Below are 288,358 nucleotides of genomic sequence, written 5' to 3'. Positions count from 1 at the left end.
CACGACAGGGGAAAGTGTTAGCCAACTAAAAGAGTCTTTGTCCTTTGATGCTGATTGGAGCCTCTTCTCACAATCTTCTCAGTAGCTAATGCACAGCCTTCCCTTTCAAGCTGATTGGCTCCTAGGGACTTTTGTTGTAGTGGTTTGTGGACTCAGAGATGACATGGAGAGCAAGGGAGATGAGAGAAAGGAGGAAAGGGGGTGTGGTTGTAAAGGGATGTGGTGTGACTATCATGAAGGGACCTTGAACTTCTGAATTTGCCACTATGCTACTGCCCAACTGTAATATGGAGATAATACTACTGACCTACCTTAGAGGGATGTTGTGATGATTGCAACAAGATAATGTAAATAGACGGCTTGGATACTCTAAAGTGGCATATGAAAACTAAGTATTGTTATCCACTCAGTTTGATCCTGGCAAGTCATTTTGAAGCACTTTTCACAATCCCCCCCACCCCAATTCCTACAACATTAGTGTAATGAAGAAAACCGGCATGAAATTCCACCCACCCTTTGCATTCTAGGTCTTGTGATTCATGGAGGGCACACAAGTGAATAATAGCCAGTTTACACCACAGTTGATCACCATGGCAAAACAATCCTATCTTTCATTAGATTAGTTAAAGACTGCATTAGGCTGATTGCATAATTTAATGGCCTGCCCAAAATTATTTTTTCTAGTCTAGTCTTTTCCCTGATAAGCTAGTTTTCTTTGTGTTGGGTATTTCACACACACCCCTTGGGAGACTATTCATAAATGCAGTATAAATGCAGTCTGAAGTGGTACAGTCCAGGAAGAGTTTTGCCAGCTGATATCTAGATCTGGCAAAAACTAGCAGTAAGTGGATAAACTGTGAGAAGGTAGATTTAAATTCCTGATGATGATGATGATGATGTTTTTAATGTGGCATTTTATGCAAGAGAAGCAATTGTCACATGTAGAGACTCTGAAGAATAGAAGCTGGTAGTATTGTGATAACTGATGTTTCAAAATGTATTTGAACTTGTTGAGAAGCATTATAGAGACCTCATGGATCAATGTCAAAGAAAATGTTTAAATGAAATCACATTGCTTTCTCACTTAGACTGCTCCTAATTCCCTGGTTATAGAAGCTGCAATGTGGTGAAAAGAAGGAGGAAAGACCTTCTTAACGAAGATCAACAGAGAGATGCAAAGTTGGCTAAAGATCAATCTTTTCCATTCTGTTATGGCCGCATGCCCAATCCTGCTGAGGAGAAAGAAGGCAGCAATGAGTCAAGAAGTATGTGAGAAAAAATATATTTGACACAAATGCTGACACATTATTTGCATGAGAATTATTCTAGTGTTCCTGTTGATATCGCTTTGAGGTTTCAAGCAGGAACTTTCTTTGCTCTACCACCCTACTCTACGGGTCAGAGAGAAAACATTAGTGACTGATGATGGCTGCTACAAACTAGCAAAATTTTGCTGCAGGTCTTGATCTATTGAGCAGCTACCCCTAATGGCAGCTCCAGGTTCCGGAGGGCTGTAAGGAGTCCTGGGTGAAAGCTATTCCTTGCTGATGAATCCCAGTTTTTGTAAAGGTTCCACAGAAAAAAATTCCTGGTAGGCTATGCCAGCAACCAGGCTGAACCACCTGATGAACAGCTGTTTGCGCAGAGGATTCCAAGCCCTGCTGACAAAGACACATCCTGGCCCAGGTCTAGAGGGAAAAGGCTGCTTTAGTTTTACTTGGGGCCCAAAGGGCAGGGGATACGGGGAGGAAGAGAAAGACAGGTTTCTGTTCTTGAGGTCTTCAGACATACCTAGTGACGATACTGTTGCCACAGATCAGGCATGTACTCTCCCATGACTCCTGCAGATTGAGATGTCCTGCTTGTTACTTACACAGGAGTAGCTGGCACCAGATCTAATTATTTCTCTATTCTGATCCAGGCCCACTGCAAAGCTATGAGGATTTCTCAAAAGTAGGGAAGTACACTCCTTAAGTTCACTAGTAATTGCCAGATGACCTCATTATTCTTATTTATTTATTAGATTTGATTAGACGCCCATCTGGGAGAGGTTAGTCTGCCACTCTGGGTGACGTACAGCACAACACAAATACAGTTCATATAAAAACATAAACTTAAACCTTTGATTCCCGTTCACCTCTTAAAACAGGGATGGGGATCTCAGGCCTGGGGCAAATGTCAGGCCTGAGGACTCTCTCCAGGCCATGCCCCTCACCATCCCTGCTTCATACCCTCCATGAGTGTGTTTGCCTGGCTGTAATGTGTCCTTGAACCAGTAATATAGTGGCAAATTCAGAAGTGCAGGGTCCCTTTATAACAGTCACAGCCATGTCCCCCTTTTTTATGCTGTGGGTTGAGAATAAGATCCTTGTTAATGCCTTTTCCCACAACAACAGATGCCCTTAGGAGCCAATATACATGAAAGGGAAGTGTGTTAGCTACTGAAGAGAGTCTTCTTTGTGGCTGACTCACTTCCTTTCACTCTGATTGACTCCAATTAGCAGGAAAGGACAAGGAAGCACATTAGAAGACTCTTCTCAGTGGCTAACACACTCCACTTTCATGCTGATTGACTCGTAGGATGCTGGAGACATAGGGAACCTGATGAGACCCTGCTCCCCAGGACTATACCACTGCCTTGAACTCTGAGAATGCTTCTTGCTTGCCCGGGTGGAGGATCGAGTGTGAGTATGTGTAGAAACTACCTACTCTAGGGTGGAGAAGAGACCCCAATCTGAAATCTTGGAGAGCCGCTCCCAGTCAGCGTAGGCAATAGTGAGCTAGATGAACCAATGGTCTGACTGAGCTAGATGGGCCCATGCTCTGATTGAGCACAAGGCAGCTTCCTATGTTGATAGAATCTGTGTCGTAAAGTACCAGGCACCACTAACAGCTTCAATTCATGTATGTTTATTAAGAGTTGATACAGAGGAAGAACAGAAATGAGGGCTGCTTTTAAAAGAAAAGACAAAATGACTGACGAATGCTTACTTAACAGAAATCCTAAAGTAGCTGCCGCTTCTTTATGTAGTGAAGCATCCTGGTTTACAGGTTAATCCTGGTTCCATCAGTGGAAGCGGAAAGACAGAGCTCCTCTAGGCCAGTGTGCATCACAGAGTCAGGTTTTTCCCAAATCATGTTATTTCATCATATTGTGTGCCAAGAAGGGGGTTGAGGTTGGGGGAGGGTAGCAGAACTCCAACCACTCAGGCAAAGGAAACTGTGCTTGGGACAATGCCTGCGACCTGTCAGACACAGGGATCAGCCACCAGCCCCTGCCAATTGACCCACTGAGGTGAAACAATAAGGTGCGTGTCCAAGTACTCTTCTCTGGCTTTCCCAATAGAGGGGAACAAACACCTCTTTGTGTAGTCAAGAAGGGGGGAAGAGGAAGCATGCAGTGGTGATGTGTGGCTTGCTTAGGGGATTATGGCTGAGGAGCATGCCCTTGGGCAGAAAAGGGAGATTCGGAAGAGCAACAAGGAACTTGTGCCTTGGGACTGTTACAAATATGAATCCTCATACATACGTAAGATGGCAGTACCCATATTCAGATCTTCCTTTGTGGAAATGGATGTACCTTGAAATATGCTGCTGAATGCAGAGGGGCCTCTTCCATCTTCGACATGACTTGCCAAGCACAGAGGTTTTTAACACGACAGTAGGAATGGAAAATTCCAACATCCCTAGTCTTATAGGAATTTCAGAATTCCTAGAAAGTGTGGGCAGAGATGGATGATCAAACGAGCACAATCTGGCCTTAGATAATAAGTGATATGACAATTTAGCCTAAGAAAATTGAGTGCACAATTCTACATACAGTGGAACTATCCCTCGAAATTTAACTTGTGAAAAGTCCAGGTTGGTTAAACCATTCCAAACTGTGATGCTGGAACAGTTGAAAACCTTGTCAAGTAAAACAGAACAAAGAAGCTGATATTAGAATATAACCAGGAATAATTTCAGTGGGGAAAAGAGTGTATGAACTTTTTCTTGACTGAGCTATTCACATTCACCACAAGTCTATTTAAACTTTCTAAATCAATTCACCTGGGGGTGTATGTGGTTGTGAATGTGGTGTGGATGTGTGTTTGGTCCCACTCTCTATGCACTTTGGCCTTCCCACCACCAGTGTGCAGTCCAGAACCACTTTCCCCTAAGGGAAATTGGCTCAAGGGGTGTGTGTTGAAAAAAGTTCCCCTGTTTTAAAAGTTACAATCTTAAAGCTCTAGATGGATGTATTTGCAAGGAAAAGGCATGCTATAATTTTCCAATGAAGCTTTAAAAATGCCAATGAAAATTTAAAAAATAACAAAGTATCATGATCAGATACATCCTAGAAAAGATGTGTCCTGTTGAAATTCCTGTATGTTAAGAGGGGCAGGTCTTACAAATTGCTTGAAGATTCCTGTGCTGAAAGTATGAGGAATGCACGAAAAAGCAAATAGATCTGGCAGAAAAGATGAGCATTCATCATTAAATATATATGGGCTTTGTGACATGTGTTTGCTCGTGCTTTAACACTGTTTTAGAAGGCATTCTCTTATTGTTGGCTGTAATTTAGAAATGTGCAGAGCATCACTCAATAAGAACAACAATCCTTTTGTTTGCATAGAAGTTTAGAATGATAGTTAGATGCATTCTGGAAAATCCAACTTTTCCACTCCTTCAATAAGAGCTAGTTTCAGTTCCGTTTTGAAAGAGTTCTCTTGTTAACACGTTATAGGGTAAGGCATACCAGACTTTTATTTTTCCCAGCCTTGCTAGTTATACAGAAGCTGCCATCTTATAAAGGTATAATTCCTAGATGTTTTTTCCCAATTTTAAAAGATGGGTCATAAAAGCAGATTGCTGTGTAAAACTAGATGAAATTTTGGTGCTGAACCAGCAAGAGTCCCAATTCTACAAACTGTAAATGAAAGAAACAATTTATAGGTGGTAGGTATGGGCGAGAATTTGATTCAGTTTGCATTTCAAATCTATCGAATTCACAATTTCAGAAGCAATATGAGAACCAAAACACAGCCGTCCTTCAACATTCGTACTATTTGAATTTTGCAATGCAGTTCGCCAAACAAACAATGTTTACAAAAATGCAAATATTAGGAGAAAGTGCATAAACATGAATGGATGAGTGAAAATAACAGGCAAAAATGCATTATATGGTGAGGAATGGCTTGCAAAAATGTGTACATTACTCAAAACTGCCTACAAAAAGTTGTTCATTAGGAGAAACTTGCTCTGAAATGCTGGAGAATTTTCCTGAGGATTTTTTATTATTATTATAAATTGATGCATATTTGTGGAGAACTGAATTTAAGATTGGAACTATGAGAACCAATATTGACAGATCTTTCCATTTCGAATAGCTGGTTATAGCCATAGGATGCAGTGGTGCATTGTGTCCATCTCCTTTTCAACAATTCAGAGTCGGATCAGGTGTAAATCAGGGATGTGTCATTGCGCCAACCTTATTTGCTATTTTCATTGCTATGATTCTACACCTTATTGAGGGGAAACTTCCAACTGTGTGGAAATCATATATCGAACAGATGGAAAGCTTTTTAATCTCAATAGGCTGAAAGCAAAAAGTAAGGTAATGTCAACCTCTGTCGTAGAACTTCAATATGCTGATGATAATGTAGTCTCTGCACATTCAGAGAAAGATCTTCAAACCGTCCTAAATGTCTTCACAGAAGCATATGGAAAGCTTGGGCTCTCACTTAATATTAAAAAAACCAAAGTGCTTCATCAACAGATGCGAACTAGTCCCTCTGTAGCACCATTGATCCAGCTTAATGGTGTGACGTTGGAGAACGTTGATCACTTCCCCTATCTCGGCAGTCATCTCTCTGTAAAATCTGGCATTGATGCTGAAATTCAGTATCGTCTAAGTTCTGCGAGTGCCACATTCTCCCAAATGTAGAGTGTTCGAGGATCAGGATATTCGCAGAGAGACCAAAATGCTTATTTACAAAGCCATAGTACTACCGACCTTACTGTATGCCTGTGAAACATGAACCATTTATAAACTCCACTCCCAACTTCTTGAAAGATTCCACCAATGCTGTCTCCGGGAAAATTCTGCAAATTACTTGGGAAGACAGATGGACTAATGTTAGCGTTTTGGAAGAAGCAAAGACTACCAGTGTTGAAACAATGATCCTTCATCAACATCAACTTTGGTGGACTGGCCATGTTGTTTGAATGCCTAATCATCGTCTTCCAAAGCAGCTACTTTACTCCCAACTTAAGGATTGAAAACAGAACATCAGTGGACAGCAAAAGAGGTTTAAATATGTTCCTAGAGTGAATCTAAAAAAATGTAACATGAACATCAACAACTGGGAAGTCTTGGCCCATGAACATCCCAAATGGAGGATGGCTATTATCAAAGGTGCTGTGGACTTTGAAGAAGCATGAATACAGGGCGAACAGGACAAATGAGCTAAGCAGAAGGCACATCAAACAAATCCTCATCACGACCACCTTCCATCTGGAAACCTATGTCCTCATGGTGGGAGGCTGTGTGGATCCAGAATTGGCCTCCACAGTCACTTACGGACCCACTGTTAAAGACCTTATCTTGGAAGACAATCTTACCTGGCCACAAGTGATCGCCAATGAAAATGAATGCATTGTGTCCATCTCATTATCAACAATAGAAGCATATACCTCTTGTTTATTGGTTTATAATTAATAAGCCATGGTACTTTACAGAGATTTTACATGGTATTGACATGGTATTACATAAGCCATGGTACTTTACATGGTATTACAGAGCATGGGTCCTTGCCTGCTGGAGTTTACCTTCAACAGAGGGGGAAACAGAGGAAGGAGAAGGAAGGGAAGTGGTGGTAGTGGATAAACTGGGGAAAGATGTGCCATTATTTCAGTTGTAAATACAGTTAGGATTAGTTATAGTTCTGCTAGAGGATCTGTGGCAGTCAGGCAAAGTAGATTGCAAAGAGAGCCACGGTTTGTTTAAATATGCCTTTTGTTAATGTTCTCTTTTCACACCTTTCTATCATTAAATATACCTGTGAGTAGGGAATTGGTCTTGCATGAACTATAGAAATGTGATTCCTTGGAAGAGTACATAACAGATATATTTAAACATTAGCAGCATGTTCCCAAGATTTAACATGTCAGAGCTGCTGACAAGCTACACAGTATCACTTTATATTGTACATATTTTAGGACAACCCCTCATTTGAGTTATAAAAGGTTCACTTACTGTGAACAAAGCTAAACAATGTTTGTCAGTAAAGAAGCAGTCTTTTGCTAGTGACGTCTGTTCTCAAAGCACTTCTGCAATTGGGTTGTACAGTTTTGCACAACTTAGAGCTAAAACAAGCATTCACAGTTACTCATAATTTGAAAACAAAATCCAATCATTCTACTCAAAATTCATTTTTGCAAAATTCAAACTGAATTCAGATTTTGATTGTGGTTTTTTGTTTTGTTTATTTCAAAATTAGACTTCAATATGCACCTCTATAAGAAGTCTTCTTTCACATGCTATTTAAGTGCAATCTAAAGATGAAGGGATGTTCCAGATTCCACTGGGAAATACCCACATATATTCAGTCTATTGAGGATTCTAGTTTTGAAATCTAGGTCCAGCAAGTCTATTGGGTTGCAACGAAGCAAAATCATAGGACTGAACACAGTAGCACAATACATCTGTGGCTAGTATCATGCCTGTTGTGGACTGCAAAAATTTTCTTTATCTACGCTTCTTAAGATATGAGTGCATATTTTTTATAGGAGTGGAGGCATGGAATTTGGAATGTTCCCATAATATACAATAGCAACTAGGGAATTAGCTGTTATGTGTATTTGCCAGGTGCTTATGCTAATTCACACTAATTTCAGTTGCACCCAAGTGTATATATATGGGACGAATCTGTTCTTGGCACTTTACTTTTCCCAGGTGGAAACCCTCCAACTAATCCAGAGGGCATAAGCAAAATAAGAGAGACAATTAATTTAATTAAAACCATGATGTTCTTTAAATATTTGTGCAAGTGTGGTGCCCATTTTTAAAAGTGCTTGGTTTGGGCTTGTATCTTAGTGATCTAAACCAGGTTTCAAATTATATATAATGTGTTTCCCCTCCCCATTTAGTTTATTCTTTGCTAATTTATTTTTTCTCCTATATATCCCATAACAATTCCACTCCAAACCTCAAAAGTCCATTGTGGTTATAGAACTAGTAATAAAAGATGCCTGCTTCCTTTGGAGCAATATTATTGTGTTGCATGGGAAATACAATAGCAAAGTGGTCACAGCACTCAACTACATTCCTGGAGACTGTGGGGTCCAGTTTTATTTTGTCTGACATTTATTCCACCCAACAGTAAACATTCTCCCGATCAATTGACATGAAACAGTCAAAGACAGTTAAAGTTGTAACATGAGATTGGCCACATACCTTTACCATCATAGTAAATTGCATCCCTTAAACCTAGTAGCCAAACCATTCTGCATCTATGGCTTGCGATGAGTCTTTGACTATATGACTTCAGCATAGTCAAAATGCGAAATGACTTCAGCATTTTGATCCAGTAGTTAGTTAAGTCTGAGTAACGGGTGTTAGAATAAGGGATGGTTGATCTAGATAACATTTTGGAAATTTGTTTCAGGTCAAGCTTACTGATGCAGTGGGTTCATTTTAAGAGTGTTTCAAAAGCCAGTCACATCCTACCAGGCTTCAAGTCTAGTTGTTTAGTCCTTTCCTTGTATCATAACAGTAATGTTTTAATTTTACTTCACAGGACACTTTTTCCCAGGCTTGGAAAATGTGGCAACAACCCTGATTCAATAAAGATTATACCATTGTTTTTCTTGTAGATTTCTTGGTATTTTCTTCCTGTAGTATAGATTGAACAGTTTTCTGGCTGGAGCTCATTGCTTTTCTGTTACGTTGCACATGCATGAAAGTTTTGCTGTTCAGATTTTTGTTAAGGTTTTTGTTTACTTAAAGCGTCGCTGTTTCATACAAGTAATCTCATTTTGTTTATCATACAATTGCATGAGGCAGAGAAAACAATAAAACTATTTACAAAAAAGATAATATTTTATTGGTTGTGATGAATATAAGTTGTTTTCAACTGCCTTACAGTATATCACCATTAATGCCACTGAGGAAAGTGTACTGTGGGGCCTTTTTTTCTGCAAAAGTTAACCTTGAAAATGCTTAAGCCCATTGGATTGTCTTAAATTGCCCTTCTCTGAATGGAAGGGCACTCTTTGCTTGTGCCTTGGACCCAAGGCTTTGGATCCAGTTGAGGTTCCTGCTAGTGGAAGGCAGATAATAATTTCCATCAGTGTCACCCCTCTTAGAACTACTCTATGCTCCATCAGACGGAGTGTTCCAAGAATGGAGTTCTGCTCATCGGATCTTGGGATCCAAGCCACTAATTACAGGGGCTTAAACACAGTTTACTATGTGTTCAACTGTGACTATTAACAAGGATGCATCAACTCTGACCACCATGTGGCCCATTCCTACACAATATTCTGGCGTGGTTTTTCTTGCTTGCTCATTAACTGAAACCAGAAGCCATCTTATCCCATCCAGTTTTGTCCATCCTGAAAAATGTACAGGATCCAATGAATAATTATTTTCTGCATAATATTTTTAACTGAATCATACCTTATCACATTGTACATGTTTATTTGAAAATGGTAGAGTTTCTTGTTGATAATTTTGGAGAATAATCTTATTACATTATTTCCTTTAGGAATCCTTATCTGATTGGCACAATATTAAACTTCCAGAGGGGAAACCAAGTGGTATTGCAGTGTAGGCATTCGACCCTCCTCTCCTGCTGATTCAACAAGATAACTATCATGCATGAAGTATGCTCTGAAAGTGAGTTATGTTAATCTCGCAGCATCTGTCATTCTGACCTATTGTTATAAACTGATAATGGATATGAAGAAACTTCATAAGACATACATTGGTTGAGATTGCCAAACGAAATCATTGCAAAAATTAACTATTACTTATAGGACAAGTTCTCAAGGAGCCCAATTATACATAATTTGGAAACAAATCCTATGGTTTTTAACAGATCCTTCATTCAAATGCGTGTTCTGTAGCCCAGATTGTTCATTATTTTCTCAGTAAGGGGCAAGAGAGGAGGAGAAATATTCTTACTGGGTATTTTTCTCCCCTGAAAACTAAAGTGAACGACAAGACCATTCACCTTGCAGGTAAACCAATCCTATGGGACTTTTTTTCCTGGAAAAGTGTTTGTTCTTTTGAAAATATCTTCAGCTAGAATGAGGAAAAGTTTTCTGACCTTGGAACAACTCTTGGATTACTGTAAATCCACTTACTATTTTCCCCTTTATGATAGGAAGTATTTTCTTGCACCTGCAAGAATAAATCAAACTACACGCTAAAAGGCATATTTCTTGTCATCCTGTGTACTTCCCAAAAGCAATCTATAATTCTTTAAAGAATGACAAGATGATTCTATTTTCTTACAATATATGTCTTACTGAATAAATGCAGGTGTATGTACAGCTACAGTATCTTTGGAAGATGCCACTACAGGCTCCTTCTCAAACTCAAGCCAGAATAAGCATATTGTTAAGTGTTTCCCACAAACAGTGAAAAGTCTAAGGGCAGAACTACATTTTCAAATATATAGCAGCTGGAACCTGAACGAAGAGCCTGCTCCTTGCTGTGCTCAAGTGCCCCTTGCAGTAAGATACCTGTGTTTTAATAAGGACTATCCCAGTTGATCGTTAGAACTGAACAATACGTTCAGCAATATCACATGTACCTTTTTCATCTCCACTTCCCACACCTCTGCCAATCAGACACTTCTTGTTGAAGACTGTCTGGTATAGGTTAGAAGAAGAGCTTGGAAAAGTTACTTTTTTAAGCTACAACTCCCATCAGCCCCAGCCGGCATGGCCACTGGATTGGGCTGATGGGAGTTGTAACTTTTCCAAGCTCTGGAGAAGTGGTCTGATTTCAGTCTTGCATAGTGAACTCCTTTTCATTGGAATCCCCAGTCTAACAATGCATGTCAATGAGTCTATCCTGCTCTTTAATTTTATTGATTTTTTAAAATAATAATCAGGTTAAGCAACCCCCTGGGTGTGCACTCTTGTTTAGGAACATAAGAAGTGTGATGCTGAATTAAATGAAGGATCACCTGGTTCATTGTTGTTTGCAAGAATTCCATCAAACAGAAGGTTAGGTGGTTCCACCAGAAACTGTTCAGTGGTCCATGAGTGAATCCCTGGTTAGGAAAGAAGAGGTTGCTGATGTGAGCAATCAAATGGAGACTATGTGCAAGGCGTCTATAAATGTCTAGAGTTGGGGGGCAGGAATTAAACCTAGAAGGCAAGGCTAGAGAGCCAGTGTGCCGAAGTGGTTAGAGTGTTGGACTATGACCTGGGAGGCCAGGGTTCAAATCCCCACTCAGCCATGAAGCTGACTGGGTAACCTTAGGCCGGTCACTGCCTGTCAGCCTAATCTACCTCACAGGGTTGTTGTGAGGATAAAATAGAGAGGGGGAGAACTATGTACACCACACTGAGCTCCTTGTAGAAGAGGTGGGATATAAATGGAATAATAAATAAAAATAAAAAAATTAGATTTCTTTGGTTTTATATTTGGAGTTAGCAGGGAAGTGTGATTATGAAAGAGGCTGATTATTTTCCGCCTCCATGGGGTCTTTTCTATCTTCCTGAAGGCTGTTCTCTATCCTCCCCAGCTTGTTCATTAATGTTGCCCAAATGTTCTTCCTGGAATTTAAGTATTTGAAAACTTTTTTTCAGTCCTGATCAGCAGTGTGCTCAAGGGCATGCTTGACATTAAGCAGTATGTATTACTCTTCCTGAAGTATGAAGGGACTTAATGCAAGTGTTTTTCTGGATAACGTTGAAGTGTTGCGCTGTGAGAGATATTTTGAGGATGGATTGCTGCTGCCTATGCTGTGAACACTTATCCCACTTTCACCTCTGATACATTGGTTTTGCAGACTTTTTCCATGTTTTGTCAAATACCCGATTGACCAGAAGCTGCAGTATTTGTTTGTTTATATGTTATGTCAGTCACCTCATTAGATGAGCCTCTAGCTGAGGCACAATCCAGTACAAAACAAACATTAATACATATTGAAATGCAAACAATTGAAATAATGCAGTCAATTATGAAGAAGAAAATATATAAACACCTGCACAGTCATATAAATACTAAAAAAAAAAATCCAATGCAAACTGAAATGAATTGCCGTCAGATAAACAGAGACTAAAATTAGAGAAGTTTAAATAACATGATAATGGCATCTGATGAAATGGTCCATGAAAGCTTTCATCACAAGAAATTTGTTAGTCTTTAAGTGCCATAAGGCTCTTCATTGTTTTTGTAGCAACAGTTCGACATGGACGCTCCTCTAGAAATTAAAATAACATTATAATGTTAAAAGATGTTGAAAGACCTGGGAATACAAGAAGGCCTCTGCCTGAGGCCAAAAAGACATTAAAGTAGGAACCAGGTAGGCCTCTTTAGGGAGACCATTCCACAAATGAAGGGGAGAGCACCACCAAAAAGGCCTTCACTTTCTCGTTGCCATCCTCCATGCTTCCTGGATTGGCTCTGTGGGTTGAGAGTTCAAGACACAATGATACGGTAGTTCCACCCCTACCTGCAGGCCTTTTTCCATTGGAACCTTGTGGCAACTGTGCTATGGGGTCCTACAAGGTTCCATCTTGCTTCTCGTACTCTTTAATGCCTGTATTAAACTACTGGGAGAGATCACACAGAGTTTGGGTTCAGGTGCTGAAGGACTGGTCAAGCTAGCCTGACCTGAGCAAAGCTTTTTCTCTTAATCTGTGTGAAGTTTTATGTTTGGAAAAATATGGAGATGAGTAAAGTATGCTGATCATATCTGGATCAGATAACTGACAAGACGGGGGGGTGCATGAACGCGCAAAACCTGGTAGCAGCATAGAACGACCACTCCAATTCCCGCCACGCGTCCAGCGACAGTTACAATGACTTAGCAGTAATGTTTCTCATTTCTTTCCTTGACCCCTGATAAACGAAGCCCTGTAGCATGATTAAAAGCACAGCTCATCACGTTTTAAGACCATTCACTACTTTAATTTAGAGATCTTAAAATCGCCGCTAACAGGAATTCAAAATGGTGGTGAAAAACAGAAAAGCGGGACAAGGGGAAATGGTGTCTCTTAATATAGAAAACCTACTAGAAACAGTAATGGACTGAGTCCAGAAAATGCACACCCTGTTACTTGCTGAATGGCAAAAAGCCTTTGATTCCACAAAGGACACGTTGGATAAGCTGGCACAAAAAAACCTTGCTATTGAAACGACAGCTCATGAAGATATGGAATTAAGCATTAAAACTTCTGACAAAGTCCAACTACTTTTGAAAGCTAACAAAGAGCTAAACACAAAGGTGGATGAACAGGAGAACAGAGCGAGACGTCAGAACATACGTTTTTGTGGGGTCCCTGAAGAAAAGGAACAGGGGGACATGATTGCATTTCTTACAACATGGTGGTCCAAAGCACTCCCCAAAGTTCCTGTCACCCCACTAGATCTGGCGCGTGCTCATTGTAGCTTGGCTCCTAAGCCTAAAACTGCTGCAATGCCACGAGATATTATAGTGGCTTTTGCTCAGTTCCAATTAAAGGACAGATTTATGAGAGCCATTAGAGACAAAGGAGGCTTGAGATATGACAATAAAGAAATCATGGCCCTTCAAGACCTTTGTTTGGAAACCCTGAGGAAAAGGCGCAATCTGAGACCCACAACAGAAAAACTGCAAGCTGCCAAGATTAAATATCGCTGGGGGTTCCCATTTCATCTATGCATTGAAATAGATGGCATGTTACACACAGCTAATGCAAAAAAAGAAACCTGCCACATCCTTCACTTACTAAACTTAGGAATTTCATGGGATACTGAAGAACTGGATAAAGAAGAAGAATACTTGGATTTCCAAGGTTCTGAAAAATGGAATACAGTCTCCTCCAGGAAAAGGCACCCCAGATTCAATAAACAAACAGAACAACTCAGCACTCAATGTCCTCTGCAATACAACTCCTTTTCTCAGAGAGGAAAATTAAGTTCATAGTTAAACTTAATGGTCTTTTACAATAAGGACACTGTCCTATTTGATACTTCACTTAAGCAAATTGTATTATTAATGCTTCATATTTTCTAAAATGGGATTGTAAAATGATTACATTATAATATCATAGATCAACTTTTCTTTTAAACGCAACCTGGTTTTCAACTTAGACATATTGGGGTATATCTTTTATAAAAAGGGGGGGAGAAAAGGGGGGAGGGAAAATAATAATAAAAATAAAATAAGTCAAAATATGAGTGGCGGGAACAGGAAAAGACAACACTAATTAGTGGTATTTACCCCATAGATGATTTACCTGCTCAGGATAACACACTCTTGGAGAGGTGTTACAGCGTCCCACCAAGGGGTAGGGATCCTGCCAAAGTGGGTTTCATTAATTCTGTTTTTTATGGTGCTAATAATTGTTATTGTTTCTCTCTGGCACATGTCTGGCAAATTGCATTTGATGATACCATGGGACACGTGCTACACAGGCCAAAGCTTAGGGCTGATGTCTTTCCCTTATCACCCTTAATCTGATTATGGAAGGCAATGTAAAAATCTATACTCTGAATGTTAAAGGTTTAGGCAATCTGGTTAAAAGAAGGAGAATCTCCAACTTTATCTTAAAAGATAAACCCCACATTATTGTTCTCCAAGAAACACACCATAGTAAAGAGGTTTTACGACTTTTACCCCATAATTACTATAGAGAGCAATACTCATCTCATGCCTCATCCAAAAGCGGGGGAGTGGCTACATTGATAGCACGGCCTCTTCCTTTTAAACATATTCAGACTTATGAAGACACAGAAGGTCAATTAATTTTCATTAAAGAGAAACTGGGGGATCAAAACTTGACTTTAGCATCCTTATATGCCCCCAACAAAAAACTACATTTTCTTACCTCCTCTCTAATAAAATTATATAGGTTTGCGGAAGGTGAACTGATAATGGGGGAGTCTTAATGGGGCTGCTGATCCAATGTGGGACAAATCAATAAATACTGCTTCATCTATATCTGTCCAACCCAGAGCTTGGAAAAGTTACTTTTTTGAACTACAATTCCCATCAGCGCAATCCAGTGGCAATGCTGGCTGGGGCTGATGGGAGTTGTAGTTCAAAAAAGTAACTTTTCCAAGCTCTGGTCCAACCAACTACCAAAACTAATTTTCAAGATATCCCATCTAAATTCAACTTATTGGATACTTGGAGAACTTTACATGAAATGGAAAGGGACTACACATTTTACTCATTTGGGTATAAACATTATTATAGACTAGATTAAGATCCTCCATGGCGCAGAGTGGTAAGTGGCAGTAACGCAGCCGAAGCTCTGCTCACGGCCGGAGTTCGATTCCAATGGAAGGAGGAAGTCGTCTCCGGTAAAAGGGGTCGAGGTCCACTCAGCCTTCCATCCATCCATGGTCGGTGAAATGAGTACCCGGCATATGCTGGGGGGTAAAGAAAGGCTGGGGAAGGAACTGGCAATCCCACCCCATATATACGGTCTGCCTTGTAAACGTCGCAAGATGTTACCCTAAGAGTCGGAAACGACTCGCACTACAAGCGCGGGGACACCTTTACCTTTTAAATTACCTCCTTGTATCCAACACTTTACAAACCACATTACAAGAATCACAAATTGGGGTTTGTTTTATCTCAGATCACACCCCAGTATGGGCAACACTAACTCGGAGACAGAAAGATATAATAACACCAACCTGGCAATTTGATAACTCTTTGATTACCAATCAATTAGCCACACAGGCTATTCAATTGGCCATTAAGGATTATTTCACACACAATATAGGGATAGGAATTAAGGAAAATATCATCTGGGATGCAACGAAAGCAGTAGTATGGGGATGCTGTATTACAGAGAAAAACAAATTGCAAAAACAAAAATCTATCCTGAAAAACAATCTTTACAAGGAATTACAAAATTAGAATATCAACATAAACAATCAGTTTCCTCTAAAATTAGACATGAATTAGACTCTGCAAGGAAAAAAATAGAAGCCCTGGAAATCTCAAAATCCATGATTTATCTTAAACAAAAATTTTAAGAGAAGGGTAATCGAAACTCTAGACTTCTAGCTAACCTATTACACCATTGTCTTTCTTCGAATAGAATATGGTGCATTCAACAAGGTGATGGCCAAGTCACCTATAAAACCCCAAAAATTCACTCTGCATTCATGTCTTATTACCAAAAACTATACCAATCCCCAGAATTTAAGAAAACAGATATATCATTCTTTCTCCAAAATTTAAAACTTACGAAGCTAGATCAAGACCAACAATTTATTTTAAACAAGTTCACTGAGAATGAAATTAGTCATCAAGAAACCTAAAAATAATAAAGCCCCTGGATTTTCCACAGGCTTCTATGAGAAATTTAACACACAACTGGTCCCCCACCTAGCATGGTTATTTAATGCTATCTGGGAAGGTAAAGAGATTCCGTCAACTTGGAAAACTTCACGCATAGTTCCCAAATCAGGGAAATGTCCCAACGATATGTATCAAGACCAAAAGATTTTCACTTCGGTTCTGGCAAATAGAATTAGCCTCATTATGTCTACAATTATCAACCCAGACCAAACAGGCTTCATTAAAGGCAGACAAATTTCAGACCCTGTCAGACGCCTATTAAACATTATTTGGCACAGCAAAAAATATCATAAACCATTAGCAATATTTAAACTTGATGCCCTAAAGGCATTTTATTCACTGCATTAGGACTTTCTCTTTCAGGTTTTACAACACTATAAATTTGGAAATAACTTTATTAACATTATACAAGGCCAATATAAACAAGTTTTAGCTATCATTAGAATTAATGCATTTGAATTGAGATTTATAAAAATTGAAAAGGGGGCAAAACAAGGATGTCCTCTCTCACCTCTGCTGTTTGCCTTAACTATGGAACCTTTGGCACAAGTGGTGAGAGAGGATCCCACCATTAAAGAATATAATATTAATGGATTCACCCATAAAATTAGCCTATTTGCTGATGATGTGGCTCTTCTTCTATCGGATCCACTAACATCTTCAAAAGGTCTGAAAAACCTATTTCAAAAATACAAGTATATGTCGGGATTCACAATTAATTACACCAAATTTGAATCCCTGCTCATAAGTTTAGGTCCCAATATATAAAAATTAGTCAAAGCAACATTGGGGATTTCTATCTGTGCTATTTTTTTTAAATACCTGGGTGTCATCCTACCAAAAACTATAAATAAATTATTTTATATAAACTATAACCTCATTGTTAGAAAACTCAGAAGCAGCCTTAAATCTTGGAAAAACAACTCTCTTTCATTGCTGGGCAGAATAACTGCTCTACAAATAATGTTACTTCCTCATTTCCTATTTCTATGTCAGGTTTTGCCCATTACAATACCTAGAGGTGTAATAAAATCCTGGCAACATACAATCATCAAATTTACTTTCCAACAGAAAAAATCCAGATTAGCCCAACCTCTAATTTACAGAAAAGCAATTTTGGGAGGATGGGGTGTTCCAAATTTATTATACTATCACAATGCCTTTCAAATTCGCCAAATTGTGTATTTAATTAGAAACATAAATGAGAAACATTGGGTGGTGATGGAAAACCATTTTGCCTCAAATACACCACTAACGCCCTTACCTTTTCTCTCTGTAAAATAGCAAACTCTAATAATATGACTAAGCTTTTTACTAAATGTATGTTTCAGGTCTGGAAATTATGGCAGAACAAATTGGTTCCCATAGTTTCACCCTTAATACCCATTGCCTCTCGCTCTAAATTCTACACTCCTGCTTGAGAGCGTCAACTAAGGGAATGGAGTAAGAGGGGATTACATAGATTATGTGACTTCTATGTAAATTCCCTTCCACAATCAGTTGAACAATTAAAACTTAAATTAAGGGGAATAAAACTAGACTGGTTAACACTTATCCAGGTCTGCAGTTTCATCATGTTAAAGTACGCAAAACAACAAGCGACAAGACCTGTCACACAATTTGAACAATTACTCCAGGATACACCTAAGGGAGAAAAAGGTCTGGTTTCTAAAATATACTCCATTTTGCTTAATACATCCTTAAAATCCATTCTCTCACTCAAGGAACTACGGGAAATGGACTTAGGCTCTGAAATACAACTTACAGACTGGAACAGGTTGTGGGAATTGAAACCGGTTAAGACCATTTCCAGCTATGTCAAAGAACATTCATTAAAATTGATACATCGATGGTACCACACACCAGATCTCGCACATGTTCTCAAGGCCTCTCCACTTTGTTGGAGAGACTGTGGGAACACAGAAACCTATTTTCATCTCTGGTGGGAATGCGAAAAAATACAAGCGTTTTTGCTCTTGAGCTATGATGAAATGTTGATTTCTCAAGAACACTTTGACTTTTCTCCAAAATTGTTGTTATTAAACATTTTTGATGATGCGCATTCAAAGCTGCTCTCCAAAAAATGAATCATCTACATGACTTTAGCAGCAGAGTTAACAATCGCATCACAATGGAAAAGGGCAAATAATCTTTCAATAGAGAATTGGTATAATTCCCTCTGGAATATTGCCATAATAGAAAATCTTACACACGAACTGAAATTAAGACAAGGAAATGAGACACCAGACCCCTATTTAGTTTGGCATTCCTTTATTGAATATACTTCAGAAGATACATTTGTACATCGTCCATCTACGGAGGCCTAGCAGATATGGAGACATTTATAATCGTTGTAACTGTCCTACAGAGAGAAAATGGAAATTAGCTCCTAATCAGTTAGACCGCACATCAGTTTGGTAATAGGTAGAGTGTCATGAGAGATTTTATTTCTTTTGTTTTTTGTGGGGTTTTTTTTTGATGGTGTTAATGTTATATTTGTATTCAATTATACTGGTGTCTGTTTGATGTAAATGAAGAGCTCCATGTCATATAAAGATACCTGTGAAGAAATAAAGTTTATATTCCAAAAAGAGATAACTGACAAGACAGAATAACTAAATTATGAACGTTCATGGAGAGTTGGCAGAATCTGAAGGAAGAAAAAAGGAGGTGCTGGGGTGGGGAGTAAAGAGAACCGGGGGGGGGATGTTCAAGCTGGATGGTCAGTTGGTATTAGGAAAGTGGGGCAATGATTGTGGCTTTCCTCCATGATTTGGAGAGACTTCCTCTTTCACCCAGACATTTACATTTTATGAGGTATGATGCCATGAAGGCAGCGGCTAAAGGAATGATGCAAACAATAATGAGAGGGCACTATGAGGTCAACGGCAATTTTTGCAAGTACAGGGGATGGAAGATTTTAGTATAGGGAGAGGAGAGAAAGGGGTGTTTGTTATAAAGGGGTGAGAAAGAAGAAAGTAAATGAGTGAGAACATTTGACATACTTAAGCTCTGCTCAGTTGAAGATAAGGCTTTGAAAAAGAATTCCCTGCACAGCTGACTGCAGAATACCCTGCCTGTTCCATCAGGGAACTGACTGGGAAAGGACCCAGGACTCAATTCTGCCTAAAGATCAGAGGACTAGCCGTCCCCCTTTGCTGAAGGTATATCTTAGGTTGCAGTGAGGCAACATTGAATGGTAATTAAATCCCCTGTTGGGATTGAAGCCTTGTGAGCATTTGTTTCAAATTGTTATATGGTACCTTGTGGGCATGTGCATTCCTTTGTACTCAGTTATACTTAGTTGTACTTTGCCCTTTTGTGGCTTGGATTTCTGTACATGATTATACACTCTGTATAACCCTGGTAAACCCACACACTGACATGTGTTCAGTGCTTAACAGTTCCATCAATATGAGGATTATGCCCAGATCTAGTTCTCCCTGTCACCTGAGTCACATGAGGCCATGCTGTTGCTAGACTGATGTCTGGAGGCAATAATGGGTGGGATGAAGGACAATAAACAAGATGGAGGCACAACGGGTTAGTAGTTCTTGTGTTTGAGTAGACAACCTGTTCTGGATGGGGTTGCCCTCCCCTTGAAGGAGCAGGTGTGTAGTTTAATGCAACTTTGACACTGGAGGCCCAAGTAGTGTCAGTGGCATGATTTGCCTGTTTCCAGCTTCAGCTGGTTCACCAGCTATGGTTGTTCATAGAAAGAAAGAGCCTTACTACGGTAATCAATAATCTAAGATTATAAAATAATCTTAATTGGATTATTTAATGTGCTCCCTACATGAGGCTGCCCTTAAAGGTAGTCCAAAAGCTCCAATTAGTGCAGCATTCCTTCTTAGGACCTGTGGTTTGCGGACTCTAGTTTTATCTGCCATTCGGCGTTGTTTGCAAGTCTGTAATTTAATTGGTCTATTGTAATTAGACTGTGCAGTTTTGTTTTATTTTGTTTTAGTCATCTGTAGGTGGTAGTACTAGGGCCTTTTAGGCCTTGCTTCACCATAAAACCCCAGAAGAAGAAGAAGAAGAAGCAGTGGTGGTGGTGGTACAGGATGCAGCTGTCAGAGTATGAGCAGTTCAGCCAGCCAGCTACAACATGTGATGCCAATCCTGAAGGATCTGCACTGATTGCCTGTTTGCTTCTGAGCACAATTAAAGTTCTTAACAATGATTTACAAAGCCCTAAAGACTTGGGACCTAAATACTTGAAGGATTAAACTCTTCAGGGGAGACTCTTCTTGCTGATGCATTACCGAGGGAGATACATTTTGCAGAAATGTAGGCAAGAGCCTTCTCTGTGGTGGTGCCCCATTTATGGAATGTCCTTCCCTCTGAAATATGGTTGGTGCTGAATTTGTTTACCTTTTGGCACCAACTGAAAATATACCTCTTTTCTCAGGCCTTTCTGGAGTGTTTACCTGGCAAGTAACGGATCACAAGGAGTATTTTAAGACAGTTTAGAGTTACATATGTTGGTTTTAACTGGCATATATTACCTGCTTTTGTTGTTTGGTTGTATGTAGTTGTGTTGTTTTATCTTTTTACGCAGCAAGACATTTTGGGATTCTTAACTGATGAAAGGGTGGACTAGAAATAAAATGAAATAAGCAACAGATTATCTTAGAGCACAGGTAGGGAAAACCTTGCTTCAGTTGTCCATGCTCTGGTAACCTCTAAATTAGACTACTGCAGTGCACTCTACGTGGGGCTGCCCTTGAAGACGGTTCGGAAACTGCAGCTCGTGCAAAATGCGGCGGCCAGACTGATAACTGGGACCAGGCAGTCCGAACATATAACACCGATTCTGGCCCGCCTGCACTGGTTGCCTATATGTTTCCGGGCTCGATTCAAGGTGCTGGTTTTAACCTATAAAGCCTTGTACGGCATGGGACCACAATACCTGATGGAACGCCTCTCCCGATATGAACCTACCCGCACACTGCGCTCAACATCGAAGGCCCTCCTCCGTTTGCCTACTCAGAAAGAAGCCCGGAAGGTGACAACAAGAAAAAGGGCCTTCTCAGTGGTGGCCCCCGAACTATGGAATATTCTTCCTGATGAGATACGCCTGGCGCCAACATTATTATCTTTTCGGCGTCAGATAAAAACCTTCCTCTTCTCCCAGGCATTTTCAGCATTTTAGTAGTATTTAATATGCATTTTAGTGTGTGTTTAATTATGTTTTAATTCCTGATATTTTTAACTTATTTTTAAACTGCTTAATATGAGGTTTTAATTGTATGTCAGATGTTTTTTACCTGTTGTAAACCGCCCAGAGAGCTTCGGCTATGGGGCGGTATATAAATTGAATAAATAAATAAATAAAAATAAATAAATATGGGAAGAGATGTTCCATTAGGTACTGGGGTCCCAAGGGTTTTTTAGGTTAAGACCAGCACTCTGAACTAAGCCTGGAATTGAACTGAAAGCAAGGGAAGGTGGGAAAGGACCTGCAGTACAACAAAAGGAATGCGTGTACGCTAGTGATGATGGGTGAATTCTCTTCAGCATGGCTTGGAAATCGGGTACTACTAATTATATGCATTTTTAGGAAGCATTCAGAAAACGTCATCTTCCAAGTTTTAAATTGACTCGTTATGTTGGATGTACTGTATTAAATTTAATTAGAATTCCTGTACATTTTGTCTAAGTCGGGGACACTGATAAGAAGTAAGCAGTCAAGCTCTAGAGATGGGTGACACTCCCAAGCCTTGGAGAAAGGAGCCTCTGCCTCCTGATTTCACCAGCTTGCATCAGGTCGTGGGGCAGGGCCCTAAAAGAGATGCTGCGTTGAGCAGTGGACCAACTGCTAGTGGGGTCGTCACTAAAGGGGTGACACCAAACTGAGTCTTCATTTGGGATCTCTCCTTCGGGACTAAGTATGCATTTTTTTTTCATTTTGTTTGAGCAATTGTGGGGAGGAGTGACTGTGGGAGTTCCTTGGTGATAGCAGGGAGCTACAGGTGTGGGAAGTGTAGAAATTTGCCCCATCTTTAGTAAGAGCTTGGGTTGTGGGAGTGATAGGAGCTATAGTAAGAGTGTAGGTGCTGTGCATAAATACATATCTGTATGTTTGGTGGGTGGGCTTTCATTATCTGTTGTGATTTCAGATCACAATTGTAATTCAGACCATGTGGTATATATCGATCTGTGTTAATGCCCTAAACTATATGTGGGGCAGACTTCTAGATCTTTGAGACTCAGGATTACTGAGCATATAAGTAAGATTCGCACCGATTGTTGAAGCCCCTCTGACTATGCACTTCATTCAACATTATTGTTCCCCAATCTTTAAGATTTTTTGCACCGCAACATGTACATTATACTTCTTTTGAACATATTTCTCTGATTTATTGGTTAAAAGAGAAGCTTTTTGGACCAATAAATTAAAGTCCCTGTCACTTTATGATCTGAAAGACAAATTAGATCTACCTGTTTTTCTGTATATTAGCCGTGATATCATTGAGTTTCCCTCTTAGACATTTGCAGCCGAGGGGCAAAATAAAACACAGAGACGTCAGCTTGGGTTGAACAAGGGCCACTTTATTAAATTACATTAAACATAAACCCAATTTAAAGTGACCTGCAGAAGGAGAACCTACGTGCGGGAACTGTCTCTAAGCAAGTATCTTGCCATACAGCTCTCGGGCGACCAGCCCCTGCCTGAGGAAGGGCAAGCCCATGTGCTTACCTTTACCCAGGCCACACCTTGTAGGTGAGTAGGGGGGCCTTCCTACGTCATCCCCACCCAGGGCTGGATAACCCTTGGGTAGATGAGATAAGTTGGCCCCAGAGGCAGCCCATATCCTGCCCTCAAGCTGGAAAGCTCTGACAGACAGGCCTCCGAAACCGCCAATCACCTCCAAAGGTGCCTAAGGGGGCCACCTAGCTGTCCTTACCTATTTCCCTTCCCGCACCTTCCCGCACCAGTGCTAAAATGATCTGCCCAGCAGGGCATTAACCTCCAATGCAAATTAGCCAAATTAGCCAAAACCACCTATTGATCACAACGCCCCCTAACCCGATCCCCTCCCACTCCCATAGTGTGGAGCAGGCAAAAAACCTGCCCGCCAACGAGGGTGGGCAGGATAAAAATTCCTACTCGGCCCCGAAGCGACCCCTAGGCACACCATGAAAGAGGGAGGGCAGAGTGGGCGTTGCGTGAGCAAAGAGGAGGTAGGAAGGGGCGGCTGGGGTTAAATAGGCCCCTTAAACCCCGCCCCTTCACGCTGCACGTCGCGCGCGCGTAATAGACGCGACGCGCGACTCTGCCCGAGCGGCAGATGGAGGCAGCAGCTTCACCTCCGGCTGCAATTAAGCCTCACCCATCAGCTACGCAGTGAGTGAGGCCTCATTTAGGCCTATTTTTCAAGAGGTTGTTATAATTCTTATTTGATTTAATTGTTCGTAATAGTATTCTGTCTCTTTAAATTGTGCATATGATTAAAAGCAGCTAACCTTGATTTCTCCATACATATAGCTGTGGCTGGCATTTTTCCATGAGCAGCCTTTAGTTATCTCTCGCTGGAATTTCAGTGCACTTTTTTAGAGGTGTCTGGCATATTGGTGGTAAGATATCTCCTACAGGTTATCTCTACCACAGTATTTTTACTTATAATAATAATTCTAGCTTTTTACTTTATAATTTCAGGGATAATAATGCCCAAAGAGATTTTTTTCCAGCTTTGGATTTTAACAACATTTAATTGGCCGTAGCATTCAGTCTTTTTGGTCAAGTTCAGTCATTTTGCTTATCCTTATTTTTAGAATTGCTGTGAACCCAGTGATATTTTGGGTGTGTCAAGCTTGGCTGCTTTCTATCACAGTAGCTTCTCAAAAAGCATGAAAACGAAAATACATTTTGGAGTTTTTGTCAATTAATGAACTCTACTGTTTTATTCAGCTGATATGTAGAACTTGGGTTATCTATTATGCTGCTCATATACAGGTTTTAATTTTTTTAAACTTTATCGAGACATAATTTTGGATGGTTTTGTGTTTATTCATTCCTCATGAGATATGGGTCTCTTATTGTTTGAAAAACTGGACTGCCTTCAAGTCGATCCCGACTTATGGCGACCCTATGAATAGGGTTTTCATGGTAAGTGGTATTCAGAGGTGGTTTTACCATTGCCTTCCTCTGAGGCTGAGAGGCAGTGACTGGCCCAAGGTCACCCAGTGAGTTTCATGGCTGTGTGAGGATTCGAACCCTGGTCTCCCAGGTCATAGTCCAACACCTTAACTACTACACCACACTGGCTCTCTCCCTTACTGTTTACTGTATGCAATTATATGACATTATATTATGTTTGTGGCTTGAACTGGCTGCGTATTTGCTAAGGAAAAATTTCAAGGTGTTATTATTGACATATATAAACAGAACCGGTGCCAGAAGGCAGCTAGGTTGGGCCCTGGCCGATGGCTCCTGAAGGGCCTCTCCTTAGGGTGGGAGGGTAGTGCTCCCATTCCACTATCTGCAGCAGTGGCAACTCTTGACCCTTCTGCAGATCACAGAGGAGCTCCAAGGCCCTCTGTTCATACTGCGGCCAACAGATTGCCATCTGGAAACAGACCTTTTCAGTTGTGGCACCAAGCCTCTGGAATACTCTCCCAAAGAGGATTTAGGAAGCTGCGTCTGTTGGATGCTTCAAAGGTCTACTTAAAAACTCAATTGTTTAACTAGGCCTATCTGGGTGTTTGAGAGTGTTATCCTGTTAAGTTGCTGACCTGCTGTTTTAAATGATGGATTTTAAATGTTATTTATTCTGATCTTTATTTGAATTGTATTTATTTGTGTTTTGACTCTCTGTTTTTTGTAAACTGCTTAGGGATTTTTGCCAAAAATGTTAAACAGTATATAAAATTCCTAAATCAATCAAAGGCTGCAGACCTGAGCTGATTTAAACAGGCTCTAGAGGGCTTCCCAGTCAGTGTAGCCTTTTATTATAAGTGCCTCCAGCTATTTCCTAGCCTATGTTTCCTTGACCTCTTAGTGCAGTGATGGAGAACCTCTTGCCTGCAGGCCTAATTAGGGTACCAGGTCTCCACATTTGACCTGTGCACAGTGCTGGATTTAGACTTGGTGAGGCCCTAAGCTATATAAAGCTTGGAGGCCCTTTGTTAAAAAATTACACCATATATATACATATATATATATATATATATATTCAGTACACATAAAATTTTAAAAGCCCCCCCCAAAAATTCTGAATTTTTTTGAGGCCCCTGCGGATTGTGAGGCCCTAAGCTGTAGCTTGTTTAGCTTATGCCTAAATCCGGCACTGCCTGTGCAGCTGTTTTGGCCAAGTGACTTATGACGTCAAGCATGGAGTAGGTACAGATGTGGTTCAGCTGAAAGTGAGGTTTGCAGGAAGCACTGATGTTCAATTTGCAAAGCACTGTGCCTTTGTAAGCACTATCATGATTGTTTGGTACTCGCAAAGCATTGTTCTTTCCCCATGCTGTTTGATTTCAAACCACACTGGCAAAAGAAAACAGATCACTTGAAATCATTGTGACATTAGCTGATTGACTGCTGGGTGGTCCTGCTTGCACATTCACAGCAAGCAAAACACGTTGTGCGAATGATACACTACCCTTCAGTGGGCAATTGATCTGTGGAATGCATCTAGCAATAGTCAGAATGTACTACTAAATCTTGGATCACGAGGAATTTCTTTTCACTGAGAAATGAGCTGGGGAAGAATGGCAGATTATAGTTGTAAAAAACCTCTCAAAAGCAATAGTTTCTGCTCCAAAAACTGTATTCTGAAATGTACAATATCAGGTAGAATTTTAATCTCTGAGATTTAAATTGCATTATCTAGAAAAAATGGAGTAGAGCTGTCTTAGAGAACCAATTTTTTGCACATCCGTTTCCCATAGTAAGATATTATTTTCTCAGTTCATAGAAAGTTTTGTGACACGCCAAACGAAGAAAAGAAACTTCTGTAAATGGAGAATTATATTGATATGGAAGAGGCTAAGCTCACTGTAATGCCCCCCAGTGTGTTAATTTTCAAGAATAATTAGAAGTAGATTAAAGCTCTGAACAAAACGGTGAAATCTTTCCGGACGTATTCACATTCCTCAGGCAGAGTATTAAGAGCAGTGCTGACAAGGTATTCTTTTCATGTGATGTTATAATGCAGATAAAAACCGTTTTTCATTTTGTGGCATGTGGCCTTCTTAATTAGTGAATATAACTGGAGGTTGAGAGTTTAGACTGGTTCTAGCCTTTGTTTTAATTAAGGCACTTAAAGGCATTTTTATATAACCTCTGCTGCAGGTCATCTGATAAAACTAATCTGGACACAATGCCCTAACCTTCCTAACCTTCAGTTGTTACTTGTAAGGTTTAATGCGAGCCTTAAAGAGACATTGCCCCATAAATTAGATGCCCAAATTAGATGCTAAGGAAGAGCCAGAATAGCTGCAAATTAAAATACTTTTAAGGACTAATTGGACAGGCCCCTAAGACAGGCTCCCAGAATACTTTCCTGGCAGACTTTCATAAAAAATCAAATTGTTTCACATCTCTCCCATGGCTTAATCTACCCTTTGGCCTTTCAATCAAAAAGAAATCTTATCAAATTTTACCTGAGTTGTGATATGGGTTACAGAGAGAATGGCTGCTTTTGAACAATTAGTTTGCTATTAATTAATTAGGAGTTTGCCCATAGAATTATGGAACTAGACAGAACCTGCAGGTCATGTGTCAGACTCCTCCCAGTATCAGGTTCTGTCTTTCACTGACTGTTTGTAAATTAGTTCACATCATCTTCTAAGGCAGAGGTAGAGAACCTGTGGCCCTCTAGATGATGTGGGTCTCCTACTCCCATGAGTCTCATTCATCATTACCATGATCGGGGCTGGCGTCAGGCTTGACTGGGCCCTTGGGCACCAGCCTGCCCCGGGGCCCCTGCTCCCAGCACTCCCTACAGACCATGCATGACCGCTCCATCTACCTCTCCTCTCTTTCTGTGAACGTCCTGCACACTGGGCACGCAGGTCACTGATATCAACCAAGATGGCAGTAGAGGCAGTAGATACCCCCGCCGCCATCTTCATTGATGGCATGCATGCATGCGACGCTGTGTGCGTGCACATGCCTGCCATCAATCAAGATGGCAGTAAGGGCATCAGCCCCTTAGAGAAGCCTCTGCTGCCATCTTGGTTGATGGCAGCTACACGCACAGAGCATTCACAAACTGGGAGGAGAGGTAGGTGGAGCGGGTGAGCACCGCAGGTCTGCACGGTCTGAAGGGGTGGGGGCTGTGAGCTCCACCTCTGTGATCTGCTGCAGGGTCAGGAGTCAACCCTGCTGAGGATCGCAGAAGGGGAGCGCTACCCCCACACCCTAAGGAGGGGCCCTTGACCAGGGGCCAACCTGGTCGCCCTTTGGTGCTGGCCATGATCAGGGGTTATGAGAATAATAGTCCAGCAACATCTGGGGTGCCACAATCTCTGGTCTGTGGTGTGATATAGTGAAAAGTGCAGGAAAAAGCAAATAACACTATTTCAAAGACCTTTTAGGCACCAGCACAGATCTCTGAAATAGCATTGCCAGGTTTCACTTGGAGACTCCGGGGTTTTGGGGGGATTCTCCCTGAGTCTCTGGGCAAGGCACCTCAATCATCCGTTTCTGGTGGGCAGGGGTGTGACAACAGATCCAAACCTCCCTTCCTCAGGGAGATTTAGACCCATTGACTTGTCCCCCATGGCTTCGGAGCTGACTGAACTTCCTCCTCCCCCCCCCCATCGAATGCAGGCAGCTCCATGGTCAGGGGCTGCAACCACAGGCCCAAATCTTCCTTCCCCAGTGAGATTTAGTCTCACTGATGTGCCCCTGTCTTCAGAGCTGGCTGCATTCAATGGGGGTGGTGGTGGGGAAGAACTTCTTCCTTGTCCCACCCATCAAATGCAACCAGCTCCAAGGCCAGGTTGTGTATGACACCGGGCCCAAATCTCCCCCTCCCCCTCATTGAATGTAGCTGGCTCCAAGGCTGAGGGCATTTTGGCTTCTTGTCACGCACCCTGGGAACTGGCTATATCCCACAGGGGGGAGGGGCTAAAAGGAGGAAGTCCTCCTTGCCCCCCTCAATGGAATGCAGCAGGGCTGCAGGGGATGCTATGTGATATCACTAGGGTCTGTCCCTGAAATCTCAGGGTTTCAGATGCTTCTGACCTGGCGACCCTAGTCTGAAATGGAATAGGTGGCATGTCAGCCCCACCCTAAATGTATTTGTGTGTGCCTGCCAGCCCCCATGTATTCTCTCCACAGCATTCCCATGTTGAATGCTGTTCTCAATCATGATTTTAGAAGCCAGGCCTTCCTGCACAATGCTGGGAAGGCCAAAGGTAGAGAAAACGGGCTGCCACGTGCGGGGACATTGGGGCAGTGCTGGTGTGCATGCTGCCATATCCCTTACTCATGTTTATAGTCCTTTTTGAGGCATTATGCCTCAATAGGGGGGATAAGGAAGAAAGTCAAGGTGAGTTTAATGGAAAAGATTAAAACATATATTTTAAAAGATTTTAATAAACAATATATCAGGCAGTGGAGCAACCTTTCTTAGGAAAGCTGCACAACAGAAGCCTTCCAACATGAAGAAACTAATGCCTGGGAGAAGAGAAATCTCTTTGCCTGTCCCATAAAGATGAATAATGATGGGACCAGGCATACCTCCCTGGGGAGAGCGTTCCACAAACAGGGGGCCGCCACTGAGAAGGCCCGTTCTCATGTTGTCACTCTCTCCACCTCCTTTGGAGGAGGCACATGAAGAAGGCCCTCCGATGCTGAGTTGAGGGGCCGGGTTGGTACATATAAGGAGAGGGGTCCTGAGCCATATAAAGCTTTATAGGTCAAAGCTAGCACTTGGAATTGAGCCCGGACACTAATTGGTAGCCAGTGCAGTTGCACTAGAATTTGTGTTATGCTCAAACCATCTTGTTCCGGTGAGCAGTCTGGCTGCTGAATTCTGCACCAGATGTTTCCGAACTGTCTTCAAAGGCAATCCCACGTATAATATATTGCAGCAATCTAATTTAGAGGTTACCAGAGCATAGACAACCCTGTTCAGATAGGGTCATAGCTGGGCAACCAGCTGAAGCTGATAGAAGGCATTCCTTGCTTCTCAGGCCGCTTGAACCTCAGTCAACAGTAGTGGATCCAGTAGTACTCCCAAGGTTTGTACCTGCTCCTTCAGAGGAAGTGTAACCCCATCAAGAGCAGGCCATAACCTCTCCATCCGGTCTAGGGAACCACCTACTAACACTTACTGACCACCTACTAACCTGTCTGGATTTAGCTTCAGTTTATTGGCTATCATGCAGTCTATTACTGAGGCAAGCCATCGGTCTAGCACATCTACTACCACACCTGGAAATGTAAAAGAGAGATAGAGTTGTGTGTTGTCAGCATATTGCTGACAACTTACTCCAGAGCTCCGGATGACCCCACTCAGAACAGTTTCATGTACATGGTAAATAGCATGGGAGATAAAATCAAACCCCACGGAACCCCACATTGGAGGCGCCACAGAGCCAAACGATACCCCCCAAGCATTATCCTCTGGGAGTGACCATCCAAGTAGGACTGGAGCCACTGCAAAGCAGTGCCATCCACCCCCAACTAGACAGCTGTTCCAGGAGAATACCATGGTTGATGATATCAAAAGCCAGTGAGAGATCAAGGAGGATTAGTAAGGACATACTCCCCCATCTCTCTCCCAACATAGATCATCATACAGGGTGGTCAAAGCTGGATCTGAACCCCCATTGAAATGGGTCTAGAAAACTGGTTTCATCCAAGAAAGCCTGGATCTGATCATTGTATCTATCTATCTATCTATCTATCTATCTATCTATCTATCTATCTATCTATCTATCTATCTATCTATCTATCTATCTATCTATCTATCTATCTATCTATCTATCTATCTATCTATCTATCTATCTATCTATACTGCTTACAATTGTATTGTGAGCCTCCCTGAGTGCCCTATAGTGATGTGGAAGGGAGGGATAGAATTATAATTCTATCTCTCTCTTCTACATCACTATAGGGCACTCAGGGAGGCTCACAATACAATCGTAAGCAGTAGATAAAGACACAGTAAAACATTAAAACAGATAAACTTACGTTAACAATTCAAGAGGAGTTATATTAATAGGGGGGACTGAAGAGGTAGAATTCAAAAGGGGAAAAATATAATTGGTTTGAGGCTATATCTTCAGTCCTTTCCAAAGGCTCTCTGGAACGTGATGGTTTTCAGAAGTCTCTGAAACATCATCAGGTAGGGAGCAAAGGGGGCTTCTTGGGGTAGGGTATTCCAAAGCCTGGTGGCAGTGGCTGAAAAGGCCCTCTCCTGTGTGCCTGCCAAACATCTTTCATTCCAGACACACAGAGGAGACCAGAGCCACATGATCTTAAATCACAGGCAGGTACATATGGGCGGAAGTGGTCTCTCAGGTACATTGAGGGACTTTGAAGGTCAAAAGGCACTTTGAATTGGGCCTGGAAACAAACTGGGAGCCAGCGGAGTCAATGAAGGATAGGGGTGATATGAACCCCATGCCGCGATCCATTTAACATTTTGGGGTTTCAAAAAAAGAATGGAAAAAACAGTGATTTCTTCATAAGTGAAACTCCTATAGCCCAGTTGCTAGGCCCAAATGACTATGGGTTGTATTCAACCAAGTCCTACTCAGAGTAGAGCCCTTAAAATTAATGACTGTTAGCCTATTAACTTCAATGAGTCTACTCTGAGTAGAACTAGCACTGAATACCACCCTACATATTAATGTCTATGAGTTCTACATAAGAGTTCTTATTCCTTATGTTCAGAGGCTTTATATCCTTATAATGAACACTTCCCTTCACCAAACAATAAACTCTGTCTCAGAAACACGTAGTAGTATAAAATCCCTTCCCATACACAAACACACACATATATGCACACACTAGCTAGTTCCCACATCTAAGAAAAACAACTGAAAACAGCAAAATACTTCTTAATATTTCAACCAACTCTGCTTAGAAACCAGTGATGCATATTGAACTAAGCATGTATGAGTCTGAGTGCAGCATTTTATTATAGAATCACTTAAAAGTGCAGTCCTGTCCATTTCTATTTGGAATAAGTGGTCTAAATCCCTGCCAAAATGGAGGGATATTAAACGTTTATGGAAATAAGTCTGGCTGTGGTTACTCAGCAGCAGGGGTTGGCAACATGGTGCCCTCCAGATGTTGTTGGACTCCAACTCATATCAGCCCCAGCCAGCATGGCTAGTGGTCAGAGATGATGGGAGTAAAAGTCCAGCAACATCTGGAGGGCACTACATTGGCTACTCCTGCTCTATAGGAAACAGGATTTATATAATAGAAAGTTTTAAGCCAGTCTTTGAGAACATGCTTCCACATACCCTTATTGTATAAGTAGTGTTCAAAGTCAATTCCTCTCCACATGAATTCACTGAATATATGAGGAACAAGCAGGCTTGTGTGCCCACTGGCCATGAACACAAATGGCAACATGCTTGCTGACCAGGATCTTATCTCTTTGGGCATGTGTAAGCCCTATAGTATTAGCACATTATATTCCAGTTATGTTCTCAGCCAATCATACACATTGTAAAAAGACACTTTAGTGAAAAAGGGAGTCACTTTGGGGTCTTGAGAGACTAAGGCTGCAGACCAAAACATGTCTACTCAGAACTAAGGTCCATTGGATTCAATGGGACTTACTCCCAGGCAAGTATGTATTGGATTGCAGCCTAAATTGCTTAGAACTTATCAAATAGCAGCATGTGAGTTGTATTTTGAAGATTATGAGAAGATAGTTCAGCAATTGACCAATGGTGTAAATATACCAGAAAATATAACTTAGTATTTGTGTTAGAATGGAATGAGTAACAGCTGCCAGATCTGCCTTCTCACCAGAGAGTAGGGATGGAATCCTCTCCTTTTTTTTACATTTTGTTTTTAAGTGTGGCCCCCTAGTGGTCGTTAATGATCCAATTCCTTTTCCCTCTGATATCTTTTCATTTTTCTGATCTCTGCTTTGCAGAGAATTATCGATATTATAATTGCCATTTATTAATGAGTCACCACTGGTATCAATCTTTATTCTGAACACTGTGATCATTGCCTGTTTACATTCATTTTCAAGTGCATTTCACAGCAGATTAAGGCAGATAATCAAGTCAGTGTCTTCCCCCCTGCAGTCCTGCCCAGAGACAAAGGAACCAGGCTGAGGCAAGGTATGTTCTGTTTCTTGTTTTATTAATGTGATGGTTACATCCAAAGCAGTGCACTTCATAAACCTGTCTACTCTGACTCACTACTTTTCCTAACTAGTCTACCTAAACAGTCTCTGCAGTGAGTGGGAAGAGTTGACTCACACTACAGTCTGGGAGGGCACCTGCTTAAGTAGGGAAGGTCTTCGTGCATAGACAACTGCTCTGCTGGAATTCCACCCTCTGAAAGTCTCTCTTTTCGTGCCTCCTCTTGCGGGGCAAGGGGGGCAAGCCTCTGCCAGCCCATCTGACTGTGGGGCTTTGCTAGGTGACGGCATGACCTCAGGAAGTGGGAAGCTGTTTGGCAAGGAAGTGTTTGAAGTGCCAGGCGGGGATTCCTGCACAAGCGGGGTTGGCGCACATGAGGGGTCACCTTCCAGCAGTTTAGGCGGGGAACTCACAGCCGGGGCTGGACCTGCCTCAATGGGGGTGCCGGCCGAGGAAGTCTGCGGGCTGGCAGAGGCCCTCCTCCTTCAACGCCCCCAGAGACCTTGCCCTCAACTGACTCCTCTCCCTGATCTAACTCCCCCTGCATCTGGGGTGAAACACCTGCTGCTTTCTGTCTGTCAGTTACGATCAACACTTCATTGACATCCCTGAATGGGAATACACATTTGAAGAGCTCATATAGAAAGCAGATCAATAAAAGTATCGCTCACACTATCAATGATTTCAAAGTGAATTTTTTTTAAAAGCGAAAAGAAAAAGAAGAATGAATCGGAAATCAGGCTACTTCAAAATTCTCTCTGCAAGGATAGAGGATATCAGAAATAATAATTAATCTAATGGCAAATGCGATTATTGCAGAAACAGAGCCCATCGCTACCAGAGAGACAGGAATATACAGATCATAGCCACATTCCAGCATAAACTCTGCAGTGCAATCCTATGTATGTATACCTGGAAGAAAGTCCACTGATTTCAGTGGGGCTTACTCTTAAGTACATGCATAATAAGATTGTAGTCTAAGACATTTTAGGCCCATTTGAAATCTATGTGCTTAAGCTTGTCTGTGTTGGATTGTGACCAACCTCTTCACAGCTATAAAATGATCTGAGTCAGCACAACTAGTATTACCCTATTATGTAGGATTGCTGCAAATAGTTCTAGCATTCACACTTGTAAAAGGAGGCTGAAAGTTCAAAGGCAGCAGTTACAAAAATGCTTTATGCTTTCAAAATAATCTAATTTGAAATGAGAATGGATGAAGTGTGGCTAAAAGAGTGTACTCAGCCAGAACATCCTTTGTTCAATCAAATCTTGCCTCTTCGATGAACTCACTTGGTGGCCTGAGGCCAGTTGCTCTCTCTCAGCCTCAGTCCCAACAATGGTTATATTATTGGGGGTAATAATACTTACCTCATTATCTTACAGAGTGTAAGGAATAAAGCACGTCCATCTGTCTGTAGCACACTGAACATTCCAAAGGGACAGCAATTGTCTTATCTAGTGGCCTCTACACACATTAACAACTTGTGTAAGACGTAGTAAAATCTTTAAACCAAAATAAGAAACACTCAGTTTTAATTACAATTATTAAGAAATTTTAATTATTAAGAGAAAATTCTCCCATAAAATCAGTGTAAACTTTAATCTTGGTTATGTTTTGAAAAATCTCTCTGCTTGCACTACAAATTATTAGGTTTGGACCAGATCATTAGTATAGTTTTGTGGAATGTTACACATTAAATTCTCCTAAGAGTTGCTCCAAACTATAGAAAATAAGTTGTGTCCCTATGTAATCCTTAAAGGGGCTGTACACAGATGTGTGTGGATATGAGTGTAGATGATGTCATCTGAATGGCAAGGGGCAGATTAGGAGAGGACACTCAGTCTTCTGACTGAGGTGGAGGCAATTTAGCTGAGGAGGCAAGATTACCATTTGCATGGTGTCATTAGGAGCAAGCTGGCACAGAGAAAATTACACCAGTCATTTTGCAAGAAAGGTCACCTTGTGAAGCACTTTAGAAAGCTGTAATGTCTAAACTAGCCATTGTTAGTTATGGGTGGATTGGTGGGGAGTAATGACGTAGGAGTGAGTTGCCATGTTTTTAGAAGAAGGGGAGAGGAGAGACGTGCTGCTCATTTGCATATGCTAATTTTAATGTATCCAAATTTAAATATTCCCCATGTGTGCTCTGTTGAGAAAGAAACATGTTTCCAGAACAGTTTGGGGGGGGGGACACAATTTAGATCAGGGAAAATCCAGCCAAATAGTAGCCGTAAAGTTAAACCTGTCTCTGTAAACCTGCTTGGCAGTGGTTGCTTGGTGACAGGTTCTGAGAGGAGAGAGAGACATGATCGCTTTAAGATGCTAGTATATGGGGCCTGATCAAGGAAATTCTGATTGGGACTGGAGGTTCCAGGCAGTTGGGAGTTAGCAGTTAGACAGGGCAGTTGGTTGCTGGTGATAGTGTGAGGAGTTGGTTGATGAAAATAGCTGAGGGAAGGGCTGAGGCTTTTGTATCATTACTCAGGGGGTCATTAATAGAGGTCTGGTGGAGATCAGAAGGGAGCCAGTGAAGGCGTGAGTCTCAGGGGCTGCCCTAAAGCAACGCCTTGCCAGAGGGAAGCGATGCAAGCAGGGCTGTAACGCTGGCTAGACTGCCCCACAGCCAGGAGCACAGCCAAAGGAGATCTGGGGCAAAGGAGAGGCAGAGCGGCCCAGTAGCTGGACTGGGTTGTGGAAGTAATTGGCGGGGAGGGGAGGTTTAGGGAGATTGGCCTGAAGGGAGAGCCACTTAGAAGGCTGGTGACAGCACCGGTGTCCCTGGAGTCTTTGGAACTGTCAGCAAGCACCTATACAGGGGTGGCCACTCTGTGGCTCTCTAGGTGCTGCTGAACTACAGCTCCCATCAGTCTCAGCCAACACAGCTCACGGCCAGGGATGATGGGAGATGTAGTCCAGCAGCATCTGGACAGCCACAGAGTGGCCACCCCTGACCTATAAAGTCCCCAAAGAAGCAACCCTATTCCCTTTTGTAAATAGTATCCCTTTAATAAACCTACAACGTAATTTGAGATTTCTACTGTCTCGGTGGTGTCATCTCACACCTAAAGCCTTCCATGCATGCTACTCTTAGGGTTTAAAGAAGTATTCTGTGTGAATTGGTGGCAGCGAAAGGGTTAAGGAAGCCTGTTTTATGTGAAGTGAGGCTGAGGAACCAGGGGAATCCCTGACGATACCTGTAATTAAACCTGTCACAATTCAAAAATGGATGTACATTATCTGATGAAGTTATCCAATGTATTATCTATTTTGTAGCTTATAACCCACAAGTCTTGAACCAGCAACTTCAAGTCCTTTTCTCACAGTTCTGTATAGACACGTGCATGTCTGTACCTCTTGATGCTATTACTTTTGTCATGGCTGGAAGTGCAAGAAGGTGCATTCTTCAGTATGCATGAGGGGACCGTTTGGCACAAGACTCTCTACATGACTTCATCAGGCTGTTATCTGGTTCCGCTGCTGTGGCATAGGCTTCATGCCACATTGCCATCTGGCTTCTTCCCTGGGTGTTTGTGAAATCAGTTCACCATTGCTTCAGGAAAACTGCACTAACTGAAAGTCCCCAGTGGAACCAAAACACATTTCTAACTCCTCCCCGCCCCCTGGCAATAAACAGAAATGCCAAAAAGACAAATTCACTCATCCCTGTTCCTGTAGACATGTTTGTATCATAACCATTCATAAGCAGTGGTTCATTCAGAGGGCTTACCTTCATTTTTAGGATTTGTTCAGACCATTGCCCTTTGTGTGGTTGTGTTCTTCACCCTTTCTGCACACTTATTTTCCCTTTCGCCTACATCATTGGGTTTCAAATCTAGACTAAGTGGGTTGCAACACTGTGGAAGTGTCTTAGCCCAACAAACCCTCAGGAGCGTTACTTTTTCTCTTGTTTAGACTGAGTCAAATAAATAGTACATGTATTTACATACCCATTTCCTTCCCACCCACCCCAATTCAAAGCCTACCAAAACAGGTAAGACAGGTCAAATGCTCACCAAGTCATGCTGGAAGAGGAAGAAGAAAGATGATGAATGGGGCAGACAGGAGAGGGGTGAAGGGGACAAATGGACACGTAATTGCATGATCAAACTGCAGTACAGTCAACATGACACTCTGACTCTGAGTGGACTAGTCGCCTACAGCAAAGGGTTTCCATTGGCCACATCTGGAGAGGCAACAGGTTGATCTGCTGATCACTTGCAAAATTTGTCTGAAGCGAATTTTTACAGTAAGGTTTTAAAGTAAAAAGGGGGGGGGAGTTGACTAGGTTTGAGAGGTGGGGAAACAGGGTGTGTTTCTACCCTGGGTTCCTGTGCCCCCTGTTGCATCTTGATGCTGTTTTGAGGAAAACTGGCTAGCCCACATTGGGAGGGAAAACCCAGAAAATAATGAAATGTTTGAAGAGGAAAAATACATAAATAACACAAATAAATAAGAGCACTTAGCATTTATGCATATGGACCATTCCTTAAGCTCAAATCACCTCATTTACACTGTCTCAGTAGTACATCTTAGTGTCTCCAGGAACCCGATAACAATGTATCTACCTGGACTTTGAAGCTTTTCTCCAGGGCCCTTCTCCAGTTTTTGCCAGAGGAGGTGGGTGGCTGCTAGGCAGAGGCGGTTCAGTGGTGGTGCCCCAATCATGAAATCCCACCCCCAAAGGTTCTTCTGGCACCTATTTTGATGTCATTTCAGTGCCAGATGAAGACACCCCACACACCCCAGACCTTTATTCTCTTTTATCTTTAAGGTGTTTTTCTTTGCATTTTTCTATTTTTGTGCTATATTTATAACTTTGTTATTGATTTTTTTTTTTTAAAATTGTGTTTCAAACCACCTTAAGAGCTTTGCTATAGGACAGCCTACAAATACTTCACAATGCAAATAAATAAGGCAGGTCACTGTTAAAATCTTTATATTGCAGAATGTGATCTGACCGGATGGTGGTTTGGCTATGGCCACTCAGTGGCTGAGGTGGAACTTAAACCAAGAGCTTCTCTTAAGCACTAGGCTGGATAGGACTTGAATTGTCCTCTCTCAGGTACTGTGGCACTCAAATCAGGAGCCTTGCTAAATAGTCACTGTTTCCTTGTTACCTGTGGCCCCTGACTGCTGGGTGCTTGCAGGCAATTCCAGACTCGCATAACCACCCATAACCCTCCAGAGCTGGGAAGTCAGGTGGCAGATGAAGACTAGTCTGGTGATGCTGACAAGTGTAAAGACTCTGAGGCCTGCAGGTTGGGCAACTTGTCCCAGAGGGAGGCCACTTACCTCTTGCTCCTCCTCCTCACACACCAGCCTATCTGTCTGATTCCAGCCTGCCTTTGGCCTGTCTGGGCCTGACCAATAGACTTTCCTTGGTATTTACAGCAAATTGTGTCCCTCCCCAAAGCAGCTATTCTAAATGCCCCCTAATGGTACATATACAATGTATTAATCTTCTGCACTATAATGTTATCTCACACATTACAAGAATACTTTGTACTGTCAAGACAATAGCCTTAATTCCCTATCAAATTTGATCCTATATGGATAGTGGCAGTATTGCACTTCTTAACATGATGCAAGTCACTACCGTGACTCCCATGATATACGATTGTGTTATGACTTGTAATGCCGTGTCAGCTCTCCCTGCGTAATTAATAAGATGTGATCTGATGCGGCACCAGTGGTTTTGGAATTGAAATTAAAAGTTGTCTGCGCACCACAGAACACATCTGCTTCATGGCATTATTCAAATTAACTTCAGGGGATTGACTCCATTTTAGTGTCTGACATCAAATATAAAGAAACACAGGAAACCCTCAAACCTTCTGTGAATACTTGTTAGCCAGATCACTTTAAATAGCTTCTTCCCCTGCTAAAAGACTGACGCAAACAATTTTATTTAATATGCTATAGCATACTGAGGGTAATTCTATTAACAGGAGCTTAATACTCCAATAACCAAATTGGTTTCTGCTCTAAAGTGACCTAGGCTTCTGACTTTTTGTGCTTGTTCAGCACTAGAGGGAAGGAAAGGGAGGGTGTTATGATATACACTGTATATTTGGACTTTGCCAGCTTTCTGGAAGCACCAGTCAAAAACCTGATGGGCTGTTATACAGAAGGGGGTCAATGAGCAATTCCCTGCAAAGAAACGCCATGACTAGATCTAATGGGCTTAAGTTACAGGAGGCTGGACATTCGTAGAAACGTGTTGTCACTCATTCATATACTAGTTATGATATTTGCATCTCACCTTTCCTCCAAGGTGCTCAAGGTGGTATACAGACATGGTTCTCCCCCTCCCAATGTTATCCTCACAACAACCCTGTGAGACAGATTAGGCTGAGGGAAGAGTGACTGACCCAGCGTCACCCAGTGAGCTTCATGGCCAGGCAGGGATTTGAACCTTTGTCTCCCAAGTTCTAGTCCAGCACTCTAACCACTACACTACACCAGCTGTTTTTGACAGTAAGAGCAGTTTCACAATGGAACTAATTGCCTAGAGGGATAGCAGCCTCTCCCTCGCTGTACGACTTCAAGCAAAGGCTAGACAGCCATCTTGCTTTAAATGCTCTAGCTCTGGATGTGCTGGAAGTCGAGCAGGGGAGTTGGACTAAGGGGCCTCTAAGGACCCCTTCCAGACTCTACTATTCTATTCTCTGTTCCGTTCTTTTGATTATAATCCTTTCCCCTTTTCAGTGCCAGCTCCAGGTTTTGGTAGGCCCAGAAGCAAGATGCCCTTGGCGGCTCTTTTCTCTTTCAGTGGCTTCCCTCACATGAAGGGTATCCAAGAGAGCAGATGGCAGCAAGGAGCAACTCTAGCAGGATCTCAGGCTCAAGCTTAAAGGCTGGGCTTGTATATTTATCTAACTTTTTAAAATCTCACTCTTCCTCTAATCTGGAGCACAGGATGGCAGATAGCAACAATTATAAAACAACCATAATGATCAAGAAAACATCATTAAAAGCACAGAATCTAATAAAATACAAGAAGTCCTGTAGGATCACACCCTAAAATACTTCTTTCATGGCCCAAACACTTGGCTAACAAAAATATATATTTAGACGTTTCGGGGGTCTCAAGGGGATTTAGACCCCTTACTTTTTGGGGAGTACTGTCCCTATGTTTCCAGCATCCTATAAGCCAATCAGCGTGAAAGGGGAGTGTGTTAGTCTCTGAGAAGAGTCTTCTAATATGCTTCTTTGTTTTTTCTTGCTGATTGGAACCGATCAGAGTGAAAGGAGGTGAGTCAGCCATTGAGAAGACTCTTTTCAGTAGCTAACACACACCCCTTTCGTGGTAATAGGCTCCTAGGCACATCTGCTGTTGTGGGAAAAGGCATTAACAAGGGTCTCATTCTCAACTCAGTAGCTAAATAGAGTGTGTGTGGCTATAACTATCATGAAGGGACCCTAAACTTCTGAATTTGCCACCACTTTTCTTAAGTATTGCTACAGTGGGGACAGACCACTTGGAAGGGAGTTCCAGAGGTGGGGTAGGGGACCTTGCTGAGAAAGCCCAGCTTCATGGAACAGTAACAAGTGTGAGTGATCTTTATCCACTTCATTTGCATGGGGCTTGTGGATCTCACCTGTGGTGAGATTTGCTTGTTCCAGAGGCAATCTCCCATAAGGAATGGCAATTCAGTGGGATCACCCTCAAGTATGGAGGCCAAAGTAGCCATGGCACAGGAGATCCATGACCAGGACACTCTGTGAGAGTGTTTTAACCCTCCCCTTCCTTTCACTTTAGCCACACAAACCATACCCTACCCAATGAAGCGACTATTATTTGTGCTGTTGGGAAAGGAGAGGTATGGCATAATTTCCCCCCATGGAGCTAGCTGCATGTTCATAGGGTGGATCCAGGAGAAAGAATGGGGCTGAAGGAGTGACTGGATAAGCTTGACGAGTGTAAGAAAACTCCTCTGAGTGGCAAAGAGTCAGAAACAGCAAGGAAGCAGGAACAAAGACAAATTGGTTATTTATGAACGGCACTCATTCTTGTCCTTTAGAAGCAAACAAATCAAAGCGAAAGCAGTGGAGCTCCATGGTCCCACAGCAGGCCTCATGTTCCATGCTGGGGGAAGCCAAAGGCTCACCAAAAGGAAGGAAGTGTCTCCTTTATTTCCCGCAATGAAAGCAACAGCAGCTCACATTTTTCTTATTAGTGAGTTGGCACCACAATGGCTTTTCTGGCAAATTTTTCTTCACTTATTGGTCCAAATACCATTTGAAATGTATTGGCCACTCCTCTGTCCATGCTTAAATATCTTGCGTTGAGATCAATGTAATTTAAAAGTGTTTAAATTAGGCTGTATCACACCATACAAGTTTATATACATTTGAATATACCTGTCCTCCTCTCATTTCTCCCTTTCCCCACAATATGTAAGTAAACTGTATGTGAGTATGTAGGTTATTGAATACTGTGAGTATAATCTATACAGTCTCCTTTTTTGATTCTGTTGTGTGTAGTTCTGTAGTAGACAGGACTGCAATCCACAGCGAGTAGCACATTCACATTCACAAAAGGGTTCCTGAGCCTCCTCGTCCCCCCTTTTAACAAACTTCCCATTTGAGTAACACGCTACTGTCATTACTCAGGGACAACTTTGCAGTACAAGAAGTTGAGAGGAACAGACTCTATCCCCACTTTTTATTAAAATTTTGCTTACATGGTAGATTTTCCTCTGAAAGCCTAAATTTTCTTCTACACATATAAATTAGCTTATGCAAATGTCATGCAAATGTGCTTCACGGGCCTGGGCTTTTAAAGATCTAGCAATGCCCCTGCACTGTGATATGTATGTAGGTACAGTACGTATTTCTTACATTTATATTCCACCTTTCCTCCAAGGAGCTCATGGTGGGGTACCTGGTTTCCTCCTCCCCATTTTATTCTCCTAACAACCTTGTGAGGTGGGGTAGGCTGAGAGAGACTGACTGGCCCAAGGTTATGGTTAATGTTCAGACCCAAACTACATGTTAGGCAAGAGATACTGGATCTCCTTGTTTATTTTAGTGAGGAAGCACTGGTTTGTGATGCAAAAGGAAACTAGCAGCCAAGGGCTTTTATATTTAAAACTAGGTTATAAGTACGTCCATTAAAAATACATAAGCACCTCTCCAATCATGACATGTACACATGTGTTTTTAGCGGTCTTCCTTCTTAAAACACGCATGTAATCTGTGGCTGCCGTAGTATGAGTCACAGCTTTGCTCCCTCTAGCCCAGTAATTACTCCGAGTGGTAGCAGCTCTCCAAGGTGCCAGGGAGAAAACTTTTCCAGCCCTGCTGCCAGAGATCCTTTAAAAGGAGAAATTCAGCTGCTCTGAGCCTTCTTTGTGCAAAGCATCTGAGCTAGGGCCACAAAACATGGCGAGTAGTTCCAGATTGAGAAGTACTCTAGTTTTCTACTCGCTCCAGCTTCCTGTGTATTTCTGTGTTTTGGACCTCAGGGCTCCCCATAACATACATTCTCCATACCCCTACCCCAGATTGCCAAGGCACTGAGCAGCTTATGCCTCCATCTTCTTCAGTCCCTCCGCCATGCAACACTACTCTGTCATGCAATATTACAGGTCCTGATATTCTGAGCACACCTGTGCTAGAAGGTACTAGGAAGTACGGATGGACAAATCTATCAATTTAGGTTTTTTCCTCTTTCCCATTTCCAATCTTAAATTTTGTTTGCATTATTTCTCAGTGTAAGATTAAAGAAATGAAAATACGTCAGCATTTTACTACACCTGTCTATTTTGTATGCTATTTTGCCCAATTACACATTTTGCAAGCAGTCTAATGCATTATTCTATATTATTTTCACAATTATATGCACTTTCCCTGAATGTATGCACTTTTGTTGCACATTTTTGGAGATCTGCTTCATAAAATTTGGAGAAGTATAGATTTTGAAGGATAGCTGTGTTTGCCTGCTCTGAGTTGCTCTAAGTAACTTTTTTTGCATGCCTGGACAAAAGTAGTTGTCTATTGACTCTATTAAATTTAGCAATTTCCACAATCTCTTCTTCCCTGCAAGGAAGCAGAGAAAGGCTATGGCTCGCACAAGCTGCGGAAGAGAAAAGTAATGTGAGCGGGCAGTCGTTTGCACAGGGGTAATGACATTCTGGGTGATACAAAGGAGGGTAATAACTCTCTCACCTTTAACAGCAATGTACAAAAGAAATCCCACAAACAGGCACAGCTTTTTCACACCGTGCATGTTGTAACTTTAATAAAGTTATGAGTCCTGTCTTCTGGTTACCTTAATTACATTTTTCAGGCAAAATGAAAGTAAAACAGTTCCTCCTATCTTGAGGCAACATATATAAATATATTAATGGGATAACATGTAATTCTCCAGGGAGAAGATGTTAGGTGAAAATGCAACCTGATGAAACAGCCAGTGAAGCAAGCTATCATCTAGCATGTATACCTTTATTGTTTTCCATGCACTTGAATCCTGTTCCCTGCAGGTCTCTCTCACCAGAAGGGAACATTAATTGCTGCCCATGTTGGAGTCATTAGGTGCTTTGGCCTCATATCTCTCCCTGCAGATCTCTTTTTGTTAAATAACCTCTTATCTTTTTGGCCTACCAATGCCATCTGTTCTGTCTTTGCCATCTAAGGATCCACCTGTTTCCCCTCCTTTTAATCCCCTCCTATTTCCCTGGTGTCTTGGGAAATGCTACTGTATTCCAGTTTGTTTTGATCTTAAAATTAAAGCCTCTTTACACCCATTCACCCCATTCCACAGCTGCTCATTAGCCTTTGGATAAAAGACAGGATTACTTGGGCCATTTTGAAAGGATGTGGTGTGTAGCACAAGCAGAAGCTCTCCATTGTAATGTTAAAACATATCAAGGTGCCTCTTTAATGAGCCACTCTGGGGAACTGTAATTAAAATTAAAAAAATAAGTTGTAGTTTTCTGATTTAATCATTTCTGTAGTCTAAATCCAGGTTACAGATTTGTAGAGACTGGCAGGAGAGAGCAAATTGTTTATTTTTACTTCAGGTGTTTGGAAGTTGAAGTTCAATATTGGGTTTACTGCTTCAGCAAGAAAGAGCTTGGTTGTGTGTCTGAGCCTAAGTCTCCAAACTTTTAGGTAAAGGTGGGGGAAGAAGAATTTCATCCGCTGACTGTTTTCTGTCTCTATCAGTTCTGAAATAATATATAAATGTTTGCCTCTTAATTTGCTCTGATGTATGCCTGTTCCATTTTTATGACCCAGAGAGTCAAGAGGGAATGCAATCACACCTTCAGCTGCGAGATCACAGAAAATCAAACAAAAGGCACAGAACATAGGTGGATCCATAGTTATATCTAAGCATGTCCAGCCTTCAGACCTATATGTTGGTCAAAACTACACCCTGTTCTGACACTGCAGCATATAAAACATACTAATGCCCTTAAAAAGTGCAAAGCTGTGGAATACTATCTGGGAATGCCAATAGAGAGGGGACATATTACATGGTTGAATCAATATTTGCTTCACATTTGTTTATGCAGATATTGTTTCACTGTGTATGCCATATTCTTCCACTTCCATGCCACATGGAAAAGTAAATATTATCAATATTCAGCTGGCTGTTTTCAAGCAGGCCTGCGCTGCACAATGTAAGACTGAATGCAACCCCGACTGAGATGATTGGTGGTCCCTGGAGGTATTCCACATACCTTTTGTTTCTGGCCTTTTGAAATAACTTTTGCAGAACATCTAAGACCTGCCAAAGTCTATTAAAAGTGGTGATTGGAAGGGGATAATGTTGTCATCAATATGGCTACATTGGGTTGAGACGCATGGGATAGAGTTGATGCTGCTTTTTCTAGCCAAACTCATTGCATGGCTAGTCTGCATCTGAGATTCCCTCAAAGTAGTGATTTCTGGGAGAGGGAAGCTTTGTTGTGAGGAGAAGATAAGAGGGAGCGGAAGCACAGCATCTGCAAAAAAAGAAAGGGAATAAAGGAAGAGGAGGGCTGCAGAGAGGCCCGTGGTAGCGCAGAAAGAGAAAACAGACTGCTATGGGGAACAGGGAGAAAAAGAAGGAGAGGTAATAGAAGTGAGCTAGAGAAAGAAGCATGTGGGGAAAAGAGGGAGGTAACTAACAGAGAGGTGAGGGTGCAAGAAGAAAGCAATATGCAGAGGGAGAAGAGGAGGGGGGATTAATAGAGAAGTTCAGAGAGGGAAGTTCAGAGAGGCCTCTGGTGATACAGGGGTATCACCAGACATGTGATCTCATCTGTATATCTGTGTTCTGATCCGAGCATGATCCACTGGATGCAGACCATGGAGGTTTGCTCCCAGTTTTGGAGTGCACCAAAATCCTCCATTCCCACCCTCAGCTCTGTAAGATTTGGACGACAGGGTCATGTGATCAGCAGGCCTTGTGAGAAGCAACATCCAAATTATGGAATTCACTGATTTAGCAATCCATCCTATTAAGTATGATCAGGTGACAGATCAAAATGGCTTTGTTTGAATGTGCTTTTCCTGGTACTTCTAATTTTTATGTTTTTACTGTTGTTTGGGTTTTATATTCTGTTGCTACTGGATTGTGTGATAAAATACTCTTTTAATATTGTTATCTGTTATAATGTTTGTTTGTGAGTCTCTCTAAAGGATCTATAGAGGATAGAAGATGCAGGAAAGAAATAATTTTGTAAGTAAATCATTTTTTAAAGTCCCACCTGTCTGCTGAGAACATTGCCTTAGAGGGCCCTGTTCCATCTTCAAGAATTTGGTGGAGGTGGTGGCTTTTCCTGGTGCAGAGCTCCAATGGTGGAACAAGTCCCTCCCTAGGTACATTGGCTTAGCATTGCCATAGTTCCCTTTCCAGCACCAAGTGAAAGCTGTTCTGCTTTCCAGCACCTTTGATAGCAAATAATATGGCATATAACTATTATTTTAACCGTTGCTTACTACTGCTCTTCTGTATATTTTGAATTTCAGGTTATTTTCTTTTAAGTTGTTGTATTTCTATAATGTGTAAAATCCATGATAAATCACCTTCGTGACTATTTTGTTTGAAAGATTTAAATATAAACTTTTAATTAATGAATTAAAAATGGTCCTCAAAAGTGATTTGAGCTGTGCACCCCAATACACTTTTAAATTTGTACCAGTTGGTTGTTGCTATAAGTATTACATTTGCCCAATTGTTATACATGCCAAGTAGGGGGATACCTTCCATCTTACCAGAACAGTTCAGGGAAGCACTGGCAAATCTTCAAGGACTAATTCAAGGAGACCTGTTCCCTAAGGTATATGATTAGCTTACCACCTTGTATTGTTTGGTCAGGCTCTAAAACATTTTTTGTTCAGAATTGCTTTGAGTGAAGGGGATAGGGAGTAGCCTCTATTCAGTCTTATACTGGTGTCATTGGCTGTGATACTTTGAAAGGGATAATGATATACAGGAATACCCCGCTATACGGACCTTCACTTTACGGACACTCGCGAGTATGGACATATTTACAGTAGCACCATTCCCGTTTACATACACTCACTTCGCAAGAACGGACACTTAACGGCATGACGCCACCGCCCAATCAGTTTCCAACTACAAACTTTTTCTTAAAATAAGGCCTACTGTGTTTATTTTAGTTATAAATGTGTTATTTACATCAGTTATGCCCGTATAAGACGATTGAAGTGCAGTATATGCATCGATAAGTGAAAAAAGGTAGTATTCCACTTTAAGTACATATTCGGTTTACGTACTCGCTCTGGACCCCTTGTGTACGTTAATGCAGGGTATTCCTGTAGAAGGATTAGAAATATTTTACTGCTCTTATTATGATTATATTACATGTTATGTGGTTTTAAATTGTTTTAAATATTGTCATAGGCAAATATTGTATTTTGTACAAAATAAGGCTAGTAAGGTTAAATAAATAAATGATAAAATAAATCTTCTAGTACTAAATGCAATTGTAGAAAAACGTTCCGGATATGTACATAATTACTAACATTACTATTTCCACAAAATAGCCTTTCAGTCTACATTATCAATAAGAAGCAAAGTGTCTGGCAACAGCTTCTGCCCACCAAATTTAAATTTTCTTTGTGTATTAGATATTGCTTATGTTTGATATATAATTTTTGATATCAGAAAGGATGAATTACTCAGATAAATAAATAGACCAAACTGGCGTTTAAGAATGGGCATGGCAAATGTATAAGTTGAAAATGAAGTGATGAGAAAATGCTTGATAAAGGCCAGATGTGCTCATTAGGGGAAGTAACCCCCTGAGTTGGAGAGTACTTTAGTTTGTGTGAGCAAAGCTAACAGAAGGCCTATTGTAACGATGTAAGTGGTGCACAGGCATAGGGTGGAATTTCAATGATCCTGAGGCAAGGGACCACTTAGAGATCTGCAAAACTGGCAGTGCTCTGTCTAAATCTCACTGTAAAGGCCGTGCATAGGGAAAGTATGTTAAAACAGTTTTGTTTTTAATGCAAACAAGATAACTGTAAACTTTTTAAAAGGTACTTCTAGGAATAATTTTTGTTCCATCTGCACAGGAAGCAAATCCATATAAGCTAAAATGGTCTTTAAAGATAGATTCAGCTTACTGGAGACTGGAGGTAACTATTATCCCAGTGTTCTTGGGGCCCCAGACATGCTAGCAAACTGAGATTTATCTACTAGAAGGAGCAGCAACAGCACTAAAGTTGTTGTGCTACCCTAATGGTATTCAGGCCATGCCAATGTTGCTTCTTATAAAACGCTTTTGTTAAAAGAGAGCTTAATTCATAAAAGGTATGCTCCCGTGGTGAAATGTAGCACATAAGCTCCAAATCAAATAGCAATTGGCTCATCTTCCCTCTCTTTTAAAGTTAAGCAGCCAGTTCTATAGATCATTTCTCCTCAATATTACAGCTGATAACATTTCTGTTCAGAAAAACAAATGAGGGAAGCTTCAAATGTCTTCCTTGCCCGAGGCCAATCTAGAGCTTTAACAAGAGTGGTGTTAGTGACTTTTTTAATTACATTTTTTAAATGTGGTATATGCTATTCTGCCCATGTAACACCAGTCTTAAAAGACCTGCACTGGTTTCCAGTATGTTTCTGAGCTCAATTCAAAGTGCTTGTTTTGGCCATTAAAACCCCAATTGGCTTGAGACCTGTCTTCTCCCGAAAGTTTAAGATCAGCACCGGAGGACTTTCTCCAGGAGTCTGTGGCAAGTGAAATTAGCTTGGTGGCAACTGGGGAGAGTTGGCTTTTTCAACTGACTACTTCCCCATCAAGTAAGAGAAGTACCAATCCTTTTATCATTCAGCCTCTTCAGCTGATCCTATTTGCATTTTAGCAAACTTTGCATATTAGGTCCAACACACATTCTACATCATGTATAGTTTGGGCATCAGAGCCTGAGTGACTTAGCAGTGCTATTGGTACGGGATGATGTGTCTGTGATCTAGAACACTGGCCACCATTTGATGGGTCTAGATTAGGTTGCCATCTCTAAAGGGAAATCTTCCCCAGTGGAAGAAGAGAGCTCTTTTACACAACCCCCGGCTCCAGCCTTTTCCCATTCTAAAATTTGAAGCACCACCCTTTTGTGCTTCCAACTGTCAATATATTTATTTTTCTGTGGCAGAGAATGATAGACAGGATGTCAATAAAGACATAATATATTTTGCAAACACATGGGAAACAGGTTAATAGCTCAAGAGCAGTTCCAAGGGGCATACTGAGGTCTCTTAAATAAATAAATGGCCACATTCCACCTGCTCTGCGAAGTACCACCCTTGAGCTTCGGGAAATCTGGCAACCCTGATGGTGAGTAGCACTAGCCGTAGCAGAGGAGGCAGGGAGAGGACAGGGGGCTTCAGGACACTACCTATGGTATAGCATAGTAAAAAAAAGAAAAGAAAACATCATGCTTTATTAGCTTTGGAAAAGAGGCATTATTGCAGGTGATGAGAGACTGTATCGGATCCTACAGCATTTGTATCAGTAAATACTGTTCTGCTCTACAAGAGCTCCTAGGGGAAGTCCAGGAGTGTCTGCTCAAGAGTTCAAGGCAGTAGCTCACAGCTCCTGCGTTACCTTGGAGACCTCCCGCTGAGTTAGCTGTGTGAACTGTTATTTCTGCCAGCACCTAGCTCCAACTGAGGCCTTGTATACGTTGTCTGGACCTACAGTGCAAAGGACCTTATTCTACAGGCTGAGGAGACAGGAATACTATGGGAGATTCCTCTGAATCACAGGAGGGCGGCAAGTCTGTTGTCTGGTTGGGAGGGTCCTGAAGATGGTCCTGGCAGTTCTTCCCACGAGGACAGAGTTGGAGCCTCAGCTTCTTTTGAGTCTTTCATTGCACAGTGCATGTGGTTGCATTCATCATAAGTCTAAATTGAACAAGGATTTTTTTTTCTTGCGCAAAAGACTGTTCTCCCACTCTCTTTCCCCTCCCGTGCACCCTCTAAATCTGTTCTGGGGGTTCCTCCAACCCTCCAGAGCAAATTTGGGGATGGCACGGGGTAGGAAAAATCCCCTTGTGCTAGTTGAAGTCATCCCACTAGTGCAAGGATTTAGTTGAATGCCGCCTATGGTCTTTGGGTCATAGGCCATGACATATACTAATAAAACTAAAAATATACTATAGTTTTGGGTTGTTCCTGTCATTATTGTAAACAGGTGGGTTGTCTGACTCTTATTGACAGCCTTCTAAGACAGCTTTTTGGCTGAAATATGTTAATAAAAATGTATCAGCATCTTGAGAAGTGGTCTCTCTTTTTGGTGTTTTACTTGCTGGATGCTTTGGTATCATTCTTGAGAACCAGAGTCCTTTCAGAGTGAGTGAATATACATGCTGCCCGCGGGCTGAATTTACTCCAAATAGTAGTCGTCTGCCCCACTTCTCATACTATGCCTGAAGTAAGCTATGGTGTCCTTTAGAGAGATACTCTAGTAAATTGCCTCTTGTAATTTCTTAGAGTGGCAATTGCTACCTGATACAAGGTTGAGAATCCCAGGCAAGTTTTGTGAATGTCCAGGAATTCAGACATACACAGCTGAATGACAACAGACTCTAAAATGTGATCGCCAGCATTCATCTTTGTATGTCCAGAAAGCGAGACAATGTATATCTTCTTACAGACACTCACAAAATTCACCTGGGATTCTTAGGATTCACATGTGTTGATGTTCACCAAATTTTGGTTGTTTGCATGGAAGCTTCCAGAATGCACACACAGAAGCTGTCTAACCTTCAGATTGAGAATTGGTGAGGCCTAACACATAACCATCCACAAATTGGTTTTATTTCATGCTGAAAAGAACTTGTTTTGTGAACCTCTCAGGCACCCTTCTTTCTCTACATTATTTATTATTTGTTTTGTTCATTCATAGAATCATAGAATAGTAGGGTTGGAAGGGGTCTATAAGGCCATAAAGTCCAACCCCCTGCTCCATGCAGGAATCCAGATTAAAACATAGCCGACAGGTGGCTGTCCAGCTGCCTCTTGAATGCCTCCAGTGTTGGACAGCTCACCACCTCCCTAGGTAATTGGTTCCATTGTCGTACCACTTTTATAGGAGGTTTCCCCTGATGTTCAGTCAAAATCTGGCTTCCTGTAACTTGAGCCCATTTTTCCATGTCCTACATTCTAGGATGACCGAGAAGAGATCCCGGCCCTCCTCTATGTGACAACCTTTCAAGTACTTGAAGAGTGGTATAATATCTCCCCTCAGTCTTTTCTTCTCCAGGCTAAACATGCCCAGTTCTTTCAGTCTCTTCTCATAGGGTTTTGTTTCCAGTCTTCTGATCATCCTTGTTGCCCTCTTCTGAACCTCTTCCAGTTTATCTGCATCCTTCTTAAAGTGCAGCATCCAGAATTGGACACATTACTCAAGATGAGGTTTAACCAGTGCCAAATAGAGGGGAACTAGTACTTCATTCGATTTGGAAACTATACTTCTGTCAATGCTGCCTAAAATAGCATTTGCCTTTTTGCAGCCACATAACAGGGTTGGCTCATATTCAGCTTGTGATCAACAACAATTCCAAGATCCTTCTCACATGTAGTATTGTTGAGCCAAGTACCCCACATTTTATAACTGTGCATTTGGTTTCTTTTTCTTTGGTGTAGAACTTCGCACCTATCCCTGTTAAATTTCCTTCTGTTGTTTTCAGCTCATTGCTCCAGCCTTACAAGATCCCTTTGAATTTTGTTTCTGTCTTCCAGGGCATTAGCTATCCTTGCCAATTTTGTGTCATCTACAAATTTGATAAGTATTCCTTGCACCTCCTCATCCAAGTCATTAATAAAATCTTGAAGAGCACTGGGGCCAAGACTGAACCCTGTGGTACCCCACTCATTACCTCCCCTCAGTTTGAGAAGGAGCCATTGATAACCACTTTTACCTTGATAGGCACTCTTGTGCAGCTAACTGTGGATCCACTTGATAGTCGTTCCATCCAACCCACATTTAGCTAGCTTGCTGATCAGAATGTCATGGGGCACTTTGTCAAAAGCTTTGCACAAGTAGAGATATATTATGTCCACAGCATTCCCACAGTCTACAAGGGAGTTTACCTGATCAAAACATGAGATAAGACTAGTCTGACAGGATTTGTTCTTGATAAATTCATGTTGGCTTCCAGTAATTACTGCATTGTTTCCGATATGCTTCCAGATTGACAGCTTTATAATCTGCTGCAGAATTTTCCCAGGGATTCATGTCAGTTCTTGTTTTTTGCCCTTTTAAAAGGTAGGGACAACATTATTCTTTCTCCAGTCATCCGGCACTTCACCCATCCTCCACAATTTTGCAAAGGTAACAGACAGCAGTTCTGAGAGTTCTTCAGCCAGTTCCTTCGATAGTCTAGGATGCAGCTGATCAGGCCCTGCAGATTTCAACTCATTCAAAGTGATTAGGTATTCCTTGACCATTTTTCTATCAGTCTTAAGCTTCACGTTTGCCAGGATGGTCATAGACCCTTTTTTGGGAGAAGACTGAGCCAAAGTAGGAATTGAGCACTTCTGCCTTTTCTTTGTCATCTGTTATCATTTTGCCATCCTCATTCAGTAGCTGTGCCACCATTTCTTTTCTCTGTCTTTTACTATGGATGTACTTGAAGAAAGGTTTTTTGTTGCTTTTAGCATACAGTGCCATATCGTGCCATCAGTGTGCATGGTTCTTGATAAAAGTACAAGAGGAGAGGTGTCCCCCCCCCGAGGCTTATAATCTATAGTTTGAAACAGGAGACAACAGAGAAATGGGAAGAAAATGTGTGAGGCTTGTAACTATGCTGGCTTCAGACTATGGTACTCACATGTCCAGCTCATACACTTTCACCATTCTTGATCCATCCTCCCACTGGCCGGAGGAACATGGGTGATGCCAGCCCAATTTCAGTGATTACGGGTAGAGGGAAATATAGCCATGGGGAGGTGGTGAATTACCCAAAACGAGAAGGCAAGGCTATCTGCGCCTTGTTCCTTGCTGCCACTCCTCTCATGGATTGGTTCCTCATTGCTCATCTGCTGTGCCCACTAGCCTGTGTGTGTTGTTGTTTAACGCCAGATCGGTACATAATAAGACCACTCTCAACCATGACTTGATTGTGGATGAAGGTGCTGATTTGGTGTGTATTACCAAGACCTGGGTGGGTGAGCTTGGAGGGATTGATCTGACCCAACTTTGCCCACCTGGATACTCGCTGCAGCACCAGCACAGGCTGCAGGGACAGGAGGGAGGAGTTGCTGTGGTCTACAGAACTTCCATCTCTGTCACCAGGAAACCACTCTGTCTTGGAGCTGGCTGTGAGGGCCTGCACCTGGTGTTGGGCCGAGGAGACAGTAAACTAGGCTTGCTGCTGATGTACCATCCACCCTGCTGCCCGGCAGCTTCTCTGACCAAGCTGGTGGAGGTCATCTCGGCTGTGGCGTTGGAGGAGCCCAGAACGATAGTGCTGGGTGATTTCAATGTCCATGCTGAGGCTGCCTCTAGTGTTCTGGCTCGGGACTTCATGGCCTCCATGATGACCATGGGGCTGTCTCAAGTTGTTACTGGCCCGACACATAGGGCAGGGCACACCCTCAACTTGGTTTTTGCTCCAGATGGAGGAAGGGGTGGTCTGGAGATGGGGGGGTGGATGTCACCCCATTGTCATGGTCAGATCACTTCCCGGTGAAGTTTAGACTTATGGCTCTGATCCTTCCCTGCAGGGGTGGTGGACAGATTAAGATGGTCCGCCCCCGGAGCATAATGGAATCCACTGGATTCCTGAATGCCCTGGGGGAGTTCCCAGTAGATAGAGCAGGTGACCCTGTCGAAGCCCTTGTCATGCTGTGGAATAGCGAGGCCTGTTGGGCTCTTGACACAGTTGCCCCTGAGCGCCCTCTCCAGCACTGTGGAGCCCGGCTTGCACCTTGGTACACCAGTGAGACAAGGGCAATGAAACAGGCTGGGTGACGGCTAGAGTGCAAGTGGCAAAAGACATGTTGTGAGGCTGATTGGGCACGAGTAAAACATCATAACTATGCCTACTATGTGACGGTGAGGGCGGCGAAGAAGGCCCACTGGTTATGGGACTGGATTGGCCTTGGTCACCCTGATGGATGACCTTTATTGGGAGAAGGACAGGGGGAGTGCGACCCTGTTGTTCTTACTTGATCTCTCAGCGGCTTTTGATATCATTGACCATGGTATCCTTCTGGGCCGACTTGGTGAGCTGGGTATTGGAGGCACTGTTTTACAGTGGTTCCGATCCTATCCCCAGGGTTGTTCTCAGAGAATAGCATTGGGTGACTGTCTTTCAGCCCCCTGGCAGTTATGCTGTGGGGTGCCTCAGGGTACCATCTTGTCCCCCATGCTGTTTAACATCTATATGAAGCCCTTGGGAGCAGTCATCAGGAGATTTGGGGTGAGGTGTCAGCAGTATGCTGATGATACCCAGCTCTATTTCTCCATAACATCTGAATCGGGAGAGGCTGTGCAAGCCCTGGACTGCTGCCTGGACTCGGTGGTGGGCTGGATGAGGGCCAATAAACAGTCTGAATCCTAGCAAGATGGAGGCCCTGTGGGTTGGTGGTTCCCGAGTTCAGATAATTGGTCAGTTGCCTGCTTTGGACGAGGTCGTACTCCCTCTGAAAGAGCAGGTCTGTAGCCTGGGGGTGCTCCTGGATCCATTTTTGTCGCTAGAGGCCCAAGTGACCTCAGTGGCTAGGAGTGCCTTTTTCCAGCTTCGGCTGGTGAGACAGCTGTGGCCGTTTCTGGACCAGGATACCCTGACCACTGTTGTCCACGCATTGGTAACCTCTAGGCTGGATTACTGTAATGTGCTCTATGTGGGGCTGCCCTTGAGGTTGGTCTGGAAGCTGCAGCTGGTGCAAAATGCGGCGTCAAGACTGCTCACTGGGGCGGGATATCGCCAACATGTCACCCCGCTGCTGAAAGAATTGCACTGGCTGCCCATTTCCTACCGGGCCAAGTTCAAGGTTCTAGTTTTGGCGTACAAAGCCCTATACAGCTCGGGACCAGGATACCTGAAAGACCGTCATACCCCTTATATACCCAGTCGATCACTGCGCTCTGCAGGTGAGGGCCTCCTGCAGATACCATATTATCAGGAGGTTTGTTCTGCACAACATAGGAAATGGTCCTTTAGTGTTGTGGCACCTACGCTGTGGAATTCCCTCCCCTTAAATATTAGGCAGGCGCCATCTTTGCTATCTTTTCAGTGCCTTTTGAAGACTTTCCTCTTTCAACAAGCCTTTTAAGTTGAGACCTATCCCAGTCTGCATCTGTGTCAGAATTGTTTAATATGTTTCTTAATAATGTTTTTAACCCTTTTTTAAAGTTGTTTTTTTAATGTTTTTAACGCTGTTTTGTTTTAATGTATTTTAAGATCTGTTTTTATGATGTTTTAAAGTGTTTTAGTGCTTTGTTTGCCGCCCTGGGCTCCTGCTGGGAGGAAGGGCAGGATACAAAATAAATAAATAAATAAATAAATAAATAGGAATTACACTGAGTCTAGGACACAGAGATCACTAGGTCCTGCAAACATTCATGAGTCTTAGGCAGCTGTCCTACCTAGCAAAATGCCAACACCATCCATATGTAATCAACCATCCACATGCCTACTCTGGTGTCTATTTGCCTTTCTTATAAGGGTTGTTAGTCTGTCATGCACTTCCTTCACCATAGTCTGTTATCTTTTATGTCAATGAAAGCATTCTCTATAAAATCTTGTCTTATTAAAAAAAAAACCAGTATCACAGACCAAAGAATCTTTGTCATCCCCTATGAACTATGGCACTGAATCAATTAAGAAAAAAATTGAAAAATAAAGCCAGCCTTTCTGTAAGTATGTAAGATTGCCACTGCACTGATAGGAAACTACATTATTCTGCAAGAGCAAAATATATCCTGTTAGGGCTTCATTATTTCAAAAATAGTGCAGCCGTGAAGCCAAAACATTTCATAAGCAGCAAGCAAGGTATAAAATCCCAAAAGGAAATGTGTAAGCTCCTTATTATTTTCTTATTCTGTTTTGTTAACAAGTTTGCTTAACTAATTAAGAACAGGTCCTACATGCCAGCAATATCTTCCTTTAAACAGAGACGGGTACTTTTTGCTAAGGTTTTGCTTACTTTATGGCTATTCTTTTCCTCCTACGGATTTAGAGAAATATCAGATAAACATATGTTGGCTATTTTAAGGTCAGCATTACGAATGTGACCTAAACTGATTCTATAAAAACATTCTAGCAACGTTCCATGGGAGAAATAAAGTTGCAAGAAATGTTTATCTAAATATTTTGCTACAGATAATCGCTGCTGTGCATTCGTTTCGGAGAAAAAGATTTCCCCAAACAGGCAATAATGGCATACTCCTGTATTGGTCTATTAGAAAAAACCCAAAAGCAGCAGTAATATAATGCTTTTATTAGGACCAACTAAAAAGAAGAAAGCAAGCTTTTCAGTTTATCAAAGCTCTTCATGAGGTTCGATGTCAAGGGGGGGAAAAGAGAAGGTGGGAAGAGAGAAATAGACATTGCTGGGTGTTATGAGCATGGGGGGGTTGGAATGGGTGATTTCTATGGGTCCCCTTTCCAGCCTCTGATTTGGAATCCTATGCCCTGGGGGCTGGCTCTGCTAGTCAGATGAATGTCCTTTGTTAATCAAATGGAGTGGCCAGGTAAGATGATGGGCCTTTCGGTTGCCCCGGCAACTGGTGGAATGGGCTAGGAAGATCCTTTTGTCATTTAAAACTCTGTAGGAGAGCCTTCCCCAGACTCCTGGCAGCTAGCAGAAGGTGTGTGCTTGTAGTTTCAGAGCGTCTAGAGAATGGCTGGGGCTGCAGGCATGCAGAGAGGCTATCCCTCTGCATCATGGCTATAGGATGCCCCTGCACCCAGATGGAAAAGCTGGATATTGGACTGCTGATGCCTTGAACCCCTCCATTCTTGAGCTCAGGTTGGAATGTGTGTAAATAAACAAACTGTATTTCATAAAGACACCGCAGTCTCCGCTGACCTTCTTCCCAAAGAAAACCAAACCCTGGATGGGCGCAGGGACCCCCGAAATCTCACCGCTCGGAGATTGGGGGAGGCGGCAACACTGGTGTCCGAAGTGGGATTGAGTTTCCTGGGAGAAGCATTGGGAGCAAGGTGTGCCTGTGTCAAGATGGAGGGGAGAACAGCAACCCTCCTGGAACAGATGAGATTGATGTTCCTGCAGTATAGCCAGGTGGATGAGCAGCAGAGGCAATTGGACTGGGAGCAAAGGCAACCATAAAAAGCGAGTGAAAAATAATTGACTCCTTGTAGAAATATTGAACATCCATGGCGATGTTCTGTTTTTCCACCTGCAGTCACCGGCAAGTTCCAGCCACTTTGCACAGAGTTATGAGTGAGGAGCCTGCTACGAGTGCAGTACTGTAGTGAATTTGGTGATGTCTACAAGGACTCTGTAGAGAGCATGCAATTTAATTTTGAATTGGCGACAGATGCTCCAAGGAGGACATTATAGAGCACTAAAAAACATATACTTTTGGGGAGATTTTTTCTTATAAATAAATAGAAACTTGTATGACAATACACATAAAAAAAATATGTGCACATCAAAATCCTCATTATCTATGGGCTGCCTATTCTCTTAAACCTATGAGTGCCTTACTATAATTAACTATGTATTTTCACAATAAAAATAATTCATCTCCGTCTCTTTCACATTGTAACACAGGATCCCTGTTCTTCAAATTCTTCTATAAAACTTAAAGTATTTTAGAAATGCCATTAATTTAAAAGTTTGATTTGTTCTGATAGCTTTTTTATTAACATTTTTGGCAGTGGAAAAAATGTATCCCCTTTCCCTCAATTTCTTCACACTTTTCATGAAAACAGTCACTGAATTCATTTACTTGCCCTCACTCTTACTTGTCCTCAGTAAAGTCATCATACAGCCAGATCTGATTGGCTTATGAAGCATTATGATGTAATCTCCTTCCTTGAGCTCACTTTGAGTGTGTGATTACCCACATTATTCCAGGAAGGAGGAGGAAGAAGATGGAACAGTCATGAATGTGTGGAGAATTGCACCAAAGTTGCAGCAGAGAAAGAGAAAATAGCATTGATCTGAACTGGATAAAGGTGAATATTTGCACAAAGGAATTGCGGGGTGTGGGGGATTCTACCTCATCAAGATTAGTAGTTTCTGCTCAAAAATGGGAACTGGGGTTAATTTGGTGGTCCTTTTCTTTATTCTCCCCCTGGGAATACATTTGTCTTTAGAGCATGAAAAGAGAACACCACATATGAGGTTGAGACACCATTAGCAGTTGAGAGGGAAAGCAAACTAGAATATGTTAAAATATGTATTCATCTTGGGGTTTTCTTGTTTTACAACTTTAGTTATTTTACATTACAAATAAATTGTACCTTTTCTATTCCAGCTGTGCCAAGTTTGTGTAAAATTTATGGTTAATTCAAGCCTTCCTACCAAAGAAATTAAAATATCTCCTTAACTTCAGGACTACATCAAAAAAGTAATAACACTCCAATAAATCAGAGGGGAAAATTCTTCTGTATTCATTGCAAATGAAGCCCCAGGACTGGGCCAAGGGCCTTATTCCATACAATCATCTCAATGCGGCCACAATAAAAATATTCTCCACAGCAAAAGGAATGTTTTCCATCTTGCATTTATTGTAATATACCGTGGAGCAATCAGGCTGCCACTGAATCCATCTCCAGTACATTTGGATGTTCATAAACATATTTTTCACCACCATTACACTCAATATCAATACGGGAAGTTTCAATTTGCAAGCCTAAAATGATTTCTTTATCTGTTCTCAAGCTGTGCCATCGGAATGAATCCCGGTGATCTATGGCTACCATTACTCAATACTGGATTAAGTGCAGCTACATTATGCAAATGGTTACTGTGATTAGGAAACTGCCTGCAGGCTAATGTGCTGCCAAAGCATACCGTGCCATTTTAGAAGATCTTGTTAGCTCTCTGAAAATTCAGATACGAATCACCCTTTTTGTACATAACACAACACAAATTACATGAAAATGCAATAATTACAGATGCTGATAAATTTGTATGTTAACATCCCCCTTCCCCCAAAAAGAACAACAGCTATTCTGCTGCCTTTAGTGTTTAGTATGAATTGTTAGGTGACAGCTGACTTGGTGAAGGCCCTGGACTGAGTCCAACCATCCAAACTAGCCATCGGATCCTTTGGGGCAGGAAGGAGTATAAAGAGCTTCCTGTTTCAGAGGAGTCTTGCTTGAGCAACAAGGTATTCTTGAACTCTGGTGGATTTGGTTCTTCTTCAGTCCTGCCTTCTGGTTTCTCTTTTGGTCTTCATTACTGTTTTGCCCCACAGTTTCTAGTTCCAACCTCCTAGTTCACATCAGACTCACAGCCCAGCCCTAACTACTATCTTCCCTTTAGGATTTGTTTATTCTCTAACATGGGCCTTAATATTTTTGTTATTGTGGGCTAATACAAATAATTACTAGAAGTATAGTGGAACACACACACATTTTGTCATTCAGAATGTGCATTGCTCGTAAACAAGTGGTGTATTAGTTTGTTCTAGGCTCCATTATGGTTCAAGCTGCAGCCAAATGCACCACAATAAATGTTTCCGAATTGGGCAGCACATTGAACCGTGATCTGAACCTTTAGTGGAACTCTGAAAACAAGCAATCTGAAATCCAGGACCATCTGCAGGCATTCTTGGATGAAACTGTTTTTCTAGACCTGTTTCAGTCTTGGTTCAGACCGGATTTTAGGACTGAATTGTCTTTGGTCACGCTGATGGATGACCCTTATTGGAAGAAGGACAAGGGGAGCATGACCTTGCTTCTTCTGCTCAATCTCTCCACAGCTTTTTATACCATGACTGTGATATCCTCCGGGACTGGCTGTGTGGGATGAGTGTTGGGGTCACTGTTTTACAGTAGTTCTGGTACTATCTCCAGGGTTGATTTCTCCAGTAACACTGGGGGGATGTTCTTCATCCGCCTGGCATTTGTATTATGGTTCTGGTGTCTGGGTGCAGTGATGGGCTGGAAGAGGACCAATAAGCTGAGTTTAAACCCTGGCAAGACAGAGGCCCTGTGGGCAAGTGGTTTCTGTGTCTGGGAGATGTCAGTTAGCTGTTCTGGTTGGCATTGCACTCTCTCTGATGGAAGAAGTACATATTCTGGGGATGCTTGTGGACCTATCTTTGTCGCTTAGTATGGTAGCTGCGGCTAATCCCGAACCAAGACTGCGTAGCTACTGTGCTTTTGGCATTGGTAACCTGAAGACTGGATTACTGCATTGATTTGTATGTGGGGCTTCCATTGGGCTTAACTTGAAAGCTGCAACTGAGGCAGACTGATATAGAATGCAGCAGCTAGGTTGTTGACTGGGGTATCCTGTTACCGTATAACAACTCTGCTGAAGGAACTGCACTCGCTGCCAATATACTATTGGGTGTAGTTCAAAGTTTTGCTTTTAGCATTTAAAGCCCTAAGCAGCTTGGGACTAGGTTACATAAAACACTGCCTCATGCCATATATACCTGCCTGGCAAGTTCAGTCCTCAGATGCAGCACTGCTGAGAGTACCACATACCTGCAGAAGTACACTTAGTTTGCACTGGAAACCGGTCTTTCCATTTCACAGCTCCAGCCCTCTGGAATCATTACGGTATTAGACAGGTGCCTAGTATCATGTTTCAGTGCCTATTGAAGGCATTTTTGTTTAAGAAGGCTTTTCCTGAGATGTGACCCAGGGATTATGGAATATTAACTACAGATCTGTAGAAATTGTTTTATTGTTTTAATAACAACAACAACAGTAATAATAATAATAATATATCTCATTTGTATATGGTTTTGATGGCTTCAGGCTATGAAGCAGTTTATAAATTTGTAAAATAATAAACAAACAAATAAAACCAGTTGTGTGAAACATCCTTTCCTTGCACTCCAGAGGCTAACGATTATTTAAGTTGCTAGGGGCTGTCTCCCGTTGCTCACCAATCCCACCTCCCACCAGCTCATAGACCTCACCAACTCCCCAGGATTGCAAAACGCTTTGCGATCCTCTTCCCACTTCTCTTCCCCTCCTTCAGGTCAGAAGTGCAAAAAGAAAAGCAGAGGTCAACTCCCTCTTGGACACAGCCCACCTCCATTTCCATGCCTCCTCCCCCCTCCTATTCTGCACTCCCTCCTTTGCACAGAAACACATTTTTTCCTTCACCCCCTTTCCCCGTCCCTCCTTTTCTTAGCTCCTCCTTGTACACAGACCATCCCTATTCCCATCCCTCCTCCTCCCTCCTATTCTGCATTCCTTCTTTGCACACACATTCCATTTTACCTTCACCATCTCTCCTTCTCCAGGTCTCCAAGGCACCTCCTCTTTCCTTCATCCAGGTCACCAAGGCAGCTCCCCTGCCCAACATCATCAACCCCCTCTCTCCCTGCCTCATGTGGCCAAGGAAGCTTCCACCCCCAGACCTTCTCCTATGGAGAAGGGAAGCAGAGGAGGAAGGTGGGTGGCAGAGGCAAGCTGTACAGGAAGGACAGTTGGCGAAGGGCCAGGCATCTCCATGGCAATGTTCCTGCCCTCCTGCCACTGAGGAGGTGTCTCGGTTTGTCTCACCATGGCTCACCCAGGCTGCTGCCCATTGCTGCTGCCCACTTGCTTACAAGTTCTCTGCCATCCCTTTCTCCCTTCTCTCCCATGAATGGCAGCTCATGCAGGCCGCCACCAGCCTCTCGCTCGCCCTCCTGCTTGACATCTGGTCTTGGCCAGCTGCCCTTTTTCTTCCCCTGCAACCACTACATGGCCTCCCATGCCAGCACCTGCTTGCTCTCCCACTGTCTGCCCTCCATGCTGCTGGCCGCCACCCATGCCCTGACCACTAGCTCTCCGACTCTCGACCTGGTCTTGCTCAGCCACTTGTTCGCCCTCACTGTAACATGGCTCCTCAGTATTGTCATGCTGTAGTTGGCAGCGCCACCTGTCTGTGGCACTGTGAACTGCAGCATGATGGATTAGGGGCTTACATTCTTATTTATATAGAGAAGTGTTTCTCATCAATGTTCTCTAATGACTGAAAGCAAAATTAACCCCCAAGTTTCTTATATTGCATGGATAACTATCAGCACAATCTTTATAATCTTCTGGTGAGCTTGAGGATGCAGTTAGGGTTGCATTCTGGAACTTTAAAACTGCTTCAGGGTTTGGCCTGCAGTGTGCTCTTCCATAGGGCAGCAAAGAGAGAGTTGCACTTGAATTTTCCTCTATGTGGTAGAACAAGCTGTACATGCCTATATTTACAGGAGATTCTACATTCGACACAAGCAGAAATCTGAAGTGGCTAGATCTCAGTGAGTAGGCTTTTCCTTACTTCCTGACCAAGTTCACTCACTGCAAAAGTAAGCTTGATATTCTCAATGCCATCAGTGAGAGAGGATCATTTGCCAGTTAAATGTCTCTGTACATTTAACCTCCACATATGAGACTATGCAGTCTCCCTTGCCCTTAGATTACTCTGCCAGGCTAACTTCTCCACTTTATAGGCCAAAGGTTCCAGCTCTTGGGAATCCCTCTGAGCTAAAACAATTACCACACAGAAGGATTTTCTAATCACTCTTTTACAGTTTACTACAGCATAGCTATTAGGTGTGGTCAAATAGCAGAAAGAACACCCAACCAATAAAACCATTTAAAAAATAAATAAAAATTTACTGAGAGATGCTTCTACTGAAAGCTAAGTAAGTTATTAAAAATTGTATTTTTAAAAATCAATCAGTCAAGGGAATCAAACTTAGATAAATGTTCCTTTCTTCCCTAGATCCCCTTCCAACTCTACGATTCTATGATTCTAAATTGACTATTGGTGTCCTAAATCTTCCCTGATGGGAGATCCACTTTCCAGCATATTGATTCTTCTAGTTTTTTGTCTGTAGTTCTGTAATTTCAGCCAATAACCAGGAAGAATCCCTTAGTCCCCTCTAAAGTTTTCAGCATCTCTCCTCTTTATTCCTTGTGACTGGCATAGTTAGGAGGAGATATTTAGGCCATAGGCAGATCTCCCTAGTAAGCAAAGCCACATCACACAAACATCCCAAGTACAAGGACTACTAATAGCTTTTGAACAAGCAGATTTCTGCTCCTTAACTCCCATAGTTCTTTCTATTCTGTTTGCTGCCCTGGGCTCCTGCTGGGAGGAAGGGCAGGATATAAATCAAATAATAAATAAATAAAAATAAATATTCCCTCCCAGTATGCAAATGAAGCCTGCTGAAGATTTTTATTGCGGGCCAGGACAGAGTAAGTGGCCAATGCTGATATTATTTCTTTCCTCAAAGGCTTAATTTTTTTATATGATTACAAATCCTACTACTAGAGAAAGTTACTTCTGCGTGACCTGCAAAATGATCTGGCAATTCCGAAGGATCTGGTTGTGAATGTCCAAGTGCATACTAGAAAAAGGACACTCATTTATCATTTCTTTTCTCCTTTTATATTTCTTTGTTCTCATTTTTTTTCCTATCCCATATGTGGTGTATAATCATACACTTATACAAAACTTCCCTGAGCATTTGTTTTGTAAAAACACATGTGATTTGGACTGTACATTGTATGAGTTGCTGAAGACAAGTCCATATGAGGCAAAATTTCAGTTTTTTTGTATAAGTAGGTAAAACCAAAACTAAAAATGAAAACAAACAATCTCCAACCACCAGTTAACTAGAATGTACTGTTAGAGGTTGGGGATCAACATTTCAAACAAAAAACCTTTCTCTAACACTATTTAATGTACAAAATACTACTATTCCATTAAAATCCCAGGCTATGGTCTGAAGGCACATAAGGCCTGGATGGGAGACCCCCTGGGAACCATATGTAAGCCGCCTTGGGTTTCATGAAAAAAGAAAGGCAGGGTAAAAATGTAATAAATAAATAAAATCCAGTAATTAACTTTGATTCCATACGCACAAGACTAATTTACAAATTTCACATCTCAAATGCTATCAGATCTACAATACAGCCAGTATTACACAGACTGGGGATGGAAAGGACTGTCCATTTCAGTCCTCTCTATTTCTCATTTTTGTAATCTTAAATTCAGTTCTCCACATTTTTGCAGCAGTTTGCAGATTATTTTTTTAAAAAAATCCTCATGAGAATTCTTCAGTATTTTAGTGTGAATTTCTTCTAATAATGCATTTTGTATACAGTTTTGACTAATGTACATATTTTTGAAAACAATTTATCCCAATATAATGCATTTCTGTACATTATTTTCACCAACGTATTCATTTTGTGCACACTTCTCCTTAATATATGTGTTTTTTTTAAACATTGCTTAGTTGAAGAACTGCATTGCAAAATATGAAGGATGGCGATGTTTCAGTTCTTGTATTGTTTTGGAAACTAAAAATTTCATAAATTTGGCTTTAAATGCAAACTGAATCAAATTTCTTGTGCATCCCTAATACAGACATACATATATATATTCAATAGGGTTTGTTGTTATGAAACCTTTTTGAAGATTGATGCAACATAAAGCTGCAGTTTCGTCATCAAACAATTTTATTTTAATTTGGAATATTCCAAATTAAAATAAAATTGTTTGATGACCAAACTTGCAGCTTTATGTTGCATCAATCTTCAAAAAGGTTTCATAACAACAAACCCTATTGAAGGAGATAAGTTTTATCACTATAATGTATTTCCTTCATGTTGGCAATACTGACCAAAACACAATGTAGGACCTTACATATAAAACCTCAAATATGAAAGTATTTTTCTCCTCTTTGGGTTGATGTGGGATGAGGTGCATTCAGTTCAATTCGCACTAAAACACTGCCATTAAAATGGATGTTTAGAGAAAAGATGTTTGTTTGAAATGTTGATCCCTAACCTATATCTCGGTACACGTCAGGTATCTATTTTATACATGACTATAATAATACCGTATTGGACCTATGTCAGGGCAATGGTCTATTCAGCTAAGTTCCTCAGCCACATGTCAAAAGTGTTATGTGTAAAAACAAGCCACCTCTTTGATTCTTTCAGTAAATGTCTTTTAATTTCTATATTTTTCTATTACAACAAGTAGTTTGGGATCAAATATAGGAGTCTCAATAGGTCTAGGAATATATCCATCTTCACCTAAGTTCTACAAGTTAACTGAGGAGGTCTCTTTCTACCAATTCTATGAATATTCATAGCTGTGATTATATGGTGTGAATGACAAAATAATAATTCTTGTGTGAAATGTGACAGGGTTAGCAAAATCACTAGACTTCAAACGTGAAAAAATGTTTGGCGCCAGAATATTGGTGGCCTTTATTGTGAGCAGGGACTAAGACTGAAGACCATGGCACCCTTGGCACTCATGAAGGCCTCATCCCCAATGTTTAATTTTTTAAATGGCTTATTTTTGGCTTCTTGTTGCTTAATTGTGGGAGGGAGATTGCCTACTTTTTTGTCTGTGTTTTATGTGCGTGTGTGAGAGAGTTTTGAGGGGTGTAGGTGTTCTGCCTGTTGTGGGGGGCCAGTTCTCAGCAATGCCAGTTTTTCTTCTATGAAATGGGTATTTGTAGTGCTGTCAGTTGCTTAGATTTCCAAATGTGCCCCTGGTCCCCAAAAAGGTTGGACTAGGACTTCTTTGCTTAGCATATTCCCTTCCCTCTGCAGCCATACCTGTTGTTGAGCAATGCCCTGTGAGCCGTGAACTATATTCTGTTCCACTGTCCACTGGAATTTTAATTTATCACACACACCTATTTCACCCAAACGTAATGGAGAAACTCAATTTTAGATGCCTCATCTGGAACTCATTTTGTGTCTGTGTCTGTGACAGAGGAATAAAGGGAAACAGAACCAAGTGATAGTAGTAATTATCTTGACTTTTCTTCTGTGTTTTTTTAAATATACATGGAATTGTCAGAGCTTGGAAAAGTTACTTTTTTGAACTACAACTCCCATCAGCCCCAGCTAGCGTGGCCACTGGATTAGTCTGATGGGAGTTGTAGTTCAAAAAAGTAACTTTTCCAAGCTCTGGGAATTGTATACAGAATCTGCTATCTGATGAGGAATGTGTCTACCTAAGGCTCAAAGTACAAGTGACAGGGCGTTCTGTTTCTTTCCTGTGCTGTTTCCATCCGAAGCAGCCCAAGGCTGTCTATTTCTGAGCAGAGGAAGAGCGGAGAGAGAGGCTGCTGAACCCTTTCCCATTTGGCCCTTTCCCACTTCAAAGCCACTCATCAATTTAAAGCTGATTCTACACCCACAGAGGTAAGACAGAGTTCCTATTATCTTCCCCCCTACCCTTTCCTTCCACAGGTGGAACAGCAGCTTTGAGAGAGTGGTTTTGAACGGTGAGAAAAAACTGGAGGGAAAAGGAGTGAGCAGCCACTCCTCATTCATTCTACTTCCAAACTGCTTGGGTTAAAAAAAATAGACAGAAGAAAGACTCTGCTTAACACATACTTTGATCCTAAGGATCTTTGTTTTCTTTCTTTAAAAAAGTAAAACTACTGCTAGCTCTTATAGACTTCGATGGGGGCGGGGGAGGAAATCCAGCCAGAACCTGCAAAATCCTGTAGATTATGTGCTTTTGGGTGGGTGAGGTTCTCCTTTATTAATGCATTACATGTGCCATCATGTACATGCAGCTGTCTTCCCAGCACTATACAGCTCCTCTGTGAAACAATGAAGAATCCAAACATTAGATCAGAAAAGTGAACAAGGCAATAAATCAATTCTTAACAATCACAACTGCATATCAATTTGTGGTTTTTTTTATTATGAGTGCTGAATTGGGGCTTTTGGAGCAGCATCTGGATCTTATTTCTTCATTTGGTCCATATGATGGGAATTTAAGAATTGTCTTCTGCAGTATACTATAGGCATACTTTTATACCACTTGGACCAATGATTACTTGGACTGAATTACTCATTAATTCAGTCTAGGGTGTCCATCTTTCAAAAAGCTCAGTTCATCTAATACAGAAAAAAAATCATTCAATTTTTCCAGACTTATCTCTGTACCGTAGCAAATTGCTGGTATCCCACTTGCCTACTAATGGACTTGTGCTTTATCAGAAAGGGCTAGTCATGAACTCAAAGGAATAGAAAAATGTGAGTGAAATTAATCGAACATCATTTGAGAGATGTAATCAAATTCCAACCCAAATGCCTGCAAAGGGCTTGCGTTGGTGCCTGGCACTGACAGATTCATCTCTTTCAACACCTTATAAAGCAAGTAGTGATGTGAAATATTTAAACTGACCTGTTCATCCCCAAATATACAAGTTATAATTCCATTTTGTAATATTCCATAGGTAGCTAACTCTCTTCTATAGACACTGAGGTTCTTTATTGTTTTAACCAAAGCAAGGATATCTTTTGCAAATCTGCTTTTTTCAATGGATTCTGCTTTCCACTGAAATATCACTAAATATTGTGGATTCAACTCAAAATGCCATTTAGAAATACAAGAAACATATTATGGTTTCCCTTGTTTACCAAGAAAAAAAATTTCCCCCCAAGATACAGACTGTGTCTGTGAGGGTTTTTTAAGGGCCATTGATCAAAATGAAAAATACTAAATTCAGCTCCCATCAGTTGACCAAGAAAGCAAGGACAGTGTGGGAACTTGGAAATACTGTATGGGTCCCTGGGGTTGTTGTAGAATTTTGGGGCGGGGGTGATATTATACAGAACCTCAAAAACCTGTCAAAGGACCATTAATTGTTCATGACACTGCATACCTACTGATAATTTCTTTGAAACTGCATGTTTAAAACCACATTTTTCAATATTATGTGGCATATTATGTGACAGTTCAGAACAAGACAGTGCTTTGCATATGTAAGTTTTACAAGGTCTTTCATATCAAGGAACTCTGGGCTCCTGGAAGGAAGGGCAGAATATAAAATGAATGAATGAATGAATGAACGAACAAACAAACAAACAATTAGGGTGGCAATGTTTAGTTAATTAATCAAATAGCTTACCTGATTAAAAATATGTTGGTCAATTGAAAGATCCCAAATCACACACACACCCCATTAATTGGGCAACAAGCTTTTTAAAATTGGTTAATTATTTTTCAGTGTAAGTGCATGTTCCTTCTCCCCCATACAGAAGGAATGCCCGTTTAGAGATTATGCCTACTTTGCTTGTGACGCATGGATATAGGATAAAAACAATGTCATTTTCTTCAAGATTGATGAGTTTATTCATGTGCAACTGTATGTAGGTTTAATTGATTAATTATTAGCTCAATCCCAATGCACAGAATCAAGAGCACACCTGACACTCTGACCAATTTATTAGGGAAGGTTTTGGGGCTGAAACAAATATTTGTATATATACAAAATATTTGCCAAAAATGTTGAAATTTCACCATTCAAATTTGAAATTCGTATTTTAATTTTAAATGTGACTTTTTGCCCCAAGATTCAAAATGTACAGCACAATCTGATGTATGTTTACTTGAAACATTGAGTTCAAATTGGACTAACTCCCAGGAAAGATAGCATAGGATTGCAGCTATGAAGTCTGATGTGTGTGTGGAAGAATGCTGTGTTTGCGAGACTCTGTATGCTGTTGCAGCTGTGGCCACTTGCTCCAATTACTCCACAACTCTGCCATCCTGTGTCTTCCCTGCTGCAGGTATATAAAGAAGAGGGGCTGCCTGAGGCAGCTCCTCAGCGTCGCACTTGGAGTCGCCTTGAGGTCACCAGGAGAAGAAGATCAGAAGAAGATCATGGAAGATTCCTTGTTCTTATTGTCTTACATTATGTTATTCTTAATGCTGGTTAGGTATTATTTTATTGTTCAGTTTTTTAGATTCTGTATCATTTCTGTATCATTTTGCTTTGTACATTGCCTAGAGTGGCTGATGGCCAGCCAGATAGGCGATTAATAAATGTAATAAATAAATAAATAAATGTCCACTTACTCCCGAGTTAGTGGGCAGAGGATTGCTGAGTTAACCCTTGTTGTCATGTTATTCCTGATTACACTGAGTAATGAAAGTGTAAGCACCAGAATGGTGTGTATACAGGTAGAAACTGATTACAGTCTGAAAACTGTAATATGAGCTACTGTTCAATGAGAATTGAGAATGGGGGGTGGTGGTTTTGAGGAAGTAGAAAGTTCAAGGCTTCACATAGAAATACCAGTTCCATTGATACCCAGGCCAGATTCCTTCTGTATTTGAAAGGTTGTAAGAAAGAAAAATCAGAGCAGAAATCAGGAGAAAGCACAGACGACTCCATGATTTGATATTGATTCCTTGCAGTATTTTAAGGAAGCTTTTTATACATACACACAAATATAAACTGTGTTTGAAATACGTTTATTGAAAGTGCCAAATGAATTCATGGCTTTGAATTCATTACTGGTTAAATTGAGATTTCAAATACTGATATCAAATTATACTAGCATGTGATCTTACATGGTGGCAGCAGTGAACTCAAATATCACCAAGGTCTACATTTGAAATCATGAAAAAGCGGACAACACTGGCTTGTCTTCTTGGGGGTTGTGTTTAGTCTTTGGGCCATATTTAGCTCACACCCCTGCACTAAGAAGGTTTATCACCTGGAAAGGAAGAAAAATTAGATGTCCTCATGAAGCGCCAATCCCATGATCACTAGTGGAAAGATTTGACTCTGGATCCAGCACGGTAATAAAACCTTTGAAAATAACAGAGATTCAGCTGTTTAAAAGTGCAGCTCACGATTCACCATTCAAAAGCCTTGTGGTTTTGGTTTGGTCCATCTGTAATTTAAAATCATGGTTTTCATTTTGGACTACCTCCAAGAAGCTTTTTTCTGCAACAAGTTCTGAAAATGGAAAATAGATTCAGGCTTAGAAGCATTTATGTGTGTGCTCCATAAAGTAATTATTATCCTTTCTGCTGTGTAAAATGTACAAATGAGGAAGCATTAACTGCAGTGACCTCCTGCCAAACAGCAAAGCAAGTTCTATCAAAATAGGATTGTCTCTCTGCCAGGTTTGGCTCCTACCAGTTGGCATGAGAGAGACTCATTTTACTCTGAAACTTGTAATTATACCAAAACATAAGCCTAGTATATGTGCCATTCATTTTCTCCCAGTTCTTGGTGCTACGTAGGATTACGTGACCTGAAGAAGGAACATTGTCTTGCTTCTGTAACTCATCAACTCAAATATTGTTGCTGTATTATACAGCCATGAGAGTGACTGTATACTAGAGTCAGCATGGATTTTTCACATTCCGATGTGTTATATTGAAATTACCCCCCATCCCATTCTGATGCTTCCCATTAGCTCACTTCAAAACAAAACCTTACAAAACTTACAGTCCTGAACTCGGAAATGCTTGCTTAAAAACCCTCTAAATTTTCATGGCAATACACAAAACAGAGAAAATCGAGAGTTCAAAGTGTAAAAAGAGAGAGAAAAACCAGACCCCTTTTGGATTTTTTTCTGTCAGAGTTCTCATAATTTGTTGAAATTAATTAAAAATCAGCCATGTTCACAAAGTACCTGTAATCCTATCACGGACCTTGCCCCATACTCTGACCTTCATCTTCTGCAGTTTAAACATTTAAAAAAATGCACGGCTGACTTTTAATTAATTTAAGAAATTTAGCATTGAATGCAAATGATAAAGTTGGGTATGCTCAGTAAGAACCAACTGTCAGTGTTCTAAAAGCCAGACTCACAGCTGCTTGGCTTGGCTAATCAAGGGGCCATACCCACGCCAGACATTTATTTCACTTTAGACAGTCATGGCTTCCCCCAAAGAATCCTGGGAATGTAGTTTGTGAAGGGTGCTGAGAGGAGACTCCTATTCCCCTGACAGAGCTCCAGTGACTAGAGTGGTTTAACAGGCAGCCACTTTGACTGGAGCTCTGTGATGGGAAGAGGGCATCTCCTAGCAACTCTCAGCACCTTTCACTAACTACACTTCCCAGGATTCTTTGGGAGAAGGCATGACTGTCTAAAGTGAAATAAAGGTGTGGTGTGGATGTGGCCAGAGACAGCTTCGGTTTAAATTTGGGTGGGAGACTACATGTGCCTGCTGTAGAATAAAAAGGTAGAGGAAACCCTGAAAAAGAATGATACTGTTCACATTGTTTTCCTTTTGGAAAGGAAATGGACTTCCTCTCTGCCCAGTGCCAACACATCCAATCTCCTCCCCCTCCCCTTCCCCTTCCCCTTCCCCAGGTCAGTTTCACCTATCCTAAGCATGATTGCAGAGGAGTAAATCCCACTGAACTTAAAAAGCATGCAAATGATCAAGCCTGCCCTCCCCTCCTCCCTCCTATCCCCTCCCCCTTGCCCCTTCCCTCCCCCTTCCTTCACCCCTCCGTTCCCCTTCCCCTTCCAATCCCCTCCTTCCCCTCCCATGTTACCAAATTCTTCCAAGCTACACAGGAAGTGGATTGGACTGTGAAAGGCAAACCCAAATTGTGGTTGCCATTTTACAAATTTATAGGGCAGTGCAATATCTCAGAGAGGAGGTCAGTTCTCCTGCTCCCCTGGTACATTCACTATAGCTGCCCTGCTTTTTAAAGTTTGATGGAAATATCTGTTGGCTATAGGTATGTTCTTCAACCACAAGGGTTTTTTTTTTGCTGTTAGTGAATATTTACATTAATCTAGATATCAGAAGTAAATATACTAAGAGAAAGAGAAATTAAATATTGTTTCATTTAATACATAAAGAAGGCCTGTCGCAAGTGCCACAAGTGACATGGGCAATGGAGGTTTATGTGCCATACCTGTACAGCAGCTGCAGCAACAGAGAAGGGTCTATAGTGCTGACTATGGCTAGGGCTTTTACCTGTGCTCAATATCGTTCTCTGAGTTTGCTGTGTTCTGTTCAGACTGCCTTCCAATTTAACATGGAGAATTTCAAACACTGGAATTGGTGCATTCACAATTTGCAGCAATCTCTGGTTCTTGTTTTCCTTAGCAGGATATCTTATGCAAACTGGCACATGTTTGGCATTGATTAAATGATACTGCAAAAAGGAATCCTAATGTGATTAAATAATTCTCCCCATCCCCACCCCCACCGATGCAGGAAATCTGATACTGTAGCAGCAGATTTCCTGCATTGGCAGGCACTTGGATTTAGATTACTTTTGAGGCCTCTTCTATGAGTCTGTAATCCAGCCTTTCCCAACCAGTGTGCCTCCAGATGTTGTTGGACCACAACTCCCATCAGCCTCAGCCAGCATTGCCAATGGTCAGGAAAGATGGGAATTGTGGTCCAACAACATCTGGAGGCACACTGGTTGGGAAAGGCTGCTTCATACCAGGATCCCTTTTTGTAGCTGTAATTTAATCAAAGCAGACATCAAGATTTATTTTAGGCTCTGTGATTTTAATCAATGTGCATATGTTTTGATGCACATTGGTAACTTTGTAAGATAAGAAAACGCAGCCTGAAAACTATGCACGGACAGAAGTCCCGACTAAGTCCAGAAAACAAAAGTGAAAACATGGCGTGTTGCTAATTCATTGTTTCCCTTTTTGGTAACATAATCAGATAACTTGAGACACCGGAATCTGGGAGAACTTGGTAAGCATCCCAGAGCACCTGCCTCTCCCACCCTGTGCTGCTGTTTGTCTCCTAGCTTAGCAGGCTGGAATTAAAACCACTTGACGGTCTCAGGTGCTTCATATATGATCAGTGCCAGCCCATGACATTTTGCTGCCTGAAGTGGAGCCCAAGTGGACCCCTTCCCCACTGGGGCCAACACTCTAAAACATATTGCTGCTCTATTCCCTGGTCTTGCTGCACCAATTCCTGCCGTCATCAATCCCCCCTGAAGGTGCTGCCTGAAACAGGTTGTTTCATCCAGTTGCATGGCAGGGCTGCCTCAGTAAATAACTATCATGCTCAGTTCAGTTTTATCACTTGTAGCCACCGCTGCAATGAGTAAAATCAGCACACACACAAAATATACATATTAAAACAAATTCAATTCAAAAAACATTTGTAGTTCTGTAAATTTATTCTTCGTACTAAAGGATTACTGTGTAAACTTTTGTTCTGTGAGAGGCTTTGTGGTGTGTCATTTGGAGGTTTGAAAGATGCAGTGTCCATTATATATAAAGGTCTTCTCTTGGGAACGATGAGTTCTATGGGAAATCTGGAAGCTGTATGGGAGGCTGATATGGGAGAGATCACTGCAGAGGATTGGGCGGCAATATGGCGGAAGCCTCCTACGTGGACCATCTCAGCCAGAGTTCGAGAGTCTACGTTGAAAGTGGTTATGTGATGGTACTTTACCCATTAAACTCTGTAGAATGAATGTGACTGAATCAATGGAATATTGAAGGGGGTGTCATCAGGTGGGATCATATTTTCATGTTTTCAGGCACTGAACCAGTGCCTGATCTCAGTGATGGACTGGATGAATATGAACAAGCTGAAATTAAATCCGGATAAAACAGAGGTGCTCCTCGTTAGCCGTAAGATTGACCTAGAAATAGGGAATTTACCTATGTTGAATGGGGTTGCACTCCCCCTGAAGACTCAGGTTCGCAGTTTGGGAGTACTCTTGGATTCAGCTTTAAGCCTGGATGCCCTGGTTTCGGCGGTCTCCAGGAGTGCTTTTGCCCAGTTAAGACTGGTTCGCCAACTGCGCCCGTTTCTAGAAACATCTGATCTAGCAAAGGTAACACACGCCTTAGTTACTTCCCGACTGGACTATTGCAATGCGCTTTATGTAGGGCTGCCGTTGAAGACAGCCCGGAAGCGTAAACTAGTTCAGAGAGCGGCAGCCAGAATGCTAACAGGAGCTGGCTTATGGGCCCATACAAGTCCACTTCTGCAACAATTGCATTGGCTGCCGATCCGCTTCCGGGCTCAATTCAAGGTACTGGTCCTAACCTTTAAAGCTGTGCATGGCCTGGACCCTGGTTATCTATCTGATTGCATGTCCTCTTATGAACCTGCTCGGCCTTTGAGGTCTTCTGCTGACCCCCGCCTTGTGATTCCATCAACATCTCAAGTTCGTCTAATGGGGACCAGAAATAGGGCCTTTTCTGTTGTTGCCCCTGATCTCTGGAACTCTTTGCCAGTGGAGGTGCGGTTGTCCACTTCCCTTGGCATATTTCGTCGCCAGGTCAAAACATTTCTATTTTGCCAAGCGTTCAATTAATTAATATATAGGATGCCTCATAATTTTACTATGTTGATTATATGTATTTTAATATTTTAATATAGTTATTATTTTGCCAATTTTATTTTTTATAATTGTTCTTTGTACGCCGCTCTGAGTTCTCTGAAAATAGAGCGGGTTATAAATGTTTTAAATAAATAAATAAATAAAATATGTGGTGGGATTGCACAGTGGTAATGGCTTTTTGGAAGAAAGTATTTCAAGAAATTTCCATTATTGTTATGCAAATCCTACCCCCAGACTCTCAACTAACACTTCTTTCTATTTTTCCAGAAAGCCTACAGCGCTTGTCACATCAATCATTGATTTTGTTTCTCCTTGCCGCTACAAAGCTTGAAATTGCTCACCATTGGAAACACAGCTCCCCTTTTACTATGGATGGGTGGTGGTATAAGATTTGGAACTTGGTCCGCTTGAGAAGCTCACCCAGCAAACTTAGTCGCAGGGCAATGAAATCAGATAAGTCCGAAGAAATGTGTTGGCCCTTTCCGACTTTACTTAATGGTGATGGCTGTACCCAGTAACCTCCAACTTCTCAGCTGCAATTTTGGATTGGCCAAATTCATCATTAACAGTTCTGTCTTATTTCCTGGCTACAGGGAACAAGGTTGTGCTCTTTTGAATGTTCTTTAGTGCCTACTTGTACACACTTGTCTGCTGTATAACTATACTATTGTCTGTGCTTTTTGTTGACACTTACTTATGCTGCTGTTTTATTGTATAATCCATGGGTGGTGGTGGTGGTTTCTTTGTCAGAGCTGAATGTGTGTTTTATTTGTGTGTTATTAAAAAACCAATAAAAATATATTTTTAAAAATTGTAGATGTCAGTTAACAAGAAGCCTGCATAAAATCATTTCCCAGAAAGAAACAGCATATCATTACAATATAAGACCCACAAGGTAGCTTAGTTTCAGAAGGACATTCTAAATAAATCCCTATAATATGCAATGATATCCTATGGAATGCCGAACACCTCTTCCTGCCCACCCCTAATACACAACGTTTTTTTAAAAATTACTGGCAATAAGTACTTTATTTAACAATTACAAAATTCAAAGGCAAATGTTCATGTTGTAAATCATAATTATAAAGGGGGAAATTGAGAGATGAGAGGATGTTTTCATGAAACCCTGGGAGATGGTCATGGAATCCCTGGTTGGAAAATGGTGTCATGTCGGTTTGCTTCAAGCAAGCCATGATCAGATGAAACAAGCTACAGTTCATCACAAACAGAGGTAAAACACTCCTGATCTCTTCCTCGTAGCTGTGCCAGAGGTGGGACTGAGCAACTCCAGAGCTTGCTGTGGCTCACTACATTTCATTTATGATATGCTAACCTATGATTTAGCATGGTGTCCAGAGATGTAGTCGTCCAGGGTGTCGAGGGGTCTTAGACCCTTTACTTTTTTGGGAGCAGGGTGCCTATGTCTGTAAGCATCCTGTGAGGCAATCAGCATGAAAGGGGAGTGTTTTAGCTACTGAAAAGGGGTTCTAACATGCTTCCCCGTCCTTTCCTGCTGTCTGGAGCCAATCAGAGTGAAAGGAGGGGAGTTGGCCACTGAGAAGACTCTTCTCAGTAGCTAACACCCCTTTGATGCTTATTGTCTACTGGGGATGTCTGTTGTTGTGGGATGATTAACAAGGATCTCTTTCTCAATTCAGCAGCAAAAAAGGGAGAGGGGCGTGGCTGTGACTAATATGAAGGGACCCTGCACTTCTGAAGTTGCCACTACACTACTGATGATGTCTGAACATGGCCTATGGCTGATCTCCACATAATGCATGGAGAGTCTTTCTGGAGGGGCAGGTAATCTTTCTCCAGGGATATTGTGCTTGCTTCTTTTTTCTTTTTTAACAGTGAAGAGGTGGGAATGCTGATCCCGAAAAGAACTTTAAAAATGCACTAGGCACAGGAGAAGAGAATAGCCTTGCTGATTTTGATTTTTGCAAGACTACACGACTGTTTCTATGCTTGAGTGATGTAGAGATGGACTGCTCAGCCTTAAATCAAATTTAAGTTAGAAAAAGTCAGAAAAGGGCATGAATATTGATGGGGCAGAGAGGGAGGGGAGATTATCCTATTCATCACTAGTGGTGTCATAAGCACTATCTGGCAGGAATCCTCATTTCCCATCAACAAAATATTGTCATTTCTGTGATGGGAAAATGTGGTATTTCTGCAGTACAAGTATTAACGTGAGAAAAGACATCTGGATTCTTATTTAAGGCTTTGTTCATGCTAAACATATTTCCAGAGAAGACATGGCATGTGTGGATAATGGGGAAAAATACATCGCTATAGGTTTCCTATTTCAAGAAGTTTTCCCTTTATTTTACCATGTTAATTTTTTCATTAAAAACCACTTTTCATAGGAGTCTCCCTCCGTGGGAGACACCAACTGATCCTATGATGGATATGAAGTTTCTTTTATTTATTTAAAATATCTCTGTCCCGCCCTTCTACCCTACAGTAGGGCACTCAGGGCGGCTACAGTAAAAACGAATACATACATAATAAAATACACAATAAAAACACAAAACATTACAGTAGATTAACATGCATGAAATACTATTAAAATACACAAAATGCATTATGCACATACATACATAAAATGCAATCATGCATACGCATACAAACATGCATGTATATATGTGCATGCACATATAAAAAAGTGACACTAAAAGAATTTAAGATTTAAAAATGAAGAATAAAAAGCTTAAAACAGTATCAGGCTGACCCGTCAATCCCAACCAAAGGCTCTCCGGAACAAAATAGCTTTGACAAGTTTCCGGAAGGCCATCAGGGAGGGAGCAAAACGGGCTTCTTGGGGCAGGGAATTCCAAAGTCTGGGAGCCACAATTGAAAAGGCTCTCTCCCACGTGCCTGTCAATCTAATTTCTTTCATTCCAGACACGCAGAGAAGACCGGAGGTAGATGATCTTAGATGCAGGCTAGGAACATATGGACGTAAGCGGTCCCTTAAGTAAACTGGTCCAAGGCCATTTAGCGCTTTAAAGGTTGAAAAACAGCACTTTGAATTGGGCTCGGAAACAAATTGGGAGCCAGTGGAGTCGATAAAGCACAGGTTTCATTGTCAAGGAACTTCAGAACTAGAGCAGTGAATGAATGATAAAAATGTGGTACTCCAGCCCTGGGACCTTATGGTGGTGGACAGATAAGAAAACATATTAATAAATAAAATACAAAGAAGGCAAACAAAGAAGTTTGCTTTTCAGAGTTTAATTTCTGTGACAGAAATTTGAACAGAATGTTCTCACTCACATCCAACAAAATTCAAAAATACAAAATTCTGAAATTTTGAAAATCTTAATTTCAAAATACACAATTCAAAATAAATTCAACAATAGACATAACTACCTTTCTGATCACCAGTAAGTTGGACCAATGACACCTGACATATTATCCATGGACTGGGGAAGCTATGTTAGAACCTTGGTAATTCCCCTTGGAAACATGCCATCTTCAAGCCCTACACCATTTCAACACAACAGTAGTATCTTTTGTGTTACCTGCTAATCTCCATAGCTAATACAAAGAGCACCATCTACTGGAATAGTAGGATATCATGCATTGCTCTTCAGATTGTCAGTGAGAAAGATGTCTACATTTTCCATGGTGAGAGCATCTTCCTATAGTCTTTGCACACACATGCTCCCATAGGGCACAATCCAGCAACATTTGAACATGCTGTAGTCCCACTAATTTTAATGGGATTATTTAAACACATACTTTAACTTTCCTCACTGAAAGCAATGGGATTTAAAAGTGTTTTTGCTTCACTGGATTGTGGCCATGTTCTATATAAGAACATGAATTTTAATGCTAGTTTGAATCAAAGGTATATTCAAAAGTATAAAATCAAAAGTCTGTCTAGGTCTTTATTCTTATCCCAGTGACGAATGGGTTCTGATGCTCCAGGGAGGGATTACTAATTCCCCAGTCTTCAGAATTTAGAAGATCTCTGCTGCAATTTGAACCTGGGGATTGGCAGGGGGGAGACTATGTTCATCTGTCCCAGTCACACAACGGAATGTTTTGCCATGGAATGATTGCCTGCAGAATTTGCTATAGCCTCAAACTGAGTCCTGGATCACTGGCTCAAGGTTCAGGACCCAAACACAAGAGGAACATATTCATCAAAGAAGTGAGTGGACACAGAACAGAATGAAGCCATGCTAATGGTGCCCTAAATCCAAAGCTGACAGCACTTGGAATAGTTTCTGAAATCTGTTCTATGCATGTTCTGAGGTCTCCACTATGCTCATCATACTTCTCTCTGAATGTACTTGGTGCATAGCAATGCCTATTCTGGATGTTGCCATCCATTCCAGAATTTGCATGATGTGGGATGGGTTAATTCCATTGTATGCCAAAACAGTTCACAGTTATACTTACTGGTTCTCCTCATCACTGTGGCTGGCTTTCAGAACTCTTATTGGCTCTTCTGTCACTACCACTGGATCATCATGATGCAGGTCCCACTTCTTCACCTACCAGCTCTTGGTCCCCAGGCTATGTGCACAATTGTCCTTGCCTTCCTCTGCCTCTCTCTCTCCCCAGGGGCACAGCTTTCTGTGGCAAACACTCACTTCACAACTGGACTGGCCATTTTTTTCCCGTATCAGAGAAAATGGGTATCCACAGCTACCCTGAAATAATGTCCTTCCTAGGCAGCAAGGGACACTGCTGAGTATCCTGTGCAGAGTTCACCCTTGAAGCAGTGGATCATCCCAAAACAGGCTGCCGTATCCTTTCTGTAACACCTGCAGTTAATCTGTTTGGGCCACCGTTGCCTCCTTCTGTAACCCTATGGCTGATCACTGCAGTACAGTACAGATGGGCTCTTACATTTGGTGCTCTTTCCCCACCAGAACCCCTTTTAGAATTGCCTCTGAATCGCAGCATCTGCTTGCTTCAGTTGCTGCTTATAGAACTGGAAAAGACAATGATCAGCATGTCTCTCTTTTTTTTTCCGCCCAAACAAAAAAGAAATTCTTCTGAAACTGTCATGCTCGGTACAATTTTGAATCAAACATTCTGCATTAATAACCAGGCCTTTGGATCCTAAGATACAGCTTTTGTGTTGGGCTCACCGTGAATTTTAATAAGCCTGACTTTGTACAAAAAGTGAAAAAGAAACAGGCCCAAGCTCAACAAAGACAAATTTCATTAGATTCTAATCTCCAATAGGCAGTTTCTTCTTTGACAAATACTCTCCTGCAGATTCCTCTAAATCCTTTCAGTCAAGCAATACTTTTTTTTTTGTTCCAGCCAAAATACAACTCATATCAAAAAGGCAAACCTTGGATCCACACATAGAACGCATTATATTGACATTAAGCCAGGCAATGATTAAAAAGGTAATGCCTTTTATGAAGGTGAGAGATTGTTAACGATGTATCCCATGCTGAAGCAGGCTAGCAAATCCTTTGATGAAAAGCACACCAAGTGGCGGAGTGTGATTTATTTGTATTCATTTTCTTTCAATGGTGATAGCAGTAGATGACGGGAGGGGGGACCAAAAGGGAGGAAATGGAGAAATAACAAATGGCCAGGCAGTTATGCTTATTTTGGCAGCAAGTTTAGAATTGATAACAAGGAAGTATGAAGGCAGGTGAGTGGCATAAGTTGGTGGGTGACACCCTAGATGCCCCCTTTGCTGGCAGATGTAGAGCTGCCCTGTAGTGGGTGAGACCACTGATCTCTCTTTCCCAGTGCTGACGATTCTCACTGGCAGTGTTTCTTTAAGGGCTTTAGACCTAGAGGTGTTTTCCAGTACTCCTACTTGAAATTTTTAACTGGAGAGGAGAGGGGCTGAACATGGAACATTGCAGCATGCAAGAGATGTGCTATGCCTCTGAACTATGGGCCCTTCCCAGCTAGAAGAGCGGGGGGGGAGGGTACTAGTTGAAATCTGACAAATTGAGATTTCTGGAATTTCCCTCATCAAGTGAAAAAGAACTGGGGATAGAGCAATGGGTGGGACAGAGCCGGGGATGGGGGAGAAATATGATTTCATTTAAATGTGAATCTAATTCACATTTTCCAAAACATTCTGTGAACCAAAACACAGCCATCCTTTGAAAGTTGCACTTCTATGAGCTTTCAATGCAGTTCTCCAGGGAAATAATGTATACAAAAATGTGGCATGAAAAGGTAATGAAAGAAGTGAAACATATACAAAAAAAAATACAATTATAAAATATATCTAAACCTTCACATGAATATTACAAAAAAAGCATTCTCATGTCTAATAATGTAGATCAGGAATTTTTAAAAAGCATATATCCTGTTAATTGTCTTGCATTGTATTTTTAACATATCTGTAAAGCACTGGCCAGGAGGGATCCATTCCGGTGGTGGTGGTGGTCCGGTGAAGATGCAGAGACAGCAAGGAAGAGGAACAACATCAGGAGACATCAAGAGTTGGCAACGGGTCCTCAACTGGAATTCTCTTAGCATGTGCCCAACAATGCCAATCCCTGATGCCATCCCTTAGGTCTTCCAGAACTTTTCTTTAGAAACTTGAAGCTGACTAGAGTGATTGGTGCTTCATAAAAGACATTGCTTCCTTGATGTTGTCTTGCCAGCCATGGGCTTTCTGAAACTTTTCTGCCAGTCTCTTTAATGCCTGGAGTTTCTTAGCCAACAGACCCTCGATGTCCCCTGCCACTTTTCCCACTATTTTCTCTGAGACATTTTTTCTTACTTCAAACAGGTTTTTTTTCATTGTAGATCCATTTGAACTGATCAACACCACCAAATATCCTCACCACTCCATCAGTCTCTTGTTCCAGCCTTCTGGCCCAGCACTGCATTTTTCTCTTCCCTTGAGAGGCATCCTCTCTCTTTTCTGTAACTCCCTCCATGGCAAGCAAAATATAAATAAGAGGGAAACCATACTTTGTAAAAATGTGTACATTAGTCAAAATGCACAAAATGTGTGCAGTTGGAGAAATCTGCACTAAAATGCTGATGAATTTCATGTGGGCTTTTTTCTTTTTCTTTTTAAAGCAAACTGATACTGAAATGTGAGGAACTGAATTTAAGATTGAAAAAAATGAGAAATTGAGAGGAATTGAAATTGACAGATTCACCAATCCCTAGATCAGTGATTCTCAAACAGTGCGCTGGGGCACACTGGTGCGCCGCAAGAGGTGGCTAGGTGTGCCGTGAATATTATGAAAGCATATTATTATTAAGTTATTTTTATTCATAGTTTAAAATACATTAATATATTTTTAATTTTGTACACGAAGTGCACTAGAAAATTTTTATATGTTTTACAGTGCGCCGCAAACCAAAAAGGTTTGAGAACTACTGCCCTAGATAGAGCTGCACTCTTCATGTTATTTTAAAAATCAGATTAAAATCTCAAGTTGCTGGGGACTGTGAGGCATTCCTAGTTAACACCCTTGCACATTTAAACTCTTCCTTAGGGGACTGTGGTGTCACCCCCTGCCACAAGTTTCTCCCTTAGAATAGCTTCCCATGAGACTATGGAGGGAAAGTTGCAACTGTTGGGAGCTGCTTTTTAAGCTGAAATAATTACAGCAAATAAGGGATTTCTTCCCTTCCCATGTACAAGTATGGTTATTTAGCAGACAGTATAAAATAAAATCACACAAGCAGGATTTTCCTTTTTAAAGCATACGCTACATGCAAAAATGTGCAAGAAAAGGCTAGTGGCAAAGCAGCTACCAGTTGCAATAGGTTCCTTTAAAAAAACACAGGAAGTGCAAATATCTGTGTTTTCCCTGGTAGGATACAGCTGAAATACAAATGTTTGTTTGGGCAGTGTTATGCTTTTCTGCACAAGTTAGGGGAAAAATAAAATAAAGGCACCATTTGCAGCAACATAAAAAAGGCCAGCAGAATGGAGGAGAGCAACCAGAAGTTGTTTGTCAGTCTACAGGAAATATAATGAATGAAGGGAGGAAGAGGGAGTGGGCATGCAGAGGGAAACAACTGACACACCCACCTAAAAGCATCAGAGCAAACTGTCTGCAAGCACTAAAGAAAGGGAGTCAAGATTTTTTTCTCCCCTTTTCGTATTATTAGTGAATTGGGTTAGTACAGATTTACAGGGGGAAAACTGTGTGATAGCTTCTGTTTGCCTGTAACACCATGTGAACCATGAAAATTTAAAGATGTGAGTAGCACCAAACACACAGTAAACCACCCTGTAGATAAGCCCTTGTTGTGATGCACAAGGATGAACTCCTTGGAGGAAGGACAGGCTGAAAAGAACATGAAGGGTTTGGAGGGTTGGGAACGATCTATCGTCCCCCTGATCAAAATGCTCAGGGAGACCTTGAGATGAGATATGAAATTGAGGAAGCATCCAAACTAGGAAATGTGGTAGTAATGGGTGACTTCAACTACCCGGACATAGACTGGCTGCATATGTGTTCCAGTCATAACAAAGAAGCAAAGTTTCTAGATATTCTAAATGACTATTCCCTAGACCAGTTGGTCATGGAACCGACCAGAGGGACGGCAACCCTGGACTTAATCCTCAGTGGGGACCGGGACCTGGTGCGAGATGTAAGTGTTGTTGAACCGATTGGGAGCAGTGACCACAGTGCTATTAAATTAAACATACATGTAACTGGCCAATTGCCAAGAAAATCCAACATGGTCACATTTGACTTCAAAAGAGGAAACTTCACAAAAATGAGGGGATTGGTAAAAAGAAAGCTGAAAAACAAAGTCCAGAGGGTCACATCACTCAAAAATGCTTGGAAGTTGTTTAAAAACACTATATTAGAAGCTCAACTGGAGTGCATACCGCAGATCAGAAAAGGTACCGCCAGGGCCAAGAAGATGCCAGCATGGTTAACGAGCAAAGTCAAGGAAGCTCTTAGAGGCAAAAAGTCTTCCTTCAGAAAATGGAAGTCTTGTCCGAATGAAGAAAATAAAAAAGAACACAAACTCTGGCAAAAGAAATGCAAGAAGACAATAAGGGATGCTAAAAAAGAATTTGAGGAGCACATTGCTAAGAACATAAAAACCAACAACAAAAAATTCTATAAATACATTCAAAGCAGGAGACCATCTAGGGAGACAATTGGACCCTTGGATGATAAGGGAGTCAAAGGTGTACTAAAGAACGATAAGGAGATTGCAGAGAAGCTAAATGAATTCTTTGCATCTGTCTTCACAGTGGAAGATATAGGGCAGATCCCTGAACCTGAACTAACATTTGCAGGAAGGGATTCTGAGGAACTGAGACAAATAGTGGTAACGAGAGAGGAAGTTCTAAGCTTAATGGACAATATAAAAACTGACAAATCACCGGGCCTGGATGGCATCCACCCGAGAGTTCTCAAAGAACTCAAATGTGAAATTGCTGATCTGCTAACTAAAATATGTAACTTGTCCCTTGGGTCCTCCTCCGTGCCTGAGGACTGGAAAGTGGCAAATGTAACGCCAATCTTCAAAAAGGGATCCAGAGGGGATCCCGGAAATTACAGGCCAGTTAGCTTAACTTCTGTCCCTGGAAAACTGGTAGAAAGTATTATTAAAGCTAGATTAACTAAGCACATAGAAGAACAAGCCTTGCTGAAGCAGAGCCAGCATGGCTTCTGCAAGGGAAAGTCCTGTCTCAGTAACCTATTAGAATTCTTTGAGAGTGTCAACAAGCATATAGATAGAGGTGATCCAGTGGACATAGTGTACTTAGACTTTCAAAAAGCGTTTGACAAGGTACCTCACCAAAGGCTTCTGAGGAAGCTTAGCAGTCATGGAATAAGAGGAGAGGTCCTCTTGTGGATAAGGAATTGGTTAAGAAGCAGAAAGCAGAGAGTAGGACTAAACGGACAGTTCTCCCAATGGAGGGCTGTAGAAAGTGGAGTCCCTCAAGGATCGGTATTGGGACCTGTACTTTTCAACTTGTTCATTAATGACCTAGAATTAGGACTGAGCAGTGAAGTGGCCAAGTTTGCTGACAACACTAAATTGTTCAGGGTTGTTAAAACAAAAAGGGATTGCGAAGAGCTCCAAAAAGACCTCTCCAAACTGAGTGAATGGGTGGAAAAATGGCAAATGCAATTCAATATAAACAAGTGTAAAATTATGCATATTGGAGCAAAAAATCTGAATTTCACATATTCTCCATATTTCTCATGGGGTCTGAACTGGCGGTGACCGACCAGGAGAGAGACCTCGGGGTTGTAGTGTACAGCACGATGAAAATGTCGACCCAGTGTGCGGCAGCTGTGAAAAAGGCAAATTCCATGCTAGCAATAATTAGGAAAGGTATTGAAAATAAAACAGCCGATATCATAATGCTGTTGTATAAATCTATGGTGCGGCCGCATTTGGAATATTGTGTACAGTTCTGGTCGCCTCATCTCAAAAAGGATATTATAGAGTTGGAAAAGGTTCAGAAGAGGGCAACCAGAATGATCAAGGGGATGGAGCGACTCCCTTACGAGGAAAGGTTGCAGCATTTGGGGCTTTTTAGTTTAGAGAAAAGGCGGGTCAGAGGAGACATGATAGAAGTGTATAAAATTATGCATGGCATTGAGAAAGTGGATAGAGAAAAGTTCTTCTCCCTCTCTCATAATACTAGAACTCGTGGACATTCAAAGAAGCTGAATGTTGGAAGATTCAGGACAGACAAAAGGAAGTACTTCTTTACTCAGCGCATAGTTAAACTATGGAATTTGCTCCCACAAGATGCAGTAATGGCCACCAGCTTGGATGGCTTTAAAAGAAGATTAGACAAATTCATGGAGGACAGGGCTATCAATGGCTACTAGCCATGATGGCTGTGCTCTGCCACCCTAGTCAGAGGCAGCATGCTTCTGAAAACCAGTTGCCGGAAGCCTCAGGAGGGGAGAGTGTTCTTGCACTCGGGTCCTACTTGCGGGCTTCCCCCAGGCACCTGGTTGGCCACTGTGAGAACAGGATGCTGGATTAGATGGGCCACTGGCCTGATCCAGCAGGCTCTTCTTATGTTCTTATGTGTCCTGTCACTCACAGCCCCAGATCGATTAAACACACACACACACATACTACCTCTGCCCTTTCTTCAAGGAGCTCATGACAGTGCCTCTCATTCCTCCCCTTCCCCTTATTACAACAAGCTGTAGGATGCCAACTCTTCTTTAAAATGCAGATTACATAATGGCTGATAGTTTGGAGGTCACCAATGTGTCCTAAATTGCGAGATAAATAAAACATTGATGCAAAATGTTAAATGGATATTAATGCAGCTATTTTTCTGTGTGGACTTGTGAATACCTTCTAAAAACGAAGCAACAGAATAACTTTGTCCCCATATTAAAAGGGCAATGGGGTGTAATAGTCAGACAGTATGGCCTTAGTCCAGAAAGACTTGAGGGCACATCTATGCTCAGCCACAAAGCTTTCAGAGTGATCTTGGCCCAGCCACTAATTCGTAGCATTGCCTACCTTGGAGGATTGCTGTTGTGAGGAAGTATGAGCTCCTTGAAAGAGGGGCAGGATAAAAATGAAATGACACTCAACCCCAGATCTTCTTAGGAGCTAACACCACCCCTTGGCATGGGCAGCAGCGTGTCAGAGGGAGAAGACTGCTGAAGAAGCCTCAAGGGGAAGATGACAGAAGCAGCTAACTAAGAAGTCGCGAAAACGTGGACAGAGTTGGTGGCTCCTGAGAGATGTGAACAGAGAGTGTGGAGGAGGATTGCAAGAAGCTCAGCCAAAAAGAAACAAAGCCTGGAGAGAAAGAGAAGATGTTCCCAAGAACCATAGAAGAGCAAAAGGACAGTCAGTGTTGCCCCTGTGAAGAAGGCTTGTTAGATTCATTTTCTCACTTGTGGCCTGTGTGGGTGGCCTCAGTGTGCGTGTTTGTTAAGGACTAAGAAATTGGCATGTTCTAATGGAGTCATCTCAATAAAGAGGCTTGTTTGATACCAAAGAGTTGCCAGTGTGCTGGCTGGAGAGCGGGACTGTGAATGCAACACCAGAAGATTAGGTAACCCCTCTTCCCCTACCTTTCATATTCTCAGGGACTCTACCTTTCGATATCTATGGCCACCTTCTAGGACTTAATCAGACCAGGCTCTGGGCACTTACCAGGCCCTTCCCCTCTATCTAAGCTCTGCAGGCCTCAAAGGTCTCTTCCTTTTTTCTCTTAGGGCGTTAGGTCAGGAAAAATGAGAGGGGAAAGAAAGAATTAATCTGTACCTTCTCCAGGCCTTCTTTTTTTTCTCCCCAGAGCATTAGGACAGGAAAGGGGGATGCAGAGGATTTACTGACAGTGCAAGCCTATGAATGTTCACTCATCAATGAATCCCACCGCATTCAATGCCTCTTATTCCTTTTATTCCATATTACAAAAGAAATTGATTGCAATTTTTAAAAAACGAGCTTTATCCTCCAGAGATTCATCTTCCAGAGCTTCATCTTTTGGATCTTTAGAGTACTACTTCACAAATCCAGCCGAAGTAAGGAAAAGTTCTGATGTCACAGAAGCACAGCGTTCCTCAGAAAGTCTAAATGGAACAGAAATTGACTGGGAGGAGGCCTTATATGGCAGTAGTGAATCTGATTCTTGAGAAATAGATAATTCTGAAGAGGAAAATGTTTCACAGCTGCCAGATGCTGGCTTAGAGTTTGAGGCAATAAGTTACCTTGTCCAAGTGGCATCACACATCTAAAGAAGAAAGTCCAATTTAGCCAGTGCTAAAAAGTTTTCCATCAACAAAATATGGCCAATCACAGAGACATTTCAGCCTAGAATGGTACAAATACTATTCCTGGTTGAAATACAGTGTAATAGAAAATGCTGTGTTTTGCTTTGCTTGTTGCCATTTCACTGGAAAAAATGCCTGTACTGGTGCAAATTAGTTACTGTAAACCTCTCAGAGAGCTTCGGCTATGAGGCGGTATATAAGTACAATAAATAAATAATAAATAAATAAATAAAATGCATTTACTCACAAAGGGTACAACAACTGGAAAAAGGCTACTGATAATGATTCAGGGCTAAAACTGCGTCACAGATGTGCAGTCCACGAACACCACGTGGTGGCATGGGAGGGTTACAAACACAGGAATTCAAAGGAGGCTCAGTTTTAGCATAATTAAGTGATGCTCACAAATATTGAAGAAAATAGCATGATATATCCACTGACATAAATTATTTTTGTTCGTTATCATTCCAAAAATTGCTCAGCATGGGAGGGAGAAGAGAGCGAGAACGGGCAGCTGGGAGCCCTTGCTGCTGCCTCGCTTCTCCTCCTGTGCTGCAGCTATGGAACCCTGCCGCCTCTTCATAGCAGAAGGGGCAGAAGAAGGCTAAACAACTCCCTCCATCCCAACAAATGCAGCATTGGAAGTGGCTGAGTGACAGACCCCTTCTGGAGCCATTACTTTAAAGCAGACAGCAGTGGCCAGTGGCTGTGCCCCTGGTGTCGCCCTAAATGCGACGCTTGAAGGGTGATAATGGCACCGGAAGATCCACCATTTATGAATATCTTTAGTAAAATTAAGTTTAGGAGGAACAACGTGTTACATATCTTTCCCCCCCTGCTTTGACTCACTTTATCTTTTTTTCTCTTTATTTTGGGAATATATTAAATTAAAAATTAATACATTAAAATTATTTCACTTAATGTCAAAAGCTTAAATTCCCCTCAAAAAAGGAAGAAATATTCTGAACAGTTAAAACAAGAAAAAGCTGGTTTTTATTTTTTTGTATGAAACATATTAAGGAAGGTGATGAAAAATATTTAGAACAACTAAAATTAGGTAAAGTTTATCTTTCCTGTGAAAAAAACCTAAAATAAGAGGAGGAGCTATGATAACAAGAACTTCTAATGTTATAATGAACGGTTGTAAAAAAGGAGACAACAGACTATATATAGCCTTGAGAATACACGTTTTGAATTATTTTTATACTTTGATTTGCATACATGCCCCATTACTGGGAAGAATAAAATATTTCAAATCAATTCTTAAGGCAATAGATGCTCAAGATTGGAATGAAATTATTGTCAGAGGTGACTTTAATGATGTTATCTCAACAAATTTAGATTGTTGCCACCCATAAATATCCCAAGGTTCTCTCCCAAGAATTTCATAAAAGCTCTGCAGAAAAAGCATTTTTTAGATGTATGGAGATTTCACCATCCAAATACAATAGAGTATACGTTTTATTCATATATGCATAATAGCTACCCCAGGACTGTTTTTTTCTGATCTCACCAACCTTAATAACTCAAACCATCCCTGCTCAAATCAAACAGATGTTGTATGTAGACCATGCATCAATAGTGCTAACTTTAAAAATACAAAATAAATTTCATTATAAGATATGGAGGTAAAACAACAAAATTTTACAGAATGAAGGGTAAAAGAAGCAATTCAACAGCATTTGTACTTACATTTTGAGCAAAATGTTACCTAAGACATCATTTGGCCTGTTATATGGGACACAGCAAAGGCTTATGTAAGAGGTATTTTTATACAAAAACCTTCAGAATTACAAAAACAACTTAAACAGGAAGAACTTGTCTTAAAAATAGCACAACCTGAAGCATAAATTTTAAAACAACTGAACAACCTAAGAATACTCTATGAACAAATACAAATGAGTAGATTAGAATAATATACTAACAGTATTAAACAACAATGGTTTGAATATGGGAACAAACTGTCTAAGCTGTTGTCAACATATGTGAGGGACAGACGTTTGCAATACTTAATCCCTACGATCAGATATAAAAACAAAATAGCTGAAAATTCACAAGATATAAGCAATCTATTCCAGTATTCTATCAAGAATTGTATACAGCTCAGAATCCATCTACAGAACAAATGAATAGAATATTTTCTACAATTGCCATGCCACAGATAACAGATGAAGTTGTAAGAACATGGTAAGCTCCAGCAAGGGAAGATGACATTAAGCAAATAATATCCAACTTGAAAAATAGCAAAGCACCAGGACCGGATGGACTGACAGCTGAGTTTTTAAAAACCTTTTTTCAAAAAAAATATCACCACACTATGTGACAATGATAAATGAATCTTTATGTTTAAAAAAGCTGCCAATGTCATGGTTTCCCAAAGTAAAGATCTTACAATACTGCAGACTTTTAGACCGATATCCCTACTTAAGCAAGATGAGAAAATATGGAGTGCTATCTTGGCAAAACACTATAATCCCAAAATATATACATCAAGATCAAACGGGATGTATTAGAAACGGAAAATTACAATTGAATGTCAAGAAAGTGATAGACTGCACAGAAATCTGTCATAAACAGCAACAAGCAATATTTCTCTTTCTTGATGCTGAGTGAACTGGAGATTTCTATCAAGAACCTTTCAAGAAATAAACTTAGGTGGGAACTTTAAAGCATGGACAGACTTGCTTTACACCAACCATTCATGTAAACAAATATTTATTCACTCCGATAACAGAACGAAGAACAAGACAAGGATGTCCCTTATCACCGCTATTATTTGCCCTCTATTTACAACCTCTTGCTATTGCCATAAGAAATAACAATGAAATTAAAGCTATTAAGTATGGATCGGAGGAATGCTGATGACATGGCACTCTTATTGACAAACACAGAGAGATCTCTAACTGAAACTCTTAGGATCGTAAACAATTTCAGTGAACCATCTGGTTATAAAATAAATGCCCCTAAATCAGAATGTTTTGGAGTTAACATCTCTAACAATGTATCTAAAAATTTACAAGAATTAATGGATCTAAAGTGGAAGGTTACACCAATTAAATACCTGGGAACATGACTACATCCAGACCTGCATACAATAAAAGAACACAATTGTAAAGAAATGGCAACAGAGATAAAGATTTAGAAAAATGGAAGTAGTACCCACTGCCCTGCAGGATCGCAGTGGTATCGATGGCCACTCTGCCAAAAATTCACTTTTAACTTAGTACACTCCCACTAGAGATTGAATACCTTAAGTTAACAGACTGGCAGGGGGGGAAATCAGGAAATTTATCTGGATGGATAAACCACATAGGACATCGAATGAAAATATTTTATGGGGGGAAAAGAGAGAAGGGACATCTGAAAGTACCAAACTTCATCAGGTATTATCATGCAATAAGACTAGCAGTGATCATCAATTGGGGTGAAATAGGTAATCTTGTAAAAGCAGGGCAAGATATGTATGGAAGACAACTTTGGGAATATCTGTGGCTTAAACCAACTACCTATATGTTAGATCAAAAACTTCTCAACTAAAGCAATTTTGAAACTATGGGGGAATTTTTCTCAGAAACCCGCACCATCTTTGTCGCCCTTGACCTCTGTAACAACAAATGAATTTACAAGAAATCAATTTCACTCAGCAATAAATACAACAATCTGGTCCCAACAAAATATGTTATGCCTTGCCAATTGGATTAAGGATGGCTATATAACATCACATAATCATGTGACCTCTCAGTTTAATCAAGTAAGACCTCAAGTGTTTCAGTACTTTCAAATCAGGTATGTTGTGGAACAAGCAATAGCTAAATATGGCCCATTACATGGGATACACTTCATTTGAAAATCTAATAGTTGACAACAGTTCCACAAACAGAATTAAAGGAAGTGGGGAAAGGATTTGAGAAATTACAATCTTCCCATATCTGAAACAGAATGGATATGGACATTTAAAATAGTACCAATAACATTAATAAGTACTAACTGAAAAGATTTTTCCCCCCAAATCCATTTATCAATGGTATCAATGGTATCTAAGATATTCTGTAAGAGGTAAAGGCCAAACTACCTACATATTTTTTGGAGTTGTGCCAAAATAATAAAGTTCTGGAACTCGGTCTTAGCAGTGGTACAAGAAATCACAGGATACAATATCTCTAAAAATCGAAAGACCATATGTCTATGTATGGTACAAATGGAAGTGGATAACACAGATTTACAAATGGTCACCAGCCTGATAATAGGAGCAAAGTTATGTATCATGCAACTATGGAGAGAGAAAAGAACTTTGACACTAAAAAAAGTGATTACAGAAAGTACGATAAATTGTCCTGTTAACAAAACTGACTTACCAAAAAAAGAGTGTTAACTAATCAACAACACGACAGATTTACAGAGAGATGGGCACTTTTTATTAATTTTTGCAATAATAAGATCAATGACAATATAATTCCATATAATTCTTTCCCACTCATATGATCCTCTCTTTATTGTAGGCTTTCTCTCCCTCCCCCTTTTCCTCCTTCTCTTGTTTCCCTGGTCTAAAAGTAACCGCTCAATCTCTTCCTCAACTACATTTCCTCTCATTGGCCTTGAATTTAACTAATTTAAAATCTAAAATCAGTGAAGCATGCATATGATTACAGGTTCCAATTTCCTATCCAAGTAATGCTCCATAATCTCTTGTCATCTCTATTTCATTGTGCAATAAATGTTTTTTAAAGTTTTAATATAAAAACTGTGATTCATTTTGGAAACTGGAATGCTTCAGCTCTGCAAGTTTTCAAACATGGTGGAATAAAGTGTGACAGCATTCCTATATACTGACATTTCTGCCTGTCCTGATAGCATTTATTTAGCAAAAAAAACAGTGAGCTTCACAGAGTTCAGAGTACAGACTCAGGTAAAATAGGTTTCTTGAGGAGCTACAGAAAAGGAAGAGACAGTGGCATATTTTGTTGATGTGGTTCCTGTAGTTTTAAATGGTACAACAGTAATAGATTCTTAGTATATGCCTGCCTATTCCAGATTTCAAAGGGTGTGGTCAGTATCATGAGACTGATCATTTTTCCAAAGAATGAGTGAAAGTTGGCAGCCTGTAAGTTGGCTTTTAGGAATGAAAACAAATACCTCATGCAGGTCACACCCTCAGGAAGATTTGCTTAGGGAATTGCTGGGGATGCTCAAGTAAAGGGGGGATTCAGTAACTGACAGGATATACTGAACTTGTTCATTTTTCAGAAGATGAAAGGTCTGGCATTTATTCACACATGTGCTTTGACTTTGCTTTACTTTCCACTTGCTAATTTGTTTGCCTTTTGGATGGAGCAGGCATACACTGGGAATTGGGAAGTAACCTGAGGAAGAAATGGATGTATTTCATCTTATTGTATCCAAAAGCTTCGGATGTAAGGGAAATTTGATATTGTAGAGTCTGAACGGTGTTATGAATCATATAGTCCAAGCCCAAACCCAGACCCAAACCCAAACCCTGATTGCTTTGTCTTAGGAATACTTTTTTTCATCCACGTTTTCTTGGACAAAAAGGTAGAGGCTGGGAAGAAGAAAGGGAAAGGGAAGGAAGGGGGAAGGTATGTGCTTGAGAGAAACCAGTTTGTTTGAGGTGGCAAATATCTTTGCAATTCAAAATTTCAGGAACATACGTCAACATGATCTTTTTATTATTATTATTATTGTATATGTGGTGCTCCTTCGCACAGTGTAACACCTCCAGTAACATGGATTCTGCTAACATGTTAGGATGTGTTAGCACAACATCCTACATTCAGTTGGAATTCCCTAGAAGTACAACCTTGGAAAACGTTTTTTTTAAAAAACATGTGGGACTATCCATCATCTGTACAAACACCTGCAACTTCTGAAATGGCGAGCGCACACTTGAACCTTTCCTTAATTATATTGGGATCAAAATAAGAAGGGAAAAAAGAGGGACTGGTAAACAAGCAAAGGCAAAAATTCCATTTAGCCTTTAATAAAAAATCTGCTATTGACATGAAAATACACAATAAGCACAGACATGCACAGTTTCTCCAGTATAAGCCACCAACATTTTCCCCTTTGGCACAGAGACTGTCTTCTATATCACCCCTTTGGCTAGTGGCACAGTCATTGTTAACCACTTCCCCTGGCATACAACATAGACATACTGTTCTATTCAAACAATGTAGATTTGGTTTCTCTTTACAGTGACCAGTGCCTGCGATGAGAAAACTTACAGAATTTCACTGCAACTGCAAAGGAAGTCTTGACAATTTTCCTGCCAGTAATTAGAATAAAAGGCATTGTGTGTTTGGCAGCACCTTTTAAAGATTCTAAGGCCAACATTTTTAAACAATTATATCTTCGTTATATTAACCCCATTTTGCATTTGTAAAACATTAAAGTTAAGATGGTGCTCTTTCATGCACCACAAACCAGGATTTTAATGGCTGCTTGTCTGAATTCTGTTACAGTAATACCTCAGTTAACAAATCCTCCGGGAGAGACGCTCCTTTTAACAAAGTCTTTTTTGCATGTGTGGGGCATGAGGGGGTGCACATTCTGACATGAAATGTGGCTTCTTGTCTACTGGATTGCAGCGGCTGCAGGCGTGGCTGGAATGGCGCCAGGTGGCACAGGTGCCTTGGCAGTAAACAATGCTTTGGGTGCCCTGGAAGCACTGGCTACTGCAGACGCGTCTACTTGAGTGTAGCAGAGGATGAGGGAGAGCAAGACCAAGCACAGGAAGTGTTGGCTGCCCCTTGCCTGCCTGCTCGAGTGTACAGAGAGGAGAACTCTGCTTAAAGCTTTCAATTGCCATAGCGAGATGTTACATGATAAAAGAAAAAAGGCAAGGCAGGCATCCCTGGCTGCATTTTGGAAGAAGCCTTCAAGTTGTCTGTATGAGACATGTGTATTAGTTTTGAAAAAAGGTTTGCTATGATATGCTGACCTGCTCTTCTTTTTTGTAGTGTAGGAACCTATCCCTATTCTTTCCATGTTATTCCTACCTCTGGCACCAAACTTTCTGTTAAAGAAGTAATATCCAGGAACGCATGTACTTCGTTAAGTGAGGTATTGCTGTATTCCATTATGTGGAGTTTAAAATCAGACTTGTCATTTCCTTGGGCATAAGTGTTAATGGATTACACTTTAGCTCAGATTTAGGATTACTTCACACATTCATTACATTTTCCCACATGGGTGTAGGGGGGAAATCATGTACGTCTCTGGATACACTAGCTTGCAAAATCATGCAGGGTTTTTTTTACATATACATGTATGCATGGAAGGCAAACATTATTCACTAAAATTGTTGAGAAAATGTTATGTGCACAGTGGCTCTGAGTAGTGGGCCCATCATTTATGCAAATGAAAATTGTGCCTTTAATGGAAACCTTTTTGGTTCAAAACAGTTTCTGAGCGTAATCCTTAATGGGCCTTACACCCAGTTAAGTGTGCTGAAACTGCAACCATAGTATTCAGGTTGTTTGAGAACCTTCTTATCCTGCTTCCCAAAGTGTAACACTTCTATATGAGTTACAGCAAGCAAAAACGACAGTATTTTCATATATACATAACTCTTGGAAAAATCTCAAATGATGTAAACAAAAAACGTGTTACATTTCAGTGATATGTGTCAAAACCTTATAAAACAGAGAGTGATGGAATTCTTTTCTAAAGAAAAATGTCCACAAGAAATAAATCTTAGAAATATTGCAGAGTGAACAGCAAACTTAGCCGTATACTGTATCTTTTCTGAAATGGAGTTGAACATATTGCCACATGCACCTTTCTATAGAATAGTGTGTTTATTTCTTTGTTTTTGCAGCATAGATAAAATGACAAGATATTAATAAAAAAAAATGTGATATTGTCCAGTCTAGTCTCGTAATGTGCTACCAGCTTTTCAAGCTGTTTATTTCTGTAAAGATATAATGACAGAGATCTTAGAAAGGAATAGACGAAGCTGGTGAAGTATAAAAGGATTTGTTGCAGACCCCTAAGAATATTTATCGTATTCACAGAACACAGTTTTGGCACTATGTACTGACATGGCACTTAAGGTTGCACTGGATTCTCACTAGGAATGGATGGATCCATCAGTTTCAGTTCAAGAGCCACTTCATGGGGCTCTTCACACTAACTGGAGCCTTCCAGGATGGATCTGATCAAAACGGGTCTTGATCCTAAACTGTTTATGGCTTTAAAGGCAAAAAACAGCATGTTGAATCTGGAAACTGCTAGCCTGTGAACCTAGATCACTAAAAGAGGCCCATGCTCCCAGTCACCGGCTCCAGTCAAAACATTTGCAGCAGTATTTTGAACTAACTGAAGTGTTTGAACACTTTTCAAAAGCAGCACTGTGTGTAGAGCATAGTCTAATCTAGAGGCCATTAAGGCCACGGCTGCCTTCTCTAGGAACAGGAGCAGATGGCACACCAACTTGAGTTGGGCTCTTGTCACAACCTGACAATCAAGGAGCAAAGTCAGGTCCAGGAGCACCCCAGTTACATACCAGTACCTGATTATGTGCAGCCCCACTTCAAAGGGTTGAACCCCTATTCCCTGGTCAGCAGTTTTATTGACCATTTTATTGACTTTTATTGACCATTTTTGTCTGGATGAAGCTTCCATAAATTAGCTTAAATCCAGTTCTTCACTGATCTCAGCAGGGCCGGCCCAAGGCATGCCAGGCCGTTGGGCACCAGCCTGCTCTGGGCCCCTCCACTCCCCTTCTGCAATCCATGGCAGGAGCTGCTGATCGCAGGACAGGAGCTTCCAAGCTGCCTGCCATCCCCCCACTTCACCTACCTTTCTCTCTGCTGTTTTTTGTGGCTGTGCGCACTGCAGGGTTGCCAAGGTTTCCCTAAGGGTCTGAAGCCTCTGTCGCCATTGCTCTTGCCACGGATTGCGGAAGGGGAGCGGAGGGGCTCCAGGGGCCCTCGGGCCAGTACCCGACGTGGCCGCCCTTTAGAACCGGCCCTGGATCTCAGTCACCAATTCAGAACATCTATAGCCTCCCTAGAATAAGACGGAAAGGACAGATCATGTTGAATATTATGTGCTAGGGTGACTATGTCCTTACAAGTTCAGAAATGAAACTGGAAAGGATGATGAGCAGTGATGAGCAAATTCCTCTCAGACAATTCTGGGGAAAATCTCTTGTTTTTCAAGAGTTCTTTCCCAGTTAGCACATGCACACTGATGTACATGTGCCTTATCATACTGCCTCCTAGAATTGTAGCTCCTAGCACAAATTATGATAGAGAGCTGCTGGGAAATTCAACACCAAGTTTTAGATACAGATGGGGAACAACAACAACATGACAGTTGCTTTTTGTAAGGCAAGAGGTGGAGTATGAAGGCAACCCTCTACCCAATCCATGCACTCCTCAGCAATTGATTTTGAGTAGTATACTGACTCAGTACATAGAGGCTCCATTTAATTGTTATCACTTATAGCCATTGATAGTGCTATCCTCCATCACTTTGTCTAAATCCCTTTTAAAGTCATCTAAGCCAGTAGCTATCACCACACTTTGTACAATTATTAATTTATTTAGTTATTATACAGCCACGAGAGTGGCTGTATACTATAGTCAGCAGGGATTTTTCACATTCAGCAATGTTAAATTGAAAATACCCCCCATGCCATTCTGAGGCTTCCCATAAGCTCATTTCAAAACAAAACCTTACAAAACCTATAGTCCTGAACTCAGAAACGCTTGCTTAACAACCCTCTCAATTTTCATGGTGATACACAAAACAGTCAGAGAGAATCAAGAGTTCAAAGTCTAAAAAGAGAGAAAAAACCCTCAGAGCCCTTTTGGACTTTTTTCTCTGAGAGTTCTCATAATCTGTTGAAATTCAATAAAATCAGCCATGTTCACAGAGTACCTGTAATCCTAATACTGATGTTGCCCCTTACTCTGACCTTCATCTACTGCAGTTTAAAAGTTGAAAAAATGCCTGGCTGATTTTTAATTAATTTAATAAATTTTGGCTGGGACCCTATGATAACGCAAAAAAAGCAGATAAGAGAAAATCAACTCATTTGTAATGTGGTGTTGGAGGACAGCTTTGCACATACCATGGACTGAGAAAAGACAAATAATTGGATGTTAGAACAAATTAAACCAGAACTATCACTAGAAGCTAAAATGATGAAACTGAGGTTATCATACTTTGGACACATCATGAGAAGACATGATTCACTAGGAAGGACAATAATGCTGGGAAAAACAGAAGGGAGTAGAAAAAGAGGAAGGCCAAACAAGGGATGGATTGATTCCATAAGGAAGCCACAGACTTGAAGATCTGAACAGGGTAGTTCACGACAGATGCTATTGCAGGCCACTGATTCATAGGGTCACCATAAGTCGTAATCAACTTGAAGGCACATAACAACAACAGGTTTATATCCCACCCTTCCTTCCACTTCCTTTTGTTTGTCCTGAATCTCTTGCCAATCACTTTCATTAGATGGCCCTGAGTACTAGTATTATAAAAGAGGCATTAGAAACCTTTCTCTATCCACTGTTGCCATATTATAATATTTTTAATTAACTTTTATCACCCCTTCTTAAGAAGTCCCGCTTTTTAAAAAGGAAGGTTTACCAATGCCTTGATCATTTTAGTGGCACTTTTCTGCAACCTTTCCAATATCCTTTTTGACACTGTGCAGCCAGAACTGTATGAAGCATTCAGCAGCTACACCATAGATTTATGAAACGACTTAAAGATAATGGCTGTTATTGTCATTCCCTTTCCTATCCATCTCTAGCATGGAATTTTCACTGCTGTTAGGCTTTGAATGGGCACCTTTCTTGTTCTTTCTACCACAAGCTCCAAGAATGGTTAGTTATCATCAGCAGATCCTGTTACTGTGTATGTTAGTTTTGGAGAGTTTTTGCCCCACTGTGTGAATTACTTTATATCTGCTTGCACTGGATCTTATTTTCCACTTTGTCCATTCATCACCTAATTTGGAAATATCCTTTTTGAGCTGTTGGCAATCTGCTTGGTTTTGGCTTGAAGGTAACTTTTTCTGGCTCTGTGATATTGAATGGAGTTCTGTGGTTGTACCTCCTGACAGACTATGGTTTTTCAACATTTTCTTTAGTTATCTCCCAATAAAGTGTGATGAGCTAATGTAATAGTCTCTTTCTTCTATATATAGTAGAGCTACCCTATCTTGTCCATACCTGCAAGGCCTGAGCACCTGCACCTCATTTTTTTATTTTTTGTTACAACCCCCACCCTGATTATCCCCATATTGCAGATGAGGATTTGAGACTGAGAGAAAGTGGCTTGTCTAATGTACCTGGTGCACTCATGTCAGAGGCAAGAGTTAAACTGTGGAGATCTTGATTCCAGACCTGTGAATGACCTTTGATAATCAGTAGTGGAGTGTGGCTATCACGTCCTGAAATTTCTTGTTCAAGTAGGAAAGGGTTGTTATTTCAGGGTAACAACTGTGAAAGTAAGCTCTGATTCTTGACCTTAATTAATTTAGGTGAAATTTATTAAACAGAATGTATTTAACAAATGTATCACATATTTCACCACACATAGTGGTATTTAAATAACACACTTTCTATGCATGTAGGACACTTGTAGCAAAAATATGGGGAATGTTTGTAATTTCTGTTGAAAGACCTTGCATGGGTAATGCAATTGCAAGGTCACAGCATTATGTAAAGGAAAACAATTAGTTGATTGATGTGTAAAATGCATGGATCACTTTTCTGCACCATTCAGTTCCCAAATGAATGATGAGTACGTTTGAACATATTCTGCTGTTTTTGTGTCTTGTTCCAGCATTACAGCAGCTCCTCTGATTGTTCATCCTGTCACTTGACAGGCTTAATAAACGTCTGTTCATTAAATGGGGAATATGCTGGGAGGTCGTGAGAGGAAGCTCTTTCAAAGACAAACTTGTTATTATTAGGCACTGGGGAAAGTGGAAACATTGTGTATGTAGCTCAGATGTAAGGCAAACTTAAACAAGGGCTAATGAAATAATGAATAAACAGGATGCTGAAATGGTTTGACTTCTGCTAGTATGCTATTAAATGATAATATGCCCCTAAATTGTTGTACGTGCCTGATCCCCACCATGGGCCCATAACAGCCTATTTACATATTGTCCCTTACGGCCTGTGATATTTACTCAGGAGTATGCAGGGGTGTAGTCATCCAGGGTCTTGGGGGACCTTATACCCTTTCCTTTTTGAGGAGCCAGGTCTCAGCAGGGCCTCTATGTCTCCAGTGTCCTATGAGCTAATAAACATGAAAGGGGAGTGTGTTAGCCACTGAGAAGAGTCTTCTAACTTGTTTCCTTTGTTGTTTCCTGCTGACTGGAGCCAATCAGAGAGAACGGAATTCCTTTTAGTTCCTACGTCAAAAGCCAAATTGTGGAGAATAAGATTTCTGTAATTGCAGAAGAAAAGACAGTGAATCCTGATGACAGCATCACATCTACATCATCAAGCCATTTGGCAGTAGCAGGCAATAAATGTGTAGACACTGAATTCAGTACTTCAAGCAATATCACTGATAGTGAGAAAGGACAATCAAATGGAGACAGTGACAAAGAAGCAGAAAGCAGTATTCAAGCCTGGCCAGGTTTTCTATAATCTTAGATTGTTGTATAATTTTAGAAGGGGGCATGGCTATGACTCTAATGAAAGGACCCTGCACTTCTGAATTTCCCACTATACTTCCAGGAGTATGTCCCATTGATTTTAGTACATTCCCTCCAATATTTCAGAGTTGGAGAAAGGGACACATTTGTAACTCCTTTATCCTCATATCAAGATCACTTTGTGATCTCGTTGCCACATTATGCATTGCTGAGGGTCCTATTCTGTCTGTTGTATACCATATCCATTTGCTCTGCTGTGCAATAGCTTGTCCTCCCCTGACTTAGATGCCAAGAATGTGTTTTTTCCTTAGGATAAGAAACAACAACATAATTGGAAAAACATAACTGACCTACGATCTTCCATCAACAGTTCAAAATGTAAATGGGAGTTTGTGTGCTACATGACACCTTAATGTTCTTGTGCATGCTTTTACATTAAACATGCACATGAAACATTGATCCATCAAAATTTAACATCTAGAGATTGGGGGGGTAGAAACCTGAAGAATTACAATCACACTAACAAGGCACCTCTCAAAGGCAAAAACAGTGACAAAAGACAGATTTATCAGGGACAGGTAGCAAAAAATTGGGCCTGTCCCTGGAAAATAACAACAATTTTGTCTATATACCTCTCACTTGTCAAAATGGCTTCTAAGCAGTACTTAAAAATAGGGATGGGCAAGAAATTTGATTCAGTTCGTATTTCAAGCCAAATCTATCAAATTTACACTTTCCGGGGAAAAATGAGTTGGAAAACACAGCCATACTCTGAAATTCGTACTTATTCGCATTTTGCAATGCAGTTCGCCAATCAAACAGTGGTTATAAAAATGTGTATGTTAGGGGGAAATGTGCATAAAAATGAATATATGAGTAAAAGTAATGCATTATATGACAAGAAACTGCAAAACTGTGTACATTAGTCAAAACTGCCTACAAAAATGTGTTAAGAGAAATTCACACTAAATGCTGGAGAATGTTCATGGGGATTTTTTTTAAAAAAATGACAAATTACTGCAGAAATGTGAAGAACTGAATTTAAGATTGGAAAAGTGAGAAACTAAAAGAACCAAAATTGACAGAACGTCCCATCCCTGCGTGAAAGGTTGTCACACAGAGGAGGGCAAGCATCTCTTCTCGATCATCCCAGAGTGCAGGACATGGAATAATGGGCCCACAGGAAGCTAGATTTCATCTGAACATCAGGGGAAACTTTCTAGCTGTTAGAGTGGTCCAACAATAGAACCAATTACCTAGAGAAGTGGTGGGCTCTCCCACACTGGAGGCCTTCAAGAGGCAGCTGGACAGCCATCTGTTGGGAATGCTTTAAGTTAGATTCCTGCATTCAGCAGGGGGTTGGACTCAATAGCCTTATAAGCCGTTTCCAACTCTATAATTCTACAAATATCAAACCAGTTATAAAAATATATCTCCACACATAATTAAAAGGCACAATGAAACAACTTCATGAAAACATCGTTGTTGTTATGTGCCTTCAAGTCGATTACAACTTATGGCGACCCTATGAATCAGCGACCTCCAATAGCATAAACCACCCTGTTCAGATCTTGTAAGTTCAGGTCTGTGGCTTCCCTTATGGAATCAATCCATCTCTTGTTTGGCCTTCCTCTTTTTCTACTCCCTTCTGTTTTTCCCAGCATTGTTGTCTTTTCTAGTGAATCAGGTCTTCTCATTATGTGTCCAAAGTAATGAAAACATGAACATCCATAATAAAAATGTGCAATAAATGAGGCCATTAAAACAGCATATCAATTTAAATAGTTAAAATAATAGCTCAAACAATTAAAATGGGAGGCTCAGCTAGGAGATATGGGGAAACAGATGGGTCTTCAAGCACTAGTGGAAAGCCAGTACTGATGGGCCTCTCATATTTTAGCAGGGAGAGCATTCTTATCACTGATACAACCAGTAAAAAGCCCACCTCTGTGTTACCACAAGCCAATAATAATCAGGCAATGGCAGACTAACTGGGTTCCATTTTATCTTAATACCCTTACTGGGCAGTGGAGTGAAAGATGGTCTTTCACATAACTTGGTCCAGCATTGTTTAGGGCTTTACATAGATCCTCCGTGGCGCAGAGTGGTAAGCAGCGGTAACGCAGCCGAAGCTCTGCTCACGGCCAGAGTTCGATTCCAACGGAAGGAGGAAGTCGAATCTCCGGTAAAAGGGGTCGAGGTCCACTCAGCCTTCCATCCATCCGTGGTCGGTAAAATGAGTACCCGGCATATGCTGGGGGGTAAAGAAAGGCCGGGGACGGAACTGGCAATCCCACCCCATATATACGGTCTGCCTAGTAAACGTCGCAAGACGTCACCCTAAGAGTCGGAAACGACTCGCACTGTAAGTGCGGGGACACCTTTACCTTTACCTTTATAGTTAAATAGCAGGACTTGAAAACTGGTTTGGTGGTTAACAGGCAACCAGTGCAGATCTCTTAGTATGGTGAGATGTGCATCCAGTAAGGTGCACCACTCCTAAATAGTAGCTGGAGCAGATATTAGTGATAATAACTCTAAAGCAAGTGTCCACAGGACTGCAGCATTAATTGCCTAATCACAATAAAAAGCTGCAAAACCACACCTACCATTTCCTTCATTGTTAAAGTTCTAAGTAATACTAGTGATCAAGGTACTTACTCAGTTTTCCAGGTAAATTTTACATACCTTAGTGAGTCAAATGAAAGCCAAATTAAACTTGATTCAATTATAGATAGGAGAAGGTAGACAGAAGGAATACAAAGGGATACATAGCAACGCTGTCAGCATAAACGGTTCTGAATTATGGAGTAACTCCTTCTGCCATTTCAGGTTACAGCATACTGAGAAACAGCATGTTGAGCATTTATACATACAACAAAAAGGTATTTATATGTGCAACAGCTAGAGGAGAGTGGAAGTGTTCTTCCACAAAGCAAATAACAGTAAGAAAGTATCAGGAAGACATCCTGGATGGCTTCAAAAAAACTGCATTCCGTTGGATATGTGCATTCAAATGAAAGTAAAAAGCAAAGATAGCTGTATTGGTCCATAAGAAAAAAGTCCAAAATCCACAGAAAAGTAATGCAAAATAATCCAAATAAAGTACCCACTATCACAGTCACTACCCTCGTTGTATGTTTGAAATAGTAGGCATTCCCTTCTCTCCACCATACACAGAATCAGGTGGGTATGCCATATGGAGGTCCAACTTGTGCAACTGGGAATGGGAGTGGCAGAGCATCTGCTTTGCATGCAGAACGTCCCTGGTTCAATCCCAGCATCTCCAGGCCGAGCTGGTAGAGACCCATGCCTGAAACCCTAGAGAACAGGGCAGACAGTACTGAGCAAGATGGACCAATCGTCCGTCTGACTCCATGTAAGGCAGCTTCCTAATTCTTTCTTTTCAAACAAGGCTTTCACAGATTAGGTTCATTATGCATGGAATGTCTGCTTCACGCATTATGCCCAATGGATACCTGCATGCTGTGTAATTCCATGAAAATGTCAACCTACAGAACCATTCTTTCAGTTTCACATATAGTTAACATGTTCTATATCATTTTAAATATAACTTCCCCAAGTTTCATTATCTGGCTATAGTTTTTCAAAATGGCATTTTATTATTATTATTATTATTATTTATTGCACTTTTAGACCGCCCTTTAGCGACAAGCTCTCAGGGCAGTGTACAACAAGATAAAAACAGATTAAAATACAGGTGTGGGTACAATACAATATGAAAATATATTTAAAAACAAAATTAAGACAAAAAATTAAAATTAAAATAGATTAAATTTAAAATTTAACATTTAAAATGCCTGGGCTAAGAGGTAGGTCTTTACCTGGCGCCGAAAAGATAATAAGGAAGGCGCCAGGCGTATCTCGTCAGGGAGGGCATTCCATAATTCGGGGGCCACCACTGAGAAGGCCCTAGCTCTAGTTATTGCTCTCCGGGCCTCCCTATGCGTTGGAACCCGGAGAAGGGCCTTCGACGTCGAGCGCAGCGACCGGGTAGGTACATAGCGGCAGAGGCGTTCCGTCAGGTATTGCGGTCCGATGCCGTTAAGGGCTTTATAGGTAAGAACCAACACTTTGAATCTGGCCCGGAAACATATTGGTAGCCAGTGCAGCTGGACCAGGACAGGTGTTATATGGTCAGATTTTTTAGACCAAGTAAGAACTCTGGCCGCAGCATTCTGCACCAGCTGAAGTTTCCGAACCGTCTTCAAAGGTAGCCCTACGTAGAGTGCATTACAGTAGTCCAATCTAGAGGTTACCAGAGCATGGATAACTGTGGCGAGGTTCTCCCTGTCCAGATAGGGTCGTAGTTGGGCTACCAGCCGAAGCTGGTAGAACGCATTCCGTGCCACCGAGGCTACTTGCGCCTCCAGTGACAGGAGCGGATCTAATAAGACCCCCAAACCACGGACCTGCTCCTTTAGGGGGAGTGTAACCCCATCTAGGGCAGGTCGGACATCAACCATCCGGGCAGAGAGCCCCTCCACCAACAGCATCTCAGTCTTGTCAGGATTGAGTCTCAGTTTATTAGCTCTCATCCAGTCCATTATCGCGGCCAGGCAGCGGTTTAGTACGTTAACAGCCTCACCTGAAGAAGATGAAAAGGAGAAGTAGAGCTGCGTATCATCAGCATATTGCTGGAAACGCACTCCAAATCTCCTAATGACCCCACCCAGCGGCTTCATATAGATATTAAAGAGCATGGGGGACAGAACTGAACCCTGCGGGACCCCATATTGGAGTACCCAGGGACTCGAGTAATGCTCCCCAAGCATCAACTTCTGGAGACGATTCTCGAGGTAGGAGCACAGCCACTGCCAAGCAGTGCCTCCAACTCCTAAATCTGCAAGTCGCCCCAGAAGGATACCATGGTCGATGGTATCAAACGCCGCTGAGAGATCAAGGAGAACCAACAGAGTTACACTCCCTCTGTCTTTCTCCCGACAGAGGTCATCATACAGGGCGACCAAGGCTGTTTCTGTACCAAACCCCGGCCGAAAGCCTGATTGAAATGGGTCCAGATAATCAGTTTCATCCAAGAGGGCCTGGAGCTGGCTAGCGACCACACGCTCTAGAATCTTGCCCAGGAATGGAACATTTGCTACCGGTCTATAGTTGTCAAGGTTTTCAGGGTCCAAGGAGGGTTTTTTTAGGAGCGGTCTCACCACCGCCTGTTTCAGGCAGGGTGGTACCACTCCCTCTCGTAAAGAGGCATTGATCACCTCCTTAGCCCATCCGGCTGTTCCATTCCTGCTAGCTTTTATTAGCCACGAGGGGCAAGGATCCAGAGCAGAAGTGATCGCCCGCACCTGTCCAAGCACCTTGTCCATGTGGCGCAGAGTGGTAAGCGGCGGTAACGCAGCCGAAGCTCTGCTCATGGCCAGAGTTCGATTCCAACGAAAGGAGGAAGTCGAATCTCCGGTAAAAGAGGTCGAGGTCCACTCAGCCTTCCATCCATCCGTGGTCGGTAAAATGAGTACCCGGCATATGCTGGGGGGTAAAGAAAGGCCGGGGACGGAACTGGCAATCCCACCCCATATATATGGTCTGCCTAGTAAACGTCGCAAGACGTCACCCTAAGAGTCGGAAACGACTCGCACTACAAGTGCGGGGACACCTTTACCTTTTTTAAAAAAAACAGAAGCGTGGCATGTAAGATGACTCAGAATTTCTCTATTGTTTCCCCTAATCTTCAGATAAAGACCTCTCCAAGAAAATAGACAATGGCTTAATGATCCCTTATTGTATTGATGGTTTTGCTTTCTCATTTGGTAAACTGGGAAGAAATTGTAGAAGGAAGAAACAAAATTGGATGAGCTTAGGACAATAAAACTATGTTGGATGAACGTGTTATGTTGGTCACAAAAACACATACTCAGCCACCCTCAAGAAATGAAAATAAAAATCTATCATTTTCAACTTTATTCTTTTCTTTTTTTGAGATTGAGCATTAAAAAAAAATCAGATATTACCTGAAGTGTTTTTTACATGCAACAGTTCTTATGACCAACATAATACCACAATGTGCAACTTGCATAGCATAAATGTGTTGTCATGTGTGTAATTTAAATCCCTTTTTAGGATTGTTATAATTCTTTCCCTGAGAATTTAATAATTATTAGGCCTGTTACTGAGGGCCAGTGTGGCATAGAGTGTTGGACTACGACCTGGGAGCCCAGGGTTCGAATCCCCACACAGCCATGAAGCTCACTGGGTGACCTTGGGCCAGTCACTGCCTCTCAGCCTCAGAGGAAGGCAATGGTAAACCCCCTCTGAATACCGCTTACCATGAAAACCCTATTCATACGGTTGCCATAAGTTGGAATCGACTCGAACGCAGTCCATAACAACAAAGGCCTGTTACTTGTACCATTACATACCATCAATGTAGGACATTGTACAGAGTTTTACAAAAAGAGATAAGTCCCTGCCCTCAAGCTTATAATCTGAAATACAAGTCAGACAAGGGGAGGATGGACATACATTATTGCTTTAGGAAGAAAAATAATATAATTATATGTTAATATAATTAGCAATTAGATAACCCTTTAAGTTAATTATCAGTAAACTTCAACCTGGATGTGGTTTAGAAAAGTATAGAATTGATATTTCCCTACTAGACCCCCACCTCTTTCTTGAACTAAAAGCTGCCCCTTAGATGCATAATGGCGGCAGGGCTGTCCTGATTGGCTCTCTCCAGCTAAGGTGAGTAGGTGGGCTCATCCGGAGATTCAAACATTTACCTCGGGAGTTGAAGATTTCTTGCCTTGCCTCAAGGAACAGGACAACCTTGTAAAAGGTTGAAGACAGTTTTGAACACAAATTAATTTTCACATAATAAACACCACAAATACAGGAAATAATGGCTCTATGGGAAATGTGATTATCTTGAAAGAAAGTGCAAGAGCAGCCATTGAAGTACTGGTGTCAACTGGCAATTTTGTTATTGTTATTAAACAGGGATATTGGAAAGCTTTGTTTTGTTTTATGAAACCAGTATTTGTTATGAAAATCTGTTTAATGATTTTCATGAAATCCGCTTCTTAAAAAGTGAGACTTTTGTGACATTTGTGTTCTCTGAAAATGATGATAAATGTTGGGTTGAAAAGAAACAAATAATTAGGGTGTTGTCATAGCCAAGTGTAAATTCCCGTGGGCATTATAACTTCCCACATGGACTTGATGCTGACCTGCGACTTGTGAATGCATAGTAAAGTGTTATATGCACAAAGTCTTGCTTTGGAAGCAATTTTGTGGGTGCCTGTCAATGAATTGTCACATGTATGTTGGTCTCATTAGATTGCTCACAGGTTATTTTCTCAAAACCCCTTTTTTCCACAGTGTCCGATCAATGTCTGACAAAGTTTTAACACTTGTCCACTCTTTACATTTTATTATTCATACTTTTAGAGAATACAATTATGCATGTTACAAATAAATTCTTGAGGTTGTTACTTTGGTCGCATCTTTTAGGACACAACAAAAAGAAAGCATTCAAAGTACCTATGGCATACTTCTTGATTATATGTATAAGGAAAATCAGTTAACAGACAAATCATTTAAAGTTAATTGGAGTTCAAATTATATTAGCTAAAACACAAAATACTATGTAAAGAAGTTTACAAATGTTATGTTGGTCACTAAGGAATTACCGTGCTCTCCCACTTATGCAAACTGGGCCTAGTAAGTGTATATAAGGACCAGGCTTATATGAAGAAAGAAAAATCCTAGAAATAAAATGTAGTATTGTGTGCAATTCGACCTTTTTAGGATTGAGCTTTCTACTTATTTACTAATTTACATTTTTTCTGTGCCATTCCATAACTGAAATGCTCGGACAGGTCTAAGCAATACCTATAGGTAGTAGGATTTTGAGGCAATTTGGTGGTTTGTACTGCTTCAGGCTCAGAATGAGGATATTATGTTTGAAGACTCCCCATCTGAAAAAAAAATCTACAACGAAAAAGATCTAGAAAATTGGAGGAAACAGTTGTAGCCTGTCTTGTCCTAGTTTTCTACTTGTAAGGAGGGTTTTTTTATTTATTTATTCATTTATTCGACTTATTAGTCGCTTATCTGGCTGAATTGTCAGCCACTCTAAGCGATGTACAAAGCAGAACATGTAAACATCAAAACATTAAGAGACTAACAATAAAAACTAACAATAACGTAAAAGCAACAAGTTCCAAAAATAATAGGGCTTCTCTCCTGTATAGTCCGGAGGTGTAACTACCGATGGAGGTTCCTGGTGTAAGCATCGAACCAGTGTGGCAATAGTTCATTTGCAAGGGAGCATTTAGAATAGCCACGCCCCGCTACTGTAGACTGAGAGTCTAACTACATGTTAGGTTGCATGAAATGCATTGCTTGAATTAACAGCAGGGAATTTATTTCTTTAATCCTAGGTGTGGGGCCCCAATTTCCATCCACACCGCAGTGAAATGGGAAGGGGAGGTTTAACACTACTGCAATCATACACACACACAAATCCCCAATTTAACTGAAAAATCTAGAACAGTAATGGGTTTTAAGTTGATATGGGAACATGATTTCCAGGATGGGTTAGACTTGTGACAGTGGAATATGTGGCAGCACAAGCCCTTTGAATCTGTCTCTGCAAAGATGAGAGAAAATTCTCTTAAGGTTGTACCATCTGTGCACTACAACACCAATTAAACTTGTACATTATTATTATTATTATTATTATTAATTTTATTTCTATGCCGCCTTTTGGCCAAAAGGCCCTCAAGGCGGCTCACAAAAAAATAAACACAACTACAAAATACACATCAGAAAAAAATACAGTGCACAAAAATTTAAATAACAAAATATTAACATTGTTAAGAAAACAAGTTCATTACAGGCCTGGAAATAATCTGTCCTTAAAATGTAGTACTGCCACTTCAGGACTTTTAGTTCTCAAACTTTTTAGTCTCCCAGGCATTTTAGCATGTGTTTTATATTGTTTTACATTTTTAAATTGTTTTTTAAAAGATGTATCTTAAATTGTATTTGTTTTTAGTTACTGTAAACCACCCGGAGAGCTTGGGCTATGGGGCGGTATACAAGTACAATAAATAAATAAATAAATAAATAAACATTGAGCAGCTGTTGCAAAGGATTCGCTCACCAACATCATCGGATTCTTCCCATGATAGAGAAGACCAAGGACAGGATGTTAAGGGGCCAGATGGGGCAAAAGCAAGAGAAGATGGCAAGCGGGTCGTGCAGGTTGGAGGCGGTGGCCGTGGAGGAGATGCGCCCCAAGCTAAGCCTCAACGGCGAGAGCGACGTGTCCTCCAGCTTCCCCTCTGAGCCGGATCGGTAAGGTAGGCTGTGGTGGCTGTTCCTCTCTGTCTTGCCCGGTGCTCCGTCGTTCCCGGCCCCAGCTGAGAAGGCCTTGGGGGCTTGCCCGACGGTGGTTATTTATTTATTTATTTATTTATTTTCATTTCTAGACCGCCCATAGCTAATAGCTCTCTGGGCGGTGTACAAAACGAGATTAAAATACAATATAGAATAAAATCAGTAACAGAAAGGAACACATTAAACTAAAGCATTAAACATAAAACACTGAACATTAAAATGCCTGGGAGTACAGCCAGGTCTTAACCTGGCGCCTAAAAGAAAGAACCGTAGGCGCCAGGCATATTTCCTCCGGTAAGCTGTTCCATAATTCGGGGGCCACCACAGAATAGGCCCTAGTTCTAGTAACAGTCCTCCGGGCATCCTGGTGAGTTGGTACCCGGAGGAGGGCCTTAGATACTGAACGAAGTGAGCGGGTAGGTTCATAGTGGGAGAGGCGTTCCACAAGGTATTGCGGTCCCACACCGTGTAAGGCTTTATAGGTCAACACCAGCACCTTGAATCTAGCTCAGAAACAAATGGGTAGCCAGTGCAAGCGAGCCAGGACAGGTGTTATATGCGCAGACCGATTGGTCCTTGTCAACAGCCTGGCTGCCGCATTTTGCACTAGCTGAAGTTTCCAAACAGTCTTCAAGGGCAGCCCTACGTAGAGCGCATTACAGTAATCCAATCTAGAAGTTACCAGAGCGTGGACAACAGAGGCGAGATCATCACTGTCCAGATAGGGGCGTAGTTGGGTGACTAAGCGAAGGTGGTAAAATGCATTCCGTGCCACCGAGGACACTTGAGCCTCGAGCGACAAGGAAGGGTCAAAAAGGACCCCCAAACTACGAACCTGTTCCTTCAAGGGGAATGTAACCCCATCTAGAACAGGATAAACATCCACCATCTGTGCAGGGAAAGAGCTCACCAACAGTGTCTCAGTCTTGTCTGGATTGAGTTTCAGTTTATTAGCAGCTTCTCCATCTCCTGGGAGTCCGCGGGCGGAGTGGAGCCTTCCAGCGCTTTCACCAGCGACGCCTCCGCCAGCGGCATACAACAAGTAGTCAGGAATGCTAAAAGGTATCTTACTTTAATCTTTGGTTGGTGGGAGCATCTTTTTGGGATGATGCTTTAGAAACATTGATTGACATTATGGGGTAGAATATATGCAACAGTTCCAAACTATTGTTGCTCTTTCTGTATGTTTTAAGATCTGGTATTATTCATGGCTGTAGCAGTGCACAACTGGTTATTGCACAAAACTGGAAATACTTCTATAAATTTAAATGTGGACAATTGGTGCAGTATACTCTGGTGTATTGCAGTAGCTGAAAAACTAAACCACCAGCCAAAGGTAGTGCAAGGAAAAATAACACCGAAGTCTTACTGTGCAGCATGGGCAGACTTTTATTACCTAGATGGAAATACATAACACTGCAAAAATCCCCTAGATAAATACAGGATCATCTGGAACAGTAATTTGAGAATTCTGCATTTCTTTCTCCATGGCACTCTTGAAGAGGATCAATGATATCCCCAAGGAGTTGTAAACTATGCAGTCAGCTGGCCTGTTCACAGTTTCTTTTTGTACTTTGCAGTAAGAATCACAATTTTGTTACTTTTGGATTGATATACTTCTATTAGCCATTTTCTTGCTTTCACTGCACAACTATATACACAGAGAGAGACACACACCGAGGGCATTTAGTGGATGGAATGAGATTTTTTGAAACACAGTGTTGGTTTAATTCTGCTCCCATGAACTCCCATGCACTTATTGCTGCTATCGTATCAAATCAGTAACTATTGTATCTGGAGCAGTGTTGTGCCAAAAATTTCTCCTGTATTCTCCATCAATGAATGAGAAAAGAAATTACAATTAAATTCTCAAAGGGGAGAGAACATTGTGGTGAAATTTTATGGGTGGGGCGCAGGGCTTTTGTCATGATGATCCTTCTGAGGTGGCCGAAGGGTTTTTTCTCCTTCCTTTCATTCAACAAACCATGATCACACCAGTAGTCTGGACTCTGCAGCCTTCCCAGGTGCCTATACTTCAACTAAAGCCCAGAGGGAAACATCATGAGGTAACTCCTCCCACAGGGACTTTTCAGAATAGGAAGTACAGGCAGCCAGTGAGACTGTAGAGCAAAGTTCACCAACCTTTTTGGACCAATGGGCAAAATTTTGACTTTTGAGAGTGCTGGGGGTACCAACCACCAAATGTCTGCCATTGGAGGGGTGGGTGGCATAACACAACATGGCTGCCATGGTATCAAGCCTCAGCCAGAGGAGTCCTCATGAGAGGATGACCAGGATGCTCTGGACTTACACCCAGGCCTGGGTCAGGCTCCATCTGGGGACAAAGAGCCAGGGTCCTCCAATGAGGACTTTGGCATCTGACATTGAAGCTAAATGGGTCCAAAGCCCAAGGAAGAGGTGTTGCCTGAAACATCAGATGGAAATCCAGCCCATTCAGAGAAGTGCCTGACTACAGGCAAGGACTCCTTGGGAGTAAAGGTCTACTCAGGGCTAAGATCCTCCTATTGAGGAAACCTCTGGCTGAAGGGAGTTGATAAGAGTCAGCTGAGGTTAGGGTATGGTTCCAGTGTCTCCAGCTCAAAAACCCCACTGCCAGGCTGGAAGAGCTGCTGGATCAGCGTGTATGTACCAGCACTGTACTCTGACCCCAACCTGACAACAGACTGCCCCGGACCTACTTTCCCTTTGCCCTGCTTTGCCCACAGACTAATTGGACCCTGACCTTGGACTACTCTGACTTTGCTTCTCACCTGACCCTCTGTTGTGTGCTGTCCTTGCTTGGGCAAGAGCCTGCCCTGTGGGCCCATGGTGCCATAGCCCAACCCTCCCATACAGGTGGTACAGGGATAATAAACCCACCCGCATGTCCCACAGTGTGAATAAAAATTGACATATTCATGAAAATAACATACAAAAGTGCATTATATGAGAAATTGCTTGCAAAAATATGTACCTTAGTCAAAACTGCAGACAAAAATATGTTTTATTAGGAAAAATTCACACTAAGATGCTGACGAATTTTCATGAGGATTTAAAAAATTGCAAATTGCTACAGAAATGTGGAAAACCAAATTTAAGATTGGAAAAATGAGAAAGTCAGAGGACTGAAATGGATAGATCCTTCCATCACTAACACCATTTACTATAAGTTAATTATGCAGTGAATTCCTAATAAGTGCCTAGACATTATAGCCAGCATGGATTTTTCACGTTCCACAATGTTAAATTGAAAATGCCCCCATGCCATTCTGCTGCTTCCCATACACTCATTTAAAAACAAAACCTTACAAAACTTATAGTCCTGAACTCAGAAACGCTTGCTTAACAACCCTCTTTCATGGTGATACACAAAACAGTCAGAGAGAATTGAGAGTTCAAATTGTAATCAAGAAAAACAATCCAGACTCCTGTTAGACTTTTTTCTCAGTGGTCTCATAATTGGTTGAAATTAGAAATCGGCCATGTTCAGAGTACCTGTACTCCTATTACTGACCTTGCCCCATACTCTGATCTTCATCGTCTGCAGTTTAAAAGTTAAAAAATGCATGGCTTATTTTAAATTAATTTAAGAAATTTAACATTGAAGTCTATTATAGTGTAGGGCATGCTCAGTAAGAACCGTCAGTGTTCTAAACACCAGACTCACAGCTGTTTGGCTTGCCTAATCAGGGGGCCACACCCACACTGGACATTTATTTCACTTTAAACAGTCATGGATTCTCCCAAAGAATCCTGGGAAGTGTAGTTTGTGAAGGGTGCTGAGAGGAGACTCTTATTCCCCTGACAGAGCTCCAGTGGCCAGAGTGGTTTAACAGGCAGCCGCTCTGACTGGAGCTCTGTGATGGGAAGAGGGCATCTCCTAGCAACTCTCAGCACCCTTCACTAACAACTTCCCAGGATTCTTTGGGGAAAGCCATGACTGTCTAAAGTAAAATAAAGGTCTGGTGTGGATGTGGCCAGGGGCAGCTTTAGTTTAAATTTGGGTGGAAGACTACATGTGCCTGCTATACAATAAAAAGGTGGGGGAAACCGTGAAAAACAATGATACTGTTCACAATGTTTTCCTTTTGGAAAGGAAAGGGGCTTCCCTCTGCCCAGTACCCACCCACCCAATCTCATTTTACCAAATTCTTCCAAGCTACACAGGAAGTGGATTGGACTGTGAAAGACCAACCGAAATTGTGTTTGTATTTTGGCAAATTTGTAGGGCAGTACAATATCTGAAAGAGGAGGTCAGGCCTCTTGCTCCCCTGGTGCATTCACTCTAGGTGCCCAGTTTCCCTGTTTTTTAAAGTTTGATAGAAATATCTGTTAGCTATAGGTACATTCTTAAACCACAAAGGTATTTTTTGCCTATTAGTGAATCAACTCTTGCACAGCAGAAGACATGTCTAGGACTCTTTGCAAAGTTTACACAGTTTGCATTTGCCATTTGGGGACAGGGTTCTTTAATATCCACCTGTACTTACTGTGTAGTAGCATTTGCAGAAAATACCTTTTAAGGAGTACCTGATTTCAGACAAATCTACCACAGGAAAGATGCATCTTGGTTGCTAGGTAAAAAAGAAGAGCTAACTTATGGAGATTCCAAGGACTACTGGAAAAGAAGGCAGAAGCAGGAAAAGTACACCAAGAGGAGGGGAAAACAGCAGCTCTACAGGCTCCCGAGGATTCCTATTGTCTTGTGTCCAAACAACTCACTTATCAGTCACAACTCTGACTTTGGTGGCTAAAAACACTGACTGGTGGGGCAGCCAATCTGGCTCATTTCACGTAAATGGCTTAGGAACATGCCTGTATATTTTCCTTCATGTTCCTTCTAGGAGGGCTAGAGACATACTTTTTTTTAATGAAAGCTCAGAGTTTGGGCCCCTTTCCTGTGGGTGCCAATGAAGGGCTTCACCAGTGCCATGGTGCCTGCGGGCACTTCTTGGTTGGCAATCCCTGCTGTAGAGTGCTGGGGAAATCTTCACACCACCCTCTGCCACCTCACAAAAGTGAATTAAGCTGAAAAAGCCACATCCACCAAAATCCTAAAGAAATTCTGAAGTGCCCTGATAATGAGGCAGAAAAAATGGAATCTTTCACAGGGGAAGGATACACTTAAGAAACTGCAGGACAGATTTTGGCACAGCACTAATCTGCATTCAAACTTTGTGCAATTTCGGTCTGATGAAATCATGTTTCAAACCCCCCATTGTATACTCTTGTAAAGATTTCATTACACTAGGATGATACAAAGTCTGCATCCAGATGTTAATTTAAACAGATGTGTTTTGTTTTGTAATGTATGTTTTGTTTTTGATCATTTCTAGTTCTAAGCAAATGATGAATCCAAGGACTGCCCTGTTTAAACAGTATCCTATTTTACAGTGACTGTCCTATTAAACATTTTGCTTAAATGGCTCAGACTTAAGGGGAAAAAAACTGATATATGTGTGCATTTGTGCCAACCTTTTACAAATTTGTTATTAACATGCCATTTCCCCCATTGGTGTCTATTTTTCAGACTTCAGAATAAGTTCTACTTTCCTATTATATATCCATACATGATGTTTCAGTTTTTATTCCACTCTTCATCGGCTCTTGATCCCAGGGTGGGTTACAAATAAAACAACAATCTCCATTAAAAAAAACAAACTTAAATAGTTAAACATCAGTAATAAATCTACAGCACAACAATACAATACAGTACTATAGCAAGCTAAACAATAAATTTACAGCAACACATCAGATTAATCCCCCACAAGGCCTGGGTGAAGAGGTATGCTTTTAATCATTGGTAAAAGATAAATGATGACGGGTGCCAGTCAGAGCTTAGAAGGCAGGGAATTCTATGTGAACACCCAATGAGCTGCTTCCAGCAGTGGGAGAATTTATATGGACAAATACATTTTTTTCAGCTTTGGGGGGAGGAGTGTTACTAGAAAGAAACCCCATGGAAGTTAAATAGAGGCTGCCATTTGTGTGACTTCTGTACATCTGCATGTCAACCAAGCATGCAAACTCTCAGACTTTCCCTTCCCCCTCCCATGGGGCCATCTACCATCAATTGTCCTGTGTTAAAGATTTAAGGAAAGAGAGGGAAGAAGGTGAAAACCACCTCAGAGCCTGTTCCAATTGGACTTGCCATCCCTACTCCACCCCCAGGACTATTTATGGGAGAGGATTCCGGGACAAAGAGGGAGTCGGGATGGGCGAGAATTCAGCTGCATTCGGATTTAGCACCGGATTTTTCAATGGTCCATATATTCTCCACCTTTGCAGAGCAGTCCTGTTTGCTCCTAACTTCAATAATAATAATAATAATAATAATAATAATAATAATAATAATAATAATAATAATAATAATAATAATAATAATAATAATAATAATAATTAATTTGTGGGTCGCCTATCTGGCCAATGGCCACTCTAGGCGACGTACAATTTAACAACAATACATTACATCATAATAAAATACATCATAAAATACAATATAACAATAAAACAATAAAACAGTTCCAGTACAGAGTAGTAGGCTATTGGTCGTAAAAATTTAACCCTCCCCGTGAGTCCCAAAGGCCTGTCTGAAGAGCCAGGTCTTCAAAGCTTGGCAGAATACATTCAGGGAAGGGGCATGGCGAAGGTCATATGGGAGGGAGTTCCAGAGAGTGGGGGCCGCCACTGAAAATGCCCTCTCTCTTGTCCCCGCCAACCTAGCTGTTTTAGTGGCTTTCCCTTGACACTGGATTTTTTCCCCTTGAATATTCCCTCAAATATATTGTTCTTTTATTGATTTTACACACAGCACAGCTCCCTTTCTCTCTCTCTGCCACCTCCCTTCCACTCAAATAATCCAAACTGCAAATGGGGAGGAAGCAAGCCAAGCCTATCATAGCCTATGAGAGCGGAGGAGGACACAAAGGGGCTTTCCTTTCAAACTATTGATAATTCCTTTCAAAATATTGGTATTTTCTCTAAATAAAAGATATTGATTTTTCTGGGAGGGGAAAAAATCATACCAGTAAAAGCAATGGAGAGTGGACAAAGAATGAAGTCAAACTGATACTGCCTGTTAGGTTGACGGAATGCTTTTGAACTGGCACCCTCCAATGGATCCCATCCCTAAGAGGGAGGCAGGAAAAGACCATCTCAGAGCCACCTCCCGCTGGACTTTACCCTCCGCACCCCAAGCCCATCTACCACCAATTGCCATGTAAGAAGGATCCTGATAACTTTCTATCTCTTGATATTTATTTATTTATTTAAATGTAGTTGAATATTTTTGTAAGCTGCCTTTGAAGTATTTTCAACTTTAAAAGTGGGATATAAAGATTTGTAATAAAATATTATATAATAAAATATTATAGCTTTGGTTTACTCTGACACACTTACCAAAACACTTAAATCCATGTTAGGATGAAAGGAAGGAAGAGGAAATGTTACACTTTAGGACTGCCAGTCACCCAATTTCAAATCACTTTATTTTTTGGTGCCTGGCTTCTGCCCTTTAAACCATCATCTTCAATTTAAGATTTGCTCCCACTGAAATGAATTTATCTAGCCTTTTATACTGTGTTTGGGCGTTAAATAAAACAAAACAATAAACTGCATTTTATCCTGAAATTTGTTCACGCTTATACAAGATTTCCAAATAAATGAAAAAGTGGTGTGGGACAACTCTACATAAAAGCTGGTCCATAGAAGTGCTATATTTTGGGTAAACAAAACAAGTAGCTTGGAAATGGACAGAGGAATGCGGAGTGTTCCTGCATCCTTATTTCCACCCTGCCAGCTCAAGTCTAGGAGGTTGTCGGATAAACAGTTCAACTGCCTGCACTCCCCCCTCCCCTCCTTAGGATTGCAACCTTAATCTGTTTTTTGCTGTCCGTACCAAAAATATGTAATGCTTTGCAAGTGACTAGGACATTGCAAGATCTAGGATTTACCATATGCCCAGTTGATGATGCATCAGAACTGTGCTTTTAACATTTACTTTGTATTGTACATTAGAACTGGAAAATGTTTTACATTTTCCAAGACATGGACCAGAGGTCCCAGCTTGGTTAAAAGACGGTCAGAGAAATATTATTGAAATAGACAAAACATGGCTTTGTAGCCAGCTTGTCCATGAAGATAAACAGAGGAAGCTCCTTCAAGTCAAATTGTCTCCTTGCAGAACTAACAAGACAGTGGGGTGTTGATTTATGGGGCGAGAGCCAATTCCCTAATCAGAAATAGGAGAAATGTTGTGTTCTGAAACATGAAAGTTCAAAGGTCTGACATGTTACTGGTTTCTGTAAATGCTTATCCTCTGGCAGCGGCGCTGGCAGGAAGATTCAACTGTGCTGATGAGAGCAGACTTGGGCTACACTGTACAGACCACTTAGTTTGAAAAGATCCTAAATCCAGGTTATCTCTGGAATTTCTAGTGGCTATATCTTGAAATGTATAGTGAACTTGGCAGAATTGCTTCCTAGTATGTTCACTTGCCCCCCTGTCTTTGTGTTACCCTCCTTGTGTAGTACACTGCTGTGAAAACTGTGTTAGCACAGGGTTGTTGCTTGTAGCTAAAGGTACTTTCCAGCCGCAGCTGATGGCTGCCACAAATATGGAGCAGTGTTTGGACAAACTCTACACCTGTCCATCTAGCGCTCCTCCATCTCACTGAAGACTTCAGTTGACATAGACTCCAGTAAAGGAGGTAGAATAAGGGAGGCTTCCTATGTCATGATTGGTGCTGGCCCTTGGGCTCCCTGCACAAGCATCACTGGCTATTGTATACTATACATTTTGTATTTGCTAGTGGTGTCCGCAGGCCCAAGTTTCAGCATGTATTTGTGTTTTTAGAAAACATCCCAATCTCCTTCTCAGTTACTCTCTCCACTTCAATCTGTGTTTTGGGTTCTGAGCTGCCAAGTAGGTGTGGAACCACCGCAATGTAGTACCTCCCACTCCCAACTTAGCTAGTCTTCCCAGAAGGATACCATGGTTGATGGTATCGAAAGCCGCTGAGAGATCAAGGAGAACCAACAGAGTCACACTCCCCCTGTCTCTCTCCCGACAAAGGTCATCATACAGGGCGACCAAGGCTGTTTCTGTGCCAAAACCAGGCCTGAAACCCAACTGAAATGGATCCAGATCATCGGTCTCATCCAAGAGTGTCTGGAGCTGGCATGCAACCACTCGTTCCAGGACCTTGCCCAGGAATGGAACATTTGCTACCGGCCTATAGTTATTAAGATTTTCTGGGTCCAGAGACGGCCTCTTCAGGAGTAGTCTCACTACTGCCTCTTTCAGGCAGCGATCATTCGATGAATCTAATGAATCATCTCTTTTCATTATATGTTTCCGGGCCAGATTCAAAGTGTTGGTTCTTACCTATAAAGCCCTTAACGGCATCGGACCGCAATACCTGGCGGAACGCCTCTCCCGCTATGTACCTACCCGGTCGCTGCGCTCGACGTCGAAGGCCCTTCTCCGTGTCCCAACGCATAGGGAGGCCCGGAGAACGATAACTAGAGCTAGGGCCTTCTCAGTGGTGGCCCCCGAACTATGGAACGCCCTCCCTGATGAGATACGCCTGGCGCCTTCTTTGTTATCTTTTCGGCGCCAGGTAAAGACCTACCTCTTCGCCCAGGCATTTTAAAAATTTTAAAAATTTTAAAATTTGAATTTAAAATTGAAAATTTTTAATTATGTTTTATTGTGTATCTACATCCACTTGTATTTTAACCTGTTTTATTATGCTGTACACCGCCCTGGGAGCTTATTGCTATAGGGCGGTCTAAAAATGTAATAAAATAAATAAATAAATTATGTGTCTAAAGTATGATAACCACAGTTTCATCATTTTAGCTTCTAATGAAGCTTCTAATGAAGTTTCTAATGATAGTTCTGGTTTAATTTGTTCTCACACGCAATTATTTGTCTTTTTCGTGATCCATGGTTTCCGCAAAGCTCTCCTCCAGCACCACATTTCAAATGAGTTGAATTTTTTCTTATCAGCTTTTTTCACTGTCCAATCCATACATAGAGATTGGGAATACCATGGTCTGAATGATCCTGACTTTAGTGTTCAGTGATATATCTTTGCATTTGAGGACCTTTTCTAGTTCTCTCATAACTGCCCTCCCCTGTCCTAGCCAGTGTGGGCAAGCATTGATTTATCTAGCCTTTATGGGCTTATATGCACTACAGATGATGACTCTGATAGAGAAATTAATATGTCAAGGCCTCATTGGTGGTGTGGGGTTTTTAAATGACATTTAAAAATTATTATATTGAGTGGGTTATTAGAATAGCTTTATAGGACAGAACTAGTTAAGTACACATTGGATGTGCCATGTGAAAAATTAACCATAAAGGTTGCCCAGCAGAAGACTCATGCTTTATTTTCTTCTAGGTTGCTTCCAGACAACCTGTTTATTGAGCATTCTTCCTGATTTGTTTGGAGAAAGTTTCTGGGAAGGTTAGATGACGACAATGACTTTGTTGAGCATTCATGCTCATTAGCTTGTTCGCAGGTTATGTGATGTTACAGCAAGTGCTATTCCACACTTTTAAATGCATTTTCCTATCACTTTCCTTATCACAAAAAGTCCAATGGCGGTGGGGATTTCTTGCGCTAGAAGTTCAAACCAACTTTAATTGCCCAACTCAAATTTGCTGGTATGGGATTGAATCCCACTAAAAAATAGAGTCATTCTGGAAGCACCCCTAGTGACGTTAGAAGCTTTTATTATCATTAGGTTTTTATTATTAGGTTTCAGCTTTCTGTTCTGCAGCACCCTGGTCTTCAAGGTTTTAACAGGAAGCCTTTTGCAGTTTGGGGCTAGATATGTTTTCTCTGGCAAAGCATCTGAAGCTGTATCCCCCCCCCAGTATTATAGTTCTTTACATCTATAGCACTTTCAATCTTCAAATTGCTTCCCGATACATTATCTCAGTAAACATTATAACAGCTCTGTAAGACAGACTGGCATTATAACCATCACAGTCATATTATAGAGGTGTGGGGCCAGCAGGCTTAATCTCATTCTGCTGCCATGAGTACATGTGTACATAGATAGTCTGTACAAGGCTTATGTTGGAGACTTCTGTGCCTTCATGATAAAGAGACCCAATTCCTATATTTGCAGTTGTGGTGGCGAAGTCATCAGAGGTGAGTGTGGATACTGATGTTGCAGAAACGGATCCATCCTCAAGTAGAACTTATCAGCAGGTTGGGGGAACTTTAAGGGTTGAAGAAGTAGGAGTCTTGTTCCCAGGGAAATTCTGTCTCAGAAATGTGCTCAGGCTGCCCAGAGCAGGGACAAGGCTTTTTGTTTTGGTTTCTTTTTTAAAAAAAGGAAAGAGAGAGAAACCCTAGGTCACCTTGTACTTAAAGATAAGAAACTAAAACTCTTAAAACTTTCTCCCCTGTGCAAAAAAAGTCACCAAATATCCCCCCTCCCACTTGACTTTCAGAGTTAGATCAATGGTCCCACCAAAGTCTGGGAGGAATAGTCAGCCTCACATGAATTCAGCCTTCATAACTCTTCTCCCCTGTACTTTCTTGGCCCCCATTGACCTCATAGGGTTGCCAGATCACAAAATGAGGAGTTGCCCAAGTGCCTAATGTGAAGCAATGAAGATAATGTTGATGACTGATGTTTGGCTGAGAATAGGAAGAGAATAAAGAACTTGTACAGCAGTGGCTTTAATTTAGTTAGCTGTGGGATCCAGGGCGCCTCTCTCCTGAAATGTTGGGATTGTGAGATTGCGTAGGGTAGATTAATATAAGTTTCATATTGAGATAACTAAGAAAAATTGAAAATACTACAAATTAATATAATTTAAGAGCTATTGCAGTTGTCTTTTTCTTGTTCAGTGTTTATTTTCTTGTAGACTTTTTCTATGTTCACAAGAAAAATATTTTCAAGAAGAAAAAATAGAAAAGAGATGGCTGCTTCAGGGTGCCTGGAATTTCTGTGCTTATTGCCAGAAAGGATAGGCCATGGGCCCTTGGCATAGTGGTGAGACACCAAGGATATTAAAAAAAAAACCCACATGGTGCAACCCCATACGTAACACATAAATGTCTTAACAGCTATAGGAACAAATAGTGCCACTTCAAGAGAAACTAGGCCCCTTGCAGCTAGGCGCTGAGGTCACTGTGACACGCCCTCCACTGTGACACGCCCTCCACTGCCACACCTCCCCCAGCTGGCCCATGCTTCAGGTGAGCACCAGTGGTCCGGCAGAGCAGACATTTCCCACTGGCATTTCATTTACTCTGATACCAAGTGAGAGAGAGAAAGTGAGAGAAAATGTAAGTGCGGTTTCTAAACAGCTTCTTATGCTGCTTCAATTGTTGCTGTTGCTGATGATTAAACAACGGGGAGCAGGGCTGGCACCAGGTCAGGTTAGGCTCCCCTCCCCTCACAGCCACCCTGCCTTCCGTGCTGTGACGTCAGAACATGCCACACCCAGGGGGAGGGTGTTTCAGAGCGTGGTGGAACACCTACTCCATCATCAGCATTGGGTTGTGGGGAGTGATTTGCGGCTTGCTCCACAACTTGACACTGTCACAGATCGTGGAGCTCACCCTCCCAGCCCCAGCCAGCAGATCTAGGCAGGGGCCCCTTGGGAGCGGCAGGGGCCCTTGGCCCGTGCCCCATCTGTTTGCCTATTGGCACCAAGCCTGATCGGGAGTCAAAAATTCCTTGCTGATGTACTGCAAATCACCTAGAGATCCACCAGTGGACCCAGATCTATCTTCTGCCCACCCCTGGACTCTACAGTGTTCCATTAGCTCCTGGGTAGATAAACTAAAACACAGGAGATTCATGTAACAGAAAGTGTTCCCAGTTGGATGAAGCATTAACTGCTGAATAAGCTGAAGGAGCTGTAAAGAGAGGAAGTATGGACAGTGGAGCCAGAAACCAGGATTCCCATTTCTGAGCCTGAGTGTGAGGAGAACTGTCTCCTCTGTGTAAATAGAGACCCCAGCACAGCTTGATATGCTAAATAACCAGCGTACAGTTAAGTACTCTCTTCAGAAGATGCCCGTTATTATTATCATTATTGTTATTTGCCAGCAAATGAAAAGACCCAAACAGAGTCCAGGCATGTAGCACAGGAAGCACTGCAAGCCCCCTTTCTCATCTTCTCCCCACTCTCTTCTGGGCTGCAAGACTGCAGAGTCATTTACAGAAAAAGAACAAGGTTGGCCCAAGCGGAGGAGGTGGAAGTGGAAGTTCTTCTGCGAACTCAAGTGTCCATCCCAGGGGCTGGCACTTTGCTTCTTGCCTTCAGAAGAACCGAATTTGGCCCAGGGATGAGGAGAAGAAGCCATTTCCACCCAACCGCAAGTGGTGCAGACTCGGCAAGGAGCAAAAGTGCCTATCTGCTGAGAAATGGGCATACATTAAAAAAGCCTGGGTCCGGAAAATCTGTCCATGCGAGAGTCTGGAGAATGAGGAGGTGCCAGGATCAAGGAGTGGGCCCTTCTCTCCAAAAAAGGTCTCTTGGCCTGGCAGGTACCATTCTGCAGGTGAGGGGATGCACAGCGCTTGGGGAAAACTATTAGGGAAGGGGATGGAGAAGAGGATTCACCATATATACCGGTCCCATTCTTCAGGGGAGAGAGTCCCATAGCTTACACGGGTGAAGCAGCCAGCAGCACACACACCCAAGAAGGAGGCATCGGCAGGATTAGGGGAACCCCAAGATTTTCAAAAGTACAACAAATCTTTAGGAAAGAATGAGGGAGGGAGTGTCCTAATATTACTGTTGGGAAGAAAGACAGAATACTGGGGGGATTGTTGAGAGGGAATAGAATCTCTCTGGGATTCTGAGCTGCAGATCCAGTGTGGTGTGCTGGTTAGAATGTTACATTAGGACCAGGGAGACCTAGATTTAAGTCAGCTAACCACTCTCACAGGGCCGTGGGAAGATAAATGATCCTTTTTATTGTTAAACATTTTTGTCTTAACCGGGCAAAAGGAGTATTTCTTGTGATGTGGTGCAAGCTCTGAAGACATCTAATATGTGGCTTGCATAAAAAATAACCTGTATTTTGAATAGAGATGATTAATCTCCACCTCTCCTAATTTGTTCCCCTCCCCGCTGAAATTGAATACTAATACTGCTAGCAAATTTTGAATTAATCATAAGCTACTATCAAATAGCTAATTAAGAAATTACTGTATTGAGTAATTAAAGGAAATTGCTACATATAACTATTAATTTATTATAAGGTAACACTGAGTGGGCAATTCCCCAGGGATTCCGTTCCAGTTATTTAGGGCTGGAGACAAGCAATAGCTTTTAACAGAGTTGGAAATGGTTTGAGAAATGTTTCAGTTCCCATAGTGTACGCACGTATCTCTTTTCTCCTACTGTCACCTCTGGTCAAATAATTTAAGAGCCTGCAATATCTGCTTACTAGAGACAAATATTAAGATGAATGTGTACACTACAAGAAGATTCTGTCAATAACTCTGAGGAAAAAATCTGTTTCTAGATTAAATTCAAATGGCAAGTGTCTATAGACATAAGCTTGTTTAACCTTTCTTTTCAATATTTATCAACTACTTCCTGATAGCCCACAGCTCACTGTTTTATTCCCTATGCAACCCCTCTACGTTATTTTTCAACAACTCCCCGAAAGGGGCTCTGGACAAGTCTTTGTTGTGTCAGGCCAAGAGAGTAAAAGGCAACACAAAAAAAGATCATGGAGTGCAGACAGAGTTATTGAATAAAAAGTGAGACAATCCAGGATGTACAATTAAACTTTGGAAGAAGCAATCCCATCCCTCCCCAGCAGAGACTCATAACCAAGAAACAGGGCAGAGATCTGGGGCAGTAACAGATCATAATTTTGGGTATTTAAAGCCCGCCTAGGGTACATGGGAACTATGGTTTTCCCCTCACAGAGCTACAGCAGCCTTAACAAACTACAGTTCCCATGATTCTTTGGGGAAGTCATATACTTTAATTGTGTGTTGGATAGGCTTTAAATGTATGGTGTAGACACCTGACCTTAGAGGAGGATCTAATTAACCAAGCGAAAAGATCCCTCAATAAACTATGCAGAATGACTAAGACACAGACCAATAGATGACTGAAATAAAAATATTACAATAAGGTACACATACAGTTCAAACCACAAACATAATCTAATGTGATATATTTGCATACAGTAAAGAATAAGAGGTCCATATATCAATAAGAATGAATAAACACAAAACAATCCCAAACTATGCCTAAGTAAACAACCAATATAAAACCTGTATATGAACAGGAAAAATAAATCATCCAAGATCTGCATATCAGTTGAATAAAACAGTAAGTTCATTAATTGACACAACTCCAGAACGTATTTTTGTTTCCATGCTTTTTCAGAAACGACTGTGAAGGACTACAACCAAGGCTGACTCTCTCAAAATATCACTGAGATCACAGCAATGCTAAAAGCAATAAGCAAAAAAGCTGAAAGCTACAGCCAATAAGTATCCAATGTTGTAAAAAATCCAAAACTGAAAAAAAAAACTCTAAGGGAATAATTATCCCTGAAATTATAAAGTAAGAAGCCATAATTATTATGATAAGCATAAATACTGCTCTAGAGATAACCTGTAGGAGATGTCTTATGCCAATATACAAAAGACCTCTAAAAAAGAAACTGGAATTCCAAGGGAGGTACCCGAGGCTGCTCATGGAAAAAATGTGGAGAAGTCCAGGTGAGCTGCCTTTAATCCAATTTTGTTTTCACGGCTTGTCTACTTTGGGGTATTTTATGAACATTATGTTAAATTGTTATCTGTATCGTTATTTATCTGTATTTTATCATTATTGTTTTCAGATTTTTAATGTCTGTTATATTTGTATGCCTCTTTTGTACGTCGCCCAGAGTGGCTGGATAGCCAGCCAGATGGGCGACTAAGAAATTCAATAAATAAATAATAATAATAAATAATAAATGTACAATTGAAAGAGACAAAATATTATAACAAAGAAACCAAATGACAATTGTAACAAACCATAAGGTGAAAGGGACTTTAATTTATGGATCCAAAATGCTTCTCCTTGAACCAATAATTCAGTTAGAGAAATATGTTTAAAATGAGTAGATTGTACATTTTCCACTGCAAAAAATCTTAAAGCATCCAGGGAATGATGATGTTGAATGAAGTCAGAGGGGCTTCAACAGTCTGGGTGCAATTTTGAGTTTTATGGTCAGTATTCCTGAGACTGAAATATCTAGAAGCCTGCCTTACATGCAATTTTGGGCACGGGCACATAATTATATATGCTACATGGTCTGCAGTTAGTAAATGATCTCAAAACATACTTGCTACTATCAACAGGGTTTATGAATTCCTTTAAATGTAAACTCTGTTGGCAACAAGAACAGTGTCCACAGGTGAAATGACCTTTGATATCCTGAGGATGAAAAATTCTATGGATCAAGTCAGTGTGGACCAATTTGCCTGCTAAATTTGATGTTCTCCAGCATCCTATAAGTGGAGCCGTGCTGCACGCAGATATGTCCTGGACAAACTGCCAACAGTGTTTATAAATAATATATCTAATACTCTAGGATAAATGCAGATCATGATGGAAAAGGAGAGGGGATGGGATCAGAGGCAGAGCAGGAAGTATTTCTACCCTCAGCATCTTCCTTGGGTGAATGTGGATAGGTTTGCAGCCTGAGTCTCTTGGAGGAGGAGGCCATTTCCAGATCATCAGCATGATTGCTTCAGATATTACTGGTGGGGGGCTGGCGGCAGGCAGGAAGACGGAGACGGTGCTCGAGGGCTCTCTGAGCAAATACACCAACCTCATCCAAGGCTGGCAAAGCAGGAAGAAGCGTTGTCTCCGACTCCTGTGTTTCCTGGCCTGGAAGAATCGTTACAACCAGAACAAGGGGCAATAGGATTGCCTATGAAGCAACAACTGAATTCATCTGCTTGGAGGGCCTAGAACTAGGACAACAGCGAGTACCGCGTGTGCCGCGAGCACAGCAACATCGCCGTACGCAAGAGCTGCGACAATGGACATGCATATACAAGTATTTAAAGTAACACTTGCTCAATAATTTGCTTTTAATAATGTTATTTGTTATTTAATTCTGAGAATTGTATTATTTTATTGATGTATTCTGTTCTACTGATGTATTGCTATATTCGTGTTTTTTGTAAGCCGCCTTGAGGGCCTTTTGGCCATAAGGCGGGGTATAAATTTAATAAATAATAATAATAATAATAAATGATTAAATTCCACAGACCATTATTATCTGTTAGAACTCAGCTTTAATGCAGATCTAGCTTTTGCTCATGTTTTTCCCTGGCTCATTTTCTGTTCTCCAGATCCTACAGTCACTATTTCTCCATAGGAGACAGTTACAGAGTTCTTCCTTACAAAACTATGCAAAAACTAAAACCCCAAACCTTGCAATACTTGTTATTAGCTAAGTATGCCTTCAAGAAACACAATGTCTATTCTGACCACAAACAAATTTCCTAAGAATTTATGGTCTCCTGTAATATGAAATAATAATATGAAGTGCAGAAATATGAAATCTTACTGCTACATTGACCTCTTTCCAACCTGTAGCCCTATAATTTTAGAATCTTCAAAGGTCAGAGTTCTATTGCAAGAAGACCCCCCACCAGACCTAATAAAAGACAGTATTTAGCACACACAGAAGCTGTAGCCAAGAAGAATTTTCTCCAAGGCAAGATGCATGCCAGTCCATCACGCCAAGAGCAGAATCCCCATGGATATTTGTAACATTTGCTGCATACTTTCAAAGGTAAAGTGAAGGAGGAAGAAAACATGGGTGTCAAGGTGTCAACTAGCCACCCTTCGGGGGGGGGGAGGAAATAGGCAATCAAAGTAAGCCTTTCATATTGAATCAACTGACTTGCCATAGCCTATGGCTCTATGCAGCAACCATCAGCTGATCCTCAGTAATTTGTCTTGTTTAAACATTATTTTCAGTGGGTGAAAGTGTGAGCAGTGGATAAGACAAACAGTATTTGGGGACCGAGTCATCACCATAAGATAGGAAATTGTGTTCCATCTGCTATTCCTTGGATTCAGGGAAGTGTGGGAGGTTGGGGTAGTTGTAGACTATGTTGTGAATACTCTGCATCCTTATGATGTTCTATATTAAATGCCTGTGAAATGGATCCTGAAAGATGAGTAACTTCCACACAAGTTGTTTGAGATGGAGAAACTATGGGTTCATCCAAATGGAGCGAGATAATCCACGTTTTCCATATCCGGCTCATCATCTGACAGTCCTCATTTTGCCTGTTTGTTCGCTCTTTCCCAATAAAAAAACCCGCTTTTTTTGCGCCCACACACGCAGCAAGAGGACCCGTACTTCTTCTCGCTTTTTCCCAGCTCCGCCCATAACACTCCCCCCTATCAGCCAATTGGTCCGCAAAAATATGACGTATGCTCCTCTCCCCCTTTGCAACAAAGCACAACAAGGCGCATGTGCTTGAACGTACGAGAGCGGAAGTTTTAATTTCCTGATGGTTTGGTAGTAGTGGCTGTAATGGAGTTCCTTGTCGCTCACCACTCTGGAGCAGCGCCAGCCAGGGGTGTGTGTCTCCAGGTGCCCCTGACCATCCAGGAGGATTGTGGGCAGTGCAAGGGATCAGCACTTGTAATCGCCGGGCGAATCCCCCCGTGACCCTTGGGTTCATTCACTGCAGGGTTCAGCCCCGGACCATTATGTGGCTCGGTGGCAGGAATGCTGCCCCTGAGGGAAGCAAACAGTCCCCCCCAAGGGTGGCTGCTCTTGGCTCGGGCAGGAAATACAGGCAAACAGCCCTGCGTGCTGCTGTGTCAATCTGCGCTGAAGCAACCAGCACAGGCTTTGCGGTGTTCCCTCTGATAAAAGAAACATGCAAACCACTTATATGCCTATAATTCTTGTGGGTTTTTTGCTTGTATTTGCGATATTTCGCAAAAGCGTCTGTATGCTTTTCAGCTCAGCTGGGCTGCAGAGACCCTGCAGGCTGTGGTTGAAATTGACAATGCTCAAAGAGAGTAGCCTTGCAGGCAGGAAAGTGAGATTGACTAAGGGTGCATGAGTGACTGTAATCCAAGAGGAAAGCCTATTTCTCTTCTCCCCCCTTCTCCCTCGACTCTGGATGGCTGGAAGCAAAGACCAATATGTTCAAGAAGGGCATTTGATGCGGGGGTGAGGGGTGGGAGGTAGAGATTAGGCAAAGATAAACATTTTCTCCCTTGAAAAAGTTTACGAAGAACCACAATTGCAGATCTCACCCTGAGAGGCTGCCCAGTTTGCAGGCTGGCTAAAAATTAACCGTTGTTGCTGCTTCTGCACAAATGCGCTTTTTTGCATCTGCGCAGTAGAAGTTGCAGGAGGCTCCCCCAACACCACACCATTGCTCTGATAGGTTCCTTTTTCCCGGGCTTTCCCCAGACATTCATGCACATGGGCAACAGTGGAAACACGTGATTAGCTGAGAATGAGGGAAGGGATATGGGGAACTGCCCATCAAACGCCCACAGCTGTAAAGTCCACAGTATTGCATCTGAGCGCCTGAAGGTACAGCTGATGATTCCCGGTTTAAAAAAGCAAATCGCATGATTTGCGGTATTGCAGGAGCGGATTTAACCACGCGAAAATGCGCACAAGCGCGTGGCATCATATGAACGACCGAAAAATAATGAAAACACAAAGCTATCATGTCACACATTTTACAGCCGTCTGGATGAGCCCTATGTCAGCAAGAAATGACGTGTGCAATGCAAAAGACTCCCAAAGGAAATGGGGCAGGGGAAAAGGAAGACTGAAAATACTGGAATGAGGCAGACCCAGGTGAGACACCCATTGACCTATAGCTCATCCTTTTAATATCAGCTACAGGATTCTGTGGTTCATGATTTCACCAATGCCCATCTGACTGTTTTCACATGTATAACTTCCATTGTCCAAAATGGACAGGATGCCTTCACTTTGCCTCTCAGTTCTAGTGCCCCACTTTTACAGATCTATAACTACATACAATATAGCATTTGCCATTAACTGTGCTGAGAGCTGACATTCTTCTCATTTGTAGAGCTTCTGCATAAAGCAATCTAATCTTTACCAGCTAGAGAGAAGAAGTGTTTCTTCTGAAGGGGTTAAGGCAGGAAAAGGAGAAAAGGCAGGAAATAACCGATGAGAGCAACCTATGGTCAGAGACAAAGAGCGAGGCACTCCTCAGGTTAACAGCATTCTGCCCTGCCAGCTTCTATCTAATCTTGGGAAATGTTGCCTTAAAATGGGGGGGGGGGCAATGGATTATGTGACTTGAAAGAAGACCCTCGTCTGCTGTCTAGACAATGTTAAATAATGTCAAACAAGAGATTCCCATTTATGAAGAAATGCAGCTGCATTGCTACTTTCTTAAAACAGGAGAAAGAAAAGGTGTACCGAAGTCATTGATGTTGCATTTTCACTGAAACTGATTCTCCTTCGCCCTATTTTAATCAACTCTGCTTAACTACTCATGGCTATACATTTCAGTCTTCCATGGGCATTCAGGGTTTTACATATATATGAGGTAGGTCCCTCTGAAAAGAAATAGGTAATATGCAAGACAGAAGTGAAGCTCTCACCAAGAACGCAGTTTTGGTGTTCAACACCACAAGGCAGTGGTGAAAAGGCCATTTATCTGCTTGTTTTGCGCCTACAAAACGGGATGACCTAGGAAACATTTTATAATGTTTCATTCACACAGATTCATTAGGGTGGGGGGTAAACCTCACTAAAGAAATGGAGCTTACTTGTTCAGAGTAAAATTGGGAGTGTACAGTCAGAGCATTCATAGCAAGATTAAAAGAAGAGTGTAAATGTAGAAATTAAAAATAGTAGACAGAGGAAAAGAAAGGAAACAATACAAAGATGCAGACAATTTGAAAACAGAAAAAGAGAGTGTTTTTTTTAAACCCCAGGGAATGATCAGGGGGGGAAAGAGATAGATACAGGAAAAGAGAAGTATTGCATTCAACAAAGAAAAGCTGAGCTGTAGAAACATTCCCCTCCCCCAATGTGAGAACTTCAAAAGATTATATTCAATATTGCAAGGAAAAGGTTCCATAACTTAGGGCTTAATAAATATTAAACATTCATTTCAGCTTTAATTTTAACAATTCTGCCACTGAATGGGTTTTGTCTGATGGCAGGATAGAGAGAAAGAGCTACAAAAGCACAGGTACAATGCAGGATATGTTACTCTTTAGCATGCCCTAAAATGTTAGGGTCAAACAGGAACCAAACTTTAATGGCACAATGAAATCATTAGGGGTTCTGAATGAACAGTTCAGCAGCTATTAAAAACTTGGCCGTCTTTCGTCAAGAATTCTTCAGAATACATGACCGAACATTCATTTTTAATGGGGAAGATAGCCTGTCCTGGGATTTGCCTGCAACAGCATGTAAGTTTCTTAGAATGTAAAGGATCCCAAGAATATGGACCTTGCCTGTTCGCAGACTCTGCGATTAAGATTTTCATTCGTTTAACATCAGCCTGATTAAAAGCATCATGTGTGTTCAGTTCTGTACTCAGTCAAGCTAGATATAGATAAAGCTGACTCAAAACAGCAGAGGCCAAGTGTTAGCCAAATCCAAAATAGGAACACTATGCTGGGTCTGTGATGATATTTAGCTTGCTCTGGCATGGCATAATTGGCAGGAGAGATTTTGTACTTCTTTAAACAGACATTGTACAGGCTGGCACAGTACCTTAGCCTGAAGACCCTGCCCTTGGTGCAAGATAGCACTGTGAAACTTCAGAGCAGGCAGGACACGGGGGCCACTCTTGCCAAGTGAGATGGTGCAGAGAATGGGCTATAAATTAGAAACTCCCTAATTTGGATCTTGCCTCTTCCATGCACTTCAATGATGGTCTTAAGCAAGCCCACCCTCTGCCTGAGCCCCATATCACAATATGGAGAATTAATAATCATGATCTACCTTACAGGATTGTTGTAAGGACTGCAATGATAATCTATGTGAACGCTAGGGGACCAATAATAGAATATAAATAAGTATTGCTATGTGTAGTAGTATATGGCCACTTGAGCCCCAGCTTCTGAAAATAAGCATATGCAGTCATGGATTAAGAATGTTATCTGTAATGTTTGCATCCTGTTTTCCTCAAAGGACACAAAATGGGAGAGGGCATTATCCCATTTTATCCTATACCAATCCTGCAAAGCAGGAGAGGCTGCCTGACCCAAGATCACCCAGAAACTCCAACTAAAGTATGCGAACTCAAACTCTATTCTCCTCACTGGTCTGAATCTATTATTCTACTCAAGCTCTGGTTGCCCCAGTCTAAGTCTAATATTCTATTTGCTACATTCTCCCTGGCACACAGAAGCACACACTTTTCATGCGGTGAACACAATATTGGCCTGTTTCCCTGAAAGCTACATCACATCAGTAGATCTCATAGATGTAGGCCTCAGCTGGATGAATAGGAATGTAAATAGGCTAGGGCACATTATACAGCAGGGCCCCACTCATACGGCGGGTTACATTCCAGACCTCTGCCTAAAAGCAAAACCTGCCAAAAAGCAGACCTCCTTCAATAAAATGGCAGCCGACACCTGAAAAACGCCGTAAAAGCGGAACAAGCACCGTATGAGTGGGACCTTACTCTAATTTTAGCTGCCGTATTAGCGGAATGCAGAAAAGTGGGCCACCGAAAAGCGGGGCCCTACTGTACGCAGAGTCAGATCTGAGGGGCCACAGCTGTGTGCTGCTGTTTGAATGTAGAAGGCTCCCATTCCAAGCCCCAGCTTTGCCAGTTAAAGGATCTGAGTCAGGAGGTGCTGCCAAACATCTCAGAAGCTGCAAAGCCGCTTCACCCAGAGTGGACAAAACCTGACTAGTCAGACCAGGAACCTGTCACAATATACAGCAGGTTCACAATATATTATAGGTTCATATCAGGAAACACTGTGACCTAGTGTGTTTCCACAGGGAGGCTGAAATCAGGAGGTGCTTAAATTAATCTGAAACGCAAATGATTGGCTAGAGTTGCATTTTGATTTCTCCTTCACATTCTATTCCACCTTAACAACTTTCAAATATGGCAGAAATAGTGCAAAAGAGCTCAAACATACAATAAATTCTCCAGGGTCTACTGGTTGTTCTGAGGGCCATCTCCATACTTGACATTTTGTACTTCCGCATAGGTACTAGAGTACTAAATGCCTCATTAACATTTATGCAAGTATTATTAGGCAATGCTCTTTAAAATACACAAGAGGAGGTGGCTAAGAAACAATCTGGGCGACCTCTTTCAGGCAGTTTATAAAGATTCACACCCCTACTAACAAACAAATGCCAGTTTTATAATAGTACTATGCAGTAGTGTAGTGGCAAATTCAGAAACACAGAGACCCTTCATGACAGTTGCAGCTAAACCCTCTCACAGCCACGCCCCTTCTAAAATTATACAACCTAATATTATAGAATAACCTGGCCAGGTTTGAATACTGCTTTCTGCTTCTCTGTCCTTGTTAATGCCTTTCTGTTACAACAGATATCCCTAGGAGCCAATCAGCATGAAAGGAGTGTGTTAAGTACTGAGAAGAGCAGCTGCTCAGTGGCTGACTCAACTCCTTTCACTCTGATTGGCTCCAATTAGCAGGAAAGGACAAGGAAGCATGCTAGAAGACTCTTCTCAGGGGCTAACACACTCTCCTTTCATGCTGATTGGCTCATAGAATGCTGGAGATATAGGGACCCTACTGGGACACTGCCCCCCCAAAAAGAAAAGGATCTAAGACACACACCCCTGAGACCTGGACAACTACACCCCGGTATATGATTCTGTCTTGCACTTAGTTGGGTACTGCATCCAAGTACAAAACACTCAGTGTGAAGTAGCTCTGACAAGTGTAATCTTCACATCTTTGATCCAAGCCTGTATTTCAGAAGGCCCTGGATTAGTCACTGGCTAGTAGGGATGGGTGATAATTTCTATTCAGTTCGCATTTCAAGCATATCAAATTCACACTTTCCAAAACAATATGAGAACCAAAACACATCCTTCGAAATTAGCATTTATTAGAATTTTGGGATGCAGTTCGCCAACTAAACAATATTTATAAAAATGCATATATTAGGGAAAAGTGTGCATTAAAATGAATATATGAGTCAAAACTGCCTACAAAAATGCGTTTAGAGAAATTCACACTAAAATGGTGGAGAATTTTCATAATGATTTTTTTAAAATTCACAGATTGCTACAGAAATGTAGAGAACTGAATTTAACATTAGAAAAGTGAGCAACTGAGAGAACCGAAATAGACAGATCTTTCCATTCCTACTGGCTAGTCCATCCCAGGATTTATACTAGATGGGGTGGACAGAGGGGACTTCTGAAAGAATGAAGAATCTAGTTGTGGAGATGGAGCCTACACATTTATCTTTACATCTGTTGAGCTTGTGTCTTGATTCTAGTAACTAAGAGCCTCAGGTCCTCTGTATGCTCCAACATGACAGGCAGTAGAACAGATCGTCCAGGATCCTCAGAATGTCAACTCTTTCTTTTCTCCACTCCATTCCTTGGCTGTTTCCAGGTAGGGGCTCCTAACCAATAATTAAATTTTCCATTGTAAGCTACAAACATAATTGAAATTGACTTTCTACCCTATTGAGTGTATTGCACTTTTTCCTGTGTATACATCCCTCTATGTTCTGTCTACACCGTTGGCTGTGACATAACTGTTCCGGGTGGGGAAGGGGAAGATCCAATTCACTTGAGCAGCCATTTAAAACCAAGCACACACTCAACATAACCTTTCTGATAGGCACCATTTTATTACTAAAATGCTTTCCCAAGCTACATTTTTTAAAAATAAAAAATGCTGAAATAGCCACGCATCTCACCTCTGTAGGTAGGTACACCTGGAGCAGGGCCTAGGCAACTATATTAACACACAGCCAGATTTATATGGGAACAATCTTTTAGAGACCAAGCCCCGCTGTTTAGGGGTTTAAAAGTCAAAACCATTCATTTGAATTATGTCCAGAAACAAAATGATAGCCAGCCCAGAACTTTCAGCACTGGCAAAATGTTATTGGCTCTGCTGAACAAGATGCACCAATGGTTTGACCCAGTATAAGGCAGCTTAATTTGTATATCTATTTTCTACAAGATGATACAAAGCATTTGGGCCCAATCCTTTTGCAGATATTTGAGAAAAACCTTTTCTCTCCAACCAACAACATTCCTAACTACTTATATAACTTTCACTATGAACTAAAAGATAAATAAATGTGGTCCCCAGCAGGATGAGCAGTTACAGCCAGAAAGGGATTGTGTGCGGGAGAGCAAAATATTTTCCTAGCAATGCAGTAAGATATGGTAGGGTTTTTTTTGGGGGGGGGGAGAGCATCTGAAACGGTTTCATTACCAAATGTTATATATGACATCCTTTGAACAGGTGGTCTGGCGTGAACTTAGGCAGGAAATTTAGAGTTAAGGCAGGAACTAATGTCTCCCATCATAACAGGAGTCTTTAGCTCAGTCTGTGTGGTACAAAAAAGTGCTGGATCCAAGGCCCCTGCTGTCCTCCCAGTGTAGATGTACAATTCTCACAGATGAGCCAAGAATGCCAATTCTCTGTCAGATGGATTTCCTCCTATTAGGCTGAAGCTGATTTGAGCATCCTGCAGGCCAGTTTCACTGGTTTACAGTTTAAGATGCAAAAATTTGGCCATGGAGGTGTATCTGTCTCAGGAGAAGTAGTTGTGTATGTACAAGAAATTCTGTGGAGGGGAAGTGGTGGAATAGTAATTAAAATGTTGGATAATGAATGGGGAGAAGCACAAGAAACTATGTGATCAGATACTTCTTCAAAGTTACATGTATTTGTAGTTCTAGCATGAATACTTACATAAAACTCTGTGGAATGGTATTAAAGAGGCAGATGCCAAACCTGGATACAAATTGGCCACAACTTTGTTAGTTGCTTACAGTCACTGAAAGGGCGGACCTTATTTGACTATCCAGCAGTCATGTTCTCTGGCTGTGACCCTCCATCAGATTCAGAGACAAAGTCGTAGAAAGAAGAGGCATCATCTGGGGAATTACCACCCCCTGCTCCCAGATCTTTCAGGCTAGAGGACATGTCATTCCCTGATTCTTCTGGCTCAGAGGACACACACACCCCATACAGCCCTCATCACCTCCATACTTTAGGAGCAGCAGGTGCAGAATACAGCAATGGCACTTTGAATGAATTACTTCTGTCAGCAGAGGGACACAGTTGTGTCTAGAAGTAATAGCCTGCTCAGTGTCTTTCGCACTTCGTTTCTAAGACTCTCTTTCTCTACCTTGTTGTATCACATGGGGCTTCTCTTTGTCTTTGGTGAAGGCCTAGATCTAGCTCTCCCATTTCTGGTGTGTTCCCATGAGTTCACCACACGTTCCTCCATCGTGCTCTTCACAGCCAGCCCATTTCTACTTTTCCTTAATCTGAGTCCTAGCTCCCATAATTTACGTCCTTGCAGCCTTCTTCCACTGTCACTCACCACCAACCACAGTCATCCTTCTCTTTTCCTTTCTTTTTGGTGGGTGGCAAGTGGCAACTGCTAAAGGTGATATCTAAAGTTAGTTCAAGAGCAGCTCAACAAACAGTTGATTTAAATAAAGATCACAAACCTACCCCCACCTCTTCCCTGTTAGTTAGCTCAAGTTCCCTTTGAAACATTGGGTTCAAAGCAAGCACCTAATTTTCCTTACCCTAGGTCCAGCTAGGGATATTAAAATTGTTCTTTCCCTGATCCTTGAGGATGAATATCCATCTATTTTTCTCCCTTTGCATGGTTCTGATTACTGCTATTGATTCTGAATTTTTGCTGGTCCTTTTCGTTGGAGGCAACACTGCAAAATGAGCCAATTAGGGCGGGGGGAAGCATACTTTAAAAGTTATGCCTTTTAACATAATCCCATCTGTGTTTTCAATTAAAGGTGAGCAGGTCAAACTTTAAGATAGCTATGAAAATACACGATGCAATCCAGTTCTGTGCAGCTTACCAAAGCCATAACCATCTCGCCTTCCCTAGTGCTGCTACAAGTGCAGAACGAAGAAAACCTGGTCCTCTATGGACACAAATCATACACATCTGCAATAAAGATATCTTGGCGGTACAGTGCCATGAGGTAGTTACCATGCCTTTCAGAGTTGTAATCTTGCAGGCATTTGTTTCACCAAGCATTTGCCGAGAATTAACTTGATTGGTCCTTTGTTCTGTGTTAGTCATTTGTTCTATATTTTATAATTTTATATTTTTATGGTTTTAATGATTTTATTGTAAACGGACTTTTTAAATGAGTGGGTGGTTTATAAATATTCTAATAAACAATTAAAAAATAAATAAAGATCAGGACACCACTGGTAAAATTCTGTCTTCTGCTCAATGCTTCAAAGTGTAAAAAAGTTTGGCATGTTTATTGTAAAATGTAGTTTGGCTCTCATATTTTTGCTTCGAATGCTGATTTCCTCTTTTCCTTCTAAAGACACTTCCATACTGTCACTTTTTTGGATGGGATTCAATCACATTCCTTCATCTTCAGGCTGCACAATTAAATTTGATTTGGAGCTCTGGTGAAATAAAGCCATCCCCCCAAAATCAGACTTTTTGCAATACAGAAAGTGATAGGAAAATGCACCTGAAAGTGTGGGATAACACTTGCTTGACACAACATTATCTAATCTCCCCACAAACAAATCAGGATAAATGCTCAATACATAGGTTGTCTGGAAGCAACCTCAGCGCTTCAGGGTTTAGTCTTTTTCCAAGCACCTTTAATGGTTTTTTTGATTACACGTTTGCTCATCTATCTATGTCTACTCAAGTACCTTAAAATCCAATCAGTGTTTTAAGCCTGGAAAACCACTTTGGTTGAGAAGAGAGGTGGCTTTGTGATGGTCACAAGCACCAGCTGATCAGTTTTATACTCAGCGACGTCTAACACAAACAGGAAGGGTTTTCCCTGAGCTTGATCTGGGGGAGAAGACTGCCCCAAAACACAGCAATTGTGCTTCCAGTGTCATCCGATGCTGATTTGAATTTATATCCTACCCTTCCTCCCATAGAAGCCCAGGATTATGGATATCTGCACATACCCTCTGGATATTCTGTCAAGTAAGCTACACAAAGGTGAGAGAGCTCGCCATAAGGCAGGTCAGTTATGTGTGTAGGCTGCACTCCACATACCACAGGGAACATATCACGGGGGGGGAATATGATATGCATCCATCCTTTGCAAACCTCACTGAAAGCATGGATGGCTTTGCTCAAGATTGGTGTAAAATAGACTGATTTATATGAGGCAACACAATGACTTATTATAGCTCATTGCTGAATAAACTCTGATTTTAGGTTAAAAAGACCAAATGATAGAATGCAATACCAGCTCCAATCTTTTATCTTACTCCACCCCATAATATCAGCAGTTTCAGCATGTTTCTACATATAGCTCGTATGGGTTTTTTAGAAACATTTCTCAGTTCTTAATTCATTTCTCAGTTCCTTGCATCCTGGGATATAAATGAACATCAAAATATTACATAGTGTACATTTCTCAGTTATCAACATTAGCTTCAGAATCAGTGGTTTGGCGAAACACAAAATCCTAAATAAGTAGAAAAGATTTGAAATACCATTATTCATTGATCACATATTTATGTCACGTTCTTGGAATGTTGGATCTTGCAACGACTTCATATCTTTCCTTTTTTTCCTATCTTCTCATCAAAACAGAAGTTATTTAGAAAAACAGAAATTGATAAAAGCCATAGTTTCATTTTTGTTCTTATAAAGAAATGTGTGGTGAAACAGCATGGTTCTGGTTCTAGTGAAGAAAATGCATTTCACATGAAACGGAATTCTGAGAATCCTTAGGTCTGGTGGAATATGAATATAAAAAAGAATCCCAATGGGCCAAAAAGTTAGGCACCTTTTAGACCAGCATTACCCAACCTTTTTCGACCCAACGCCCCTTTGCAAAATGTTTTTGTGCCCAACCCCCCCCTCAGATTAAGTATATGCCAATGCTTCCTATTCTTCCCTTAAAATATGAGTAATGCATAAAAGGTATTTTCAATTATTATTACTGATCGTTTTTATCATGCCTTTTTATTGCACTTAGATTACACATTGAATTCTTAGTATTATTTATTAATATACATACATAGTTATAGAAAAGTAAATAAAATGATATTTATTATAAAATACTAGTGTGATCCTTGAGCTTGATGAGTTTTGGCTAACTTCACAATATCTGGAGTATACTTGGATAGCAATAGTCTTAAGTCACCACGACTAACAATATCCAAATGGTTTCGATTCTTCACTAGTACGCAATTCACTGCACTAAATCCTCGTTCAACGAGATAAGAAGATGGAATGGCAATATAAAGAAGTTTTGCTTTTCTCCATAGAGAAGTTCCTTTAACCATCACAGAAACAATGGGTAGTGAGCGTGTCCCATTCCTGAAGAAAACCAGCGAATAACTGACTGTCTGCGTCACCCGTTTGCACACGGCACTCATCCGTTGGAAGAATGCGCCCTCCACCAATACACCCAGCTTATCAAACACTCTCTCGTGATTGGTTCCAACATCCCTCAAGACAGCATCGGAACATTACCTAGTTATCCCTTGATATGACACTGGCCGCTATTCAGAATTTCTTTACTAAAGAGCACACACTATTTATAGTGTTATTTCCATGAATTGAAACTATTAAATACACTCTAACTGGGGACAAAACAGTTTAAAAATTAATGATTTGTGTATTAAATAAAATTAAACTTAAATGCTTCAACTGTCGCATCAGACCGCCAAATGTCAATGCCCCCTAATGAACCCAAACGCCCCCCTAAAGTGTGTAGTCATGCCAACGCCCCCCAAAAGGCTGTAACGCCCCCCAGGGGGGCGCTACCGCCCACGTTGGGAATCACTGTTTTAGAAGAAATGACATCTGATAATCCTTACAGTTTCCTGGAGACTGTGCAAAATTGCTTTAGGGGATGTGCACGTTGCCTGTGGGTTCTTTTTCCTGAACGCAACAAATAGTGGGAACAACAAAAGAGCACAGTTCTGTAGAGGGCCATTTCCTATTGGCTTCATTACATTGCCTAGTAGGGCCATCTGTGATCCCTGCTTGGTATTATTATTATTATTATTATTATTATTATTATTATTATTATTATTATTATTATTATTATTATTATTATTATTATTATTATTATTACTCTTTATTTTTACCCTACCCTTTCCCCAAAACTGGAACTCAGGGCGGCTTACAAATAAAAACTACACATAGGTAAAAAAACATACAAAAATATACAATTAAAATAGAATTAAACTATTTGTAACATTAAAACCATGAAACATACACTTAAAATACTAAGACAATTTAAAACATTAAGAATAGGACCATAGAACAATACAACAGACCTTATGAGGTCCTATCTTAAACATCTTCTAGTCCAAAAGCCTGTTGGAATAAAAAAGTCTTTGCCTGCCGACGGAAGGATAGCAAGGAAGGGGCCATTTGTGCTTCCCTAGGAAGAGAGTTCCAGAACCTGGGGGCAGCCACGGAGAAGGCCCTATCTCGCGTCCCCACCAAACGCGCTTGCGAAGGTGTTGGGACTGAGAGAAGGGCCTCTCCTCGTATTGCCTTAGGTGACCTTTCAGAAGACAAAATGGTACTTATATTTCCTGTTGATTTGGATGTGTTCCTTTATCTTTTAAATGTTCAGCAGCTCATGATGGGGTCTCCCTGTCCCCAGACTCACATGCAAGTATGTATGTATATCTTTCTCTTCCTCATAAAGCATTCATTGTCCACTTCATGCATTTGATCTTGCCAAAAGCAATGATCTGCAATGGGGAGTGGGAGTGGCAACCTCACTGACTGACTGTTGGTGTGCGTAGGCATTGCATGTCCGGCTCTTTACAGGTGAACAGCAAGAAGTTCAAGAAATCCAAGCACAAGCAGAGAACTTGATTAAGAGTCCTTTACTTTGGACATTAAAGACAGCAAACAGCTTACAAGACGTTTCTCTTCCCCTCATGACTACAACAACTCCCTAGCAAGAACTTCTCCCGCCACAGAGCCTCTTTCGGTTTCTCTCCAGCCTTTTGTAGATAAGGATGGCCTCGCTGGGCACAGCTGCCTGCCAATGTCCTTGGTGTTCACCCTGGCTGGATTAACCCCATAATTACAGTTTTGCTCATCTACTCATGTGAGGCACACACACACATATCCAACACTGACATGGCATTTTAGCCAGGAGCTCCCTCCTCAAGCTACATGACACTGACTAGAACCACTCTAAAAGCTAGTCAATTTTCCTAACAAATTGCAAAATCTGACTGGATATGAGCCAAGGCCCACAAAGCTACAAAAAAGCACACAAACATATTTAGTCTTCCAAAATTCCCAGCTGAGCCTGACTGAGGACAAACCTAAAGACAGGCCAAGCATGGTGCCTAAAAACTAGGGTTGCCAGTTCAGAAGCATCCCAAATAAACAAATCAAGCAAATAAGGAACTGGGAACCAACTTCAGCGTCGTATCAGTTAAATAGATTAAACAGTCGCGGAGGGCAGCAGCTGACGTTTTGGTGTATATCTTGGGAACCAGACCACCTAGAAACTTAATCTTTTTTTTAAATTGAAGCTGACAGTCCAGGGAATAAGGGGTGCTAGCCAGAGAGCCAGAGGGCCCCCTAAAAACCAGAGACTCCGGCCAAAAAACGGAGACCTGGTAACCCTACTAAAAACCCATGTTGGGGACAAGATGATCAGAATTTAATCAGAGGTATGTTAGAGCAATTTCACAGATTTATCTGATAAATGGGCATCTGCATTGGAATCTCTACAAGAAATAGTGGAAGGAATCTCCATAGTAATGAAATAAAGCAAACCGCAAATGAAGCACTTACACTGGGCCTTAAACATAAAGCAGCCATTACATGCCTAAATAAATCACAAGCAGATTTACAGGCCCAACTGACAGATGTCAAGGATTGGGGCAGTAAATAATATTCACCTTAGAGGTTTAATGGAGGGAGCTGAGAAAAATTTTAAACCCTTCTTTATAGAATGGTTAGTTTTCTTTTCACTGATTTAAATTTAATCCCCAGTGATATTGCCAGGATACACAAAGCCCTGTATCCGCAAATGAAAATAGGGGACAGACCCCAGGATATTATAATAATGATGATGACAAGATACTCACTTAAAGAGCTATTAATGAAGAAAGCAAGTGATAAAGGGGACCTTCAATTTCAAGGAAATAAGATATATTTCTACCAAGACCTTAGCAACAGCACACTTCAGAAAAGGCGGGAATTCAAACCTTACACAGAGCAACTGCAAAAAGCAAAGATTGCTTATAAATAGGGATTCCCATTTAAGCTGGTGGTGATATATGATAGTGTCCAGCATATAGTGACCACACATGGTGAAGCCAAGAAATTAATGATACTGACAGGTCTCAATCCAGGATACCTAAATAGTAATACTGACACTGATGAAGATTCTGCAACCAACAGAAGACATGGACACCTCTTTGACTAGGAAGAATGCAAAAATAAACAACAAGAACAAAATAAATCAAAAGATAAAAACTTAAGAGATGATGAAGACCATGCAACAGGCTCGACACGAGAAGGAAAATGACCTTGGAACAGTAAAAGGAAACAGAGAATTCCTCCTACAGACTTTACTGGATGATCTTACAGATAAGTGCTAAGGAGACGAAGTAAAATATTCTAGAAACCTAACAATTGGAACTGAAAGTATAATGCTTAAAATACTAATGTACTGAGCGGTACTGTATTTAATAAAACATATATACACTTGTCACAAATTTAGTTTCGTGAGGGTAGAAGTAAGGGTTAAATGTTCATCCCCACTATATTTTCCTCCACAGTTCATGCTTGACTTGCACAGATATAGTGCAGATTCTATGCAATTGCACGGTGAGGATGAGGGAAGACTGTTTTTTTCTGTTATTGCATGATTGTTACAGTTTGTTGCTAACCTCTTCTGGGAGTGTTGGGAGTGGGAGGGGTGGGTATGCAAGATACAGAGGATGGTACCTGGGTATATGCAGCCAAAATGCTGAAAACTAGATTGCCTCTACATTCTAGTAAAGTATGTCACTTACTGTATACAAGATATTATAAACACTGGATGGACTTACAGTGATTTTCATGTACTAAAAATAGGTGATTATGTTTCATGGAAGATAAGGAGTGCAAGGAAAAAAGTTTGCTCTTAAAATGAAATATTTTTCTCGAAGAGACACATCAGAAAAAGCAAGCTGAATCAAAATCTTTTCTTTCTAATGGGGTGGTTGTGGTATGTGGTACTTTTTTTTTCCTGTTGAAGGGTGCTGCATTGTTATTGTCTAATTGTATTATTTTAAACTGAGTTTGAATTATTTTAACTGTTTGTATGACTGGTTTTAATACTGTAAATAATTTAATTCTATTTTAATCTAGACTTTTGTATGTTTTTAATTATATGTGTTCTTTTATCTGGAAGCCGCCGTGAGTTCCAGTTTTGGGGAAAGGGCGGGGTAAAAATAATGACAATAAAATAAATAAATAAAATACATTTCACTAGGACGCCTACTTCTCATGGTGTAGCAACTTGGATAAGGGACCATGTAAAACTAGAAATAATTAAAATAATTCGGGACAGCCAGGGAGATTTCATAATTATAAAGGGCAAAATAGGTGGCCAAATCTACAAATAAGAAGCATATATGGTCCAAAAAATGATCAGCAAAACTTTCTTGATAATACCTTTAACATCCAACATCTACTCAATTAAAGGAAAATGCCTATAAGGTCAGACAAAGTTGGTACATGTCCCTGCACACCATAAGTAAAATAACTAAAACCCCAAACCCATATTGCTGGACAGGATGCGGGGAGAAAGGCATGTATTTTCATCTGCCCAGTCATTCAAACTTTCTGGGAACGAGTATTCTATGAGGCTAGTCTGATAACTTCAAACCATTGCCCGTCGACCCCATGATAACTTTACTGTCAATTTTTGAGGGACCATGGGAAAAGACTGTACATAGGGACCTATTGAAATTTCTCTTTGCAGCAGCCAGATATTAATGGTTGCTAAACATTGGAAATCTATGGACAATAACAACATTATGGAATATTGGTAGCAGCAAGTGTAGAATATAGCATTAATGGAGAAACTCTCTAAACATGTAAAAGTACTTAGAAATCCAAGAAGAAACCCAATTTTCATATAATATGGCGCAGCTTTATTGGATACATTTCTGAAAAGGAACACGACTGGCATCCATCAAACGCAAAGGGCCTCTTACAGAGAGATGTGATGAGATGAAGGACTTAACCAGCCTCTAATGAATCAATGTAGAAAGCAGCTGTTGACAGGGTTTATAAAGGGGGGGGAATGTATTGCAACCAAGGCGTCCTATTGATGATGTAACTTGCACCTTTTAATGTTTGTTCTTGATTCTTTTTGTTGTTGTTCTTAATTGTTTTCTTTATCTAGAAACAAACACTGTTTTAAAAACCCACAATGATTTGCAATAGACTAGTCTATTAGTCTATAGGGCTATTTGTCATCTTTGCTTACATTTCCAGTACATTTGCATTTCTTATCAGCACTAGACCACCATGCCATTTACACTTGGCTACATGTTAAATTGCTGATTCTAAGCACTGGAAATTCTCCTCAGTTCCACACTGGATACTGTACATTTATAACTTCACAAGGCTTGCGATAGAGGTTGCTACAGTCACTCAGTTTATTTGGATCTTAATGATGTTTTTCACTTCTATTCATCAATGAAGTACTAAAACATGCTCTTTCCCTAAATCTGTATTAGTCCATGTTAAATCCAGAGGACTGCAATATTTACACTACCTAAATGGCTGCATGTTACAGAACACATTGCTATGGTAATTTACCTTTCTATATTTAACAGTAAATAACATTTCTGTTTCTGGTAATAAAGCTTGTATATTCATGATTCCACTGTATAACTCTTAATTCAGAGAGCAGAGTTTCCAGCATTCTATGGTCAGTATACCACTGGAATTCTAGACTTTCAAAAACAATGTAAACAGGGCTGGTTCCAGGTTATTGGGGCCCTTGGACATAGGGAACTAAGGGGCCCTTGTCCCTTTCCTCCTCAAATCACACTCCCCCTCCCTCTTAGGCCCAGCCCTTTTATATAAAACAAATCTTGACCAATATGGAAACCTCTTATTGTCAAAGTAAAACAATACAAGCTTTTGAATATCACTGGTTGCCTTTTTAACGTCTTTCTATACAATACAATTTGTAGATATAGCATAATCAGTAATCCTATCCTCACTAACCTGGAAGTAAGTCCCATTGAACTCAGTGGGGCTTACCTCTGAGTAGGCATGCCATTTTTGGGGATTATTTACTTCTCTTAGATCCAATCCTTTCACCTGGATTCTCAATGGATGCTTTGCCCACTCACTCCCAACCTCACCCCAGAATTTTGCTTATAAAGAAATAAACTCCAAAGAAAATTTGAGAAAAGATGATGAAATTCTCATATTTCTTGAGCCTCTGAATACCTCTTACCATGAAAACCCTATGACTACAACCAAAAAAAGTATTCATAGGGTTGCCATAAGTCGGAATCGACTTGAGAGCATGTAACAACAAACTCAGGAGAAGCAACCTATACACTTGTTTGGCCAGTGATGGGTGGATAGGAGGGTAGATCTACTAAATGAAAACTGCAGCACATGATGAAATCTCTTTCGTGCTGTAAATCATGAAGTTGAAAATCGGTCAAAGGATCTGTATAAGCTCCCTCTCTGGACAATACAAAAGTCCATGTAGCAAGAGTTTATCTCTAATCATGTATTATGCTAGGAAGTCAGCAGTAAAACCGATCTCTTCAGTGGGGCATAGGTATTCCATCTATCTTAGCTCGTAGAAGAAGGAAAACTAAGATGCAAACATGTCTGCCTTATCACTACTAGCAGGCAGCATGCAAAAACCCCAAACAAAAGATGAAAAAGTTATGCCAATTGCAAAGATAACCACGTTATGTGCATTCTTGCTATCAAAGTATTATTACATTATTATTAAAATATCTATTCTGTCCTTCCTCCCGGAAGGATCCCTGGGTGGCAAACAAGCAGCAAAAGACTAAGAACATCTTAAAAAACAATTCCAACATGGAGACAGACTGGGATAAAAAGTAAAAAAAAGTATCACTGACATGTGAATGGGATTAAGCCAGGGAAAATAATTACAAAGAAATACAGCAGCCAAGGGACAGCAAAGAGCTGTTCTATAGACGTCAGTGGAGTGGAGAATGTTTTGGACCAAGCAGCACCCTTCATACTAGGATTGCGCTTAAGCGTTTGGCAACACTTCCACCACTAGGAAACTGAAAAGCGACAAAAATACAAACCTATTAAGCAGAACGGAGACCATAAGCACCATTACTAGGCATTAGGAAGACTTATGCTTAACATGCCTCGCCATTAAGTCTGGCTGAACCTGTCCCCAAACGAGGCCCTAAACTTCGCCCTGTTCCTCTCCTCCCTCATACACACAAACCCACAAAACAAGTTGTGTTTCGACAGAGAGTCTTCCGGGGGGCTTCCACTATCCCCCCTGAGCTGCCAGGCGAATGGAAAGAACAACACTTCCCATGCTTCTTCCTTGACCTCCCCCCACTTCACAAAGGCTGTGCCCGAGCAGCTTCCTTTCCTCGGGTTAGCCTCTCCCGTCCCCTTTTTTTCTACTTTAACGCCTCCTCTCAGGTGTCCCCCTCTGGTGGGAGAAGGCAAGTCTCTCACTTCATCTGCAAGGCTTTTCCTCCCCCCATGAAACCTCTCTCTATGGGCACAACAAACATCCCAGAGAGATAAAGAACACTAGTTGAGTTCCAGACACTTCCGGTTCCGATTAAACTCTCACCCTATATGGGGCTAGAGAGAAAATGGAAAAATGGACTGCCTTCAAGTCGATCCCAACTTATGGCGACCCAATAGAGAAAAGTACATTGAAATCACTATTAGAAGCAGGTGGAGGTTCCCTTTCGATGCAGTACTTTGAAATGTAATCATTAAAAAGTGATATTGCTCAGTCGATAATTGAGCTCCATCACAGTGAAAAGCAACAGTTGGAATGAGGAAAGGGGGAAGCCATGACTTTCCAAAAGTCTTATGTATTTTCTTTATACACAAAACAAAAGACTAATTATGTTAAATGCTGCTGTTTGCCTCCTTCCTCGACAACAGAATAGCTACCTTTTTGGTTTTTCAAAACACCCAGTGCTCTACTCCCAATAGCCATATATAGTCTCATTTTTGCTGCCTAATGCATTTTACATGATTTAGTAAAGAGCCAGAGTGTGCAATCGCATACATGCTTACTTGGGAGTGAGTACCATTGAACTCGGTGTGGCTTACTTCTGTGTGGACAAAAATAGGCTTGCACTGTAAGATATTTAATCAAGGCAGTTGGGATGCGGATGCAGCCCTCTTCCTGCACGGGTTGCCGCCTCTCCACCACCACCTTCATTTTTTCAACAGAGAGCCAGAAGTGTATGTGTGCCTCTCTTTCTCTCTTGCTGCAGTGACCCTTCCCACTTGAAGGAGGAGAAGACCAGGATGGACTGTATGTCTCTGTAGATGCGCAGAAGAGGGGGGCAGCCTAGCAGGCTCTGAGGGAAAAGAAGGAAGTGGCAGCAGCAGTGAAAGAAGCAGCACTGGCATGATGGGGTTGGGCTGGTGAGGGCCCCTATGAGCTCCTGGGCCCTTTGCTAGTGCCTGACCTGGCTACCCGCTAGCACCAAGCCTGAATATAAAAATATGAGTCTGTGCTGACCATGAAGCCTGGGAATTATCAAAGTGGGCCTTAAATTTAAAGTGGGAGGGGGAAACACCATGTGTGTGGCCCTGAGCTACTTGAAGGAAGGGCAGGATACAAGGGTTTAAAATATAGAGAGAGGTGGAACATAGTATCAGGACAATAAAGAGAGAAATGATATAAAAAAAGAAGACAGCAACCAAGGCATATTTTCTTTTACAAAACAGAGAGAGATGTAGACTTGGAAATTTTATTTAAAGTGGATCGGAGCAATACCATTTAGCATAGAAGCTTTCAAGTTTGACTAAGCTCCTGAAAACCTGTATTTAATTATTGGATTGCCTAATTCCACACCCCAAACTACCAGGTGGATATTGTTCAGTGTGTCTCAGTGCTCTACAAGGAATGAATGTGATTGCACTAGCCAAAGAAATAATTAATATAATCCTTTTTTGCAAATGCTGATCAGCTGTTCAAGAGGAAAAAGGCTGGGGGCTAGAATGAATCTCCTAACCCCAGAATCCCTCTTCCCTGTCAAACAACTGGTTGATAGGATTCTCATTTTTTGCCTCTAAGTGCTAAATGCGCACTGTTGATCGAAGCAAATGTGCAGAGATATATATGGAAAACAATTTATTTCTCCATAATGTTGCACATGCGGAGCCAGCTCCAAAGGGCGGCCAGGTGGGGCCCTGGCCGAGGCCCCCTGGGGCTACACAATTCATGGCAGGATTGCTGCCACGGATCGCACTGCGAGAGCTCCGGAGCCCCCGCCATTCCTTTGCTTCTTCAACCTTCCTTTGCGTGCTACGCGCGCATCTCAGCCATGAGCCAAGATGGCGGCAGAGGCATCAGCCCCTTAAGGAAACCTCACCTGCCATCTTGGTTAAGGGCAGTACTGCGCACGCAACCACACAACAGCTGAGAAAGGTAGGTTGAAGAAGCAAGGGAATGGCAGGGGCTCCAGAGCTCTTGCCATGCGATCCTGTTGTGAATCGTGGAAGGGGAGCGCTGGGGCCTGGGGCAGACTTGTGCCCAAGGGCCCCATGTATTGATAAATGAAGGAAACTAGAGTGACATTTGGTAATTCTTGTAGGTATTTTAGAAGTACCTATAAAAATGATGGGACTAGATGGATCTAGCCACCATACAGAAAGAGCTAGGTAGAAGGTACCTTCCCAGTCCTTTCCTCTTTCTAGCAGCCTCCCAAGTCCACACAAAAGGCTTCCCTGAGGGTCACTGAACCCTGCTGAATGGAGTGGACAAATAAGGGGCGGGCTATGGGAGATTATAGGAAACTGGGCAGAAATACCTTTGTGAATGGATGAACTGCATAACAAATGTTTCTATGCCCTGGCTTAAAACAGTAATCATGTAGTGGAGGTTGCTTCCTGCAGCCAACGCGTGAAGCAGTGCCTGTCTCCACCACAGCCTCAGATGTTTGTGTGTGTGTGTAATTTTTAATAAATATATTTATAAACATACTGCTATTTCATTTTTAAAAACATCAAAGTGGTTTACAGCCAAAAAACCCCCCCATACAATAAAAACTATTAAAAATACAGTATAAACAAGGTCGACTACTGCAAAGAGACGTATTCTCAACTGCCTACATAAGCCTGTTGGAACAGAAAGGTTTTCAGCAGCTGTTTAAAGGTTTAAACAAAAAGTGCCTGCTGAATCTACGTTGGCAGAGCATTCCAGTGAACTGGGCTGATAACGCTGAAGGCTCAGTTTCATGTTCATGTTAAATGAGTATCATTTAACCTCTCCTGCAGATGATCTCAGTGATCTGCAGATCAAGAGAGAGAGAGGAAACTCCCAAATGACGCCAAAGCCAGAAGCCTGCATGCAGTTTAATAGGTACATCTTTGCAAAATGCCCACAGTTTATAGAATGAGAGACATGTGGCTGAAGAAGCTTTCTAGTTTAAAATTTTGCCTTCTTTATTATATTATCTTACCCAAGTCATTTTAGTTTCCAGTCCAGGAACGTTTTGTCTGGTGTCCAGCTGACATTTGCTCCTTCTAAGAAGTTGTAAAGTCGCATGTGGGATGCAACTATCAAGGTTTGTTTTCATCTATTCAATATGAACTCCTTCCACGTTGTAAAACCTTAACTCAGCCTGCCAAGAAAAACAGAAGACCCTCTCTTTTATGAGGTGGCCCTTCCTCCCTTTCATGTTGTAAAGAATTTCTCTGTGTGCTTCTAGTATAGTGAAATCCTCCTGTTTGTAAAAGTCTCACAGTGATAGTGATCTATTCAAGGGACCCCACCTGGATTAATTAACATTACTGCCTTGGCTTGGGCCTTTCATCTGTCACCCTTATCCCAGATTACATTCTGGAGTTCTAAGAGTCACAGTTTAAGGGTCACATTAAGCCAATCTGAGCTTGAGCCTATGTACATTTACTTGGAAGTTAAGACCCACTAAGTCTAATAGGACTTATGTATCCTAAGTATTCATAGGATTAGAGCCAGACAGATGCTGTTGTTCAGCTGCTCTAATCAAAATCTCTGCTCAAAGTTTCTACTGTGATCTATCTACACAGCACATTTATTTTGGCTTCAAACCAGTTTAATTGTCAAGACTTCTCCCACTCTGAGAGTTATTTTTATGTGTTGTAAAAAACTTATGATGGATCGGTGGACCTTGTGTAAGTCTGCAGTTCCAAAGAGTTCCTAAGCTGAACCTGAGAGCTCAAAATTGCAACCATCTGCGCGCTTTCCTAGGAATAAATCCCATTCAACACAATGTGATTTCCTTGAGTACACATTCATAGTATTGGGCTCCACTGGATTTGAAACTGAAGGGAGGAGAGGGAAACAAATAATTTTTTTGTATGATATTCACATCCAAGTCATTTTGGAATGAACTGGTTCTGATATTTTTAATATGTTTTTAAACCTTTTAAAAAAAACAATGTTTAACCTTTTTTTAAAGATGTCTTCAAAGCTTTTAAAAAAATGTTTTTAAAGTTGTTTTCTTTTAATGTATTTTAAAGTCTGTTTTTATGATGTTTTAAAGTGTTTTAGTGCTTTTGTTTGTTGCCCTGGGCTCCAGCTGGGAGGAAGGGCGGGATATAAATCAAATAATAAATAAATATTCCTGGGTTTCCTTACTCATCTACATCTGGAAATTTCTGCACCTCTGCAGTCTAGGCCCTGAATCTACATTGGGCTCTGTAGGAAGCCCTACTTTTCTATAGGCTGTCCTTTGATCCTATGTTACATTCTCAGTGAGAGTTTGTTTCTAGCTTCGTTGCCTAATATTTTGATGAAGTAAAGAGTCTTCTGCATGCTGAACAAATACTGAGCTCTCTATAAGGACTCCCCAATGCAGGCTCCCATTTCACAGGGAGAGCCCTATCATTAGGCAGAGTATGGCAGCTGCCTCAGGTAGCTAATTTTGGATGTAATAAAAGGGCAGCAGATCCTATTTAATGTACCACAATGATTTGACCACTATGGATATTATGTACCTTGGTGGGGGGAGAGCGAGGAGGAGAATTTGCTGCTCCATCTCAGGGTGCAAAATGCCTTGGGATAGCTCTGGCTGTATGTACCTTAGTTCAATTCTTAAAGCGCAAATCCCTTAACCCCTTATGGTTGCTCTACATGTGGAAGTCACTTTATATTACGCTACATGGTGGTTCATCACATGGCATGTTATTTTTGTGCAGTGGCTCACCAAGCATTTGGACCCATTTTTGCCACACCAGCACAAATCTTTCCTTTTCAGCATTTACAAAAAATTGTCCAAGGAGTTGCACACAGGCATATTTCCACATGATAACAGCCACAACATAAACTATTTTAAAGTGACATCCTCATTGCAGATATAATGCCAACTTGCTCTTATTATACAGAGGATTATCAATTCGATGATTCAGAAGCAATGGCCCCCAGTATTAAAAAATACACCCCTTCACATCACACCACTTCCCACCATGAGTGTTGACTGACCAAGGTGTTGAGCCGCTTTCCTGAATGAAATGGTTCTGGACACAATGTGAATGATTCTGAGGAAAAAAGGAAATATGAAAATTCAGCCCTTCTCACTACTCTTTCAGCTCCAAAAGCATACTTGCCTCGTATCCTTAATACATTTTTTTTTAAAGAACTAACTTTACATCCCACCTTTCCTCCAAGGGGCTCAAGGTGGCACACATGGTTTTCTTCCTCTCTATTTTATCCTCACAACAACCCTGAGGTAGGTTAGGCTGAGAGACTGTGACAGGCTCAAGGTCACCTGGCAAGCTTCATAGCTGAGTGGGGATTTGAACTCTGGTTTTCCAGGTTCTAGTCCAACACTCTTAACTACTACACCACACTGGCTCTCCACAAATCTTCAGACTTTGGGTCAGGTTTTTCATCAAGAACCTTCTGCGATATCACAGCAGCTTTAGCTCAGCCACTGTTTGGGGTGACAGACTCAAAAGCAGATTTCCCACTGCCTCTGTCTTTTGCCTCTTCAGTTTCTGGGCACAGTTCCCTGTGGAAAAGTGACATATAAAAACTTACCTTAACACTTTCTATTGACTCTATTCCCCCTCTTCTTAGCATCCCGTCTGTTGCACAAATCCTTCCCTTGGCCCCCTTCTCCCTTATCCTGTCTAGATAACTTTGTATATAATCAGTATGTGGAGGGGGAATTTGTGCCCACGATTGACCTCCATGTGTTATTTGGCTTTGTGCAGAAGATACAATGAACATCATGAGTCTGGGGCCCCACCTGAATGATCTTCCCTCTGTGTCCCTTTCAGATTTTGATTATCTGAACAGAGTTTGTGTCTGCTGCTCCCTTTCCCCCAGATCCTCCCTTTATCCTTGAGTTCTTGATATTTAGACCCACATTTGCTCCCTTCTAACCCCTTTGACATGATCATCTTCCTCTGCCTTGTTACCATTCCTCTGGGTTCTGTGATATCATAGCAAGCGACATGCCTACTATTGCTATATCATTGTGAAATTTAATAGGTAAAGGCTAAAATCCTATGCATACTTACTTGTGAGCAAGCCTAATTAATACAGTGGGACTTACTTCAGGCAGAGTAAACCTGTATAAGATTGGGTTGCATCATGTCACATAGCTCTTGATAAAGTTAACAGTTCTAAGTAATTTTAATTCTCCAACAGATGGATTTTGGGTGATCATGAACTGAAGGTTCTACAACACGTCAATAAATGTTTAGGATAAAAAATACACCTCTTGAGCAAAAATGCCACACTTCCTGTTGACAGAACAGCTCTAGAATTTAAAGCCATATCTACAGAGAAAACCAAAACCAGCACATATTTGAATAGTTTTATAAATCTGCTCTTCCAGAGTTTGTGAAAATCTTGTAGGAAGGGAAACACCCATGATGTGACATTTATTTTGTAATGGACTATATTAGGTCATGGCATGAAAGCTGCCAAAAGTGCAGACATGCTTCTCTTTTCAAAATAAAATAGTGTGGCCTGTTTTTGTTGTGTCAGGTTGGAGAAAGATTTAATTCCTGCATCATGAAATTACCATTTCATCGACAGTTTTGTCCAAACAAGTGTTTATAGATAAACCGTCTAAAAACGGACAGACTTAAAGGCTGCCATTTTGTAATTCATTCAATCAATCAATGTTTATTGTACGGTCAATGACCCGTTATACATAAAATTGAAAACTAGAAATTAAAAATACAGGCATATAAAATTGAAGTAGGAAGGTACGGAGGGGAAAAATCTGTCATCGCAAGGGGTTTGTGATGTTTTTACAACGTAAGGATTGAGCCAGATGGAGAAACTTGGTGACCCCGAGCGATATGAATTTGTCAGTGCCACTTAGGAGAAGTTGTAATTGGTCGGGGATTGTTCTGTATTGTGGGAAATTTGCAATCAGGGGTTTTAAGAGCTTGACACGTGGGATAGAGTAATAGGGGCAGGTAAAGAGGACGTGTGAAAGGGATTCAATTTCATTAAGGGGGCAAGAACAAAGACATTGGGCATACGGAATGCCCCGGTAACGGCCTTCAAGAAGGGCTGACGTTAGGCAGTTAAGCCTGGCCCTAGTGAAGGCTAATCTATAGCATGGAAGGTCAATGAATTCTAAGTATGGGGCAGGGAGAGGGGTAAAGAACCTCAACCCAGAGTATGTAGGGGAACAGGTTTTGGTGGCGTTAGCTGTATCCCGCTGGAGATCTGTATCCCTTAGTCTCCTATTGATGGCAGCTTTGATAGAGATTGGATCTTGGGAAGATAATGACTCCCATGAGAGGCCAAGGGAAGAAAATTTGTGCAGGACCGATTTATCCCAGGAGGTATTAAAGGAGTCCAGCTGGATGGCAGAGGTAACCCTGCGCAAGATTGGGAGAGGCCAGCTTGACCCAGAAACACAGTGTTCGGGACCAGGCAAGGGATTCTAAGGAAGACATCCCGGTCTCAAGTCTTAGAACTGCATTAGGAACGCAGCGGGGGACACCTAGGATGGAGCGAAGGAAATTAGATTGAATCGCCTCTATTTTGGGACAGAGGTTGAGAATCCATACTGGGCTTCCGTCAAAAGTTGGGAGATAATCTTGGCGGCAAAGACTCTGGTGGCTGCAGGGACGAATTGGCCACCTTTGGAAAAATAAAAGCGTAGTATCGCTTTGGCCGTGGTCCTGGCCACGGCGACAGAGGATCGAATGTGGGGGGTCCAAGATAGTGAAGAATGGAACGTGATCCCCAAGTATTTATATTCCCGAACCTGGGAAATCCTCTGGCCATTGATTCTCCAGACTGGTGTGGCTAGCCGCGGGGAGAAGATCAAAATCTTTGTTTTTGAGAAGTTGATGGTCAGGAGGTTAGAAGCACAATAGGCCATGTAGGTACGTAAGAGCCTTCTGAGGCCTATTTTAGATAGGGATAGTAAGGCCGTATCGTCGGCATAGAGTAGTAGGGGACAGGCCTGATCAGCTATTTTAGGAGGGTGAAAATTGGTAGATTGGCAGTGAGAACTGAGATCATTTAGGTAAAGATTAAAAAGTGTGAGGGCCAGTATGCAACCTTGTCTTACTCCCCTATTGACTAGAATGGGATTAGTCATGGATCCATCCAATCTACACCGGACCCGAAAAGTAGAAGGCTGGTGAAGTTGGAAAATGAGAAATAGAAGTCTTTTTTCGATGGATGTTTTCAGCAGTTTTGTCCAGAGCCTGTCTCTAGGAATTGAATCAAAGGCCGTTTGGAGATCAATAAAGGCCACGTAGAGATCATTGCCTAGGGGACTAGTGTACTTTTCGGCAAGGTGTCTTAGGAGGATACAGTGGTCAAGGGTGGATCTAGCTTTTCTAAAACCTGCCTGTTCGGGGCCAAGAATGGATTCCTCCTCAATCCATGAAGTCAGTCTATCATTGAGGTATCTGGCATACAGTTTCCCAACCGTGGATAGTAGACTGATGGGTCTGTAATTCTTGGGATTATCCTTGGGTCCCTTTTTATAGATGGGGATCACGATGGCTTCAAGCCATGAGGATGGAATAAGGCCGGAAGTATTTATCCATGTAAAAAGATTGGAGAGGAGGGGGGCCCACCATGAAGATTGTATCTTCAATAGGTCAGGGGGGATAGAATCAGGGCCAGGAGCTTTACTGGGCTTCAATCCATTGATGAGTAAAATAATCTCATCCTGTGAGACTACAGTCCAAGGGGGAGGGTCTAAGAGAGCAGGGCAGTTTAACTTGGAGGAGGGTGTTGCTGTGGGTTCCTTGAACAGGTCTGAGAAATGTCTTTCCCATGCATGAGGGGGGATGTGGCAGGCAACTGAGTTAGGGGAGGAAAGAGAATCCGAAACCATGGCCCAAAACATCTTAGAGTTGTTTAGTTTGGCGGCATTTATTAATGTCTTCCACCCTGGACGGATGGCTTGCCTCTTTTTGAGGCGCAGGAGGGATTTATAATTATGCTTGGTGACATAGTATTCCGGCGGGAGATGGTTTGAGTTGCTATTTCTATATAAGGTGTAGATCCTCCTCAGATTTTTCTTGGCTTCAACGCATTCGTTGTCAAACCAACAACTGGTGCGGAAAGAGCCGTGGGACTTAGGGAGAGGGGAATTATGTTTTAGGAAAGGGTCCAAGGCAAGGGTCAGGTCAGAATAGGCGGCAAGTTTGAATTGCGGGTCAGTAATCCTCATTACATGTTCTTTGAGCTCCTGAGCCGGAGGAGATACCAGGAAGACAGCTAGTCTATCTGATATGACCTGGGACCATTTGACCATTCTATGTCTAGGCTGGATAGAATTATTATGATATGTGGGAATGGGTTTTAGGTGGACTGGCTCGGTAGTTAAGAATGACAACATTAGTGGGAGATGGTCACTGTCCAGTCTGGTGCCCACTGTAAAGTGGGCAATATCTTTGGATATAGAGGAGGAGACCAGAACATAATCAACCAGGCTACTGCCCCGGCCCAAAATATAGGTAAATTCAGCACAGCCATCGTGCTGGCTATGGCCGTTCAGAATTGACAGGTTAAAGCAACCCGCCATGAGAAGTAGGCGGGTACCTCCGTAGTTTGCCTTTTGGTCTTTGGAAGACCATTCATAGGAAGACCATATATCAATAAGATCTGTGGCTTCCCAGAGATTGCAGGAAAAAAGGGTGGAATTATTTGGTCCTATCCTGGCGTTAAAATCTCCCATTAGGATGAGAGGAGTGTGGGGATAACGCAATTAATTATCCAGGATGTAGGCCTCTAAGTACTCCCAAGCTTCAGAAAGTCTCTCTTGATTGAAAAAGGAGGGATGTAGACGTTGATTAATAGAAATGATAGGTCGTTGAATTTTAATATAGCGGCCATGGCCATGGATCCACAGGGGGGGAGTTTGAAGATGGTAGCAGCCAAGGAGGTTGCATATAAGATGGCCAGCCCTGCCCTGGGTCTGCCTTTACCCTTGGGTATGGCTGCTGGAAGATCGATGGTGGAAAAATCTTCAAGAGTGATTGTGTCGACTGCCCAGGTTTCTTGAAGGAAAATCAGATCAAAATTGGATAGATAGGATATCAAATCTGGGGATTTGCATTTGGACGTCCAACCGGCTATGTTCCACGAAAGGAAATTAAGTGAGGCGTTTGGCTTGACATGTTTGAAGTGGGAGGATTGGGGTAAGGGGTGGGGAAAAGTAACGTTAGGAGAGCATGCTTTATGTTGTCAATGGAGCAGCTCTGGATTGGGAAAGGTAGGTATTGGGTCGGGAGAATCAGAAAAGTCGTGTGGGGGGGAGTGTTTCGAGTTACCCGGGTCATCTAGGTTGGAAGAGGTGGGTGTGAGTAAGGAAACCCCTAAAGTCTGTTTAGTGTTAAGAGAAGCAGGTAAGAAATGGTAAATGGGCTGGGCATTCGAAGACTGAACTACCTCTCCGAGCAGTGAAGAATGATTGGGAGTAGGGTTGGTCTCGGTTGTCCGTCGTTCTTCTGATGGATTCCCTTCTTTGAAGATGTTCAATAGGTAATCCTTGAAATGTTCTAGTCTTAGCAGAACATCAAGTTGGTCCTGGGGGGACAGCGTAGCAAAGGAACGGGACACCGTGGCCTCTTCTCCATTGGGGAAACCCTCAAAGATATTTGTAGAGGGTAGGGAGTATGAGGATCTGTCCATGTGGCATTGTTGCTTTTGGTAAGGTGAAGAGAGACTGAGTGTGGACTGGGAACCTGACAGTTCCTTATCTGTAGAGAATAAATAGCACTAGGTTCTGGTTTGGGCTAGGGAAGGAAAGGTTCTGTTAATTTTGGTTCTCCCCACTTCTCATCTTTCCAACCTTAAATTCAGTTCTCCACCTTTCTGCAGCAATTTGTGAATTCTTCTTTTGAAAAAACCTTCTTGAAAGTTCTTCAGCATTTTAGTGTAAACTGCTCTCAATACACACATTTTTGTAGGCAGTTTTGACTAATGTACACATTTTTGCAAGCAATTTCCCCTAAAATAATGCATTTTTGTATGTTATTTTCACTTAGATTTTTATTTTTCTGCACGCTTTCCCGTAATATATGCATCTTTGTATATATGTAAAAAGGGCTGCATGTTGCATATCATTTAGCTGGAGACCTGTAGCACCAAATTCAGGTAAGTGTGAATTGTGAATGATGGCTGTGTTTCGGTTCTCATATTATTTTGGAGAGTGCAGATTTGATAGATTCAGCTTTAAATGGGAACTGAATCGAATTCCTCCCCCATCCCTAGTCTGGGTGCATACTGAACTGTTATAACAGTAAGCAGCATCTCAGTCCCAGTGTGACAAAGCATCACAGTAAGAAGTGAGTTAAAACAACCAGTGACTACAGCAGGTGTAGGGAACCTTTGGTGCTCCAGATAGGGTTGCCAGGTTCAGGGCCTGAGACTGATCCTGTATCTTTAGAAGAAGAGAAAGTCAGCCAAGCGCAGGTGTTCTTGTAATGGGAAAAACCACAAGGTGGAATTCTCCCTTTCCTCTGCACAACTTTTAAAGATACAGAAGACCTCTTGGAGGCTGGGCCTGGCAACCAAGAGGTCTTCTGTATCTTTAAAAGTTGTACAGGGGGAAGGGAGAATTTGGTTTTTCCCATTACAGTGTTGCAAGAACACCTGCACTTGGCTGGCTTTCTCTTCTACTAAAGATACAGGATCAGTCTCAGGCCCTGAACCTGGCAACCCTAGCTCCAGATGTTGCTGAACTACAACTCCCATCATCCCTGGCCATTGGCTATACTTGCTTCAGCAATATCTGGAGGGCCAAAGGTTTCTCACACCTGGACAAGAGGATAACTACCACCCATTATTTCATTAATTCATTTAATGCATCAGCTTAGTAAGAGCACTGTGTCCTAGGAGTAAAATCCTATAAAAATGTACAGCTCAGGAACTTCATCCTAGGGGTACAAAACCTGTGGAAACCTAATTTTCAGCTCTACACAAGCAGGGGAATCTTGAGGAGCCAATGTAAAGCAGAGTCCTTATATTAAGGGGGGGGGGGAAATCAGCCACTAATACACTTCCACACAGTTCAGACCTAGGCAGTGGGAGAGTTGACTTAAAAAGGTAGGCACAGCTTACTTCAGTTTTCAATGAAGTCTTCAGTGTAGGGTTTTTTGGTAAAAAGGGCTGCATGTAAGCTAAAGAGTAAGGATAGGACTCAGCTGAAAGTTTAAGTTTAAAGCCAATTAAAATCTAGCTCAGTTTTTCAAAACTGGAGTGTAAGGGCTTATCCACATGGGAGCATAACTTTGTGCTAAAGAAGCTGTTTTTAGCTCTGTTTTCAGTTTACAGTAAGAGATCAATGCCAGCTGTAAACACGGTGTTTTGTAGTCACACTTGAGGGGAAGCATCAATCACGCAGTTTCCTAAAGACCACGCCCTCTAATTTAACATTCCCACTCCCTCTGTTTACTTGGCAACCGAGCATGCTCAGTTTCTTCTACCAGTAAGTTTCATTTTAAAAAACAACAACCCGGAAGTGTGATTATTTGTATTTTCACATTTTCAAGTTAGGGAGCAAAAGAAAATATAGGCACTGTAGCAACTTAAAAACAGCTTGCAGAACAGGAGAGAGAAGTGGAAGTTTCTCTCAGGAAATGAAACGAACGAAGGGAGTGGGTGTGGAGAAGAGAACGATTGACACACCCACCTAAAAGCATCGGAGCAAAGCGTCTCAAGCCATAGAGATAAGAAGTGGTTTTTCCTTCCCTTTTCGGATTATCAGAGGATTGGGTTAGTATGGATTTACAGGGGGGAGCTGTGTGATAGCTTCTGTTTCCCAGTAACATCATGTGAACCATGCAAATTAAAAGGGGATGCAAGTGGCACCAGACACACAGTAAAACCCTGTGTAGATGAGCCCTAAGTTACAACTGAAAACTACTGGCTAACTTGGACTTTTAAAAGCCTCGGGGGGGGGACAAGTAAGAAGGAGGAGCATGATAAAGGGGTATAAGATTATGCATGGCGTGGAGAAAGCAAATAAAGAGAAGTTTTTCTCCTCTTATAATACTAACCTGAGGCCATCCAATGAAGATGAATGTTGGAAGATTCGGGACAAATGAAAGAAAGTGCTTCTTCACACATCACGTAGTTAAACTATGGGATTCACTCCCACAAGAGGCAGTGATAACCACCAACCTTTTAAAAAAGTTTAGACAAATCCATGGAGGATAAGGCTACCATAATAGCTATGTACTGCCTCTAGGATCAAAGGCAGTATGCTTCTGAATACCCATTGCTGGAAGACACAAACAATAGAGTGCTATTGTGTTCAGCTTGTGTTTGTGGGCTTCCCATAGCATCTGGTTGGCCATGGTGAGAACAGGGGGCTGGTCTAGATGGGCCTTTTAAGCAAGCAAAAGGATGGTATGAGGGAGCAGCCACTGCTTCAGTTGGCTCATTCACTTGGGGTCCTTCTGGGAGGATGGACAGGATATAAATGTAATAACAACAATTCACTTACTCTCTTCCACTGGAAGAAGTGATATTTAGGTTTACATTGCTCAATCCCAAATGCTGATCAGAAGGGTTTAGACTCTTGCACCACTATTGCCATTTATCCACAATTCCCATATTTCCTGACCATTGGCAATGCTGGCTGAGGCTGATGGGAGTTGTGGTCCAACAACATCTGGAGGCACACTGGTTGGGAAAGGCTGCTGTAGAGGTTCCAAACCACCCTCCTGAGCAAGCCATAGGAAGGATCCTTCTCCATGCAAGAGGCGCAGCAGTTGGAGGTTTTTCTATTTTGATGAATGCAAGCACCCTGGGAACAAATGCTATAATTGGGTGCAGTGGTTTATATTTTGTTATTCTCTCCTGATTACACCCCTTCAGAGGTTGCACTCTGCTCAGGGCTAGGCAAAAACTGAGCACCACCCTTAAGGGATGGGACTTCATAAAGCCCTGCACTACAAAGTTGCTCTAGCTTGCTCTTTCCAGGATACTTCTCTGTTCCTGAAGCATATCCTTGGTACACCCCCACAGCACTGTCAACTGATATTAGATGAGCATTTCATAGGGTCACCATACGTTAGGGTTGCCATATTGCCCAGTTAGCTGGGTTTTACCCGGATTCTTTGCATGCCACCCAGCACCCGTTTAGCCCATTAGGTGGCCCGGATTCTCAGCTTTAATTTTTTTTAAAAAATTAAGTTTCTAGGTTGTCCGGTTCTCGAGATATACATAAAAACGTCAGCCTCCCCCCTGACTGTTAAACCTTTCTTTAAACAATACTGTATAGCACTTCGTAGCTTTAACCCCACCCATTCAGGATTGCAGCCAATCAGTGAAGCCAGGGTTGCATTTGGTTGACCTGAGGCAGTGTCACTCTAGAAAACCTCATTGCAATGCCAGAAAATGGTAGTTTCCCCCCCCGTTTATCTGAAAATCTCATAAATTGGGTAAATATATACATTTCAGGTTTTTTTCCTCTTGTGTGCAAGAGTCAGATCCTGGGCAGTGTTTTGAAAACCTTTCCAATACTTGCTTTTGTAAAAGCAATGCTAATCCCATATGCCCAGAGTAAATCCCATTCAATTCAATAGGACTTACTTTTGAGTAGACATGGTTATGAATGTGCTGAAAATCAATGGGATTTTGGAGTGAATGTAAAAAAGAATTGTGTTTGTGTTCTAACTCTTTCTGTCGCTCGCTCCAGTCCTATTTTAAAGCAAGTAGGCAGGGCTTACTTAGGTATTACAGTTTTTATTCTGTAGGAAACTAATACTGATTTTTAAAAAACTAATACTGATTTTTCTGCAATGACCAACTGGTTTGACAATAAACTGTTATATGGGCTGTATGTATTTACACATCTGCAGTGTGTGTGCATGTATGGAGTGTTTCCAACAACCCTGTGAGGTAGGTTGGAAACCAAGGCAGCTCACAACAAGAAATAAAGCCATTTAAAATCCAATAACCATAAAAACAAGTATAAACAGTTGCAAAACAGCGTAAAGTGGCATTCAGAATTTTGGGTTGTGTGAATGAAGTTGCTTATCACTTGAGGTTGCAGTTCTGTCCCTGTTTGAGCAAGCCTCACTGAATACACTGGGACTTGCTTCTGAATAAATAAACCTAGGATTGCACTATAAATATCTTTACAGTTTGTGTAAATAATAAATATATTTGATAGTCATGCTTATATAAATATTTCTTCATTTATCATATTTTTGGTTTTTGGTTAGGAATCCTGACTGGTTGTGAGATGCTTAGTTTTCTGCCTTACTCATAGGAATCTTGTTGTGGTTGGTATGGTGTTGCATTTAAGAAATCATGGTACGAAATGGCCTGAATCAGTATAAGGCAGATTCCTTGGTTCCTAAAAGTGGGGAGAGACTCAAGGGCCACAGTGACTCCAACATTTATTTATGTATTTTTATTTACAACATTTATATACCGCTTTATTGTAAAAAATCTCAAAGCGGTTTACAGAAAGAATTAAAACAATAAAATTATTGGCAAAAGCATTAAGGACAGATATTTAAAAATAATAAAACCAACAATGAGTTAAAACAGATTTAAAAACACAATAGCTTCCACATGCCTGGAAAGGCTTGCCTCAAGAAAACTGATTTTAGCAGGTGCTGAAAAGAGGCGTCTGCCTAATGTCAATAGGCAAGGAGTTCCAAAGCGTAGGTAATGCCACTTTACAGGACTGATTTCTTACAAGAGCAGAACAAGTACTGTACTATGTGGCACCCATAACATGGAAAGCACAGCTTGAACTTGGCCTGGTAGCAAATCAGCAACCAATGCAGATTTCAGAGCAGAGGTATTATGTGCTGATAGAATCTCACTCATGTCAGCAATTGTGCTGCAGCATTCTGCGTTAACTGCAGTCCCCAGGTCAGGTTGTGCTGCATGGGGATTTCTGTGACCTTGACTGACTGGCTGCTAGGATTTCTTTAGTTTGGGGTTTTGGTTATGAATCCTGACTGGTTGTGGGATGCTGAGTTTTCTGCCTTACTCATAGGAATCTTGTTGTGGTTGGTATGGTATTACATTTAGGAAAGTGTTACTGCCTTTTGTGTTGTTGTTTTCCTATTTGCATTTCACTTATCTTTAACCTCACTCCGTTACAGCCATAGAAGCAACAGCAGCATATGCAAGGTAATTAACTCCCATTAGTGATAAGAGCAAGAACTTATAATTATTTTAATTAAAACAAGAGGCTTATGAGTACTTTGAAGAGGACCAGATATTTATTTTCTTTCTGAGCCCAGGACTGGGTCTTTTATGATGCCCGGGGAGGGGGGGGGAAGCAGGAGAGTAGTCGATAAGACAGACATCCTGGCATTGGTAATCTAATTAGCAAGGTATGTGTGGGGTTGTTGCACACTTCCAGGCCCAGTTTCATTTTGAGTATGGAGGTGGAAATTCTGTAGATGTGGTTGATCAAAGGGAGAAGAAATTTTAAGCAAAGCTCTGCTTTTTTAAAACCTAAGAAACATACAGATACTTTGAATGTCTGAGTGCCTGCACCAGTGGAATACTGGAGGAACTTGTAAAACTTGCTGCAACAGTATTTAGAACTGAGCATGTGGTATGAAAGACTCCTTTTCCTAACATTTTGGCTTCTTGTTTTTCTCCACCCACCACATTTCTGAAATATATCATATATGTAATGGTTAACCATACTAAAAAATGTAAATAAGTTTATTTCGGTCAATGACCAGCAAAGGTTAACCATACTGCTGCCCTGACTTACTTTATGTTTGTTGCTATTTTGTGTTTTTATTATGTTTTTATATTGATTGTGTATTTTTATTGTTTTTATTATATTTGTAAGCTGTGCTAAGCTCTGTTTTTAACAGCAGAAGGGCAGGATATAAATCCTCTTAATCAATCAATAAATATTCCATAGTGTTGGAAGCTAAAGTCTAGGCATTTAAGGCTGAAAATGTTGCTTAAAAAAAAAAGATTTCTCACATCTTTCCCCAGTTTTTGGTGGTAATTCCTAGGCACAAAAACAAAACAACTGGACAATCCAAATATTAATATGCAAATAATTTGCATAATATGCAAAATAGCCTGCCCGGATTTGTGAAACTGGAATATGGCAACCCTAGTCACGACACCCCCTGTCATACTGGGAGAATTGAGGGAGGGACTCAGCTTGAGCAAGTAGGCAGAGCCCCCCCCAGAATCCCAGACCCCCCCAATTAGTTTTTCTACCCACTTAGAGGAGATTTGTCCAGGTCCAAGAAACTACCTTACCTGCCAGCATCCCAGCCAGAGTCCACAAGCTCTCTGCATCCAGATGTTGTTGGACCACAACTCCCATCTTTCCTGACCATTGGCAATGCTGGCTGAGGCTGATGGGAGTTATGGTCCAACAACATCCGGAGGCACACTGGTTGGGAAAGGCTGGATCATTAATCCAATTGCTTAGTCCCTTTGGAGGCCATTTTGAGTCTCTGTCTTAGATAAACTGGAAACCTATATGTTCAAAAGTATCCATTATGCAATTTACACACTGGGGGGGGGTTCCCTTCTTCATAGAGAAAGCCTAGCTAAGGCATTTGAGGCTGATACCCATATATTAATCCCCCCCTAACATTCAGGTTGTCTTCAGGATACAGCACAGTGTAGGACAGGCCTAATCAACACCCTTGGAGCCAGTCCACTTGCAGCATTTCCCAATTTTTGCCTGTTTAGAGAGCAGAGCAGCCATTTTAGAGAGGGTGAGTAAATGGCAGGCGTAGCTTGCCTTTCCATTTATAAGGCTGAAAGGAAACTGTAGGGAGGGGTGTTTACTTCACCAGTAGGTCCCCAAAGCATTTTTCCTCCCACCGCCCCTGACAATGCTTTGTTGGTGACTGCAGCAACCAAAGGAAGATCTCAAATTGCCCTTTAATCTGCTTCCTGTTCTGTAAGGGCTTATCCAAACGGAGCGGGATAGTCCACCGTTCCCATATCCGGTTTGTCAGCTGATAGTCCTCACTTTTCGCCTTTTTGTTCGCTGTTTCCCAATGAAAAAAAATGTCCCAATGAAATTCCCGATTTCAAACAGCAAATCGCATTTTTGCCGGTATTGGAAGGAGCGGATTTAACCCGTGAAAATGCGTGACACCGCGTGATGTCATTTGGACGACCGAAAAATAATAAGCACACATAGTGCGTGTGTCACACATTTTGCAGTCGTCTGGGTGAGCCCTAAGTGGGGAAACCGGGGGGGGTATGCAAGTTTCTCTTCTGCCCACCCCTATTCCCAACTTTCCTCTCTCCCACCTTGGGGTTTGGCTGCCCCTTCCTTATAGAAATTGCATGGGAGAGGCACCACCTTTTGCAAAGTCCCTCATTATAATCATTCTTCTCAAGGAGTGATTAAAAAGGTGGTTCTGCTGCAGCATATGAACTATAAAATAAGGTTCCAATCCTATACATATTTACTTGAGAGTAAGCGTTACTGAATTCAGTGAGGCTTAGTTCTGGCTAAGCAGACATGTCTAGCCCTGTTTTATAAATGTTGGATTACTATTACAGTTATCATTATCCCAGAATTTACCAAGTGCATATTCTAAACAGTATTGTAAATCTTGTACGCTGATCAGCCCACCAAAGCATTGTAAAGGGAAGCAATCCTATGGAACTAGCTGCCAAGTTCCCCAAATTTCTCAACAACTTCGCAGAAAGGAAATGAAGCAGAATCCTTAGGGGTTCCAGTGGGCTTTTTTTCCGCAGCAAATTATCAGGAATCTCAGGGCCACTTCACAGGAAATAATTTGGTACTCAGTAAAATATAAAATGCATGTACTGTATACAGTATGTTACTTCAAAATGGATGCTGCAGGCATGTATATTGTGGTTGGGAGTAGGAAATGAAACAAAAATATCTTGTAAGTGGTGGTTCTTAAAGACATTAAGGCCTGTGAGGGGAAAAGGTGATAAGCCTACTTGTCCCTGCAAATATATTGGCTGAGGCATCTTTCTAGACTACATGGCAGCAGCAGGATTACCAGCTTTCTTTACTGACTTTGCACCTGTGAATTTAGCAGGAGGCTGATATGCAAAATATGAATGCTGCAATCGTATGCTCTGAGTAACTCCTCTAGATCACAGTGGGACTTGCTTCTAAGTACACATTAATATATATACTTAGGCTGGAAGTTTTTTCAACCGTTGATATAGCCAAGCCATGAATAGCTTCACCTGTTTAACAGCAACCTGAAGGTACAGGAGTGGCACCAGTGGAAAAAGTGGCTTCACTTATTGTTTGCTGCCCCTCCCAGAGCCAGCACCAGGTGTGACTGGGCCCTTGGGCACCAGTCTGCCTCAGGACTGCAGTGCCATACTCCTCAATACTCCTCCTGAGTATTGTGCAGGGCTTCAATAGGCCCACATGCCCCACCTACCTCCTGCATCAGTGTGCATGCTCTGCACACTGTGCGTGCACACCTGCTATCACCCAAGATGGCGGTAAGGCCATCAACCCCTTAGGGGTGCCCTCGCTGCCATCTTGGGTGATGGTAGTGCATGGGGCGTGCACACTGACGTGCTAATGTGACAGGTAGTTGAGGTGGGCTCTTGTGCCAGCTGAATGGGGAGTGCCTGACAACTCTCATTCTGCGGATTGTGGAGCAAGAGCTCTACCTTCCCATACCAAGGAGGGGGCCCTGGGCCAGGCCTGGCCCTGCCTTCCACCCCACCAGGCCTGTAATGTGAGTAGGAACTCAAGTGAATTAGATATAGTTGTATGGGGGAGTCAGTCGGGGATGGGACCAGTTGGAAAACAAAAGTAGAGCTCTTGTTTCTGTAGCAACACACTGAGTAGTAAAGTTTGTTCCTTCTAAACAGTGTTTGGAGTTCATTTCAACGCTTGCAAATATTACAAGGCTGAAAGGGGACTGGCATCAGCGGGCAAGATGCTGCCCTCCGAACTGTTTAAAACTGAACTGGCCTTTTGGTCACATAACTGTCATTATGGAGTTTTACCTCTATGTTAACTTGATAGTCTAAAATGTGTACTGACTTGGAACTATCTTTAGTATGGAATATGCAGGAGAAACTCATAATAAGTAAAACTCTAGAATACCAATAGTTTACAGCAGGGGGTAGGCAGACTTCAGGCCTGTAAAATCTATTTTACTTTTTATACAAGAACACCAAGATCCACCAACCAAACTCTGGTAGAAAAGCCATAACCTGAAATTAAAGAATTCTGCGCTCAGGAATCTGTTTTGAGATCTGAAGGAGTTCACAGTCCTTCCATGCTATAATCTACTTGTGTGAGGGGTGTCATTTTGTTGCTGCTACTGATTAAACAGTGGGGAGTCAAAAATCCTTGCTGATGTACTGCAGATCACCCAGAGATCCACCAGTGGACTCACATTTCTCTTCTGCCTACCCCTGGACTCTACAGTATTCCATTGGCATGTAGGTAGATAAAGTAAAACACAAGAGATTCATGCAATAGAAAGTGTTCCCAGTTGGATAGACTACTGAGTAAGCAGAAGGAGCTGTAAAGAGAGGAAGTTTGGACAGTGGAACCAGAAACCAGGGTTCCCATATCTGACCTTGAGTGTGAGGAGAACTGTCCCCTCTGTGTCAAGAGAGAACCCAGCACAGCTTAATATGCTTAATAACTAGCCATACACAGTCAAGCACTCTCTTCACAAGATGCCCGTTATTATTATCCTAATGACAACAAATGAAATGGCCCAAAGAGAGTCCAGGCATATGGAACAGGAGGTACTGAAAGCCACATTTTTCATCTTTTTCCCACTCTTTTCTAGGTACGATTGGCCAAGCAGATGGAGGAAGCAGAGGAGTTGAAAGATCAAGAGCCCATCTCAAGGGCTGGCACTTTCCTTCATGTCTTCGGGAGAATAACGTTTGACTCAAGGACAAGGAGCCACTTCTGCTGAAAAGCAAGTCCCATTTCTCATGTTCTCTCCACTCTGTTCTAGACTGTCAAGACTGTAGAAATATCATGAGCACATCTCAGGGGCTAGCACTTTCCTTCCTGTCTTTGGGAGAACAGAATTTGGCTCAAGAACAAGAAGAAGGAGCCACTTCTGCTGAAAAGCAAGGCCAGTTTCTCATCTTCTCTCCAGTCTGTTCTATTCTGTCAAGACTGCAGAACCTCTTGAAAAAGAAAACCAAGGTTGGCCCATCAGAAGGAGGAAGCAGAGGAGTTGGAAGATCAAGAGCCCATCACAGGGGCTGGCACTTTCCTTCCTGTCTTTGGGAGAACAGAGTTTGGCCCAAGGAGAAGGAGCCACTTCTGCCGAAAAGCTAGTTCATTTCTCATATTCTCTCCATGCTGTTCTAGATTGTCAAGACTGCAGTTGCTTGAAAAAGAAGTCCAAGTTTGGCCCAACAGATGGAAGAAGCAGAGGTGTGGCAAATTCAGGTGTCCAACCCAAGGGTTCTTCCCTTGGAAGAATCGAATTTGGCCCAAAGACAAGGGAAGGAACCCCTTCTGTCCAAGACTAAGTGACGCAAACTCTGCAGGGAACAGAAGTGCATATCTGTGGAGAAGTGGGCATATATTTAAAAAGCCTAGGGCTCCTCTGGAAGCCGGACAATCTGGCTCCATGAATGTCTGGGGAGTGAGAAGGTGCCAATATCGAGAACTGGGCCATTGTCTCCAAAAAAGGTCTCTCAAGCTGGCACATGCCGGTCTGCAGGTGAGGAGATAGATGCACAAGGCTTTGGGAGAATTGTTAGGGAAGGGGATGGAGAATCATAATCTTATAAACCATTCTTCAGGGGGAAAGGCCTATTGCTTATTTAGTCAAAATAGCATCACCCACGATGGTAATCACTGGCAATGTTTCCCCAAGGCCTTCTGAGTCCCAACCTTCATTCTGAATAGCTGTTTCATCATTTGAAACAGGAATGAGGTCCACATTTTATCTAAAGTTCAATGTTCTAGCAAGGTTAACAGTCTCTTGCTCTTCTGAAATAGCAGCTGCATATTTACCTGAATCCCCAGGTATCATGTCCACCCACAGTAGTCCATTCACATCCATAATCAGTTGAAATGAGCCCTGCATCTTGTCAGGTTGCAGAATTTAAAGTAACAGACAGTTCCTTGTCATAACTGGAAAGAAGAATTTCACAATCTCTTTTGCTGGCTTTGCAATTATTCAGATTCCCAACAGGGTTTGGGTTTACCTTCACAACTATTTCTCCAGGGCTTTAAGTCCCTTTCATTTCTGTTAGATATAGAGTTGTCCATGGTAAAGGCCATTCTCTGCTTCACAACAGTATTATCATCCGTAGTCTTTGTATTAAAAATGGCTGCAAACTCCTGAAGGAATGAAATAAACATACCCTTTCCCTCTAGAAAGATGGTTTCTTTACAAAACCAAATGATTTCCATCGTCCAACTCTTTTCTCCAGCTTGCCAGTCTTCTGTTCTTTTTCCACTGCACCTTTTGATGATTCCATCTCAGTTGTGGTTTTTGTTTTCCTGTTGTTCAGTTCACCTACCTCTTTCAAAAGCTTGTGCTCCTTGCTTTTTGCTCAAATTCACTCGCAGTGCTCTTGTATAAATGAACTAACTTAATATGGGCATTTAGTTTCCTATGGAATCTCTCTTCCATACTTGCTTGCTATCCTTGTGCCTCCTTTGGTTCTACTACAAGACCTGCCATATGTTTCATTAAATTGTTTTAGCCCATTGATATGCTCTTCCATCCTGGAAACTTCCTCATTCTTTTCTTCAGATTACATTTAAGGTCCAAGAATTCACTTCCTTTCTTCTATGCAGGACAGGTGTGAGAGTCTGTGCTGCCTGAGGTGGGTGGTGGGAGCTGCCGCTGCAACCACCACCATACCACCCTTTCTTCCTCCGCCTGTCCCACTGCCGCTGCCACCATCACCTCTCCTCCTCACTCTGCTTACTGTTAATTTGTTTTAACCTAAGAGTAAAAAAGGTAAAGGTGTCCCCGCACTTGTAGTGCGAGTCGTTTCCGACTCTTAGGGTGCCGTCTTGCAACGTTTACTAGGCAGACCGTCTATATGGGGTGGGATTGCCAGTTCCTTCCCCGGCCTTTCTTTACCCTCCAGCATATGCCGGGTACTCATTTTACCGACCACGGATGGATGGAAGGCTGAGTGGACCTCGACCCCTTTTACCTGAGATTCGACTTCCTCCTTCCGTTGGAATCGAACTCCGGCCGTGGACAGAGCTTTCGGCTGCGTTACCGCCGCTTACCACTCTGCGCCACGGGGGATCTTAACCTAAGAGTAAACAGAATATATTCTCACTGCAGCAAAAGCACTTTCTTAGGCACCTTTCCTAGAATGCTTTGCTCTGAAGAAGGGCCCCCTGGACCCTTTGTCACTGTGGGACACAGAGGAGGAGAGCCCCACAAAAGCTTTGTCTCAGCATGGCAGCAAAAGCCTCCTGCTACTGTCCACATAAGGCTTCTTTCTCCGAGGCCTGCTGAGCCAACAGTGAGAAGGGGACACGGGGTGCCAATTTATCACTCCCTGCAAGCCCGCCCCCTGGAACAATTCTCAGTTCATGTCATGATTGGGCTGGCCTGATCCTGAGCAAGAACCAGGAGTTCATCTGTTTTGGCTTTCATTTCTATATTCAACCAAATGTTGTGATTCTGTAACGTTCCCTTTCTTGTTCCCACCTTTGCAATGCTCACAATACTTTACTGAAGTCTGAAGCTGATCCAGCTTTAATTGTAGCTCTACCTTTAGAGTATCTGCTTCTGTAAGTTCCTAATTCAGATATTTAACTTCATTTAAATGTTCCAAGCTCGTCTTTCATCTATTCAGACCAAATCTCTCTTCTTTGTTTGCAACTCTTATTTTTCTGTAGTGAGCTGGCTTTGATTCTGATCCTGCACCCCTTCTAGTTCTCTGTTTCTCTCAGTTAGCAAGTTCAGCTTTTTGGTAAGCTCCTGTCAAGTTTGTTGAGCTCATTCAGAGATCTAACAATCCCATGTCTAATTTATGAGTGCCTCTTGATTTTGAGCAACACTGGCTACTTGAGCATGTAGTGCTCATGCCTATCAATCTCATTCTGCTGATCAGCGATGACCCACTCTGGCTTCAGAACCTTCTCTGGAAAACCTGTTTGAGTCATTCTCCGCATGCTGTCCACATTATCACATTCACTGACAACTTGTCTATCCCTTATTTCCCTCCAGAGCATCTGCAGTTCATGCATCTTCTATGAACCTCTCATCCACTGTTCCACTTCTAATTTGTATTTTTTCTGGTCTGTTTCCAGGCAGGCCATCTCCAACCTCCCCTTTATCTTCCAAATCTCTTTGGATATGGGATTCATTCTTGCATCTTTGTAAGCTGTCTTTGACTTGGGTGCTTTCTTATAACAACAACAACAACAAACCTTTATTGCAGGGCCATAGGCCAACACAGGTATACAATGTTTAAAAAGAAAGAAAAAGAAGAACATATATTATCTACAGTAACATCTTTAAAAGTATTCAAGTACAGCAAGCATGTGTATTAATAAAGATCACTTTTTCATAAAATCATGTAATAATTTATTTATTTTACTTAGAAACTGATCCTAAAATAAATTTTGTTCTCAATTTCTGAGCTGCTAGTGCAAATAAAGCTAACTTAGAAGTTATTTGAAAATTTTTGTCTGACATTAAGAAGACTATTTTATCAGCATCCGATAACATCCCATCTGTATCCAGCTAATTCTGCAGAAGGTGCAACCTGAGACTCTGATAGATAGGGCAGTAAAGCAAAATATGCGAGAGATCTTCCTCCTCATTAGAATCACAGACACACTTTCTCTGGTTCTTAGGAACGTTGGTCATTCTGCCCAATCTATCAGCATTAGGGATCGTAAAAAAGCGCAACGCTGTAAAAGCATGTCTTAAATTAATATGCAATGGCTGCAAGAGGTAATGAGCACAAGTAGAGTCGGTTTTGAATCTCCAGTACCAAGGGGCTACTCGAGTGCCGAGTAAGGTAAGTCGATCTAAATATTTACAATGATTAAAAATAACCTCTCTGAGCATTTTATTTGACCCTATGTTATAAAATTGCTGAGTAGTGAGATGGTATCGATGCAATAATTCATCTATTCTACTAGCCCAAATTTTATTTGGAAAAGGATGACCTAAGCAACAGTTAAGTAGATCCTTGCAAATCTCAAGAGAGCTAGGTGTATGTGAGCACATAATGGAATGGCTCCAGTCTCCCCCCAGAGCATAGATGGAGGAGTTCCCGGGGGAAGAAACAACAAGCGCCTAAGGAAATTTGTCTGAATGGTCTCTAAAGCTAATATTGTTGTAGCTTCCCACCCCCAGATTGGTGCAGCATATAAAACCTGCGAGATTACTTTCGCCTCAAATATTTTTAGGGCTGGTAGAATCAAATTGCCCCCATCAGAGCGATAGAATTTTAAAATTGCCCCCACCATTTTTATCGCTGATTGTTTGATATATTGGACATGAAATTTCCAAGAGAGGGTGTCCGAAAAGGTCACCCCCAAGTATTTAAATATTCTACACTGTTCTAATTGCTGATTTGCCACCTGTCATGACCCCCAGACCCTCAAGGTACTGGGTTCATGCATCAGACTCAGACCCCCACCCTTAGGGAAATGAGACTGGAACCAAAAAGCTACTACTTCACCCTTGCCAAGGCTGTGTACGCTCACAACAACCCTGCAAGGTAGAAGGTAGGCTGCCACCACCCCTGTATACTGGTCCACTCAGAGCCAGGGGATCTCTGAGCCCAGAAGATATATAAAACCAAGGTCCTAAAAGGCAAGAGTCACAGTTACACTCCTTGCCAGGCACCTCTGGTTTAACACTTAAAATCCAAGCCTTTAACTTCTTAACCTTCTTTGGTAGTTAGTGACTGAGATTGGTCAAGGTACTGAATCCAGAACCACCCCTTCTCTCAATTGAACACACCAGGTTAAATAGAAGTAGCTTTATTAAGATATATAAGTGCACATAACATATAGCAGCAAGTAATCCTTTAAGACCATTCACCCAACAGGGGTTTAGGTTCTTACAAGAGAATTCATACACACAACAAGAAAATAACAAACTAACTCACCTAACTACTTACACACGAGGTAGTTGGTTGCGTGGCACCTCTCCTAAGAGAGATGGATGTTCAACATAAAGCAATGGAACCAGACATAGGTTGCCTTCCCATAAGCAACCCCTGGAACCATAAGGCAGAAAGGTTTGGAACTCTGGTGCCAGTCAGCATAGGCAGAGAACAGAGAACAAAGGCTATGGGTCTCTAGCCCTATACTTAAGGGAAAAGGATCCTAACGGTCCAAAATTAATTGACCAATCAGGAATTGGCTGATGTAACTTTCTTCTCAATGTTTCTCACATTTTCGCGCCTTCAGGCCCCCCTCCCAACTGTGTTTTCCAACTGTACAGGCCAAGGATGACCTTGGGTACCAGGCACTTGCTAATCAGCAAAGATAAACAGGTGCAGCTTGTTAAGGCTTCTCTAACCATCTTCAGCTGGGAAGTGAAACTCAAATTTGCAAATTGGCAAAGGCTTGTCTTTTCCAACTGTAACCGTCTCCCAGAGTCCCTTACTGGAGCCAAAGTATTGCTATTAGATTTTTAATAACTCATGACCATTACAGGTTCATGACACCACCGACCATTAATGTCGGTTTACCAAAAACCATGATTTTTGTCTTCCGACTCTTCCTATAGTTTATATTCAACCTGTCTACTATGCAGAGTTCCTGTAATCTTTTTATCATCCTTCTCAGGCCAATAGGGGCCAGAGAAAGTAAAACCATATCATCTGCATAAAATGAAGTAGATACTTTCCTTTGCCAAAAAGACAGGGGAAAGTATTGATGACCGGATAATTCTGAAATTATTTTATTTACAAAAAGGTTAAATAAAAGGGGAGCTAACGGGCACCCCTGCTTAACCCCCCTCTCTACCGCTATCAGGGGTGTCATGGATTCTTGATTTACCTTAACCTGGGCATGAGTGTCAGTGTAGAGAGCCTTTATAAGGAATAGTAACCGTCGATCTATACCCATATTGTATAGTTTAGACCATAGAATGTTTCTGTCCATGGAGTCAAAGGCTGCAGCCAAGTCAACAAATGCCACATAAAGATGTCTAATCGGTCCTGTTATATTCATTTTAGCCAGAAAATATAACGTTAGGCAATGATCTATTGAAGATGACCCTTTTCTGAATCCAATCTGTTCAGGGGGTATCAGCTGGTTTGAATCCACCCATTGTTCTAGCTTTTGACAAAGAAATTTACTATATAACTTGGCTACTACATTTATTAAACTAATAGGACGGTAGTTTGTCGGGTCAGCTGGATCGTTTTTTTTATAAATTGGGACAATGATGGTGCGTCTCCAACCAACCGGGATGACACCAGTATCATTAATTCTGGAAAATAAACATGCCAATAAAGGTGCCCACCAATCTGGGCAATTTTTAAATATTTCGGCGGGTAAAAAATCTTCCCCTGGGTCTTTCCCATTTTTCAACATTTGTATTAACAATCTTATATCTTCAGTGGAAACCAGAGACCACTGCTGCAGATTACCAATCTCCATTTCCAGAGTATTAGTCTGGGAGGATGGTATCAGAGAATAGAGATTGTGAAAATGATTATACCAAATCAGGCTCGGGATTTGTTGAACTTTTTTATGGATGGAAAAACCCATCCCCTGTTTTACTAAGACCCAGAATAATCGCTCTTGATTCGCACAGACCACTTTTGCTAACTTCTGCCAGCGATATACAGCAAAATCCAATTTCTTTTGGCGCAAAAGTTCTTTGTATGCAGCCTTCATTGATTTAAACAAACTGGTATAGATTTCATCTTTATCCTAACTGAGAGTTAATCGAAGCTGTAGTCTAAGGTTTCTTTTTGTTGTTCTGCATTCACGGTCAAACCATGAGGGAGAACCATGTCTCCTATTTGTTACCACTACCTTCTGAGTCAGTAATGGTTTAAGCAATGAGACAATATTTTGGAAAGCCGGAATCGGATCCAAGGCACCTTCTAATATTCCCTGCCGAATAAATTCAAAAGAATTATTCGTTAAATTAGCTGCTATCTGTTCTCCCTTTCTTTCGGACCAGCGAACACTTTTCAGCGGGCTGGGATGCATCTGATGTGGAATTGGGTATAATTTGGGTGCAGAAGACATAAAAGTTAATTGTAATGGAAAATGGTCACTCTCTGTTCTGCATGTTACTTTAAATTCAATAGTGGCCAGTGACAATGATTGAGAGACAATTATATAATCGATTACACTTGTCCCAAAAGAGGACCAATAAGTGAACAAACCAGCAGAAGAATCCATTGGTGAGCCGTTTAAAATTTCTAAAGAGTGCGAGGCCACTAATTCAAGGAGTAAAAGTCCCTGTTTATTTGTTTTTAAGTCTTTTAGATTCCTACTGTCACATTCATTCTGGTAAGAGGGGGCCCAATTAGTAGAATCGATGTTTTGCAACCCAAAATTCCCAATCCTGGCATTGAAATCACCGCACACGAGCAGCTTATCATCTGGGAATTGTTTCCCAAAATGAATAAGCGACTCATCCAGCACATCCCATATTTTTTTTGCATCCAGATCAGATGTTTGAAAAGGGGGGATATATATATTTATACAAATTAAAGCCTGGTCATCTATACCATTTATCCTGAGTGCCAGGATTGACTGAGGAAGAGCAGTTGGTAAGTTATTAATCACTAATGGGCAATTATTTGAAATTAAAGTTAAGAGACCCCCTTTAGGGCAGCCTTTGCCTAAAGGTTTTATTGCCGGGCTTGAATAGGAACAATAATCAGTTAAATTCACTTTCTCAGTAAAGGTAATCCACGTTTCTTGTAGACAAATAATTTGAAATTTGCTTAAAAAAATTAAGAAATCGGGATCCTCATATTTATTAGCCCATCCATTAATATTCCATGACAGCAAAGATAACTGTCACGTAGATATAATCTCATCAAATAAATCTGTATTTGCTATACAGCCATTAAAAATTATTTCGTTTTAGTTGACTAGGGGCTTTCTCATTTTTGGTCGATTGATTGACTGTAACTAGTTTTATCTGATTAGCATGAGAGGTTTCCAGTTTTCTATACTCTGGACTGTTAAATGGTGTCCCTAATTCCGCCACCTCCAAAATACGCATTCTTTCCCACTGCCCTGGTGTATTGATTTTTGCGTATTTAGCTAATTCATAGCACAGAGAATTTCCCCATTGATTATTTTCCTCGATCAGGAAATGTGTAACTTTTGCCTTGCCTTCCTCTCTACTCATCCTGTTGGAATTAATCTGTACTTCTATCTCCTTGGTTAAATCATTATGCATTCCCGTTCCACATGAATCTTTAGATTCCGTATTGCATACAGGTGGTTTTTTAGACGGTCCAGTCTTTGCAATATCTCATTTTGGGCGAGATCTGATAATGTTCCAAAGGTATCTAATAATGCCATTTCTTCAGAAGTGAAGATGTTGTTACTATCTTGTGGCGGTTGGGGTGGGGCAGCAAATGAAATCTGATCCATCGGTTCTGTATTAATGACTATTAAGAGGTTGATTGGACGGTGACAAATCCCTCTGAGATCGTTTAAAAGTTTTAGAATTAATAGGTTTTGTTATCAATGACATTGGTAAAGCTTTGTTTACAAAATATCTGCTTACTCGAATATTTAAATCAGAAAGGGCGGATCTGGCCAAAAGCAACTTTTGGACAACCGAGTTAGAAGAAAAATAAACTATAGCCCGGGCATTACATCCATTAAAATACAAGTATTGTTTCTGAACAACATCAGTTGGAGACAGCGTTACCATTGGGTTTAAAATGTTACACAAATGTAATTTACGATCATCTTGATTTAAGAAACCCATTGGTTTGGGATAATTTTCAAATACTAAATGTAAAGGCTCCAACACTATAGACCAGTTACTGTTATTTAAAACTGGTTGCACAGGTTGTCTCACCAAGATTTCTGACCATGGATCTTGAAAGTTATCAAAGGTTTCTGAAAAGTTAAAGATATATCAAAAGTATCTATGGGCGACGATATGGTCTTATCTGGTAATTTCAATGAACACTCAATTGTATCTGAAATCCCGGGATTTTTTTTTTTAGGTGCCTTCTCAGTTGGATGTTGATTTCTCTCCATTTTCCGGCGAGGTTTTCTTGCACTTTTTTGTAATCCAGAGTGCTTATTAGCAGTTGGACCTTGCTCTAGCAATTTAAATAATTTCTTAAAATTCATTTTTTCCCTTCGACGATTTTTACAATTTTTCATATTTCTCTTTTTTTTAAGATTGGATTTTTATCATCAGTTTTCCTATTCGTTGTCTTTTTTTTCATGGTAGATTTCTTCATTAAGGGATTGATCGTCATTGGGTTAATTTCCTTCGAAATTATGTCTGGGTTCCGGAATGAAGCAGCAGAAGAGGGGTTTTGGGTAGTTGATAGAAACTGTCCCTTATTATCCAATATTCCCAGGACCGATGTAAGTATATGATTAGTCTCAGTTAATGAGGATTTCATAAAATCTAAATCAAAGGCTAGCATAAGAAGCCATCCAGTAACTGTTGGACTTATTTCATCTGCTTTCCAATCTGTTTCCGTTTGAGTATAGGTATGTTGAACTTCAAATTGTAAGTTGTTTTTAGCTGCGCCATAGCTGGTCGGCTCTAAATGAATAGAAGACGCCTTTAACAAATTTACAGGTTCAAGCAGCTGCTCCGGCAACAAGACATCAATAACTGTACCATTATCCTGTTGATCAAGAAAGTTATTTATGCAATTTAAAGAGCCAGATACATTGGGTATAAAAGGAAGATGTTCCAGACCACCTTCAGCAGAGTCAATAGCTGTATTTGCTATGTCTACAGATGTGTTCTTGGTATGTAAGACTGAATTTAATGACTGAGATTTAACTTCATTTTGAAAATACAAACGCTCATTAGCAGCAATATTCGCTGATGTTATCTCTGCTGCTAGATTAGGACCCATATCATCAGTAGATTTATAAGAATCATTGACTGGTATGTATTTCACTGACCAGTCGTGATTAATATAGGTCTTATTAGGGATTTTCTTCAATAAATTTTCTTTTCCGGTAGAGACACAAAACTGTGTAATATGAGTTTATCCCTTTAAATCCTGAGGGGAAGAATCAACTTGTCGGAATGCTGCTGGCAAAATGCCTTGAGATAAGTTCTTAGTGTTTACTTTCTTTTTCTGCTGTTTTTTTCTTCGGAGACCAAGGCTGAGGTAAATCACCCAAGGCTTTCCTTAGACTCCTTGTTAATACCATGCTGTTTTAGTATTTAGCTTTGTTAGTTCATTATAGCTCCCAAAAGATGATAATATAACGCCTAATGAGTTTCTCCTCTGAAGATGTCGTTATTTAAGATAGCAAGGCTATTACTAACTGTTGATAACTTAAAAAAAGAATATCTTGTTAGAAATTCCTTGTTAATTAGTTTAAAATAGAGGTAAAATAAAAACTAAAATTACAAACGAACGGGCAGGTAACCAATAAATCTTACCCGAACGCCATCTTGCCAAGAATATAAGGCATTCTCTAATCTCTCTCCTCTTTCTTCAAAACAAAATTAACAAAATAACAGACATTTGACTGCACTTGTTCTGTGTCCTTTTCCTTTAAAATTCTGGTCACCAAAATTCTGGGTAATTCAAGGCTTCAGTAATTTTCTCCCACTATTTCCAGTTCCTACAAATGTGTATCCACATATTCAAATATCCCAAATTCACATCCCACAGATTAATATCCCACTTTGAATCTTACCACACTGTGGTCAAATTATGATGGTCCCAGGAAATGCAGCTCATTCATTGAGTCCAGACTTTCCTTAATGGTCCTCAGAATGCCTGCTGTTTCTACCTACTGACTTACAGAGAGCAGTAGGACTTGCCTTCAATATTCTTACTCAAGTATATCCATGCCACAGTGTTGGATATACTAACCTTACAAGCCACCCAGACCAGGACACTGGATAGTTAAAACCATAAACTTATATGTGTTTTTAAAAATACCCGGAACATGTAGTCATTTTATATAGAAAATGAAAATATCCTGACCTAACTCTCCTCCTTAATAGCTATCCTAACCCTTTTCATATGCTTTCATTCTTTCTCTCATCCTCATTTCTCCCTTTCTTTGATTTCAGCAACTCTTCAACTGTCATTCTCAACAGACACTCTTCACGCTGTTACATTATCCTGCTGTCCAGCATTCTTCCGTTAACTTGTCTGTTATAACCCTTATCTCAAGTCATGAAAATGCTGAGGAGCACAGGGCCTGTCGCTCTGTACTTGAGATCTCCTTCCAGTTTGGCACAGGTTGTTAATGAGCACTTGTTAAGTACACTTCTGCCTAGGAGTGTGAGAATGTTCCTCTCATTCCACTCAGAAGTACCAAATGGACAGAAATCTAGACCAGCAGCAGCTTTGTCTCAGGATTCAGGATTTGTCCAAATCCAATGCACACCCCTATTTTCTGGCATTCCTAGCTGAATAGCTGCCCCTTTGAATTTAAACATTGAGGGACTTGCTGTTCTGGCAATTTACGGGTAGGCTCCAGGTTCATCCTGTCAGAGATCCCTCCCAAAGATGGGATATGTTCTCTTGGAGGTATTTGTTCATTTTGGGGAATGGTGAACATTATTTAGAGTTCCTGAGGAGGACTTGGCCTACCTATGGACTTGCAGGGGGGAAATGGGGGTGAAAATCTCTCTTGTTTTCCTTTCTGCTAGTACACCTGTGAACTCTGTTTAGTTTGACAGAACTGACTATTTGTGTCAGAGACGCCAAGGCTTGTCAGGGCAAGGAGGAGTTCTTCTGGCTGTATGAATTACTTCTCCACCAGAAAGGTAAGCAGGATGGAAAGGATACAACAGCAACTCCTTGCTGAAACATTATGCGCTATATTAAAGCTGCAGTCCTATACTCACAAGGCTGGCATGGCAGACAGCGGAAAGCTCTGATGTAATCAACAGGTCTTCAGGTGATGGCAACAGGAAGTTTAGGACTGTGCCCTCTGAAGCAGCCAACCAAATTGTGACCCACCCAGCCAATCACCACATGCGCCACAAATCGTGCTCTCGGGCGCACAAGAAATCTTCTGCATCCTGGCACAACAAACACATCCATCCCTAAGCACACAAGAAAGTGACACGCTCCTGTAAGGACATCAGCACACACAAGCTGCAAGCCAGCAGCAAGGCCATAAACCTGGGATGGTGATACCAGAATTGATAGCCATGGAGGAACATCCCCCTGGTTCAACATCACTACAAAAACCTCCCTCAGTGTTTCCATGCCTCGGCCATGTGTAGCATTCCTCTCAAGTCAGTCAAAACCCTCGAGGAAAGCATATGGTAATGTTTTCCCTCAAAGATTAGGTTGGTTCCAACCAACTTGGGATGCTAATTGGACTTTGTCTCAAGGGCCAGGTTAGGCACCCCATCACTGCCCGAGCCTGGGATACATTTTAAGAGAACAGAGGCAGCTACTGGACTCTCTGTTCTGAAAGGGTCTGCCACCCAATCAACTGAAGTGCTGCCAAGACTGAGTGCCGACAAGCTCAGGGAAGCAGCCCAGTCTGTTTCTTCAGGACAGGTAAAACACTGATATTTCTATCAGTGACTCCCAGTTCCTTAATCTTGTGTCAACTCTCTTGATATCCAAAGCCCAGTAATTTGCAGGAGACCATGTCCGCACCAAATCAGCCAGGAGTCGAGCACAGTCGAGCCACTTTTCTAGTGACTATCCTATTCCATATATGGCTAAGCTGCCATCCCATATCTCTGCCTATTGCTGTGTAGTGGGACACTTCAAGCATGAGCTATTCATCCAGGTAATGTGGGTTGGTAGGGGGCTTTGCTGAGTAACAGGAAGCTGCATTACACTGAATCGGACCATTGGTCTGTCTAGTTCAAAACTGACTGGCAACAGCAGCTCTCCAGAATTTCAGACTGGTCTCTCCCAGTCCTACCTGCAATGACCCCTCCCCCATAAGTGTGTTTCCGTCAATACCCTCTCATACACATGTAAATATTGCTCCTCTTGACTTCTCCCCCACAGATCCCACACTTCTTCCTTTTCCCCCTTCCAAATTCTACGGACTCTGTATAGCCTTTCTTAATTTGGTTAAAATGCCAGCCCTTCACCATTCAGATCCATACTTTATGTTGCACGTTCCATGCATCTCTATATTTTTGTTAATTGCAAACAACAGTATAAATCTCCACACAAGTTGAAGCTTAGCGCAAAAGCTTTGCTCATATCAGGCCAGCTTTGCTCTGGTCAAAAAGCTTTGTTCATCTTATGCAGCTTGACCAGCCTTCAGAAGGCTGGCTGCGTGCTCAGGATCACTGTAGCATTGTATGGTGACTCCACCATGGTGTCAGGGGTGTCATTAGGGCGGTGCGGCAGGTGCGGGCCCCACCGGGTGACACCACCAGACGGGGGTGACACCCAGAGCCACCCCCCCGGTACTGCCTAGGCACCAACGAGAGTCTTTGTGTGGCGTGCTGGCTGCCTTCCTCGGCTGTTAGAAGGTGGAAGTGGCAGCAGACAACGAGGCGGTGGCGCGCTCCCGGGCCCTGTCGTTCAGCCGCACTCTCCTAGAGGCTGCGCGCGCGATCGCTCAGAGTGAGACAGAAGGCGCTGCGGGCCGCACTGGGTGACACCAACCCTATTGACGCCACTGCATGTTGTTGTGCCTGTAAAAAAAAAAATCTTGATTTTGGAAACATGAGCATCTGAGATTGGTTTACAGAAGAGCTCTGATCACAACAGGGATATGCTGTTTTAGGGATATCCTGACCTTTTCACAGATTGAGACCTAATTCGTGTCAGTGTATGCTTCTACCTGGTACAGAAGCTCAGTCCCAGAGGGAATATAGAGGCTTTCCTGCCATAAATCCATGTTTAGTTTTAATCTCAAATTACTATAAATCACCTGATTGGAATTGAGGTGAACACATTACTTGAGGCAGATTTATTGTGGCCCTTTGGGACTGACTTACAATAACAGCATAAAGTGCTAGCATTTGTATTCTGAAGTCAACAATTCAGATCCTAAATGGGGAATTTGTCATAATGTGTTTCCCAGGTAATGCTAACAATGCTGCTGATATTCATGGTTAATAGGCCTGGCATTTTTCCTGGACCTAGAAGAGAGGCCAGACAATGACAAAAGAGAAATGCAGCTGTTAAATGCTGTGTGGCAGTGCTAAGACAAGGTCACAGAGCAAGTAACCACCCCAATGACAGTGTGATAAAGAGATTTTTGAGTCACAAAGGTCTGGGAAATTAGACATAGCAGTGTGTGCACATTGAATGTGCTCTTTTCCATTACTGTTGCAATCTCTTTTCTGTTGGAACTATCACTGGAAGTGTAGAGTTATCACTTTCCCAGGCTGAAATAGATAATAGTTTTTCGGAGAGTTGAAGGTAGCATGAATGAGTCATTGTTTCCCATGGTGTACACACACTTCTTTCTTCTGTCCCACTATAGTCTCTGGCTAAACAGTTTTTGCAGGTTTTTGAAATATAAAAATCCCTATGAGGCCAGATGCCATCACATTACTTTCAAAATTCAGATGTTGATGTTGATCGTGGCTTGGATCGAAAGGTCATGCTATGCAAGTAAAAGGCATTGCTGCTCATTCAGGGGAAGGGACACTGATTCCCTCACTGTTTGAAGACCCTAGATCAGGTGTGGGGAACCTTTGGGCCCTCCAGATGTTGCTGAACTACAACTCCTATCAGCCATTGGCCATGCTTGCTGGGGCTGATGGGAGTTATAGTTCAGCAACATCTGGAGGGCCAAAGGTTCCCCACACCTGCCAGGGCCTGCTGCAAACTGACTCAATAAGCCTGGGGGACCCAGATGGTGGCCAACAATCCCCCTGTGCCTAACTACCTGCATAAGTGGAAATCCATTCTGCTTGTGCAGCAATATCTTTACATCCAAACCAGTAAAACTGGAACTAAAAGTTCAATTTCAGAATTTACATCACCATGTGAAATTCGCCTATTTTTATTATTAAAATGAATGAAAGATATGTAACATGGGAGGTTAAATTAGTAGGCCAGAGGGCCCATATTCAACCTTGGCCAAAGGGGTAACATGTGCGCCACACTCATCACACACCAAGCATACCACACATACAGCAGACAGTTACTGCACATGCAGGCCACACACATGTGCACACAGCACACTTTCATGCACACATAAATGCAGGCACACAACACACACTGTCCCACACTCACATATCACACTCAAATCACATGTCCACACACACATGCAGGCACAGAGCACATTCTCCCTCACACATATGCGGGCACAGGAACACACCACATGCAGCTTCTTGTGTGGTTTGGGCCATTCTAGTAACATGTAAGCATGCATTTATTATTCATTTAGGAATGAATCTACATTTTTATTACTTTTTATTGTTAAAAAGGAAATCTTTGCTTAACATGTTTTGCAGGATTATTACAGTTTTGAGCTCCCTTGAAGGGCCTAACTTGGAGGGCCTTTTTTGAGTGTTAATGTTAGTCATCAAACATTCTTTCTATTTTATGGTTTGGTAAGGACTAAGTGAACAACCCTCAACTGGTGAGTATGCTTTCATTGGTTTTAATAAGTTTTAGGTATATAAAGTTGTAATAATATTTTTATGCTTGCAGGTGTTGTTATTTAGCTTTATTTGTATTATCTTTCTTCTAAACATAATGTCTGTTCATCCTCCCCTTATCTGACTTGTCTTTTAGACTGTACGCTTCTTGAGGGCAGCGGCCTATGTTTTTTTGTAAAACTTTGTAACATTCCCTATATTGATGGTATTATACAAAAAATAAACCTAGTAATAATTAAATTCTCAGGGAAAGAATTATGATCGTCCTAAAAAGGAATTTAAATGACACACAACACATTTGTGCTGTGTAAATTGCACATTGTGATGTTATGTTTGTCACAAGAAGTGTTGTATGTAAGACGTACTTCAGGTAGTATCACATTTTCTTAATGCTAACAACTTCAAAAAAGAGAATAAAGTTAAAATTTAGATTTTTCTTTTCATTTGTTTGGGGGGGGGAGTATGTGTTGTTGTGACCAACATAACATGCTCAACCAACATAAGTTTGTCCTAAGCTTCTCTGATTTTGTTCCTAACATAACTTTTATTCTCAGTTTACCAAATGAGGAAGCAAAACTATCAGTACAATAAAGCATCATTAATCTTTTGTCTCCTTTCTTGGAGAGTCTAACTGAAGATCGGGGTGTGTGGGAGAGAAAGTCATCTTCCATGCCACACTTCTGTTTATTTTACTTATGTGTAAAGTGTAATTCTGAAAAACTATTGCTAGATAAAACTTTGGAAAAATATCTTTTAAGTGATATAAAACATGTTAATTATATATGAAAATGAAAAATGGGTTGGTAGGGTGATTTTTTAATGAAATTATTTCACAGGCTCCTTTTGGGAAGAAGGGCTGGTTATAAATTAATTAAATAAATAACTATCGCAAAATGTTTGCCTGTCAAATGTGGATGCTGAATATCAATACTTTGAGAATATTCCCACAGCCAGAGACTACCAGCCTTTTAAAATATTGATTTGGGGGTAAATCAAGTACACTGCTGGAAGATCCAACAGACGTTTTTAGTCTCCAAAAGAACAACCATCATACAAGAGTTTAGATATTTGGATTATCTCCTCATCCTCCCAAAAAGAAAAACAATTAGCAAGAGCATTCCTATGAAATGCAGCACGATGTATATAGCTCCTTGCTTATTGCATGAGATTCTGGGATACCTGTTCATGAAATTCACGTTAATTGTAGTAGTACTACATCACTAGCAAAGACAATAATGCTGGGAAGAACAGAAGGGAGTAGAAAAAGAGGAAGGCCAAACAAGAGATGGATTGGTTCCATAAAGGAAGCCACAGACCTGAACTTACAAGATCTGAACAGGGCGATGACGGATGCTCTTGGAGGTCACTGATTCATAGGGTCGCCATAAGTCATAAGCAACTTGAATGCACATAACAACAACAACACACTCACTGTTTTTTCTTTTAATACATGTAAGTTGGTCAAAGGGCCGCACTCTCAGCATCCTTTTAACTTTTGAGACAGTAGCAGTTAAAGTAAAGAAAACATTTTGCAGCTGTATTTGTTTAGCATAAATAAACTCAGCTGCTTGTTTTCTGAACTGAACTCATGGGATCATGAGGCTTCATCAGGCTGGAACAGTTATAAGTTCACAGAGTGTTTGGGACAATGGGTGCCTCCAGTTTTGTTGTTGGCATTCTTAAGTGCTTATCTAATGAAAAGGTCAAATGAAAGCAGAACAAACTAGAAAAAGCCGAAGGAGATACTTTTCCCTAACCAAATTTACAAAAATAGGAGAGATTAGCAATGGAATTATCACTTATAATTACTTCAATCTTTTGGATAGATGGTAGAAGGGATTTACAATTAATTAAGACCTCCAGAGTCTCTCCATGGTTCGCTTCTGTGAAAACAGAACACTTTAGAGCCAGTTACTTGACAAAATTAATGCCAGTCTCCCTAAGAAATGCTTTTATGGAATTACATTTTCAAGTTATGCCAACTGCAGTATTAGATCAGAAAGAAAGAACTAGATAAAATGGCAATAAACTGTTTGGGAGATTCAGATTTTTAAATTGAGCTTGCCGATGCTAATTTTGAAAAAGAAAATTATACTACAGGTCACAACAACTTGTTCTTTGTATACTTTTACATAGTTCTGTATGTTTTTATATTTTATATTTTCACATTTTAATGTATTTGTCATGGCCTTTGGCTAGTACAATAAATATTTTTGAATTGAATTTTTTTAAACTTATAATTACTTATTTTCAGTGCTAACTAAAGGGTCCTCTAGTATCAGTTTATAACTTGGTTTCTAATTAAATTAAATCATTACATGATAAGGACAATGTGTTCATTTTTGAGGTTTCAGTTGTCAATTTCAGTGTGGAATAGATGCTAGTTTTAAATTTTTCTATAGGATCTTGTAAAATCTTCCATTAAAATTAAGTGCACTAGCATTTTAAAAGCAGTTGCCATAGAACAGGGAAATAGTGGAGTTGCATGCACGAAGTGGGGGGTCTCCCTTTCCCAACCATTCTTACTACTTCCTCATGTGTAGCCCCCAAAGCTGGTCCTGAACTTTGGGGACACCGCAGAACAGCAAGTGATGTAGTGGGTGGCCGGCCATGTATGGGGGGGGGGAATCAGTGGAAATCAAAGAAGTTTCACTTGTGCAAGGATCTCTTTGGATGCAAGACATTACCTGCACAGAATGTGACTGGGTCTTTCACAACTATTTTTGTGATGATGCTCACCAGTACGTAACCTCTTTTTTTGCTGCCCATGGCAGCCATTGTGTGTTGTTACCCACTGCACTTTCATCAAAATATGAGTACCAACACTTCATTTTTTACAAAAAAAACAAAAAAGGCACTGCTCAAGAGGACAACATTGCCATATGTGAAACTTGATGCCAATAATTAACCGGATAGTTTGGAAGAAATAAGATTAGACGGTGTGGTGGTGGTGGTGGGGTTCTGGAAGTGGAAGCAAAGGAAGGCATCTTAATGAAAATGTTCAACTGTACCAATTTCTCAAACACAGTCAAGATAATTTATTATTATTATTATTATTTTGCTGGGGGAGGAACGACAGTGCTTACTGGAAACATTAGCATGGCTGCAAACTTTCCCTTTTCCCCAGCTGTGACAGTGAAAGAAATAAAATGCTTGGAGATTTTAACAAGTGGCAAATGGAAACATTTGCTTCTGTTTCCATGAGTGCAACAGAAGATAATCTAACACCTATGGCTAATGGCTATCACAAGATATTAAAAGCATCTTACAGTATTTATGAATTACCAGGAGTTCCACATGGCCTCACATTTAGTTCACTGTGAATACTCCTAGAAGGAAAGTTTTCCTGAATAAATTGCTTCAAATATCTCTTGCCAAAGCCACGCTAAGGAAATGCAAGGATCTTATATTAAAATGTATTTTTATTTAGCTAATTTACAGATACATTTTTGGGGCAGTTGGCTTATGGCCCTGGCATCATTTATTGTATTGTTCACTTTTAAACAAATCTGTAAGCCGTAATATTATAAAACCAAGCTGCTGTGAACACATCTTATGTGCAGTGCTTCATATCCAGTTGACGAACTGCAAGTTGGTTTAGCTGTTTAAAGGAATTCTGTTTTTCTACTTAGAACACCATTGATTATGATCAGCAAAACTGAGCTGACATCAGAATGAAAACATTCTTGGTCGACTGAATGTATCAAGTTGCTGCTATGGTTTTGACTTGATGTGACTCAGCCTGAATGTGATGAATAATTAAGATCTAGGAACAGAAATAATCTCCATTTAAACGTTGTCTGTCTTACCAGAGTGGCTCTATACTATAGCAAATCCAGTGTGGTGTTGTACGAGGATGGACAGAAGGCAGGCCACTTCCAGTGGATCATCACCAGCTGGCTGATAGGATTCTTGCAAGCTGTTCTGTAGTAGGTGAACTTTGTTCTGTTAATACTGTCCTTAAGCAGTAATGCATACTTGATTAGTTACACCTTAAACCAAGGGTGGGGAACTGGATCCAGCCAGTGGACCAGATCCTCATCTGCCCTACTCCCCCACAGGCCAAGACTGATAGGTGGGCGGGGCCACCCACCTGTTAATCATAATGACATAAGTTGACCCATTTTTGCACACATGGTTTGTGTGGACAAAGGCACAGCAAAGTGGTGAACCCCCTTTTGGCCCACCCATGTCTTTACTGCCCCACACCCAATGTCATCCGGTATATTTAGGCAGATAATGCTACGTGTGAAGTAGCACCAGCGTTAAGTTCAAATTGTTTTAAATGTTTAAATTGTGTTTTAAATTGTTTTTAAAAGATGTGTTTTAAATTTGTATATGTGTTTTTAGGTACTGTAAACCGCCCAGAGAGCTTCGGCTATGGGGCGGTATAGAAATACAATAAATAAATAAATAAGTCAGCTTACTCAGGTTTTTTGCAATGCAGTTCTCTAACCAAAAGTGTTTACAAAAGTTCATGTATTAGGGGAAAGTGTGGATAATATATTAGTGAAAGTAACATACAAAAATGTATTAGGATAAACTGCTTGCAAAATGTGTTTATTAGGAGAAATTTGCACTAGAATGCTGGAGAATTTAATGAAGATTTTTTTAAAAAAAAAATCTCAAATTGCTGCAAAAAAGTGGAGAACTGAATTTAAGTCTGGAAAAATGAGAAACTGGGAACCAAAACGGACAGATCTTTCCATCCTGACTTCCTCTATTTAGACAGATAATGCCACCTATAGAGTAATGCCAGTGTTAGCTTACTCCATTAGGTCAATCTTGCCACTGAAAGAACTCCCTTTCCTTGGTGCTTTGTGAAATCCCATGGTTATAAATATTCTCTAATAATAACCATTATAGTTATTGTAGGAGCTTTAGAACCTGCTATCTGCCACAGAACTTTAAAAAATTATTTGTTTTCATTTGTAGAAAGAAATACTGCTGTTTTTTGTTGTTCTGGTTGAGAAAATAATTAGTGAGGGGAATTGTCAACTATATGCAAATTCCTCAAAAGCTCAGGGCACTGTATGTTTCTTAAGGAATTCTGACCTCCCTTTCTGCATACCTAAGATAGTGATCTTATTTGCTTGATCTCTCTTCCCAAGGTTAAAAAGAGCAATGGCAATTGCTCATCATAATTCTTCACTCTCATATCCTTTCTTCGCTCTCAGATCACTTTGGATTGTTTCATTGATCTTGTAAATAAATCAGAAACCGTAACAAGTGAAGCTCATGTGTATAAGCTCTTCCTAGGCCATAAATTGCATGGCTCAAACTGATATTCAAAGCCACTGAAGAAATCTGTTCCATGACTTGCCTTTTGCTCTGTACGTTGCATAAAGTGAGATTTTATTGGGAAGTCATGGGGGCATTAATTACTTTATAAACAGGCTCCTCATACTCTAACTCAGCTAATTTAGGAAGTGACAAAGAAGCCTGGAACGTGTTCCTCAATCATATAAGCAGCCAGCAACTAGAAATATGAGGTGTTTGACAAACACCTCTACTGCACTTTCTCCCACAAGATGGAGAATTTCTAAGGAGATGACATTAACATTATTTTGGACACGGAAGTTTCCTAGCAACCTAGCATCATGGATTTGAGTGTTAGCTCCTGCAGATATCACCATATCTGATTTCTTGGTGTAAAATAACAGAACCGCACCTGGAGAAGTGCTGAGGGACTTGCTTACCAGCCTCATGCTGGTACTTATCTCACCTCCACAAGGCCAGCACCTCATATTTCTAAAACTGCAGCAAGGATCCTCTTTCTCCCACTTCGGTATGTAACAGGATTTTTCATCCCTTATATACCCTATCACACGTACTGCACACCTGGGACTTGGTCAGCACTTTGTGCTCTAGCGTTTGTGTTTTATTATGCCGCTTCCTCCTATGCACGTTTCTTCGACTGCTGGTGACACTATTGCCTCTCTCCACTTTGCAGGCGTGCAACTTTGGGTCCCTTCCCTCTCTGTCTCCTCCCACAATCAAGAAGTCACCACAGGTTCGTCCTTACTAGTACCAGTGAGATCCACCCTCTCCTTTCTTTGCATGCTGCAGTCTTTGTCAGTGCTGTAATCATCTCTTGCTGAGACCACTATACACCTCTCCTGCTCACCTTCCAGTTTGTTGCATCTTGCCTTTTTAGTCCAAAACAGCTCTGTCAAACTATTTGTTCTGTTGCTATGGGCACAGAGTTAGATTCAGAAGGGAACTGACTCAAATGACCCTCTTTACCCTGTATAGTTTTAGGACCCACCAATGCACTTTCCAATGTTCCCCAGCTCTATAGATTTCCCATGCTTCCTAGCAGTAGTGAATGCTCCCATACATGCTCACAGTGTCCAGCCCTTTAGCCTGTCCCTGCAATGCCACAAATGGATGGGAGCAGCGAAGGCTGTTCTGGTGGGGAACTTGGTGATGCCATATAAAGTGTCTTCTGCATCTGATCCAAACTTTCGGGAGATGGGGGAATGGTCTGGGTCCGCTTTGGAAGGGGCTTGGGCGCAAACCCTTCAATTCACCTTACCAAACTTCCTATTCTGAGATTTGATACCATCACTAGATATGATCATGTCATTCTCCCCTTAAATCTCTTCAGTGGCTCCCTGTAAATTGTCACAACAACCTCAAGTCCGTTCATCCTTACTTAAAGAGCCGTGTCAGTGTCCACCGAGATTTGGCTCTCCTTACAGCCTGCCTTTCACACTTTGTTCTAAAAAAGACTCTAATATGCTGGCCCCCTTGATCTTCTCTCATTCCTGACTCCGGGCTTATCCACATGGGAGCATAACTGTGCTAAAGACGCTGTTTTTACCTCTGTTTTATATTTGCACTGTCCACAGTAAGGGCTCAATGTCAGCTGCAAACGTGTGTTTTCTAGTCACACTTAAGGGGAACCATCAATCATGCAGTTTCCTAAAGACCATGCCCTCTAATATTTCCACTCCCTCTCGTTACTTGGCAACCGAGCATGCTCAGTTCGTTCTACCAGTAAGTTTCATTAAAAAAACAGCAACCTGGAAGTGCAATTATTTGTATTTTCACTGGTACAATACAGATGAAATACAAATCTTTGTTTGAGCAGTGTTATGCTTTTGTGCACAAGTTGGGAGGAAAAGAAAATAAAGGCACTGTTTGCAGCAACATAAAAAAGCATTGCAGAATGGGGGAGAGCAGCTGTAAGTTGCAGGAAATGAAATGAACGAAGGGAGGAGGAGGGAGTGGGCGTGGAGAAGGGAACGATTGACACACACACCTAAAAGCATCAGAGAAAAGTGTCTGCAGCCCCAGAGATACGGAGTGAAGACGTTTTTTCCTTCCTTTTTCGGGGCTCATCCACATAGCGATTTAGGGTGTGTCTGGTGCTACTTGTATCCATTTGTAATTTGCATGGTTCACATGACGATGCAGGCAAGCAGAAGCTATAACACAGTTTTCCCCTTTAAATCGGTATCAACCCAACCCAATTATAATGTGAAAAGGAAAGGAAAAACCATCTCAGCTTCACTGTGCTCCTCCGTGTAGGTGCTTTGCTTCTGTGTTTTTTTAATGGGCGGGCTGTCTTATGCCCCATTGCCCACTCCCTCTCTCTCTGCCACCCACAAAAGCTGCCGCAGCCACTGCCTACTTTGCCTTTCACTCACTCCCCCCTCTAATCAGTTGCACCCAATTGACAAGAAATAATGAAACTGACAAAAAAACCCTCCTCTTCTCCATTAGCAATATCTATACTCCAGAGGGAGTAAACACGTAAAATTGGGGGTGGGGCCACAAGGAAACAGCAATACTAAATGTTCCCAGAGGAACATCTACTTGTGTGGAAGGAAAACAGTGGATTGGAAGCTATCATTGAGCAAGAAGTGTGGATCTTGAAAAGCTATTGCGATGGTATAAGCAGCTTCTTTAGTACGAAGTTAGGCTCCCGTGTAGATAAGCCCTCAGAGGATTGGATGATGATGATGATTAAATATCCTGCCCTTTCTCCCAGCAGGAGCCCAGGGCGGGTTAGTACTGATTTACAGGAGGGAAACTGTGTGACAGCTTCTGTTTGCCAGTAACGTCATGTGAACTATGCAAATTAAAAGGGGACGCCAGGAGCACCAGACACACAGTTAAACCCTGTGTAGATGAGCCCTCCATGTCTTTCACTGTGCTGATGCTTTGCCCTACAACAGTAGCGTCCCTGCTCTCTGTGTCCCCGCTTTTGAAAATCCACCCTCAAGAAGACCCGCTTCTTCAGCAAGGCCCTTCCTGAAACATACTTTACCTTTCCTGCACGTCCATTGCAACATGACCCTTCCCTAAACATCCTGGGCCCAGCATATTTGAGGGGCTCTCTCAACCCACATGAACCTTCCTGGTCTTTACGATGTGCCAAAGAGTCCTCCCAATTTAAAATCTAGTAGGAGCCAGAATAGGTTATGATGTGCTGCAGCTTTGGAACCAACTTCCCAAGGGAAACCCAGTCATTTAAATAGTTAAATCATTTAAATTGCACTTAAGGTACAAAGAAAAACATTGGGACAAACTATATGCTATGTCCCTCCTGCTTTTAAAAAGCACGCTTAAGTTGGCCATCTTCATTTGGAAGGAAAAGCAATTGCAGGGCCCCCTGATCCAGAATGTGCTCCTGATCCAGATCGAGGTCACACATCCAAACACTGTGCCCCAGCTGTTTGCCTCTGAAAATACTGTTTCCACGACAATACAGATCAAGAGTATGTTGTGGATCAGGATCCTGCACAGCAGCTTTTTCTTCAAAAAGCACGAATGATGTCACGTCTAGTTTGGCCCTTCCGTTTCTCTTTTCCTGTGCTTTTTAAACGGCTTTAAATTGGATGCTGTTGTCTTGAGCTTTCATTCATACTGCTGTGAGCTGTTTTATAGTTTGAATTATTTTATTTATGGAGTCTCTTTCTTACAGAAAGGTGATCGATACATTTTAACAACAACAATGTAAACTCTGGCATTTCTATCCTCCCTGTTTTTTCTATAGTCCAGCAGAGAAATGTATAGTAGTGCCTGGCATACAGTTAGTTTACATTATACAGATGCTTAACAGTAGTAATTCAAGGATGTCTGAACTCTGTACAAGAGAATGTATTCTGAACGACACAACATGTTTTCTCTTTGGCACTCAAGGACACAGTGTTCTCATGAATGTTTTACATGTCTTCCAGCAATGTGCTCAAAACGATCAATTTTAAGTATGACTAATGCCTCCTTTTACCCAGCTTTCAGCAGATAAAGACAATGCCATCAGCCAGTGAGCAACCTGGGAAAGTTCGACTTGCACTTACTTTGCTTGAATTTGTTTGTTGCTGGCACAAGACCTCCACTATTTAAATGACTCCCAAATCACTATTGAAACAAATGTAAATCTAGCACATGAGTAACAAAACAAATATGACATTTAAGGAAATTAATGGAGAAATGTAACATTTTTGCCTGCACATCTCTGAGAGCCATCTGTTAGTGCTCTCCTTCAGCTGTTGAAGAAGAGGTGAGAAGAAACTAGGCAGGAGTCATTTTCAGCCATGAGAGATGCTCACCTGGCACCTGAACTGCTACCCTTACTTTGTCAAGGCATCCAATGAGTATCCAGGCCACTTCTACTACACTTAGGGTGTTGTTAACATTTATTACCCACCCTTCACCCAAAGGTCCCAGGGCAGGTTACAACAATTTTAAAATACAGCATTAAAAACAATTAAAAACAACCTAAAGTAAAATAGGGTGTGTCCTAAAAATAGATGTTGCAGGTGTCAAAGGCCAGGATAAAGAAGTGCATCTTCAGCATTTGCCTTAAAACTTTACAAGTGTAGTTGCCAGATGTACCTCGATGGGGAGAGACTTCCGCAACTTAAGGGCCACCACGGAGAATGCCCTCTCCCAGGCCACTCCCCTGAGCTTCTGAGGGCAGCAGAACTATCAAGAGGGCCAGGAAGGAGGCAGTTTTTCAGATATTTGGGGCCTAAACCATTGAGGGCCACCAATGCAGCTGTTTTAAAACAGAGCTGATATGAGATCTAACTGGAACCCCAGCTAGTAATCTGGGTGCTGCTTTTGGGACCAGTTAAAGTTTCTGAGTTGTCTTCAACGGCAGCTCCATGCATTGCAATAATCCAATCTGTAAGTTACCGGAGCATGGAGTGCTGTGGCCAAGTCATCTCTGCCCTGAAGGGGCCAAAGCTGGTGAACCAGCCAGAGCTAGAAAAAGGCACTCCTAGCCAGTGCTCTGCAGGGACAGTGCGGCCTCTAACGCCTTTGTTTCCTGAACAGTGGCATTCCTGGTCCTCGTCATCTCTCTTTCCCGTTTCATTCCCTTTCTCCTACTGGGAGAAAGGGTGGGATATAATTCTAATAAATAAATAAATTGCCTTTTTGTTTTCCCGTCTATGCCATCCTCCCCTGATCCTATTCTCTTCTTTTGCCCTTCTGGTTTCTGAGATAATCTAAGCAGTCTATACTAAGCAGTCTATAGTAAGCACTCTATAAATGCCTAATTACAGCTCTTGCCCAAGGTGTAAACTTCAGGGGGGCTGTGAGGCTCAAGCCCCCTCTGGATTCTCCCAAGGGGGGCTCAGCCCCCCCCCAGGCAGCCAGAGCCAGGTAGGGTTGCCAGGTCACAAGCATCCCAAACCCTGAGATTTCAGGTGTGGGCCCTAGTGATGACATTCCCCCTGGCACCTTGCTATCCACGCTCACCCCTCTCATTCCCTCTGGCACCTTCTTACTTACCCTACCCCACTCACTCCCCCCAGCACTTTCCTTCCTACCCCCCTCCCCACTCATAACCCTTGGTACCTTCCTACCCACCCCTATCCACTCACTTCCCCATCCATCCACTCACTCACTCACACACACCCTCATTCACTCCCCCTCCCACTCACTAACCCCCCCCCAGGCACTTCCAGGTCTCCTGCCCTGTAAGATGGAGGCGTGGGTTCATATCCCACAACTGACACCATGTAAGATGTTTGGGTCAATATATGTAGCCAACAGTTAACAAGGTAGTTTTATTAAGTAGTAGTTACAACAGCACTGCATTTCTCCTGGAGCTTCTTCAGTCAGCCAGGCTCCCCCCCCCCCATTCTTCAGGGATCATCTCTAACTCCCATCCCAGTGTTTCTTGTAAGGAAATGTCTCTAAATTACTACAGTTACGACACTCCCGCTCAACCTTTGGGAAGGCCTGGGCTCACTCGCTTGCTTATGCCACCATTGCTCTGTGCAGGTGAGGTTGTGTGAGGTCTCATATCCTCTTGTGACCCTGACCTCTTTCACAACCTCTTGCTTGCCCAGAGATTGGGGTGAGTTCCTTGGAGACCCTGGGAGGATCCCCAAAACCCGGAGTCTCTGGGTAAAATCCAGGGATCTGTGAATGCTAGTGACAGGCTTACATGATGGCCTCAGTTACTACAGAAGTTGCCGCACAGGACTGCTCCATCTCTCTTGTCATTTCATACTACAGTTTCCATATTCTTTGGGGCTTTGTTCCTGTTTGCCAGGATGTTTGTTTGTTTATTAAGAAAGTATACCTTGATTTAAAGAACCTATGGCCCGCTCAAGGTGATAGTCCTTAACCCTGGTTCTACCAGGGTTACCAAATTGTTCCAAGCTGCACAGGAAGTGGATTGGACTGTGAAAGACCAACCCAAATTGTGTTTGCATTTTGACAACTTTGTAGGGCAGTACACTATCTCAGAGAGGAGGTCAGGTCTCCTGCTCCCCTGGTGCGTTCACTATAGCTGGCCAATTTCCCTGCTTTTTAAAGTTTGATAGAAATATCTGTGGGCTATAGGTACATTCTTAAACTGCAAGTTTTTTTGCCTGTTAGTGAATATGTACTTGAGTGGCTAGTAAGTTCTCTATATGTACATCCTATCTGATTCTTTACTCAACGCATCTGAGGAAGTAGGCACTGTCCTATGAAAGCTTATGCCTGTTTAGTAAATACAGTTAATCTTTAAAGTGCCACAAACTCTTTGCTTTTTCTGATACTACGGACTAATATGACTACCCCTCTCCTTGAAACTGCTTAAAAGAGTGGGTATGAGAGGTTTTTGTCAGCAAATGTGAGTTTGTTCAGCTGGTCAGCTTGAGGCAGTATGAGATAACCTTAACCCTGGTCTTAAACAGGTAGTATTTTTTTTATCAATGAATATGCTGGGGTCTGCAATAGTGGTTCTCCTCCTGCAGAATCCTGTTATTTTCCTTTGAATTGTGTTCAGTCCACCATGCTCACCAATTTGCCATGGATACATTTGTTATTCAAAAGCGGAAAGCCCATTGTGAGGTTGTTGCTTCCACTGGTGAAAGTATGCCTATAACATCTTGCAGCAGAGACCTGAAGGCAGGGCCAGGAGGAATCTCCACTGCTTCTTCCTTGGCAGGAAACTTAGCTAAGGGTGAGGGAGAGTCTGCCAAGATGACAGCTCCCAATGTGAAGGGAAAGCCAGGACAACGGTACCAAAATACTGTGATTTGGTAACAGACAAAGAATTTTGTGACACCTGTTGCTGAGCAGCAAATGACATGAATGTTCCTCTTCCAAACACATAAAGAGACACAGGGGGAAATAGGGGATTGTTTGACTTTATTGTAAACTTAAAAATAAATAAATAAATAATATTGTTTGCATTGTTAATTAAAAGTGAAAGGTTGTATTTCAGCTGTCTGAATTTCTTGTTAAAGCCAAATGTGTTGTACAAGCTGAACCTACACAGCAGAAATATAACTTTGATGATGCTTACTGAGTTTGATGGTGCTTACTGTTGGAAATGTGACAGTGCAATTTATCTTGAAGCCTGGAAGGGATTGCATGTTACATGGGGAGTGGGGAGAGAGAGAGAGAAGTCCTCCTAGATTCCTAGACCGTTCTGTCCACTCTCGCCTAAGCGACCTTTCCTTCTAGGTATAAACTGATACTCTCAGGGGAAACTGATCTCCTTTCCTGCTCCGTATCTCAATCTATTTTGTTCTTTTTTCCAGAGTGGCTCCCTGAGGAAGAGCACAGATGCAGCAGACATCTCTTCTGTAGCAATTCCTATCTAGTTAGTCAGATATGGGTGTTTTCTACCTAAATTTATTTCCTACAATAAACTTAGTTTATTTTTTTCCTATATCAGAGTCTCAGTGTAATTTTTATCAAGCTAAAGTGTAGCGATTGCTTAGTGTTTACTGCATGCTTTTAATTCCACAAAATACCGTTATAATCCATAGATCCTAACACTTACTTCCAGGTAACTATGCACAGGATTGCAGTCTTGCCCCATAAACTTTATTATGAGATTTTATTAGCAGTTTGTTTATTTTGAATATCTGTATTTTAAAGGTGGAGTTTGAAAGCAGAAAATCAAGATATATAAAATCCCGGTGGCATGACTCTGGATTTTCCTTAAGGGCATGGGTATGGAGGCTGTCATGATGCACTTCACAGTTGTTAGGAATTGCCCCAAAATGTGTTTGCAATCACTTATAGGATACTTGGTTAAGAGTCTGAAGTGAAAAGATTGCCACTACTTTAAACTCTGTACATTGCTCAGAAACAGTTAGTGTATAAGAATTGTTTTGCACTCTGCACTAGCTCAGAGACTACATCCATGCCTTAACCATGAAGACACCCATGATGATTTAGTCAATTTTATATTGCTAAGTCACTCTTCTGAATGAAGGAGAAACAAGACTCCTGCAACTGAGTGGCCAGGAAGATTAAAAATGTTCCCTTAACAGCCCCTGGCTTTTCTGTTACCTTTCTTAATGTCAAATTTGTGTCCATTTATTCTCTTGCATAGAGACCATCCAGTTCATCCTATGTACATGCATGTACATTTGAAGATCTTAAAGTGACCATTCTAAAAGCAAATTTCAAAGATAGGACACAGCAAGAAACTGCTACCACTATAACCACTGGCCCACAGCCACCTTTCCCTAGGTTTGGCCCAGCCCTGCCCCCCAAATTGTAAAGTCTACGCCCCTGCTCTTACCTTTTGCCATCAAAGTGATAAGGTGCAGCAGATGTGCTAAAGGACAGACAACAGTTGGTTTAGATAGAAATGCAAACAAATCTGATGGAATCAGGTCTCTGCCTCCCAGGTGCTTAATTCTCATCTAGCCTTTTGGAGGCTTCATATTAAAGGTAGATTGTCATTCTGTATATTGTGTGTCCCACCAAAGAGGGTGATATGGAGACCTCAGGGTGGCCAAATGTTTCAACACCGGACCGTAGGATGCTGCATTATACCAAATCAGCCCATTGGTCCATCTAGCTCAATATTGTCTACCCCAGGGATGGGGAACCTTTTTTTTCTCTTCATCCCGAGGGCAACATTTCCTTTTGGGCTACTTTCCAAAGGCCACGTGCCAGTGGTAGTTGGGGCCAGGGGCAAAAGATGGCAGAACAACAAATGGAATTTTTACCTTTGTACACTAGGTTAATTTCTATCTTCCATCCAGGCAAGCAAGAGGCATGATTCAACTTCAAGGACAAATTCCAACCAGGCAAAAACACTTGGCAGGCGAAGTAGAGCCAGTCGTGACTGTCACTTGGGGAGAGTTCTACGGGCCAGACAGACCTGGAGGACCATACGCAGCCCTTGGGCCTGAGATTCCCTCCCTGATCAACACTGACTAGCAACAGCTTTCCAGGGTTTTAGGCAGGAGTCCTTCCCAGCCCTCCCTGGAGATGCCAGGGACTGCACATGGGGCCGTTTGCATGCAAAGCAGATCTGGCTCTTTTCTATAAGTTCCTGCCAAGGGACAGTTATATGCATTCTGACCACTATACAATAAACTCACCCTGGTTTGATTTCTGGCACCCAATTGTAACCTTTTGGAGTGGTGGCTATCAAGTAACAACAGCTGATCTGTGCCAAATTCTGCATTTCAGGGTGGCAATCACATAACCAGCTTAGTCAGCACAGGCTAATGAAAAATCAGCTGTCATGGGCTGAAAGGCTCATGCAATTAACCCTGAGTCCTCCCGTTAGTTTAAGAATCTGCTCCTGTGCAAAACTATCATCCAAAAAAACCTTACTCAGTTTCTCAACTACCATGGCTGTCTTGCTCCTTTCTTGAGAGATTAATTGAAAATAAAATGCACTTGCAGATAAGGATCTCCCATATAATATAAGTCATTAAAGTTGTCACTTTGAAGTGTGTCCACTCCTTGAATTGGAATTGGTGTGGGAGTCTTGAACTACCATCAGAATGAAAAGAGGGCATGTTCAAAGTGATCAGGAGGAATTTCATTAAATTCTTGTACGTGCTGAACCTGGTTCAAGAACAGTGCAATCAGCGGAGCAGCACCAAATGCAGGAGGAAAATGAGCATTGAGGCCTAGAAGTCAATCTGAAATCAACTAAGATGCTTGCAAGAGAGTTTTCAAAGAAGGTACCCCAGACTGAAGGACAGAGGGGTGAAACGTCACTCAAATGGATGGGGAGAAACAGACTTGCATGGCACGGCATCAAGTCTACTACTGGAATTAAGGCCAAGATCTGGGTCTCATTATGCCTTGAGGCTTTTCCCAAATGGGTGGGGGAAGAACTGAGGTAGGGAAAAAGAGCCTTCTTGCAGGCCCAGCCCTCAAGAAGGTACAGGGGAAAGGAATGAATGGAATGGCTGACGAGGTAGCCAAACATTTCACAGCAAAAGCAGCAAGTAAGACTTTCCCTAAGCCCTGTAGACGGGTTTTTTTACTCAATTGTTCTACTACAATGCAAAATGACGTGATGCGTCGCTCTATATGTACATTAATATATGTCATTGGCCGGCATGGATGTGGAAACACAATGCATGATGACATGTAAAGGTTACAAGAAAAAGGGAGCAAATTGACCTGGAGTGTTGGAAGCTTCATTTATCTTGTAAGGGGGTATCCATTGTTGCTCCCTCCACTAATGGAAGACATCCATCAGCAGAAACAGTAGGGAGGCCATTTTTGGCCATTTCCCTTCCCTGTCTGCAGCTCCTTGGGCCCTCCCTAAATCTGATGTGGGGAGCTGGGGAACCATCAGCAGAGAGGACAGCATTGGATACCACCCAATAAAGTCTAGTTCCTTCAAATCCAACTGCTGGCATCTCCTAAGGAATTATGGGCAAATACTGATATTGGCTATGACTAGATTAGTTACACTGATGTTTTGAACTCCAGGAACAGCATTGTTCCCCTCCAGTTATGCAATTACTTGATGGAATTCATACTGACTTGAGGGATCTGAAGGAGTCACTGCACAGGTGAAGCCATGCTGGGCACCTCATTTTCAGCAATATAGATTTTCGTGGACAATCCAAAGCATATGCAAGCCGCTGTCTCATGTGGCAATTGCAGCTCTTTTAGAAGAATTTTGTTGCTTAAATTTAAAAAGCCAAGAAAGAGCTTACTGGATTTACTCTGTGGTCCTCCTAAGTGTGCTTCCACATATTCTACAAATAACCCATATATGGCAACCTAGGTCTAACTGACCATACTTGAGAATGTGCACAAGAGGTTTGGTGTTCCAATACCTCGTTCCTCAGCATACCTGTCAGTTAATTTCAATGAACTACAGTCCATGGAAATTTAAACACTGACCTTCTGAGGGAGATGCTTGGAACTTACATATTGTGGAACTCTTACAGTACTCCTTCAAGACCTGAAAAACAGAAATTATTCAAAACCTACTTCTAAACACATGAAATGTTCAGCTTTAGTATTATTTGTACTTCATTAGCAACAACAAATCACGCAGTGAACACAAGAAGACCATTGTGCACGTATTGCAATTTGGAAAAAGATGGTGCACGTGAGCAGGGTAGCCATAACCCTTAAACCACTTGCTCGGGATTGTATCTATGGAAAATCAGTGAGACTTCCCTGGTGTGTGTCAATGACAGACAACGGACTCTTCCCAGTTATTTTAAACAGTCAAAGTTGAAGTGTCACTCATCATTCTCATCTCATTAGGAAAGTGGGTGCTTATGAGACGCTGCGTTTTCTTGTCCTTATGGAAGAAGTCGGATGTTTAGCAACAGCACGATCATTAACGATCGTAAAACAGAGAGTTCCTGTGGGACATGCATTATGATGGGCTTATTTTTAAAATAAAGAGACATAAGAAAGCTTGTACAGACCTGTGCATTTGTGCGTTCTAAATGTTGTATAGTAGAGAAACTAACGTAATATTCCTTTGGCCCAAATAAATAAAGTTCCAAAATCCACATTAGGGCGATGCTTTTATTGGGCCAACTATAATGTTACAAAATAGAGTGCAAACTTTTGAGTTCTTCAGAACCCTTCATCAGGCTAGACTAGGGGTCGCAAGCCTTTTGGAGCCAGTGGCCACACTTGGAATTTTAAGAAAGTGCCATGGGTGTCAATCACAAAATGGTTGCTGTGGGAGTGTGACATAACGGTTCACACATCTAAAGATGCAGAAAGAGACACAGGATCACAAAATGGTGCAGGCATACTCATCAATGGAGAAAAAGGCACCTACATCAGCTACCATAGTGCTCACTCATAGGGAGAAAGCTCTTTGCATAATTCATCTGTTCAGAACAGATGGGAGGTTGGATATCATTCTTGGCAGCCAATTAAATGTAGGTACATTTAAGGGAATGTGTTCAGTGTAGGAGAGATTGAGCCAGTGCCAACAGCAACTGAGCAGGAAAAGCAAACAGTGTATTGTGAATTTCTGAGAAGACATTTAGTAAGAACTTTTGCAACCGTAGGAGGTAATGGCAGGCACATGGGCACCCACAAGCACCACGCTGGCAACCCCTGGACTAGATGGTTAAACAAAATGGTGAGGGAGGGGGAGGAAAAAAGTGGTCTGATTGTGAAGCCAAGGATACAGCCTGCATTTAGTTTCCATCTTAACATGAAATATGGGAGGACATTCAAATGAGGCCCTGTTAAGTGCCATGCAGGAACCATGTTACACAAAAGGTTTCTGGGAAGAAGTGTTGGCACAGAAATGAACTCTGGTGGTGTGGAAATAAGTCAATTTTCCAAGTTTTTTTTAAATAGCATATTTCCAAGCTGACCTGAGGAGGGGGAGGTTACCCATATCTAGAACAGTGGGATGTTTGCTTAGCCCAGGGGTCATCAGCATGGTACCCATGGCCACACATGAACCCACAGAGGCCTTCTTTGGTGCCTGCAGAGTCCCTCCTCTTGCTGAAATTGGGCTTTAAAGAAGCATTCTACTGTGGCCACTAGAAGAGGCTACGGTCTGTGTGGTGTCCACATCAGTTTCTCCACTTTGCAAGTGTGCCCACTGGCCCAGAAAGGTTAGCAACCCATGTTGTGGAGTATTATACAGCCACGTGGCTGTATACTATAGCCGGCATGGATTTTTTGCATTCCACAATGCTAAATTGAATACCCCCCATGCCATTCTGATGCTTCCCATAAGCTCATTTTAAAACAAAACCATATAAAACATATAGTCCTGAACTCATACACGCTTGCTTAACAACCTTCTACGTTTTCATGGCAATACACAAAACAGGCAGAGAGAATCAAGAGCTCAAAGTGCAAAAAGATAGAGGAAAATACCAGACCCCTTTTGGACTGTTTTCTCTGAGTTCTCATAATGTGTTGAAATTCATTAAAAATCAGCCATGTTCACAGAGTATCTGTAGTCTTATTAATGACCTTGCTCCATACTCTGACCATCATCTTCTGCAGTTTAAAAGTAAAAAAAAAATGCCTAGCTGATTTTTAATTAATTTAAGAAAATTAGCATTAAAGTCAATGATAAGCCTGGGCATGCTCAGTAAGAATCAACTGTCAGTGTTCTAAAAGCCAGACTCACAGCTGCCTGGCTTGCCTAATCAGGGGGCCACACCCACACCAGACTTTGATTTCACATGAGACAGTCATGGCTTCCCCCAGAGAATCCTGGGAAGTGTAGTTTGTGAACGGTGCTGAGAGAAGACCCCTCTTCCCCTGACAGAGCAACAGTGGCCAGAGTGGTTTAACAGTCAGCCACTCTGATTGAAGGTCTGTGAGGGGAACAGGGCATCTCCTAGCAACTCTGACCACCCTTCACTAACTACACTTCCCAAAATTCTTTGGGATAAGCCATGACTGCCTAAAGTGAAATAACAGTCTGGTGTGGATGTGGCCAGGGAGAGCTTTGGTTTAAATTTGGGTGGGAGGCTACATGTGCCTGCTGTAGAATAAAAAGGTAGGGGAAACCCTGAAAAGCAATGTTACTGTTCACAATGTTTTCCTTTTGCTATCTCTGCTATCTTTTCAGCACCTTTTGAAGACTTTTCCTCTTTCAACAAGTCTTTTAAGTTGAACCCTATCCCAATCTGTGTATGTGTTAGAATTGCCAAAATTGAATAAAAAGGTGGGAGAAACCCTGAAAAAAATGATACTGTTCACAATGTCTTCCTTTTGGAAAGGAAAGAAGCTTCCCCTCTGCCCAGTGCCCACCCACCCAATCTCCTCCCCTCCCGCTTCCTTCCTCCCCTCCTTGCACCTCCCCCAGGTCAATTTCACCTATCCTAACCATGATTGCATGGGAGTAAATCCCATTGAACTCAATAAGCATGAAAATAATCAAACCTGCCCTCCTTCTCCCCTCCCCATCCTGCCTGCTCCCATCTCCCTCCTCCCTTCTGCTCTTCCCCCTCCTCCCCTCCCCTGCCCATCTCCTGTGGTCAGTTTCACCTATCCTAAGCATGATTGCACAGGAGTAAATCTCATTGAGCTCAATAAATATGCAAATAATCAAACCTGTTCTCCTCACCTCCCCCTCCTGCCTGCTCCCCTCCACCCTTCCTCCCCTGCCCATCTCCTGTGGTCAGTTTCACCTATCCTAAACATGGTTGCAGGGGAGTAAATCCCACTTAACTCAATAAGCAGGCAAATGATCAATCTATTCTCAGCAAACTTGCACAGGAACCCAATTTTTTATCTCCCAGATTAAAAAGCAGAGAAATTCAGTGCTGTTTAAGAACATACCTATAGCCAACAGATATTTCTATCAAACGTTAAAAAGCAGGGAAATTGGACAGCTATAGTAAATGCACCAGGGGAGCAGGAGACCTGACCTCCTCTCAGAGATACTGTACTGCCTTACAAATTTGTCAAAATGCCAACACAATTTGGGTTGGTCTTTCACAGTCCAATCCACTTCTTGTGTAGCTTGGAAGAATTTGGTAACATGTGCCTCTGAGTATATGGTGAGTGGTGGCAACATCTGCAATCAGCCCAAATAACAGAAACAAGGCATGTGCTGTGCTGATTTTGTTTTAGCAGAGAGGAAGCAACAATATTAAGACAGTTGATAGAGTTCAGATAATCACTTTAAATATGTTTGATTTACTTTACCATTTTAGTGAAGTTTCCTATAGTGAATCATTTTCTGTTGCTTCTGTTTCTGTGAATATGGGAATTACAGTATCATCATCATCATCATCATCATCATCATCATCATCATTTATTTATACCCCGCCTTTCGGCCAAAGGCCCTCAAGGCAGCTTACAAAAAAAATAAACACAGGTATAAAAATACAATATAAAAGTACAATAAAAATACAAGAAAAGCAATACAATTTACAAAAATTAAATTAAATAACAAATAACATTATAATAACAAATAAAATTAAATAACAAATAACATTATCATTATCGGCACCGCCACAAAAGAGGAGGTGGTGTTAGCAGGGACGGCAGCTCCCAAGAGGCAGAAGGGCGACAGGCATTTGTTACAGCGAAGCTGTGTGTTGTTTCAATGTTGTCGTCCTCTCCATGTCCTCGAGCTTGCTCAGCTGATGCTCCCTGGGCTTCTGCTGCTGTTGCTGGTTATGGTTTATGTTGGGGATCATCTGTGGGAGCTCGGGCTCAGGGACCTGGGCCTTGCCTGGAGCAGGAGGAGGAGAAGGACGCAGAGGCAGCTGTTGTTGAGCAGGAGGCCCTGCGCTGGGAGGCCCCATGCAGGAGGCCCCACACCACACTGTTGCTGAGCAGGAGGCCCCCCACTGAGAAGTGGCAGCAAGGACCTGGGCCTTGCCTGGAGCAGGAGGAGGTCATGCTGCCGGTGGCTGTTGTTGAGCAGAAGACCCTGCGCTGGGAAGCAATGGTGAGGAGCACTCTTTCTCTCCCCCACACACCAGCATGACGGTGAACACATTCCTCTCTTGCAGGGTGGGGTGGAAGGACTGTCAGTTGGCGCTGTTGTTGTTGTTGAGGTTTTGCAGCAGTGGCAGCAGCGGCGCTTTGATTGGTTGGAGGTTCTATTATTTATTTCTTTATTAATCACTTCCCATGAGGCATCCCAAAGTGATCATGGATGATAACATCACGCAAGCGCAGTAGAAACCAGGAGTTCTTTCGTTTCCCTCCCCTCCCCCCTCCCCTTCCCATTACTATCTTTAGTTGCTATCTTTTGGCATAAATCTACTTCAGAGGGTTGCTATGAGGATAAAATGGAAGAGTCCTTTACACGGGGCCCTTGGAGGAAAGGCGAGACAAACACAATCCAATAAATTAACAGTAACACTTTGGAACCTAAAAAGGCTCCAAAAACAATTGTGGAATAATGGCACTGACTTTCTGCAGAATAATTCCAATGGACATGAGGAGTGTATCAGTTTGCACAAGATAAAACAGAGGGAGGTGAAATATATTCTAGCAAAATTCTAGGTGTGCTCTATGTTTTTAATTGAGCATGGTCACCTTTCCTTAAGTGGAGTAGTTTAAGCATAGCAGGCTGAAAACATGCATCTTTGGCAGGTCACATTTGTTTTTTTTCCAACAGCTAGAGTCATTGCTTAAGTAGCAACATATTGTAATCAGTCTGATTTTACATCAAACTGCAGTTTCAGATTCAACTGTTAATGCACCCAAAATAGAAATAGAACATAACCTCCAATTTGAAACACAAAAGGCTGTCTTCACCATCATATGACATTGACCAATAAAAAGGCTTTGAAATTAATTAAAATAAATTTGACACAGATTTCTAGGATGAATAATGAAAGAAATATAATTTTCTAGGTTATATTCTCTGTAGAAACAGTAGTAACACAGGAAAGAAGCAAAGTAAGAAGAACACCAACAAACATACAAAAATGTAATTCTCCATCTTTAAGAGATGGCAGGTGCAGAGCTTGGAAGATTACTTTTAAAAAGTAATAAATTACAGTTACAGTTACATGGCCCAAAAAAGTAGTAATTACCATTACAATTACAATTGCTTTGAAAGTAACTGATTACTTTACTTTTCCTCCAAAGTAATCACTACAATTACATTTCAGTTACTTTAAAAAAAACCACCTACAAGGTGCTGGCCTTGGCTGCTGCACATCTAAGTAGCCTAACACAACATTAAAAATAAACAAACACATACAGAGGCAGTAGAATAATTATTTTTATTCATAAGATAGCAAATGGTGGTCTGTCCACTGGTAAGGGTGGTGGGGAGGGAGGCTGAGGCCACTACTCAGATCTTTGCACGTCAAACCAAGTGCAACCCCCCCCCCTCAGCCAGCCAGCATAACCTCTCTCACTTAACGACCTCCCGGACCCTGCCCTGCCACCAACTAAGGGACACTCACTCAAGCAAACATTTTCCCGAGATGCAAAAAAGTTTAAATACTGCAAATGCAGCACAGTAGCCAGAGAGGGTGGTGGAGGCCACTTTGTGTGCCAAAACATGTTGTCATCTTTCATCTCCACAGTTCTTTATTTCCATTCTGCTGTTGCCTCCTTCTCCTCCTTTATCCATGTTCTTGACCTCCGGATCCTTTTTCCCTCCACTCCATTCTTCACCACCACTACCTGTTTTTTAAAATAATGGTTTTCTCCACTCCACCACGTCTCACTCTCTGCCTCCTCCCTCGTTGCCTCCTACCCACCCACAGAGCATGAGGGAAGAGCGACACTGTACAGAAGCCCAGTTTGAGGCACATGATTTTCATCCACAAATCAGAGGAGCAGAAGACTTCCCCCTGCTCCCCCCCAAGTAATGCCCAAAAGTAATTCTGGAAACGTTACAATTACTCCACAAAAGTAGTAAAATTACTCCTAGTTCTATTACAATCAAAATGTAAAGGAATTACCCACTCGTTACTCAAAAAAGTAATGAATTACAAGTAATTCGTTACTTGTAACTAGTTACTTCCAAGCTCTGGGCAGGTGTTGCGACCACTCATTATATGTTCAGAGACACACATTACCAAATTCTTCCAAGCTGGATTGGACTGTGAAAGAGTAACCCAAATTGTGTTGGCATTTTGACAAATTTGTAGGGTAGTACAATATCTCAGAGGTCACTTCTGCTCCCCTGGTGCATTCACTATAGCTCCCCTGCTTTTTAAAGTCTGATAGAAATATCTGTTAGCTATAGGTACATTCTTAAACCACAAAGTTTTTTGCCTATTAGTGAATATACAGAAAGGTGCATGACTTTATTTTTACCCCTTTTGTTAAACAAAGATATAAGTAAAATATGCTGCAACTGGAGTATAAAATCATGAATGATTTGAAAAAGGTTACAGGGAATATTTGCTTTCTTTTGACACCCCCCCATGGTATTTCTATTATCTGATGTCAGTACTAAAGTGCTTTGATTATTTGTTTTGCAAATGTTGGAAGTTCTCTTGAGCCTTCAAACATAGGCTGCCTTAAAAATCTAGATAAAATAAATTAGAACATAATTAATACTGGAACTGATGGTATAGACTTATAACAGGTACTGGATTTTCTGCACATTAACAGATCATGGACAGTTGGAAGTCTCTGCCACCAGATACAGTAATGGTCAGTGCTTTGCATCAATTCTAAAAGTTTTCAAATTAAATTTTAAATTAAGTTTTAAATTAAAAAATTTTAAAAAATAAATTTAATTTTAAAAGGTGTATAAACTGCTCACATTACAAAATATCAGCAATATACAGAAAACAAAAAAATAAGTATAAAATATAACCCAACATTAATTGATTGATTGATTTATTATTAAATGCATATCCTGGCCTTCCTCCCAGAAGGAGACTAGGGCAGCTTAATATAGTTTAAAAATAGTTAAAATAAAATAATATCGTTAAAATAATAGTACAGTATCAGAAGATGATCAGCAGATAGTAATTAAATATGTCATTCAGAAAACTTGCTTAAATAAAAAGGTCCAAAGCATGCATCTGAAAGAGAAGACTGTTCCAGTATGCCTGATCTCCAGTCGTAATGAATTTTACATGAAAGGGTCCACAACACTAAAGGTCTTACTGTTGGTGGACACAAGGCTTTTAAAGATACAGAAGACCTCTTGGAGGCCGGACCTGGCAACCAAGAGGTCTTCTGTATCTTTAAAAGTTGTGCAGGGGGAAGGGAGAATTCCACCTTGTGGTTTTTCCCATTACAGAGTTGCAAGAACACCTGCACTTGGCTGACTTTCTCTTCTCCTAAAGATACAGGATCTGTCTCAGGCCCTGAATCTGGCAACCCTAAGTGAAACTGTTCCCAAAAAGTTGCAGCAGACATTGCACTGGACACCTCACTGGTGACTACAGTAAATGCAGATGGGGCATCAAGATTGCTATGGAGGCGAGCAACTTTACCCTCAAAGTGCCTTGCAAACAATTCACAGTGGGCCTCTGAAGGGTCTAAAACTCCATTTCCTGGAGTTGATATCAACAGACCTCTGATGAGATGGTGGCAGAGAAGTAGGCCTTCTTTGCCGCCCTCACTGGCACACAGTAGGCACAGTTATGATGTTTTACTCGTGCCCGATCAGCCTCACACAGCACATCTTTCGCCACTTGCGCTCTAGCCGTCGTCCAGCCTGTTTCATTGCCCTTAGCTCACTGGCGTGCCAAGGTGCAAACCAGGCTCCGCAATGCCGGAGAGGGTGCTTGGAGGCAACCGTGTCAAGAACACGATGTGCCTCGCTGTTCCACAGCATGACAAGGGCTTCAACAGGGTCACCTGCTCTATCTACTGGGAACTCCTTCAGGACATTCAGGGACCCTGTGGATTCCATTAGTCTCTGGGGGTGGACCGTCTTAATCTGTCCACCACCCCTGCAGGGGAGGATTGGAGCCATAAGTTTAAACTTCACCAGGAAGTGGTCTGACCATGACAAAGGGGTTACATCCACCCCCCATCTCCAGACTACCCCTTCCTCCATCTGAAGTAAAAGCCAAGTTGAGGGTGTGCCCTGCCCTATGTGTCGGGCCAGTGACAACTTGAGACAGCCCCATGATCGTCATGGAGGACATGAAGTCCTTAGCCAGAACACTAGAGGCAGCCTCAGCATGGACATTGAAATCACCCAGAACTGTCATTCCAGGCTCTTCCAATACCATAGCTGAGAGGGCCTCTGCCAGCTCGGTCAGAGAAGTTGCCAGGCAGCAGGGCGATGGTACACCAGCAGCAACCGTAGTTTACTGTCTTCTTGGCCTGACACCAGGTGCAGGCCCTCACAGTCAGCTCCAAGACAGAGTGGTTTCCTGGTGACAGAGATAAAAGTTCTGTAGACCACAGCATCTCCTCTCCCTCCACCCCGTCCCTACAGCCTGTGCTGGTGTTGCACTGAGTATTCAGATGGGCAAAGCTGGGTCAGATCAACTCCTCCCTACTCGCCCACCCAGGTCTCGGTAATGCACACCAAATCGGCACCATCATCCATGATCAAATGGATGAGTGTGGCCTTATTGTGTACCAATCTGGTGTTAAACAACAGCACACACAGGCCAGTGGGCACAACTGATGAACAACAAGGAACCCATCCATAAGAAGAGTGGGAGCAAGGAACAAGGCATAGATAGCCTTGCCCTCATCTTCTATGGTAGTTCACCACCTCCCCATGTGTATACCTCCTTTTGCCCATGATCACTGAAATTGGGGTGGCATCACCCATGTTCCTCCTTACTAAAACTTCTCCTAAACACCTGATATGGACCCAACAGGAGCCCACCAACAAAACCTACCTGAACCAGTTATCAGTAGGCCTCTGAGAGGATTAAGAACAGTCAGACCGATTCAATATCTTTCAAACAGGGCACATCTACTCCCTTCCATCTCATACTGAGGAGGGCCAGCCTTCTGCCAGTTGCAGACTCTCACTCTTAAGTCATCTGGCAACTTTCTCCTGTTGTTTAGTTCACTGCACAGGCTCTCACCCTGCGCAGGAACTACACATACGCCTTCCCCACTACCAATCTCCTCTAGATTGGTTTTTTTAAAATAGAAGGGTAGTGCCCTCGCTCTCGGGACACTCTGAGGGGCAATCCTAGCAGCAGCAACAGACCCACTGCCCAAGGGACGCTAGGCTTTTATGCCCCCTGACCCAGCCAAGAAGTGATGCAAGAGGATGCAAGACTGGATCAAGGTCAGGCAGGAGGTCCCAGTCCTTGCAGCACTTACAGGGACTTCAGCTGTCTCAAGAGACAGCAACACAGAGGAGCAAGCACCTAGATCAGCCTTTCCCAACCAGTGTGCCTCCAGATGTTGTTGGACTACAACTCCCATCTTCCTGACCATTGGCAATGCTAGCTGAGGCTGATGGGAGTTGTGGTCCAACAATATCTGGAGGCACACTGGTTGGGAAAGGCTGACCTAGATGCTCAGGTACTCACTCCCAGGGCAGGTCTTCTCACTACCCCAGTGCTGCAGCTGTTCCCAAAGACCCAAAGGGCAGCTGGGCTTTTATTTATATATGAATGTAACATATTATCTCCCTGAGTGGTTAGGTTTTCCCCCACCCACTTAATACTTGTAAAACCCAACAGAGAATCTTAATCTGTATTGTTTTAACCCCACTCTAACAGCCAAAACTGATGCAGGGATCTGGTAATTTCATGCTTCAGAAATACAAGTTCTGCGTGGAAAATTGAGTTCAAGCCAGCCGCCGTAAGGTGTTTCCTCTGGAATGCTGATCTGTTCCCCTTTGGAGGAGTCCATTTTTCACCCAAGATTGGCATATGAAGCACTGCTTGTCAGGGTCATGTTCTGCTTATGAGGAAAGGAAGGGGCTTGGGAAAGTTTTACATCCTTCCACAGGAAGTGATCAGGAGATAGGAGTCAAAATCTGAAAAATTAATTACAGGGGTGTGGTTTGTTGAAGCAAAAGGCTGTGCTTGACTGCATGCTAGCATTTTTACTCCATGGGATGCATCTGATTGATTTAAGATACTTGCTCTGTGTTTTTTTACTCTACGTCCATCTCACTTCTGCTATAGGAACCACCTTAACCTGGCACTTACTTGACAATGGGCCCGGAAATGTCTTTTAAAAACCTTGCTTCCTTTTACAACTTATCTGAAAGAAATTTCCCATTAGTCTCATTAGATTAATTTCCCACACCCTTGCAAGTGCACACTTATACTGTAACTACAAATGAACTAGGTCTTCAGTTTTTGCCAAAGAGGCGCTGCTGTTTTTTAAAGATAATTCATAACTTTCACTAGAAATCTTTACGGCAAGCCCTAAAATAATTCTAAACTATACCTTTTGATTGGATGTACTGTTAAGACTTTTAACATGACCTGTTCAATAGTTCTCTCAAAAGGTCTATTATTATTTATTGATCTGTAAGAAACCTTCCTGCACATAGTCTGTAGCAAGTAAAGCACATCTAAAATCCAGTAAAAATCTGCTAGAAATCATCAGGATTACTGCCGTAAACCTTACAGCTCAGAATTAAATGTTGCTAAAAGCTTGAGAGACTAAAACTAATTTTTTTCCAAGCTATGCAGGAAGTGGATTGGACTGTGAAAGACCAACCCAAATTGTCTTTGCATTTCGACAAATTTGTAGGGCAGTACAATATCTCAGAGAGGAGGTCAGGTCTCCTGCTCCCCTGGTGTATTCACTATAGCTGCCCAATTTCCCTGCTTTTTAAAGTTCGATAGAAATATCTATGGACTATAAGTACGTTCTTAAACTGCAAGGTTTTTTGCTGACTAGTGAATTTATTGTTTTTATAAGTTTACAAAGACGTATCACTGAACACTAAAGTCAGGATCGTTCAGACCATGGTATGCCTGATCTCTATGTATGGATGAGAAAGTTGGGCAGTGAAAAAAGTGGATAAGAGAAAAATTATCTCATTGGGTGTTAGAACAAATTAAACCAGAACTATCATTAGAAGCTAAAATGATGAAACTGAGGTTATCATAGTTTGGACACATCATATGAAGACCTGATTCACTAGAAAAGACAATAATGCTGGGAAAAACAGAGGGGAGTAGAAAAAGAGGAAGACCAAACAAGAGATGGATTGATTCCATAAACGAAGCCACAGACCTGAACTTACAAGATCTGAACAGGGCGGTTCATGACAGATGCTACTGGAGGTTGCTGATTCATAGGGTCGCCATAAGTCAAAATTGACTTGAAGGCACATAACAACAACAACAAGTTTGTAAGCTAGTCTGTGGTCAAGAAAAAAGGTGGGTAGATATTATTATTATTATTATTTATTAAACTTATATTTCCTAAATATACTACTACTACTACTACTACTACTACTACTACTACTACTACTAATACTAATAATACTACTACTACTAATAATAATACTAATACTACTACTAATAATAATAATACTAATACTAATACTAATACTAATAATAATAATAATAATACTAATACTAATAATAATAATACTAATACTACTAATACTACTACTACTAATAATAATAATAATATATTCCCCCGGGGTTGAAGAAGAAGTTCCTGAGGTCTTTAGTTTATTATTATTTACATATTTTTATTTCCATGTATAGACTGGTTACTATCCAAGATCTCAAAGTGATTTACAAAAAATACATAAATATATATAAAAGTACAATAAAACCATGTCGAATTATTTACATAAAAATAGAAAACAAATGCATAACCATATTATTTATTGTATTCCTATACCGCCCTATAGCCGAAGCTCTCTGGGCAGTTTATATACATAAACACAATATAAATATAAAGTCAGAGAGCATTACAAAGCATCAAGATGTAAAATTCCAACCAAGGTAATATGACACATATTCATTCAGCCATCTCACCCTGCATCCATTCCACACAACCGCTACAATTATTCACGACCTCATACACAATCTCTATCAACCAACCACTCATACATGAACCGCTCACACTCAGCAATATTACAACCCACATATGCTGCCATGCACGCACATTTAAGATCCTTTGCCATCACTGAAGAAGTAAGGGGCTCATGCCAAAACTATAGTCCTCTCCTATCTCTTACTTGAGAGAGGGCCAGTTTTATAGCCAAGTAGTCTCTCTCACCCTGGGGGTATGAAACTACTTCAGTCTACTCACTCCTTCTACAGCCTCGGTTCAAGATAGGTAATCAATCAGCACTCTCAGCATTTTTCTTCTCCACTGGTAGATTGGCCTGCTCCATCTCATGCTCCATTGACATCTTTCGTCCAACATCTTGTAGTTGTGGTTAGTCATAAACAGTTCAACCAACACAGTTCATCCAACAGCAGTGACTTTCAGAATATTAATTTTCCAAATTTCGGAATATAGATACTGGGTGGGCCTCTGTGCTTGAATTTTACATTGAAGCCTGAGAAGTAATTTTATAGAATTGGGGTGTACATATATTTAACAAACTAACCAATAAAATATGAAAAAACCCAACAGAACAACAAAATGCTCATAGGATGCACAACTCTGTATAATATTTTTCATGGGATGGTTTTTCTTCAGTCGGTTTAGTAGCTACACATTCATTTGAATGTTATGATGAAAACACTTCCATTTTCATTGACATATATTAGAAGCTCAACTGGAGTGCATACCGCAGACCAGAAAAGGTACCGCCAGGGCCAAGAAGATGCCAGCATGGTTAACGAGCAAAGTCAAGGAAGCTCTTAGAGGCAAAAAGTCTTCCTTCAGAAAATGGAAGTCTTGTCTGAATGAAGAAAATAAAAATGAACACAAACTCCGGCAAAAGAAATGCAAGAAGACAATAAGGGATGCTAAAAAAGAATTTGAGGAGCACATTGCTAAGAACATAAAAACCAACAACAAAACATTCTATAAATACATTCAAAGCAGGAGACCATCTAAGGAGGCGATTGGACCCTTGGATGATAAGGGAGTCAAAGGTGTACTAAAGAACGATAAAGAGATTGCAGAGAAGCTAAATGAATTCTTTGCATCTGTCTTCACAGTGGAAGATATAGGGCAGATCCCTGAACCTGAACTAACATTTGCAGGAAGGGATTCTGAGGAACTGAGACAAATAGTGGTAACGAGAGAGGAAGTTCTAGGCTTAATGGACAATATAAAATCTGACAAATCACCAGGCCCGGATGGCATCCACCCGAGAGTTCTCAAAGAACTCAAAGGTGAAATTGCTGATCTGCTAACTAAAATATGTAACTTGTCCCTCGGGTCCTCCTCCGTGCCTGAGGACTGGAAAGTGGCAAATGTAACGCCAATCTTCAAAAAGGGATCCAGAGGGGATCCCGGAAATTACAGGCCAGTTAGCTTAACTTCTGTCCCTGGAAAACTGATAGAAAGTATTATTAAAACTAGATTAACTAAGCACATAGAAGAACAAGCTTTGCTGAAGCAGAGCCAGCATAGCTTCTGCAAGGGAAAGTCCTGTCTCAGTAACCTATTAGAATTCTTTGAAAGTGTCAACAAGCATATAGATAGAGGTGATCCAGTGGACATAGTGTACTTAGACTTTCAAAAAGCGTTTGACAAGGTACCTCACCAAAGACTTCTGAGGAAGCTTAGCAGTCATGGAATAAGAGGAGAGGTCCTCTTGTGGATAAGGAATTGGTTAAGAAGCAGAAAGCAGAGAGTAGGACTAAATGGACAGTTCTCCCAATGGAGGGCTGTAGAAAGTGGAGTCCCTCAAGGATCAGTATTGGGACCTGTACTTTTCAACTTGTTCATTAATGACCTAGAATTAGGAGTGAGCAGCGAAGTGGCCAAGTTTGCTGACGACACTAAATTGTTCAGGGTTGTTAAAACAAAAAGGGATTGCGAAGAGCTCCAAAAAGACCTCTCCAAACTGAGTGAATGGGAGGAAAAATGGCAAATGCAATTCAATATAAACAAGTGTAAAATTATGCATATTGGAGCAAAAAATCTGAATTTCACATATACGCTCATGGGGTCTGAACTGGTGGTGACCGACCAGGAGAGAGACCTCGGGGTTGTTGTGGACAGCATGATGAAAATGTTGACCCAGTGTGCGGCAGCTGTGAAAAAGGCAAATTCCATGCTAGCGATAATTAGGAAAGGTATTGAAAATAAAACAGCCGATATCATAATGCCGTTGTATAAATCTATGGTGCGGCCGCATTTGGAATGCTGTGTACAGTTCTGGTCGCCTCATCTCAAAAAGGATATTATAGAGTGGGAAAAGGTTCAGAAGAGGACAACCAGAATGATCAAGGGGATGGAGCGACTCCCTTACAAGGAAAGGTTGCAGCATTTGGGGCTTTTTAGTTTAGAGAAAAGGCGGGTCAGAGGAGACATGATAGAAGTGTATAAAATTATGCAGGGCATTGAGAAAGTGGATAGAGAAAAGTTCTTCTCCCTCTCTCATAATACTAGAACTTGTGGACATTCAAAGAAGCTGAATGTTGGAAGATTCAGGACAGACAAAAGGAAGTACTTCTTTACTCAGCGCATAGTTAAACTATGGAATTTGCTCCCACAAGATGCAGTAATGGCCACCAGCTTGGATGGCTTTAAAAGAAGATTAGACAAATTCATGGAGGACAGGGCTATCAATGGCTACTAGCCATGATGGCTGTGCTGTGCCACCCTAGTCAGAGGCAGCATGCTTCTGAAAAGCAGTTGCCGGAAGCCTCAGGAGGGGAGAGTGTTCTTGCACTCGGGTCCTGCTTGCGGGCTTTCCCCAGGCACCTGGTTGGCCACTGTGAGAACAGGATGCTGGACTAGATGGGCCACTGGCCTGATCCAGCAGGCTGTTCTTATGTTCTTATGACATTTTTAGTGAATATGGCTACTTTCCATTTTAAACTTTCACATTTAAAAAGGGTTTTGCACAGCAAACTTTTTTCTCATTGAGATTTAAGCTGTAAAGGGGGCATGTTCCACAATCTGGGGTCACTCTTCCTTATTTTGGCATCAGAGGATTTAAGAGATATGTTCTGGCAGACTTCAGGAACATAGAACAGTAGAGTCTCTTTTGTAAATGGGCTCCTTTTGTTAGGATTAATTTTTGTTTACCATTTCCTTTCTTTTAAGGTTTCAGTTCAGTCCAAGAACTGCCTGTTTACTTGGCGAAAGTAGCCTTTAGACTGTGACCTCAACCCCACATTTACGTCTAAGTAATGAAGCACAGGAACTGGACCCTCCAAACCGTGACTTCATGTGTATTCAGAGATGGAAATTTCAGTGAAGTACACAATATACTGTAATGAAGCTTTGTTTCAAGCGGGTACGTAAGGCTGGCATACCACCAACGACAAAGAAGCTAAGCTATGAATCAGGATATCCCTAGTTTACATCTTGCCTCTGCTGTGAGTTCACTGTGAGGCCTTAGGCAAGCTACTGTCTGGGTGATGCCAGAATGTGGGTGATTTAGCAGCTTCCAATTGTTACCATTTTGTTTCAGGCTGTAAGCAGAAATTTGCAGTTGGGTGAGCCGTTCCTTTCTCCCACAGTTTCGAACGTTGGGGCCCATTCATTCAAATGACAGTGTGGGTTGGAAAGTGTTAAAACATTTTCTCTCTCCTCACTGCAGCCCTTTCATGAATGGGTTTCCCCACAAGTGCCGTTTAAAAGAAAAGAAGAACAAATGGATGTAAAAGGGAAAAGAGGAGGGGCAGACCAGAAATGGCTACAACAATCTGTGTAGGACATAAGAAGCCAAGAATGCGATTGAACAGCTGAACAATGGGCCACCTACACCTGGGGAGGTTCCACTGTCGTTCCATTGTGTGTGTGCTCTAGACTTTCAGACTTTCCATGCTCTAAAAATGACGGTTAAAAGAGGAAATGGGAGAATGTTTTGTTGACAACATCATGCAGATACCCCATGAACTGTGGTGATTCCACAATAAATGCTCAGTGTAGAAATTGCTGTCACCTTATTTTGCTCCTCCCCCATCTGCAACATGGAAGGAGAGCTTGGAAAAGTTACTTTTTTGAACTATAACTTCCATCAGTCCCAGCCAGCTGGCTGGGGCTGATGGGAGTTGTAGTTCAAAAAAGTAACTTTTCCAAGCTCTGGAAGTAACCATGCTCACCTTGCTCACATGGCTGTTGCAACAACTACAAGCAAGTGTGTGTGTAAAGTGCTTTGACCCCTATATAAATGCTAGTTATTACTACTTTATTTTTTAAATTTAAATCAACATTCTGTGTAAACAAGAGGTGCCAAACCTTCAAGAAGAATGTTCTGATACCATGGCAATTGCAGTATCTATCTTTTTATTTATCTACACCACATATTATCAGCTCACAGAATGCATGAAGCCCTTGGCCAACTTCTATGCATCCCACAGCCCCCTTCCCCACTCCTTGCCTTGCTGCCCAGCTGATTGGTACTGGTAACAGCTGAAGAGCATGTTGATCAGCTGTTTCCAATGCCAGGAGAGGGGGGAGGGAGTTTATGGGATCTCAATGTACCACTAGGGGAGGTTGTGTGTTTGTGTGAGTGTATGTGGGGGGCAGAGCCACATGTCAGCAGTGTATGGGGTCCGCCACTGGTACATGGTCTCCAACCCACCACTGCACGCATCCCTTGGGGCCAAAATGTTTGCAGAATCTGATCTATATGATATAACTCAACCATGTCTTTCTGTGTGTCTGTATTGTCTTCAAACACTTGCTGGCACAGATGGGATACATACCACTGGAAAACAGAGAAATGAAAATGTAAGAGGCTATGTTTGCGAACATGCAAACCTTCACCTAGGAGAAATCTTCTAAAACATTATCTCTAGGAATTATGATGGGTGATTGGCCATCTGAGTAGGACCAGTCTCTCCCATCCATCCTATTATACCTAATTGCATGTTTACAAGCCCACCACCAAGCAACTGAAAGACCCTCACCTGACAGTGTAATCCTATACATTATGTTCTGTCAGATGTCCCATTAAGTTTAATAGGGCTTACTTCAGGTAAATGGGTATAGGACCACAGCTTGTGTTTAAGAGATCTGAAAGAACAGTGGCTGACATATGTAACAGTACTGGGAAGTCAACACAGAGTTCTGTCTAAATCTGCAGGGCCTCTTCATTTTCCCCAGGGAATGATACAAATGAACAGGTCAGGGTGAACTACATTCATGTATTAAAATACATACTGTATACTTCCCTTTAGACTTATAGAATTATAGAATTATAGAATCTTAGAGTTGGAAGGGGCCTTGTAGGCCATCGAGTCCACCCCCCTGCTCACAGCAGGAAATCCACAGCTAGAGCATCTCCCGCAGATAGCTGTCCAGCCTCTGCTTGAAGACATCCAGCGAAGGGGATCCCACCACCTCCCTAGGCAGTCGGTTCCATTGACGAACTGCCCTTACTGTCAAGAAGTTCCTTCTAATGTCCAATCTGAATCTACGCTCCTGCAACTTAAAACCATTAGACCTAGTCCTACCCTCTGGGGCAGCAGAGAACAAATCTGTACCCTCCTCTATGTGACAGCCCTTCAGGTACTTAAAGAGTGCAATCCTGTCACCCCTCAGCCTTCTCTTCACCAGACTGAACATGCCAAGTTCCTTCAACCTTTCCTCATAAGACTTGTTCTCCATACCGGCTATCATCCTCGTCGCCCTCTTCTGAACCCTCTCTAACTTGTCTATATCTTTCTTAAAATGAGGCGCCCAGAACTGAACGCAGTATTCCAGATGAGGCCTGACTAATGCAGAATATAGTGGGACTATTACTTCCCTTGACCTGGAAACTATAGCTCTGTTTATGCAGCCCAAAACCGCGTTTGCCTTTTTTGCCCCAGCATCACACTGCTGGGTCATGTTCAACTTGCGGTCCACTACAATTCCAAGGTCCTTCTCACACGCACTACTGCTAAGCCGGGTATTTCCCATCCTGTACCCATGCATTTTGTTTTTGTGGCCTAAATGCAGAATCTTGCATTTGTCTTTATTGAATGTCATTTTATTAATTTCAGCCCAATTTTCTAGTCTATCCAGGTCCCTTTGGATTTTATTCCTGTCTTCCATTGTGTTAGCTATCCCTCCCAGTTTCGTATCATCCACAAACTTCATAAGGCTTCCCTCCACTCCATCATCTAAGTCATTGATAAAAATGTTGAAGAGTATCGGCCCCAGGACAGAACCCTGTGGCACTCCACTCGAGACCTCCTTCCAGTCCAAAGCAGAGCCACCGACGACCACTCTTTGAGTACGGTTTTCCAACCAGTTGTGAATCCACCTGACAGTATTTCCATGTAGTCCGCATTTGACCAGTTTGCTAATCAAAAGGTCGTGGGGGACTTTGTCAAACGCTTTGCTGAAATCTAGATAGATGACATCTACAGCATTTCCACCATCTACTAGGCTAGTGACCCGATCAAAAAAAGAGATGAGATTAGTTTGACAGGATTTTTTCTTGACAAACCCATGCTGGCTCCTACTAATCACAGCATTGTCATCTAGATAGTTGCCAATGGACTCTTTTATTATCCGTTCTAATATCTTTCCTGGTACTGAAGTCAGACTGACCGGCCTGTAATTTCCCGGATCTTCTTTTTTACCCTTTTTAAAGAGTGGGACGACGTTTGCCCGTCTCCAATCCTCCAGCACCTCTCCCGTTCTCCAGGATTTCTCAAAGATGATGGCAAGAGGTTCTGAGAGTACATCCGCAAGTTCCTTCAATACTCTGGGATGCAGTTCATCAGGCCCTGGAGATTTGAACTCATTTAGGTTAACTAGGTATTTCCTGACTATCTCCTTATCAATCTCGAACTGCAGTCCTGACCCCTTACTGAGATTGCTACTGATGCGAGGTTGCACAGTGTTCCCTTTTTGGGAGAAAACGGAGGCAAAATAGGCGTTGAGCAGTTCTGCTTTTTCCTCGTTATCTGTCAACATTTTGCCATCCTCATTGAGCAGCAGTCCCACCATTTCCTTGGTCTTTCTCTTGCTTCGAACATATCTGAAAAACCCCTTTTTGTTGTTCCTCGCTTCCCTCACCAGCCTCAGCTCGTTCTGGGTTTTAGCTTTCCTTACGCTATTCCTGCAAGCCCGAGCCGCTCGTCGGTACTCTTCCTTGGTGATGCGTCCTTCCTTCCATTCTTTATACATGCTCTTTTTTACTTTTACCTCCCCCACCAGTCTTCCGTGTAGCCACATTGGCTTTTCCGATGTCTTCCATTTTTCTTCCTCTTTGGAATTGTTTGCGATTGCACTTTTTGTAATACGTTCTTGAGATAGGTAATACTTGAGATAGGTTTAATTTTTTATATTTCCCTTTCATTTGCTTCTTGCCATACTTGCATCTAATCTCCTTAGGGTATGTTCCATGAGCAAGTGTTTGTAACATACGTTCAATGGTAAGGGAGATTTAAAGATCTGAAACTGTGCCATGATAATTTTCCTACTGTACTTTACCTTGTTCTCAAAAAATGCATTCCTGTCTAGTGCTGACAAGAAACTTCCTGTCTTTTTGCGTCATTCCCAGATGTGTTGGGTAGTTTTAATTTTGTGTGGCATTTGAAAGGCATCCAGGACCTCCTGCCCCTTTTCTTGATAATGCTTTACAGATAATAGGGTAAAAGGAAATCTAGCATGTGGGCATCCATGGGGCTGTAAGTGGACAAGATCTGTGTATGACCCATTCATGCAAGACATTTGAAGGCACAGGACGCTTAGGGGATCTTCTCTTGCCTCCCAAATGCTATATCTGAACTTTTGCCATGGGTGTGTGCATAACTAGTTTATTAGAAGGGACTTACAATTAATTAAGATCTCCAGATTTTCCCCATGGTTTGCTTCTGTGAAAACTGAACATTTTAGAGCCAGTTATTTGACAAAATTAATGCCAGTTTCCCTAAGAAATGCTTTTATGGAACTATGTTTCCAAGTCATGCCAACTGCAGTACTAGATGGATGTTACAAAAAAGTGCCATTTGAAAACAGATTGTGTATTTGCGACCAAGCTCAGGTGGAGGACATTGTTCATTATATGTTAATTTGTCCCCTGAATGGGCACCCAAGAGAGAGATTCTTGAAACCTGTTGTTGTCTCAGGGAAGTGGGAATGCCCTTGTAGAATCAGTACAATTCCTCCTGAGCGATACTGATGGTTACATGACATACAAAGTGGCTCTTTTTGTGCTTGCTGCGAAAAAGATTAGAAAGAAATAACTAGATAAAATTGCTACAAACTGTTTGGGAGATTCAGATTTTTAAAGTGAGCTCATTGATGGTAACTCTGAAATTCTTTTATATTATTGGTTGCAACAACAATTTGTTCTCTGTATATTTTTACATACCTCTGCATGTTTTTATGTTTTTAATGTATTTGTCATGGCCTTTGGCTAGTACAATAAATTGAATTGAATTTAATTGATTGATTGATTGATTGACCTAGTTAATTGCCTGCTCACGACTGCTCTTAATCTGGATAAGTCTTGAAATGAGATAGTAAATGCACGTTGTGTGTAAGTGTAAATAGGTCCAACCAACTGGAAGTGGGAGGCTACCCAATCTATTATTGTTTGTTATTTTGATGCTGAGCTGAAAGAGGACTTGCCCTGGGCCACTCAGTCATATAAAGGTCTACCTATGGGGGTTTGAAGTGCCCTATAGTTTTCTGTGCCATTGACTCTTTCCATGTTCGTTGCTTCTAGAGAAAGCTGTCTCCCAGAGAATCTCTGTGGCTGCAGTACATCAGCACCAACCCTCTGATTTGAACTTGACAATCTGATTTCTCTAGCAAACCTAGAAGGTTTTTCTTTAGTGTTTCAATAACTGTGACACAGTGGAGCCTATTACCTTTCATCACTTGTTTCCTACACTCAGGGTTTAAAAAATGTGATAATAGTTTATTTCCTCGGGATTGGACAGTACTCCATTCATGTTTGATCAAATTAATTATCTTCTATCATGTTCAACAAATCCAAAAGCAATCAACTAATGCTTAGCCTATTTCTTAGAGCCGTCCATTGTGAGAGCCTTGTGCCTTTTAGCTCTTGTTAAAGTTTACAAGGCTTGCCTGTGAGGAGCTGGAACAGGTCAACTGGTTTATGTAAAATGAGCTTTGATTTTCGGGAAGGAAGTCGTTTATGTGCTTTGCTTGACAGCAGACACAATCAGTACAAACCAAGATTCTCAGGAGATATGAAAGGGTGTGGGGAATCTTTACCTTGGCTTTCTGTCAATATTCTGCTTACTTTGTGTGTTAAATTAAATTTCCCATTATTGTATATGGTATTCAGTTTTGGGTTTCCTGCAGTTTTTCTCTTTCACATAAGGCTTTTAAGGAGTTTAACAGTGAAAACTATATTTGAACTGAGGCACATAAGCCTTACATGTGGGGAACCTGTGGCCCTCCATGTGTTGTCAGATAAAAACTCCCATCAGCCCAGGGCAGATGGCCCAATGGTTAGAGATTATGGGAGATGTACTCCAACAACATCTGGAGGACCACAGATTCCCCAGTCCTATCAGGTCAGTGTTCTTCAACCTTGGGTCCCCCAATGGTCAAGGATGATGGGAGTTGTAGTCTAGCAACTTGTGGAGATCCAAGGTTGAAGAACACTGCCTTAGATCGTGAATGCTCCATATTTTAAAACATGGACTTTTGCCCTACCCAGAGGAAACAAGTCACTATTGAGTCCCCATTCTTCTTGCCTTCTCCAATGTCTTTGATACAGTTGACCACTTTCTCCTGCTTGACTCTCTTAATGCTCTAGATTTCCATAATTCTGTCATCAGATAGTTCTCTTCCTTCCTGTATAATCACTCTTTCAACATTTCCACGTGGGGAAGCTCTGTTGGGATTTGGCATAGTCAAAATGTGGAATTTGCTCCCTCAACAGCCAGTGATGACCACCAACTTGGATGGCTTTAAAAGTGGATTATAAGAGGAAAAGGCTATCAGTGGCTAATAGCTGCGATGGCTATGCTTTGCCTCCATGGTCAGAGACAGTATGCGTCTCAATACCAGTTGCTGCAAACAGCAGCGGGATAAAGTGCTCAGTACTCAGTTCTGCTTGTGGGCTTCCCACAGGCATCTGGTTGGCCACTGTGAGAACAGGATGCTGGACTAAATGGGCCATTGGCCTGACCCAATAGGATCCTCTTACATCCCTATGTAGGGCATCTTACAAACTTTCACAAAAAGAGACCCTGCCCTCAATCAGCTTACAATCTGAAAGACAAGTCAGACAAGAGAGTGGACATACATTATTGTTTTAGAAGAAAGATAAATAATTATATGTTAATATATTTAGTAATTAGCAGAGCTTGGAAAAGTTACTTTTTTAAACTACAATTCCCATCAGCCCCAGGCAGCATGGCCACTGGATTGGGTTTATGGGAGTTGTAGTTCAAAAAAAGTAACTTTTCCAAGCTCTGGATTAGATAACTTTTTAGGTGAATTATTAGTAACTTCAACCTGGCTGTGATTTAGAAAAGTATAGAACTGATATTCTTTACTAGTCCTCACCCCCTTTCTTGAAGCATTATAGAAGCTTCTAACAGTTTCCCCTAAGATTAGAGGGGTTTTTTTACAATCAAGCAGAATATAAATTTTGTTAAATAAATAAATAAGAATCAAGGAGGTAGGCCTGCCCTGATTTGCTTTCCCCAGCTATGGTGAACAGGTGGGCTCATCTAGAGATACCAAAATTTGTCCCAGGAGCTGAAGGTTTTTTGCCTTGCTTCAGGAAACAGTACAACCCTATAAAAGGCTGGAGGCAGTCTTGAACACAAATGAATGTTTCACATAACTTAAAATAAACACCATAAATGCAGGAAATAATGCCCCTATGGGAAATGTGGTTTTCCTGAAAGAAAAGTGCAGAAGCAGAAACAGTGACTGAAGTACTGGTGTCAGTTGGCAACTTTGTTATTGTTGCACTTGAGACAAGGAAATTGAAAAGAAAATTTGTTGGCCAGGTGATGCAATATGATGATCATTAATCTGAAATCCTCGTATTAAAAAAGGGAACTTCTGTGACAGTTGTCTTCCCTGCAAATGATAATGTTGGGTTGAAAAGAAATAAATCATTAGGGTGTTGCCACAGCCACGTGTCAATTCCTGTGGGCATTAAAATTTCCCTTGTGGACTTGATGCTGACCTGCAACTTGTGAATGCAAAGTAAACTGTCATATGCACAGGGTCTTCATTTGGAGGCATTCATTTGTGGGTGTCTACCAATGAATCATCACATGTTATGTTGGTCATAGGTTATTTGCCAGAAAACATTACCAATTAAGTTTGACATTTGTTCATGAACATGAGTTCTTTACATAAACTGCTGCAGATTGATTTTTATTATTTTATTGTTCATACTTTTAGAAAATACAGTTTTCCAAGTTACAGATAAAATTCGTGAGACTGCAAAACTGTTTTCTTGGCCACATTTTTTAAAACACAACCAAAAGAAAGCATTTGAAGTATCTGTGGCATACTTCTTGATAATGTTATAGGGACGATCAATCCAGTTGACAGACAAATAGTTTAAAGTTAATTGGAGTTCAAATAATATTAGTTAAACCACAAAATATTGTGTAAAGAAGCTTACGAACGTTGTGTTGGTCGCTAAGGAATTGCTCATCTCTGGTTGTTTTCTTCACTTTAAAAACAAACTTGATTTACCTTCCTCCCCTTAGTTTCCTCTTTAGACAAGCATTCCAAATGACATAAAATGGATTAAATTATGAGGTTTCCAAACAGAATTCTGATTGTTGTTGTTTATCCAGAAAATTTCTGGGATCATTTCCAGTGTGAGAGACTGGAGATGGTGTGGAGGGTATATGAGAGGAGTAGTTTCATGCTCCTGGAGTGAGAGTCCAATTAGAATAGAACTGTGCCCTTCTTGCTTTTTATCACAGGTGAGAGCTGAGGGTGGGTCACATATGAAATTTTATGGTATAGGCGCCTCCTCGTCTGATGTCCAATTGGCAGCAGACCTATTGACATTATTGTATAGTTGCTGGACTTCCGGTTGGCTGCTGATGGACACTGGGTGACTCTTTACTGCGCTCTCCTTTCGACCAAGCTAGTAACAATATCTATTAGCTCATATGAACTCTAGGGATAGTCTAGAGGATGGACTTTTCCCCCTCCAGTGCGCACTAAATCTTTAGACAAAGAAAGTATAGTTGCTGAATAACTGGTTGTGTGTGGAGCATTTTTGTGTTTGTAATATGTGTCTGGAAAGTGCTGGCCTTGGAGTGAATGAGGGTGCCCTCTCTATTCCAGTGACTGTGAATCACGGAAGGTACACGTGTGGAGGGGCAGATTCCATCATCAGAGATGGGACACCAAGTGTCTGCATACAGTTCCCTTTTCTGTTTTCTCCCTGGAGGCTCAGGTTCCTGGTTGTTCTACCACTAAAACACCCTTCAATCTGGCTGTTTGACTGCTAGATCAGTTCATAGTAAGTTCTCACAGAACCATGTCTTGATAGTGTTGTATTTAGCACTGAGAGCTAGGTGGGCGATCTGGGAGGAGTGGATCTTACTTGGTTTTGCCCACCCAGATACTTGGTGCAGCACTAGCACAGACTAGAGGGCCAAACGGGGAGGGGCGGTTGTTGCCATGGTCCATAAATCTTCTATCTTGCTCACCAGAAGACCTCTTCATCTGGGAGCTGGCCTTGAGGTCAAAGAGACAGACTGGGGATGCTGCTGGTGTACCACCCACCCTGTTGTCCAGCGGCTTCTCAGAGGCTGTTTCAAGCATGGTCTCAGAGGCCCTCTGTGCTTGCTGGGTACTTTAAGGATAAAGTCATTCATCTCCTTAGTGACACCATGATTGATGTAGCTTTGAGTGAGGTTTCTAGTGCTCCACTGAGCCATGCTTTGTGGGATTAGATTCACTTTCTGCAGCCTGATGTTGACAAGGTGCTTGGAATATGTGCCCAATGATATGCCCTATTGACCCTTGCCCTTCCTGGCTGGATGGCATGCCTAGGTCAGTCCAGGGGATGGTGCCTGCTGCCTTGAAGGAGCTGGTCATGTGGCCACTCCTGGAAAAACCACTCTGGACCCGATGATATTTATCAACTATTGCTCGGTCGCAAACATAGGGTAAGGTACTTGGAAGGGTCAGGGCAGCACAGTTGCAAGCATTCTTAGAGAAAACTGATTGTCTAGACCCATTCCTATTTGGATTCTGCCCAGTGTCCAGTACTGAACTGGCCTTGGTTGCCCTGATGGGTGACCTTTATTGGAAGAGGGACAGGGGGAATGTGACCCTGATGCTCCTGCTCGATATCTCATTGGGTTTGTTCATTGGCTTTCGTTACCATCAACCATAGTATCCTCCTGGGCCATCTATGGGAGGTGCGTATTGGAGGTATTGCTCTGCAGCAGTTCTGGTCTTATCTCTAGGGATGGTTTCAAAAGGTAGCATTGAATGCATGTTTTTCATTCCCCTGACTCTTGAGCTGTGGGATGCCCTAGGACACTATCTTGTCTCCAATGCTATTTAACATCTATATGAAGCTGTTGAGAGTGGTCACCAAGAGTCTGGCTGCAAGGTGTCATTAGTATGGCGATGATACCCAACTCTGTTTCTCTGTAACATCTGAATTGGGAATGGCTGTGCAGGCTCTGGACTGGTACCTGGATGCAGTGGGGTGCTGGATAAAGTCTAATAAACTGAGTCTGAATCCAGACAAGATCCAGCCTGTGGGTGAGGGTTCCCAGGTCCAGGAAGTGAGAAAGTTGTCTGCCCTCCGGATGAGGTCACACTGAAGGAGCAGGTGCATAGTCTGCAGTTGCTCCTAGATCCAGTTCTGTCAGCGGAGGTGCAGAGATCCTCAGTGTTAGGAGTGCCTTTTAGCAGCTTCGGCCATTCCTGAATCAGGATAGCTTGACCAGAGTTGTACACGCATTGGTAACCTCAAGGTTGGATTACTGCAATGCGCTCTATTTGGCACTTCCCTTGAGAGACTGCAGCTGGGGCAAAAGGCAGTAGCTAGGTTGCTTGTGGGGGCAAACTACTATCAGCACAGTGCCAGCATTGACCTCTGAATCCTGGTGAAACAAGTGATGATATCTCATAATCAAAAGTTCAGTTGATCATTTGAAACAGTGCTGTTTTTATCTGGATTCAGATATTTACACACACAGTGGGCAAAAAGTTTAATATTGAGTGCAAAATAAGAAGCAACACATTTCACAGTAAAATCGCAGAATGTCCAGCTGCATAGACTATTGGCCTGTTCTTTTTCTGTTGCGTCCATGTGTCCCAAGCTTTAGCTAACTCACCCACATGAATTTCATTATAACTGATGGGCTTATAGCAAAAAACCAGAAATACCCTGTCATCATTCTCTTACAGAAATGTCTTGATAGAGAAAGGGGAAAGAATAAAGTAGATCCATTTCAAAGTTAAGCCATGGATCAACTAACAAAGAGCTAGGCAAATCACTCTAGACATTATGGACAAAGAGTAAAAGGCAATGTTGGCTGTTAAGTGAGAAATAATGGCAGGTATGTTTGGTGGTCCTCAGTTGGCAGTGCAGTACCACCACCACCTGGAGGAAAGAATAAAGGCAGACAAGTGAAAGGCTGAACTCCCTCCTGCGGTAAATATACAACATTAATTGCAAGGAATTCAAATGGAGACAGACACATGCAAAGCCTATCTTAACTATCCCATATTTAATAGTTTAATACAGATTCAGCGCTCTTCTGGAATTAACTGCAATTCTGTATACTAATTGCAACTCCCATTGTTAAAAGTGAGGAGTTCTGTCCCTAAAGACAGTGTCATGTTAGGGCTGAGAATATCTCAAACAGCCCCTTCAATAAAACTAATCTGGCCCATTAATGAGAATTAATTGGACTTAAGGTGTCTTACTAATGATTTGGGACTTTAGAATGGGGGTACATCTTGCCTCAGAGGATGGGGATGCTTTTGGGTAGTGTTTACACATTATCAAAAGCAGAAGCACTGAATTCAAACACATGGATGCATAGCGGAGAGTGTCACACATACAAAACCAGGACATTTTTTACTGCAGTAAATGTGCATGTGAATCCACCTAACCCACACTCTAAAAAATTCCTTTCCTATCCATGCTTCTATTTCCTAACGCAAATTCCCTCAAAAAATAAATTTCAAATTTATGTAGGAAAAACTCTGATGTGTTTAGATATCAAGTTGCACAGAAACTCTAGACAATTCTAGGGAGTACTTTAGAATCCTTGAATCACAGAATAGTACAATTGGAAGGGTTCTATAAGGCTATCAAGTCCAACCCCCTGCTCAATGCAGGAAAACAAATCAAAGCATTCTCGACAGATGGCTGTCCAGCTGCCTCTTGAATGCCTCCAGTGTCGGAGAGCCCACTACCTCTCTAGGTAATTGATTCCATTCTCGTATAGCTCTAACAGTTAGGAAGTTTTTCCTGATGTCCAGTCAAAATCTGGCTTCCTGCAACTTGTGCCCATTATTCTGTGTCCTGCACTGTGGGATGATCGAGAAGAGATCCCGGCCCTCCTCTACGTGACAACCTTTCATGTACTTGGAAAGTGCTATGATACCTCCCCTCAGTCTTCTCTTCTCCAGGCTAAACATGCCCAGTTCTTTCAGTCTCTCCTCATAGGGCTTTGTTTCCAGTCCCCTGATCACGAGAGTGCCTTTACACTATAGTCAGCATGGATTTTTCACATTCCGCAATGTTAAATGAAAAATACCTTCCCATGCCATTCTGGTCCTTCCCATAAGCTCATTTCAAAACAAAAGCTTACAAAACTTATAGTCCTGAACGCAAAAATGCTTGCTTAACAACCCTCTACATTTTCATGGCAATACAGAAAACAGTCAGAGAGAATCGAGGGTTCAAAGTGTAAAAAGAGAGAGAGAAAAACCAGACCCCTTTTGGATTTTTTCCTGTCAGAGTTCTCATAATCTGTTGAAGTTAATTACAAATCAGCCATGTCCACAGAGTACCTGTAATCATATTACTGACCTTGCCCCATACTCTGACCTTCATTTCTGCAGTTTAAAGGTTTAAAAAATGTCTGGCTGATTTTTAATTAATTTAAGAAATTTAGCATTGAAGTCTATCATACCATCAGGCATGCTCAGTAAGAACCAACAGTCAGTGTTCTAAAAGCCAGACTCACAGCTGCTGGGCTTGGCTAACCAGGGGACCACACCCACACCAGACCTTTATTTCACTTGAGAAAGTCATGGCTTCCCCAAAAGAATCCTGGGAAGTGTAGTTTGTGAAGGGTGCTGAGAGGAGACTCCTATTCCCCTGACAGAGCTCCAGTGGCCAGAGTGGTTTAACAGTCAGCTGCTCTGATTGAAGCTCTGTGAGGGGAACAGGGCATCTCCTAGCAACTCTCAGCACCCTTCACAAACTACACTTCCCAGGGTTCTTTGGGAGAAGCCATGACTGTCTAAAGTGAAATAACAGGCTGGTGTGGATGTGGCCAGGGACAAATTCTTCCAAGCTGCACAGGAAGTGGATTGGACTGTGAAAGACCAACCCAAATTGTGTTGGCATTTTGACAAATTTGTAGAGCAGTACAATATCTCAGAGAGGAGATCAGGTCTCCTGCTCCCCTGGTGCATTCACTATAGCTGCCTAATTTCCCTGCTTTTTAAAGTTTGATAGAAATATCTGTTGGCTAGAGGTACATTCTTAAACCGCAAGGTTTTTTTTGCCTATTAGTGAATTTATATAATATGTAGAATAGAAACAATTATAGCCTGAGAAACCATAGATTCTGCTCTTCTTGGTTTTGATAGAGATCTTGTGCTGTATGAGTAATCTTACCATTCACTGATGGTGAAGGTGGAGATCTGCTGGCAGAGCAAACTGCCACATCCTGTGCCCTGCCATTTCGCTGTAGGCAGGGTGGGAGGTGGGTGGCAGATATTTCTTTTATCCTTCCATTAACTGCAATGGTAGACAAAAGGAATTAACTACACTAGCTTAGAATCTTAACCAATTCCCAGGGGTGGGGCAATGAGGGGACTTAAGAAGAGGCATCTCCATCCTTGCCCTCAACATAATGCATTTCCATCCCCTCCACCAGTGGAACCTTTGCCACCAGAACACCTAGTGCCTACCAGCAGAATGCTTTCCATGAGTAGATCAGGGGACTTCCAGCAGCATAAGTGTCATCCCACCATTATACCTCTGCCCTTGCTGGCAAAGCAGCGCCTACACTGCTTCCTGAGGGTCTTCACGCTTCTAGGGAGGGTAAGATTGCACTGCAGCCCAAATCAGGAACTATATATGGGAGGCAGGAATTATCATTGTATTTAATCTGTCTATGTGCTTAGCAAATTTGAGGTGCTTTGTAAATGATGATGATATTATCAATTATTATTATTAGAATCATAGTGGAGTTGGAAGGGGCCTATAAGGCCATTGAGTCCAACCCCCTGCTCAGTGCAGGAACCCAACAGGTGGCTGTCCAGCTGCTCTTGAATGCTTCCAGTGCTGGAGAGCCCACCACCTCCCTAGGTCATTGGTTCCATTGTCATACCACTCTTAACAGGAAGTTTCCCCTGATGTTCAGATGAAATCTGGCTTCCTGCAACTTGTGCCCATTATTCCATGTCCTGCACTCTGGGACAATTGAGAAGAGATCCTGGCCCTCCTTTGTGTGGCAACCTTTCAAGTACTTGAAGAGTGCTCTCATATCTCCCCTCCCCCTCAGTGTTCTATTCTTCAAGGCTAAACGTGCCCAGTTCTTTCAGTCTCTCCTCATAGGGCTTTGTTTCTAATTCTCTGATCATCTTTGTTGCCCTCTTCTGAACTTGTTCCAGTTTGCCTGAATCCTTCTTAAAGCATGGTATCTGTTGGAAGTGGGGCAAGAGCATCTCCTGTTTTGTTCGTTTATGTTCCAGAAGGAAGACAGAGTTAGGGTCCTCCAGATGGATAGGCTTGTCTACCTTTACTGTGATGCTCCGACTGACTTCCTTCCGTCGTCAGACTGATATGTCTTAGGGAAGCTTATCTGCCCCTCCTCCTTCCGCCCTTTCCCCTCTTCTCTTCTTCGACTGTCCGAGAGAGAGGAGACACCTTTGTCTCTGCTCTCTCTCTCTTAAGCCATGAGGGCAACTCCCAAACTTGGGTGTTGCGCCTCCAACTTAGTTTGTTAATTAGAACTAGGTATGCCTTTCCTATCTACTATGTATTTCTATAAATAAAGTAGCTTTTTCTTATTTTATTAAGTCTTAAGTCTCAGTGATCTCAATGCAGGGTAAAAGCCTGCTACTTAGGTAAACGCACACACTGGCACACACGCATCTCAGACCGTTGGCAATCTCTGCTAACATTTATACATATTTACATAACAGTATCCAGAACTGGACACAGTACTCAAAATGAGGCTTATTATTATTATTATTATACCATCATCATCATCATCATTTGGTTTTAGGCAAGATACTTGCTTATTGTAAAGCAGGGATGGGGGACCTTTGGCCCTTCATATATTGTTGGACTCCTGCTCCCATCAATGTCAACCAGCATGGTCAATGGTCAGGGATGATGGGAATTGTAGTCCAGCAACATCTTGAGGAACACAGGTTCCCCATTCCTGATCAAAAGTGCTGTATAAATTATTGTCCCCTTAATATTTGATGCTATGGACTGTGGCACAATCTACAAGGAGGGCTTGCACTGAAGAGGCAGATTGTGCTTTTGTGAGTTTAGTATTCTGTGGCTCTCTCACAGCATAACTACATCCAAAACTCATGCAAACCAAGTACTTGGAATTTAAAAGTAACGAGGACAGACTCTTTTTAAGAGAGAGCATTGGAAGCAATCTCCCCGAACCTCACACATGTAGGAGGCCAACACTGGTATTGCTTCACTGTTGTCAACTTTTTCTTCCTTTATAATCCCACTAATTTACTTGAGCTCCATTAGCCTAATGGGAACAAAATCACAAAACAAACTCTACTATGCCCTTGTGCCATGACAATGGTTGCAGTTGCAGGCAGTGGTAACAGCAGCATGCCAGCCCACGCACACCCAGCCCAACCATAGTCAAACCTACCAGGGTGCCCTCCAGGCTCTCTGCTGCCCTCACTGATCAGTGAGGTTCTGATCAGCCAGCAGACTCAGAAAGGAGAGCAGGAGAAAAGAGAGAGAGAACAGTTCTAACTGGATATTATCAGCATGGAGAATGAGAGAAAGCAATTACAATTGTTCTTTCTCTCTGCTTGTTGTTGTTGTTATATGCCTTCAAGTTGATTACGACTTATGGCGACCCTATGAATCATTTGGATGTATCCATAGGGTTTTCACGGTAAGAGGTACTCAGAGGTGGTTTACCATTGCCTTCCTCTAAGCCTACAGCACCTGTATGTACAGCACCAATTGTGAAGAAGAAAGAACTTTCTCCACTGCTACTCTCCACAGGGTGTTCACTAATGTTTCTAAGATGCCAGAAAATATCCAATATGACTCTTACAGGGACTGCTGTATTGTGTTGTGCATCTGTTCCCCCCCTCCCATTCTTAGAGTTGTTGTTATATCCCCCATTCTCTTGATTCCCAAACAAAGGGTTCACTGTACTTCAAATAAAGTTTTGTTGGACTTCATGATGACTCTTGTATGAATCTTAAATATAACACTCTTCTGCATTGGTGCTGTCTAGATCCATTTCACTCAAAGTTCAGGCCTGGTTTTGGCACTATGACCGCCTTGGTCACCCTACATGATGGCCTATATTGGGAGAGGGATTGAGGAGTATGTCCCTGTTGATTCTCCTTGACCTGTCAGAGGTTTTTGATACCATCAGATCTCCCTCTAGGGAGACTGAGTTAGGAGTGGAGGGCACTGGTTTGGAGTTCTTCCGCTCCTACTTAGATGGATGTCTACAGAACATAGTGCTTGGGGGACATGTCAGGGATTGAATCAGAGACAACTCTGGGGGAAAGGGTGGGATATAATTTTAATAAACAAACAAACTGAAACTCTGTCCAAATAAGACTGTGGCACCGTTTGTGGGCGATTCCTCTGTCTGGATGAGCGGAATGCAATCTGTTCTCCGTGTCGTTACTCTCGCCTTGAAGGAGCAGATGTTCAGCTTGGCATGCATTGTCACTGGAGATTGCAAATCACTCCAGAATTTTTTTTTAGTGGGAAGTGATATATTAACAACCCGAATTTCTAGTGCTGAGGTTTTTCTGCCACTCTCTATAGGCTTCTAAATGTCATAGAGTGTGGCTCTGAGCAACAACGTGCGTGCGCATGTGTGCATTCACGCATACACATAGAAAATGCACAGGTGGTATGCTATGTGCACAAATTGCAAGGTGTTTGTAGAAGCACACAATATGTGCACAAATTACATGGGGCCCAGCAGAATTTTTTGGGGTCCATTGAGAGATATTTTCAGGATACACCCCTGTGACAGATCAGAGGCATTCCTTACTGGCCAATCCAATAACTGCTCCCACCCAAAATAATTACTGTAAGCTGCTCCTGGACAGAATAAGCCTCCTGTCCCACCCTAGTCTTTCTAGCTGTGTGAAGGAGTTTGTGACCTATTCTACAGACCCCTCCCTCCAGCTCAGCTCTAGGACAAAACATAAACCAGCCTTCCCTGAGTGCCCTGCAAGTGTTTTGGACTACAACTCCCATCACCTCAAGCCAGCAGTCATGCAGACTAGGGCTGATGGGAATTGTAGTCCAAAACATCTGCAGGGTACCAAGTTGGGCAGGACGGATATAAACCAAGACAGAAGCTTTGGATTGACTTTCTCAAAGCCCAAGCACCAAATCTTATAGAACCTCCTTATGACATATCTTTAGAATACCTAAATGCAGCTTAGCTGTGGTGTCTTAACACATGGAGGAAAGTTTTAATTACAATTCCATAATTGCCTTAAAACTTATACAATGAAGACAAACGTCAAAACTTATAGAAATTTGTAAGAAGAAAAAAGGAAAGAGAAGGGAACAATTGCAACACAAAGGCTTGCAAATAAAATAAATTCGATCTAACTTAGTTATATATTACCCGCTTGGAGGAGTCTTGCAGAAAAGATGTTTTGAGAGATCATCTTTGGACTGCTGATCAGATGTTTCAGAAAGACAAGAGCTGAGGATAAAGCCTCACCAATCTATGAGAATCTGAGACCAATAGAAGCCAACCTTCCTGTTTAGCCCAATCATGAAATTCACACAGTTTCTGACAGCCTCTTTGGCTTACCAGAAAATTACTGAGAGGCTTGTTCCACTTCCCTATCAACTCTGAACTTACATTACAAAAGGCCTGTCCAATTTATATAACATTTTTTATCCTGCTTAGAGACTTCAGTAGGTAAGTAGTATATAAATACCTTATATAAATAATTTTTAAAATTAGACCAGTAGACTCATTGTTTAGAATTGCTTAGCTGAAGAATGTGTATTCAGACAATAGAGTAGAGGTGTTCATTCAAGGTTTACTACAGAAGGTGAGAACCCCAGATGCTCTAGGTCAGTGGGGAACTTTTGGCCCCTAGGTCTAATTAGGCCCAGCAGGGTGTCCTAATCCTGCCCCTCCCCAGCAATTTTCAGCAACACCCACCCACCGATCACACAGGTCATATATGTCTGGTGTAGGGGAGGTAAAGATATGGTGTCAAAGGAACAACTGAGAGTCTTAAAATGCACTTTCAATTGTTCCTTGGCAAGTAGGGCTTGTATTTGGCACCTTTAAAATTTGGTGGCAAAAGCAAGCCCTATTGATATTGGTTTTATTGAGATGTTGTATGTATGACACATTTTAATTTTGTCCATTTTATTGAGTATGTTGTCCAAAGAATATTTTGCATTAGATAACTCGTTAATTGAATCAGATAAAGAAATTTCAGTATAGCCATGACTGACCACCAGTATGGCTACCTCCAACAAAAGATAGCAGAAAAGAACATGGAGTTCATGTTCTTTCTAATTCAAGTCATATTTTCTGTGGAGAATGTAATTTTAAATTAAATGCAGACATACATCCAACTTGCCTTCACGTCAATAGATCACAAGCCATCTGTGGACAGGTGAGCACCAGCTTTGGGCTGAAAAGTATTGTGGCCCTTGTTATCATTGCTTACATTTTGCTTTATAATTTGGTTGAATTGTTTATATGTACAGTTTTATATCTATAGTTTCTGTTAGTTGCCTTGAATGTGGGATAAAATTAATAGAATAGGCAATTTAAGAACTTTGATCTTTGCAGCAAACTGAGAGGAGCCCTTGGCTCAAAATGTCACCAGACTCAGCCCCATTTCTGACCTACAAAATTAACATTGAACTACACAGCAGTGCTTTTGTAAACTATTTCTCTTATTTATTTACTATTTTATTTATATCCCACCCTTTCTCCTAGCAGGAGCCCAAGGTGGCAAACAAAAGCGCTAAAAACATCAAAACATCATTAAAAAGACCTTAAAATACATTAAAACAAAACTACTTTAAAACATTTTTTAAAAAGCTTTAAAGACATCTTTTTTAAAGGGTTAAAAACATAATTTTAAAAAAACTACTCCCTGTCAGCCATACAACTCTGTTATAAAGTACTGAATACTACAGTTATAAGCAAAGTCTTATAAACTACTGACACTTGATATAGCTATTGTGGTGGTGTTCTGTTTAGTTGTACTTTACCAAAAAAGATCCAGTAACTTCTCTTTATTAGAGATATCATTATCTATCAGTCTCGGGCTCTGACCACAACTGCACTATACATTTAATGTAGTATTATACCATAAGCATGGCTTCCCCCAAAGAGTCTTGGGAACTGTGGTTTGTTAAGGGTACTGAGAGTTGTTGGGAAACTCCTTATTTCCTTCGCGGAGCTACAGTTGTTTAACAATCAATCCCTCTTCCGAAGGAACTCTGTTATTACATCGAAGTGACTTTCCCTGAATTTCTTTGGGCTGCTCTTATTGAAACCGGAAATCCGGACTATTTGTATGCGCCCTTTTCCTATCTCTGTGGGCCCTAGTATTTTTCTTAGCCACGTTCGGCGCAAGCAAATCGGTTGACAAGTGCGGTGGAGTGACGTCAGTCCTCTGCGCCGGAAGCTGAGGAAAAAGGCGCGTACGCTCGTCTCTAGGAAACTCCCCTCTACTCCACTTGTTTGGGCGGCGTCTGCCAGGAGGTGAGTTGAAGCGGGCGCAGGGCGCGAAGATGCCAGTGGCGGTGATGGCGGTGGCGGCGAGCGGTGCCTTCAGCTACCGGAAGCTGCTGGAGCAGTGCGAGACTCAGGAGCTGGAGGTAAAGGTGGCCTGACGGGGGACGCCATGGAAACGCGGAGGAGGTGCAGGTGACGGTGTGGCTACGGCTGTCCTGACTTGGACCTTCACCAGCCCAGCCCCGTTGCACAGATAGGCAACGTATAGCCCGCATTCCTACCCGGCGAGCCCAACGTGGGAGTGTCTCGTTTCTCCGGTGGCGATCCCTGCTACCCGGAAATCCCCTCCTAGTCCTCGCGAGCGCCGTTGCAGAGGAGCGTCTTTGCCTGGGCTGCACCGCTTCAGGCTGTAGGTGGGAGCTCGGGCAGCGGAATGGCCCTCCAACATATAGCAAGCACTCGCTGAACTAGTACTCATTTATTTATTTATTACTGGCATTTGTTAGTCGCTTTTTTTCAACAGTAGAACTCAAAGCGACTTACAACAAGAAAGCAAAAACGCAATAACTGAAATAACTTATAACAAGAGCAAACAATTGCAAGACAATTTCAAACAAAATAACACAACCATAATAAAAATAACAAATAGCAGATATGACAATACATGAATTAATTCCACGCTGTAAATATAATATAACATGTAATAGAAGGCCACATTACATATTCAATTAGTACTGCAAAAGTAGAAAAAGAATTAAAGCAGCTTCAGCTTAGCCTCCACCAGTCTCCATCAGCTGCCACCCTCGTTCTTCCCGGCGGCCCAATCTCAGGCAGTGGCATCAAGTAGCATCGAATGGCCGACTGCCCAGGGGAGCCTGAGGCGGCACCCTTCTTGGCAGCTGCGAGGGCTCCTCTCTCGGGCGGCAGCGGAGCACTGTGGGGAGAGACGGTGGGGGTGCGGGGCCCCTCTCGATATGGGGGTGCCGACAGGGGTGACAGCGGGGTGCTGGGTGAGGGTTCCTTTTCCTTCTCCTTGGGCAGGGAGACCTTGAAGCCAGACAGAGTGAAAGGAAAGGGGGATGGGGTGGAGGAGTAAAAGTAGCATGTCGAGGAGAATGGCTCTACCCTAGCTTCCTTCCTGACATCTCAGGTTTTATGCGGAGTGCACGTGTGTGTGTGTGTGTGTTTGGAAGTGTTCAGACTCACAGTCTCAGACACAGACTAACTATATCTTGATGCAAGTTTGTTCTCAGGACAAAAACAAAAATGGGGACGTACTTTACGCTTTGAACACGTTGAATAAAACTGTAGTAAACATATGCCCATTTGGTAGCATCCCAGTAGCTGCCCTCATGAACAGAACAGCTACCTAGGGTTGCCATGTTCTTGGCCTGAGACTGATCCTGTATCTTTATGAGAAGAGAAAGTCAGCCAAGTGCAGGTGTTCTTGTAACGCTGTAATGAGAAAAACCACAAGGTGGAATTCTTCTTTCTCTCCTCCACAACTTTTAAAGATACAGAAGACCTCTTGGATGCTGGGCATGACAACCAAGAGGTCTTCTGTATCTTTCACAGTTGGGCAGGGGGAAGGGACAATTCTACCTTGTGGTTTTTCCCATTACAGTGTTGCAAGAACACCTGCACTTGGCTGACTTTCTCTTCTCATAAAGATACAGGATCAGTCTCAGGCCAAGAACATGGCAACCCTACAGCTACCTGACTTGGATCAAACAATTCAAATGACATGCTATCCTATGAGGAAAAACTTGTGGGAATAGCTTTGGATCATGTTTTTCATCCTATGATGTAATTATTCTGTTGTCACTAATGCCTTTAGCAGTACTGACTCTGGCTAGGTTATGCTGTTTGTCACATCACACTTAACTGGTTATTTTGGTCTAGTACCTCTACTTGAAGGTACACTTCGGATATCCTAAGCACGTTAGTAAGGATGAAAGGAGAAAACTGTCCAAATGGTTCATAATCCTATCTTCCGTTTACAGAATTTTATTTTTTATTATTAAATTTATATTTCAACCCCCCAAAGGAGCCCAGGATAGCCAACAGCAAAACCTTAAAACAGTATTTTTTTATTTTTCTTTGGGCCTGTTATTTCATATGGTAACTAAATCTACACATAGCCCTAAACTCTTGGAATTTCTTCTGTTGAATATTGCCCCCAGATTGACAGTTGGCTGCCTTGAACCTGTCTTCTTGGCTCTCTCATCTTACTTTATGGGTTTTGATGTTACATTTTATCATTCATGTTGATTGTAGTCAGTCTCCACAAGAGAAAGAGTAGACTTAAGCAACTTATCATGGTCAGCATAATAAATAGGTGTAAGGGATTTCAACCTGTGGCATGTTACAGTAATGAGAGAAGTTCAGAAGGTAAGTCCCTGTCCCTGGGTTCCATTGGCAATGAGTCAGGGATTCTTTATATAGTTTTTGCCATACAGAGATTATTTGTTCATTTTTGTGTACATGGAGGAGTATTCTAATTTGGAAACCTTAAAACAGAACTAACATTTTTATCAAAATACAAAAGCTTATATACTCCAGAAACTGTCAATTAGAATGGGCTCTTGAACTTTTAGAGCACCTCTGTCTCTCACCACCAATGGCCTTTGGGTGAGCAGAAGCCCTCTAAGTGTGTCAGCTGCCCATCAACAAAACTGAGTCCCAGCTTTCCTGTGGCTGGAGATAACTGTTTGGGCAATGGCATCTGTGGTAGAGCATCTGCCTGGCATGCAGAAGGTCTCAGGTTCGATCTCTGGCATCTCCAGATTAGGGCTTCTGTCTGATACCCTGGAGAACCACTGCCAGTCAGTGTAGACAATACTGGACGAGATGGACCAATGGTCTGATTCGGTATAAGGCCGCTTCTTATGTTCCTATGACTGGGTACTAGACAATTCAAAATAACCCTCTGCTCCTTTCCCTCATCTCCAAGTTTGGAGTTAGAAAGGGGTGGGGATCATCTCTACAGTTGCTGTGGAAGTCTAGCAGAACTGTTAGGACCCTACCTGCTCTCCAGTTCCAAACCTGGGAGTTGTGGCAGGGAAGCAGTGATTGTTCCTGACCTCACTCAGAGGTACAGTGTGAGGTCAGGGACCAACGTCCCATCCTGTTCATATTTCCTGTGAAGTGACTTAACTTACTCCGAGGTAAGCGTGCATAGGATTTTAGCCTTTGTTCAGCTACCTGGGAGTGAACTTCATTGAACACGCTGAGGACCTATTTCAGAATGTAGGGTTACATTGAAGGGAGAGGTAGGGTTTGGCTATTGCAGCGTTTGGCTTTGCCACCAAGTCCAGTTAAAACTTGTGCCTTCTCCCATCTTCTCAGTTAGTGTATCCATTTTGTGAGATATTGGGAGCTGATGGAAGTTGTCTGCTAACAAAACAAAGTTATATATGGATGCGTCCAATATTTTTGTATTAACCTCCTGTGTTAGCTGGACATCATATAAATCAGAACTGAGAGAAAATGTTGACCCAAGGGAAGCAGTTGCAAATCCTATATGTCTGTCCTGTGAATTGAAGCAGGGGATGGCGACTGAGTCTCTCTGTTCACTGTGTAAGGGTTATCATCTGAATAAATCACTCTTCTTGTTATTTTTGAGGCCCCTGGAGGAATAGCAACGCCACCTGTTTATGGTCAACTCCTTGCTTTGTACCTTTTACATAATGACATGTAAGTACGAATTCTTTTTTAATATATCACTAATACCAGGACATGAGAAGAGGTGTAACTTTGTAAGCTATTTTGGAAAACAGCAATTCAAGGGTCATTCTGCTCCTGTAGTTCTTCACTTCAGTTCTGTCATATAAGCAGATGGAGATAGCGTAGGTAATATTTGTGAAGTTGGAAGAATGTGTACAGGCACACAAAGGATGTTTACTATTTAAGTTTAACCTCACCTTTCCTCCCAAAGGAGTCCAGAGTGACAATCATTCAAAATGTTTGGACAATACAATTTAAAATAAAATAAAAATATTTAAGAACGTGTAAAAGCAATTGCATACCTCACCGTTACTGGCCAAGGCAACTTTGATATTTGTATCTTTTGCCTTCATTGCCTTCTTACTGTTGCTCCATCACAATACTTCAGAGACAACAGAAGCACCAACTGTCAGCGTCTGGGCTCTAGACCTAGCAACCTTGTGTTTCCTTGCTCATGTACCTGCAAATGTCTCTTGCTCCTTCCAGTTGTACACAGCTCCATCTATCTATGTGTGTGTATGTACTCTTCTGCTTTCTACAGACTCATGTCTCCTCCAACCATGTTCTTCCCAGTACTTGCGTATTAGGCCACTGACTACTTTGTGCACTTCTTGAGACATCTTGCCTTCTGACAAAGTTCCCTGTAACTCTTCCATGCCTCTCCTGATCTTCAGCATTTTGGAATTTCTTCAGACCCCTCACTCACTGACTAACTCATACCTCAGTTTCCTGCTTCCTGTGCCCTTCAGGTCTCATTTTCTGCTTACCCTTCCTTCAGATTCATCTTCCTCAGTCCACCCCTTAATCCACACCCTGCCTTGAGCTTCCTTGTCTCTAGGTGTCCCCCACCCCTTCACTCCATTTCTTTACTCTTTCTAGTTTCAGCCATTCCCAGTGTGAGTTTTTAATCCCAGTCAAATTGACAAGCTTCACCTTGGACTACACATTCTTTTAATTACCTGAGCAACAAAATGTTCTGTGCTATCACAGCTCTGCCTGTTGGTATCCACTACCATGGTCAGCTCTGTGTGTGCACATGGTCATACACACACATTGCACAGAACAGTGACTTACAGGAAGTATCAAGCGCGTGAAATAACTTCCAAACCTTCTACTTGGTTATAGAAACTAACTTTTACATGCTAGAACTTTTTTCATATGTAGCACAAATTGTATGAGGACTAAACATGCCCACATACGCAGTCAGTCCGGTTGAGTGCTGTATGCGAGATTAAAAAGAGAATTTCTGAAACCTGTGTGTTTCTACTGTTTGAAATGTTATCTGCAGCTCATTAAAAAGTGCTCTTTGGAATAGGGCTCTTGCTTGTCTTCAGCCTGAAATTTTGCATCTTTTAATAGGCTTCTGGTAGTAAGCACTTGTTTTTTTTAGTCAGTATGTTTTTTGAAAATGTTTTAAGTTAACACTTTTATCTTTATTAGGAATAATGCACGATATCTGTGGAAAAGAATACCTCCTGCTATTAAATCTGTAAGTACTTCTCAATGCTGTCAAAAGGGGAGAGATGTCGCGCATAATTGTATATATTTGTGTTTCTACAATATTCTAAACAATAAAAACTTTTGCTGGTGGCAAAGTTTTGGTATTATTGAGGTTCCTATCTGGACCTGTGCTTTGCTTTTCCACATCCCTCCCACGTACTCTATGCCGAGTGTAGTATACAAATAATGAATGGGAACCTATTTTATATCTGAGTTCAGCTGCATTTCTAGAATGTATCACATATGAGGTGGAGGAAGTCTTGACTATTATTGCAGATGTGCATTTCCTCTCTGGCCCTCTTTCTCTACAGCTTCTTAAACTATACAGTACAGGAAGAATTTTGGTTTTCCTTGGGGAAAAATGGGAGAGATACCATATTCTAAGCATGCATTCAGTACATGAAAATTCAGTATTGCTAGCAGATCTCGAGAGTGATATTGAGTGTTAATGTTCTTAGGATGGACACTTTCAATTAAAAAAGATCACTGGAGTGGAAATATTTGCTTTAGAGATAACTCTTTGCAAATTGCATACACTTCTAGGTACAGGCAGGATTACTTCAGCTGATTAAGTGGCCTAGAGAATCTTGTTATGTTTGGGTGTTTTTCTTTTTTCCTTTTATCTATATTGGGAGAACAATACCACAAGGATTGGTACAATGTATAGCTTTTCTTCCCTCCTGCCTGATTTTCTTGAGTGGGGAATTGGGATGAGAAAAACCAGCTAAGAATACATTCTGCTGCAAATTACACTTAATGGGAGAAGAGTGAGGACTGGAGAAGGAGTTGGAGGCAGACTGCTGAAGATATTCAGGAGGAAGCATCAGAGAAAGGCAAACACAGAAGTTGCAGCTAAAGCAGGTGGAGGGAAGAAACCAGATTTAAAGATGCTGCTGTCTGGTGAAGTCAGTCCATCTGCAGGGATTTGTGTCACAGCAGCAGAAGCAACCTAATTTAGTTGGCAATAGGGGAAATGTAGATAGTTTTGTTTTAGCAATATACTGGCTTCTGGCTACAGACTCTGTCTATCTCCCCAATTGTGGTCACCACAATTAAGTTCTTGGTCACTCTGATCATAGTCATGTACTTCTGTATTTGCATCTCATCTGCTGATAAGTGGCATCTTTTTCACTAAGTAGCACAGAGGTCTGTCTAAAACAATGTTTCCTGAATTCCTAATGCATAATATAGAGATATTTTTATTTATGAAAACTAGAGGCAGGGCCGGCACCACGCATGCTTTGGCCACCAGCCTGCCCCGGCACATGCACGCATGCACCACCTACCTCTCCCTGAAGGGCCCCTCCTTAGTGTGGGTAGGTAGTGCTCCCTTCCACAATGCTTGGCATGGATCACGGGAGGGAGCTCCCAGGCACCCCCCCACTGCTGCGCAGGCCTGCGACAGCCGCCTGCAACATGCTCCGCCTACCTCTCCCTTGAGGTAAATGCTGGTTACCAGGGCCGGCGCCAGGCATGCCGAGGTTTCCCTAAGGGCCTGATGCCTCTGCCACCATCTTGGTTGATGGCAGCCCTGTACACACAGCAGCAGGGGTCGGGAGAGACAGGTAGGTGGAGCGAGCAAATGGGTAGGCGCCCTGGAAGCTCCCTCCCTGCGATCCACGGCAGGGGAACGCTACTTTCTTGTCCTAACGAGGGGCCCCAATGCCAGTGTGCACATGCACTCGAGCATGCGGGTACCGGGAAAAGGGTGGGCAGAGGGTAGCAGTCCACACACACACACAGGGCTGGGCACGGAGAGACAGGAGCACATACACACTCAGTCATTCACTAGGCAGCAATTTTGTTCCCTCAGGCAGTGCTGGTGTGGAAGGGTCACCTCCTGCCACAGCGCTCCCCTGAGGAAACCAAAGCCGCCTTTTATCTGTGCAAAAGGGCCCCTTTTCCTTCTGATGTGATGCCATTGTTAGAGGGCCTTAGAGAGAAAACAGAAAGCAGCGCTACTTGCTGTTTCCTAAGCCTCTTTGGAACCTTTTAATAGTAGCACCCCACCAGAGGGAGAAGAGGCCCTTTTGCAAAGGTAAAAAAAAGTGGCATCATTCCCTCCCTGCTTATTTGATCAGCTTGAAACCTTCCCGCTGTCACCAGCACGATGGTTGGGCTCAACAACCATCAACACCTTTGGAGGGTGAGGAGAGTTTTAACAACAAAATTAACTTAAAGCCAAATATTGGGGGTTTCAGGGCCCACCAGAAACTGGGGGAGGGCTGCCCATGGCCCATGCATTAGTTACCCCTGTACTAGGTGCTGCAACAGGGAATAAGCATTCCTTGAAATACCATCAGAATTAAGGCTGACAGTGGAATGTGAAGAAGGATCTCTCCTGCTGAACGTGGTGGACAGACAGGTTCACACATTTTGGAGGCAAAGTGTTCTGCATAACTGAAAGCCTATTTTGAGGTGGGGAGGGCTGCGCAGTAGTTGTTCACAAAACAAATGTGACTTTGTTCTGACTGATTTCTTTTTTCTTTGTAGGCAAATCCTGAGCTTGTTGCAATTTGGTCAGTAGGGCAGAGAATCTGGCAAAGAGATTTCCCTGGAATTTATACAACAATTGGTGCACATCAGTGGTCTGAGTCTATTCAGCCCATCATGGAAGCACTTCGAGGTACAAACAGGCTTCCCACACCCTTGGCATTTTCATTTGGTGTCACAAGTGTGTGATTGCACACGGGTTGCTCAAAGTCATGGATTATGGGGCAACGTTACTTCAACATTGCAGAAAGACAGGCCAACCTCATTTAAAATGGGTTTTTTTGTCATCTTCCAATGCAAATTACAAATCATTATCTGTTAGTGTATGTATAATAGCTGTGAGAAAGGGGTTTGAATGGTTTGTGCACCCTTTCTTTAGAGAGTTTGTCAGTTTGTGTTTGAAGTAATTTTAGTGGTTGGTGAGCTGTCTTCTGTGCCATTTTGATATAACACAATGCGTGGAATTGCCTTTTATATAACCATGTGATAATTTATGATGAAGCAGTTTGGCTTAAACTTGGGGTTTTAAAGGGGTTTGTGTGTACTGTGTGGGATTGTGACTACCTGTGCACCCCGAAAGCTCTTCAAGAGGACTGGGGAACCCTCCAGAACATCGTGGGAACTGGCAGAGGGGAAGGGGGGATTAGTGAAAATTGCCTCTCCCCTCCTCCTCCAGTGGAACTTCACCTCCTACAAACAGAAGGCGGCTTTCCCTTTGTGAAGGGCAAGTCTGAATCTAACTCACTGAAGTAGCATTTTTGGTGGGGCTTTGCTTGGCAAACCCCTGCCCACATTGCATGATGATCCATAAATGAAGGTAGCAGATCTTGGCTGTGTTCAGGAACTGTTGTATGCTGAACCCTTTATATGTTCATGTCAATTCTTTTTCAGCTGTCCTTTGCTCTTACTACTGTTGAGTCTGAAGCCAGATTCTCATGCACATGTGGGAGAATCTGATTTTAGGATAAGAGTGCCTTATCTTGTCAACTGATCTCAGCACTTAGTATCAACAGAAAGGGCTAAAATAAAGATTAATTTTTTGCATGTGATGTGGCTGTTGGATTACAACCTTTAGATCTAACGGACTTAGGCTGCAATCCTAACTTCTTTTACCTGAGTGTAAGCTTCACTGAATTCAATTGGACTTTCTTCAAGTAAACATTGTTAGGATTGTGCTGTTATTTTCAAGTTCCAACTACTGTATTCATTTTCTATATCATTATGTAACTTTCTGGTTGAGGGATTTAGTGAAGTTGAGTACTAAAAGTAACAAAGATGAGATGTGGCTTCAAAATGATACTAAAAAGTCAAACTTGTAGAGAGTTGTATTCAAGTCATACTTAGAGCAGACCCATTGAAATCAATGCACAAGGTAGTCATGAGAGTGACTTAGATCAGTGGTTCCCAACCTTTATGAGCACGGGACCCCCTTTATAAGGTGAAAAAAATTCATGAGCCAGGAAGGAAGGGGAAAAGCAGCCTTTCCTTGCAGGCTTGCTTCTTTTTGCTTCACAAAAAGCCCTCTCCTCTCATTCTAAGTCAGGGCGTTGCCAGTAGCGGCAGTGCAAGGAAACGGGAATCAGTGATAGTAATCCCCTCTTCTTCCTTGTAGCTCCACCCTCAGCCTCCTTTGGCATCTGCCATGTATTTTATAGGCAGATGCCTGCCCTTAGTGCGCCTGAAAGAAGCTCTGGTGCTTCAGCAAAAAGTCTCCCCTCTCGTTTGGAGCAAGGGGGAGGTGTCATCTGCAGCGGCAGTGGGAAGTGTCGAGGGAGTGAAGAATTCTTTAAAATAATAATAATAATTCATTTCTTTACTGTTCACGGCCCCCTCTGGATTACTTCGCGCGCCCCCTGGGGGTCCCGGCCCCCAGGTTGGGAACCACTGACTTAGATATAACCCAGAGTCCTTATAAAATATTGAAAAGTGCAGAATGTTTTTGTTTAAGACAACCTTCTTCAGGGATGTTTAGTTTTCTTCTCAAGATAGCATCTTTCCAAATTGAGTACTTAGCCAGCCTCTACCAGTGTCCTGTTCGCAACAGTTCTGTTTTGGGGGGCAGGGAGCACATAGGAAATACCTATGCATAATTCCTCCCTTTCTCTTATGGGGAAATGCTGTTACTATATGCTTCAAGCTGTAGAAAATATTATTTCTTCATTGCATATATATGCAAAATATTTTCTTAGATTTGATTCACCACATTTTTCACAATTACACCTCTATAGATGCAACAAGGCGGCGAGCATTTGGACTGGTCTCTCAAGCATATACCTCAATAAGTGCAGATGACTTTGCAGCCTTTGTTGGACTTCCTGTAGAGGAAGCAGTGAAAGGTACTGCGGGGTGTGTGTGTGGATGGATGCTTGCACACTAGAGTAATCTTATACTGTCCACTGTAGATACCTAGATTGCAGTTATCAGGCATTGTCAAACGTCTTCATCTACAGCCTAGACTAAGAAGGGCTATTTGCCTTGAAGTAATCATGACGCTTCTCTAATATTGTTATGCATCTTCAAAGGTTGTTTGTTTTTGAATAATCATTGAATAAAGGCTGCTTGGGGTGTATACTGGAATTGCATTTCAAGACTTGCATCAGGTTTGGACATGTCTTGTGTCCTTATATAGAAATATTACACAAAATATTCTGCGTTCCTTACACAAAATAGAGTTCTGGTGGACAAATTCTAATACAAATGTGAGCATGTAAGTTGGGTATGTGAGGGAGTGTGCATGTTTATGCTTTTTTAACTTTACATTTTTGCATGCCTCGTACTCTGGAGGTGTGTTTCTAAATTCATAGGAGAAGCAGGAATTTGAAATGACTTATTTATTGGAAGATAGGAAGCTGCCTTGTATAGAGTCAGGCTGTTGGTCCATCTAGCTCAGTATTGTCTATATTGACATGCAGCGGCTCTCCAAGGTTTCAGTAAGGGAAACTTACTTGCAGTGATAAAGAAGTGTCACAATTGTCTGTGAGCCAGATGATGAAAGGGCTTGGAACGTTAAACTTGTAGTCTGAAAACCTGAGGTGATGTCCGACTAAGTCATACTCAGAGCAGTCCCACTGAAATCAATGTGTTTAATGTTATTGATTTCAGTGGGTTTTCTCTGAGTATGACCAATGTTGGATACCACCATTTGCTTTTATATCTTTTTATTCCCCCATTAAGAGCAGCGAGACTGGTGAGGACCAGGTCCAGAGCCTTTTCAGTAGTGGCTCCCTCACTATGGAACTCGCTGCCAACCGACCTTCGCCAGGCCTCCTCCTTGCTCCGTTTCTGTCGGGCCTTGAAGACCTGGCTCTTTAACCAGGCGTGGGAGGGGGGTTAGGTTGGCAGTGTACAGCTTTGGGGGTGTTTTAATTTTTAATGCTCTTTGTTTATGTTTTTATATGAACTGTATTTGTGTTTTGCTGTATGTCGCCCAGAGTGGCAGACTAACCTCTGCCAGATGGACGTCTAATCAAATCTAATAATAAATAAATAAATAAATATCTTACTATTTAATGGTATCAGACTCCTGGAGAGATTGTTTTCTTGTTTTGCTTTTGGCTTTCAAGTGGATTAATAATTTTTAGTTGTTCACATTATGGCAAAAGGGTACAATAAAATAGGAATGCTTCTTATATGCGGAAGGTAAGGGAACTCTTGGAATAGGATTTATTTCCTTATGGCACTGATAATTTTATATCATTTTAATAATTTTAGGTGTTCTTGATCAGGGATGGCAAGCAGATTCATCAACTCGCATGGTTATGCCTAAAAAGCCAGGTAGGTGGAGCTCTTGATCCATGAGGATTTTGTGTGTGTGTGGTGGTGGATGGTATACTTTGCATCGCTTGCCTTTAGTGTAAGTGTTCAATATAATAATAAATAATTAACATTTGCATGCCGGTACTTACTTCAAAGTTTAAAAACATCAAGGGATGTTCATAAAACATAATGTCAGAAACATTAATTGGTGTTTTTCTCATAGGGACACAGGCAGCTTTAATTAAGCAGCATTTTAGACTGAAGGTTTTAGGCAAAAGCAAGCAGGATGTGCCTTAATTTCTCTCCTCTAGTTTTGGCTTTGGAGACACCATTGAACATGTTTTGATTTGAATAGAATGTAGTCAATACTGAGTGTAGTTGCCACCTACCTTGGAATTGGTTCTGTAATTTGATAGTTGAAACTAATGTTCTGTACTAAAAGAATAAAGTACAAGAACACATAGCATATTCTGTAGTTTGATTAGTTGCTGGAAATTGTGCGTGCTCCAAGCCAGCTAAAATGTCTCTAGGGTATGTTTGCTGTGTCTTGCTAGTTCTTAGCTTATATGATGTATATTTGACTTGGGTTGGGGTTTTTTATTTGTGAATTATTCTTTGGGATATGGGAGTGATTGAACAAAAATTCTCTGCTTTTTTTGGTCTTAGCTTTAACAGTACAAGCAGATAGAGGTGATCCAGTGGACATAATGTACTTGGACTGTCAAAAAAGTACCTCACCAAGGATTAAGCTCAGTAGTTATGGAATAAGAGGAGAGGCCCTCTTATGGATTAGGAACTGGCTAAGAAACAGAAAGCAGAGAGTAGGAATAAATGGACAGTTCTCCCAATGGAGGGATGTAGAAATTGGAGTCCCCCAAGCATTGCTGTTGGGATCTCTACTTTTTAACTTGTTCATAAATGATCTAGAGTTAGGGCTGAGCAGTGAGGTGACCAAGTTTGATGATGATACTAAATTGTTCAGGGTTGTTAAAACAAAAAGGGATTGCGAAGAGCTCCAAAAAGAACTCTCCAAACTGAGTGAATGGGCGGGAAAATGGCAAGTGCAATTCAATTTAAACAAGTGTAAAGTTATGCATAATGGAGCAAAAAAATCTAAATTTCACATATACGCTCATGGGGTCTGAACTGGTGGTGATTGACCAGGAATGAGACCTTGGGGTTGTAGTGGATAACTCAATGAAGATATCAACCCAGCGTGTGGCAACCGTAAAAAAGGCAAATTTCATGGCTAGGGATCATTAGGAAAGGTATTGAAAATAACATTGTCAATATCATATTGCCGTTATATAAAGCTATGGTGCAGCCTCATTTGGAATACTGTGTACAGTTCTGGTCTCATCACCTCAAAAATATTGTAGAACTGGAAAAGGTTCAAAAAAGGGCAGCCAAGATAATCGGGGATGGAGCGATTCCTCTATGTGGAAAGCTGGTAGCATTTGGGTTTAGAGAAAAGGTAAGTAAGAGGTGACATGATAGATGTGGATGGCACAGAGAAAGTGGATAGAGAAGGTTTTCTCCTTTTTTCTCAATGCATGGACTTCCAATGAAGCTGGATGTTGGAAGATGCAGGACAGACAAAAGAAAGTACTTCTTCACATAGTTAAACTGTGGAATGTACCCTACAAGAGGCAGTGATGGGTGCTTTAAAAGAGGAGTGGACAAATTCGTGGAGCACAAGGCTATCAATGGCTATGAGCCATGATGTCTATTCTCTGCCTCCGTAGGTGGAAGCAGCATGCTTTTGAATACCAGTTACTGGAAACTACAGGAGGGGAGAGTGCTCTTGCACTCAGATCTTCCTTGTGGGCTTCCCACAGGCATCTGGTTGACCACTGTGAGAACAGGGTGCTGAAGTAAATGGGCCATTGGCCTGATGCAGCAGGCTGTTCATATGTTCTTAGTAACAGGATTTCTTTGAGGTAAGCCCCCTGCAGAACAAAGGAACTTAGAACAACTTCTCATGGCACAGATGCAGTACAGTTCTAGAACATTTGTTTGCTATAGTTCTGATTTTTCTGGGGGTTTTCTGGGCCTTCACATCTCTACTCATAGTGTGTTTTTCAGCCAGTATTGGCTCCCATAGTGACATACCTGCTGAAAGTACCACACAAAATCCAAGGGAGTACTTAACAGCAATAATCCAGTACCTACAATACACAAGTTTGGTTTCTCAGATGACCTTCCGCAAACGGAAGAGCTGGCTATCCAGTGGAAGTTTCTTCACTACCCCCCATTCATTGCAGAGCATCTTCGAACCCTCTGGAGCAGATTTTTTTTCCGGGGGGGATGGGAATCTGTGAAACTGCTCCTTTCCTCCTGTGAATATAATTCCATTCACTAGATCCAACCCAGAGGAGAATTGTAAGGACAGCAAATAATAAAATTGTGTAGCCCTCAGTGGCCTCCATCCAGGCTGCAATGGAATTGGCTCCTTCTGAAAGGCAGCAAAGGGAAGAACTGGAGTATTGGCCTCAGTGTTCCAAGCCCTCGCTCTAGTCGTCATAGTGTTCCGGCTACTACTGCTATTCCCCCAGGGCTCCAGCAGCCACAGAAGAAATACCCATGCACAAACATACAGAAACCTGCTACCAAACAGTGTTGGATGCTTGTGTCCCATGGGCATGACCCTTTCATCACCTTGGCTAAGATGTTCCCAATTGGTTCTTTATAGTGACATATAAAACAGTGTTTTAATGCAGAGGGAAACTACTTGGGTATAATATGCAAATACATATTCTTAACATAGCTCTTTGGTCCAAAGCAATGTTAATTTGGTATTCTTTTTAAAAAAATCATTTTCAGGCTTTTTGTAAAACGGAAGGATGGATAATTTTTTGGTATTAATTTGTAGTTTGAAAATGAAAGACGGTGAACAAGTGAGAACAACAACAGAACAAAATTAATGTCAATTTCTTGGCACCAGCACCATTTTTAGTAGCGATGTTTCATATTCTTAGATATACATTCTGACCAGCGCTTAATAGTTTAAATGCCCCCAGTGACCTGATGCCTGGGATTTTTTCAAATTGCTGAACACCTCAGTTTAATTTTTACTATTCTCCAGGCATACCAGGTGTGATGCATGCTGTAGAGTTCAGTTAAATACTGCTTCAAGAGATGTAGGAAAAGTTCCTGAAAAAGAATTACTTAATGTGAAGTTTGAAATTACTCACTGAATGCAGAGCTTGCAGTGCAAAGCAAGCAAAATCTGGGCTGGCACGTAAGCAACATATTAATGGAGAGCTCTATGAAAGATTTCACAGTAAAATTAGGGTATTAAATATCTAGAAATACATTGTTAGTGCAGTGATTCTTTGAACATGTGTTCCTATGTCTGTGTTTCAGGCCCCCAAGAGCCTTCATTCAATAGATTTCACCCATTATCAGGTATGTGTTCATTCATATTTATGTCCGGAGGGGTAGCAATGTTAGTGTGGCACAGCAAAAAGAACAGTTGGGTGGCACCTTAAAGACTTTGGTTTGTATCCAGCATTGGTCCTACACAGAGTAATCCCATTGAAATTAATGGACATGTCTCCCTTAGGTTCAGTAATTTTAATGGGTCTACTCTGAGTTTAACGTAGTTGGATACAACCAAACAAACTTCTTATGGCATAAGCTTTTGTGGACATCAGATGCAGGCAGTGTAATCCTAAACTGGGAAACATATATATGCATATGATCATATATTCCTTGGATACGGGGAAGTGAGGTCAGAGGGAAGTGAAATACAGAAGTGTGGACGATCATTACAGTGACCAATTAATAACATATTGGTGATAACACAAAATTGTAATCACCAATGTTACCTTGTTGATCACTATAATTTATTTTGCTTTTAGGTATTTATTATTTTTTGTTATTACATTTATACCCGGCCTTTCTTTTCATGATAGAAACCCAAGGTGGCTTACATATGGTTCCCAGGAGGTCTCCCATCCAGGCACTGACCAGACCTGACCCTGCTTAGCTTCAAGAAGGAGCTGGCCTCATATGCTTTCAGAACATAGCCTGGAACATCATTATTTCTTTACACTTGATTTCCAATTGCCTCTGGATAGGATTTCAAATGTAGCTTTTGTGTTCTTCAATGACAGGGGAGGAGTATTCAGATTCTGTTCATTTTGAGTTCTTCTGGTTCTCACCATGGTTTGTGCTTTCTTCTCAGAACCTGCTCCAGTTCCACCAATTCCTAATGAACAGCAGTTGGCCCGGTTAACTGACTATGTGGCTTTCCTTGAAAACTGATAACTCCCGTTGTTCATTCATCACATCCTGTGTACTTCTAAACCTTTCAATATTATGCTTATCCTGTTGAATGTTGCAGTATATGCACTATTATGGAATACGCTGGTAAAACAGTTCTGTATTTCCCCTTCACGTCTGTTTTGCTGGAGCAAAGTTTTGGTTCAGTTTATTCCCCATAATTTTCAGCCAGGCGCACAGCAGTATTATATATGAGGTTTTAAACTCTTGTGCTTCATTATGAGGGAGACAGCACCTCTTCTGCTGTGATCTGTTGTAAATGCAGCAGTGTAGAAAAGTGTTAACCATTTTCATGAATGGCATAAAAAACAGACACTAAAAGGACATGGAGGGATTGTATACCGACCAGGGGACAAGTCGTAGGAGTCAATATTACTGTCTTCTTTGTTTATAATGAGCTCCTTCCGTTGGCTGCTTTTACAATTTTTAATTACCTAATGGAATCTCCTGACTTGAGGCAAATGTTGTCTGCTCTGTGTCATGCTGCTTTTTCTCTTTAAAAGAAAACTAAGCAGAGTAACCATTTTAAAAATGTTTGAGCACCCGTTAAGTCTTTGGTGGGGGGGGCGGAGATGCAAATATTGGGGTATGTTTTTCAGAGCTTCATTGCTTAACAATAGCTACAAGATAGTCTCATCAGTGTCTATGTTCTTTCAAACATATCTGCCCTGTATTTGTTTAAGTCGGTAGTTTTATTGCCTAGCCTTCTCTCATTCTGGAAGATGCTTGCCATTAGTGGGGAAAAACCAGTTATATGACTGATGCAAATGGATGAAATTATGCTGCAATTTTGGATCCAATAGAGCATTCCTGAATTGGAATCTTGCTAGTATTGTTAACTTCTGTACTAACAACGAAGAATCAAGTGCCCCAGCCATTCACTTGCCACCATTCCCTTGCATTTAAAATACGATCCTCCTCAAGAGTCTCACTCTTTTTTGTTCCCCTCTTCAGTCATTGGACAGTCATCATTTCATGGATTGTCTCTCTGAAATTGCCGGTGTCTGTCCTTCTGTAGTGACACTTATTCTCCTAGTGCACTCTGTACATTCTGAAGCTGTTTTGGATGTGTTTGGGTGCAAGAGAGTCCCACTATGTGCACAGTTACTTTAGGAGCCTCTTTGTGAGTGTAACCATTGATCTCAAACTATTATTTATTTGAAAATCTTTTAAAGCTTCAACTCTCTAAGTAGTTGATGGAAGCTTAATTTTGGTAATATTAAAATATGTTTACATCAGATTAGAATGTTGTCTTCTTTAAAGTTTTCTTCTTCTAGAGATGCGTTTAGTATTAATATTATTTCAGCACTTAGATCAACATCTAGCAACAATAGTCCTCCAGTCTAGGCATAGATCTTGAGCAGAATGTAGGTTAAATAGTTCCCTCTCAGCAGACTAACAGCAAGTTCCTAATTATGTTTTTTTCAGATTTACTTTAAGTAAATTTGTTTTGGACTGCAATATAAGTATTGATTAGTGAAGGAGCAGAGAACATAAGCTTCTTGAGGACTAGATAAAAATGTGCTTTGGGGTGGGATTTTAGATGTTGAAGACTGGACAGAGAAGGGGGCTTGTAATCATACAGAGTAATGTGGAAAGAGCATTGAAGGTAACTGAAAAGAAAAAATTGTAAAGTATGCCAATAAGTAGATGAACATGTGGTGTAAAAGTACAAGAGACAAAATGACTCCCCAAAGACTTGCTGTTTACTTTTCATTTGACGCAAACATTTGCTGCTTTACAGACATGCACATACAGTATTCAGCATAAGACCATAATGTTTACCATATTCACTTTTACTGTTGACAGACTTACTGTGGAAGTGTGCTAGTTGCTTCACATGATAACGCTTATCACAGAGTGTTCCACGTATTGGTTGGCTGTATGTCTCTCAGGAAACTAGTTGTTTGCACTAGGAGTCTATGTGCCATGGTTCATATTGCATGTCTGTGGCCTAAGCTGGAGAAGAAGCTGTTCAGATTGCATCACTAAAAGCATTTCTTCAATTTCACACCCGCCCTCAACTCATTAATTGAATGGTGACCTCTGAGAATCGAACATACTTCTCCCCCCCCCCCAAAAATCATCTGGGTGTCTCTCAGAGTGCAATTTTTCAGTGATATACTTGCCTTCACCATTCTTTAGAGCGGAGGTAGAGAATCTGCGGCCCTCCAGATGTTGCTGAACTCCCAACTCTCATCGTCCCTGACTATTGACCAAGCTGGCTGTGTGTAACTGGAGTCGAACAATAACTGGAAGACCACAAGTTTACTTCAGAGAAGTTAGAGTTGGGGAGTCATCTGGAGAAAAGAGCTATTTTAGTGGTAGATCAACCACCTGTATCACTAGTGAGAAAAACCTGTCCATGGGTGTTTTCCTGCAGCTCCTCCAATATGTATGAAGGTAATCTGCAAATGGCACACAGGAAGAATGAACAACATTCCTTTCAGTGTTGCCCCCATCGTAACAAACAGCAAACTTCCCATTCATACCACAAGCTCTACAGCTTGTAAATAGCAAGTAGCCCTCTGATAGACAGTGAGCTATCCTTGTGTGCTTTGATCAAGGGGATGGAGCGACTCCCTTACGAGGAAAGGTTGCAGCATTTGGGGCTTTTTAGTTTAGAGAAAAGGCGGGTCAGAGGAGACATGATAGTTATGCATGGCATTGAGAAAGTGGATAGAGAAAAGTTCTCCCTCATAATACTAGAACTCGTGGACATTCAAAGAAGCTGAATGTTGGAAGATTCAGGACAGACAAAAGGAAGTACTTCTTTACTCAGCGCATAGTTAAACTATGGAATTTGCTCCCACAAGATGCAGTAATGGCCACCAGCTTGGACGGCTTTAAAAGAAGATTAGACAAATTCATGGAGGACAGGGCTATCAATGGCTACTAGCCATGATGGCTGTGCTCTGCCACCCTAGTCAGAGGCACCATGCTTCTGAAAACCAGTTGCCGGAAGCCTCAGGAGGGGAGAGTGTTCTTGCACTCGGGTCCTGCTTGCGGGCTTCCCCCAGGCACCTGGTTGGCCACTGTGAGGACAGGATGCTGGACTAGATGGGCCACTGGCCTGATCCAGCAGGCTCTTCTTATGTTCTTATGTTTCTTATGTTCTTACAGTAGACTGCGTTAGTGAGGCATATATTGGCTTTCCTTTTCCACATACAAGTCCAACCATTTCAGAAGGCACTGATAACCTATGGTGCTTTCTTAATTTCTTAAACCTCTATGATGAATAACTGAGGTGGTATGACCACTACCTACACATTGCTATTCATGGTAAGTGAGCTACTTTTTAAAATAAGCCAAAATACAGGTGTAAACAGTTGGCATGGACTGAGATAAAAAGCCCGATCCTGCCGCTACTTAGAAATAAAAGCATATGCAAAGTGAAACAACAGTATCTGACTTATGAAACCTGTGTACCATCAATAACAAACTTCAGTTCCTATCCCAATCAGTCATATACACTGAACCTGATTCATATTTGCACAGAAAAATTAAGGCTCCTTAGGCCAAACATTTTAAAGCAGAATCCAATTCAATTCCCTTTTAGTTTAATCATTTAGCTTGTGTAACTTGCAACCTAGTGCTTTTCATGCCCCGATTAAACCAGGAGAGATGGAAATGATAAGTAAATGGTGGTTTACAACAAATGTTTTACAACAAGTGATGTCTGAAATCTGATAATGGCAACAGTACTCCATTGTTTCTGACTTTATCCACTCTGAATCTGAAAGGGTATTAGCACCTCTTTAACTTAGTTATCTATCATGGCTGGGTGGTGAGGAGCCAAACATTCTGAAAAGTGGGGAGTGGGTGAGGGGAAAGTATCTTATGACATGAGGAATATTCTGAGGATGCTCCCAGAATTCTGCACATCATCAAAGCTTGCAAACGGCAGGATATTTTCAGCAGTATGATTTGTGTTTAGGAAACTTAGTGGAAAAGTTTTGAAACCTCTACCCATTGTACAGAGAAGAGGGTCATTAACAGTATCTGCTTTGAGATGAATGCAAGATAATGATGAATCACTTTAATAGGACTGTTGCCTAACTAAAATATGTTAAGGCCACATGTTAAACACATAAGTTCCCACAAAACAAGTTCCATAGAATATTCATCCATAGAACTTCTTGAGAAAATTCCTTGTGCTCCAGCAGATGTAAACACAAGCATTTTATGTGACTTCTGCTTTTCAAGGGCTTTATGATATTCAATTTGTTTCCATACTTTCCAGGGCAGGGTCTGCCCATAAAGTATGTCAGATGTGAATGGCATAGAAGCAGGTACCAAGTTGTTAAAACTTGAGGAGGGAAATGTAATGTTACACTCTTACTTGGTTGTTCAGGACAGCCATTCATTATATGGGCTAATATAAAATATCTGCTAGCTTCTAACATTCTGTTACACTCTAGTATGACCAAGAAACATGAGTAGGCTTGACTCTTCATGTCTGGACATCCATGAAAAGGTCTCAGTGGTGCTGGAAAGGTATATGAGTGGGTGCTAGTTGAGCGTCCCTGGGGAGAACATTCCATATGCAGGGCACAACAACCAAACACTATTTTGCAGTCACTATTCCTCTAACCTCTGAAGGTAAGGATAGCACCCGGGGAAACATTCCAATACATAACTATGATGTTTCTGCGTCTCTGGGATTATCACGTCCTGAAATCCCCTGGAGTCCGCCTTAGCCTGGGTCAGATATGCCTTCTGAACGATGAGCTTCAGCCCTACCAGGTTTTCCCCAAGAGATGATCACTGGTATAATCTGTCTGTAAAATTGATATAGGTCTAGGTTCAGAATAGGACCTTAGTATGGTAGCACTCTTGACCAAGTTGACACATGGGATTTTGAATAAAACAAAATGTTAAATGTGATAGTAAATAAGTTGTTATTGTCTCTGTCCTACCTACCTATCCTACCCCACTAATCCCAATGAAATCCTCCCCACCAAACCAGAGCCCTTCTACCTACATGTTCTCTTCTTGATCCCTGACCCTATCTAACTGCCAAGTCCTAACAGCTTTTGCCTTCAACGCTCCCCTTGGAATTCTCACTCCCACGACCCCTCCCACCTGTCAGTCACACCTCATCTGCACCTACGAATACTTTCTTACCTGAACACAAATTCAAAACAGTTTTAAACATATAAATAATTCTGATTTTGTTAAAATAACCTTAATAAGCAGGCAGGGTACCCTGTTCTGAAGCTGTACAGGACTTTAATGGTAACTATCAGCCTTTAGAATTTTGCTTCAAAATGGACTGACAGCCTGTGAAGCTACTTAAGAACTGGTGAGATGCTCCCTTTAGCAAGTCCCAGTCAACATTCTAACAGCAGCGTTTTGGATAAATGAAAGTTTCTGAGAAGTCTAATCTAATCTGGACATTATCAGAGTATGGGTAAGGTTGGCTAGGCTACCTGGGGATCATATGAAGCTTCATCATCATCATCATCATTTCCATTTATAAACCGCTTACTATCTAAAAGATTTCAAAGCAGTTTACAACATAATACACAAGGTACAATAAAAATGCATCAAATTAATTTACAAAGCAAAATACATAATAACCATATACATAAATATATACATAAACACAGTATAAAAGTCAGAATTCACCAAGGGAATGCTATGGTCATAATGGACCTTATGCTAGGTCAGCAAATCTCCAGCACCTCAGGTAGAGATATTCTACATTACCTGCTACCTGATCCAGCCAAATATTAAATTTGAGGTCTTCAGTGTGCAAAGAATATAATCTACCACTCCACTACAGTACAACTTCTTGCTGTCCAGGACTGGGTCACCCACCAGGCACTATGAGCAGTCACAGTGAGCATAGGGCGAGCCCCTATGAGCAGGCATAGAAAAAGAATGCTGGCCTTTTTCAGGAGTGGCTGGATCACTGCCTCTTTCAGGGCAGCTGGAACCACTCCTTCCCGCAAAGTTAAGAAAACCCACAGTGCAATATCAGTATTAGGGTACGCTTCTGACAGAGTATTCATGAATTAATTGCAAAACAGAGAGGGGTCATGCTGACCGAAAATCCAGAAATAACAACAATGCTTAAAACTTGAAGCTGTCTGTTTCAGTGCAAGATTCATACAGATCCAAATTCTTGCTACATTTTAGAGCAAGATGAGCTCTGCCATTTTTATGTTACACAATTGAATTCATGTATTGATTAAATCTACACATCCAACACCAAAAAACTAAACAAATACGCAAAAACTTTTAAAATGTGAACACTTGCTTCCACTTGCATGCAGTCCTCCAAAAAATCAATTTAACTTTTCATTATTGAAAACGCTTTTTCACTAAATTAAAAGAACAAAGTATTCCAATCAACAGACAAAAATGATTATTCATTTGAGCCAGGGCACATCAGAACATATTTGCAATGCATGGTTCTGCAACTAGACACCAGACATAGGTCTTTAAATTGTTCACTGAGAGGCCAAGCAGTCATGGCTCCTTATGCCATTCCTTCCCTGGTTCTGTCACTTGAACCTTCCTTCACCAGCTTTGCCACAAAGGATTCTAAGTGTGCCACGGGCAGGAAACGGAGGGGGATTGGGGAGATGGTGATGAAGACCTGGGAGTAGAGCAGACAGGAGAAGCTTAAGCTGATTTCCTTCTCACTTCAGTGGGAGATTTAAAGACATGGTATTTGAGTGGCAAGGCAGTACAAGCAGCCTTAGTAACAACATTGTCAGAGATACAACATATTTGCCACTCAGATTTCAGCAGTCTGTGTCTCAACCACATTGGAGTTTAATGTAGATTTGAAGGTGATTGTATCTCTGTTTTTTATGTGGTGCCCACAAGATGTCCTCCTCATCCAAGTGGCAGCCCACACTTTCCCCCACTAAATTCAGATTTCTCCAGTCTGTACATATTCCGATAAGGGATGAAAAATCAATATAAAATCCTGTTACCTGAACGTGGATGCATTAAAGTACATTGTGTGCACACATTTTTACACATGTAGTGCTGTTTTGCTGGATGCCCTCTATTGCAACGCCCCAATCCATTTTGTTTCCATCACCCCAAAGGAAAGGATGCGCCCTGCCCTTTTGTACTGGTGGTCACTGCTGAAGGCATGTTCCCTATTTTTTATTTTCAAAACCGCTCTTTTGTGCAGAACTGCTTTTGCACAAAGCAGCTGTATTAACAATAAAAATTGCCCTTGCAGGTACAGGAGATGGAAAAGGACAAGGGGAGGGAAGGAAGATGACTTTTGTGCAAGAGACTCCAAAACCTTGCCCTGCTTGAAACAACACACTTTTCTTTTACCGTTCTTTTGTGCAAATCTGGTATATTAGAAAACTTGTATTTCAAAAATAAAAGAATTAAAAGTGCGCAAGCAGAGCTAAACAGTTCTGCACATGTCCACACTGTGCCTCAGGCTTCCAGAACTTATGGTGAATGACAAAGTACTAAACTGAGGGATGGAAGAACAACACACAGCACAATTATCCCATCATCAAGCACTGCCCACTAGTGTGGACAAGAAACACAGGTTTTGGAGGTGCAAAATTGAAGCTCTCACGTACGGACGAAGGTACACAAATACGCATCCGGAAAGGGCAACCCACATACACATGAATGCCCTAGTGTGGACAAAGCCTGTTTGTTACAAACTGCACTTGAATACAATGCTTTTAAAATTCAAAAAGTGTGCTTAGCTTTCAATCTATATGTGTGTTATTCTTGGCACTAATGGGTTAACTTAAAACTATTTTTCCCTTCTTCCTGTCAAGTTGGATTTCAGCCTCTAAAATGTTTTAAATATGACATAAGGAATACATATGGTCATTTACAAAATACTGCAGCAGGTATGTAAGTAGGTAGGAAGCGGGCACATCGGTAGTAATGTTCTGGTAGCTGGTGAGCAGAATTTCACTAGTGCCCTCTCCTCTGGATTTCTGATCAGATAAAGATGTGTAGTACAAAATTTGGGGGATATTGCAAAAGTTTGGGCTCCCATCTGATTGCACAAGCACATACCATGGTAGTTCTCTGCTTTCTAAATGACCACCTGTATTCTTCCTGGAAAGTTCTTGCCAAGAGACACAACTGTGTTTCACAGCATCCAGCCAAAGTGTATAATTCAGCACAGGTGTGTTCAAAAGACTTGCAAATTCAAGACACCTGGATTCAGTACAGTATACAACTAATACCATGCAAGATTTGCCTCTGATGTACATCTGATGTCAGCTGCCTGAGTTCCAACAGTGCTGGACAATATCCTTTCAAATTGTTTGTTAGATTGCTTAACAGATCCTGCATGGAGGAAACATATCATCTTGAGCTCAGCCAGCAAAGCACGGGTAGATAAATGGATGCGGAAACAAAGGCCCACAGGAGGCTACGGCTCCCATCATCCCTGGCCATTGAACATGCTGGCTGGGGCTGATTAAGTTGGAGTCCAATGACATCCTATGAGCCATAGGGTGTCTCATCCCATCAATTGGCCTTGTCCTTGTCACACTAAACCAGTGTCTGGGCCATACCACTACAAGTGGAGGCTTCCATGATGAGATACTCTTCAATATAAAATTAATTCGTTTCCCCCCACATAGAAAACAAGCAAGTCATGGAGAAGGCTAAGAATGCGAGCCTAACCTCCTTGTCATGCCAGTTTTCTCTGTGCAGAATTTTTTTATTTTTGTATGGAGGAGCATCAGTGATACGAGCCCCCCTTTACTGTCTAGAACAGTAGTCCAGAGTGACATAGGATTACCACCTCAGTGACAACTTGGCTTAATGGTGAAGTTGCTGTTCTTTCTGTTTAAACAGCCCAGTAGCCCAGAATTGTTGGTTGATGTTCCCTCAGTGAAAAGAGACAGTGATGAACATCTGCCTATCAGAGCTTAGGCAAGGCGACACATTCCCAGCTAAGAGGAGGAGGTGCCTGGTGTGTGTGTACAAGAGAAAAAAAGGTAGTTTTGCAGTTTGACAGACAAAGACAGCGCTTGTACCTGGGGTTAGCTGGAAATTGGTGTTGCAGGCCTGGGAGCTACCCACATGGTTCGCTGAGCATCTACTGCCTTGCAGGAGTGCCTCTTGGTTTCTACCACTTACCCTCTTGCTTGTACATTTGAAAATAAAGCAAATACTCCAGAAGCACTGTTTTAAGTCTCCCCTGTAGCCCAGACTAGGGATGGAAAGTTCTGTCAATTTCAGTTCTCACTCTCTCATTTTTCCAAACTTAAATTCAGTCCTCCACATTTCGGCAACAATTTGCAATTTTTTAAAAAAATTAATCCTCATGAAAATTCTCCAGCATTATAGTGCTTTTTTTTTATTAAATACATTTTTGTAGACTAATTGACTAATGTACACATTTTTGCAAGCAATTTCTCACAATGTATTTTTGTATGTTATTTGCACTCATATATTCATTTTTGTGTACATATTCCCCTAACGTGCATTTTTGTAAATATTGTTTGGTTGGCGAACTGCACTGAAAAAATTGAAAAAGTGCAACTTTGGAAAGCTGGCTTTGTTTCAGTTCTCATGTTGTTTCGGAAAGTGTAAATTTGATATATGTGGCTTCAAATGTGACCTGTGCTGAATTTTTCGCCTGCTCTAGTCCAGACGTAGGATTACCAGTTCAGTGAGATAAGGAGGTACAGAGCATGCTTATCAAATTTGCAGATGATACAAAATTGGGGGGCACAGCTAATACCGTGGAAGACAGAAAGAAAATTCAAAGGGACCTTGATAGGCTGGAGCATTGGGCTGAAAACAACAGAATGCAATTCAACAGGGATAAATGCAAAGTTCTACACTTAGGAAAAAGAAACCAAATGCACAGTTATAAGATGGGGGATACTTGGCTCAGCAATACGACATGTGAGAAGGATCTTGGAATTGTTGTTGATCACAAGCTGAATATGAGTCAACAGTGTGATGTGGCTGCAAAAAAGGCAAATGCTATATTAGGCTGCATTAACAGAAGTATAGTTCCCAAATCGCATGAAGTATTAGTTCCCCTCTGTTCAGCACTGGTTAGGCCTCATCTTGAATACTATGTCCAGTTCTGATCTCCGCACTTTAAGAAGGATGTAGACAAACTGGAACAGGTTCAGAGGAGGGCAACAAGGATGATCAGGGGACTAGAAACCAAGCCCCATGAGGAGAGACTGAAAGAACTGGGCATGTTTAGCCTGGAGAAGAGAAGATTGAGGGGAGATATGATAGCACTCTTCAAGTACCTGAAAGGTTGTCACATAGAGGAGGGCCGGGATCTCTTCTCCATCATCCTAGAGTGCAGGATACGGAATAATGGGCTCAAGTTTCAGGAAGCCAGATTTTGACTGGACATCAGGAAAATCTTCCTAACTGTTAGAGCCATACGACAATGGAATCAATTACCAAGGGAGGTAACACTGGAAGCATTCAAGAGGCAGCTGGACAGCCATCTGTCGGGAATGCTTTGATTTGGATTCCTGCATTGAGCAGGGGGTTGGACGCGATGGCCTTGTAGGCCCCTTCCAACTCTACTATTCTATGATTCTATGAGAACTAGATCCTTGTTTGATATGAATAGGTATGCATATATTACTTTCTGAGCAAACTCTCAGGATCTGAAGTGATTGTGGAAGAAAATGTTGCATTCTTTTTTGCTGACTTGAAACAAACAAGGCTCTTAAACCATGAAAGTTCTTGCAGTACTATTCTTGATGGGTCATTCTCATATGACTTCACAGAAGTATCTACTCAGAAAAATATTTCCAAATATGTGGAGTACATTTAGTCTGATTTCCCCATGGGTCTTATAAAATACACTGCTCTTTCCACATACTCCAACAGCTGGGGGTAACTTGTTTGCTAGTGACCATTTGGCTGGTGGATGATAATTGAAAGAAAAATTCCTTGGAACATATGAAAAGCTGGTTGTGGAAATGTACATATTGTGCCCAGGAGAAGCAATTTTTGATAACAGTTGCTACAAATATGTGGGATACAGATGTTTCTTACGAGTCTATTAGGACAAAAACAGCTTTTACGCAGCGGCATCTCTAAAGTTCTGTGAGATTTTTCTTTAAAAGACTTAGCATGCTTTAAAATAAATGGCAATAGAAATTCATTTGTTCAATTGCCATACTGTTCCATTTTTATTGAGCACCATTAGTTTTTCCCATGTTGTAGAAATTGTGCTTACAAGTGATATTTGATTCCTAAAAAATATTTGGATCTTGGCAGATGATTCTGGACACTCGCCCTATCTTGATTTCCCTTGGTAGTAATTGGAACCAAATTTCCACAAGAATCCCACTGAATCTCTTGTTTGTTTAGAGATTTATTGTAATTCCCCTTTACCACTTCCTCCAAGACTTGGATGCACAGCAGGATAGCCGAAAGCAAGCACCCACTCTAAAATGAGTGAATATCTGTTGGGTTGTGAAGCATTTTTTAAATTATTTTAGTCACCAATTAAATGCTAAGTGTTTTTGCTGCTCAAGGAGAGCAATCTGTGTGGGTTTCTGAAATTGTGGTTTGGGGGTCAATGTAGTTCCAGATTAGGGTTGCTAGGTCAGAAGCATCCCAAACTCTGAGATTTTAGGGGTGAGCCCTAGTGATGTCACAAGGGGCAGGCTCTAATGATGTCATCAATCATGATGCATTAAGCATCAACCACAGTTGCTTGGAGCATACAATTCAAACAAAAACATTTTTCTGATTGGAAATTAACATAGAAATTGTAGCTGAAAGATGGTGCTCCGAGGTCCAGCTGAAGTGATGGAATACGTCCTTTTCACCTTCTTAGGGAGCCTGGATAGGGAACATGTAAACTATCCTATGTGCTTCTGGCAAGAAGGGTTTAAGTGCCCTCAGGCCAGGCTATTCACCAGAAGGCCGTTGTAGGAAGAAGAGTCTAGCGTTGTGGAGATGTTAGCCCCATAGAAGTCAATAGGACTTCTAAGTAGATATGGCTAGGATTGTGCTATTGATAAAACTTGACTAGGGATCCTCTGCAAATATATCCATATCCAAGCAGGGTTGGCAACCCCCTGCCTCGAATGCCCTGCCCCTACCTTTTAACACGGCTACCTCAAACTTCTTTATAGACTAGCCCTTCATTGCAGAGAGAGGTTTGAGAAATGAGTAAGAGTTAAGAAGATTCTCTATCCTTTTCTGCCTACTCTGTGGGCTGCTATAAACTCACTTTAACAGCCAACTCAATTCCAGTGAGTAATACCCAACAGAGAGAAAATACATAAGGTTTGGTCTACCTTCACAGGCAGTAGCTTGGGAACAACAGCAATTGCAGCCACACTTCCCAGTATGTGAATTTTCTTTTACCACTATTAGGCAAGAAACAAACTGTCATGCAAATAACAAGCCGCATCATCAGTGGCTTTAAGGGGGCTGAGCTGAGCACATGAAACCACTGTTGTTGCTTCTATGGATGTAAGGGAGTCAGGTTAAAAGTAAATGAAATGCAAATAGAAAAACAAAAGACAGTGATGATTTTCTAAATGTAATACCATACCAACCACGACAAGATGTTTATGAGTAAGACAGAAAACTCAGCATCCCACAACCAGTCACGATTCCTAACCAAAAACCAAAACTAAAAAAATCCTGGCAGCCAGTCAGCCAAGGTCACAGAAATCCCCATGCAGCACAACCTGACCTGGGGACTGCAGTTAGTGCAGAATGCTGTGGCACAATTGCTGACATGAGTGAGACCCTATCAGCACATAATACCTCTGGTCTGAAATCTGAACTGGCTGCCGATTTGGTATGAGGCCAACTTCAAGTATGTTTTCCATGTTACGGGTTCCACATAGTACTTGTTCTGCTCTTGTAAGAAATGAATCCTTTAGAGCTGCAACACCTATGCTTTGAAACTCCTGGCCTATTGACAATAGGCAGACGCCTTCATTGTACTCTTTTCAGCACCTGCTAAAAACATTTTTGTTTAGGCAAGTCTACACAGGCATGTAGAAGCTATTGTGATTTTTTCCTGTTTTTAACTCATTGTTGGTTTTATGATTTTTGAATGTTTTAAATACCTGTCTTTAACTGTTTTTGCCAATAATGTTATTGTTTTAATTCCTTCTGTAAATTGCTTTGAGGTGTTTTTTTTTTACAATAAAGTGGTATATCAATGTTGTAAATAAAACACATAAATACATTTTAGAGTCACTGTGTCCCTTGGGTCTCTTTCCTCTTTTAGGAACAAAGGAATCTGCCTTATACAGACACAGGCCATTTGGTACCATCTAGCGCAGTACTGATTACATGGGCTAGCACTGGCTCTCCAGGATTCCAGGCAATAGTCTTTTCCAGAGACTGAATTTTGGACCTGTGCATGCAAAGGATATGCCTTGCTATTGAGCTACAGCCCTTCCCCTGTTTAAAAAAGTAACTTTTAAAATTGTTATTTTCAATTCAGTAATGAATGCACTGCATACCTAGGACAGATCCACATCATTCATTTAAAGCACATTCAACACACATTTGAAGCACATGAATCCCACCACAGAATCATGGGAACTGTAGTTTGTTAAGGTTAGTGGAAATTATAACTGTGAGGGGGAAACTACATTACCAAGGAGTCTTTGGGGGATGCACTTTAAATGTGAGTTGGATGTGCTTTAAATGTATTGTGTGGTTCTACTAAATAAACTGTGTCTGCATGTAAATCATTTTAATTAATTTTCTTAAATGGAAATGAGCTACAAAGTTTACTGGGTGACCATCAGCTACTGATTAGTCTCTCAGACTAATCTGCCCCTCTGAGTGAAAACAACAGAGGGGGACCATGACCAACCCAAGGAAGAAGGGCACACTTAAAATGTACAGGAAATAATCATGTACAACCATAGTGTGAAATCAGATACTTACCGGGACATAGTATGAAGAAATATTTATATAAGCATGACTGTCAAAGATGTTTATTATTTACACAATCTGTAAAGATATTTATAGTGCAGTCCTATGCATGTTTACTCAGAAGCAAGTCCCAATGTATTCAATGGGGCTTACTCAAACAGGTAAGCATGCATAAGACTGCAACCTCAAGTGATAAGGAGCTTCACTCACCCAAACCAAAATTCAGAACCATGCTACTTTAAGCTGTTTTGCAACTGTTTTATACTTGTTTTTACAAATAGATTCATTTCTTGTTATGAGCTGCCTTGGTTTCCAATTGGGAACCCTACCTCACAGGGTTGTTGGAAAGACTCCATATACACATACACTGGTGATTTTAAAATATATAGACCCCATATAATAGTTTATTGTCAAAAATAGTTGGTCATTGCAGAACATTTTTAAAAAACAAAGTCAGTGTTAGTTTCTTCCCAAATAAAAGCAGTGACAGCTAAGTAAGCCCTGTCTAACTGCTTTAAAAATAGGATTGGAGAGGGAGAGAAAGATTTACAAGACAAACACAATCCTTTGCTATGTTCACTCAAAAGTCCCACTGATTTACAGCAAAACCTAACCATGTCTACTCAAAAGTATCCTATTAAATTAAATGGGGTTTACTCCTAGTATGTGAGATTAGCATTGCAGCTTTACTCCCAGAAAAGTGAGTATAGGATTAAAGCTTCATAAAAGCTGGCAACACACACACACACACACACACACAGGAAGTTAAAAATTCTGTTACCTGCAGTCAGAAGAGGCAACATATGTCAGGCATTAATTCATAGTAAAAGATCTGCTACAATAGGGAGCAAAAGATATCTTTCTCAACCCCAATGGGCAATCCCAAAGAAGTAAATTGAAACTGCTAGATCAGGCAGGAACAGCGAGAAAAGCAAGCAAGCAGGAGCCCTGAAAAGGACTTGTGAGCAGCTGGATCAAGGAACTCTGCTTCAGCAAGTGGGTATCCAGCGAGGCAGAAAAGTGGATGAAGCAAGTGAAGGAAAAGCAGGGAAAGGCAACAGAGTCAGAGGCTCAGAGTCCAGGTCCTGTGCTAGAGCTTATATGGTCAGGCAACAAAGTGATTTCAGCAGCAACTGAGACCCTAGTTAGGTTAGAATCGGAGTGATGAGTGGGAACCAACCTGTGAAGCCTGGAATTTAACATATATACCCTTTTAAACAAAAGCAACAAAGCTAATTCCAATATGGAATAGATACAGGAAGATGTCCTCCCTGGGCAGACCTTCCTTTTCGATAAGCTGCACATACAGCTTTTAATACTTCTGTTAAATTGGCTCCTCAGATGCCCCTGAGAGGCTATCCTAAGGCAGGAATGTTTAAAACATCTAAAAACAATGTAAAACATCTTAATTGCTGTAAACCGCCCAGAGAGCTTTGGCTATGGGGCGGTATATAAATGTAATCAATCAATCAATCCTACACACCACACATTTAAAGCACATTCTTTCCCCCTAAAGAGTCCTGGGAACTGTAGTTTGCTATGGGTGCTAGGAATTGTTGCTCTGGGAGGGATAAACTACAGTGCCCAGGATTCTTTGGGAAGAATAATGCGCTTTAAATGTATGGTATGTGCACATCTCATAGACTAACATAACCCTAGTGACCATGGCTTGCAACATCACCTCCACTGAGGGTTATTTAATGCATTTTATTTATTTATTTACAAATTGCCCCTCCAATGCCAATGCACTCCATATTGCAGATTGTAGGGAACTGAGGTTTGCAGAAAGTAGCTTATCATAGATCTGCAGTGTGGTACATTGTTTAGTCTTTTAAAGAGAATGTCTAAAGGGACCGGAAAATAGGCAGACTCTGTAAATGTAGAACTTAAATTCTATGGTTCAGGGCAGTTGAGCACTGGAAAAAGGAAGGGAATGACCTGCTCGGCCCCTTAACAGGCAATAGCACCCTGGAGATAAGCATTAGGGCTGAGGGATATGAAAGCCGAAGGCTAAAAAACAAAACCTCCACTCCATGTGTTGTACCCTCCTCCCTCAGCTATATAGCAAGAAAATGCTCAGGTTCAGGGTTGACAGCCAACCCTCAACCAGAGCCCATCATACAGCACAGTAAGGGCAGCCTATTCAGGCCCAAACAGCTCAAGAAGACTCCTGTTCTAGGCTGGCTGAAGTCCTGAATAAGAACATTTCCATAAGAAGTTGAGAACATGTATCATTTTTTGACGAGTCTCCATTTGGTCCCTCCAGTACCAAACTGGGGTAGTCCTACGTGCATCTGAAGAGGTGCCACTCTACAATTTAAGAAGAGCCTGCGTGTACTTGGGAATGCTTTCTGTGTACTCGGGAATTCTTAGGTGTGCAGAGGTATGTTCATTTGTATATTTAAGCAAATATTTGAAAAATGAAAATAGATCAAGAAGGACCTGTGAGCATACAGAATCTACGGAATTCTGGTCAGCTGAAAAAAGGGAAATGAAGGGCAAGGATTGGCCTGCTTGACCTGTCACCTGAATCCATACCTCAGGAACAGGCATATGCACCAAGGAGTTAAAAGCCTACCCCTCTCCCAAAACCATTCTCTCTCTGCACACACACCCTTTCTAGCAATGAATCACTCAGCTTTGGGAATTGCAGCCAGCCCTAAACCTGAGCCCTTTGGTACTTTACAGCACAGTGGAGGGTGTGTGTGTGTAGGTAATATGCCCTTTTTTCTTTTTCTTCTTCCTAATACCCTCTCCCTAAATAGCACTACAAGGCTCCTATTTCAGGCTGGAAGGGATTGGAATACATTTTGTTGTGGGCCCCCACTTGTACTGCTTACTATTTGATTGGCTGTATGATGTCATGATGTCATCGCACTGGCTGCATAATTCCTGGTTGGCTGGGATAATCTCAGGAAGAAATCTACGGTTTTAAAAAGGCATGGTGAATCTCAATGTTCAAGCAAATTCTACTGAACCTCCTTTTTTAACTGGTTGCTGACTCATAGCTCTCTTTAGTACCTGTCAGCAGTCTTTTTATTTTATTTAAATAAGTATATACTGTCTTTCACTAAAAATATCCAGGGCAACATACAATGAAACAATAAAATTCAAAGGAAAATACATAATACAGTCATGAAGCAGACACGATCAGAATTAAAACAAGCACAGATAAAAGGGCCAGAGAAAATTTAAAAAGTCTTTGCCTGCCGCTGAGAGCAAGCATCCAAGCAGGTGCCCTGTGAGCCTCTCTGCAGGGAACACTCCCCAGTGATCCCTAGTTACTTGTTCCTGCTAAAGTGAGGCATCCTTCAGCATCCTCCTCCCACCTTTTTTATTTCATGCTGCTGCTCCTTGTTTCTGTGTTTGCTTTGATTTTACAGAGCCATATTCAGACACAGTATGGAGATAGAAGACCCATATATTTTTACCACTACATTTGGTTTCAAATTAACTATCAAGAAAGAAAGTCTCACATATACACCTGGAAAACATTTCAGGGGCCATTAAAAAGGAAACCATACATGGAATATCATCCCTTTACAAAGCAAAAGTGCTAAAATGATGAACGACTCCTATGCTGCTATGAACTGAATAACACAATATTGTAATGTGCTTTTACACAGAAACAGTGGGACCCCTGCACAAAAATATCCAAACCCTATTCTGAATGCAATATTCATTTTTTCTCTTTTTTAAAAAAATGCATTCACTAGCCCCAATGCCCCAGGACTGGCGGGGGTGGAGAGTGGCCATTGCCATAAGGATGGAAAAGACAGTCATACCCTCTGACTCTGGTCATGGTTACAACATGCTGGCAAAGTTGGGGCCAGTCACTGAGGGTGCCTTCCTTTCCTGCCCTTGCCATCAACTGCTGCAGCAGTGGCTTGTCAATTACTGCCTAGCTGTTTTCAAAGCATCACAACCATGAGGACTAGAATTGCCCCTTTTTGTAACATTGGCTGTAATTTTTGTACAGAATGCCAGATTCCATTTAAGCTTCTAAGCATGGAAGATAATTAACCTTGTTTATATGTCACTGACAAAAGCCATAAAATTTCACTGATAAAATTGTGTACTTGCTCCAAAACAAGAGGGGCTTGTGAGACTTTGTCAAGTTGTCTCTTAAGGAACTTTTGCTAAAAGAGTCATTAGCCTGTTCAGTCCAAAAGCAAACTAGCACAGCCATGAAAGCTCACTATTAGCAAAGAACAATGTGGATGACTAATAGACATGTGCTACCTCCTGAAGCATCCGGAAGCATCCAGATTGTTTTTACTTGGTAGCATTTGCCATGTTATGCTTCCTCTCCACCGCACATGCTAGCCAGTCTTCTTCTCTGACTCCTCCTCAAGATCCTGGAAGCCCCTGGAATGGAACCCAGTTGCTTGAAGTGGTTAAACAAACAGTTGTGTTTGATTCATCTTAGGATACGGCTGGTGGGAAAATGAGTGTGGGATTTGGTGCCAAAGCCATTATGAGTGTACTCTTTCCATCTGGGAAGACTGAGTCATCTTGGGAAAGAAAAGTGCTTGCCTTTCTTGGGAATGAAAGAAAACAAGATTAAGAGTCTCCAAAACAGAAATGCATGCCCTCTGGCTCTCCTTAGGTCAATTTGGGGAATTCAGCTTCATGGAGTAAATTTCTGTTTAAAATATCACCTGCCATCTTGAATTGTAGCGCTACATGTTTCTACGTGAGTGCCAATTGTATGTGCGCGTTCCATCGGCATCTGATTGGCTACCGCAAGAACCAGATCTTTGACTAGATGGGCCATTGGCCTAATCCAGCAGGCTCTTCTTACGTTTTTATGTTCAAATTGCTTTTTTTTCCGTTTCAGCTACACCGAAAGCCCCAGCAATTTTTCTTTCCCTCCACCTCTCAGCAAAAATAAAACTTTTTTTAAAAGTAGACATAGCACACTAGTGTCATGCTGTCACCAGAGGGCTGGCCAAGTATGAATGGTGCCTTCAGGCCAAATTGCTTAGCACAAAGGGTTATATCACATGCAGCCCCATATTGCCTGGGTCTGTGGGTGCCACCATAAGAGTAAAGAGGAGTAATTCAGGTCCCCTTTGCATGAGATAAGGAAACCGTAGGAGACAAAACATTAGTGACTACTGCTTTCTTCCTCATTCTTCTGGGTCTTTTTGTGCAAAGCAGGGAAGACATGTATTTCCCCTGTGAAGAGATATACTGTACATATCTCTCCCTTCACACTGGACTGAGAAGGAAGGCAGGGGAAAGCAAAACAGACACTTCTGTGTGTCAAGCACAGGCAGTAGGGTAGTGGCAGGGTCCTTTCATGATAGTCATGCCACACTCTCTCACAGCCACGCCCCCTTTCCACTTTCCCTCACCACCCTTGCTCTTCATGCCATCTCCAAGGCCACACTCCACTACAACAGACATTCCCGGGAGCCAAACAGCATGAAAGGGGAGGCTCTGTGTTAGCCACTGGGAAGCTGACTCACCTCCTTTCACTCTGATTGGCTCCAATCAGCACTACAGGACAAAGACTCTTAGTGGCTAACACGCTCCCCTTTCATGCTGATTGGTTCATTCATAGGGACCCGGTTGGGACCCTGATCCCAAAAAAGTAAGGGGTCTATGAATCCCTGCGACCCAGAGGACTACACCCCTGAGCACAGGCACTGTCCAAATAGCTCTGTTGAAGATGTCCTAAGGATGTTACATAATCAAAACTAGAGTTGAAGGGAAATCTTGACTAATTTTTTATTTGAAAATGCCCCCATTCTGAAATTCAAACTAAGATATTAAAACTCAAAAATTTTAGTTCTGGAATTCTGTGAATTAAACCTAATTTCCATTCACAGTCAGTGGCCAAGACCTAATATTTGCTGTTCAGGAAATGCAAAAGAAATTTCCTTTTTAACTATGTAATGTACATTTCCAAAGACACACACAGAATGGGGGTAGAGACGCACTTACTGTTCTGCCGGTTCCAGTGCGTCTCCACCGCTCTCTTCTGATAATGGAGGCGCATGATGCTAGTCAAACCCAGCCCCTTTTTACTGTAAAACCTGGTGGGAGCAGCTTGTGTTTTTAATCGCTTCAAAGAGATTTCACAACTGATCAGCAGATCAACCTGTTCCCCCTCCAGGTGTGGCCAGTGGAAACACTGAATTCATACTGCATTGTTAAAACTTGTTTAAGCAAAATGCTGCTTTGTGGTTTTTGGATACCTAATGAGACATTTTGTTTCAGTAGAGCTCTACGTGCAAGACTATGCCAAAACAACAGCTGGATAATTAATTTTACTAGCCCAAATGTCAATTGGAGACCCATCAATTGTCTTCAGATGTAGTTATTCACATTTCCTTTGTTCCTTAGATAATCATAAGCCAGTGGAAAGGACCTCTCCCATTTGGGTTTTCTGAATACCTGATATATTGGAATTATGGCATTGTTTTTGGTACACTAGGAGAACAAAAAAAAAAAAAGGCAAAAATACCAGAACCGCTGTAGTCCAGTTGTAACCCCAACTTACTATGCAGCATTGCAAGGAATCCATACCATGACCATAAGCAGCATGGCCATTTCAGGCAGCAGGTTTGGGGTGGCAGAAAATCCAAATTCTACCTCTCATCTTGCCGACTGAAATGGGGCACAATCCAGCAGGAAGCACGAGTTCTGTTGAATTAAAGTGCACTGTGCACACGCACATCATTGGGACTTGTGCAAGGAAGATAGTTCCACCTTGGAATTAGTATAAAGAAAGGGTGTGTCGCTTGCACCCTCTGACTCAAAAGTGCCCAAGGCCGACCATGGCTGCATTTGTCAAGCCGAAAACTTGTTCATATTTCAGTTCCATTACTTGTAAGTCAAGGGTAATCGCAGTTTTCATGTCCTCACTCTGGATTTTTGTAAAAGCTAGCTCACCTCCACACATTTAAAGCCTTTATAAGTGCTCACTGAGGTGCTCAACCTGTGTCTGGGCTGTGCCATTTCAGAATGCAGGGAAGGGAGCTCACCTGACTGAATGCTTCCCCATGCAAACCTTCTTGCATGTAGAAAACTTTAATATGTCAGGCTAGGCTAGAACCTTTCTCTCTGAGAGCTAGTTTTCTTTGTTAATGAAATGGAACCATTCATGAACTGAAGAAAACGTACATGTTAGACAGATCATCACATTGGCCAGAATTTTCCAGAATGACTAATGATTTTAAGCATCGAGTTTGTGACACCTTGAAAGAATATCCACTCAGAGCTTGGAAAAGTTACTTTTTTGAACTACAACTCCCATCAGCCCCAGCCAGCATAACGCTGGCTGGGGCTGATGGGAGTTGTAGTTCAAAAAAGTAACTTTTCCAAGCTCTGTATCCACTCATGGAAAGTACCTCTGTCCTATTTTCGGCAACGCCCTCTTTCCTCACAGCTTGCCAAACCACAGCTCACCCCACTGAAGGAGGTCCATTGACCCTCAGGGGAGGCGTTGGGAGTTGGGCTGCCCAAGGGGAGAGGGTAGGGAAGTCACTTTCCACCAGCATTTTGGGGATCTAAGTCCATATAGACAGAAAAATAGTATGTCAAGGACAAGGCTAGGTTACAACACTTCTCCCTGATATCTAGTTTTCAATTAACAGGGACGTTTTTGTATGAAGAAGTTCCAGGAGGTGACCTCAGAAAGCAGCACTATTGTTGCTAGAACCCTTTCACTGTGGAGATATGTTGCCTTTTCAGTATAAAAACCTGGGGGCATTTTTTCAAAGTAAACTCATGACAGAAAGACAAGAGAGGAGCACTTCCTTTAAGTTCTTCAGATAACTGTAATTCGTTATTGTTTGTCTCCACTTCTGACTCTTTTACTTATGGATATGTCGTCTAGTGAAGAGGAAGGACAGCTCTCCCCCAGCTCTGGGTTACGGGAATCTAAATGAGGCAAACCGTGCTTTTAGCCAGCTTCTTCAAGCTGAAGGTGCTGAAATCTCTTGTCCCCAAAGCATAATTTCCAAATTCCATGGCAGAGATGTCACCCAGTTTCCATCTACTGTGCCCAGTTGCCTAACTAATTGGCTGCAACTCTCCCTCTCTGCCCTCTGACTGAAATGAGAGCTGCAAAGAGATTAAGAATTCACACCAAGGGCAACAGAACTGGCAGGGTTTTAAACCCCAGTGGACAAGGGTGCACCCATAATTGACGCACGGTCCTGCAAATGCTCTTCCTGCTGAGTCCGATGAAAGAGGTCAGGAAAGAATCCCCCCACCAACCCACACAGAGCAGGAGCAATAGATGGGAAAAGAAAGCTATAGAAAGCTTGCTGGACAAGGGAGAAAGATAAGAGCGTACTTTGCGCAGTCAGAAGGCTCTCTTTTGCACAGTGCATGCGGCGGGGGCAGCAGGATTGGCATCTCCTCCATACATTCAGAAAGCATGTTTCTCTCACAGTGCTCTCCACATTACATTATGAGATGGATTGGGGGGGGAAGTGGCATTGTGGCCCCTGGCTCCCCACCATCCATGTGAAAAGAGGCAGTGTGCCTGCAAATTCTACACAGGTAGGGTCTGTCCTAAGACTCCTGATGATGTATATGGTGCCTAAGAGACCAAGTTTCGCAGCCTCACCCAAACACATGTCGGCAGAGATGGAGGTGGTGTGGTGCCACTCCCCACTGTAGGCACATTCACCTTAAAGTGAGTAAGGGACTGATGTAGGCAGGGAATTCTGATCCCTTTGCTGAGCAGGCAAAAAAAGATGCCTGGAATGCTCCATCTGAGGACCAGGAGTGTAGTGACAAATTCAGAAGTGCAGGGTCCCTTTGTGATAGTCATGCCATGTCCCCTCACAGCCATGCCCCCTCGCTCATTCACTTACTCTCCGTTGTCATCTCCGCACTCCTCAGTTCTTCCCACATGCAGCTTCTCCCACAACGACAGATGTCCCTAAGAGCCAATCAGCATGAAAGGGGAGCGTGTTAGAGCATGTTAGCTACTGAGAAGAGTCTTCTCAGTGGCTGACTCAACTCCTTTCACTCTGATTGGCTCCAATCAGCAGGAAAGGACAAGGAACCGTGTTAGAAGATTCCTTTCAGTGGCTAACACACTCCTCTTTCATGCTGATTGGCTCATAGGATGCTGAAGATAAAGGGTCCCAAAAAAGTAAAGGGTCTAAGACTCCCTGAGACCCTGGACCACTACATGCCTGCTGAGGACACATCTCCTATTCAAGAGGTAGATATCTTGATACTCACCTGCACTGCAGGGGAACCCAGGTAGCAAATGAGGCTTGCTTTCCAATTACAGTACATTTGGATGCCAGAAGGGAAGAGATGATAGGTATGGGTATTTTCACAGCAGATCATGAACCTGTGATGCAGCCAGATTTTTCATTTCATTTCACTTATATCCTTCCTTTCCTGCAAAGACCTCAAAGTGGCATACATGGGTTACCCCTTCCTGTTATATCCTTGCAGACACCCTGTGAGGTAGGTTAGGCTTAGAGATAGTGGTTGGCCAAAGCTCAACCAGTGAATGGTGGCTGAGTAAAGATTTAAACCTGTCTCTCCCTTGGTCTAGCCTCTTACCTGCTACGCTACACAAAAAGAGTGCTGAATCCATTGCTACTTTTCACATGTATTACTCCAATGCAGGTATTTATTTACTTTTACAAAGATCAAACTTTAGTTTAATTGTAATGATTACTTTAGTTTTTAATTTGATGCTGTTATTCTGGCTGTTAAGCAATGGAATAATTTTATGAAATCTAATCAAGATTTCAAACGTTTAAAAAATCTTGGAAACTGCCCTCCCTCCCCCCAAAGTCTGGCATTGTGTCTGCAAATATTAAGTGCTCATTTACATCTGGATGGGATTAAAAAACCCTGGAAATTGCATATTGTTCAGTTCTTGTGATCTCACTAGGTGGCCTTAGCCAAACTAGGGGGAAATAATTTTGAGTAACTTTGCAGGATTATTGTAATAAAGTGTAACTTGCTTCAGCACTTAGGAAAAGTGCTAAATAAATATTTATGTATTTGAGCTCAGCCTAAAATGGTAAATCCCTCCTTGTTCCACGGTGTCAGCAGAGGGCAGCAGCATCTGTCACCCCAAGGATGACCAGCTCTGAACACTTCCTCTCCTTCCAGACTGATGCCTTGCATGGAAAACCCAGCTACATTAGCTTTGGCTGGAATATCAGGCTATTTTAGGAAACTTTATAAACAGCCAAGAGTGTGTGCCTCTCACAAATCTTAGTTTGTTCAGAAAACAACTTTTGCATGGCTTAAACAGGCTTTAACAGAATAGCAAAGAACACTTCTGCCATGAAGAATTGGGAGTTATTCTACTATTTAAATCCAGTACCACCTTTGTACATATATAAAAAACCCATATCCATGATTAAAGGAACTTGCCAGGAGACAAATGCGTGGAAGAATGAATTACAGCCCCATGACAGCATATATGCCTTGTTCCTGGCCTGTTCACCCTAATGTTTTCTTCCTTCTCCAGGAAATAGTGAGAAGGAGTCTACAGTTCTGTGATCTGGAGAGCCTAACCGGAAGGACCCCTGAAGACGGGACAGGGAAGGTTGCCTCTATTGGACCCTTGCCACCGATGGAAGTTAGGGGCATCTTTTACATCTGTGAAGTTTCAGAAACTGTTCCTGCGCTCTAAAGCGAGTGACCAGGAGTCATGAGCACTGAATTAAATGTGAGATCATCTGAAATGTAGATGGACATGATGTACAGATTAGTTCTTCAGCTGCATCCAAGTACAGTTGGTGCAGAACATGTGAGTCACGGCCTTGGCAGAAGGCAACTTTAAACAGAAGCTGTGTGTTTGTTGAGTGTGCAATGCATTGCAATGCCATTGCTCAGTTGTTACTACAGTATATATATATTCTGTTCTGTTCCAGTTACACAGGCTACCTGTATGCTCTGAGCCCAATTCAAAGTTCTGGTTTTATTTATTTATTTTATTTGTTTCATTTTTAAACCGCCCATAGTGAGTGGCTCTCTGGGCGGTGTACAAAAGATTTTGACCTAGAAAGCTCTTTACAGCTCAGGACACTAATATCTTTTGGAATGCCTCTCACAATATGAACCTACCAGGACCTTTAGATCTTCTTATGAGGCCCTTCTCCAGGTGCCCCTCAGAGGGAGGCTCGGAGGATGGTAACAAGGGAGAGGGCCTTTTCAGTTGTGACTTCCTATCTGTGGAATATGTTCCACAGTGAGGTCTATCTGGCGCCTTCATTGACATCTTTTTAGCACCAGATAAAGACTTACCTTTTTTCCCCAGGCATTTGACAGACTGAGATGGTGTTGTCTGTTATTAGTATGCTGCCAAAGCTTCCTGTGGCTGTTGGAGTGTTGGTGTTTTATTGTTTTGGTTTTATAGTATCATATATTTTAATGTTGTTGTAAGTCGCCTGGAGACCTTTGGGTATCAAGCCACTAATTCTTCTTCTTCTTCTTCTTCTTCTTCTTCTTCTTCTTCTTCTTCTATTATTATTATTATTATTATTATATGTCACAATTCAGAGCTAAAACATTTGTGTTCAAAAGAACACCATTGGCAACATCTTCTAAGGAGAGAAAGAATGCCCCCCACATTTTGATGATCAACATTTTTGGCTCAACCAGTTGCAAAAAAGGAGTTCTCAGAGACCGGGGGGTGAGTGATCCCCCCATTGAGCAGTGCAGTGAGAACCTTTTCTAGACCAATTTGCCTTCATCTCTGATGCAGGAGAGATTGTGGAGGGGAGACGGCATACAACTGAGATCTACTCTCCATTTACTGTGCCGAAACAGTGCTCTCCCCCACAGTGGAAGTCACATTCAAAGCAGTGCCAGATTCACATTCACATGAGTCCAGTTCCTGAAAATTCAACTACAACAGTTCTAAACCTGCCACCTCTTTCAACTCCTTGAAGACACACATTGCAAAACAATGGCCAGATGTAATGGACAAAAAGTTTCCCACTATGTGAATAAGCTACAGTGAGGTTCCAACTCATGTGGTCCCTCTTATCTCTCGCGCGCAAGAGGAGGAGATCAGAAGCATCTGCTTCCACTTTTAAACAAACCACAGGTGCCCATAACTTATCTGAAACCACAGTTTGATCCTGATTTATTCTCACCATAGTTTAAACAAACCCAACGGTTTGTTTAAAACTGGGGCTGCAAGAGGGGAGAGGGGAAGAGAAGTATGTGAGCTTGAGGCTTGTCGCACCTCATTCATATAGCTGTAAAACCATGGTTTCCTGTTACGCCTGAACCAAGTCCCAGGCTAGGCAAACCAGTTTGAGCCTCAAAGATGTATCTCTATGTACATTCCAACAATCCAGGTCACACAGAATCACTTACATCATGGGGATTTCATGAGCTCCTGCACCTCTCCCAAGCAAGGGTGGAAACTTACCACCACATTTGCACTGCACTCTGCTCAGCTATAAAGAAGGTCCTTCTCTTGCCAGCCAACAAGGTGTACAATTAAAATAACTTAGTAAAGGGAACCAAATTATAAACATATCAAATGTGTGAATCGGGGCATATGCAGAAACCCATCTTTTGATATGCTTCCTTGTTATTGTGAACACATGAACATACACATGAAGCTGCTGTATACTGAGTCAGGCCCCTAGCTCCGTGTTTTCTGACTGGCAGCATCTGTGAGGTCTTGGGCCAAGGGCTTTCCTAGCCCTGGTACCTGAGATCCTTTTCGGTGGAACTCCTGCAACTGTACCTGGCATTGCTGCGTTGTGGAATTTTCTCCTAAATGGAGTCCTTGTCCAGGAAACGACACGGAGACAGTCTGAAGTGAACAGCTGTTTATGATACTTACAATTGTAAGCAGAGCTTGGAAAAGTTACTTTTTTGAACTACAACTCCCATCAGCCCCAGCCAGCATGGCCAGTGGATTGGGCTGATGGGAGTTGTAGTTCAAAAAAAGTAACTTTTCCAAGCTCTGATTGTAAGGAGTCCCTGCTAGCGTGTGCTATGGTGGGAGACTGCCTTCTTCCCCGCATTGAGGATCTTTTATAGGTTTATACAAGGTAAAGTCATGTGTCCCAATAAGGGGCGTTACCTGTTTCCTGCTTCCACCTGGCTCTGTGATTCGTCAGGTAATTCTCCATTATTGGGAAATAAGAACGCACATACTCATCTTTTGTCAGCCATGTCCTGTCGCAACATCCGTCCTCTTCCACCTTATCTACATACTAATACCAACGATCCTCAGAGGTGGAATTTGCCACTTCAGCTTTACCACTGGCCCTTGTCCTATTGTGGCCTGTGATGACCGTGATTTCAGAGGAAACCAGGGAAAAGCACCTGGAACAGTAGGATGCCGCCTCTCCCATTCACTAGATGTCACTGCTGCTCTCTGTTCTGCTGCTCTGTCAATTTTCTCTGGCAGCCACGGTAGACTGGAGAGGGGGTTGGGGAAGCCACGGAAAGATTACAGTTTGACCTTTCCTAAGAATTATCTACTTTTCTAATCTGCATACTCTGAAAACTTTCAGTAGAATCCCAAAGATCTTTATTTTACATCCTTTATCTTCTGGTACTACCACCATAATAAAGCTGTCTAAAAACAACAACAACAAATTCAGAGAGATGAATAAGTTGACTAGACTTCATATAAGAGCGCAAGTGATCTTTCAGTATGCCATAAATGGAATGATTTCTAGTGCATTTACACGAATGACAAGCAGCACTTTTCCACACCTTTGCTTTTAAAAGACGGAAGTGGGGAATAGAAGCCAGGCTATATCGTACCTTGCACTAGATTAGAGAGATCTAGCAGAAAGACTGTTATAATTCTATTTATTGGAAACAGCAGACACACTGGAATAATTACTGTAATCTCCTGCCAAGTGTGCCATCAAATGACCCACTGAAAGGGAATATTTGCAAACCGCAACTTCTAACCTGTTATTATGGGATCTATTAGCAAAAACAAACAAGAGAGAGGAGGGGCATTGGTGAAGACATAAGAAGTTGAGTATCGTTTATTCTTTCCCAAAGTAAATAACAAATGCAGACCTCCAAAAACTTAGAGTAGGTAGACCCCATTGAGGTTTGTCCAGAATAAACAAACCGAAAAGTAGTGAAATTACCAAGCACAGCACCAGAGTGATGGGAAATTAGGGCTGAGCAGATTTGGTCAACCAGATTTCTCCAAGCAATTTGTGGGCAGAAAAATGGGGAGAGATGATTTTGTTGATTTTTCTCTGAGTCGGGGAGTGAAATTCTCCAATGTTTTTTCTTAGAAATTCTCTTCTGAGAAACTCTGGCTCAGTCAATACTGAATGAAGCACTAATTGTTAATTCATACTAGTAGATGAAGCAAGCAAATGGACTAAAAAAGGAGGAATGGAAGGACTAGGGGTCAAGCTCATTGATTCCTTTAGGAATGCTTAAAATAATACTAAACTATATTAAAATTGGATCCACAGCACCACCAAAAATTTACAGATGGCTAAACAGGGGAGGCCGTTTTGGTGAATATTCTTCAGGGAAGGACTGAAATTCTCCAAAAGTTCAGGAGGAGCTTGAAAAAAAAAACCCAAAAAAGAGAAATTTCTTTTCTGAGAATTTTTAACTCTATCCTTAATAGAATATGGCATCATCTGCACTCTAGATTTAAAGCAGTTTTATATCATTTTAAACTGTTATGGCTTCCCCAAAGAATCCTGAGAACTGTAGTTTGTTAAGGGTGCTGAGAGTAATTAAGGAAACTCCTATTCACCTTACACAGCTATTTATGGTGTCTGTTCTAGCTAGTTTGTGAGTGATTCTGCGTAATCGTGGCTGCTTGGGAGTCGCATCTGGAGGAGATGGTAGAGGAGATTATGTCAAGTAAATTCTAATTTGCATTAGGCATGATACATTTTTAACCAACAGGATTTTTTTTCACCCTACTTGAAAAAGATCAATGGAATATGTGAATCATCACCTAGAATCTGCTGTGGCAAACGTGGATATAGCTTTGTAAGTCTATTCAATGGGGAAGTCAGATGTTATTTTGGCAAAAAGACAGAGAATTCCTTCTCGGAAATTTAATTTGTGTGTGCTGTCCAAATACTATGGGATTATCTTTATGTGTTAGTGATTCCCACTGGGCCATGGAATACCCTTGAATGTGTGTCACAACACTGCAGTGGAGATTTGGAAACAGTGTACTCAAAGATCCAAAAGTGCTGAGACTTGTGGGAGAACTACCAGTATTTCCTGAACAAAGACAATGTCTTCCTGGCAAGACTCCAATTTAAATGGTTGGGAAGCACTTCCCCCCCAGTACTAATTCCCCCCAGTCTTGTTGCAGTAATATGATCAGATATTATACTTAAATGAGTAGAGATGAATACTTCTGCCTTGCAGAAGCCTCAGTCTAACTAGGTAAAACAGATGAAAAATAAGTAGCTGAAGGAACCAGACAGCGGTAGTGTTTATAGGGATCTGATTTCGTTTACCTTGTGTGAAACTGTAGCAATATAATTTATTACACTTGACTTTTTTTCTTTATACGGCCATTCAACGGGGATTGCCACAAGCTTCTTTTTAACCAAGACTCATACTTTTATAGTGTGCTATTATCAGTAATGTGACTCCAGTGTCATAGAAAAATCAGTGGCAGAAACCTCAGAATAGGTCTGATTTTAGAGTTCCCAGAACTCAGCCTTTAAGATCTTAAAACAACAGTACTTCAAAGTGGTGATGCATTACCTAGATTTATATTTCCTTTCATCACTTGAAATCACGTTCTTGTTACTTAAATATTACTTGAGAACTGAAGAGACAAGCATTTGCACACTTTTTCCCTAATCTGCAGATTATACAAACGTAGATACTGCATTTAGCAAGTGATGAGATGTTTTAAGGCTATTTAAAGAGCTGGTAATTTTTTAAGTGATATGTTTAGCATTTATTTATTTATTTGTAAAAGTATTTCTATCTAGCTTGTTTGCTCCAGAATTAAGCCTCCCTGCCCATCCCACCCTTGCCCATGTATTGTTTAAAGAGAGAGAGAGAGAGAACTCAAAGGTACAAATAAAAAAAACAGTAGAACTCTTGTAACAACATATAAGAAAACAAATCAAAATACCACGTGGTTGATCAAATCATAAATAATAAATAACTAAAATGTGCACCTAAATAAACAAAGTGGTCATTGGTACCTAGAGGTGCACAGAGAGGGGCCTATTTGAATGTCACTTGGCAAGACATTCCATAACCTGGATGCCCCAGCTTGAAAGGTCTTCTCCCTTGACCACACTGACCACATACAGCAGATGGAGGTACACAACAGAGCATTCCAGAGCACCCAGGCAGGTTCAAATGAATAGGGCAGTCCTTTGGCTATCCTGGCTCCAAACCATTTAGGTCTGTAAAGTATTAAGAACAAAAACAAATTGGGGGTCAATGGCTGAAATAATAAAGATGTTAAATTATCACAAAACATGATCTCTTAATTAGCAAGATTGTCAAATATCTTACAGGAATGATGCTAGATCTAGGCAGCTCCAATATATATATATATAATTTTGCAGTGGAAAGACAAGCATACTGGTATGAACAAAAATGCCATAGCCCTATTACAGTGTGGTATGTGTTACACAATGATAAAAACTAAAGATGGATACATCCGTAATCCCAATTTGTAATTGTTCCATTAAAATTTCCAATTCATCTGTGTTTTCAACGGATCAGTTGAATCTGCTAAGCTTCTAGGCCAGCCTTTCCCAACCAGTGTGCCTTCAGATATTGTTGGACCACAACTCCCATCAGCCTCAGCCAGCATTCCCAATGGTCAGGAAGATGGGAGTTGTGGTCCAACAACATCTGGAGGCACACTGGTTGGGAAAGGCTGCTTTAGGCCCTCCTATGCTACTGGGAGTGTTTGGGAGCTAGAGGCCACTGCAACCAGCACCGCTTCCAGTTTGGATAGGATCATACCTGCCATCCCTGTTTTGCATTATGAATTACAGATGGTGGGCTGGCAGAAAAGGTACCCTCCATGCTCTTTGTTTTTTAAATGCATTGCACATATTCAGGAGTAACCACAACCAGACATCATGCTCCTGAAAGTGTTATTAGGGTGGATCATAATGGGGCCTAGAAGCCTCCAAACTTGTTTTGTCTCTCATGATGCTGATTGGCCAATCGCTACTGCAGCCTTCTTTTCCCTCACAGAGACATTCAAAGGTGTGGTGGTGGATGGAGAGAACATGATCCATCCTGCAAGCATGATGTTACCAGAAGCACAATGAGGCCTATGGCCTTTGGGGTCTTCTCTGCCTCATTTTGGAGTCTGGAGCCTTTGTGTCAAAATGGGAATGCAAAAGCTGGGGCTACCTAATATGTTATAAAGTTAATGTTTATTTTGAATAAATTCTGGCTTTAAATTTGGTACTGTACAGAATATACCAAGGCTTCTCAAATTTCAGGAAACAACTTATTTATTAGATTTATATCCTGCTGTTCCTCCCAGTAGGAGTCCAGGGAGGCAACTTAACCAAAATTGAAACTCTTGGCTATCGCCCAGGAGATGGAAGCAATGGAAAAGGAGATATTAGAAACATATGATTGACAGTGGGCTTTAAAGCTAAGACTCTCAAGAAACAACTTGATGGATTTTTGTTTAAGACTGACAAATAGATGGACTCACATTATGGTTCTTGTTTCTTAGCCACCCTTCCCCATACAATTCCAGGGCAGATTACAACAATTTAAAAATACAATATTAAAATTAAAAACAGTTGAAACAAATTGCAATCCAAAGAATATTGTGAGTCCTAAAATGTATGTCTCAGGGTAAGAGGTCAGGGAAAGAGTGCGGGAACAGTGGGAGGGGTAAAATGCAAATTGTGTGGCTCAAATTGGAAGGAGAGTGGGTATAAATACAATGTCCTAGCCCAATCGATTTCCTGTATTGTAGACTGCAGTACAGCCTGCAGACACGGATGCTATTGGGCAAGTAAACTGTCTGTATAAGGACATTTTATGTTACGGTCTTGAGGCAGCTCCAGCCAATTCTCACAACCGAGCTAAGAAAAGGTTAGGCTTATTTAAACCAGAGTTATCTTGTGTTTGCAACAAAACCAGTTTAAACTGAAGGCTGATTAAATTAGAATCAATAAGAAGCCTTATTCAGGAGATCAGTTCCTGATACCAAATCATTAAGGGGCTAGTGAGAATGTGCAGGCTACTCCTGACACTTAGACTCCGATGTAGACGCTGGCCATGGCCCCTGGCCAATGTTTGACCGAAGGGAGCCATATGGGGCTCCCTCCAGCACATTCTTGCTACCTTCTTAATGCAGGTACAAGCGCCTCATAGGGTTAGAGTTTAGCAGGACATACCAGATGTTGACACATATGCTCACATGTCCAGTACAGTCAGGGATACTGAGAACCATGGGAAATATAATTACTATTTATGTATTTACTTAACACTCAGGTTGAAGAGCCCAATCTGGATGAGTCTATATCAATTTTCTAGATGTCCAGAAAAATGGGGAAATTAACTGCAGTTAATAAAAATAACCACTAGATTGCAATGGAAACATAACCTCGCCAGTGCTTACATAACTTAACTATTGCCCATTTCCAAGCATAATTCAAAGTTGGCTTGGAATCTGGACACCTGAAAGATCACTTTCTTCAACACAAGCCTACCAGAACACTGAGATCATCTGTAGAGGTCCCCTAGTCTACCAGGAAATGAAACTCTCAGCCTTAACTTTTATTATTTAAGCATGTCTTCTAGGCCTCTCCATTTGGCCCACGAGGCTATTTTTGGGAAGCCATGCCCACCCGTCTTACACACGATGTCATACATGACATCAGATGTGGGGCAGGTAAGGGCGGGGCTTCCAAGGAACAATTGGGAGCTTAAAGTGGGCTCCTGATCGTTCCTTTGCTGGAGCAAGGTATGCTCCCAATTGTCCATCAGCTGATGGCAGGAAGAAGTGTGCCTTCCTCAAGGAGGGGGCGTGGAAGCCGCCTTGCATGGCTCCTCTCCACCTCCAACAAAGAAGGTGGAAAGCAGCCACACAGTGAAACTTTGAAAGCCCTTCGCAATCCTCCACACTCTTCTCCTTTGCACTATTCTCCACACTCTTCTCTGGGGGAGGGGCAAATGAGAAGGGGGGGTGATCAGAAAAGGCTTTGCAATCCTCCCCGCACTTCTCCTGTGTTCCTTCAACAACAGAGGTAAAATAAGAAGCACGGGCAGGATCACAAAGCCCTTTCCCATGCCCCCCCAACCTCTGATTTCACAGGTTGAAAGGATTTGCACGGGGCAGGCTTTGCAAGCCTTCTCACTCTCCTGCTTTCGACCTCTGCTTGGGATTTTGACAGGTGGGCTACCCTGCCCATCTGTCAGCATTGGCCTTCAGGGTGGGGGCAGAGAAATAGCCAATATTCTGGAGCCAAAAAGATTCTTCGCCCCGATATACAATTTCTGTAAAGGGCTGAATTCTCTTGGTGGTAGTTTTTTGCGGGCTGCATGCCAGCACTGGGACTAAAGTGTTCTGGATGAACTAATCCAGAATAAAGATTAGATCCAGATCCAGAGACAAAAGGGAGGTAGGGATGGAAAAAATCTGTCGGTTTCAGTTCTCTCAGTTTCTCTTTTCCCCAATCTTAAATTCAGTTCTCCACATTTCCACAATTTGTGATTTTTTTAAAAGAAAAATCCTCATGAAAATTCTCCAGCATTTTAAAGCGAATTTCTCCTAATAAATACAGTTTTGTAGGCAGTCTTGACTAATGTACACAGTTTTGCAAGCCATTTCTTGTCACACAATGCATTTTTGCATGTTGTCATCACTCAGGTATTCACGTTCCCCTAACAGATGCATTTTTGTAAGCATTACAAAATTTGAGTAACTGTGAATTTCAGAGGATGCCTTTGTTTTGGTTCTCGTATTGTTTTGGAAATGTGAACTGAATTGCAATTCTCGCCCATCCCTATTCTGACAACAGCATGGTGAGTGTCTGGTGGTGAGGAAGGAAGAAACAGAAAACTGGGCTGGAAAGGAATATCCTGGAAAATGGTGTGGCTGGCTGGCTGGTACCATGAAAATGAACACTCTACACTGCAACATTTTGCTGCAGGTCCTATTTGTTTACTGTACATTTTAGAACCTGGATCATACCACCAACTGCCAGGGGCACAAAAAAAAAAAGTCCTGCCACTGCACATCAGCATATTCCTAATCACAACGTATCTCTGCATACATTTCAATTATAGGCCACTTTGAAAACAAATCTTGGTTGTTTTAAGTTGTATATCTGCAAATACCGTAGCTCGTGGAAAGACTCTTATTTAATCTATTGTATTATTGAGTTGCTTTTTAAACGCCAGGTCGGTTCACCATAAGATCTCCCTTGTCCGTGATTTAATTGTGGACGAGACTGCCGACCTGGCGTGTATAACTGAGACCTGGGTGGGCGATCAGGGAGGCGTTGCTCTTTCCCAGCTCTGCCCACCTGGGTATGCGGTTCAGCATCATGGTAGAACCGAAGGACGGGGAGGTGGGGTTGCTGTGGTCTATAGGAGTTCTTTCTCACTCACCAAGCACCCTGTCCAGGTGACGACTGGTTTAGAGTGTCTCCACCTTGTGTTGGGCCAGAGAGACAGACTGGGAATTTTGTTGGTGTACCGCCCGCCCTGCTGCCCAACAAATTCCCTAACTGAGCTGACAGAGGTAGTCTCGGAGGTACTGTTGCAGTCCCCTAGACTTTTAGTACTCGGGGACTTCAACGTCCATGCCGAGACTGCTTTATCTGGGGCGGCTCAGGACTTCATGGCATCCATGACAACCATGGGGCTGTCTCAGGTTGTTACCGGCCCAACGCATGTGTCGGGACATACTCTTGATTTGATCTTCACCACTGGGCATGGAGATGGTGATCTGGTGGTTGGGGATTTGTCATCTACCCCATTGTCATGGACAGATCACTGCTTGCTGAAGTTTAGGCTCACAGCGACCCTTTCCCTCTGCAAGGGTGGGGGACCTATTAAATTGGTCCGCCCCCAGAGACTAATGGATCCTGAGGGTTTCCAAAGGGCTCTGGGGGATTTTCCGACTGAGAAGACTGGCGCTCCTGTCGAAGCCCTGGTTGGATTGTGGAATACGGAGCTGACCCGGGCAGTTGACACGATCGCTCCCATGCGCCCCCTCCTATGTAGAGCTCATACAGCTCCATGGTATACCTCGGAGCTGAGAGTGATGAAGCAAGAGAGGAGGAGGCTTGAGTGCAGATGGAGGCGAACTCCTGACGAATGCAATTACGCCTTGGTAAGTGCTTGTTCTAAGCAGTACATAGTAGCGGTGAGGGCAGCAAAAAAGAGATATTTTGCTGCCACAATTAAGGCATCTCTCTCCCGCCCGGCGGAGCTCTTTAAAATTGTACGAGGGCTTTTACATTCTGGCCCTCGGGATATTATGGATTCATCTGTAGCCCGCTGTGATGAGTTCGCGAGGCACTTCCAGGATAAGATCGCATGCATTCGCCGGGACTTAGACTCCAATGTTATGACAGTGAGTTCCAACGAAGCATCCAGAACGCGGTCTTGTCCTTATTTATTGGATGAGTTTCAGTCTGTACAGCTTGAGGATGTTGACAAGATCCTTGGACTGGTGCGGGTGACCACATCTGTTCTGGACCCTTGCCCCTCTTGGCTGGTGAAAGCTGGCAGGACCGGAACCGCCGGCTGGGCCAAGGAGATAATAAACGCCTCTTTCAGAGAGGGAGTGGTCCCTGACTGCCTAAAAGAGGCGGTAGTGAGACCACTCCTGAAGAAATCCTCTTTGGACCCAGATAACCTGAACAACTATAGACCTGTGGCGAATGTTCCGTTCTTGGGCAAGGTACTGGAACGGGTGGTTGCCGGCCAGCTCCAGGGGCTCTTGGGTGACTGATTATCTTGATCCATTTCAATCCGGTTTTAGGCCCGGTTTTGGCACCGAAACAGCCTTGGTCGCCCTGTACGATGACCTTTGTCGGGAGAGGGACAGGGGGAGTGTGACTCTGTTGATCCTCCTTGATCTCTCAGCTGCTTTTGATACCATCGACCATGGTATCCTTCTGGGAAGACTCATGGAGTTGGGAGTTGGGGGTACTGCTTGGCAGTGGCTCCGCTCCTACTTGGTGGGTCGCCACCAGAAGGTAGTGCTTGGGGAACATTGCTCGATACCCTGGACTCTCCATTGTGGAGTCCCGCAGGGATCGGTACTGTCCCCCATGCTTTTCAACATCTACATGAAGCCGCTGGGTGCGGTCATCAGGAGTTTTTGGCTGCGTTGTCATCAGTACGCTGATGACATGCAGCTCTATTTCACCTTTTCATCCTCCTCAGGTGAGGCTGTTAACGTGCTAAACCGTTGCCTGACCACGATAATGGACTGGATGGGAGCTAACAGACTGAAGCTCAATCCAGACAAGACTGAGACGCTGTTGGTGAGTGCCTTCTCTGCTCAGATGGTGGATGTTCATCCTGTTCTTGATGGGGTTACACTCCCATTGAAGGAACAGGTTCGTAGCTTGGGAGTTCTTTTCTATCCTTCCCTGTCTCTTGAGGCCCAGGTGGCCTCGGTGGCACAGAATGCTTTCTACCATCTTCGATTGGTAGCCCAGCTACGTCCCTATCTGGACAGTGACGACCTCGCTTCAGTTGTTCATGCTCTGGTAACTTCTAGATTGGACTACTGCAATGCGCTCTACGTGGGGCTGCCCTTGAAGACTGTTCGGAAACTACAGTTAGTCCAGAATGCAGTGGCCAGATTGTTGACGCGGACCAGAAGGTCCGCTCATATAACACCTGTTCTGGCCCGTCTGCACTGGCTTCCTATTTGTTTCCGGGCTAGATTCAAAGTGCTGGTTTTGACCTATAAAGCCCTACACGGCATGGGACCGCAATACCTGGTGGAACGCCTCTCCCAATATGAACCTACCCGTACACTACGCTCAACATCTAAGGCCCTCCTCTGAGTACCATCCCATCGAGAGGCTCGGAGGGTGATGACTAGAACCAGGGCCTTTTCAGTAGTGGCCCCCGAACTGTGGAACAGTCTCCCTGATGAGGTGCGCCTAGCACCGATGCTACTATCTTTTCGGCGCCAGGTGAAAACCTTTTTATACTCCCAGGCATTTTAAAGTGTATTTTAAACAGCATTTCCGTATTTTGGATGTTGTTTGGTTCATTATTGTTTGTTTGTTTGTTTTTTATTATTTATTGTATTTATTGTATTTATATATTGTGCTTGTTTTTATCTTTTTGTACACCGCCCATATAAATTAAACTAAATAAATAAATAAAATAAACTCAACTAGTGCTTTCAAGATTTTTGTTTGACTTTGACGGGGTGGCTCCACATGGAAGAATGGTTCTGTCACACAGTTAGAAGTTACAGGTAAAATGATAGAAAATGCCTAAAATGTGCAGGTCTGGACTTCTGTTAATCCTGAAGACCCCTGTGTTTCTTCCTGCCCTCCTTCCTCTTTTCCTTCCTGAATGGGCAATCAAGGTTCACCTTTGCTTTACCCCTGCCAACATCTTGTTCACGGGCAAAAACCTATAAATGGTTAACAGTCCTGTGCTGGGGTCTTTAGCAGGGAGTCTGCAGGTGAAGCTCCATAAACTCCATGCTGTTCCATCAGCCAGAACGGCAAAAACACAGACATCTGGTTCCTGGCTAGGGTTGCCGGGTTCTTGGCCTGAGACTGATCCTGTATCTTTAGGAGATGAGAAAGTCAGCCAAGTGCAGGTGTTCTGGCAACCCTGTAATGGGAAAAACCACACGGTGGAATTCTCTCTTCCCCTGCACAACTTTTAAAGATACGGAAGACCTCTTGGAGGCTGGGCCTGGCAACAGGATCAGTCTCAGGCCATGGACCTGGCAACCCTAGGTAAGGACTCTCCTAAGGTCTCTAGCACACTTCACAGCTTTACTCTTATTTAAATCTGATACAACAATCTGGGTGCTCTACAATGATTGCAGCTGTTACTAGAACAAACAGAGAAAAGAACAGATAGGATTTCTGTGCACTGCAGGGTAGCACTCCTTCCATGCTCTGAAGTCCATCCAGCCCCTGTAGTTATTCAAGATTCTAGTTTTGATGTAGTGTGATGTACAAAGCCCTATACAGCTCAGGACCAGCATACCTGAATGACCATCTTATCCCTTATATGCCCAGTTGATCACTGCGCTCTGCAGGTGAGGGCCTCCTGCAGATACCATCTTATCAGGAGGTCCATTCCGCACAACATAGGAAATGGACCTTTAGTGTGGCAGCACCTTCCCTGTGGAATTCCCTCCCCTTAAATATTAGATAGGTGCCGTCTCTGTTATCTTTTTGGTGCCTACTGAAGACCTTCCTCTTACAACAAGCCTTTTAAGTTGAGACCTTATCCCAGTCTGTGTCTGTGTTGGAATTGCTTTTGAATATGTTCTCAAACCTTCTTTTTAAAAATGTTTTGAATCTTAGAAGATGTTTTGAAAGCTTTTTTTAAGAAAAGTTTTTTAAGAAGTTTTGTTTTAATGTGTTTTAAAGTGGCGCAGAGTGGTAAGCGGCGGTAACGCAGCCGAAAGCTCTGCTCACGGCCAGAGTTGGATTCCAATGGAAGGAGGAAGTCGAATCTCTGGTAAAAGGGGTCAAGGTCCACTAAGCCTTCCATCCATCCATGGTCGGTAAAATGAGTACCCGGCATATGCTGGGGGGTAAAGAAAGGCCGGGGAAGGAACTGGC

At 41.8% G+C, this 288,358-nt stretch overlaps 1 protein-coding gene and 2 long non-coding RNA genes across 9 annotated transcripts; 2 read left to right on the top strand and 1 right to left on the bottom strand.

Moving 5' to 3' along the window:
- Positions 1–85,915: 85,915 nt before the first annotated feature.
- LOC133378062 (uncharacterized) lies at positions 85,916–148,604 on the bottom strand. The gene is made up of 3 exons (XR_009760831.1): positions 148,164–148,604; positions 95,054–95,263; positions 85,916–86,196 (listed from the first exon to the last, which is right to left on the bottom strand). It is a non-coding gene; the product is annotated as an uncharacterized LOC133378062 (long non-coding RNA).
- A 27,311-nt stretch (positions 148,605–175,915) lies between these two features.
- Positions 175,916–194,895, top strand: LOC133378061 (uncharacterized). 5 transcript variants are annotated; one of them, XR_009760830.1, is made up of 6 exons: positions 176,287–176,392; positions 177,920–178,014; positions 181,645–181,772; positions 185,604–185,720; positions 187,745–187,804; positions 194,796–194,895. It is a non-coding gene; the product is annotated as an uncharacterized LOC133378061 (long non-coding RNA). The 5 variants fall into 5 exon arrangements; XR_009760829.1 differs by lacking the exon at positions 187,745–187,804 and adding an exon at positions 187,455–187,579; XR_009760827.1 differs by lacking the exons at positions 176,287–176,392; positions 187,745–187,804 and adding an exon at positions 175,916–176,021.
- Positions 194,896–233,877: 38,982 nt separating this feature from the next.
- COPS8 (COP9 signalosome subunit 8) lies at positions 233,878–251,007 on the top strand. 3 transcript variants are annotated; one of them, XM_061607653.1, is made up of 8 exons: positions 233,878–234,148; positions 237,631–237,701; positions 239,172–239,220; positions 241,725–241,857; positions 243,953–244,060; positions 245,436–245,498; positions 248,847–248,888; positions 249,670–251,007. In XM_061607653.1, exons 1-8 carry the CDS (start codon positions 234,062–234,064, stop codon positions 249,747–249,749), a joined length of 633 nt encoding a protein of 210 aa, XP_061463637.1. In that variant the 5' UTR covers positions 233,878–234,061; the 3' UTR covers positions 249,750–251,007. The 3 variants fall into 3 exon arrangements, with proteins under 3 accessions (XP_061463637.1, XP_061463638.1, XP_061463639.1); XM_061607654.1 differs by having other exon boundaries at positions 233,879–234,032; XM_061607655.1 differs by lacking the exon at positions 233,878–234,148 and adding an exon at positions 234,217–234,414.
- The last annotated feature ends 37,351 nt before the right edge of the window (positions 251,008–288,358 follow it).

The sequence above is a fragment of the Rhineura floridana genome, chromosome 2 (assembly GCF_030035675.1).
Source record: "Rhineura floridana isolate rRhiFlo1 chromosome 2, rRhiFlo1.hap2, whole genome shotgun sequence".
NCBI lineage: Eukaryota > Metazoa > Chordata > Lepidosauria > Squamata > Rhineuridae > Rhineura > Rhineura floridana.
Note: the sequence above shows the minus strand (reverse complement) of the source record. Positions and strands in the feature narration are given on the sequence as shown.

Excerpts from the sequence above, each read along its gene's own strand:
- COPS8 (XM_061607653.1), top strand. The coding sequence starts at position 234,062 with ATGCCAGTGGCGGTGATGGCGGTGGCGGCGAGCGGTGCCTTCAGCTAC. Across the intron at positions 239,221-241,724 it reads TACCTCCTGCTATTAAATCT|GCAAATCCTGAGCTTGTTGC; the intron begins GTAAGTACTTCT and ends TTTTCTTTGTAG. Across the intron at positions 241,858-243,952 it reads CATCATGGAAGCACTTCGAG|ATGCAACAAGGCGGCGAGCA; the intron begins GTACAAACAGGC and ends ACACCTCTATAG.